Source organism: Hibiscus syriacus, unplaced genomic scaffold, assembly GCF_006381635.1.
Source record: "Hibiscus syriacus cultivar Baekdansim isolate YM2019G1 unplaced genomic scaffold, ASM638163v2 tig00013960_pilon, whole genome shotgun sequence".
Lineage (NCBI taxonomy): Eukaryota > Viridiplantae > Streptophyta > Magnoliopsida > Malvales > Malvaceae > Hibiscus > Hibiscus syriacus.
Window position 1 is genome coordinate 575145 of NW_024062312.1, and position 274556 is coordinate 849700.

At 33.8% G+C, this 274556-nt stretch overlaps 19 protein-coding genes, 3 long non-coding RNA genes and 10 pseudogenes across 25 annotated transcripts; 18 read left to right on the plus strand and 14 right to left on the minus strand.

Annotated features, from left to right (window-relative positions):
* Positions 1-645: 645 nt before the first annotated feature.
* LOC120206660 lies at positions 646-3624 on the minus strand (annotated as a pseudogene).
* An 8065-nt stretch (positions 3625-11689) lies between these two features.
* On the plus strand, positions 11690-14322 carry LOC120206661 (NAC domain-containing protein 62-like). Of its 2 annotated transcripts, XM_039206245.1 has the most exons (6): positions 11690-12221; positions 12506-12811; positions 12892-13227; positions 13328-13678; positions 13762-13999; positions 14285-14322. In XM_039206245.1, exons 1-6 carry the CDS (start codon positions 11775-11777, stop codon positions 14305-14307), a joined length of 1701 nt encoding a protein of 566 aa, XP_039062176.1. In that variant the 5' UTR covers positions 11690-11774; the 3' UTR covers positions 14308-14322. The 2 variants fall into 2 exon arrangements, with proteins under 2 accessions (XP_039062176.1, XP_039062175.1); XM_039206244.1 differs by lacking the exon at positions 14285-14322 and having other exon boundaries at positions 13762-14151.
* On the minus strand, positions 14313-15701 carry LOC120206663 (nascent polypeptide-associated complex subunit alpha-like protein 2). The gene is made up of 4 exons (XM_039206247.1): positions 15560-15701; positions 15400-15475; positions 14811-14929; positions 14313-14725 (listed from the first exon to the last, which is right to left on the minus strand). Exons 1-4 carry the CDS (start codon positions 15644-15646, stop codon positions 14369-14371), a joined length of 639 nt encoding a protein of 212 aa, XP_039062178.1. The 5' UTR covers positions 15647-15701; the 3' UTR covers positions 14313-14368.
* A 3671-nt stretch (positions 15702-19372) lies between these two features.
* Positions 19373-23366, plus strand: LOC120206662 (ATPase family AAA domain-containing protein 1-A-like). Its single transcript, XM_039206246.1, has 5 exons — positions 19373-19693; positions 21121-21421; positions 21984-22142; positions 22298-22593; positions 23022-23366. Exons 1-5 carry the CDS (start codon positions 19493-19495, stop codon positions 23247-23249), a joined length of 1185 nt encoding a protein of 394 aa, XP_039062177.1. The 5' UTR covers positions 19373-19492; the 3' UTR covers positions 23250-23366.
* A 298-nt stretch (positions 23367-23664) lies between these two features.
* On the plus strand, positions 23665-28541 carry LOC120206574 (vacuolar protein sorting-associated protein 26B-like). Its single transcript, XM_039206188.1, has 11 exons — positions 23665-23694; positions 24631-24705; positions 24835-24909; positions 24980-25052; positions 25310-25354; positions 25754-25865; positions 26540-26606; positions 26857-26901; positions 27008-27063; positions 27406-27581; positions 28336-28541. The coding sequence occupies exons 1-11, from the start codon at positions 23665-23667 to the stop codon at positions 28515-28517; spliced, it is 936 nt and encodes a 311-aa protein (XP_039062119.1). The 3' UTR covers positions 28518-28541.
* A 6548-nt stretch (positions 28542-35089) lies between these two features.
* LOC120206528 (thylakoid lumenal 17.4 kDa protein, chloroplastic-like) lies at positions 35090-37114 on the plus strand. 2 transcript variants are annotated; one of them, XM_039206158.1, is made up of 4 exons: positions 35090-35268; positions 35476-35603; positions 36353-36599; positions 36791-37114. In XM_039206158.1, exons 1-4 carry the CDS (start codon positions 35163-35165, stop codon positions 37012-37014), a joined length of 705 nt encoding a protein of 234 aa, XP_039062089.1. In that variant the 5' UTR covers positions 35090-35162; the 3' UTR covers positions 37015-37114. The 2 variants fall into 2 exon arrangements, with proteins under 2 accessions (XP_039062089.1, XP_039062091.1); XM_039206160.1 differs by having other exon boundaries at positions 35479-35603; positions 36791-37113.
* Positions 37115-62159: 25045 nt separating this feature from the next.
* Positions 62160-63914, plus strand: LOC120206529 (annotated as a pseudogene).
* A 3390-nt stretch (positions 63915-67304) lies between these two features.
* Positions 67305-70104, plus strand: LOC120206668 (acyl-CoA-binding domain-containing protein 1-like). The gene is made up of 6 exons (XM_039206250.1): positions 67305-67949; positions 68340-68445; positions 68560-68663; positions 69470-69561; positions 69666-69768; positions 70057-70104. Exons 1-5 carry the CDS (start codon positions 67453-67455, stop codon positions 69758-69760), a joined length of 894 nt encoding a protein of 297 aa, XP_039062181.1. The 5' UTR covers positions 67305-67452; the 3' UTR covers positions 69761-69768; positions 70057-70104.
* A 7105-nt stretch (positions 70105-77209) lies between these two features.
* LOC120206664 lies at positions 77210-81376 on the plus strand (annotated as a pseudogene).
* On the plus strand, positions 78859-89628 carry LOC120206667 (E3 ubiquitin-protein ligase SINAT5-like). Of its 2 annotated transcripts, XM_039206249.1 has the most exons (4): positions 78859-78869; positions 87352-87694; positions 88425-88811; positions 88969-89628. In XM_039206249.1, the coding sequence occupies exons 2-4, from the start codon at positions 87446-87448 to the stop codon at positions 89326-89328; spliced, it is 996 nt and encodes a 331-aa protein (XP_039062180.1). In that variant the 5' UTR covers positions 78859-78869; positions 87352-87445; the 3' UTR covers positions 89329-89628. The 2 variants fall into 2 exon arrangements, with proteins under 2 accessions (XP_039062180.1, XP_039062179.1); XM_039206248.1 differs by lacking the exon at positions 78859-78869 and having other exon boundaries at positions 87164-87694.
* Positions 82207-86014, minus strand: LOC120206575 (annotated as a pseudogene).
* A 4032-nt stretch (positions 89629-93660) lies between the features above and the next one.
* LOC120206669 (protein BOBBER 1-like) lies at positions 93661-97751 on the plus strand. Its single transcript, XM_039206252.1, has 7 exons — positions 93661-94096; positions 95385-95557; positions 95631-95679; positions 96371-96537; positions 96645-96728; positions 96840-96881; positions 97728-97751. Exons 1-6 carry the CDS (start codon positions 93733-93735, stop codon positions 96876-96878), a joined length of 876 nt encoding a protein of 291 aa, XP_039062183.1. The 5' UTR covers positions 93661-93732; the 3' UTR covers positions 96879-96881; positions 97728-97751.
* Positions 97752-100527: 2776 nt separating this feature from the next.
* Positions 100528-103699, plus strand: LOC120206665 (annotated as a pseudogene).
* Positions 103700-111213: 7514 nt separating this feature from the next.
* Positions 111214-115031, plus strand: LOC120206670 (annotated as a pseudogene).
* Positions 115032-116486: 1455 nt separating this feature from the next.
* LOC120206671 (ATP-dependent zinc metalloprotease FTSH 11, chloroplastic/mitochondrial-like) lies at positions 116487-122844 on the minus strand. The gene is made up of 17 exons (XM_039206253.1): positions 122154-122844; positions 121905-122058; positions 121604-121696; positions 121353-121438; positions 121136-121259; positions 120561-120680; positions 120138-120188; positions 119893-119954; positions 119695-119752; positions 119463-119588; positions 119306-119386; positions 118855-118984; positions 118615-118763; positions 117549-117830; positions 117346-117435; positions 117214-117267; positions 116487-117065 (listed from the first exon to the last, which is right to left on the minus strand). The coding sequence occupies exons 1-17, from the start codon at positions 122744-122746 to the stop codon at positions 116916-116918; spliced, it is 2403 nt and encodes an 800-aa protein (XP_039062184.1). The 5' UTR covers positions 122747-122844; the 3' UTR covers positions 116487-116915.
* A 2627-nt stretch (positions 122845-125471) lies between these two features.
* LOC120206531 lies at positions 125472-126191 on the minus strand. The gene is made up of 3 exons (XR_005524123.1): positions 126005-126191; positions 125842-125915; positions 125472-125496 (listed from the first exon to the last, which is right to left on the minus strand). It is a non-coding gene; the product is annotated as an uncharacterized LOC120206531 (long non-coding RNA).
* Positions 126192-129754: 3563 nt separating this feature from the next.
* On the minus strand, positions 129755-131388 carry LOC120206530. The gene is made up of 3 exons (XM_039206161.1): positions 130962-131388; positions 130249-130500; positions 129755-130057 (listed from the first exon to the last, which is right to left on the minus strand). Exons 1-3 carry the CDS (start codon positions 131316-131318, stop codon positions 129755-129757), a joined length of 912 nt encoding a protein of 303 aa, XP_039062092.1. The 5' UTR covers positions 131319-131388.
* An 889-nt stretch (positions 131389-132277) lies between these two features.
* LOC120206675 lies at positions 132278-156672 on the plus strand. The gene is made up of 3 exons (XR_005524136.1): positions 132278-132288; positions 137574-137585; positions 156546-156672. It is a non-coding gene; the product is annotated as an uncharacterized LOC120206675 (long non-coding RNA).
* Positions 139329-143683, minus strand: LOC120206674 (ubiquitin-conjugating enzyme E2-17 kDa-like). The gene is made up of 5 exons (XM_039206256.1): positions 143574-143683; positions 143389-143466; positions 140372-140499; positions 140052-140156; positions 139329-139476 (listed from the first exon to the last, which is right to left on the minus strand). Exons 2-5 carry the CDS (start codon positions 143456-143458, stop codon positions 139333-139335), a joined length of 447 nt encoding a protein of 148 aa, XP_039062187.1. The 5' UTR covers positions 143459-143466; positions 143574-143683; the 3' UTR covers positions 139329-139332.
* Positions 146093-147023, plus strand: LOC120206673 (probable prolyl 4-hydroxylase 12). Its single transcript, XM_039206255.1, has 3 exons — positions 146093-146198; positions 146295-146467; positions 146556-147023. The coding sequence occupies exons 1-3, from the start codon at positions 146156-146158 to the stop codon at positions 146910-146912; spliced, it is 573 nt and encodes a 190-aa protein (XP_039062186.1). The 5' UTR covers positions 146093-146155; the 3' UTR covers positions 146913-147023.
* LOC120206672 (cytokinin hydroxylase-like) lies at positions 155879-157892 on the minus strand. The gene is made up of 4 exons (XM_039206254.1): positions 157581-157892; positions 157263-157492; positions 156555-157166; positions 155879-156329 (listed from the first exon to the last, which is right to left on the minus strand). The coding sequence occupies exons 1-4, from the start codon at positions 157867-157869 to the stop codon at positions 155901-155903; spliced, it is 1560 nt and encodes a 519-aa protein (XP_039062185.1). The 5' UTR covers positions 157870-157892; the 3' UTR covers positions 155879-155900.
* Positions 157893-176972: 19080 nt separating this feature from the next.
* Positions 176973-177507, plus strand: LOC120206550 (actin-depolymerizing factor 7-like). The gene is made up of 2 exons (XM_039206173.1): positions 176973-177238; positions 177357-177507. Exons 1-2 carry the CDS (start codon positions 176997-176999, stop codon positions 177505-177507), a joined length of 393 nt encoding a protein of 130 aa, XP_039062104.1. The 5' UTR covers positions 176973-176996.
* Positions 177508-179983: 2476 nt separating this feature from the next.
* LOC120206532 lies at positions 179984-182970 on the minus strand (annotated as a pseudogene).
* Positions 182971-191439: 8469 nt separating this feature from the next.
* Positions 191440-193251, plus strand: LOC120206556. Its single transcript, XR_005524126.1, has 3 exons — positions 191440-191496; positions 191735-192319; positions 192871-193251. It is a non-coding gene; the product is annotated as an uncharacterized LOC120206556 (long non-coding RNA).
* Positions 193252-193375: 124 nt separating this feature from the next.
* Positions 193376-197377, minus strand: LOC120206677 (annotated as a pseudogene).
* Positions 197378-219833: 22456 nt separating this feature from the next.
* Positions 219834-227855, minus strand: LOC120206576 (annotated as a pseudogene).
* An 8267-nt stretch (positions 227856-236122) lies between these two features.
* LOC120206578 (RHOMBOID-like protein 3) lies at positions 236123-238101 on the plus strand. The gene is made up of 5 exons (XM_039206189.1): positions 236123-236382; positions 236662-236825; positions 236984-237168; positions 237257-237516; positions 237883-238101. Exons 1-5 carry the CDS (start codon positions 236123-236125, stop codon positions 237995-237997), a joined length of 984 nt encoding a protein of 327 aa, XP_039062120.1. The 3' UTR covers positions 237998-238101.
* Positions 238102-239673: 1572 nt separating this feature from the next.
* LOC120206680 (RHOMBOID-like protein 3) lies at positions 239674-241802 on the plus strand. Its single transcript, XM_039206259.1, has 5 exons — positions 239674-240086; positions 240283-240446; positions 240632-240795; positions 240883-241139; positions 241538-241802. The coding sequence occupies exons 1-5, from the start codon at positions 239827-239829 to the stop codon at positions 241650-241652; spliced, it is 960 nt and encodes a 319-aa protein (XP_039062190.1). The 5' UTR covers positions 239674-239826; the 3' UTR covers positions 241653-241802.
* A 963-nt stretch (positions 241803-242765) lies between these two features.
* Positions 242766-244827, plus strand: LOC120206679 (RHOMBOID-like protein 3). Its single transcript, XM_039206258.1, has 5 exons — positions 242766-243311; positions 243594-243757; positions 243878-244041; positions 244207-244457; positions 244536-244827. Exons 1-5 carry the CDS (start codon positions 242983-242985, stop codon positions 244648-244650), a joined length of 1023 nt encoding a protein of 340 aa, XP_039062189.1. The 5' UTR covers positions 242766-242982; the 3' UTR covers positions 244651-244827.
* Positions 244828-245263: 436 nt separating this feature from the next.
* On the minus strand, positions 245264-248094 carry LOC120206678 (protein IQ-DOMAIN 14-like). Its single transcript, XM_039206257.1, has 3 exons — positions 247739-248094; positions 246573-246776; positions 245264-246245 (listed from the first exon to the last, which is right to left on the minus strand). Exons 1-3 carry the CDS (start codon positions 248036-248038, stop codon positions 245493-245495), a joined length of 1257 nt encoding a protein of 418 aa, XP_039062188.1. The 5' UTR covers positions 248039-248094; the 3' UTR covers positions 245264-245492.
* A 7420-nt stretch (positions 248095-255514) lies between these two features.
* On the minus strand, positions 255515-262340 carry LOC120206681 (annotated as a pseudogene).
* Positions 262341-268474: 6134 nt separating this feature from the next.
* On the minus strand, positions 268475-270077 carry LOC120206549 (methionine gamma-lyase-like). Its single transcript, XM_039206172.1, has 2 exons — positions 269665-270077; positions 268475-269473 (listed from the first exon to the last, which is right to left on the minus strand). The coding sequence occupies exons 1-2, from the start codon at positions 270059-270061 to the stop codon at positions 268494-268496; spliced, it is 1377 nt and encodes a 458-aa protein (XP_039062103.1). The 5' UTR covers positions 270062-270077; the 3' UTR covers positions 268475-268493.
* Between the last annotated feature and the right edge of the window lie 4479 nt (positions 270078-274556).

Here is a 274556-nt window from a genome sequence, read left to right on the forward strand (position 1 = left end):
ATAAAGTGATGCTTTGTTGAGTTTCTAATTATTAAAAGTTATAAAATGGTATTTTGATTATAGGACAATATTATGTTAAGTTTCCTGACTATTAAAAGTTATAAAATAGTCACTCGACAATTCATATATTTCAAACTTGTCATTTTCCATTAAAAAGTTGACGGTCATCTAAACTGGATATTAATCTATTGACTAATATATAATAAAATTATATTTTAATGATGTCTACTAGCATCGCCGTTGGTTTCAAACACTGGCTTGCTAACATAATGTTTCAAGCAGTGACTCGATGACATAATATTTCAAGCAGTGACTCGATGACATAATGTAAATAAATAATCAATCCACAAAATACAATTCAAATGGTTATAGGATCAAATTTATCATATCACAATGAATAGTCAACTCAAGTAACTATTTTGTAACTTTGATTCGTGCTAAATAAATGAATTAATTAAATATTAGATTAAAGTAACTTTGAATAGGACTATAGACTAATAGTTAAACCAGAATAAAATCATACATCTCATAAGATCCTAAATATTTATTTTTGTGTTATAATTATTGATACTCAATCTATTGATTATTAATTTAAATTAATATTATAAATATTTCTTATAAAACGATTTTTCCCAATTTAACATATTCCATTCGTAACATTAAAAAAATACAATATTATATTACAATTAGATTGCAAATAACATCTGCTCTTCAGAGGCAAATGATTATCAGACAGAACAAGGGGATATACAGTGGGAAATACAATTAACCTACCTGCATGCCTGTTTTAAACCACATCAAGAACCAAATATCCAAGTCATCTCCATGTTCCCATGACAAGAACCATCAACATAGCAATAATGAAAACGGTAATAACAAGAACGACAGGGAGCTCGAGTGATGACGATGATGCGTGGCAGCAGCATTTGATTGCACTGATGGACCCGTTTCGCTGCTACCTTGTTCACCATCTTGCTTCACCCTCTGTCTCAGTTTTGTACAAGAGACGCCATCGAGATCGAATGGTTGGTTCTCTGCCTCAGAGCTAGAAGTCTGTCCTTCTGTGACCTGCATTGCAAGCATTTCATGATTTCCTTCAATAAACCATCATTACACTCGACTTTAGCCAAAACGAAAAGGAAGGCATGATAAATTCACTTTAAATCTCAAAAGTAGCTTTTCATGGTTACACTACCTCACTCAGAGCAGACTGAACTTCTTCTTCACCAGGGCTGGCACTACTACTTTTGCTATCATCAACACAGCCTGCAGAAACTTTCATTGACCCACAAGAGAGTTCCTTTTGCAGGCGTATTCTTCTTGGAGCGGTGCCCTGATTTACAGGGCTATCTAAATTTGTTCGTTGCTGAGGTCCACGTGACCTAATCCTGATTCCAGTTCCAAGGTTTTCAAAATTTGACTGTTGCTGAGGCTGGGAGGCTCCAGTCTTCAATCCAGTTGCTCCACCAAGATCACCAGTATCATCGTTATAACTCTTCAGACTCGGCAATCGTTTCAAATAATTAATATTACCCACAGCATAATCAGTGGAATAAGTTGCTTGGCCAACTGAATAATTTCCAAGATCACCAATATTTCCCCTTCTACTTTGGTCATGAAGTTCTGTTTGAGCACAGTTAGGTTGGAAGGAAGTTTGCATTTGCCCACCAAACCACTTGGGAGTTCCAATCTTTGATTGATACTGGAAAGAAGTAGAAAATATCAAACAGATGTAAGATTCCACCTGTAAATCAAATCCAATTGCCCTAGAAGCAAAAAAAATAAGCACAAACAAATAGAAAAAACCAAAACGACAGCTCCAGAAAACAAAAGAAAAAAAAACACAGATCACAGTCACCTATGTTGTAACATAAAAACATAGTATCGAGTTATTCCTTTACCTGTTGTTGCAGTATTTTAGCGTCTGCTTCACTGTATATGCCATTTTCTTTGAGATAGGTGGTTTCGGGTGAGATGAATGAATTATCAGATAATGGCATCCCAGTTCCAGGAAACGAGCTCTCCTGACCATTTGATTCAGTACAGAGGTCATCATGGTTATTGAGGACTGCATCCAACCACGAGAAAGATAAATCTTGTTCACTGGACCCATCCTGGAACTGATATCCGTTTTTATCATGGCCGAAATCATTTCCATATGGAGAATTCATGCAGAGTGGCAGATCATCAAAAAAATACGAGTTCATTGGCGAGAAGACTTTGTTTTCGATTTCACCAAAAGTAGGCTCAAAACAAATTCGAATTGTCTCCCTGAAGTGGAATTCTCTGTGTTAAAAAAAAAAACAAGACAATTGTCTCTTATCAAAAATCAAAAATTCACACTATGGTCCAAAATACAATGACGAATGCAACAATGCCAAAATATAGGATTAATCATACACTTCACACCTCTACCATAGTTTCTTCAACAGCATTATCTTCTGCATCAGAAGTCATATGGCTATTGCAGCTGCTGTCACCTGTTACTTGACTATTAAGCATTAAGTTATTCAGCTTTTGAGCTTGTGTCTCCGATGACACTGTATCTTGGAGAAGATCTGACGAAGTATCATCAGGAGAAGACTTTGTCATGGAAGGCGAATGCCCAGATTGTTCTACTTCATCATCCTTCCCAATATCATTCCTCTCTTCAGGTTTATGAAACAACTTACATAGGACAAAATCACTCTGCAAGGAAGAAAATCCCTAAGTTACTTAGGGCAAAGCCATAGAAAAACTTATTGAGGCAGTGATATTAATTTGCAGCAACTTAAACTAAAAAACACTAAATAGAAAACCTGGCCAGGGCCGGTTCCATCAAGGTCCTTGGTCATGGGGCGATACTCGTGCATGATCCAATTAGTGCGTTCACCCTTGGGAGCACGGCCCTTGTAAAAAACCAAGGTCTTCTTCATGCCGATGAGCAATTTTTTCGACTTGATGGTTCGATCCTTGCCGGTCGCTTTCCAGTAACCTTTATCAGTTGCTCTGTTGGAGCGTCGGCCACTTGGGTACTTCCTGTCAAGGGGACAGAAGAAGAACCACTCCGGATCATCCGATTTTATCACAGACAGTCCTGAATTCAACACAAACCATCCCAGATATAAAAATCTAAAAACAATTGATAAATTTGGAATATTAAACATTCTCAGCACACCGAAGAGGAATTTCCCCCACAAAAGGAATAAAATTAGGTTTACCGGAAAATTCCAGCATCAAAAGAAAAAAAAAAGCAGGAATCAAAATTTATGAACTAAACTATTGGGAATAAAAGAATTGAAGCTGACGCTTAGGGTAAGACTAAGGCTAAGGTATCAAAGATTCAGTCCAATCGTACTCTTCCAAAACTAAATTAAACGCAAAACAAAGAACGATTTTGAAATTAAAACAAAAACAAAATACCAGGTAAATCCCAGGGCTCCCATTTGCATACGTCGATTTCAGGAATGACCTCGACCTCGGAATGACGGCCGTTGATCTTCAATCTAAGGTAATGATTGATGAGCTCTTCGTCCGTCGGCCTGAATCTAAACCCTAAAGGAAAAGTCTCCGTAGTCAAAACTCCCATTTTTTTCACACTTTGCAAAACCCTAATTTCGGTTTCTATGCTGCTGCTTCCCTGCTAAATTTGTTGATGGATTCTGTCTCTTTCCTTGTCATGTGACTCTCACGTGACTTTATGCCTCCATGTCGCTTTCCCATTGGCCCGCAGCAAATTCAGGACTGCGCGTTAACGGTTTTTTTCTTTACTGCCGGGAAATATGTAAATCATAAAAAGAAGGGTAAATTCCATCAAGCATTCTCGAACTATTATAAACATTATAGATTGATCTCAAAACTTATCAATATTCTGATTAAACCCTTACAGTATTCTAATTATTATTATTTTTTTTTGAAAAATGGGCCTAGTTAAAAATCTCTTCTAATCCTATAAAAGAAAAAGAGTACCCACGTAAACTGTATTATTTGAGAATCATTCAATACGACAATCTTAACAATCTGGGAATAAATCAAATTAAAGTACATAATTAAATTAGACCGAAGTGTCCAACTTACTAATTTATGAGCCACCTTATTACAATTACGATTAACATAATTGATACTAAACCCAGTAACAGTAGAAAGTAGCTCATTCGCCTCTGTCAAATGAACTCATAAAGTGGAGATGTCAGTCGCCGCAAGTTGAAATCTGTTAACCACAAGCTGGGCATCATATTCAAACCACACGTGCGTCTATCCTTACTCCCTAGCCAAGTGTAAGCCTCCATACAACCTGGTGTTGACGAAGCAAGACCGCTTAAAACCTGACCATCTGAATCCCGGGCTATGACTCCAACTGCTGCCATACGCGTCATCGGATCGAAAGCACCATCAACATTAATCTTGACAACACCTTGTGGTAGGAGACTCCAATGAACCAGCGTTGGCGATGAAGCCCTTCTATGTCCACCACCTTGGCCATGTAAATATAATCCCAGGAAGCAATCGTGTCGTTGGGCCTGTAGAAACTCATCCCGGTAAGTCTTCGCATTGGTAACTATGACCCAAGGAGGTTGGAGACGCCCTTCATGGGCCAAAGTGTTGTGTCTATTCCAGATACTCGAAAGAAGCATAATAAAACCTAGAAAGCTTTCATAAGCAAGTTAACACATTCTCAAGCCAATTCAGGGGAGATGTTAACTGGCTAGTTAAGAAAGAACCTGTTAATCCAACAGTAGTGAAAGCTTCCTGGTCACACGAGCAGTCATGCATAATGTAGACCATTATTTCTTCTTCCCTATTACACATGGGACATATGTCGGTACCTATACCCACAGCTCGGAGTTGAGAATCTATATGGAGCCCTCCATGCGCCATCCTCTAGGCGAAGATCCTGACTTTAGGAAGCGTCTTCAGTTTAGCTATGGTCTTCCATAGCTTTGAAGATCTGTTCGTGTTGTGTGTTAGCCTTTGAAGCCACCGACATCCCGATCGAACGTCTGAGATGAGTTAAAAATATATATACCATTAAAATTTAAGAAGATTATTTCTATTTTTGATATATTATATTAAAATTGTTTATATAATGAGTATACAATTTGGTAATTTTGCCACAAATTTTATTTATTCATTTATGTGCTTGAAAATTACGAATTAAAAAAAATCATTTGATGTTTAATAAAATATTGACTATAATAAGATATAATTTACAATTTAGGGTGAACTATATGTTTAATACTTAAACTATTACTTTTGTGTCATTTTAATAACTAAATTTTATTTTTTTTCAAAACTATGTCTAACATTTAGTTTAGATTTCAATTTAGTATCTCACTGTTAAAAAATTAACATAATTGCTAACACTACAATTTTATATATTTTTCAATGATGATGTGGTATTACTTTATTATGACGCGTCGTTATCACTTTTAAGTTTTTAGTGACATGATACCATAAACTAAACATTAGATACGATTTTTAAAAAAATAGAGTTTAGATACTAAAATGAAACAATAGTAATATTTTATGTACTACATGTACAGTTTACCCTAAATTTATATTCAAATATTGAAGATATTATTATTCATAGGAATAATCATAAACTATAAATATGTACCCTAAACGATTATGTAAGGTATTAAAAGAATGACATATTTGTTTCAAAAACTAGTAATTAAAAAAATGTATATATTTTGTAAAAATTTTAATTAGGTAATTTTTAATTTATTAAAAAAAATTAATCAATTAATAATTACACTAATAAAAAAATATTTTAATTAGGAGAAAGGAGATGAATTTATTTATTTTCATATTAATGGTAATTGGAGGTTTGATCGAGCTGATTGAAAATTTTTAAGTTATTTGAGTTTCTGAGTATTATTTTATAACTTAAATTTTATTTAATTATTTTTTTGAAAGATTATAAAATTTAATTTGAGTTTTTTGAGTTTATATTTAAATTTATTTGTAAATATTTATAACATTGTAGTAATATTTTATTCTAATTTAAATAGATTTCTATAATCATATACAATACATACATATTTCCTCAAATTTTTTCATATGTGATATACATATATATATCATACATAGTTGATGAACTCGACTCAAACTTGTAAAGTAATCTACTAAAGTTCAGTTTGATAAAACTTTCTAAAAGCACTTTTTAGCTAAAAAACTCATTTTAAATGCAAAATCAAAGCCAAGCGGGTGAAAATGAAAAAAAAATTATGGTGAAAACGATAATTTCAAATCAATCGCAAAAGTAAGGATTTCTAGCTTTTTTTTTTTAACTTTGAGTTTGAAATCAAATTATAATTTTACTCTTACTAATGCATGAGTTCCACTCAATTATGTATTTACATTTTATTTTAATAGTTTAATACTCACTCAATTATGTATTTACATTTTATTTTAATAATTTAATAATAACACCCTTAAAAATAATTTAATACTTTCAATATTTTATTGTAATTATTTAAAAATAAATAAAATTTATTATTTATATATTAAAATGTTAATAGTGAGTTACATGAAATATATTTTTATTATAAATTATATTTTTTATTTGTATTTTTTATATTTTATTATAGTTTAAATTGATATGATCATATATAAGTGTAAATATAATTAAAATTTTATACTTTTAATTTACAGTCAATAATAGATATTTTTATCTTTTCAAACTCATTTTTTAACAACAATCTTAAACAATTAAATTTTAAGCTTCACTTTTGTGTATAACTTTTAAAAGTTTATTTCTACAATACTTTTAAAAAGCTAATTTTCAAAAGTTATATCAAAGTGACCCTAATTTCTAAAAAATTTGAATTATATTTTATAACTTAAATCAAATTTAAATTTTTTTAAATCGAATCGAATTTATAAAATCATAAATTGAATTAATTTGAATATAATTTTTAAATCAAGTGAAAAAGATATATTTTTCAAATCATGGTCTTTTGTTGATCCTATAATGCTAACGTAGGTTGAGATTGGAGCCGGCCTACCTACTCATAGCCTTTATTCGCTCACGCACATGTCTCCATGCCCAATAAGGGGAGCCCTGTCTCTCTCTCCATTATCATTTGGTGGCCCATTTTGTGCTTTTTTTTTTTAATTGCAAGGAGTCAAAGCCAATTACATTATAGAGCAATAGACCTCATATAGGGAGGCCCTTGGATATCACGAATCATAACAGATTGGAGAACTGGAGGTGCTGTGGAGAAAACCGGCGCATTTATTTAACTGATACTTTTTTATTTGTAATATTTTCTTTAACATTTGTTGATTAATATTTTATGAAGTAGCACCTTTTCGATTGATGTGGTACAAAGGTATATTTTCGGGGATACGCTTTTACGGATTCTGATGACTCAGATGTCACGTGTAGAAGGTGCATCCCTGGGGACGCGCATTCCATTTAGGTTTTGCTGAGTTAGATGTCACGCTGGTATTTCTTTTAATAATAAAGATTTTATTTTTATTATTATTATAAATAATTAATATGTTATGTAAAGTGTTTCGATTATAATTTAAGAATTATCGAATATATTTTTTAAATGTATGAAATTATAATATTACACGTATTGTTGTATATCTATTGTTTTTTTATTATCGATCTATTAATTTTATCAATTAATTATTTAAATGTTATCAATCTAATCATTTGTTATCAATATTTAAAGAAAATATTGATGCATAAGTTAATAAAATTAGTATAATTACACATTTAAAATTCAATAGTTACATATTTTATCAATTTAGTCTACTTTTAATTTGTTTAATTTAACATTTTTTCTCTAATTAGAAGGTATAATTATTATAATATTTTAAAATTAATAATTAATTTTTTATAATAAATATTATAAATGTCTGGAGATATGGTCAGCATCTAATCGCAGCAACATTTCACTTTCTATTATAACTGTAGACAAAAAAATATAATTAGCACAAAATATAATTAATTAATAAATTTAAATAAATAATAATTATATAAATATTATTTTAATAAAAAATAATATTTATATAATTATATTACTATAAAATATAAAACTATTTAAAAAAATACTAACTTAAAAATAAATTTCTTACCACTAATAAGAAATTTAAAACTCAAATAATTGGAGAATTTGAGTTATATAAGAGGGGAGAAGATGATTTTGGTGTGAAGAATGAGGTAGGGTTGAGGGGGTTTATATAGGGGAGGAGGATGGGTAGTTGGGGAAAAATGGATAGAGGTATTTATAACATTTAATGGAAGGCGCGTCTCCGGGGATGTGTCTTCCACACGTGACATCCGAGTCATCAGAATTTCGTGAAAGCGTATTCCCAGAAATGCGTCTTTGTGTCACGTCAGCCAAAGGATGTGTTAAAAAGAGAATATTACATACAAAAAGGTGTCAGTTAAGTAAATGTGCAGGAGAAAACCCGAGTAAGACCGTCTGTGTTGCGAGCAGCTTTAGCCAGGTGGTCAGCAATCATGTTGGACTCCCTTTTGATAAGTTTAAAATCAAGTGACCAAGCCCCAGAGAGAAGCTGGCAAATCATGCGAACGAGAGGCAAGGTGGATGACAAAAGATTAGGGGCCGTAAGCAAGGAGTAAGCTTCAGAGCTGTCGGTTTGACATTGAACCCTTCTATAGCCATAGGACCAAGCCAGAACGAGGCCATAAAAAATATCCCATAGTTCAGAGTGAAGGACGGATGGTGAAACGAGGCCAATCTCCATTGTGGTTACGAATAAACCCCCCCCCCCAACAGAGCTGATCGACAATTGAGGATTAACGGCTCCATCGGTATTGAGAGTTTGGATTTTCCAGATCAAGGTCCATTTTTTATCCTTTGGAGACCAGTGGTGGATTGATAACTGAGTGTAAGCTGATTTGACCGAGAAAATGCCGAGCTTGTCGCTATCCCAAACACAACCATCAACACTCGGAACTAAAGCTGGAGGAGGAATGTCACGGATACGCTGAATAGCCTCATGGATGGATCGAGGGAGGACAGACCTCCGATACTTTATATTTGTGTCTAAGAAGATTAACCCAGTAACTATCAGTGTAAGGCCGTAACAGATTTTGAAGAGGAAAGCCAAGTTACGGTTGGCAAGTTTCCGCAATCCAAGACCACCATGAATCTTTGGCTGAGCAATGAAATCCCAATTCACGAGTGATGATTTCCCCCACCCGCCTCCCTTAGTCATTCATATCCTTATTGCGTACTGCAAAAGCGAAGGCGACCTCTCCAACTCAGTTTGTTTCATTCACAAACGTCAACCTCTGATCTTACTTAAAGAATCTAATGTCTCATCCCACTAAACCAACATATTTTTTTATAATAAATTCGTTCTTTTGATATAAAACAAATTTGCTCCACTTCCACAACATTTTATCCTAATTTTGTCCCTACCGCAATTTAAGGAATAAAAGATGTGTCAACTAAGAACTTTTAACCACCTACTCTAAATATTGTTCACGTATTTGATTTCTTAATAATGGATATAATTGTTCAAAGTTCAAATTTGATCAATTATTTTTACCATGGTGCAATTTGAAGAAAATTAAGATGAAATCTATGTACAACCGAATGGAAAGAACCCTATACGGAGTTTGGCAATGGGCCTAACTCCATGACTCATGTAGCCAGAAGGGGCTGGGGTCTACTTTAATATATGTTATAAAATGAATTTTATATAGAAGAAACATAGTTTATGTTATTTAAGTATTGATATAGTAGAACCTCTCTAACAATCTCTTTAAAATAATAATTTTTCAGTCCCGAATTGGACTTATGGTCTAAATTAATAGTTTCGATAAATTAATAAGATATTTTTCGGTAAAATCCTTATATAAATTTATGGTCTCGTCAATATTATAAATTAATATTCTATAAATTATAAATATAATTAAGATAACTTAGTAAAATATGATTCTATTGTTGATCAAGTAAGATGTTGATAATAGAGTTCAAATTAAAGAAGTTCATATACACAGAAGAAATCGAGATGGAAGCTTTAAAAATGATAAATTATATATTTAGTACCTAAACTATTAGTTTTGGTCGTTTTAGTATTTAAATTTTTAATTTTTTTTCAAAATACATACCTAACGTTTAGTTTTCATTTCATTTTTGTACATCAACGTTAAAAACTTCATTTTTTCAGTAACTAAGCTGTCGATTTTGATCCGTTTTGGTATCTAAACTTTTAATTTTTTCAAAACTTAACCTTAAACTTTGAACGAGGTACTAAAATAAAATAAAAACTAAAGTTTTTAATATAGTCTATTAAAATAAAATAAAAACTAAACTTTAAGTTTGATTTTTAAAAAACTCAAAATTTAAATATTAAAATAGACCAAAATTAATAGTTACTAAATACTTAATTTACCCAAAAAGAAAGGAACAGATCAAGTAGTACTAGTAATGTTCGTAGAACTTTCATAAGTAGCCACGTAAGCAATATGGACCCCACGCTTCTAATCATGACATCATCATCTCGTGTTAAAACCTTATTGGATAGCTTACTCATTGTGGACACAAAACTAAACTAAACGAGTAAATGTTAGGAATTTTGACACAAAACCAAACCATTGGAATGGAAGGGAATCTTTTACTAAAAAATGGCAACTATAAATTAATATTTTGGATTTACTTTTATATAATTATGATTTATTGATTAATTAATTTGAATCAAATATTATAATAAATTTATCATTCGTAATATAAAATATTATGAATTCATCAAGTGACTTTAATGGTTTAAAAGAATATTTTTATCTGTAGAGGATCTAGGATATGTAGTTGCGTTTGTAGGTATTGTGCGTTATTGACGACTAAAAGTAAAAAAATTCTGAACAAATATTATTAATCATCTTAAACTATTAAAAAATAGGGTAAAATACACAAATGGTTTCCCGACTATAGCGTACTGTTTTATTAAGTCAATTGACTATTAAAAGTTACAAAAATGATCATAAACTCTAGAGTGTTCTTTTGTTGAATCTCTCGAGTATTAAAAGTTATAAAATGGTCACCGACTATTTATTATGTTCTAAACTCGTCCTTTTTCATTAAAAATTTGACGGTATTCTGAACTGAACATTAACATGTTGATTATGATATGATAAAATATGATCTATAATCTTAAACGACTATCATATCGCAATTATTATGTTAACGTCCAGCCTAGACAATCACTAATTTTTTTAATGGAACTATATTGAATAATCAGATGATCGTTTTGTAACTATTAATTATCGATTGACTTAATAAAGTAGTACACTAGAGTCAATACACCATTTATGTATTTTACGCTAAAAATAATATAAATATTAAATTTTTTACTTTTATTTAAGAAATTTAATATCTTATTTACTAAATTAATTAATAATTTGTTATAGAGCTATACTTTTTATGATATTTTTGAAACTTTTTTATGGTTGTTGGAAAAAATAGGATCAAATTATAAATACTTGAATATTACATGGACTTAGGAGAAAATATAATCAAATATGAAACTACAAAATCCACACACGGATGGAACGCGGGGCGGGTGGAAGTATGGCCGTTGAAATTGGAAAAGAAAACGATGATGAAATTCCAAGCTCTTTCCTTGTTGTTTCCTCTCCACAGTATCCTATGGGGCGTTTTCCTTTTTAAAACTCTTACCCTAAATCCTTCCAAATTCTAATTTTCCCCATTTCAATCATCTCTTCTTCCACTTGAACAGAAAATAATTCATTGGGTTTTCCGAAAATCTTCGAAAAAATCCTTCTTTTCCTTTTTGTTTCTAGCATGGGTGTTCTCTTACTGAATTCACTTCCCATCGGATTCCGATTCCGACCGACAGACGAGGAGTTGATCGATTTTTACTTGCGGTCAAAGATAAACGGGGAGAAACACGACGAGATTGAAGTCATTCGTGAAATCGATGTCTGCAAATGCGAGCCATGGGATTTGCCTCACTTATCCGCCATAAGGACTCGAGACCCAGAGTGGTTTTTCTTTTGCCCTATCGACCGGAAGTACCCAACCGGAAATAGGCTCAACAGGGCGACCGAGGCCGGCTACTGGAAGGCAACGGGTAAGGATCGCAAGATCAAGTCTGGGTCCAGCTTGATCGGCATGAAGAAAACTCTGGTGTTCTATAATGGAAGGGCTCCTAGAGGAAAACGGACCAACTGGGTTATGCACGAGTACCGTACTACCCTCGATGAGCTTGACAGCACCAAGCCTGGACAGGTTACTTCTTTCTTCCCACCTCTGTTTTAGCTTTTATTTTGATGGAAAATATGGTCCAATTTATAGTATTGATGGGGAAAATTAGTTGCATAGTACTAAATTGCTGATGTTGTTGCGGTATCGTGGTTGCGGATGTTGCACACGTAGAGGTTTGTGGTGTCACAATTACTTTGTAAAACGTTAAGATACGGCTAATATGTTGTTGTTCTTGATTGAATTGCATTCTTCTTTAGATTATTGTTTGATTTTTTCTTCTTATATTGTTGTCTTCGATTCTCCTGCAGAATGCGTTTGTGATTTGCCGTCTATTCCATAAACAAGACAAGACCATTGAAGATATCAACGGTGATGAAGTTGATCGTGCTGTGTTCTCTCCGACTGAAGACATGCTATCGGTGTTAGAATTGCCTCAAGACTCCCCCGTCGTTGAAGGTGAAGTCGAAAAAGTGTCCGAAACCGGTGAAACTCGTCCTTCCGGTCCGCCCGGTGAAGTAATTTCTAAAGCTGTTGAACCTAAACTCGAGTGCGACTGGGATGGCTATAAAGCTTACGATGAACTGGATCGAGTGGCAGACATAACCCCAGCAGAGGTGAGAAAGGGGAGAAACCCTGAATTTCGATTTATATTTTGCTATAATATCGGCGGCACTGACATTGTTCGATTTTTCAGGTGGATCTACTTGAAGAAGCTTTGAATCATTTTTACGATCCCATGGGGAAGCCACTGTTTTCTCTGTTGCACAATCAGATTGAAGCGGAGCAAGCGCCTTGGATGTTTGATCATGTTGGAAAAGGTTTCAGTGGGGTGGAGTTGCAGCATGGCACAAATGAGAATGATGCATATATTTCCAACTTCTTGGATTCCATCATGAATAATTCGGACGACTGCTACAGTGATGAAACCGTCGGCCTGAAGAATTTGGATTACGAGACCCCTAAGGCCATGACCTTTGATAAGGATGGCGGATCATGCAGTGAATCAGATGGTGAAGCGGCTGACCTGCTGGTGAGTAGAAGCTAACTAGTTACATATTGTTCATCATATCATGTACTCTTTCTTGTAGTTGCATATTGTTCATCATAACAAGAATTTTCCTTTGGAGCAGCTAGGGACAGACAACATCAACAAGGGGGCTCCTAGTGCAATTCCGATTTGCATGCCGGATGTCAACTTTTCCAGCGCAGTGCCATTTTATAATGTGCTAAATAGTAATGGAGAATTCAGCAACCATACAGATACATCTTGTAATGTTGATAGTCCTGTCACCGGAATCAGGATTAGGTCTCGTCCTTCTCGAAGTCAACTGGACAGTGGGAACTCAATGATACAGGGTAATGCGGCAAGAAGAATACGTCTGCAGTGTAACCTTCAGGTCGGCTCACTTTACTGTAACGGTGCAATAAACAACTGGAGTTTTGGAGAGAAAGAAGATGATTCAAAATCGTTTGTTACAAAGGTTAGAAGTTTGTGATTGATGCTTGTATAAAAACCTGTGTCATATCCAGATAGCATTGGACCTTAATGACGTTGTCTTTGCAGGAGGTAGAAGTAGCAGAAAAGGGTATCATTGGCTGTGATGCTGATCGTGGCACCATGGACGAACCTCAGGAAACACCCCCTTCTAATTCGAGTAAAACTACTTCCTTGTTGTCCAAGTCAATTGTTTCGGTTCATGAAGAGACTTCATCTCGGTGGTTGAAGTTTTCAGCTCGCCGTCGCTCACGTAAGCCATTCACCGTTGTTTTCCGGGTGGCCATCCTGTTAATCTTGTTTACAGGTTTGATTAGCACATCAAAGATCTTGTAATTCGTCATGTGCATTGTTCATTCTTTTCATTTAGAGCCTCCCTTTTAGTTAGAAACTGCGGCAGTGATTTTGAGTACTAAAATTTATGTATATATCTGTTTAGTTAATATACAAGAGCATATATATAACTGCTTCTATCTCCGATTTGTGCATATTGACCCATTAAAGCTTATTTTGCATTAAAATCAACTGCTTCTCTCAAGAGAACAAAAAACATTGTTATTTTGCATATAAATGCTGTCAAAATTATCTTCAGGAGTTGATAATTACCAGAACTAGTCGGAATCCATTGAACGAAAGCGATAGCGACAGCTGAAGATAAGAAAAACATGGAGTCCAACTAAGTGGTGAGCTCCATGATAGCACTAACAATGTCCCCATCGTGTGTCTTGAGAGCCTTGACGGCCTTGCTCCTCGACACCCCGGCCTGTGTCACGACCAACTCGATGTCCCTAGGTTCAACCCCAGTCTCATCAATTTCCTCCTCTTCCTCTTCCTCATCGGCGGGTGCACCAGCTGCTGAAGCAGAGGTGTCGGGTTTTGCCATCACAGATGACATGTCGGGCATCTTGAGTTTCTGAGCAGCTTGAGTCTGTAACTGTGAGCTCAGATCCTCGATCTTAGCCTCACCGAAAATGACATAAGTCTCCGAATTCGGACTCTTGAAAACATCGGGTTTCGAGATGAAGAACAGAATCTGAATCCAATAGAAACTAGGTTAATTCCTCACCATTCACCAGGTAGTTCAACAATATTGAAAACAAAACCCAGAGAATTCATACATTTTTTGCTCTCTTAATGGTAACCCTGCTTACACCAGTAACAGGCTTCATCCCCAACTTCAACATCGCTTTCCTACTCTTCTTCTCGCTCCTGCTTTGCTTCGAACTTCCATCGGCACCTGCTCACAATGATTCGAAATCAAATATATACAAAAGAGTACATAGCAGCCGATTGTTGGCCGATACGAACACATGACTATATTAGGATCAAACTTTATAAAATTTTAGAGGGGACACATATTATTAATAGAAAATATAAAGAATATCTGAATTGTATATGAGTTTGAAATTTTCATGGGGTCAGCTGTTCGTCTCCATCCCTGATCGTTGGATTAGAAGGAGAATAAACAAATATGCATTAACCAGAAGATTTTCTTCTAATTCAAAGGATTCTGAGAAACAAATTTAAAGAAAACCCAACAATGGAAATCAAATCTAGAGGACATCAAAATTTGAAACAAGTAGCAGAAAACAGCAGACAAAGATACATTGCAGATTTCCAGTTTCATAAGAAAATGCAATTCCACAGACAATTTCGTACTCAAAAGACCCAAACAGAAATTTTAAAGAAAATGAAAGAGAGAAAAACCTTGGGCACCGTCTTCCTTATCATCGTCGTCGTCGTCGTCTTCCTTAACGTCCTCAACAACACCCTCCTCCTCGCTCTGTAAACAACACAGTATCAACATATTGTTCCCATTTTGTTTTTAAAAAAAAGGAACAAAAAATTGAGAGGAAGGAAGGAAAACCTGGGGCAGTTTCTTGGATTCCTCCTCAGTAGAAGGAAGTTGCTCAGATTCAGACTGGGCGGCTTCAACCACAGGACCTGGCGACATTGATACGAGGCAAAACTATAGAAATGGATAATAATAATCTCGAGAGAAACAAGTACGTCTCACAACGATGGACAGTGTCTTTTGCGGGATTGGTTTATAGTGATAATCATCGGACTGCTCCTTCAGGCCCGTTCCAAGAATCTTCTGCTGCTGATTCTCGACACATCAAAGTCCCAGGCCCGACCCAAAATTAATCTAACAAGTTTTTAAGCAGGCCATATAAACGTCGCTATATTTCATTTGGGTCTCTTCTGACGGTTTTTATGCATCTAGTGACAGATTTTGGTCCGTTAGTGGATCTCATTTCTTTTTGTAAGATAAATTTTTATATACAAAAATTTATGTTTTGATAACCAACATTCAGTTGGCCTTGTGGGATAAGGTATTAAGTTTCTTAAGCAAGGTCGGATGTTTAAATCCTTAAGAGTTTTACATCCTTTTAGAACCGTTAGATTGAGAGAAATCAAAAGCTGAGATTAAATCCTTATTTTTTTTTCGAGTGAAATATCTTCTCATTTCCTGTTGTTAATTTTGATATTTGATTTCTCTAATCTAATGATCCTCAAAGAGTTTTGCATTGTTCTAAGATTGTTGAATGACGGGGAAGTTAAAGGTTAAGATTAACTCCTTACTTTTTTTTAGTAAATATCTTTTCATTTCTTACCGTTAATCTCAACTTTTGATTTCCCCTCATCCGACGATCCTAAAAATATGTAAAACTTTATAATTTTACACTATGTAATTAGATCTCAACCCTATACAGGGGCATGCTTCATTTACATTGTGTAAAACTCATTTAGTTTTAAATCTTTTTAGACCATTGGATGAGAGAAATTATAGGCTGAGATTAACAGTATAAAATGAGAAGATATTCATTGAAAAAAAATAAGAAGTTAATCTAAGCCTTTATTTCCATCAATCCAACGATCAAAAAAAGATGTAAAACTAAAACTAATATTAATTTACGAGTAATAAATTTCAATTAAATCTAAACAATTTGTTTATTTAAATCTAATAGCTATAGATTGGTCTAAAACTTATTAGTTTTATATAGTGTAAGTTGATTATATTTCTCACACACATATATATATATCGAGGTCGATGAAAAAATGAGTGAATATTTAAAAAATAAAAGAAATACACAAATGATTAATAAGTACAATTACAAAAAAAATCAATTTTTTGAAAGATTGATTGTATGTAATTATAAGGATTAATACATAAATAAGTGCTTAAATTATGTCTTGAAAAATGTTTTAGTGTCTAAAGAGTTTTTCGTTAAAAATATGTATCTAACGTTTTCTCGGTTATACTTTTAGGTGGCTACCATTTAACTTTTAATTTTTTAATAATAAAAATATTGTTTTTAATTAAAAAGAAAAAAAAAAGTTTTACTTTATTTATTAAAAAAACCGGCCCATTGTCATCCCTACTTGGAGTTCAATCCATTTCATAAGTAAGAAATAGGAATAATCTTTGCATAAACCAGAAAGATTATCAAAAAGTTTATTCTTAGTGTGCGAAGGGTCGTAAAAATATTTTATCATAAGTAAGATTATCGGAATGTAACATTATTATAGGAATATTGTATTATCATGTTTCGTTTGCTTAGCAAGAATGTGAGAATACAATATTTGATTGGAAAAATATAAGATTACTTGAATGTGTATTTTACCAAATTATCCTTGTGATATATATTTTTTTAACAAGTAAAATTTTAATATTATAAATATTTAAATAAAAAATTATTGAAATATTTTTATTATTATACTATCTAAGTTTAAAAAAATACATTTAACATATAATTAATATAATTAATATATCAAGCTTTATAATTTTAAATAATTTTCAAAAGTATCATATTTATTTATATAAAACATAAAATAATATGAAAAATAATATTAGGATCTCGAATGGACAAATATATTATTTTTTAATGTATAAGATCTATTATTTAATAACTTAAAATTAAATATTTTTTAAAAATAACATTTTTTTGAAAATAATAATATTTTCACCTCATAAAATTATAAAATAATTAATATATTAAATATTAAAAATATAAAATAATTTTAAACACTCAAATTTATCAACATTTTATAATTTTGAATAATGCACTAAGAATAACAATTGATAAGGATTTATATAAAAAAAATATTTATTATTTCAGGAGGGTATTTATGTCCAAAATGATGGGAAGTGTTCATTACTTAAAAATTTAAAGATAATGACATTCCCGTTATTTTAATCTAAAATGTTACTATTAATAATAAATTATCATCTTTTTCATAAATCAATTGAATTCAATTTCGATCCAATGAACATCCATGCTACATTTAATCTATTCAATTAAATTATAAGTCAATGCACTAATATCCTGACTTCAAACTTTTCATCAGGGTGAGGGATCGTTGGTTTAAAATATATAACGTAAAAAATACGAGATAATAAAAATAAGTATATTGATGAACTCATTAAATATATTTATTTATAATATTGATAATTTAAAATATAAAAATACGAATCAAATGATCTCCGTGATAAAAAGTAATTGTTATTATTTGAATATCAAAACACAATAGATATTCTTTTATTTTTAAAATAATTAAGTCAATAGTGGCGTTTGAAGGAAAACGCCGCTAATTTTACAATTCTGTGGCGTTTGTAGATATAAACGGCACTAATGCACTGATTTATTGTGGCGTTTTTTTACAAAACGCCACAAGAGATAAGTAAATATCAACGTTTTCCCAAAAACACTGGTAATATTACCATTTTGTGGCGTTTATATTTAAAAACGCCGCTAATGTACTGTTGTTTTAGTGTACTTTAAAAAATGTCAAGTTCAAGTGAATAGAAGAAATACATCGTAGTTTCAAAAAAATTATGTTAATGCTGACTGAAACTCCAGTTTTGATTTAATTAAAGTACAAGAAAGGTTTTATGATTTATAATGATGCTTCTATTGTCGACTTTAGTTGTGTATTGCTATAAGAGAGTAAAATGGTAACGTATGCTTTGAGGCAGTTGAGGGCGCATGAGCGTAATTATCCGACACATGATTTGGAGTTAGTCACAATTATTTGTTTCTTTGAAAATTTAGCGTCATCATCTATTGTGAGAGACGTATCATTTATACCGATCACAAGAGTATTAACTACCTCCTTACCCATAAGGAGTTATATTTGAGACAAAGGTGTTGGATTGAGTTGCTAGAGGATTACGACCGTTCGATTGAGTATAATCTGAGAAAAGCTAACGTTGTAACATATGCTTTGAGTCGTAAATCTATGTCGGAGTTGCAAGTTTTGTTTGCCAGATTTAGTATTTCAGGTGACAATGTTTTGATTTTCGAGCTTCAGGTTAGATCGATTTTGTTTTACAGTGTATCAAGGAGTTGTAGCCTTCCAATTGATTATTAGGGATAAAGATTCAGCTTGTTCGAGAATGAGGTATTTTATATAAAAAGAGATTTTATAATTTTAATTATAAATTAAAAATAATAATAATTTATTATTTTATTTTCAATATAAAATATGTAAATACAAAAATTAAAAATAATATTTTAAAAGTTTGATAAAAACAATATTTAAAATATTTTAATGTAAATAAATAATAATAAACTTTACGGGTCGATCACAACCCATTCCGCCTGGTCTGGCCCATAGTGTTTCCGTGGTCCTTATTCGAGGAAAGCTGAGTGGCCTCCGAGTGTCGACGACGAAAAAAAGTCTTTCTGTTTCGTCTTCTGTTAAAATTTAGAACCCCATAAATCTTAACGTGAAAGTTTTTCTTTTTCCTAATATGATAAAAGAAAGAAATTGGTAAAATCAATATACGCGAAGAATGGGTTCATCTTCGTCGGAGACGAAGTTCCTGCAAGAATTGATTTTATACGCCGCCAGCGCCGCCCTCAGTTGTTTGGTTCTCTTCGCGGGGCTCCGGCACCTCGACCCTAACCGGGAAACTTCTAAAAAAGCATTGGAGCACAAGAAGGAAATTGCTAAGCGTTTGGGTCGTCCTCTGATCCATACCAATACCTACGAGGTACTCTTTTTGGGGAGGGTTTTATCTTGTATAAATGATAATTTCTATTACTTTCCTTTTATAAGTGGATTTTTTTTGAATAGTTTTGTGGAAAAATTATATTAATACGTGAGAATTAGTCATCCGTTACTGTGATTGTTGATTCTTTAGGGTTTTTTTTCGTTAGGGTTTTGCTTGGTTGGAATAGATTCATAGGCTGGAGTTTGTTGTTCAGAATTGCAATTTTTTAAAATTTAAATGATTGCCCTTTATCTGAATTTTGAACATAGAATTGATTAAAGCTTGCTAAAGGAATACTAGGGTTGCTTGCTTTGATTGTTGCCTGTAGGGCTGTAAACGGGCTGTAAACAGATCACGAGCTACTTCAGATCTACTCGATCAAAGCTCGATAAATATTCTACTCGAGCTCGAATCGAATTCTTATCGAGCCGAAACAAACTACTTGATACTCGACTCGAAAAGCTCGTGAACAGCTCGAAAATATAATATATTAATATTTTATTTTAAAAAATAAATTATTAATAATATTAATATTTATGAGTTATTTTTTTAAATACAGTATAAAGTTTTCATATAGTTAAGGTTCAAGTTTGAGTTTGAGGCTTCAATTGAGTTAAGTTTAAGATTTTTTCATTACGAGCTTCAATTCATGATTTCGAGTTCGAGTCGATCTTGAAAATTTTAGGCTCGCTAGTTTTCGAGTCGAGTCGATCTCAGCAATACTCGAATTCGACTCAGCTCGTTTACAGCTGTACTTGCCTCTTTTTTTTTTTTTTTTTGCTTAGCTAAAATCATACTTGACTAACACTTGGATTAAAATTGGTGTTGGCACAACTATTGAGGTCAAATTACAATTTACTTCAAATGCAATGTGATAACCATACTGTGGTAACCACCCAGCCCACCGGCTTAAAGCAGTGTGAAATATAAAGTAACTCCTATAACTAGCTTGGAATACATAAGTAAACTATATGAACGTGGATTCTTTCTATATCTTCAGAATTACCATCTGGGATCTGGGTTCCCGTTAATAAAGAATTCATCCAGATTGATGCAGATTAGTTATATTACCGGAAACCAGAATGCTAGCTCATGACTTATGACCTTGTGCGTGTGTTCTTTTTTGATTCTTTTTGCAGCCTTTTAGTGTTTTCTGTTTGATTTTTTAAAAAAAATTTCTAGTGGTTTTCTTTCGTGTTTTTGTATTATATTCACTAATATCCTTCTCTTTACTTGAAATTATCATATCTGGGAGTGCATGCATACCACTATACTTTGGTAGTCATGCACGTTCGGTATTCCAAAATATATATTTGGTGGAATGTATGCTTCGAGATTCAGTATTAGAATAGAAGCAAAGGATCATAACTGTTAATTTTATGGTGGCTTGCATGCTTATACCTTCCTTTTTTTCTTCCATTTAATAGGATGTAATAGCATGTGATGTGATAAATTCTGATCACATTGACGTGGAATTTGAGTCTATTGGAGGATTAGAAACCATCAAGCAATCTCTCTATGAACTAGTGATTCTTCCATTACGGAGACCAGAGCTGTTTTCACATGGAAAGCTTCTTGGTCCTCAAAAAGGGGTTTTGTTATATGGCCCCCCTGGTACTGGAAAGACCATGCTCGCTAAAGCCATTGCTAAGGAGTCTGGAGCTGTTTTTATCAATGTGCGAATATCAAATCTGATGAGCAAGTGGTTTGGTGATGCACAGAAACTTGGTAAAGTTTTGATAATGTTTACTCTATCCTTATTGATTCTGATGCTTTTGCATCTATTTCGACTACATTTTAATTCATACGGTTAAAAGTGATCAGAATTGCCACTTTCTTTTACTGGTATTTATTCTATGGAGTTTTAACTCTTGTGGAAATGTGAGAAGACGCTTTATGTAGATAAACGGACCCTTTTAAGAGAAGGGAAAACTGGTTCAACCACCCTACCGTTGTGCCGACTGCTGAGGTGGTTCATAGAATATACTTTTTCCTGAGGCCAGGGCCCAAAAAGAATTTGTCATGTAAATATGTGCCATAACCCTTCCATGTCCAGACTTCTTTTTCTTATAATTAATGGCCTGAATTTTCTTTGTATCATTACCCTGAAAAATTAATGTTACAAGATCGAAAAGGATGAAGATTATCATAGTATGTGTTAGTAGTAAGCTAGCCCCTATCATTAAATACTTTTTTCATCAGGCATTTTTTAATGGATTAAAGCCCCCTCTTAAGTCCTTTCTTTTATGCGTCTTGTATCTTATTTTTTGTTTCCTCTTCTACTATGCAGTTGCTGCAGTGTTCAGCTTGGCATATAAACTTCAGCCCGCTATTATATTTATTGATGAGGTCGATAGTTTTCTGGGACAGCGTCGTAATACAGATCATGAAGCAATGGCAAACATGAAGACTGAGTTCATGGCTTTATGGGATGGGTTTACCACTGATCGTGAGTATTTTTGTACCAAAAGGCTCTTATATACTGTTATCATTCCCATTCAAAGAACCATTTTTCGAGTTTTGTTACGAAGGGCTGTCTAGAATGTTATATGGATTATTTTTTATTTGCGATACAGAATTGAATAATTGTATATTGTTGTGCAGAAAATGCCCGAGTTATGGTTCTTGCTGCAACGAATCGTCCATCTGAACTAGATGAAGCCATACTCAGGCGTCTTCCCCAGGCTTTTGAGATTGGACTACCGGACCGCAGGGAGAGAGCTGAGATACTGAAGGTGATTTTGAAGGGTGAGAATGTTGAAGAAAACATCAACTTTGACTTCATAGCCAGTTTGTGTGAAGGGTACACAGGGTCCGATATTCTTGAACTCTGTAAGAAAGCCGCTTACTTTCCTATTAGGGACTTACTGGATGAGGAGAAGAAAGGAAAACCATCTGGAGTAAGTACACTTTTCTTTTATTTCTTTCTGCGTCCATGTTCCATTTTTCAAAAGGATTGCCCAGTGAGCTACGCTATTCGAGCTCGGGTTTGAATGTCAGATATAGTAATATACCCTATATTGGAAAGTTCAGTCTTTTAAAGTTCTTCCATATTTTGGAGGATCATATCCCCATGCCCCTATCCAAATATGTGTTGGGCACAAGTATTTCAAAATAAAAATAAAGAGTTGGAATGAGGCATAGGATGGGATTCTAGGAGTTGTCTTAAACACACACCTATGACCTATCTATGAGTAAAACTTCAGTTTGCGTGTAGGATCGATGAACTCTGGTATCTTACATGTAGCCTTTGTATTTTTTGCAACACGAATCGTCGATTATTTATCTTACGGAGTTTCTTGGCCAAATTACTCTTTTTGTTTTTTAGGCTCCGAGGCCCTTATCGCAAATTGATTTAGAGAGTGTTCTTGCCACATCAAGGAAGACCGGGGTTGCCGCAAATGAATATAGCAGGTTAAGTTCACAATTACCTGGATGGTCAAGGCAAAACCAGAGTGAGTCAGATGATTATCAGGTTCAAGCTGCCATTAATGAACTCTCCAAGCTAGTAGCTTCCCAAATTGCTAACCTTCAATCAGATTCTCAGGACTCTTGAAATTCCTAAACTTCATACTCGGATTTTGTTATGCATCCCGTTTTCTCTCTAAAAGATGCTTGATCAACATTATTATTGGCTATGGAGTACAAATTTAAGACAGATTTCATATCAAAATTGTGGTAGTTTCCTGTATGTAATGTTGTTTATTTTGGTTAAAATATGTAAAAGGTCCCTATGCTATTTCAAAATTTTAAAAAAAATTAGTTATTATATTTTATTTTTGTGGAATTTATTCCTCGTATTATTTTTATTTGAAAACTTTGGTCCATATTTTAAATAATTCAATTTTGGTCCCTATTTTAAATATTTTTTAATCATTTAATCTTAATTTTTTTATTAATTTAAATTGTAAATATAAAAGATTGAAAAATTATATATTCGATTAAAGATAACTTTTTATTTACTTTTAGAGATGAAAAGTAAATTTGATAAAGCAGTATACGTAAGGGAATAAAATATTATTTTGTCTTTTTGTAACTGTTAGTTAATAATTAATATAAATTAAACAGGACTCAAAGACGATTGGAATTTTTATATAAAAATAATGTAGACTGAATTTTATAAAAATAAGGTATATGAAATAATTTTTAAAAGGGTAAACTACATAAATGATCATTTTCATTTGAGTTTTATAAATTTTTTCTCACTGAATTCAAAAAACATAAAATTTTGATCACTTTCATTTCGTTTTAATTAAGATTTTGTCATTTTTGTCTCGTTTTAATTAAGATGTAGTAACTGAAGGTTAACCGTAGTTAAATCTTTAATGGTTTACTGATGTGACACGATAAATATATAAAATTAAAATTACATCATTTCCACGTAGATAATACATGGATTAAGTTTTGGTTACATTCCTTTCATATTTGTACCCTTTCGGTCATTTATTTTATTGTTTGATTAAGTTTTGGTCACTTACGTTATCATTTTATTAAGTTTTGGTCACTTGGATGTTGAATGTTGTTAGTTTGATGACGTGGTCCGTTAGTAAAATGATTTAATTTTATCTAAAATTAACATTTTATCTAAAATATAATAAATCAAAAATGTAAGTGGTTAAAATGTAATTATTTTCAGTTTTAGTGACCAAAATAATAGAAATCGAAAAGCAAAATGACCTCGGATATAGTTTATCCAAATTATATGTGATTTGTGATGTGTATGCATGAAACTTGAAACGATCGATTTTAACAAAAATCAAATGTCAGCTAATCATGCATTAACTTGATGAATTGGTTTCTTCCCTCGATTTTGGTTTACAACGATTGAATCGTAACAGCATGGTACTATCTCACATTCATTTCATTGGATATTCAAACTGCGGTTTTATTGAGTGCGATTGAGATTTCTTGTTTTTTTGTTTGTTCGTTTGAATTAGAATTTCTTGATTGAAGCTTTCAAGCCGGTGTGTACAATCTCGATCAAATTTTCCGATGGAAGGACTCGCAAGAAGGTAATCTCTCTTGATCATCATCTCGATTCTAGTTTCGTTTGGATCTGCAAATTTAGTTTTGATCATATCGATTGTTTAGTTAATATTTCGCGAGTTATTGCATCGGGATTTGTTTTTTTTTCAATTTAGGTCCCATTAACAAAGGAAAATGGTCAAACGCTTTTGGTACCGCTTTTCCGAGATCAAGATAATATCGCCGGGAAGGTAATTTTCTAGTTTTTAACAGATTTAGGATCATAGCGTTGAAGAGTTTTTTGTTCGTTGCCACCTTCAGATCACCATCGAACCACGGCAAGGGAAGAGAATTGAACATAATGGTGTGAAAGTTGAGCTCCTTGGTCAAATAGGTTTCTTCTTATCTTCTAGCTCCTCCTTCACTCTCAGTCCAAGTTTTTAATTATAATTCTGATATAACTGCTGAATATAACGTTTAAGCGTTTTCCTAATTTCTTCAGAGTTTTTATTTTATTTGATCTTTCTCGATCGTATTTGTGTTCGTCTCTTAGAACCTTTGCATATTCCGATATGAGTATCAGTCACACTTGAGTTCGAGTAACATAAATTAGAAATAATAAAGTCAATCTAATCTGGTTGTTCTTTCCAGAGATGTATTTTGACAGAGGCAACTTTTATGACTTCACCTCTCTTGGTGAGTATTTTCTGACTTCCCTTCTGTTTGCTCTTCCTGAAAATTGTTTATATCTTCATTAAGTAGTTTCATTAAATTGCATGTGAAGTGGGTTGGGATGAATGTAAGATCTTAAGAGTTAAACTAGTGCTTTGCAGTGCATGGTTATCCATATCCTTCATTTTTTTGTTTAATCACTGGTATAGAATCTATTGATTGACTATTCCGGATCAAATTTTATTGAAACTCATTATGAAGGCGACCCTCTCAACCTAATTTGCTCAATTCGCAAACGTTTATCCGTATTCTTCTTTGATACTTTTAGAGGCTCAAATTGTACATGAAAATTTTCCATTTAAACCGAATCGTTATGAACTGGTTAGTATTGTCTAGTATTTTTCACATTCCTAAATTTTGCAGTACGTGAATTGGATTGTCCTGGGGATATAAACGAAAGAACAACCTATCCATTCGAATTTTCTATGGTTGAAATGCGATATGAATCTTATAATGGTGTGAATGTGCGGCTTAGGTATGCTATCCACTACTTAAAACCTTTGAAGATGATATTTCTTCCCTTGTGCACTAGAAGTTTTCTTGGTATATATGAGCCAGTTTGATTGTTATGATGATATATTTTGGTGTACTTACCTTGATAGCGGTTAGAAATTAGTCTGATATGTATAATATGATGTGCTAATTTTGGAGCTCTAGAATGCTTTTTTCCCCATTCTTCAAGTTTTGTTGGCCTGCTGATGGGATGCATAATGTGACCGTCTTGTTACAGTAGTTTGATTATTTGGGTAGTTCTACTATACATGGTTTAACCTAAGGTTAACTTGCGATGGGTTTCTACTTAAAATATTATCCTTTTAATCTAAATTTATATATAATCAGTTTTACTTTTGGTTACAACCGAGAATGTTACATTGCAATGATATTTAACCCAGAATGTTAAATCTACTCTAAAAGTTTGCACAATCGGTAATAATTTTGATTACATAAGTTTTTAGGTTACAACCGAAATAGTTATGCAATTTATATAATTTGTTATCGATAACATAATATTTTCGATTTTAACCTAAAAGTGTTACCTAGATTACTCTAAAAAGTTACACTCTATTACGATTATAATTTATTTACATAATCTTTTAACCTTATATTAATCGGTTGTATTTTAGACTTCTTATTATTTGCTCTTCCCAGGTATGTCTTGAAAGTAACAGTTTGTCGTAATTATGGTGGAAGCATTGTCGAATACACCAACTTTATGGTAAGTGTTTTCATTGGTACTAACTTGTTTTCTTTTTAGTTTTTATATTCTATGAAGCATAAAAAATGTGTCGATGTTCTTAAACCTGATTCATATACAGGAAGGCGGCATCATTGTCTTTGGTTTTTCCTCAGGATTTCTGGAATTTTTGCTGCATTGAACTTTTGAATTACACTATTTGGTGATATTTATAATTGTGAATGATGCGGCCTTGGCAACCTTACTTTTTGCTTGATTTATGGTTTATTAGGTTCACAAATATTCTCCACCTCCAACAATCAACACTAGTATCAAGGTGACTGACAATCGCAATTCATTACACCGCTTCTTGTGATCATTTTTTCCAATAACTCTTTTGATAAATCGTATTTAATTTTGACAAATATGAATCCCTTTTGCAGATGGAAGTTGGAATTGAAGATTGCCTGCACATCGAATTCGAGTACAATAAAAGCAAGTAAGCTGAACATTTATGGATATTGCTAAAACCTGAAATCATAGGTTTAAACTCATGATAAATGCTTGTATAAACAGTGTTGTCTTTAATATACAACTAAGAGATTAAAGGTTAGAATCTAAACTATTTACAAATAATTTTTTTAAAATATATATATTAAAAATTAATTTTGATCTATTAAACTAATTTTTAGTCAATTTTTATACACATTATCGATTTCTGATTTAACTGGTCTACTTGATTGTTTATTTTATCGTATCAAGTCATCTTCCTAATTTTTTTGTTATGTAGGTTCCAACTTAAAATTTGATATAATTAAGAATTGAAATTCGAATTCCATAGGTATCATTTGAAAGATGTTATTATTGGGAAGATATATTTTATTCATGTGAAGATCAAGGTTAAGAGTATGGATATTGAGATCAGGCGTCGAGAGTCAACAGTATCAGGAGCCACTACTCATGTTGAGACCGAAACACTAGCTAAATTTGAGCTGATGGATGGTGCTCCTATTAGAGGTATGTTCATCAGTTGATCAAAATGTTTAGATTAATTGAATAAAATATTAATAGACTGCTCTATCTAATGACTATTTAAGAACAAAATAGGGTAAACAACGTACTCACTCAACTATCACTTTAGTTTTGTTTTTATCACTCAACTATTTGTTTTTTTAAAGCATACTTAACATTACGTTTTAGTTTCCTTTTAGTCACCCGTCATTAAAATATTAGGGTAAACTATACCGGATACCATCAAACTTTATACATTGTATCGTTTATACCATTGAACTTTCAATTTTGCCAATTATAGCATTGAACTTTGATTTTCGTTTCAATTATATCATTAGGCCGTTAAATCGTTAACATTCAGATCAAAACGATGTCGTTTTTGGTGAGGTATCTACGGTGATAGTCATCAGGCACGTCAACAACCGTTAGCCATGTCATCATGCCATTAACGATTTAACGGTTCAATTGTATAATTGAAACGAAAATCAAAGTTTAGTGCTATAATGGATAAAATTGAAAGTTCAGTAGTCTAAACGATATAACGCGTAAAGTTTGGTGGTATATGATGCAGTTTATCGAGAAAATTAATGATGGTGATGATGTTTTACCATAATATAATGTCACACCATCATTAAAAAAATAAAAAAAAATTACCACATCGGCAATTCTATTTATTTTTTAAAGATGGTTGACTAAAATGAGTAAATCAATAAAACCCTTATTATATCTATTTTGAATTACAATACGGTTGGTTTTGAAGGTGAATCGATTCCGGTCCGACTGTTTCTTAGTCCTTATGACTTGACGCCAACACATCACAATATTAACAACAAATTCAATGTGAAGTACTACTTGAATCTTGTTCTTGTTGATGAGGAGGGTCTTCGGTATTTCAAACAGCATCAAATTACAATGTACAGGTTGCCCTTGCAGGATTTTTGATCATGTCTCACATTCACTTCTACAATTTTAACAGCTTCCTCGTCCAAATGGGTCTGTGAAAAAAAATTATTGGTTCTTATACGGTCTTGTCAGATTTATTTCTTCAGATGGTGTGAATGCTACAGTGACGTAGAAGACGCCGGGAACACAATTCATCTTCCCCGTTCTCCATTTTTCAAGCAGTTTATATGCAAACCTTAAGAGACAATATTAATAACTATAAGGAGGCCAATTTAGATCGGGATTTGTTTCCGCTAGTTCGAGCTATCTCCTCGCTTTGCTGTTGTAGCTGGTATACTGAATTCCTTTGGGTTTCACGCGAGGGAAACATGTCTGCCGATGGAATGGCCAAACTTACTATTGTTCAGAATTATGTGTTGCTCGGGATTGTCTCAGGAAAGACGGGTTTCACGTCGTATATTAGTCGTTTTTTACCGTAGAACTACCCGTGTTGCTCTCTTTTCCCACTGCATCTGCTACTATCGTGCCTCTGCTTGAAAATGACATTTTAGGACCCTCTTACTTAAAGGCTTCGGTTAGTTATTAAAGCTTTTATATTTATTACATTAAAAAAATATATAAAAAAAATTCATCAAATTAAGCATTAAAACATATAATATTTTAAAAGATAATCTTATTTACACAAACTCCCAATTTCTTGGGGTTTATAGATTAAGAACACGTACGCTTCTCTCTTTTTTTTCTTCTTTTTTAGAAAAAAGAACACATATACTTTCAATTTAATAAAAATGGTACCCAATGAAAGCTGAGAAAGGCTTATCAAATATGTACTGAAATTAAAAAAAAAACAAAAAGACAGATTATGAAGATTTGACTTGGAAATATTTGATTGCTCGAAGAAGATTTAGCAATGGAAGAAACTAAAGACGAATTGGACAGTGTTCGACTCGTGCTCGTTAAAAAATATTATATCTCGACACTACTCATTGTTTGTTAAGTTCGTTAAAATTTTGCTCGACTCTTACTCGTTAAGAAAATTTGTTGTTCGACTAATCGCTCTTTAAGCTTATTGCTCACCGAATTTTTTATTTTATTTTTTAACTATAAGTAAAAGCTACTAACACTATATAGAACTTAGTATAAGCATAAATTAATAAATTTAACAAAAAAATTATCAAAAGAGTATATAAAACAAATTCAAAATCTAAACACCAAATTAACAATCCATAAATAGATTAAAAAAATAATTAGGGTGATTTTTGGGTGTAGTAAAATAATAATAATTAATTAATAATTTAATATTTTTAATTAATTATTATAAAATTAATAGATTAGTAATTTATAATCTTTTTTTATTATCTATTAGTAAACTAATAAATTTTTAAATGAAATAAATTTTTAAGATAATTACTAAAAGTTATAAAAATTAATGAGTTGCTCGTGAACTTATCGAGTCAAGTTGGACTTTATTCGACTTAGCTTATTAAAGTCTTGAGCCGAGCTCGAGTTTCAGTCGAGTTTTTACTGAGTTTTGACCGAATCGAGTTCGAGTTGTTCAGCTCATTAAACATCCCTATTCAGCACATTAGGAAGGTCAGAAAAATTAAAGAATCGGTCCTTAAACTTTTGCATACACTTGAAAGAGCTACAAAGCTTTACTTACTCTCCAAATCACTAAATTCATTATTCTTGCAAGTTAATTCTGGATGCCATCCTTTTTCTTCCACATTGGAGCCAAAAACAATTGCTCAAGCTCTTAAAGATCCGTTATGGAGGCAAGTTATAGAAGATAAGTTTACTGTCTTGTTGCATAATCACACATAAGATCCAATCTAATCTAATTTTATTCGATTCAATTTTATCTAAGAGATATTTATATTTTTTTATTAATATGGATTAAATATAAGACAATATATATTTATATATCTCTCTATCATTTGACGTTGAATGCTCGTACCTTAATTTTTTTTTATGTAAACTTCAACGAATAACAATAATTTTTTTAACAACGAGATCATTTTATTCGTATAGATATTAGAGCTAAGCAAGGACAGCAAGGATCGAATCAACACGTCCCCTGCTTTCAATTCCTTCAAGAACAATTACCTTGTTGTTTACTCTCTCATGATGGGTAATTTACCCGATCCGATTTACATTCCTGTTCCTTAGATCTCTCTTTTGTTTTACGTAGACATGGAATATGATCGATTCTTTTTAGTTTTGGAATTTGGATACCCATTCCTTAGATTTGCGTTTCTAAAATGTGATTGTGGTGGGTTTTATGTGAGTCGGTAATGCTTTTGTTATTAATGGCTACTTTGAAAGTTACGGACTGTTTTTCTTCGCTTTTGGAAATGGAAAACGAGCTCGTCATGAAAAGGAAAATGGGAGAAAGGGATATATGCATTTATTTTAGCTTGCTGAAGAAAAAGGAAACGGTATAAGAACAAAATTGCTTACAATGAATGATTTTGGGTTTCGATCCTTTTTGTTTATGGGTTGGAGATAGGTCCCTATTGCTTGGTTTTATGAAGAAACAACCTCATTTTGGGGATCAACCTATCAATTGTTCTTGCGGCCTAGCGTTGATATGTAATTGTTGCTGAGTTTAGTAATTCTACTTGGCCTGGTGGCCAATTCATGTATTCGAATCGCATTCGTGCATACTTTTTCGCGTCATAGTCACGTTTAAAGCATTTTATGTTCTCGTAACTTTTGACAAATTAATAATTTGTGTTTTGCAGACGTTCAAATTTTCCTGTATTCATTTCTTGTTTATCTTATTGTGTGGTTAATCCAGCTCTTGATACAAGTCTTTGATGACATTGTTTCTCTATTTGTATAAATTAAGACGTAGTGTTTGCGTCATAAGCATATTACTTCCTTTGGCTGGATCCTTTTTGAAAAAGAAAAATTCCCTACATAGTTACATTACTTTAATTAGTTTTGGAGATGTGATCTTACCTGTAGATATTTGTTATGGTAATTGTAAAAGCTAGCCTCCTTATACCGTGGTTAATGGGCACAAGTCCTTGCTCTTTTGATAAATGGGTGTTCATGTGTCGGTAGCTGGAGACTGGCTGCAGGGTCCATATGTTTACAATCTTTACAGTACATACGGCTTTGGAAAAGGGGACATTGGACAGCTTTTTATTGCTGGTTTTGGATCCTCCATATTGTTTGGGACAGTTGTTGGATCTCTAGCTGGCAAACAGTAGGTTTTTACTTTTGACTTCTTCTGTAATCTTTCCATACTTTTTGGATGAAACATCTAGTTGAAATATTAAAATACCTTCATGTGTTTAATTCAGGGGCCGGAGGAGAGCGTGTGTTACTTACTGCATAACGTACATACTTAGCTGTATCACCAAGCATTCTCCTGAATACAGAGTTTTGATGGTCGGTCGAGTTTTGGGAGGTATTGCCACCTCTCTTCTGTTTTCAGCATTTGAGTCATGGCTTGTTGCTGAGCATAATAAGGTGAGGATTTGCTAATGTGCCCTTTTACTCTTAATGCATATAGGACAAGCTTACAATTTACATTATTGATCCGTTTTGCTTCTGTGCCCTTCACTCATTTTCTTCTCTCTTTTTAGTGTTTTATATTCTGTATGTTACTCCATGTCAGGTTGTTTCACAATTCCCACCCTCCCCTGGTTAAAAAAAATGTTAAAAATATTTGTTTATATCTATCATATTGCACATGATGCGTAGAAAAATGCTAAATTTGTTTCATGATTTTCCATTTTTTTTCTTCTGAAGATGGCTAGGCACGAATCATTTAGTTCTTTCTAGCCACATTCTTCTAAGAACTTTATCTGTTGCAATTGATGTTGATATCTCTTTTAAGTTTAATCTTCTGCTGGCAGTTGCTTTACTACATCTAATCTTTGCAGAGGGGCTTCGAGCAACAATGGTTGTCACTAAACGGGGTAGTAGTGCGAAAACATCGCCATATTATTGAAATGGCATTGACCTTGCTAGCTTGTGCGTCATTGTCCCTCAAATTCTGGTCATACGCTGTTTTAACTGCTCGTTTAATCAACCATTTGCCCACTAAGGTTCTTCAAGGAAGCACATCGTTTGAGAAGTTGTTTGGTCATGTTCCTCAGTACGATCACCTCCTTGTTTTCGGCTGTCGTTGCTTTTCGTTTCGTCACCCGTTTTAATAGCATAAATTGGAATATTGCTCGAAGCCATGTGTGTTCCTTGGATACAGCCGCTATATCATGGATATTATTGTTTAGCTACGGATGGTCGTATATATGTCTCTCGGTAAGTGGTATTCGATGATCACGTCTTTTCCTACTCTGATCATGGGGCAGTCTCTAGTAATGCTTCTTTGAATTCTCAAGGCACTATTCCTTCTCTTTATGTGGTTCCTAGAGCACCTGAGGTTTGTAGGGGTCTTACTCAGGAGGAACATGTTTTGCATGAAACTCGACCAATTCATGCACAAGGGACGGTCTCTCAACCTGCTCAGTCACCCCCACATGCTTCCTCTACTCAACCAATTGCAAATGATAAGGTTGATCTTGGTTCTGTATCCAGTTCTTCTCCTTCTCAACCAGAACCAACCATGGAAGCATTGTCCCATGTTGGGCATCCCATGATCACTTGAAGCAAGAGAGGAATCTTTAAACCAAAACTCTACCTTAGTCAGACAACTGACTGTGATAATGATGATGAACCCGACCCAATAGCTCAAGCATTTGCTCGTCCTCAGTGGAAGGAAATATAATGCCTTGTTGAAAAATGATACATGGACTCTTGTACCTCTCCCTGCTGGTCGCACCACGTTGGATGTAAATGGCTATTTAAAGTTAAACGTCTGTAAATGGCTATTTAAAGTTAAACGTCATGCCGATGGATGCATTGCTAGGTACAAAGCCTGTCTCGTCGCAAAAGGGTTTTTGCAAATACCTAGACAAGACTTCACCGAAACATTCAGTCCGTTCTTTAAGTCCACCACTATAAATGTCATCCTCTCCTTGGTTGCGTCAAACGTTTGGAGTCTGCGACAACTGGATGTCAATAACGCCTTTCTCAATGGCGATCTTGGTGAAGACGTGTTTATGGCCCAACCACCAGGATTTGAGCAAGTCTCAAGCAATGGCACTCCCTTGGTTTGCAAGTTAAAGAAAGCTCTTTATGGCTTACGACAGGCTCCAAGAATGTGGTATTCCAAGTTAAAACAATATTTACTTGGTCTTGGGTTTCATACTACAACTGCAGATGTTTCCTTGTTTGTACAACAGCAAGATGGCACTCGCACTTACGCACTTATTTACGTCGATGACATCATTATTGCGGGCAATTCTACTGAAGCTATTGAACAAGTGGTTCGGCTATTAGGTCAGCAGTTCTCATTGAAGGACTTAGGAGAACTTAGCTACTTTCTCGGCATCGAGGTTCATCGTACCCCGGAGCGGTTGGTTCTAAGAGAACGGAAGTTTATCAACGAGCTATTGACAAAGACTAATATGAGTGGTGCTAAATCAGTCCCAACTCCAATGGTCATTTCCCCTAAGTTGATGCGTGATGCAAGTAAACCCCTCGATGATGTGTTCTTGTATAGAAGCACAGTTGGTGCCTTGTTATATCTATGCCACACCAGACCGAACATCGCGTTCAGCATTAATAGAGTAACAAAGTATATGCAACGTCCTTGCCTCGGTCACTGGCTGGCAGTAAAAAGAATCTTAAGTTATCTCTGTGGTACAATCGACTATGGAATGGTTTTTCGTTTTGCAGCTTCCTCAGACACAGAATATAGCAGCGTTTACAGACGCTGATTGGGTCAGTAATGTGGATGATTGACGCTCTGTAACCGGTTGCTGCTTCTTTCTTGGTTGCAACTTGATATCCTGGAGTGCTAAACGTCAGAAATCAGTTGCTCGATTCATGACGGAAGCGGAGTATCGCAGCATTGCTGACACTGTTACTGAAGTAGTTTGGGTTCAGTCGCTCTTAAAAGAAGGGTGAATCCGTTGACGGTGTTCCAATTCATTGGAAAGACAACACCAGTGCCATCGTCCGACGCCGCATGAGACATCAAGTTGACTAACTTGACATTGTCCGATGCCGCTTGAGACATCAAGTTTGATCGCATTAAGTTACCCTTCTAATGCATCTTGAAAATAATAATAAAAAAGATGATTTTGAATAAGAAATTAAAGTTGATTTTGAAACCTGAAATATCAACTGACTTACGACGAATTTTTGGATAAGACCCCGAGAATTTTTAGGTTGAGATGTCTTCTTACATATGAATCGTATTTCGGTTACCCTTCTAATGCATCTTGAAACAATTTAATCGGACATTGGAAACTCATGACAAACAGAAAATTGAATACATTAATGACCAATTGTTTAATAGTGAACTGAACCGGTGTTAGTAGTGAGTGATTAATTTGTTATGAGTCGATAATATCAATGACCAAATCATTATTTTTAAAATATCAGTAGGAAAAAGGAAAAATTACTCAAATTTGAGTGATCATTTGGTGTAGTTTTCCCTTAAAATAATCTGCTACGGTTAGCATATCCTACGTATCATGCCAGGTAAGTTTTAAGATAGATGTATGAACCTGCTGCAACTAGAACCATCGTCAATGGATAAACTGAAAACGGATATATAAAATCAAAAGAGAAAAGGGAAAAGAAGGTATAAACCCCAAGAAAATGGTGATCCTTTCAACTCCACTCTCTCACAACACTTTACCAACGAAACTCCATGGTTATCCTCTTCAGCAACTCCACCTGCCTCTCAGAATCAGCTGTTCTTCTGGTAATTAACAAATTCTTTTACTTCCCCCCCCCCCTCTTTTTTGAATTTTTAGACTATGGGTTCAAGCTTGAAAGAAAATCCCTTTATGTGGGTAATGTCAATTGTTGGTGATGGTTTCGGTTTAAGTGAAGTTTTGGACTTTGGGGTTTTATCTCTTTAGTTTTGATACTGATATGTAATTTAACCCCATTTTTTCTTCCATGTCAGCAGCTAGCAGACGTGTTCCCAAAAGCGAGGAACGCTCGTCTGGGTTTAAGGAGCTGAGGACTGTAGCTTGTGGCCTTCTTGCTGTATGCGCCATTGCCACTGCCTCGCCTGTGATTGCTGCTAATCAGGTTGAAGATCTTCACCATTTCTCTGCATCTGTTTAGGTTCAAAGCTTCTGGGTTAAGATTTGCAATGGACACACTAAACATTGTGTTTATGCACATAATGGTATTGCTAGTTTTAATGGATTAAATTGCTAGTTTTCATGAATTTGGAACTCGTGTGCAAAATTGTTGGGGAGATTGTGTTTTTGGGTGGCATAGTGTTGCACTGTTCCTTCAAAATTGTTGTGGTTTTTTTTATGGGTTAATCCTTATGATTTGAGCGGAGAGTAGCTGATGGTTAGAGAAAGACGATTATGAGAGTGAGAGATAAACAAATTCCTTCTCTTGTCTTGCATGGTGATTTATATACATGCCCTTGGGCCTTGATGCTTATATCAGGTCTAGGATCAGCACCAAAAATCCGTATATAAATCATCATGCAAGATTGAAGGAGGTTATATCTGTCACCCGCTGAATCATCTACGTTATCTGTCACCCGCTGAATCATCTACGTTAGTTCCTCTCTCCTTCAACTGTCGGTTGTAATTCTCCATTCAAATCGAAAAGGATGAACTGTCACCATCAACAAACAAACAAAACAATTAGGGACACTTGTTAATCATTTGAAAGAAGAAGTTTATGAAATTTTATAATAAAAACTTGGCTTGCTTGGCGAAGGATGGCTGTGGGATGGGGGAACAAATGTTCCATTATCATCTCATGTTTCAAAACTACAATGCCAAAAGGCTGCTAAAAATGTAACATATATGCAGAGGCTTCCTCCGTTGTCGACCGAGCCAAACCGATGCGAGCGTGCGTTTGTCGGTAACACGATAGGCCAGGCAAACGGCGTGTATGATAAGCCGCTCGATCTCCGCTTCTGCGATTACACTAACGAGAAATCAAACCTGAAGGGGAAGTCTCTTTCGGCTGCGCTTATGGCGGATGCTAAGTTCGATGGGGCAGACATGTCTGAAGCTGTGATGTCAAAGGCTTATGCTGTTGGAGCTAGCTTCAAAGGTAAGTAAATCTTCTGTATCTTCTTTGTGTCATAATTGATCATTTGTGTCCATCACATGCTCGGACATGGACATGTGAGTATGATATTCCAAATATATGTAAAAACATGATATATTCGTATTAAACACATACGCTTTGTTTGATATTTACTAGGATGCTTTATGCTTTGCATCTTGAACATAAATGTGCAGGTACGGACTTCTCGAATGCGGTTTTGGATCGAGTTAACTTCAAGAAGGCGAATCTGCAAGGGGCGGTGTTCAAGAACACGGTGTTATCCGGATCGACTTTCGACGATGCTCAGCTCGAAGATGCGGTTTTCGAAGACACCATTATTGGATACATTGATCTTCAGAAGCTTTGTACGAACAAAACCGTCAGTGCTGAAGGAAGAGCTGAGTTGGGCTGTCGATGATTGCTATTTATGGATTATATATCTGATTTTGCTGTGCCTTTTGTCTGCAAAATAAAATCGACCCTGCTTTGCCTTTGGATGGATTTGGATGTAATTACACAAATGTGATATGCTTGATTAATTATTGTAATTTGTAAAATCTAAGGGTGTTGATTTGTCAGTTTTAATTAAATTAACCAATCGAATCGAATTAGTTTAGTTAAACGGTCGGCCACTGAAATTAATTTGGACGGAGAATGATTTTTCTCAATATTCGATTAACGGTTAATTCGATTCGAAATTGATTAATTAACCAAAAATATAAAATATTTAATATTTAATATATTCAAGCTCAAACTCAGAATTAAAGCTTAATTGTTTTAAACCACACTAGACCCATTAAATTTATCAAAAAAATAGATCTATTAAAATCAAATTAGTCGAACAAAAAAACCTTATAAAAATTTCAATTAATTTGATAGGTTATCAAATTAACTGAATTTTGTTCAATTTGGTTAATTATTTTAGAAAATGTTTTCGTTTGATTAATAGTTAAAAAAATCAATTAATTCGATTTTAAGAAATTTGATTCGATCAATGGTCAAATCAATCATTCGAGCACTCCTAAAATGTTTCCTCCTCACTTGGGAACTAACAATTGGCCAAGTGACAATGGTGATAGTGTCAGGGATGGACCTAGACATAGATGAGTGAAGTCGGTCGTCCCTAGATGACAATGGTGGATGTATTATCTTGAAATTTGAATTTCTTTACATTAATTACTTATTTTACTAAAAGTGTTGAATAGTGATTATCCTGCAAGCGCTCCAACAGATGATTTACAAGAGAAAATTCACCCAAAAAAATCAAGAGAAAAAAACTCTATAGGGTTTAATAAAATATTATCAAATCAAAAAATCCCTAAAATCAGTCCACAAGCCGGACTGTTATAGCCAAAAATCGTCTTTATTCGAATTTTGCCAAAAATAGCAAAATCTCGAAAATCACTCTAAATTGAAATTCGAAATAAAATAAGCAATCTCCAAAAAATCCGGCCTAAATCGGATTTAAATTGACTTCCTACTTGACAATCGAAATATTACCATAAATAGTAAAAAATATCTAATTCTAGTGATTCGGAGGGGAAAACGGCAGAATTTGAGGTTGAAAAAAAGGCCACATGGAGCGTAGCTCATGTGGAGAGCGTGCGCGTCGAAAATAGCTTTCTGGATTGAGGTCTTATGCGCGATTCTGACACCTGTAGTCAAAGTTATGGCCAAAAGACTGAAACATACTCAAAACGACCTCAATGAGGAACATGTCATAATCAATTCCCGCCTTTGCGTTGATCTGCCAATTCATGGTATCTCAGCGCCATCAAAGTGCAATCTGACAGCTCAGCATCATCTGTCTCGGATCACATGCATCAAGTGTCCACCTCAAATTTTATTTGTACTTGTTTTATACGAAAAGTTTTTACTATTAATTCATATGTGTCCACCCTGAAAAAGTATACGACAACCCAACCAAGAGGCCAAGAAACTGCTGCTATTGCTATGCATGTTCCCCATTGTCCCCAATTCAACCTCTCTGTATCTGCAAATCGTTTCAGAAATTATGCCATCACCACTTGAAGAGCAATGGTTATCTCAGTTATTCATATAAACAGCTTATTCTTGTGTATCCCCTTGATAAGCATTAAGCTATGAGCTGGCAGCTGAGCTATAAAGGTTACACCTTTAGCCCAGTTATTAAGCCAACCACGATAAAGATGATTTCATCGTTAGCTGTCATGGAAAGGTGGAAACTTTGCCAAGTCGACGTTAATAACGCTTTTCTTAATGGTGAACTTAATAGGAGGTGTTCATGATTCACCCTATCCCTAACCCTATGGTGTTGTCTCCGAAACTTGGTAAGAATGGAGGAAGACTTTTCGATGATGTTTCCTTATATAGGAGTGTTGTTGGAGCACTTCTTTACTTGAATCACGTTCGTCTCGACATTGCTGTTAGTGTTAATTTGTTCAGTACATACATGAGCCTTGTGAACAACATTGAATAGCTGTTAAACGTATCTTACGCTACCTAAATGACACCCTTGACTTTGAGTTGATTTTTCGCAAGAATGCTATGAGATTTAATTTGGAAGCCTTTTTCGATGTTGATTGGGCTAGCAATGCTGATGATCGTCGTTCGATTTCTAGATTTTGTGTGTTTCTTGGAGAGAATCTTGTTTCTTGGGCTTCTAAAGGATATCTCGGTCAACCACTGAGGCTGAATATTGTGGTATAGCCGATGTTGTCTTTGATGTTACATGGATTCGTGCGCTTCTTGTTGACATGGGGTTGTCTTGCACTAATACACCTGTCGTAACCGGTTTTCGTCCGGGCACGAATTTATTTGTTTGGCGGGAAAAGTGATGTGAATAAATGGTTTTGAAAATAATTTGGGAGTCGCCATCGGCCTTTTGAGTCAGGTAGGTCGAATACCTAAAAATTATTTTTTTTAAAAGAGTTTTAATAAAACACCAATTAAAAAAAATAAACTGATCTGCGTTTATAACCAAAAATTCATTCTTTTTAATAATAAAAAGGGATTCGTGGTTACGTTTAGGGAAGGATTAGCACCCCTACAACACCCAAAATTGGTACTTTTTAATTATAAATTGTCTCTATTATTAAAATTTTAAAAATTCAAAAATATATTTAATTTATAATTCTATTATTTCAAAATTATAAAAAAAAATATTATTATTTAAAAATATCGAAAAAGAACTTCTAGGTGCCTTAAGACAGCTCTTTTCTTTGATATTGATAAATATTAATTTAAATAATATTGTTTACTTTTTAATTTTAAAATATCAGAATAGGACATCCAGTTGTATTAAGACTGTCCTTTTCTTCGATATTAAAAATAAATATTTAACAATTACTATTTATTATATATTTATGAATATAAAAATATTTAACAATATAATAAAATAAAAATACAAATACTACTAAGACAATATATTTAAAAACAATAAAATAAATGAAAACATAAAATAACTGACTAAATTATAATAAAAATAAAATTAAAAATCTAATTCACAATTAATCAAAATTATAGGGATTTAATATGTTATTTCCTTATTTTATTTATTTGGTGACTAAAATAAAATTATCTAAAATTTGGATATTAGAATCAAATAAATTAAAAATATAAACTAGGGATTAAAATATTTATTAAAATTAAGGGATTAAATCTGTAATTTATCCTAAATATATTATTTTAATATGAAGGACTAAAATAAAAGAAATTAAAATTCGAAGACTGAATTAAAAATATTATAAATTTAATTTAGTGACTAAAATGTAAAGTTTACAAGTTCGGAGGACTGCGGACGGGTTTTAACTATTATATAATTACGCGCATAGTCCTTCCCGAAACGTCGTCGTTCGGGAAGGACTATATATGGTCCAAATCGGCTGGCCCGAAGGGCCAGCCATTTCATTTCCTTTTTTTTTTCTCTCTCAAGCAGAGAGAGAGCCAGAATTCTCTCTGGCCTCTCTCTAGATTCCCTCACCGGAGGGAATCCGGCAGCCGTTTGCCGCCGTGAATTCTGCCGCCGACCACCGCCTCCGGTGGTCGGAAATTCCCCAAATTCACCTAAAACGTAGATCTGAACACCCTAAGACCGAATCCAACCTTTGTTTCCCCAAAAAGACTCCTAATCGGAGTAAATCTATGAAAATACCTTCGGTATTTTCGGTTCTCCGGCGATGTTTAGTGCTTCGGCGATGGTCAAGGCTTCCTTGGTAAGCTTCTCTCCTCTCTTTTTCCTTCTGTTTTTGTTTTGCTCTGTTGTTGTGGACTGGGATCGTTGGTAGTTTTGTATCTCTCTCTGTTTCTGTTGTTTCTTTTCTTTTCCCTTTTTTTTGTCTCTGTGTCTCTGTCTCTTTTTTTTTTTTCAGGTTGGGGTGGTGGCTTTTATAGCCACCACCGGTGTGGCCGTCGGACCGGTCTGAAGATGGGGTCTCGGTGAGTCACCGGACTACCAGTGGTGACTCACCGAGTAGCCATGGCGTGGACGGCTGGTATTCTATCTTCTGGAGTCTTCGGTTGGGACGTGGCAGCGGCGGAGGCGGCGAGATAGCAACGGCGGCCGCGTGTCCCTAGGGTATCAGACCCTAGGGTTTCCATCTGGGGCAATCTGGTCCGTTGGATCTTGCCAGATCCAACGGCTGTGAGCTGAGGCGGCTGGGTAAATTAGGGTTAGGAAACCCTAACTGGAAACCCAAATATTTAGGGTTTCTGGTTGGATTTGGACCGGTTCTGGTTGGTTTGTAACTGGGTCGGTCCAGTTGTAATTGGTCTGTAATTTATATGTATTTAATATTTAATAATAATAGTAATAATGATAATAATAATAATAATAATAATAATAATAATAATAATAATAATAATAATAATAATAATAATAATATAATAATAATAAATATGGATAAAAAAATTAGTATCTTCAGCTGCCCCTCTTTGCTCATTCTTGTGTTAACAAGAATAGGGCAAAGATGAAAAGATAATAAAATTTTTTATCCATTTGACTTTACTTTGATCATAATGGAGATATTGAATAAATTCTTCTCTCTCTCCAAATAAGTTCTTCTTATTATGAACTTTCTGCTGGGGATAATGATGACCTCCTTTCTGTGATAGAGTCATTCAAAAGGTTGAATAAGCTCTTGATGAGTTCTTCTCATTATGAACTTTCTCTAGAAAGGCTGATGCTAATCTATCTCCTTCTGTGATAGAATTATGCAAAAAGTTGAACAAGTTCTTCTTATTATGAACTTCTTCTTTCTTCTTCAGATGAGTTCTTCTTATTATGAACTTCTCTGGAAAAGATAATCCATCAATTGATGAATTCAAGTAAAAGGTTGAACAAATTCTTCTCATTATGAACTTCTTCTTCCTTCTTCAGATGAGTTCTTCTCATTATGAACTTCCTCTGGAAAGGCTGATCCATCAAATGATGGACTCAGGTAAAAGGTTGAACAAATTCTTCTCATTATGAACTTCTTCTTCCTTCTTCAGATGAGTTCTTCTCATTATGAACTTTCTCTGGAAAGGCTGATCCATCAAATGATGAACTCAGGTAAAAGGTTGAACAAATTCTTCTCATTATGAACTTCTTCTTCCTTCTTCAGATGAGTTCTTCTCATTATGAACTTTCTCTGGAAGAAATGATCTATCAAGTGGATTTGAAATCTTTGCTAAAATCTTTGAAATTTCTGTTAAAAATTCAACAAGAATAAAAATGAATGAAAATGCATCTATTTTTGCAAATGCCTAAATATGATGCATGAATATTAAGTTGTTTGATTTCAGACTGGTGAATTGAGTATTTCTTCAATTATAAAAACCCAATATATCTGTCTTCTTCAAATCAAAGAATCTATCATCTTTGACAAATGTAGATGTAGATATAATGTCACAAAACCTCTTGAGAATAAAACTCAATAGTATAAACTCTTGAAAAGCTTGCATTCAGGCAACATGTTGATTCTGATAACAACTCTTCTGATTATGAAGTGACCTTTCAAGATGATTTCACAGATATCGATAGTTCTTTTAATACCGAGAAATCTTGAATTCTGATTCTGATGAGGAGAATAAACTGTTATACTTGACAAAAATGGGATTCTCAAAGGCTGAAACTTCAATAGCCATGTAGAGATGTGTGGTCCAAATTCATCAATTGCAGAATTGGCAAATTTATATGTGCTGCTTAAATGACTAAGGCTGCTGATGTACTTCTTCTAGTAAAAGATAGGAAGTCATTATGCAATGATCCCAATTACAAGCAAAGGCAAAACTTGGGCTATGATTTTTGAAAGGAAGAAGCAGAAGAAGCTTGAAAATAAGCTTCTTAATGAAAATGATCATGCAGTTCATCTTTCAATTCCAACGATAGGTTTTGGGGTTCCTACTGAATCAGATCAGATAACTCAAAGAACACTTCAGAAGATGCTATGAACACATTCATCTTTTAAACTCAATGATTGTTCTGTCCAACCAGATCAGATAACTCAAAGAACACTTCCAAAAGATGCTATTGACAAATTCATCTTCTAAACTCAATGATTGTTCTGTCCAACCAGATCAGATAACTCAAAGAACACTTTCAAAAGATGCTATTGAGCTCATTCATCTTCTAAATTCAATGATTGGTTCTGTCCAACCAGATCAGATAACTCAAAGAACACTTCCAGAAGATGCTATTGAGCACATTCATCTTCTAAATTCAATGATGGTTCTGTCAACCAGATCAGATAACTCAAAGAACACTTCCAGAAGATGCTATTGAGCACATTATATTTGTTCCAGTTAATGTTTGGACTAGGATATCATAATGCTCATTTGATGTAGAGCCAGAATTTGTAGATTCGAAGCATTTCCATCATACTACACTGAAAAGGACTATATTCATAATTCTGCCAATTAAGAACGGAGTTTTTTTATTCTACTTCTCCCTGTGCTGATGCTTTTCCATTGACAAAGAAATGGTGGCTTTCATGGGATCCAAGAATAAAGTTGAACTGTTTAAAACATGTACAGGAAGCGCCAAATTGACAAAAGGATCTGTAAGGCTCTTGAAGCTTATGACCATGAGCCACCTTCGAGTGTCCAGAAGTATGTTCTTGATGAGTGCTAAAAATGGAATCTAGTATGGATTAGAAGGAATAAAGTTGTTCCACTTGAACCTGATGAAGTGGAAATGTTTCTAATTTTCCCTAAAAACCATACATGAGGAGCTGCTAGAGACATGTTTCCCAGTGATATAAATGTCTTGTTTCTTTTTGCTGGAATCAGTGCTGCAAAGATCGCCTTCTACTGTCTTAGTATATCTTTGAAAACAGATGTGCAAGAACTGAATGGTGATCAGTTGGAGCAATTGATGAGTAGATTTGGCGGATTCGACCTTGTTGTCGGTAGCACCACTTGTAACAATCTTGATGTTCATGGCTTTAAGCTAGTGATGATTTGCCTACTTTGTATTCCATGTATTTAAAAGTATTAACATAAAGTGATATTCAGAAATCTTAAATTATTTCAAAATTATGTTAATTCAATTAGAAAAGAATAAATTGAATTTCCAAAAATAAATTAAATCTCAAATAAATTGAACTTGAAATAGATAGAACTGTATTCAAAGTTATGGCAAGCATAAGATGATAAAAATTCAAATGTCTCAACCAATTATAAGCATAAGTATTTCTAAATAAATCAAGTTGACACAATTAGAGTAATGATGTAAGCTTTTGTCTGGAAGATCTCAAACGTTGTCAAAATGCTTGTAGATGTGAAGTTTCTTCCAAACTGTCAAAATCTTAAGAGAATTCAATTGCCGGATGCCTAATATCAACCTGCATTTGAGCCGCCTTTTCAGGTTTTCAACTCAAATCCTTCCTTGGTTACAAGACCCTTTGCGGGTTTTCACCTTGACCCACCTTTTTTTTTTCTTTTTTTTTTAAGCATAATATTTCTTGACAGAATCCGAGTTTATTGGATTTCTCAGAATTTTTCCATCCATTTCTGCCAAGATCAATGCTCCTCCGGAAAAAGCCTTTTTTACAACGTATGGCCCTTCCCAATTAGGCATCCATTTCCCACGGAAATCTTTATGTATAGGCAAGATATTTTTTAGTATAGCACCCTCTTGGAATTCTCTTGGATGTACTTTCTTATCATGAGACTTCATCATCCGTTTCTGATACATCTGTCCATGGCAAATAGCTTTCAATCTTTTCTCCTCAATAAGGTTCAATTGATCAAATCTAGATTGGATCCATTCAGATTCATCCAATTTTATTTCTCTCAATATTCGAAGCGATGGAATCTCAACTTCAATTGGTAAGACTGCTTCCATCCCGTAGACTAAAGAAAAAGGCGTTGCCCCAGTAGATGTTCGAACAGTAGTTCGGTATGCATATAGAGCAAAAGGTAACTTTTCGTGCCAATCTTTGTAAGTTTCAGTGGTCTTTGTAATGATTCTTTTGATGTTCTTGTTTGCTGCTTCAACTGCCCCATTCATCTTTGGACGATATGCCACTGAATTTGCATGTTTGATCTTAAACTGTGCACAAAGTTCGGTCATCATTTTGTTGTTCAGGTTCAGAGCATGTCTGTAATGATCCTCTCTGGTAGGCCTATCGGCAAACTATCTCTTTCTTTATGAATTTGCAGACTGTGGACCTCTTAATATTAGTGTATGAAGCAGCTTCAACCCATTTGGTAAAATAATCAATTGCCACAAGGATGAAGCAATATCCATTTGATGCTTTCGGTGTGATTGCTCCAATGACATCTATTCCCCACATAGAAAATGGCCAGGGTGCTGTCATTACATGTAAAGGAGATGGGGGTACATGAATCTTGTCTGCATATATCTGGCATTTATGACATTTCCTTGCATAATCAATGCAATCTGTGTACATAGTAGCCCAATAGTATCCATATCTCATTATTTTTCTGGCCATGGAAAGACCATTTGCATGTGTTCCACATATTCCACTGTGTACTTCTTTAATGACATTTCGAGCTTCGCTGGTATTTAAACATCTCAATAGCATTTGATCACTGCTTCTTCTATACATAATCTCTCCATCAAGAAAATATCCAGCAGCCATTCTTCTCAAAGTTCTTTTATCAATTTCCGATGCATTTGGTGGATAACTTTGATTTTTAATATATTGCAGAATATCATGATACCATGGTTTACCATCTACCTCTTCTTCCACACTATAACAATGTGCAGGAATTTCATATACTTGCATTTTGATTGGCATCATATCAACTTTCTTAGCTGAAACATAGCAGCTAATGTAGCCAAAGCATCTGCCATTTGATTTTCTTCCCGAGGGAGATAATTGAAGGTAATTTTCTCAAATTCTTTCACTAATTCGAGTGTAAAATTTCGGTATTCCAACAATTTGGGATCTTTTGTTTCCCATTCTCCTCGTAATTGATACACCACCAAAGATGAATCTCCATATATCTTGAGAAATTTGATTTTTCTTTCTATAGCTGCTTTCAACCCCATGATACAAGCTTCATATTCCGCCATGTTATTGGTGCAAAAGAACTCCAGTCTACTTGTAAAGGGATAATAAACATTTTCTGGAGAAATTAACACTGCCCCAATTCCTCGTCCCAAAGCATTAGATGCTCCGTCAAAATAAAGCTTCCAAGTTGCAAATCATCATTTGTTCTGACTTCTTCATTCATGGATATGCACAACAGATCTTCATCGGGAAAATTAAAGTTCAAAGGCTGATAATCATTTGATACACGACTGGCCAGAAAATCAGCTATGACACTTCCTTTTATCGCTCTTTGGTTGACATATACAGTATCAAACTCAGATAATAACATCTGCCATCTAGCCATTCTGCCTGTCAAAACTGGTGATTCCATTAAGAATTTCAAATGATCAAGTTTTGATATCAACCAAGTAGTATGGTATAACATATATTGTCTGAGTCTTCGAGTAGTCCATACCAAAGCACAACATAATTTTTGTATTGGTGGATATCGAACTTCACAATCAGTAAATTTCTTGCTCAGATAATAAATAGCTTTTTCTTTCCTTCCTGATTCATCATGCTGTCCTAGTACACATCCCATTGAATTTTCGAAGACCGTCAAGTAGAGAATTAATGGTCTATCAGGCATTGGTGATACTAAAATTGGGGCATTGGATAAATATTTCTTAATAATATCCAAAGTTTCTTGACATTCTTCATTCTAGACTTCAGGATTGTTCTTTCGAAGTAATTTGAACACTGGATCACATTTGTCAGTTAATTGAGAAATGAACCGAGATATATAATTTAATCTTCCCAAAAATCCTCGAACTTCTTTTTTTGTATTGGGTGGTGGAAGATCTTGAATTGCTTTTACTTTATCTAGATCAATCTCGATTCCTTTTTTGCTGACCACAAATCCCAAAAGTTTTCCAGAAGTTACTCCAAAAGTGCATTTAGCGGGGTTGAGCTTTAATTGATATCTCCTTAATCTCTGGAAAAGCTTTCTCAGATTTTGAATATGTTCTTCTTCCGTTCTGGATTTAGCAATCATGTCATCTACATATACTTCAATCTCTTTGTGCATCATGTCATGAAACAAAGTTACCATGGCTCTTTGATATGTTGCCCCTGCATTTTCAATCCAAATGGCATCACTTTATAACAGAATGTGCCCCACATGGTTGTAAATGTTGTTTTTTCCATGTCTTCAGGATTCATTTTTATCTGATTATATCCTGAAAATCCATCCATAAATGAAAACCATGCATGCCCTGCAGTATTGTCCACCAATGTGTCTATGTGGGGTAATGGAAAGCTATCTTTCGGACTAGCTTTGTTGAGATCTCTGTAATCCCACACATTCGAACTTTCCCATTTTTCTTTGGTACAGGAACAATGTTGGCTACCCATTCTGGGTATTTAGATGCCTGTAGGAAGCTGCATTGATCTGTTTACTTCTTCTTTGATTTGCAACAACATTTCTGGCCTCATTCTTCTGAGCTTTGTTAGACGGTTTATATTCTGGATTAATTGGAAGCTTGTGTATCACTATATCTGTGCTCAAACCAGGCATATCTTGATAAGACCAGGCAAATATATCTTTGAACTCTTGAAGGAGATTTATCAATTCTTGTTTTATCTGGACTGTCAGAATGGTACCAATTTTCACCTCTTTTATTTCTTCATCTGTTCCCAAATTCACAGTCTCAACCTCTTCCTTGTGGGGTAGAATTTGTTTGTCCTCTTTTTCTACCAATCTTAATAGTTCAGTAGGAATATCACATTCCAGTTCATCCTCACAATCATTGATTTCTTCCAGACATATAGGCTGCTCTAAATTTATCACTGGATTAAATCTAGGAATACATGCTATTAACACTGTGACACCTGCAAATTTAAATCGGACATATTTCCGAAAGAATATAGTAAATTTATGAAATAAATAAATGTAAAATGTAAGAAAATGTAAAGAATGATTGCCATCTGAAATTTTAAAGAAATTTCTTATATTTAACATAATTTCTTTTACAAGATAACAAAAAGTTTTCATATTTTTGAGCTAAACATAAAGATTAGTTCTGAATATTACTCTGTATTAATATTAAAAACTATAGGAAGATCTTCAGCGGTCCAATTGGTGAGTATTTCTCCAGGAAAACATGGGCGAATCCTATCCAAGTATTTGCCAGTTTTGTTGTCATTCATGATCATGTTGATAAATAATCCATTCATAGCTTCTTCAACTATGTCTTGATATTTCGTCAACTTTTCTTCTTTAAAGGCTTCAACAAGCTGTTCTACATTAATTGTTCCCCTGATCTGAATGTGGTCTTCAACTGTGGGAAAGACATGTGTTTCCAAGGATTTCTCCCCTTTCAATTTTGCCTTTCTGTCTTCACATTTCTTTTCATCTCTTTGTTCTTTTGCTGAAGATTGGGCTTAAACCCCAGCCCAAACGGTCTTTTTTCATCTTTATACTGATAGGAACTGAAATCCCTTGAAGATTCTTTCCTAGACCTCTCCCAGCTTTAGCTCCGATGCCTAAAGTTTGTTGTACCATCATCTTGGTGCAATCAGACAATCTGGGATATGGAATTTTGCTTCCTTCTGCAATAAAGGTTGCATTTATAAATTCAAGAGCTCGAAAAGAGCATTCAAGAGCCTCATCATTGGTGTCGATATATGGAACATCGCTTGTTACAGACGCAATGATTTCTTCTTCAGCACTGATGCATATTAGTTGTCCATCAACAACAAATTTCAATTTCTGATGTAATGAAGAAGGAACGGCTCCTGCTGAATGAATCCATGGCCTCCCTAATAACAATTATATGTGGGGTGGATGTCCATCACCACAAATCAATATTGTACACGACTGGGCCAATAACGGTTCCATTTTCCCAAGCACTTCTTTTTGAGTACCATCAAATGCTCGTACCACATTCTGATAACTCTTCATGTGTGATTGATCCAGAGGCATTCTTTGAAGTGTAACTAGAGGCATCAAGTTGAGAGCGGATCCATTGTCAATCAATACTCCTGGCAACACATGACCATGACAATGTGTCGTGATGTTCAAAGCTTTTACTGACCCATTCCGCCTTCCGGTATTCATCATCTGTGAACGTTATGTAATTGTCAGCGGCTATATGTCCCACAATTCTGTCAAGTTTATTGAGGGATATATCTTCGGGATAAATGTTTGATTGAGGATTTTCATCAAAGCATTTCTATGTGCTTCTGAATTCATCAAGAGATCAAGAATAGAAATTCTCGCTTGTTGTTTGTGTAGTTGTTCAACTACACTATACTCACTATGTTTTAAGAATTTCAAAATTCTTGAGCTTGTTTTTCTGTCACAGGCTCATTGAATGCTGGAAGGGATTCATCTCAAATACCTTCTGAGGTATTGCCATGGCTTTTCCTTTTGCTTTCACTTGTTCTGAGCATTGGATGTTTCGGGAAGTAACATCTCCCACTTCTTGTAAAGAAACCGACCTCGCTCACTGCTTCAGAGTCGATGTTGTACTCAGCTTTGTATTTTCTCTTCTGTTTTTTCTAGAGAAACAGATCCTCCTACCATTGAAACATTGGTAGTATAATTCCAAGGTACCCTGCGGGTATCTTTGTATGGAAATGGTAGAGAGTAGTGATAACTACTTTCGGCTTTATTGATGCAGGAATTGCCGTAGATGATTTTCACATTAATGATCACAGGATCATTTCTTTGACTTGGTTTGAATCCTCTGATGAGCAAGCATCATCTTCTTTTTTTCTGGTTCTTCTTCAAAGAATTCTATTTCTCTGTTGTTCATCAATTTTTGCACCAAATCCCTAAACTCAGGACATAGTTGAATTTTATGCCCTTTCTCCTGATGATATTCACAATAATTTACCTTCATTCTGCTTTGGCTTGAATTGTTGTGGAATTATACCGCTAAAGAGAGTTGTTGGAATACCCAAACAACGGAGATTTAATTTCAGAAATGTCAGTCTTTGCTTTCTTTCTGTTCTCTTCCTGAATTGCATTTACGTTTTTATCTCCATGATTTGGCAATGGATGATTTGATGCAGATGGTGTATTGAATTCCAACTTCCAGTGTTGATCAAATTTTGAACCACCCTTTTGAATGCTAAACAATTTTCAATGGAATGACCCGTAATTCCTTCATGGTAAACACAGTGTGCCTTTGTATCATACCAAGGAGGGAATGGTGGTTGCATGGGAACCAAGGGATAAGGCCGTATAACATCTGCTTTTAACAGCGAATCATAGATCTTTGCATACGGTACTGGTAAAGGTGTAAAAGACAACCTTTCATTTTCCTTTCGAGATCCTCTGGACTCTGCTCGATTAGTGTTTGTTTCCTCTTTCTTAAACCCTTGGCTGGGTTATTGTAACACTTTTCGATGAATCTTGCTGTAAGAATTTGCATTGTTGACTTCATTCTCCTTTTTCCGGTATGTAGGTCTTTTGGAACTAGACCCATCATTTGATTCAATTTTGCCACTTTTCAAGACATTTTCAATGAGTTCTCCAGAAATGACCAAATCTGCAAAATTTCTGGTTGCATTCCCCATTAGATGGTTTAAATAAGGAGCCTTCAATGTATGGACAAACATTACTGTGGCCTCTTTTTTGACAAAGGTGGTTGAACTTGGGCCGCATGTCACGCCATTTGGGCATACTGTCTGAATGTTTCATTATTCTTTTTCTCCAAATTTTGGAGAGTCCATCTATCAGGACCATGTCTGTACATGGCGGTACTGCTCTAAAAATGCTTTAGCCAAATCTTTCCAGGATCTAATGTTGGCTTGGTCAATTGAGTATACCATTTTAAAGCCGGTCCTGTCAACTATCCTGAAAGCAGTGAATTAACAATTTCTCGTCTTTCACATACCTGCCATTCTTCGACAAAACATAGTAATGTGGGATGAAGGGCATGTAGTACCATCATATTTATCAAATTCGGGAGCCTTGAACTTGATGGGAAGGATTAAGTCTGGAACCAAACAACTCACTAGCATCAAACCCATAGAACGATTCAGTTATTTCCACGGATTTCATTCGTTCTTCTAAGCTCTTGATCTGTCTGGTCAGTTCTTTTACTTTTTGTTTCATTCAGCTCACATCTGGATCAAATGCTCAGTATTAGATCCCCTATTTTCACATCGGATATAAGCGGATTTTGCTTGAAGATGCAGGATCCACTTGTTGATCTTCATGTGGTTTGGCTTCTTGTAATGCAGATGTACGAGCATGATTTGTATAGGTGTAGTACCAGAGTGATAATTGGTTCTGGTGAAAACCTAGAGGATATATGGGTTCTTGGTCGAAAGATACAGATTTTCATGCATTTTCCACTGATAGCCTGCCTTTTAAACATGTCCTCTATCTTCTTCATCATACTGTCTTGTGAATTTGCAATACTGGCTTCAATTTTTTCCAGCTTCATTCTCATTTTCTTGTCTTTATGATGTGTTCTCAATACGCTGTATTTTATCTTATTCTTTTAGCTTGTCTAGTACCGTAGTGATGTTGTCTTCTCTTTGGCCAGAAAACTGCGATTGAAAAATCTTTTAATATTATTATTTTTTCAAATTTTAATTAATGAATTTTACTTAATAAAATAATTCATAGTGAAAATTATGAAATGAATGATGAATGTATGCAAAATGCATGTATGTAAAAAACATTGATCCCAAAAAGTTAACTGTCATAGAACACTTTCATCGGCATACAAAGTTTCTTTATAATATTTCATAACTACAGATAAGGGCATAGCTTTCCTATTAAGCTCTATAATTTCTTTCATTAACCATGAAACCTTCTTTCCGCACTTAGAAACTGGATCAACATGATGCTCAATTATTTGGCTTCAACAGCTAGTTCCCCAACATATCTGGCAACTTCGCTCATTTGTACCATGGCCTCGAATACATATTACTTCTTTCTTCACTTCTTCAACATAGAACTCAGTTGACTTTGCCATTGTTCATTTGTTCCTTCAAGAGTTGTTCTAACTCAGTGATTCTGACTTGACAATTGTGCAGAATTTTTCAAGATCTCTAATGCGTCTTCGCAGTGAAGCATTTTCCTCATACTTTCTTTGAGATCATTAGGTCCTAGACGAACCTTTTCTTGAAAATGATTCTTCAGTTGCAAAATATAAGCATTAAACTCTGAGTTTTTTTTCTAGACTGATCCAGATCTTCTTCAAGTTTGTTTCGTGCTCTTGTGTTCTTTGATTAAGCTTCTGGATTTGAACATCTTTGTTTCTGCATCTTTGCATCCAATTGCTAGCCACTTCTTGCTCTACCTCAAGTCTAGTGTTGAAATTTTTTCTTTCTAATTCCCATTTTTCTTTTCATATTGGATTCTTCCATTTTGGCCTTTGACTTCAAGTTCAGCAATCAACTGGTTCATTTCAGATTCAAATCCCTTGAACATGATTTTTCTCACCTTCAAACTTATTAAAGATGTCATTCTTCATCTCTTCTAATCTTTGGCTCGATCCCTTTCTCTATGCATTTCATCATGATCTCGCGTGTTCAGCCTTGTGTTTATAATTTGCTCTCTTCTGTCGACTCAAATCTTCCATTTTTTGCTTTCCTTTCTCAAGGTTTTTGAGTAGACGGCTATTCTTTCCTTTCAGATCTTCAACTCATCTTTTCTCAATGTTCAATTCTCTGGTCATCTGTACCGTCGATTGGGGGTCCTGATGCTTTTCGGGATTTATATAACTCTGGTAATTTTTCTGTAAGGCTCTGTACTCATCCTCACCTTTTTCTTTATCTTTTCAACATTGCACATTGTGATGAATGAAAGTCAATGTCAACCCCCCAACATAGCTTTATCTTGTCTCATTTGCTCTAACTCTTTCGACCACCATTCTTTATGCTTCAAACTCAGCTCTCAAGATTTCAATCTCTGATGGAACCACCTTAATGCGATCTTCCATAGAATATCCTCATTTTGATCTGGTAGAGGAATATTTTCGTTTTTTCTGACAGATCTCCATCTTCATAATCAGGAGTTAGCATTTCTTTGCTGCTTTAGCTCGGATACAAAAGTTGTTTTCCAAGCTGTAACGGCTTCCATGATATTTCTTTTATAATTTTTGCTGTAGAATGCGAACTCAGATGACTGTAATCCAGCAGTGACAGGTACAATTGACGACCTTCATACTGTCTATAACCAGAAGTGGTGCATATCCAATTCCTCCCCATAATCCAAGCAGCATTATCCAGTTGTAATCCACATTTGTAAAGAATTCCCTTTGTATTTGCCACGGGGCGCCAAACAATGTCATTGCTTTGCAGATTTCGAAAGGCATTAATCACATATCTTTCTTAATTTCTTTCGGCCATTCCTGCTCCAGAAATTCTTTTAATGGTGAATAATCCGTATTAAAAGTCGGTATGAAAACTTTCTGTCCTCCAGAAATGACTACGGATCCAAACATATAACAACTGGTACACCCTGAGAATCGTCCACTCCTAGCCTTCTACAAGCATTTAACGATCTGAAGGTTCTGCTAGGATGGCAGAAACAGGATTAATCTTTCGGTAGCTTTCAACAAGTCTACCACTGCAGCTTCAACATATCCCAATACTTTTGGGAAGATGACCATACCATATATACCCAGAGCAAATAATCGAATCGTACTTTAATATTGGATGGTTCTGAATAAGTTCTCTGATGTTGGTCAAGCAATGCCTTCGCTTTCGCCTTTTTGTTTTGTACGGGATGCTACCCATTCTTCTCGTACCCGGCAATCTTTGCTAATTTAACTCGAAAGGGTTGAGTTTTAATTGACTTTGAATATATTCGATTCTCCAAAGCACCTTCAAGATGTACAAGTTGTATATTCTTCAATAGTAGGGACCAAGTCCTCCTTATTGAAAGTGAAGCAATTGTACCCTGGATTCCAGAATTGAACTAGGGCTCTGAGTAATTCATCATCAACTTCAACATAGAGCAAATATGGGATGTCTCCGTAAGTCTGATAAAACTGCAATTTTTTGTTGAATCCCAACTTTCCCAAATGCTTCGCAAATCTTGCATATCATTCTTTTTAGTGAAAAGCATAACTGGCCAAGTCAGATACATAATCATCCTGCAGACTGTCTCTTCTGTCTTTGTAATCTTCAGCCCACGTCTTACTTCTGAGTTTAGAATTACTTGACTTGAACACTTTTATCCATAGATGAAGGCTTTCCAATGAGACAATTAACACAAGGATCAATGTCTTTTATCCTGTATGATGCAATGCAAACAAAAAATAAAGAACACACAAAAAGAAAATAAATTAGTTTACATAATAAAGAAATTTAATAATAACATTTACATAAATATTCTTTATTTAAACATGCTTTTCTGAATTTAAATAATTTAAATAAACATGTAATTTAATAAATAAATTAACAGAAAAGACAGAATTATTTCTCCTGTGTGTACACCTATTTTGGACAAAATTTCGGCATGACTTCGGATTGGAAGAGTTTCTAAGGTTTTTATATGCAGGGTTTCAGATCTAGGAGTAAAGGTACCCGAATTGTCCTTGTTAGTGCCCCCTTGGGTTGCTAACCCTCAATCCTAGTCCATTACAGACTAAAGTGGATCGAGTTCAATTCGAGGGGATACATTTCTCTATGCCTGACACGGAGAATAAATTCTCACGAAGACATAGAGCATATGAACCCCGAAAGTTACTTGCTAGGTCTGACACGGAGAATAAATTCTCACGAAGACTCGCTTTCACTCCCACTTAAAGGGACAACTCAATTATAGAGCTTTATGTAATGCAATGCAAGTGTTGTGTGAGGAGAAATGTTCAAACCTTTGACAGAAAATAAATAATGAAATAAAATACTTGCAAATAAAATAAAACATATAAATATTATGAAAATAATAAATATAAAAATTTTAAAAAGAAAAATTAAAAATTAAATATGAATTTTTTAATTTATAATAGAGACAATTTATAATTGATTTTTAAAAGTTTGAGGGTCCCCAGCGGAGTCGCCAAGCTGTCGTAACCGGTTTTCGTCCGGGCACGAATATTTTTTGGCGGGAAAGTGATGTGAATAAATGGTTTTGAAAATAATTTGAGTCGCCATCGGCCTTTTGAGTCAGGTAGGTCGAATACCTAAAAATTATTTTTTTTAAAAGAGTTTTAATAAAACACCAATTAAAAAAAATGAACTGATCTGCGTTATAACCAAAAATTTTCTTTTTAATAATAAAAAGGGATTCGTGGTCGGTACGTTTAGGAAGGATTAGCACCCCTACAACGCCCAAAATTGGTACTTTTTAATTATAAATTGTCTCTATTATTAAAATTTAAAAATTCAAAAATATATTTAATTATAATCTATTATTTCAAAATTATAAAAAAAAATATTTATTTATTTAAAAATATCCGAAAAGAACTTCTAGGTGCCTTAAGACAGCTCTTTTCTTTGATATTGATAAATATTAATTAAATAATATTGTTTATTTTTAATTTTAAAATATCAAAAGGACATCCAGTTGTATTAAGACTGTCTTTTCTTCGATATTAAAAATAAATATTTACATTACTATTTATATATATTATGAAATAAAAATATTTAACAATATAATAAAATAAAAATACAAATACTACTAAAAAATATTTAAAAACAATAAAATAAATGAAAACATATAAAATAACTGACTAAATTATAATAAAAATAAAATTAAAAATCTAATTCACAATTAATCAAATTATAGGGATTAATAGTTATTTCTTATTTTTAATTTATTTGGTGACTAAAATAAATTATCTAAAATTTGGATATTAAATCAAATAAATTAAATATAAACTAGGGATTAAAAATTATTTATTAAATTAAGGGATTAAATCTGTATTTATCCTAAATATATTATTTTAATATGAAGGACTAAAATAAAGAAATTAAAATTCGAAGACTGAATTAAAATATTATAAATTTTTAGTGACTAAAATGTAAAGTTTACAAGTTCGGAGGACTGCGGATGGGTTTAAATATTTATAATTACCGCATAGTCCTTCCCGAAACGACGTCGTTCGGGAAGGACTATATATGGTCCAAACCGGCTGGCCCGAAGGGCAGCCATTTCATTCCTTTTTTCTCTCTCTAGAGAGAGAGCCAGAATCTCTGGCTCTCTCTAGATTCCCTCACGGAGGGCATCCGGCAGCCGTCTGCCGCCGTGAATTCTGCCGGACCACCGCCTCCGGTGTCGAAATTCCCCAAATTCACCTAAAACGTAGATCTGAACACCCTAAGACCGAATCCAACCTTGTTTCCCCAAAAAGACTCCTAATCGGAGTAATCTATGAAATACCTTCGGTATTTTCGGTTCTCGGCGATGTTAGTGCTTCCGGCGATGGTCAAGGCTTCCTTGGTAAGCTTCTCTCCCTCTCTTTTTCCTTCTGTTTTTGTTTTTGCTCTGTTGTTGTGGACTGGATCGTTGGTAGTTTTGTATCTCTCTCTGTTTCTGTTGTTTTTCTTTTTCTTTTCCTTTTTTTTTGTCTCTGTGTCTCTCTGTCTCTCTTTTTTTTTCAGGTTGGGGTGGTGGCTTTTATAGCCACCACCGGTGTGGCCGTCGGACCGGTCCGAAGATGGGGTCTCGGTGAGTCACCAGACTACCAGTGACTCACCAGTAGCCATGGCGTGGACGGCTGGTATTCTATCTTCTGGAGTCTTCGTTGGGACGTGGCAGCGGCGGAGGCGGCGAGATAGCAACGGCGCGTGTCCCTAGGGTTTCCATCTGGGCAATCTGGTCCGTTGGATCTGCCAGATCCAACGGCTGTGAGCTGAGGCGGCTGGGTAAATTAGGGTTAGGAAACCCTAACTGGAAACCCAATATTTGGGTTTCTGGTTGGATTTGGACCAGTTTCTGGTTGGTTTGTAACTGGGCCGGTCCAGTTGTAATTGGTCTGTAATTTATATATGTATTTAATATATTTAATAATAATAGTAATAATGATAATAATAATAATAATAATAATAATAATAATAATAATAATAGTAATAATAATAATAATAATAATAATATTAATAATAATAATATGGATAAAAAAATTAGTATCTTCAACACCTATAGTGTGGAGCAATAACACTAGTGCCATAGCAATGAATCCTAATACAATTTTTCACTCTCGATCAAAGCACGTTAAATTAGATCTTCATTTGTTCGGAAAAATTTGACGGTGGCAATGTCTCTATTAATTATGTTCATACTCAACTCCAGAAGTTGTGGATTTACCAAACCTCTCTCTCGTGCCTATTTTTCGTTGTTTCGGTCACAACCTGAAATGTCACTACTGATGGTGTTGAAATTCGTTGAAGACTTGGCGAAGTACGAAAGTGTTGAAGATCAATGTGTCATTTACCTTCTCTGTTACCCCAAAGATTGATTCTCAGGTGAATTGTAAGGTAAGAAGAACCGCTATCCAGTACAATGCTTGAGCTATTAGGTTCCTCCGCATGATGGTTGTGATGAGTGGCTCGGTTTGACCGACGGATGGTTTCTGCATCACTCCTTTGTAGGTCGCTGGGTGGCAAGAGCCAATGCACTCAATGAGTCCATCATTAAGTTCACCCACAAATAACTTGAAGTATAGCACAACTCCTCTTCATCTTCTCCATATCCATCTTCATTTCCATGACAGCCTTTCCTGTAGGACTACCAGAGACGTCAAATTCTGCTCCTGTTGAAGCTCTTCCAGTAGTGTTCAAAGCAACTCCTTGATGGATCAAATCAACTACACATGAAGAATTGAATCATATGTATGGAACCGATGCCTCACGTCGACACAGAACGTCCTCGGTGCTACAGGATGCCAACCGAATCGAGTGTCGGTTCGATATCGGAAGCCACACCATTGACCCCACCATGCTCTGCAACCTCTGGAGCTTCTTCTTCTCTGTCACTGGCTCAACGAGAGTTGTTTGATCAATTTGGAAACAACCGTTTTGAGGCATGACAGTAAGTGAAACACGAGAAAGTAATCGACGAACGACGTTGGTTTTGTGTTCGAGTGTTGGGGACTTGACGACAAGAGATGAAAACTTCCTGGAACGATAAATGGAGAGGAAAAGGAGTGCCATTTCTTCCTGGTTTGGTGAGGTGGTGGTGCAGGCAGGGGACTTGGACTACATAATCAAAGCAAAGCAGGTTTGATTTAAGAATGGTTGTCATTGAGAACAAAGGAACAGCAACAGGATGCAGGTAGAAGATGACGATGATAGACAAGGAAACAAAGGAAAAGTTTAGCGTATTCTGGTTTACAAAGATTATGCTGGAAATGGGAACTTGAAGGTGACAATGGCTGATGTATATGGAGTTGTAGGGTGAGTACGTGCTCATCCTAGAATCTGAATTTCTTTATATTAATTGTTCATTTTAATGAAGATATTCACCTAAAATTTTATTTATCTACCGTATATAATTTTTTTATTAGTAATACATACCACCTTGAAAATATTTTTGGTGGTGATATGCTGCTGGTAACGACGAATGCATGTGGTTTTTTATAGTGAAGTGATACCGGGGCGTGTGAACGATGCGTAATTGATATATATATATATATATATTGTTATTTTGCTGTGTTGTTATCGTCGGAGGAATACACTGGTTCTTGAAAGTTGCCTCATTCTTTGTTTAATCCCGCAACGACAGGGACGAAGCATATTCCTATTTTCTTATTAATTAAAAATAGGTTTAATACAAAAATAAGTGTTTAAGTTATACTCAAAATTGAATTTTGGTGCTTAAAGATTTTTTCGTTAAAAATAGGTGTTTTGTGTTTTCTCCGTTACACTTTTAGGTATCCGTAGTTAAAAAAATTGTTACTTGACACGTGTTTTATATTTTTATTTGGGTAAATTACATTGTTCCTTAATGAACTTTTCTCTCTTATTTTACTTATCGTACTTTCAATTTTTCTATTTTGCTCACTAAACTTTACAAATTGAATCATTTTGCTCACTTTGCCGTTAACTCTCTAACGGTGTGATGATGTGTCATTTTTTTTATTATTTAATATAAAATAATTGAAAATATAAAGGGTAAATTACATAGTTCCTCATTGAAATTTACTCTCTCTCCTATTTTGCTCACCCAACTATAACATAAAAAACAAAAGGTGACCGGATGCGACCGTGGACTACTGTAGATGGTGATCGTTCGGTCCTAAATTTCATGGGTCGTTTCGCCTCGACACCCTGAGTCCAAATCCAACCTCTATTTTGTCAGAACTTGCTCTAAAGTCCACAAATCGGACTGAAAGTGAGAAAGTCAAAAAGTTTTAGTCAATATCACAATTTGGACATTTCCGATTAATCACCACCAAATTCAGACTCAAAGGGTCGAGACGAATCGACTCATGAATTTGGGACCGAATGACCACCATCAATTACGGTCGACGGTGGTCGGAATGAAAATGACATGGTGGCTGGCAGCGAAATGGGGCAAAGAAGACTCGAAACGACGTCGTTTTCGTGTATATTTGAGTTTTCAAAACGCCGTCATTTTGATGCTTGTGACATGTCATCACATTGTTAGAGAGTTAACGACAGAGTGAGCAAAATGATTCAATATGTAAAGTTCAGTGAGTAAAATAGAAAAATTGAAAGTACGATGAGCAAAATATGAGAGAGTAAAATTTAGTGAGGAACGATGTAATTTACCCTTTTTATTTTATAAAAGTAAAATATTTTAAAAGTATTTTTTAAGAAAAAGCTAAACGTCACTTAACGATTTTTTTAACGATAGGCACCTAAAAGTATAACGGAGAAAACATTAGACACTTATTTTAACGAAAAATTCTTTAGACACAATAACGGAGAAAAATTCTCTAGGGTAAACTACACATTAGTATCTAAACTATCATTTTTGTTTCGATTTTATACCAAAACTTTTATTTGTTTCAAAACTGTAACTAACGTTTACTTTTTTTTCGTTTTGGTATCTGGCCATCAAAAACTTAACTGAACTGTTTTAGGTGGCTCTTTTTTATGAAGAAATTGCATCATTTATCACTCAACTATCTTCTCACTTTTATTTTGATCACTGAAGTTTAATTTTTTTAATTTAATTACTTAATTTTCAAACTACTCCTAATTTAATCACTCTAACTTTCACATTTATTTTTTTATTTTAACTATATATTAATAAGATAATAATAGAAAATTTCATTTCATAAAATTATTAATAAAATAAATTAGAGTGAATAAAATATGAGTAACTTGAAAGTTGGGCAGTTAAATTAAAAAAATATAACTTTAATGCCCAAAATATGAGTGATAAGATAGTCGAGTGATTAATAATGCATTATAATCTTAAAATGTAGTTAAGTTTTAACGGCGGATACTAAAATGTTATGTATTATTTAAAAAATAAAATTTAATACTAAAATAATAAAATTGATAAAAATTGATAATTTACGTATTAAATGTATAGTTTTCCTAAAATCAAAACAAACTTCACATCTTTTCTAAATCGAAGCAGATATTTAAATATAACTTTTATAATGTTATGATGGTTGAAAAAATAGATGTCTAAATGAAGAAAGATATAGTTTAAACATTTTTTTAATAATTAAATCATTTTAATTTATTTTAAAATTTATTCTATATTTTTTTATTAATTACTTATTACTTTTTCAGTATAATTTTAGGATTGGATATTCACTTCGAGATTTTATGGTTCTTACTCGACTAGATCAAATATAATATTATAATTAATTTATACGGGTAAATTACACGATTACTTACTAACTTTTTTTTTTCCTATTTTACTCACCGTACTTTCAATTTTTTCATTTGTTCACTGACTTTAGACATTGAACTTTTTAGGTTACTCGACCGTTAAATTTCTAACGGTGTTTAGGATGTTGTTATATTAATTAAAAAAATTAAAAGTATAGTGAGTAAAATAGAAGAAAATAAATTCAGTGAATAAACGTGTTAATTTATCTTTTTAATTATAAGTACTATATGGCATGTTTTATTATTAAAGAGAAAATAATCTCAGTGACAAAAATGTCTTATAATATACGATTTTAACTAACTTTTTTTGGATTTGCCAAAATGACCAACAAATTCGTAACGCGAACTCCAATTTCGCAACGCGAATTTGTAAATCGCAACACAGAAGTCAAATTCGCAACACAAAAGTCAAATTCGCAACGCCATAATCAAATTTGCAACGCGAAACACAATATTAATTTCGCAATACAAATGTAAACAGTATTATCGCAAATCATAACCTAAAACCCTAAATCACAACTCAGTCTCATCTCCATCTCTCACTCTCTACGGCGACATCCGTCCCCATCTTCGACGAAATCCGTCCCCATTTCCGACGAAATCCGTCTATCTCCATCTCTCAGAGCAACCCTCACAACTATTCACGGTCATGACATGTTATATATATATATATATATATATATATATATATATTAATAATTAAATTTATTATAATTATATAAAATTAATAAAATCATTAGCTTTATAATTAATTATTCTTAATCAATAAAGATTAAATCGATGGTGTGGTGTTTTAATATTATTTTGAAGATCGTTTCTTTATACCTTGCTTGAACATTGTGGTATGAATAAATTCTATTCTAAAGAAAAGTGAGGAAGATGAATTAGAATCAAAGGATATATGATAATAGATCCCAAAGCAAGAAAAATAATTAAAGTTTCAATCACAAAACCTCAAAGAAAAGCATCTAAACTTCATCTTCTTCACCCCTAAATGCCCATTATCACCAAAGCTATACCAATGGCCAAAGCCTTCGTCACATTGTCTTCGTCAATGTTATTCACTGTGATTTCTTTCCTTGCGCCACCACTATTTCCAGGTATCACAAACTATGGGTTTAATCCATTTCCAAATCTTTTGAGAGGGTCTTATTTTTTTTTTTAATGTAGGAGTTGAAGGGAGCATTGGGGTCAACTATGGCACCGTCGCCAATAACCTTCCACCGCCGTCGCAAGTGGCGCATTTCCTTTTGGAATCCACCGTTATCAACCGCGTCAAGCTCTACGACGCCAACCCCGACATCTTAAAAGCCTTTGCTCACACCGGCATCGCCGTGACGGTCACGGTTCCGAATGATCTGATCCCTCGGCTCACGAAGCTGAGTTTCGCTCGACGATGTGGAAGATAATGTGCGAGCTTACACGCCGGCGACTAGTATAGTTCGTATTTTAGTCGGCAATGAAGTGATAACGACGGCGGACAAATCGTTGATCGGAAATCTAGTTCCGGCCATGCAAACCCTCCACACTGCCCTCGTGGCGGCTTCTTTAGACCGGAGAATCCAAGTCTCGACGCCGCATTCTTTAGGCGTCCTCTCGAACTCGAGCCCACCGTCGACCGGAAAGTTCCGACTGGGCTACGACGTTCATGTTATGAAGCCGTTGCTTAGCTTCCTCAGAGCTACGAATTCGCCGTTTATGATTAACCCGACCCATTTTTTGGCTGTTCATCTGATACCCTTGATTACGCGTTGTTTAGGCCAACGGCGGAGTATTGGACGAAATACAGGGTTTGCTTTATACGAGCATGTTGGATGCTCAATTAGACGCGGTGTTTTCCGCCATGAAAGTCCTGGGTTTCGATGATCTCGAGATTGTTATAGCCGAAACGGGTTGGCCGTCGATGGGCGATTCGACCCAAGTCGGCGTTGATGCAGATGTTGCGGCTGAATACAACGGCAATCTCATGCGACACGTATTCTCCGGTGCCGGCACACCGTTGATGCCCGACCGGACTTTCGAGACCTACATTTTTGCTCTTTTCAACGAAGATCTTAAGCCGGGTCCCACATCGGAGAGGAACTTCGGGCTCTCCGGCCAGACATGACACCCGTTTTATGATATTGGTATCCTAAGGCCAACGGTATGTTCTTAACTAGGGTGGCATCCGACCCGAACTCAAGGGATTCTATCCGATCCGATTTTATCGGATCGTTATTTTTTAAATTCGAGTTCAGTTCTGGTTAGATTGAGTTTTTTTAGAGATTTTGTTAGGATCATATCGGGTAGATCGAAAATTTGACCCATATCCATTCTTAGTTAAGATTAATTTTTTATTTTTAGTGAATATTTTTTATTTTATTTAATTTATTTTATTGTATGACTCAAAAAATATAAAACTAAAAGAATTTCATACGTAAAATAGTTTTAGGTTCGTGATTGAAAGAGCCATTGATTTGATTCTTAAGGTTGCTTTGACAGGCTAGATCATCCATTCCGAACACCCGCCCCAACACCGCGGATGACTCCACCGACAAATCCAAAACCGAGATCGTCAAAGGGAAACGATGGTGTCTTCCTAAAACCGGCGCCGACGAAAGCACTTTGCAAAGGAACATCGATTATGTTTGCGGCTTGGGTTTGGATTGTGAGCCGATTCAACAAGGTGGCGCCTGCTTCCTCCCCGACACAATTCGAGCCCACGCCGCATTCGCCATGAATGCTTACTATCAATCCACCGGAACGAACGAGTCCGACTGTGATTTCGACCAAACCGGAGCCATCACCGACGTCGATCCAAGTAATTAATCCGCAATCATTATCAATTAAAATAACTATATAACACGACACAATCGAATACCGCGTTCGTCTTCGTGTCATCTTTGTTTGATCCCTTTTACATTGTTGTTGCAGGCTATGGAAAGTGCCAATACTGATGGATATTGTGATGCAGATCCACCAAACCAAGACATGAAACCACGAATCATTCAGTTTGAGATTTAGTTTTCACTTTTGTTTTCTATAGCTCGGACAAGGAAAACAGGGAGGAGTGATCGGATATGCTACATAGGCATAAGTGCATCATGGTCATGTCATAAGATTATCTCTTAAAGTTATGTGTTTGGTCAGAAATAATAGAGTGAAATGAGTATACTTTTGTGTCCTTCAGACTCTTTAAATTAGTCATTTTACTAGAGATTGTGAAATTAAATTAATTTTATATTTTCATTTTGTTTTACATTATTTATATGTCATAATCATTTTAAAACGAAAAATCAAATTTTAAAAGTATTTATGACTTTATTTTGGAAATTTGGGTTTTTTGATGAAATTTAAAATTAATTCGAAATTTGGAATATCCATCCATATTTGGATTAGATAGGTCGAATACCTAAAAACGTCATTTAAAATAATTTTAAGAAAAATTATTTTTAAAGACAAAAATTGGTATGTATTTATCAAATATTCGCTTTTAAGGGCTCGGGAGTAGATTACTCGTAGGGAGAGGTAAACACCACCACAACGCTCAAATTGGTACCTAATCGCTCATACATTATCGTAACAATGGAAACCATAATTTCAAATAAAAATTAAAGCACTATCAATTTATTGAAATTGATTAATTAACTTCAAGTTCGTTTTTCGTTTGAATGTCGTAAAATAACACTTCTCCTATAGAGTAGTGTTTTTCACACCCATTCTCCGATGAACGTTCTTGAAAATACATCAGTAAAATATTTTTAAAATAAACAAATGAATGAACAAAATAAAACAAAATAGAATACATATATAAGTAATATAATTAACGACATACATTTATTATACAATATATGAACGTATAAAACATTATAAGGACCAAAATAAACAAATAAAAAATGGTTACTAAAATATACAAAAACAAACTAACCTTACCAAAGAGCTAAAGCAAAAAGAACAGAAATAACAAGGATCATTTATGCCATAAAACCAAAGAACCAACCAAATAATTAAATCTAATACAGTGACTAAGACGAAATAATAATAATATTTGGAGACTAAATTATAAACTACATATTTAATATCTAAAAGCATACACAGGGATTACAATATGAAACAACATAAACAGAGGCTCAAAATAAGAAATTATAAACTACGTCGTTTTGAGTTTGATATATAACCTGAAACTAAGGCTTATTTTCTAAGCATTTCTCATTTTTCACTTTGCTTCAAAGAAAATAGAGAGAGAGAGAGAGAGAGAGTTTAAGAACTCTCTCAAGTCTCCTTCGTTGGAGGAAACAACCATCGCTCGTTGACGGCATTTCACGGTCGTTCACAGTGGTCGGAGGACTCTCCCAAAAGCTTCCTCTCTTCTTCCTTAACCCAAATATGAACCCCTTTTGTCCTAAAACTCACCCTAGAGTTCTAGATCTAACCATATACCTTTCAAAAAATTTGAAATCCGGCGACCCCTTTTGCTTTCGACGAGCGTCGAACACAGTAAACTTTTTCTCCTTTCTTGTTTTTTTTCGAAGCTGGTTGCTTCATTTTCATTTTAGTTCGAATCCCCTCTTTTTTTGTTTTTTTTGCTCTCCCCAAATATGTCCTCTTCTCTTTCTTCTTTTTTTGATCCCCTCCCTCGGATATGCTCTCCTCTCTCTCTTGTTCTCCTTTTGTCTCCCTGAATTTATTCCCTTTTTATCTTGCACATGGATTTGTCCTTGTATTCTTGGTAGAACAGTGGCCTTCAGCATAGGGCATGAGTACCCTATCTTAAGCACTTGTTGATCCTAGATTTGCTTCGGGATTTTCTTTTATTTTTTATTTGTTTGTTGACTGATTTTGCTCACTGTTGATTGATTTGGTTGTATATACTGAGGAAGACGGTGGTGTCAAAATGATGGGACGAACGACAGAGGTGACGACGACGGGAGTTGGTTCTGCTTGGGCGACAACGATAGCGTAGGCCCCTTCTCTTCTACTGGCGGCAAGTGGCCCTAAGTTATGGTTAGCCAAAATGTTAACATTATGGGCTATCAGGGTTTTCAAATATTGGGCCTGCTGGTTTGGGTTAAAGGGTAAATGGGTTGGTTGGGATCTGATGCAATTTGGGTTCCGGGTGATGTAATTAGGATGGGCATGGGATCCGAATCTGACGGGGTTCGGTCTAATCTGATCATGTTTGATTTTTTTTAAATTAAATTGGTCGGGTTGGATTCGGGTCTATGATGAAAAAAATTTTATTCGAAAAAAAATAATTTTACCTTATATATTTAAGAATAATTACAATAATACATCTCTATATATTATTTTTTTAATTAAATCATTGTTTATATTGTATAAGAATAATATTTTTATTATTTAGGATCGGATCGAATCAGGTTCAGATTTTATTTTAAAAAGTCGGGTTAAATTCGGGTCGGGTGAAGGACGTAAAATTTTCAGATCGGGTCGAATTGGCCGAAACTCGACTCATGTCCATTCTTAGGCTTGGGTCTACAATTAGGTTTCGAGTTTGTATTTTTAGGCCCCTGGTTTGTTTGTAAGCTAGACTTCCATTCGAGCTTGTTAAAAGAAAAGAAAAAATAAATAATAATAAAAATAATAAATAGTAAAAATAAATATGAAAAATCAGATAAAAATATGTGTCTACCTCATATTTATTTAATTTAATGCTGATATTTTATATTATACTCGTATGGACAACGTGCACCAAATTTTGAATAAATTAAAGTTATTTAATTATCTGTTCAATTGAATATTTAAAGTGTTAAATATATATTAAATAAAACATAAATACATTTAAAGTTGATTTTACTAAAATTTTAATTATGTGAAAAAATATTTTTGAAAATAATAATTTTCTCTTCCAATTTATGTAACAGATGAAATAGAATGGTAACTTAAGTATTTAGTTATTTAACTATCATTTTGTTTTGATTATCTAATTATTTTAAAAAATTATAATCAACAGTATATTTTAATTTTATTTTAATTATTCCTTATTAAAAATATAATGATGTTAATAGTGATGTTAATGTGTTACTATAATATAATGTCTCATCATTATTAAAAAATACCATGATAATTTTAATAATAATCACTAAAATAAAATTAAAATGTGATGATTTATAATGATTTTAAAAAATAATTGATCGAAAATATAACGAAAGTGAAAGTTTAGTTTACCCTAAATTAATTGACCCCTCGAAGTTCTGTGTATCACGTGACCATCACGTGACATAGAAAAAGGAAACATAAACTGTTATGATAAAGATAAATCTGAGGTCCACAACTGCCAAAGAGCCACTTGTCCACAACAATAATAATCATAGTCCGCGAAACACAGGATCCCGCTCAGGGTGCGCACTACGCCCTCAGTTGGTTCCTCCTCCTCGTTCTATTATACTAGTCTAGTACCTCCGGCGCCAACATTTCCTAAAAAAAATAAAGAAAAAGAAGTGTATAAAATCAAGAAGAAAGGGGATTTTTTTTAAAAAAAATTCTTTAATTTTCGAAAAGATTTATAGAGGTTTGGTTTTACCACGATGCGAAGCTGAATCAATCATTTCTAGTGTTTATTTTTAGGATTGGATTTTGTTTCGGGGGGGGGGGGGGTTTGGTTGATTGATTCCATGGCTGACTGGCAACAGCTTTTGCAATCGATTTTCATAGGTCTAATCTTCTCTTACCTCCTCGCTAAACTAATCTCCTTACTCGTTTCTTTCAAAGAAGATAACCTTTCGATTACCCGAAACCGGAGCAGCAATGTCCAAGTCTACGAGAAGATCGACGACTATGGACCCGGGTCCGACCCGCTTCACGGAAATCCATACGAGGGGCTGCACAAGTCGGATTCGGTGGTGGCCGAATTGGGGAGTCTTAGGAACGACAGCGACGGCGGTGGCATCGACGAGGATGATGACGATTGGGAAGGGGTAGAGTGTACGGAGCTGGATGATGCGTTTAGTGCCGCGACGGCGTTCGTAGCTACTGCGGCGGCGGATCGGTTGTCGCAGAAGGTTCCGAATGAGGTGCAGTTGCAGCTTTACGGTTTGTACAATATTGCTACCGAAGGACCTTGCAGTGCTCCTCAGCCTTCCGCTTTGAAAATGACCGCTCGTGCTAAGTGGTAAAGCGGTGTTTCTTGGCATTTTCTGATCTCTTTTTTTCATATTGATTTTCTTCGTGATTTTTTTGTTTGTTTGTGGGTTTTTCTTATTTTCGTAAATGTGGATGCCTATATGAGCTTGGTGAGTACAATTTAGTTTAATTCGCAAGCTAAACTCTGTTTTCATGATTCAAAACTGGACTTGTTTTGAGCTGAAATCTTGGTAAAACTGATGATCATTTAATTAATTTCTTATTCAATTATCAAATGTTTGATTGTCTCCTCATGGCAAAGCCCTTCCGTTTAGTATAAGAATTGTTTCTACTACATAACACAAGACCTGAATGATTGGAAATTGCTTGAGAAATTTATAGTGCTCGTTGTTGAATGTGGTTATTTGTTTATTCTTAGGCAAGCATGGTACAAATTGGGTGCTATGCCTCCGGAGGATGCAATGCAGAAATACATTGACATCGTGACTGAGCTTTATCCAACTTGGGCTGATGGTTCAGCTATGGTGCGACTTTAATCTTATTGTGGTTCTATCTACTATTTTCCTTTTCGATACGTACTTTTTTCATTTTTCGCTGTCTTACTGATTTTCTGGTTTCTCAACCTTTATTGTTTGAAGAAGAACAAAGGTGGGGCTGATAGTACTGCAAGTAAAGATGCCAAAGGACCAATGGGACCAGTTTTCAGCTCTTTCTTATATGAAGAGGAATCTGGAAATGAGTTGTAAGGTTCTTGAAACTTCATCATATTGATCTTTCTAATTATTATTCCTTAAGTGTACTTATGCCTTGTAGAGGTTTAGAAGGTAAGAAATAAGTCCCTCCAAATACATATAAAAACTTGGAAAATATTATTCGAGTCTGTGTAACAGAGTACACTGGGGCGGGGCGTCCCATATTTGCTCGAGCAAAATCTAGGTCTTTGAAATTGCTATTTTATATGATGGCCTAATTGGTTTTAAACATGCAAGTTTAGTGTCTAAATTTGAATAGAAAAAAACTTCATTTCTTGGGATATAAGTCAACATTGTGTGATTCTGCCTGTGATAATAAATATTTTCTTTTCTTGCCCATACCTTTTTTGGTTCTTCTTACCACCTGCCTATCCAGTCCAATACAATTATGGAATCATCAAACAGTTAAATCCTCCCAAATAAAAGGCCGTTTGACTTGGATTATGAACATGAAATTTTGCTGTTCCACGATTTGTGATTTATATTTTCAAGTCTCGTTTTTGGCTATTTATTCTAAATTCTCTTCACAAGCATTGACATGGCCTTTTCGTATACAATGCCTTAGGTATTGTATAAGTTTCTATGTGCTGATTGTTGAGATGCTTGACCCCCCCCCTTTTTTTTACTATGGAATGGTTCCTGTTGGCACAGGGTGGTGTAAGTGATTCATTAACAAGTTAAAGACTTTCTTCCTGGCATGTAAACCAAATATTATTTATTGCATAGTCTATTGTTTTCTAGTATAATGGTATTTAAGAGATTTGATGGGAATGCTAAAAGTCTTATTGTTTTTCAGGAAAATGGATGCTATTCATACATTTGCCAGGGAAGGAGAACTGGATAATTTGCTCAAGTGCATTGAAAGTGGTGTTTCCGTGCATTTACAAGGTTTGTTTCTATTTAGTTTTTTTCGTCCCTTTAAGAACTAGACTTTCATAGGGGTTTGAATGACTTGCTTTACCAAGTAAATACTTTGCAAATGATGCTTGCAGACAGTGAAGGCAGGACCCCCTTGCATTGGGCTGTAGATCGTGGCCATCTTAAAATTACGGAAGCACAGCACTTGTTAGCAGGAATGCCGATGTGAATGCTAAGGTAACTATTGTATTGCTGTCACTGTTTTACCAGTTTTTACTTCCTAATATGTGCTGAAACTATTCATGTCTGATGGATCTGTAATGCACAAAAGGAAAAGGAAAGAACAATCATCTTTGTTTGAACTTTTTCAAGTGTACCGGAGTAATGAGAAAAAGTTATTTTCAGGTGGTTCATGCATCAGCTTGAACCTTTTGAATGATTCACTATTTTCTTCGTATATTCTTCACTTTCTTCTTCTGGTGTTGTAATCAGTGCCATTAAGTTCTGTGCTTTTTCTATTGGAAGGACAATGAAGGCCAAACCCCATTGCACTATGCTGCTATGTGAGAGGAAGATATTGCCAAATTTCTTGTAAAACAAAATGCAGACAAAGATATGAAGGATAACGATGGCAACTCTCCAGTTGAACTATGTGAATCGGATTGGCCTTGGTTGCAATGTGCAGGAAAAGCCGGCTGATCAGTGTTTTAAACCGAGTTTGCCTGTTCTCAAATACTTGAAAAGTTTCTCATCGATGTATGTGGCTATGACTTCCTTTTGCTCTTTGAACATAGTTAAATGATGTTCATTGTCCTCACCTCTTTAATTACTGTTATGTCTACCTCCATAAGTAGATCAAAGAGAGTTGGAAGCTAAGGAAAGTCTAGCCGGTGAAATGGAATTCAAATACTTTCTTTTGTTGTTGCATTATGAGTTGAATGCATGCATTGGATAAAGCCTTGAGGCCGTGCCGGACATATCCGAACAACGTGGATGTTACCCTTCAAAGTGCCGAATAGCGATAACATTTATCGGTATGCCGTGCATTGTGTGCCGGATGTAGGTACCGAACCCAACTGCCTCTTTGATCTTATGGTAGATGAGATAGGAGGCCCTGAATTTTGGGGGTTGAAATAGTTATCTTTTTGGAAAATGATAAAAATAAATTAAATAAAAGTTTGGGGCTGAATTAATATTTTTTAAATTTGGGAATTAGATTAGACATCGACCATATTTAACGTGTCGTATTATCTAACTACTCAGTGGGCAAATTGTAACAAATTGATAACAAAAGTGAATGAGACAAATTTTTAAAATTTTAATGATCAGAATTGAATAAAATTAAAATAAGTGTGACTAATATGATTATTTACCCTTAAACTTTTCATGTAGTAGTGTTATAACCTATGAAACAATTCACGTGTATTTTATTATGGTTATGGTATACTTTTTTGTTGTAATAATTTAATATCGCCTTGTATTAATCTATAAAAATTAATTTCTTAAAAAATATTTTTATAATTAAAAATTTTCTTTTCTTAAAAATTATTTTTAAAAAAATACCTGGTTGCACTTCAACTTTTGGATTATCATTTCTGATAAAATGTTAAGTTTAGGTAAACTACACATTCAGTACGTAAATTATTAGTTTTGGCTCGTTTTAGTACTTAAGCTTTCAATTTTTTTAAAATACTTTTTATTTCATTTTAGTATCCTACAGTTAAAAAAGTTAATGTATTTAGTACTTAAACTATCAATTTTACTCCATTTTAGTACTTAAAATTTCAATTTTTTCAAAAATTTAACGTAAATTTTGAACGGGATATTAAAATGAAATAAAAACTAAATTTTAGGTATGATTTTGAAAAAATTGAAAGCTTAAGTATAAAAACGGACTAAAACTGATAGTTAAGGTACTAAAACCATAATTTATCTAAAAAGTTTATATATATACCCAAAAGCAAATGTTAATTTATAAATACATCAATTTATTCACATAAAACTGATGTAAATGGATTCTGCTTCACCATGAAGTTTCAACCGTAATAAGAATCCGTGAATCCAACTTCACATCAACATAATTTCTTAGAAGGCAATCTCAGCCGTTGAAATGGCTTACCTTTTGCCAATAAAAGTCGGTCAACTATATAACTGGGCCCAGTTAAACATCCCGTAGAATTGGTACAAGCCAATAGAAAACAAAGAATATATTATCTCAAAAATAAGTAATCTGATATTCGCACGAACTAATTTATTTCAATGATTAAGAAATTGTTTTGTTCCTTTAGGTCACGGGTTAGAGTACGCCATCGAATATAGCAGGGTGACTGAGTGTTTATTGTCAAATAGTTAAAATATTTAGAACAAATATTACTTTATAATCACCTTATCTTAATAAAAATAAAAGTAATCTGAAACTTTTTTGTATTATAAGGGAAAATTACAAATTCATCACTAAACTTTACTTTCTCTCTTGTTTGCTCACCGAACTTAAAAGTTTTCAATTTCCTTATTGAACTTGATACATTGAATTTTTTTGTCACTGAATTTACTCTCTCTCTCCTATTTTGGTCATTCTTCCTTTAAATACTTAACGAAGTTAAAAACGAAACTGTTTCAGAAAAAGAAAATTTTCTCCAAAACGACGTCATTTTGCATCTATATAACATCACATTTAACATTATTAATTATTTAACGACGAGTGACCAAAAGCATAATGTATTAAGTTCAATGAAAATTGAAAAAAAAATAAAGATAACATATACTTTTATATCCTTGTACTCTTCTGGTTTTGAGTGGAAGTGGCACATATTAGGATTTAATTGCAGTAACAGTATAATTTTATTATATCGTATTTATTGTGATTGTAAACATAATATGTAACATCCCAACTATGATTAGTGACTAAATTGTAAAATTTCAGAATTTGGTGATTAAAGTAGAAAAGTTGAATAGTTCAATGACTTATCTGCAAAATTCCTGAATGGTTGTTATTATTAAATGAATAAGGGCAAAATGATCATTTGACTTGGAAATGATAAGATAAGATATATATGGGGATAGGTTGAGATTTCTCCAAATCTCTTCATTCATTCTTCTTCTTTTCTTCTTCATAAGTGAGAGAGAGCCAAGCAAAGGTAAGTTTTCTGATTTGTTGATTATTTGTTGATTTAAGTATGGGTTTTGTTCCTTAAGTGATACTTAAGCTTAAGGAAAACTTAAGTTGTCTTAAAATCAAAGATGAATAAATTATGAGAGATTAAAACAAGAAGTTTCTAAATGAAATTCTAAAAAGAGTTGATAAAGAACTTTGAGATTTGACTTGTCATATAGGAGAATAAGAGTTATAAATGTTAGAAATAAGTTTGGATTACATAGAAAATTTAGTAAGATTCTTAGTTTTAAGAATTGAATGATATATGGGATAATAAAGTGTTGGAATGATAAAAGTAGTTAAAATGGTTGTAGTTAAGTTTAGTGGAATGAAAGAGTTTTATATGAGGAAATTCAGTAAAGAGTTGATAAATTTTCGGGTGAAAAAACATGTTTGGGTAGAGTGTATCGGTACCCTAAGTATGTGTACCGATACCTCTTGAATGAAAAATCACAGAATACAATCAGGGTACCGATACCTTAAGGAGTGTAACGGTACCCCCTAAAGGAAAAGTGAATATGGTCTATTAAATTCGTTTAAGTAATAGCATCGAGATATAAGTTAGGCTTCTGATAATGTCTCGTAAATTATATTTATGTAGATATGAGCCTAAACAAGTTCCAGAACAATTGACCAGTAAGATCGATCGAAGGAAGACAAATAGATCTAGGTGAGTGTATATGCATAACATGATACTGTAGTATATATGGTTGACATGACTATTATGTATGCATGAACACATGGATAGATTCATAGAGGTTATATGTTATTGGTGTGATATGGATATAAATAGTTATGATAACAATGTATAAATTATATTATTAAGTCTAAGTGGATTATGACCTAACTTGTTAGATGTTATGTGATTATGAGATTTTACCAACATTATATGATATACTGGATAAGAAACTAGGAGTTTATGGTATATGAATGAACATAAAGGTTATGTGAAATGAACTAGATGACTATATGAACATATGAAATATGACTAAGAACCATGTGATATGAAATGATAATGAAATATGAGATTCCATAAGAATATTACATGATATGTGATAAAAACCATGAGCTTATAAGAATATGTGATATACATGTCATATGAACAAAGAGAAGTGTTATAATTAAGTGACATATTATGAAACGATGAAAAGTGAAATGTACATGTGAATATGTGAAATGATATGAAAGAGAATGCCCATGTTATATGATATGAGCTATATGTATAGTTGGCATGCCAAGAGTCGAGGGTTACCTATGTCTTTCGGGACATATGGACAGAATACCTATGTCTTTCGGGACATATGGACAGTATACCTAGTTTTCGGGACATATGGACAGAATTACTATGTCTTTCGGGACATATGGACAATTACCTATGTCTTAGGAACATATGGATAGGTTCTTCGGACATTGATTGACTGTGGTGACATCATAATAGTGCACAACCTCAATGTACTCACGTACCTTAAAGCTCTCAATAATGCACATGGACTTACAAAGGTATCAAAAGTGTTTACATGATTACATGTTATCATGCTATTATCATTTACACTGAATTATCTGTGACATGATAGAATAACTAGTTATATGTTCATATGTATGCATTATTATATTATATTTATGCCTCACTAAGTCAATGACATAGCGTGTGATTGTTTCACACGTAGGTTCCGAGAAGAGGAAGATTGATAAAAGTTATGCAAGGCATGTCGTTTCTCCTTTCCAAAGATCAGATCAGAAAAAATGAATAGTTTGTATTTGTAATACTGATTTGGTTGGCATGTAATAAATGTTTAAATCGATATATTCTAATCGGTTTTGTAAAATCATATGATTGATTATGCAAGGTATCGATACCCCTGTAGCATTCTGGAAAATTTTTAGCATCGGTACTGTCATTACTGTCCACGTACTATTTGCCAGTATCAATACTATTCATACAGTATAGTATTATTTATAAAAACGTTTCTTTCCTTAAATTTTATAATTTTCTATTTTATAAATTTTTAATATAACTTCTTAAATTCGCTATAATAACATAAAACCTCACCTCTGTTGATGCATTAAATGATTAATTCCATGTATTTTGGTAAGAATCTTATAAAAAAATTTAGAGAGTGCAATTAGCTTATCATGTTGATTTACGCACGTTGATTTCATTTACAATTGATATATTCTATTTATATTATTCAAAATTAAGGTGATAGATTTAATTTATTTTAGGTATAACCACCGATATCTGATTTATCAACTAATCAGTTCGAGTACTACAGAGGTAAGGGCAACCCTCCCAATCCAATTTACTCTATTCATAATCCTCAGGATTCTAAACACTGACATTGCTTAAAGAATCTAGTGTCCCATCCCACAATATATCTAATTTGAATATACATTAGAACTATTTAAAAAGTGGATCTAAAATCAAATGGTTTTAATGATAAAAGAAAATATTATTTTTTAAAGGTCTTGAATTCGAACAGTTGTGTTTACAATAAGTATGTGTTGTCCATAGATTAAAAAAATTATAAATATATTATCTTATAATCATCTCAATTTGTTAGAAAAATATACTCAAAATACTTTTTATGTTATTTAAAATTGATTATTTATATTTTAACTTTTTATGAGTTATAAGATAGTATAATTTTTTACCTTTTTAATTTTATTAAAGATGTCATAAATATAATAAAAATATTACATAATGTATAAAAGCACGAACCCACTTACTTCATTAGTTAAACGAATGATTGTTATTTTAAATGTCCTACGTTTGAGTACCGACGACTACATCAGAGTGATTAAACGTTTATTGTCAAATGGTTGAGAGTATTTAGAACATATACTACTGTAACCACCTCAGATTATTAAAAAAATAAACTATGAATAAATTATGAATTTTATCACTCAATTTTGATCACATTTACGTATTGCAAGTTTTAAAAGTTGGGAGACCTAAATGCAAGCATCAGAAAAGTTCAGTGACTATTACTATATTTTACCCTATTTTATATTATTCACATGCACTATTTTTTTCTTTTAACTGGATGAAAATTATTTATGGGTAAACTACATCATTTGTCTTATAACAAATTGGTATAATTGTATTTGGTCCTTAATATTTATATAATTAATCAATTTAGTATTATTTTAACTTAATTTAATAAATTTAACAGCCAATCATTTTCTTATGGACTTTTAGTTGAATTTAGATTTAAAGAGATTCTATGAAATCTAAACTAATAAGAAACAATGAGGCAGGCTCAACGTTGTCTTGAATTTAGATGGAAGTATTGTCTCTGTTAACAAGATTGATATAATTACATATTTGATCCTCAATACTTATATAATCTATCAATTTAATCTTAATTTTAATTTAATTCAATAAATTTAATTTGTCAATCATTTGGTGACATATGTTGATTAAAGGATTTTTATAATTTAAATATATTTATTTTTAATTATTTATCATCTAATCAGATGGTGCCAATTATGTGGCCACATTTGTGGCTTGCTTACACGATAATATATATATATATATATAACAATAGAGTGAATCATACCTAGTCCATTAACTAATTTAGAAACACGATAATTTTTTTAATTTAATTAATAATTTTATTTTTTTATTAAAAACAAAATAAATTTAATTTTTTTCAATTATTTTCTAATGTGTAGTTTAAATTGTACAATTTAAAGTTGATTTTAATGATATTTAATTTCAGTCATGTTAATATAACTTAAAGTCGATTTGAACTACATAATTTAATAAAAAAAATAATTAAATTATAAAATGATTCATACATTATATTTTCTAATAAATAATAAAATTATTAATTAATTTAAAAATCCTCAATTTAAATCATATAAAAATATAAAAATATTACATTGTATAATCTTTTATAAACTAGTGTTTAATTATGTTAAATCTTTTCATTTATGATTTGCTTCAATGGTTTGATTCTCCTAATTTTATTATATTGCCCCAGGTTCGAATCCCTCTGTTTTTGTTTTTGTTTCCTATTATGGCAATTACTAAAGCATAAAATATATACTCTATTGAGCAATTTATTAATTCGCAGTGGTTTGGTGTGCGATATCTACTCTTAGGTCTTGGGTTCGACCCCCTCCATTTGCCTTTAAGTCTTTCTTTCTTCAATTTTCTTCCAACCAAAAAATGACACGTGTTATAATTTAATTGAATAAAAAACTATTAAAATAAATAAATTAAATTATATAAAATCTTTTAATCTAATGATGACACACGTCACTACATGATTGGTTGAATAAATTTATTGAATTAAATTAAAATTAAGACTAAATTGATGAAATGTATAAATACTAAGGACCAAATAAAAATTATACCAATTCTGTTAACAGACAAATGATGTAGTTTACCCATAAATAATTTTCATCCAATTAAAAGAAGAAAAAAACAGTACATGTGAATAATATAAAATATAAGCAGCAGAACAACTGTTAAAAAATTAATTTTTTTGTATAAATTATTGGAGTCCAGCTTCAAATCCGCGTATCTTCGCTATTCCAGCTTTTATTGTTCTTTCTTTCCCCCCTTTTTTTCCCATTTATTTTCTCTCCGATTATTAGGGTTTTATTCAGCTCCTGACGCCTCTTTTTCGATCGGCTAAAGGTAAATTCTGCATCGAATTTGTTGCATTTTTTTTAAAGTCATACTTTTTCCGATTTAATTGCCGTCAGTTTCATTTATGGTCTGTAGTTAGGGTTTTGAATAGTGATTTTGTTGTATATTCGCTGCTGAACGCATTGATCCGCGCTTTTTTTCTCTTTCTCTTTCTCTCTCTTTCGTACGGTTCATATTCCATAGCTTCTGTTTATTTGGAGTACTACTTCGAGTATTAGATTTTTATTGGAAATATTTGAGTGATCGAATTTCTTCTTGTTTTATTGTATTTAATTTTAATCGAATTTGATGTGGTAGATTCTTTTTTTTTTTTACTTTCTCAAATGTTAAATTAAGTTTTGATGTCTGATTTCTACATTGATCTTAAATATTTAAGCGTTCATCTCACCTGCTGAATAAGTCAGTGGAGGTGAAAATTGGGTTTTGATGGATCATTGATTCACTAGCCGCATGTTGGTGTTATTCCTGTTACTATCGATTCTTTTCTTTCAGTTAATTTTAAGGGAACTGTTCTATGTTATTTTTCCTTCTATTTGGATGTGTCCGTTGTTATGCTGTCCTTTTTACCCTTAATTTAGATCTAGATTTGAGGTGCTGGAATGTTGATGCTGTTTAGCACTGGATTTCTGTGTATCTAATTGATTAAACCTTTTATGCTTTTGGAAATATTACAGCAAATGGAGGTTACCCAAGTGCTTTTGAATGCACAATCAATAGATGGGGCTGTTCGAAAGAATGCAGAAGAGAGCTTGAAACAGTTTCAGGAGCAGAACCTTCCTGGTTTCTTGCTTGTACTCTCTGGGGAATTGGTAAATGAGGAGAAGCCTGTGGAAACACGCAAGCTAGCGGGTTTGATACTTAAGAATGCGTTGGATGCTAAGGATCAGCAGAGGAAGGTTGAGCTAGTTCAAAGATGGCTGTTGTTGGATGGCAATGCCAAGAGCCAGATTAAGTCTGGCTTACTTAAGACACTTTCTTCTCCAGTATCTGATGCTAGGTCAACTGCATCTCAAGTTATTGCCAAGGTTGCTGGCATTGAGTTGCCACATAAACAGTGGCCCGAGTTGATAGGTTCGCTCTTATCAAATGTTCATCAGCTACCAGCTCAAGCTAAGCAAGCCACTTTGGAAACTCTTGGGTATTTGTGCGAAGAGGTCTCCCCTGATGTCATTGACCAAGATCAAGTAAATAAAATACTTACAGCTGTAGTTCAAGGCATGAGTGCTTCTGAAGGGAACATTGATGTGAGGCTTGCTGCCACAAGAGCACTTTACAACGCTCTGGGATTTGCTCAGGCAAATTTCAGCAACGATATGGAGCGTGATTATCTCATGAGAGTTGTTTGTGAGGCAACCCAGTCCCCTGATGTGAGAATAAGGCAAGCGGCTTTCGAGTGTTTGGTTTCAATTTCATCAACTTATTATGATAAACTAGTCCCTTATATCCAAGATATTTTTAGCATCACAGCAAAGGCTGTGAGAGAAGATGAGGAGCCAGTGGCTCTTCAAGCGGTTGAGTTTTGGAGTTCAATATGTGATGAAGAGATAGATATTTTGGAAGAATATGGAGGTGATTTTACTGGAGACTCTAATATTCCTTGCTTTTATTTTATCAAGCAAGCAATTCCTGCCCTTGTTCCTATGTTGTTGGAGACACTATTGAAGCAGGAAGAGGGTCAGGATCAGGATGAAGGGGCGTGGAACATTGCGATGGCTGGCGGAACCTGTCTTGGGTTGGTTGCAAAGACTGTAGGAGATGATATTGTCCCTCTTGTTGTGCCATTCATTGAGGAGAACATAACAAAACCTGATTGGAGGCAGAGGGAGGCGGCAACTTACGCCTTTGGTTCAATCCTGGAGGGCCCTTCCCTGAAAAATTGATTCCACTTGTGAATGTTGCCTTGACATTCATGCTTACTGCCTTGATGAAGGACCCGAATAGCCACGTCAAAGACACTACGGCCTGGGCCCTTGGACGAATTTTCGAGTTCCTTCATGGCTCAGCTGTAGATACACCCATCATCACTCAGGCAAATTGCCAACAAATCATAACAGTTCTGCTACATAGTATGAAGGACACCCCAAATGTTGCTGAGAAGGCCTGTGGTGCTCTCTATTTTCTTGCTCAGGGTTACGAGAAGTGGGTCCATCATCTCCTTTAACTCCCTTTTTCCAGGAAATTGTGCAGTCTCTTCTCACTGTCACTCATCGTGAAGATGCTAGGGAATACCGGTTGAGGACAGCTGCATATGAGACATTAAATGAAGTGGTGAGGTGTTCAACAGAAGAGACAGCTCCATTGGTGTTGCAATTGGTGCCTATCATTATAATGGAGCTTCATAGCACCCTTGAGGGCCAGAAACTGTCATCCGATGAAAAGGAGAAGCAGAGTGAACTGCAAGGCCTTCTTTGTGGATGTTTACAGGTCATTATCAGAAGCTTGGTTCATCGGAATCAACCAAGCCTGTGTTCATGCAGTTTGCAGATCAGATAATGGGGCTTTTCCTAAAGGTTTTTGCTTGTTGGAGTGCAACTGTGCACGAGGAAGCCATGCTTGCAATCGGGGCCATTGCTTATGCAATAGGACCTGATTTTGCGAAATACATGCCAGAATTTATAGGTACTTAGAAATGGGCCTTCAGAATTTCGAAGAGTACCATGTCTGTGCTGTCACAGTTGGTGTTGTGGGTGATATTTGCAGGGCATTAGAGGAAAAAATTGTTCCTTACTGTGATGGGATTATGACACAACTGCTCAAGAATTTATCGAGCAACCAGTTGCATAGGTCTGTGAAGCCTCCTATATTTTCATGCTTTGGCGACATTGCATTGGCAGTAGGAGAGTATTTTGAGAAGTACTTAATGTGGGCCATGTCTGCGCTTCAAAGCGCTGCAGAGTTGTCTACCCATACAGCAGGTGATGAAATTGATAGAGTACATAAATACCCTGAGAAATGGAATACTGGAGGCATATTCTGGGATTTTCCAAGGGTTTAAGAATTCTCCGAAAACCCAGCTTTTGATTCCCTATGCACCTCATATCCTCCAGTTCATAGATGGCATATACATGGAGAAAGACATGTGAGTTCTAAAAGATACTTTTTGCTCAATTGAATGGCTTCTCTTTTGACGTTTGGTTATTAACATTTTTCTTATGTTCCGTATTTTCCCTTAGGGATGATGTGGTCATGAAGACTGCCATTGGTGTCCTTGGAGATCTTGCTGATACCTTAGGCAGTCATGCCGGTTCTCTGATACAGCAATCCGTCTCGAGCAAAGACTTTTTAAATGAATGCTTGTCTTCGGAAGACCCTATTATCAAAGAATCAGCTGAATGGGCGAAGTTGGCCATTACTCGTACCATTTCTGTTTGAGGGTGTTGCCATTCAGCTTCAGCTTGTTTATTTTCTTTTGGGGAGTCCATGCATCTGGGTGTGTTGAGTTGAGGGTCTGGGATTGCATGTGTCAAGTCATAGCGCATTGTCCGACAACTGAAGTTGTCCGTCTTCAAGTTGTCACTAACTCTTGCATCATCATCAATGGGTCAGATTCCATCATTAACCATGGAAGAAGTGGATAGATATGGTTTCGGAGAAGTTTGTCACGGGAGGATACTGAGTAGCTCAGCGCCTTGCAGTTAGGAAACGACCAATCTGTCAATAGAAGCATTTTTTGCCTAGGAGCGGTTTTTGGCTGTTAAATTGCAGGTTACTGGAAACAGATGATTCATGATCAGTTTCAAAGTGCTGCTGAAGTCCAAGACATCTCATATGCTTCACATCACCATAGCCGTTTGATCTCCGAGTTTTGGTTCCGAAGTCTGCTTCTTTTGTATAATTTGGTTTTGATGGGGTCTAGAGTTAACCATATACACTGCATGCTATTGGGAGCATTGCATCCAGCATTTTGTTTTCTTTTTTTTTCTTTCCAAAAGAAGATTCAATTGTTCAAATATCATGCATTCATATTTTTTTCTGTTTTGAAATTGCTTTGTTTTTACTATTGTTCAATAGTACTGTTTCTCCTTGAACAATTACATCGAATTAAAATTCTCAGGTCACTTATGAGTATATATATATATGTAATCCAATTATAATATGATAAAATTAATTTGTAATTTTGTTCAAGTATAATGATCCTGCAGTAGTGTCGCTTATGGTATATGGCAGGAAGCAGGTTTGGCGTGCCCCCGACAGTTTCTGCACCATCCTGTTATCACTGAGCTGGAACGAGTGATCGAGTGCTTGTGTGTTGCTTATGGTCTTTTAGAAACAAAAAAATGTTGGAATTCGGTGTGTCACAGGTCGCTGAAAGGCCTTTCATGAGTGGAAGTAGGGTTCTCGAGTAAACTGTGCTTCATGCTCACCCTTTGAATGTAGGGTTGAACTGTTGGGTTAGACCGAGAGAGGGCGAGCTTAAATGTAACTGCCTGCTTCAGCGATGAGGCTTGTACAGGATTTACAGCTGTTGTTCCAGACCTTAACCGGTTATAAAAGAATGGTGACAATTATCCGACTTTAGCCGAAGCCTTTTCCATTTGAGACGCACTTCCATGGCTGCGGAAGTTAGGATTCGATTCGAATGCTTGAGCGTTGTCGTGTTAATATGATCGAATCGGGTTCGTACAGCTGTTGAACGCTCATCGTTCAAGAATAGGTTGTGAACTGCTCGTCTGAATATGAAATGCTTATAAAATGAAAATATAGTAAAATTTATATCATGCGTATGGCTGCTGTTGTTAAATGTTAGGCCTTATCCTACTTAACATGGCACAGCAACAAACTGTGCTACTCCGACAGTGGAAAGTATTCGCGGTGGTACCTTGGTGACACAGCTTGCAGAGTCGTAACCCGGGGTGGTGCTTCAGCATGGCGGCACAGCCCCTCTCGAGCAGAGTGAATTTTCTAATGTACAAGAATTGGCTTGTACATCATCTATGAAGACAGCAGGTGCTCTATTCGACCAAGTGAAGCTCTTGATGCAAAACCGGGACGAAATGATCAAGTCGGGCCGCCTGTCAATCGACCACTCTGCTACAACCGTAAGAGATGAAGGCATCCTTTCCCTTCGGAGTGATTGCATTTTGTTTTGTCCCAGGTAGCTGCCATTACTGTCCTACGCAATAGGGTTGGCAATATATTAACCTAACCAAATAACTAAAACAGATGATGGTTATGATGGACCTAAATTTAATAACAACTTGTAACCTTTTTTTAACAAAATATTTTATAAGGTACAACTGAATAATCTCTCCTTTGTTTTCTTCAGGAAACGGGACAGAGTATTTAGCTGCTAAGTTGGGAATCTACCTGCCCGTGATGAAGGTAAATTGGGAATTGCTGATAAGACAGTGAATGCAGCGACGAAGTCTATTAGATAACACGTAATTAATACATAACTTCATAAACCACCAAAATTAAACCGAATTCAAGTCAACATTTAACCAAAATTAAACCGAATTCAAGTCTATTAGATAACACGTAATTAGTTCTCAATGATTTAACATGACAAGAAGATGATGCCACTTGTTAGAACCAAACCATAAATAAATATGAAAATTAAAACAAGATCTAATCATGTCAAACCATCAAGAATAGAATAAATATTAGATTTGCGGAACCGTACTTGAATTAATCAATAAGTTGAAATCCTTGAGTATATCTTTGGTACCTAAACTATAAATTTTAGTATCAAACTTTCAATTTTTTAAAGTTATACCCAGAGTTTAGTTTTTAGTTTTTATTTTATTTTAGTACCACTGTTAAAAACTTAACGTTAAGTTTTGATTTTTTTTGAAAGTTTAGGTACTAAAACGGACCAAAACCAATAGTTTGGGTACTAAATGCGATGAGTTCTTAACTATAGGGTACTAAAATGAAATAAAAACTAAACATTAAATATGATTTTAAAAAAATTAAAAGTTTAAGTACTAAAACATATCAAAACTGATAGTTTAAGAACTAAATTCGTAGTTTACCCAAAAATATCATGTTAATATTAAAAACATTTTTATGGTGACATTTATAGTCTTTTCTGAGGACTTTGAATTTGAAGGAAGAATTAAGGTCAAAAAATTGTTTTTGATGTTCAAGTTTTCATATATATTATTAGTAGAAAAACTCTTCGAACACAACCAAAATTTTTCGGTTACAATCGATTTTATTATATTTTATATTAACCGATTATATTTTAAACTCGTTGTGAATGAATTACGAAGCAAATCGAGTTGGCCGAAAATCCGAGAAAAAGCTCCATATTAATATGGAACAACTTGTTTGTACTTGATCCGAATAGATCACAACTTTATTTAGGGTTAGCATAACCTCCTCACTCTCACCGCCAAACCCTTCCTCTTGAATCCTCAAAACCCTCTTGAGCTGCTCTAGTAACTTGGCCTCGCCCTTTCCTAGTCGGGTCTGAATCGAAACCAAACAACCCAAAGCCTCCCCTGCGATAACATAGATCGACGTTACATGTTTATATGAGAAGAATCATGTTTTTTCATTATCAGTAGGATCATATCCTCGTACCCAAGTCCGAATATGTGCCGAACAAGGACTATCCCATGTGAACAGTGCTCCCACCCTGAGAGACATTTATGGATATCGACAGATCGGTTTATCACTAAGGCTTGAGAAAAACAATGCATTACAATTTACTGAATACGTTCAGATATTAAGTCATAATCATGCATCGAACACACCTTCCCACAGCATGTAGTAGTTCAGCCAAATCTATCCGCATATTCTCCATCATGCTATCATCTAACGGCATATAACTCGAATCTTTTATTATCTGGAGAGCCTTTTTGTATAAATCAATGGCTGCATCTGCATTTTCTGTAAATAAACGTGGTACGATGAACTATACTTGCAATTTAGGCTTTCGAATTACTGGAGAACGTCTAATGATTGAAAAATCAACGCAAAGGCCCCGAATTCTGGTTGCGCTACCTTTTGCACATTTTACATGGGCTAAGGAACACATAGCAAGTCCGACTCTTCCATCATTCTTCCCATATTACTTAGTCCTCACTAACCTAATAAAAGCGTCTTCTGCACCGGTAACTTTGCTCTCCTTCATTAAAAGACTTCCGAGACCAAACAAAGGTACAATAAGATCCTCACTTGCAACGCCTCTACTTAGTTCCAAGATGTGAATCACACGATGATAAATATCGACTGCTTGTGTAGCTTTTGCAGTAGAACTAAGAACTTTTGCCATTCCCGACAATGGTGTGACAAGGAAAACACTATTATTACCTAGGAGAATACATGCATTTTGAGATAATCAGCACTGATTTAAGCTCACGCAATGTCAACGGAAAAAATAGGCAACAATGATTAAGGCCCGTACCATGTTTGTTCTCTAGAATATCCGTAACTCATTTATTAATAAGCAAGGATTTCTCGAACTCGCCCAGATTTGAATGCATGCTTCCCATATGCACAAGTATAGAGTCGAGAAGGGGTTCATCATCGTTTTGATCATCTGTAATCTCACTAATCTGCCATCATGAAATTATGTACAACATTAAAAGAGGAAACAAGAAGAATAGTTGTTACTGTATTCAGCGCTTTAGTGTTTATCTATCACTTGGGATGTTGGAACTTAACCTTTAAAACCTATTACCCACTAGAACAGACATTCAACATGTAACCCAAGGCGATGACATCAAGAATAGCAGCTTCTTCCATGCCTTTTGAACCAGCATTCATCCGTTCCTTTACACCTTCATAATTTGCTTGAAGAAGGTCTACAGCATCTTTCTCATTCCCGGTCGTAATCAAAGTTCTGACTTCATTGAACAGCTCTTGAAGCTGTCTCTCAAAGTCGCTGACACTGTCAGAGGCACTTGCTTCATCAAACACTGTTTTAGACCTGATAATAACAGATGGTAGGAATATGATTTTTGTAAATAGAAACTTCAAAACATTGCCAATGTTTTCCGGCTTCTTAATTTTTGTAGACTCGACAATTAGAGACTGGCTACTGACTGATACAACTAAACAGCAAATGATGAACTCAGAACAATGTCAAGATCATTTCATAGGTCAGACTTAATGGTAAAGACCTATGTTATTTGTACTTGAGTACCGGGCAGGTTTTTCTACAATTTTTTCAAGGATCATATCTCCATAGTTATGTCCAAATATGCATTGGAATCATGTTCTTTAAGAAAAATGAAGAATCATAGCAACACAAACAATGTTTGAATCATAAGAATTTCAGATGAATGCAAAACCCTATTTCACTCGGACTCGAATACCGGAAACTGGTTTTCCTGGTCATATCTCCATAGATTTGTCAAAACATGCATAGGAAAGGGATACCATGTAACATAAAGCACAAGAATTTCAGACGTCCCAAGAGGTAAATCATGGGTACTTAAGAGAAACCCCCACCTGTGGAAGCCAGAAGCAGCAGCATCTTGATGAGGAGAGACATGGGTTTCTAATGAATCAACTGCAGACAAAGGTTTTAACAACAATCTCAAACAATTAAATTTTAAACTGTACTTTTGTACATCATTTTAAAAAATCCATTTCTACAATACTTTTAAAAATTACTTTTCAAAAGTTATAATAAACGTACACTTAAAATTATCACTTTAAAATCTTTTATTCAATGAAAACAACCACAATTAACTCCTATAGCAACCTTACCCCATTTTAGTAGAGCAGAAATGAAGTATTTGAATAAATTAGAATATTTAAAGTTTGAGGACCAATTTAGAATAAAGATTATAATTTAAAGATGTGTGGTACAATTAACTCAATTTTTTAGTTAAAAACCTAACTAAATTGATGTTAGATGTTATAGATATTTTTATATACTTTTAAGTAAAATTTAATAAATTTATTTTTATATAAAATATTTTCGTTTTAAGTGTGATAAAATAAATATAAAAATCTCATAATAGAAAGATTTAATACATGAAATTTTATTTTTAAACTAAAATATTTTTACTATGTTAAAGACATTTTTTTTAAAAAAATATTAAAATCAGTTTTTAACTTTACAAACGAGATTAAAAAAGTAATAAATATCTTTGAGTATACCAACGAGATTGGTTCAAGTGGTAAGCAGTTTGATATTGCTTAAGCAATGTCCTAGATTCAAGTCCTTGAGCATGCAGAAAATTCATGTTGGGAGACTCACCCACCAAAATCAGGCGTGCGACCTGGATCAGTCCAGATTAGTTAGGGTGAAGCCTTGGAACCAAAGGACAACTAAAAAAAATATTTTTGATTATAATTTTAAAAACAAAATATAGAACATTTTTTATAGTTTGTATAAAAACCATTAGGGTAAAGTACATAAATAGTCTTCGACTATAGAGTATTGTTTTATTAAGTTTCTTATAATTAAAAGTTACAAAATGGTTATTTGATTATATAGTATTGTTTTGTTGAGTCTCTCGACTATTAAAAGTTCTACAATGAGATTAGATTTTATAATATCACAGTCAACATGTTAAAGTTTAACTCAGAATATCGTCAAATTTTTAACGAAAAAGAACGAGTTCGAAACATAATGAATAGTCGGATGACCATTTTGTAACTTTTAATAGTCGAGGGACTCAACAGAGCAACACTGTATAGTTAAAGGACTATTTTGTAACTTTTAATAGTCGAGGGACTCAACAGAGCAACACTGTATAGTTAAAGCACTATTTTGTAATTTTTAATAATTAAAGTACTTAATGAAGCAGTACACTATAGTCGAGGGACCATTTGTGCACTTTACCCAAACATTATTTAGCATTTGAATAATAAAACAGTAAAAAGAAAGGAAAAACCAACCAAGAAAATAATTGCTTGAGAAGAGAGGAAAGAGGGCGGTTTGGTTAAGGGGAAGTCCATTCTTTCTCTCCCTATTTCATTTTTCTGATTATATTCTCTTCTTCTTCCTCTAATTCATATTTGAAGAAACAAAAACAGAGATGGCTAATTGTTTAGGAAAATGAATAGGATTTCGAGAGGAGAAGAAGAGAATCAGGCAAAGTTGGGGCTTTATATTGTAAATTTCCTTTGAATTTCTGGGTTTTGATTCAAATTAATAACAGAGTCTGAGATTTTCTGGGGGAGCCGGTGTGTGAATGGAGTTTGATAATATCGAGTGTGTGTCGTCCTCAGAGGGATTGAACGAGGATGAGATCCATCACCATAATCCTCACCATCCAAACCCTCATCATGGTCACCATCAACTCTCATCATCAAAGCCTCACAATGGAGCCAACAACGCCAACAATGTCGTCGGCGCTACGGGGATCACTCCCGCTACCAGCGTCCATGAGTTGTTAGAATGTCCTGTTTGTACCAATTCTATGTACCCACCAATCCATCAGGTCTTCGGTGTTCTTTTTTTTCAATTTAATTGTGTTTTCTTTGTATTAAAATCTCGGGTTTTCTTTTGTTAGTTTTGCTATTTTTTGGTTGATTTTGTTCGTTGATGGGTTCGAATAGATTTGCCTTGCATTCTGTTCGGATTTTCATTATGTTATGATTCGAGATTGTTTCTTCGTTGGATTTGGGTTCAGAAATTTTAAACCGCATTGTTTGTTTAATGTTTACTTTTCAAATTTGGCTTGAATTTCTGGATTTTTTTAACATATATCTTTGGATGGCTGCTTCAGAAATTAGGGTTATTCAATAATGTTTTATGACTGTTTGTTATCAAATAAGATTGAAATGAACTTTGTATTGATGCTTATAACTGAATGATTGTTACTTAGAACTGGATGTAGGGAACATCGGATTGATCTTGTGGTCATGTTGAAGAGTCTTTTCCTAATTAGAAATGATTTGGATTGCTGGAGGATGTTTTTTGTAAATATTTGGTGTGATGTTCTGCTTGTTAATTGTTGTTCTCTATCAAAGATAAGAGATGATATAGATCCGGAATTTGGGATAACCTGAGATTTTCTGTTTTTGCTCGGCTTTAAGCCGGAGAATGTTGTGATGGAATGAGACTCCAAGATCATTACATTTTTGTTTGATTATATAGTGAGTATAGATGAAGGGTATTTGTAAATAATGGACGATAAATTGCTCGTTTAACATGTCTCTTTTTTGCAGTGCCAAAACGGGCATACACTTTGTTCTACCTGTAAAGTAAGAGTACACAACCAGTGTCCCACTTGTAGATTGGAACTGGGTGATATTCGATGTTTAGCACTGGAGAAAGTGGCCGAGTCCCTTGAATTGCCTTGCAAATACTGCACTCGTGGATGCCCTGAAATATTTCCGTATTACAGCAAGCTCAAACACGAGGTGATTTGCAATTTCAGACCATACAATTGCCCTTATGCCGGATCTGAGTGCTCGGTTGTTGGGGATATTCCCTTCCTGGTTGCTCATCTGAGAGATGATCACAAGGTTGACATGCACACGGGAAGCACGTTTAACCATCGTTATGTGAAGTCCAACCCTCGAGAAGTTGAAAATGCTACTTGGATGTTAACAGTAAGTTTTTAGTATCTTCCATATAGGCCTTTGTTCAGCTGTGCCATCTTTTGATTAGTTATTTCTAGGATGCTACATGTTGCGAGTAGCCGAATAAACTCTGTAACAATCTTCTTAATACAATTCTTGATCTGCTGGCTTATCTGCTCTTTGTTAGGTCTTCCATTCTTTTGGTCAATATTTCTGCCTTCACTTTGAAGCCTTCCAGCTCGGTATGGCCCCGGTCTACATGGCATTTCTCCGTTTCATGGGTGATGAAGTAGAAGCTAGGAACTATAGTTACAGCCTTGAGGTTGGAGCAAACGGACGGAAACTTACATGGGAAGGTACCCCACGTAGCATCCGTGATAGTCACCGGAAAGTCAGGGACAGCCATGATGGTTTGATTATCCAACGGAACATGGCACTTTTCTTCTCTGGTGGAGATAGGAAGGAGCTGAAGCTGAGGGTTACCGGAAGGGTATGGAAGGAACAGCAAAATCCCGAGGCCGGCCCGTGCATACAGAACTTTACTTGAATCAATTTTTAACAACTTCTCGGTTTGTTGAACGATTTCCGGTCGTGTGTTCCACCTCTGCCAACCTCCTTCTGGGATGGTGAATGGATAGTAAGTTTTCAGCGTCTATTGAAATGTGTAATAGACATGATGTTTTCCCCTAACCTTCCGTTTGCAAGCTTTGAGTATGATAATTAATTGTGTCTGGTACCTTATCTTTCGTCAGTGAGTGCTTTTTTTTTTTCTTTTTTTATCTAAAGACATGTTATAGTATAGACAATATATTTATTTATATACTCAAGGATGGTATCTTTTATCTGATGCGTTGACTACTATTTATAGTATTATTTATGACTACAAAGTAGTATTTGTTCTAAACACTTTCAATCATTTGACAATTGACGTTCAACCAATTTACTGCAGTCGTTGGTGTTTAAACTTGTGACCTCTAGGAACAATAACAATTTGTTTATTCTAGGAATAACAACGATTTCTTAACCACTGAAGTAAGTTGGTTCGTGCATTTTAGAAGACAAAATGATCTCGATTTTGTGAGTTCTTCTCATGGGCTTCTCTATTATTTTGCCTGCCAATCCATCTTTATCAACAAAATCTATCTTTATCAATGTAGTTGGTTCAAGTAGAAAGCAGTTTGATATTGCTTAGGCAAGTCTCAAGCTCGAGTTCTTATGCAAGTAAAAAATCTCCGTTGGGAGATTCGCTCACCAAAACTAGATGTTTGACCTGAATTAGTTAGAATCTGTCAAGGCAAAGTCTTAAAATCAAGAAGGGTAATAAAAAAAATCTAATCTTTATAGTCACGAATCATGTTTTCTAAAATAGGAATACGTTATAAATATATGAAGCTATCTATAAATTGACAGTAAAATCTATGGTACTCTAACTCTTTCATTTCGTTTGGATCATTTGATTATTTTTTTAAAAATCATATTTAATGTAACGCTTTAGTTTTATTTTGGTCATTCAACGTTAAAAAATCCAACATAATTACTGATGTGCCATTTTTATTTTTATTTTCTAATGACAAAGTGACATTCTCTTACGGTGACACGTCAATATCACTGTTAGTTTTTTAACGACAGGTGACTAAAATGATACTAAAATAAAACGTTATGCATGATTTTGAAATAAAAAAGCTGGGTGACCACAATGAAAAAATAATAATAATTGGAATACAAAATGTGTAATTTACCCTAAAATCTATAGAAAAAATATTTAAAACCCTCACCTTCAACACAAAGCATTCATCTATAGAGTAAAAAATCCATAACTTTGAAACAAAGCATTCACCAGAGAAGCCTAAGTGTACTTAAGGGGTGATAGTGGTATAATATGATTTTTATGGACTTGGACTAAATTTAGTTTAAATAATGGTTAAGTATATAGATAAATATTCACAAATTGGTGGTGGAAGAAAAATATTTCATAAATATGATTATATGACAGTATGTAGAGTTAAATCATCATCGTTCAAATTTTGGTGCGTGTGAATAGAACAAATTAGGTTGAGAGGGTCGTCTTCACCTCTACAGTACCTGATCTGAATTAATAGATAGTCAATAAATCGGAAAACAGTAATTAATTCAAAAGAAATCCACCGCCCCCTCATCATCGTTCAATCTTCTGACGCCCGTGGTGTGCAATGTCACCATCTTCAGCACCGTGGTCACCTTCTGATCAAAATCTTGTCGAGAACTCGTTGTGGATCTCCATCGTTTTCCATAGAAAAGCCTTAAAAGCCTCGTCGGAAACTCAAAAATGTCGTACACTTTTTCGTTGTTTTCGACTAATCCCGGCGTCCGTTCACTACACTGTCACCGTCGTTAAACTCCTCGAGCAGTTCCGAGCAAAACCCAGGCGATCGTGTCCTTTTGTCATCGCTCCATTGATGTGCATCGTTCGTCCGTCGTGGGTAAGCTTTTTTCGGCCACACGTATTCTCTTTTTTCTACGTTCTGACTTGTTTTTGGATGGATATTGATGTGTGAGTGTGTTGGATGTAACCGTGCCGCCTCTACCGTTTGTTTTACCGACGCACATACCTCCCCACACCGCCCATGTGCGTGGGGCTCCTCACTCGATCGTGATCCTTCTAGAATCAGTCCAGTTATACTAGACTGAGTCAAACCGATCTAAATTGGTCTATGTTTAAATTGGGCCAAGTGAGTCAACTTGAACTAAATCAAATCGTATTAAGTCAACTCAAATCGGTTTGACTTGTTGACTTTGATCAGACAATTAATTTTGACATGATCTAATTTGACCAAAAATTGACTTTTTTTAATAAAAAAAATCATATTTTAGGTTTTTTGATGTAATAGATCTGATTTTATTATTTGTTTCACCAATTATAACTAAAAAGCCTTTGAATCTAGCCTTAAACCCTAAACATGCATATGTATTTAACTATTTTATTTAATTGCATTTAAATTAAGGGTAAATACTTATTTATAATGTTGTTTATTAAAGGTACTTATGATTCTCTAGGTTGTTCGTCAGTTCGACCCAACTCCTCCCGATCCATTCAACCACACTGTGATGGCGTGATTACCTTTTATAATTGAAGGATTTAATGAATTTTTTTTACTAATTTAACATTTAACATTACTACTTTAATAGTGATTAAAAATATGATATCAAGTTTATAATAAAATGTAAAATTTATTGATTATCATGTGACTTTTAAAAATTTGATGTTTAAAAAGATTATTTTTTATATAATTCAGGGTAAATTATGCATTTATTACTTAAACTATCAGATTTAGTCAGTTTTAGTATTTAAACTTTTAATTTTTTAAAACCATATATATCGTTTAGTTTTCATTTCATTTTAGTATCTAGTTCAAAATACCTAACGTATTTAGTACCTAAACTATCAATTTTGGTCCGTTTTAGTATCAAAACTTTCAATCTTTTTAAAACTTAACATTAAATTTTGAACGGGTACTAAAATGAAACAAAAACTAAACTTTAAATGAGGTTTTGAAAAAATTAAAAATTTAAATACTAAAAAAATAAAAAGTGATGATTTAGATAAGGGTTAGCTACACATATCACTTATCTTTGTGTTTTGTTCACTTTTGGTTACTGATTTCAAAAAACATAATATATTGTCACTTTCGTTTTTATTTAATTAATATATTGTCACTTTCATTTATATTTAATTAAAATGTGGTCACTCTGAGTTAATTACCGTTAACAATAATTAAATATTTTGATATAATCACACATTTGGTTCCTGTTACTTACATACTCTCTCAATTTAATCATACTTTTAAATCTATTATGTTTGTTTGTTAACTATAAGATTTATTCGACTGATGTATATGATAAAGTAAGTCTAATTATATTATTTATCGACTATCATTTTATCATATTCTCTTATATCTTTGGTCACTATATACACTTATAAATTTGTTTTATTATCGTTTATCAATTTAATTTTGTCAAAATATTTATAAAATCCACAAAACTTTAACACTTATCTCTTTCTTTCTTAGAGGGGTAGAAACTTCGTCGGATTTACTGGTTTTGGACGTGGTCAACCAAAAATTTAAATAGTGAGAAACATGCTTTCAATAAGAAAATAATATATTATGAAACTAACTTCATTGGACCATTATCGACCGAGATTTAAGCATTAGAAGATTAAAATTGTAACTTGATTTTCACTGATTTTGAATGAATTTTGAGAATAACAAAATTATTGAGAAGAAAATGGGGATAAAAGGTAAACATCGTTGTTCCGTCTATGTCACGTACGTTAGAAGATGATAATTGAAAGGATTTAAGATCTTTTTACAAAAGAAAAAAAATCACATCATAAACCACGATAAAATATTAACGATTTGATGACTAAAAAATGAATTAGAAAACTTTAGTACTATAATTTTATATTTTTATAGCTCAATGATCAAAACAAAAATATGGCCAAAGTTTAATATTTAAGAATGTATTTTACATTTTAAAAAACAAAAATCGCAAAATTAAGCATAATAAAAGGACTAAAATGAGATTTCGACCTTTAAGATTTATATCAAGTTAGGACTAAATTGAGATAATATGTAAATAACATGGACTAAATGTGTGATTATATCAAAATATTTAAATGCTGTTAACGGTAGTTAACTCGGAGTGACCACATCTTAATTAAATAAAAATAAAAGTGATCATATCTTATGTTTTTTGAAATCATTGGCCAAAAGTGGATAAAATAAAAAGATGTGTAGTTAACCCTTGGGATAGTTAGTGGGCTTTTCGCACGGTTTCTATAATTTTCCCGTTTTACCTTCGAACCAAATACAGTCTGTATCCTCTTCTACATAATCCCTAAGGAGACTCTTCGTCAGCTTATAAAAAAAAATCCCTAAGGTTAAGCCGCATCTCAACTCACCCGAGTCGATTCATGGCAATAATCTCCGAGTTCCAAGAAGAAGTGGCGAAACCCTCGACTTCTTCATCGCCGACGACGCCGAAGGCGGTGCCGTTTAACGCTAGCTTGGATCCGTCGGATCCTGTTGGGTTTTTGGACAAGGTTTTTGATTTTCTGGCTAAAGAAAGTGATTTTCTTCGGAAAGAGAATGTTGATAAGGAGATTGCGGCTATTGTGAGAGCTGCGAAGGAGAGGAGCAAGAAGGTTGCAGATGTGGCTCCGAAGGTGGAGATAAAGGAGGAGGAAGTGAAGAAAGAGAAGGAGATCAAGGAAGAAGTGAAGAGGGAGTCAATGGAGGTGGATAAAAAGGAAGAAGAGAGTAGCTCTGGTTTGAAAGGTTCGAATTTCTTAATTTCTTTTCATTTTCTTATTATATTTCAAATGCTGCATGCGAGGATGGCCGAAAAAAAGGAAATTCGGGCCTTTGTTTAAAAGTATGATAATCTGATGTCTGCATTGCTAAATGTTTGGTTCCTTGTGCTTTGAACTTTAGATGACGAAAAGGGTTTAAAGGATTCAGTCAGTAAGTGCTTACTAGGTCATTTAGGGTTTTAACTTGTGTTTATAGCACTTGTTTGGGATGGAACTAAAAACAACACCTTGCTGTTTCTTTTTACTGTACTGAAACTTGGGCAGAAGCTTTTGTATATCGGAGATGGAAAGGAACCCTGTGTTAAGCAAGCTCGAACAAGTTTCAAGAGTTGAGTCACATAATCGAGCTTGAGCTATTGCTGTTTATGGATTTTACTCAAACTCGATTACACCCCTTCAATGTAATGCTAGTCCTTTAACCTCTTGTCTCGCTATTTGTGTCATGGTGTTCTACACAGGTGAAGGCCTTTTAGTGAAAATTAAGTTAATAGGTGTCCCTGGTGTGGGGACTTTTTGAATGATTATTTTGTTCTCTAGAGAATACATGGATACGTGTCGGGTAGGACTTTTGTCCAGTATTTATTTTGGTTGAAGCAGGGAGGTTTGACTGCATAAGCTTAATGATAGTCTTGGTGTAAGTTGGGTTTGATTCCTTTGGCCTGGAGCTTGAATTCACCTGATTCTTGACATTTGCATAGAAACGTGGTAGTGAAAGATTGTAGGTAGCAACATCTATATAAATTGAGGGGTTCAGAAATAGACGCTCAATCAGTTACTGAACTAATGTTGAACTTCCCACAAATTCTTCTAGTATGGGATGTTGTTGATGTGCTAGATTTCTCGCTTATATGTTGAATTGCAAGGTGTTCTCTGTTTCTCTCTGCCTCTCCCTTTTTTTGTTCGTTTGTTAGTTAATTTAGGCGTGCATTCTCACAATTGGGGCTGATGATATGTGTAAACGGTATGTTTTTATTACACATGGTTATGCTTGTTTATTCCATAGTTGGCTACAAAGTACACCCTCTTGGAGTGCCTGTAATAAAGGGACTTCTTAATTTTTTTTGTTGTATCGGTGTCTTCTTTTTAGTGGTTAGGGGATGAGAAAGGCTTTTGGTTAAGTTGGGGTTAACATATGATCAAGTATTGCATGGAAGATTCTGAATTTGGTATTCTTAGGCGCATGTGAAATTGAAATTTAAAGACTATTTAGGTTGCTCACTGTATTATCTACACTTCTCTAAATGTTTGGGCAGTTCCAAACAAAGGCAATGGCCTTGATCTGGAGAAATATTCTTGGACACAGACCCTGCAAGAGGTCACTGTTAATGTTCCAGTTCCCAGTGGAACTAAATCAAGGTTTGTTGTATGCGAGATCAAGAAGAATCGTCTCAAAGTTGGACTCAAAGGCCAGCCTCCCATTATTGATGTAAGTCCATGTTCTTTTTTGAGAAAGTCTTAATTGGTTTACATCAGAGTCGCATACTTCTTTTAATTTTCAGGGGGAGCTTTTCCAAGCCGTCAAACCTGATGATTGTTACTGGAGCATAGGTATGTTATCTCAAAGAAAATATGAGTCTTGTATTGCAAAGTGCAAGCTGAACTTTGCTTTCTACTTTTCTTTCCCCCTTTGGCTAGAGTTGACCAGTTTGAAGTTATTAGTTCTGTAAGTATATCAACAATATATGTTTTTCCAGACTTGATTGCGAGTGTTGGATACGATTATGTATCTGACACGAGTATATTCAATTTTTTCCATTTATTCTGGGAGTTTTTGGATGGTCTTTTATCCATACCTATGTCTGAAATATGTCCTACTCAGTTATTAGACATAGTTACTTGAAAATAAATGTAGAGTAGGAGCAACATATAATTAAATTCCAACCTAGTAAATCTTGATTTGTACTTGAAATCAATTAATTTGATGATTACCTGAATTTCATATGTAAATGCTTTTGAAAATCTCTTTTATATTGTCTTGAAATATGTCCTACATTGCTCTTGTAAATGTGCACATTTCTTCTTCTACTTCTTCTTAATCCTTATGTAATATCTTTGCACTGTTGATCAAATAGTTGTACTGATTTTATCAATATTAGTAGAATTTTTATATAATCTCATTTTGATTTTGATATTCCATTCAAGACTACATTTTTTGTGGAAATGAACTGGCAATACCTTGTTCAATTTTGCAATGTTCTTTTTTATCGGTGGTTTAAAATTTGTTGTGCATTTCTTGTAGAGGATGGTTGTGCACTGTCCATCCTTTTGACCAAGCACAACCAAATGGAGTGGTGGAAATCATTGGTAAAAGGAGATCCTGAAATAGACACTCAGAAAGTCGAACCAGAGAACAGCAAGCTGTCTGACTTGGATCCCGAAACACGACAAACTGTAGAGAAGATGATGGTAATTTGTTCTTCTTTTCGTACGATATTTTGCTTTTGGCTGTTTACATTTTAGATCTATCATAAATCGTAGTTTGTACTCTTCACAAATTGTGTTCTTTGTTGCAGTTCGACCAAAGACAGAAGTCCATGGGCCTTCCAACCAGTGATGAACTTCAAAAGCAGGAAATTCTAAAGAAATTCATGTCCGAGGTAGTTATTCTCTTCTGAAACATGTTTATCCAACCCGCTTTACTAATCCGTATATGGATGGAGCTTTAGCTGATAAAATTTGCTCAATGTTTTTTGTTGGCATTTTTGCAGCATCCTGGGATGGATTTTTCAAAGGCAAAGCTCATGTAAACTGTGGGTATTTACAAACTTTTGCGACATCAGTTTTTGCATTTAGAGTTAAGCAGTTGTCTGAATGTGGATGTTTGATATGGCTTAAAAATTCGAAAACTTAAAGCTTTAAGCTTGATTTAAAATCAAAATTTGAAACTCGGCTCGAGTTTAGAGAACTGCAAACTCAAAATAGTTTCAAATTTAACTTGATAAAGAAGCTTGAATTTGAACTCGAGTACGAACCTCAAGTACATGAAGATATTATCTTATATTTAAAAAACAACATATAAATGTTAATATTATTAATAATATTATTACAAATGTAAAAGTTTTACATATTATTTCTTGATTTGCTCACAAGTATTTCAATTCAGTTATTAAGTAGTTTGCTTGAACTTGTTAAAACTTCGGATCGAGCTCGAATCAAATTTATTCAATTCGAGAATTAACTAAATCGATCTTGAATAGCTTGTGATATGTCTTGTTTCATTTATATCCATGTTCTAAATGTACCTCTGAACGGGGAGCAGCCATAAATTGTAAATTTATAGTTTAATCTTTTTAGACGTATAGCTCTTAAAAGAATCAGTGTTTAAAGAAAGAACCTATGCGCTTCCATCTCCATTAGTTAGCAGTCTTTGAAGAGGGCACTGATGGAGCCTTGTTTTGCTTTATACTTGATGAAATCTTCACTTCACTTGACCATCATATAAATTTACATAGGTTGAAGCTTGTATTCATCCATATGAAACACCCAGGTAACAGTTAATGCCACTAAAGCACTTCCAACTAGAAATTGTGATAATATCATGCATTGCATAAACTATGCATGCATAAATTGAGACAATAACTGCGAGCATTTTACAGCTTCGGAGGAATTACAAGCTTCTCGGTGGTGGAGATGACGGTGTTGATATTATTGTGGACGTGGCGGTGGATTTGATGTAACCGGTCTTTGGAGGATCATATATCCGATTTTTCAGATCGGATATGAATCATAATCTTAGTGATCTGAAATTTTCAGATATCTAAATATCCGGATCGGATAATATCAATATCTGAAAATGTACACCCCTAGATATATGAGCCACAGCACACTTGAGTTGGATAATTTTCACTCGAAACCTATCAAATTATCATCTTCATCTATACATTTATTCTTTACATGGAATGGTGGTACATTTATCGGCCCGTGTGCTTTGGCTCATATATCTAATTATCATCATCTATAATATCAAATTATCATCTTCATCTATACATTTATTCTTTACATGGAATGTACACCCCTGGATTTTTGGGTTCCCGGAACATCCGGGTCGGTGATTTCTCGGCCCTTGTCCTGTCCCGGATGTTACGGGTACTGTTTTTTTTTATTTTCAAATTATTAATTTAAAAAAATATACAAATATAAATATTCGAAACTTCAATTCATATATTCTAATATCCAAACATAAAATTTAAAATTTTGAAATACAAAATCTAATAATCTATAATATAAATATTCTAATATTATATATATATATATAAATAAAAATTAACCGGGTACTCGGGTAATTGGGTACTCGGAAAAACAATTTTGTGACCCGAAGAACACTGAGAGGAGAAAATGGCACTTAAGAGCGTTTTGTCCACTGAAAAAAAATCATTATTTGGGAAAATAATTCTAATAACTCTATACTATATTTTTCTTCTTCACCTTTAAGATCGATTCTCTTGAGAAACAACGACCACAACTCTTTATCTAAATCATAAGGGATAAATTCTCAACGACGGACTAAATCAATTTATCCCGTCAACAACAATAATTAATATTATTATATTATCTCTATGTTATTATGTTTAAATCAAATAAATTGCTAACGAATTATTTTCTAAATAAACCAATGTTTTGATATGGTCTTTAGAAATGATTGAAGTTTATTAGAGATGATTAAATTATATTTAATTTCTCATTTTAGTTATTATTTTTTTAAAAATTATAAAATAATTATTATATTAATTAAATAATTAGAAAGTATCATTAAAGTTTAAATTGTTACAAAATAATTATTAAGTCTATGAAACTTTTACCCTTATTAAACATCATAATGACTTTTTTATTAGCTTGGTAAATTCTATGGTAATTTTACAAGTTATATGATCATTTCGTCGAACTATTATAAAATAATCATAACTTGATGTTAAATTAATATTAAAATAAAATAATTTGTTGGGTAACGGTTAATACGAGATTGAATTTTGTTCGACACCTTAAAATATTTTATTCATGTATGAATCATATTTAAAAGGTTGATCGATTTAATCGATGGATTTGATTTGATCCGATCCGATCTAATTTTAATAACAGTGGTTTGATATTAAGATTTTTTTGTTGCTTTAACGTTGGAAGGCATGGTGAGAGCTCATTATAAAATATGTAAATATAATCAATTTAAACAGTGCAACATTTTAATGTAGAGTATTTTGGTCATTGGTCGGCGGCGGACCAAGTTAAAAAAAGGAAATCGACCGGTTCTTCATTTAATGTCGAAGGTAAATTATGTGTTTAATACTCAAATTATCAGTTTTAATTTGTTTTAATATTTAATATTTTAAATTTTTAAAATCATAATTAGGTTTAATTTTTGTTTCATTTTAGTACTTAATTCAAAATTTAACGTTAAATTTAAAAAAAATAAAAAATTAAATACTAAAATAGATTAAAACTAATAATTTAAGTACGATATACATGTTTACCCTTAATTTTAAACCATGACTCCACGTGTCTAGAAGACCTGATTTCTTGCACTTGGAGTGCCCAAACCCAAACCATCCTTATGGTCAATCTACTTTATTCCGTCGACCAATCAGATTAATGGCCAAAATATCTCAATCTAATTTTATATAAAATATAAAATTATTATTATTTATTAAGTTAAAATGATTATTAAATAGTATTTATTTTAAATACTTTCAAATATTTGTAATAAATATTCAATCAATCTATTACAGTCGATGATACTCGAATCTATAATCTCTAAAAATAATAATAATTATATCAACTACTAAAATAAATAAGTTTGTATAAAATATTAAATTATTAATCAAAATCAAAACAAATCAATCACATAAAATTAATTAATTATTATATTAATGCCATATCTTTTTAACGTTTATCAACAAACTAATGAATCGATTTTGATGTGACGTGGCCGAACGAATGAAAGAAATTCGAGTCTTACACGCGAACCAGCATAATCAACACGTGTCCCACCAAACCATTCTTTGTCACGTGTATTATTACCGGCGCTTCGAAAGCAAACAGCGCGCGGCGCCACGTGATACGATTTCAAAGGATCGCTGCCCTAATCTCTAGACGCTATGTCCAAGCTCCACGTGTTTTCGATCATATGAAGTGCCGTCCACGTCTCCTATTTCACGATCACCGTCAACACGTGATCTCTTTCCAACAAAAAAAATCAACGGCAACTGTTCAATGCCCTTTTCGCCTCTTCTCTGCCTATATAAATTGGTTCTTGATTTGTCTTTTCATTTCATTCCATGCAAACGAAACTGTATATTCAGTCCCCGTCGATCAAATCTTAGCAGTTGATGACGTTAGATAACGGCCAACTTACGGTCACGAGCACCGGTATTTCTCGTCGGAGAAAATTAAAGTACACGTGTCAGAGGATGATGAACTTAACAATCATGGAAAACGGCAGCGCCGTCGATGGCGGTAACAGCAACAGTCTTCTTCACGAATCGAAGTCAGGCGACGGCTCAACGGAAATTTCGCTTCCATTCTCCGCTTCTTCAGAGGAGAACGACGTCGTCTCATCCGGTTTAGTCGAGAAAGCTCGCAACGGCAACGAACATGTTCGGATTTCGACACGCAAAACGGCGACGCACGGATCGCTGTCGGTTATCGGAAGGAGAAGGGAGATGGAAGACGCGGTGAAAGTGGAGGTGGGGTTCATGGCGAAAGGACGGGTGAAATTCGATTTCTATGGAGTCTACGACGGACACGGCGGCTCAAGGGTGGCGGAGGAGTGTAAGGGAAGGCTGCATAAAGTGTTGCTGGAGGAAATAGTGGAGGATACTGACAAGGAAGAGTGTGGGATTAATTGGGGGAGAACAATGGAGAAATGCTTTGGAAAGATGGATGAAGAGGTGAATAGAAAGACGTCGAGGGAGGAGATGGTGGGATCGACAGCGGTTGTGGCGGTTGTCGGTAACGGAAAGTTAGTGGTGGCGAATTGTGGGGATTCTAGAGCCGTCCTATCGAGGGGTGGTGTTGCTATGGCCTTATCTTTTGATCATAAGGTAACATTTATTCATTATTATAACTCTATTATTGGTAAATGATTCTTCTTGTTTAATCTTAAAATTTATGTTATATAGATTTTTTATTTTAATAAAATTAATATTTATGTCTAATATTTAAATATAAAACTATATTTTTCAAAAATTATTTAATTACAAGGAATATATTAATAAAACTTTCCAAAGTTCAATTATTTTAGGGATGAAAATATGATCGTTTCGAGTTTCGAGTTGAGTTGATAATTTTTATTTTATGATCCAAATTATATTTAGAATTTATTTTGAGTTAAATCAGATTTATAAAATTTGATTCAAATCAAATTAAGTTGAATTGTTTGAATTTATTTTTAAATGTAATATTAATTACAATTTAATGAGTTTCTCTAATTATATATATATGAGATCTATAATGTTTTTTAATGAATCAATTAACCTCTAAATTATAAAATAGATTTATAATTTTATTTTTGAATAAGAGATTTGTGAGGAAAAACTATTGATGAGAGTAAAATGAAGTTTAAGAAATTGGTAGGTAGAAAAAATTTATAAAATTATGAATCAAATGATCAAATTTAATAAAATAAGATTAAATTATAAAAAGAATAAATTTATTTTTAATAATAAGAATTGAAATTACATAAATATTATATAGACTTGGGGTTTATTTGTTATATAGAATAAGAGTTAGTTTGATTCATCTAAAACAGATTTTAAAAAATGAATTCTATAAAATAAATTATATTTCTTAAAATATAATTTTTTAAAATCATTTTAGGGTATTTAGATAATGTTGTTTAACTTTTTGGTTAGTTTTTTTAAAATTTGTGTATTATAAACACCGAATATAATAAATAATATTATTTATTAACAAATAATAATAAATAATAATATTTATTAATAAAATAATAATGTTATTTTTAAAATACTAGAATAATTTATTTAATATTATTTTTACTAATATTATTATTAAAATATTTAATTTATAATTTTATAAATAAGAATATTAGGAATATTATAATTTATTAAAACAAAATTATATGTTAATAATTAAAATATAAATATTGTTAAAATATTAAAAATTATAAAATTAGAATTAAAATATTATATTTTAAGGAGTATATATTAAATATACAATAATTCATTAATGTAAAATTTATGAAATTAATAAATAATATAAATTTAATTAATAATTTATTACATATTATTGAAATAAAAGTATAATATTATATATTATAATAATATAATTATAACAGTAAAAATAATATTATATTATTAAAATTATCAACAAGTATAAACTAATAATTAATATATTTATTAGAATGATACTAAAATAATATATTAATATTAAACCTATAAAATAATAATGTTTTGAGTGATTATATTTTTAAGTGAAAAGTTGTAAAATGATTTACGAAAAATCAGATAATAAGTTAATTTTTAGAAAATGAAAAGAAAATTTAGTTGATCGGAAAAATGAATTTTATTGGTCATATGTTTTTCGCCAATTAAACATTGAAAAATGAGAAAAATATTTTTCGAAAAATTAATTACAGGGAAACAAACAAACGTTTAGGGAAGAATAAGCTTTAAATTAAAAAAAATAATTAAAACGAAATAGTAATTGATGAAATAAATGTCAAATAAAATTGAAGATTTAAAGGAATAATAAATTGACTTAAAAAATTAAAATTACGAATGTATTTTATAATGATTTAGGAGAGAGTAACTTAAAGTTGATAAAAAATATAAAAAATAAAAAAGAGAAATTGAAGAACTAATAAAATCTAAGATTAAATTGTAAAATTGTTAATTTTGATTTTTTTTATTTTTTGAATAGGTAAATCTAAATTTGACTCAAATAAAAAATTAGAAAATAAAATTTGTGTTACCCTAAATTGTTTTAACTTGCCTAATTTAAAATAAGATAAAAAAAATTAATTTTTTAACTAAATAAATATTTTATTCATCTTACTTGTTCCATCAGCCTGATAGACCGGATGAGTTGGAGAGGGTTGAAGCCGCTGGAGGGAGGGTCGTAAACTGGAATGGACATCGGGTGCTTGGAGTACTTGCCACTTCAAGATCCATAGGTAATTATTTTATTTATATCTTTTATCATTTACGGAATTGTTTATCTTTATTTTTTCATAGTTCTTTAGGTCATGAGTTCTACGTATTATGTGCCTTTAATTTTTGTAAAGGAGGATTAATATTTTCGAATGGCATTACAGGCGATGAGTGCTTGAAACCATTTGTTTCGTGCAAACCGGATGTGACGGTAACGGAGGTAACCGACGGCGATGAATTCTTTGTATTGGCTAGCGACGGATTGTGGGACGTGGTGTCGAATGAACTCGCTTGTCGAGTAGTGAGCCGATGCTTGAACAGTCGAGTGAGGCATTCGATTATCGGTGAAAACCGGGGGCCCGAAGCAGCGGCTACAATGTTGGTTGAGCTCGCCATTGCTCGGGGGCAGCGGAGACAATATCAGTGTGATTGTGGTCGACTTAAGAAACTAAGCCCAACACCCCGTTTTTCTCCGTTCCCTTTTACTCTTTTAACGCCAAATAGTTTGTAAATATCATTTTCAATTAATTTTGCTTTTTTTAATGGTGCAAATGAAAATAAATAAATCATTAATGTAAATATCATTGAACATAGATGTTCAAATTTCAAAAGAGAACATTTTCAAGAAATTAAAGTAGATTAATCATATTAAAATAATTAAAATGTAAATTATACAAATTATAATTAATGAGTAAATATTTATTTATTTTATTAAAGTTTTAAAACTAACAAATTGATCAATGTGTAAGGTGAAAGCTTGGGTGAGTTTGAAGTGATTCACTAGGAAGGTAACACACTTCCAACCTCTCTATACCGCTTGTAGATCAATGTGTGTAGTGTGGTTGCATGTATGTGTTTATGAAGCATGTGAGTGCATTTTGGGTTATTGGCATGAAAATGACTATTTGATGTTATACATGCATAAAGAAATAACTTTTCATGATCCTTTAGCTCTACATAAGCCTTAAACACTTTTTGGGGGTTTAACTCTATATACGAAATAAATAGAGTTTTTTGGGTTTAGAGTATCGATATTATATGAACAATATTGATATTGTTCGTTCAAAAAGGTTAAAATCATAAGTTTTTTGGGGGTGTCGATATATGTTCTTGTGGTATCAATACTGTTCATGGATATATATATACTCGAGGTTTAGTATCGATACTAGAATATCAACTCAGATTCTAGAAGGCTATTTTGGTATCGGTACCCTGGTAAATATTGGTACTAAAAAGGCATTATCGATCTCTAAGTAGGAATATCGATACTTGTATATTTTTACAAACATCGAATGTAATTTTGGTACCGATATTTGGGACATTATTGATACCACGAGAGAGGAGTATCGATACCCTAAGTAGGAGTATCGACACTGAAGGCTATTTCAAATTTCAGTGGGTTGTTTTGGAATTGATACTCAGGGAAGTATCAATACTCTAAGGGAAGAAGTATTGAAAATATAAGGTTGAGTATCTGTACCATCGTGAAATTAAAGGATATAAGCTTTGCTTGCTCTAGGGAGCTAGACAGGGATTACAATCGAGGGAAACCTTTAATATAAGCTTGCAAGTGAGAACGTTAATAATTGTATGATAACATAAGATTATTATGAGGTAAGATTCCATAAGATTTATGCCTTGTTTGATGCTTGGGAAACAATGAGGACACCTTAGTTACTTGTGTACAACGATGGTCTAGATGAGTAAGGGGTTATCCGGATAACCCTAGTCTAGTGCTCAGACTCTTAAATCGCTAGCTGAACATTGTGCTGATGCTAGGTGACCCAGACACATTTCAAATACTCATGAGGAGTAAACTAGCCTAGCAAGGTACTGGTGCTTTGTGACCCGAACCTAGCCTAGGGTACTGGTGAGATACTGATGCTATGTAACCCGGGTCTTACCCAAAGTACCTTAGTAAGAAAATAGGGGTGTGAGTTCTGTGATGCTAAGGTGATCCCAAACTACACCATGATGCTTGATTCCGTTTGTGTTGAATGTTTTCTTATGTTCATAACTATGCATGTATAATACTCATTTGTTGGATGCATGTAGTATATGTATGTTATGTTATGTTATGTGTGTGGTCATGAGCTTGTGAGCTCAATGTTCGGAATGTGTTTACGTGAACAAGTTCCTAAGTCCCAGTTCAAGGAGCTCATTGTAGGGTTTCAGGATTTTCAGACTTGATCAACTATCATAGCACGTTTCGAGTGTTATAGTGGGCATGTACTGTCATAAACCCTTGTGTAATATCGAATCGTAAACTTTATTTGAAACTTATGTATTTTTGGCGACTACTATTGAGAGTTCCCAATTATTTTGTAGACTTATTATATATGTTAATTTATTATGTTTAAAATTTATGGATGTGTTAAATGTTTAAAAAAATGGTTAGCTAATTCGATGGTTTCATGTAATATTCTAACCCTCCGTATTTCTGGTCAAATCGAATTAGGGTGTTACAAAAGATGTTTCAGTGATTTGCAGAAATATCCTTCGAATTCATTGTAAAAGGAAGAGATAAATTAAACATTCAAACCCAATAGATCTTTGGGTGTTGCAATCAAAATGAGTCATATATGATTAAATTATGCCATGTCAATTCATTTAACACGTTACATCCCATTATTCCAGTAATAATGGTTATCTACAAGTGATCGATTTGTTATAAATCGAGAATTTTAGTGACCAATTTTTTAGTTTTAAAACTTCAGAAAAATTAAAACTTACTCAATATTAAGTGACCATTTGTGTAGTTTACCTATAATTAAGTAACAAAAATACTATCCTACATGGAAAAGTTAAAAAAATCAACTATACAATTCAAAGAATAAAAAATATGAACAAATATCAGTGTTTGCGGTAAATGATAAACATCATCAATACTAACATAAAAATAAATAAAATGATGACGACATGTTGACAATTAACTTTATCATAACTCAAGTGTGATCTGTATAAAAAATGATTACGAGCACTTAATAAAATGAAAAATTAATCCAAATGTCTAAATTAAAGATAGAATAATAATATAATCAAATAAACACCAACAAGTGAGACATCATCAAATTCAACCTTAAAAAAATACTACAATAACATAAAACAAATATTATAAGAATAAAAGAATATGCACTATTTTTATTAGAAAATTTAAATATTTATTAGACAAAATAATTATATATATGAAAGAGAAGAAAAAACGAAAAAAAATTGAAGATGAAAAACGAACCCAACAAGAATTATGATAAAGTATGTGTAACAATCGCTTTTTCAGAAATCAACGATACCATCCTTCTAAACAACCATAAAAATGTAAGAAAATAAGAAAATACACTAAATATTTTTTATTAAATTATAAAATTTATTTTAACCAATTTTTATACTAATAATATTTTAACAATTTAAATTGAATAATATTAAATTTTATTTCATAAATAATAGGTGTTAGAAGATCAACTACAATTAAGTTTTTAATTTATTAGGTTTGTTAAAAATTTATTATAAGTTTGGACAATACAAATTCAACAATGGTAAATAGGTTAGCATAATGTCATTCAAAATACAAGTTTTATATTTTATCTTTATATTTATTATAATTGAAGCTATATTTCTAAAATAAATATACAATCATTCATCATCTTAATTGTACACATTGAACGTTCATCATTCGACATATCTCTAATTACTTACAACTTCATTCTTACATGGTATCAGAGTCAATAATTTTGACATTGTTGTATCCGTCACGAATGTCATCTAAGCCATTTCGTTTCTTCATATGCAATTATCATTGTTTTCTTCTCGGTCGCTTGCAAGCATTTATGCTACATAGTTGATATTAACACCACCAATTATTTTCATTATTGTGCCCTTGATAGTCTTTCTCAATTATTTTATTGTTTTATTTTCTTAATTTCAGTTAGTTTAGTTTATTTTTTTAATAGAATTCATTAATGATTCAATTATGTACTTTCATCTTTTGTGACATACATATTCTAGACTAGGTTATGAATGCATAATAACTTCAGTCTTTGTTGTTTGATATTATAAGACCATTGTAAATGAGTTTGCATGTATTGCAATTAGTTTTTGTGCATAATGTATTCAATTAGTTTTTATTCAAAATACCACTTAAATATTTTTCGTTTCTCTATATATTTAATTTAATTGAAACTTTAATCGTAAAATAAATTTGCAGTCGTTCATCACCTTAATTATACACACCAGTCATTTATTATAATACCCCAAAAATAGGGTTTGTAACACCCTAACCCGTACCCGACCCGGATATGAGTATGAGGTGTCACATTGACTTCTCAAAACATTTACTTTTACAAAATACCCAAGATTTAGTTTGATATTTCTAATAAAACCATTTACTTTCTATGATATAAAACATATGGTTTTACAAAGCTGATCAGAGAGTATCTAATACAAATCTTTTAAATACATGCCAACTAGATTCTATATAACAAAAATACATGTTATTCATTTATGTTCTGATCTGACCTTCAGTAAGGAGAAACTAATCTGTCTTGCTCCTCTTAGCTTCTCTTCCTGCTTTCCTGAACCTACGTGTGAAACACTCACACGCTAAGTCATAGACTTAGTGAGACATATAAATACATATGTAAATTATCAAATGCATGTACATATCATGTAATACAACGTCATACTTGTATACATACTTTTTCATGTAACAATTACATACACACATGCATGTCATCATTTATATTTTCTCATACTCTTATATGATTATCCTTTCTATCTCTTGTTCATATGATCTCTTATTTTCATATTCTACATCTTATAACATGTTTTTACATCATCATATGAGTCATTGATATTCATTTATATATATATATATATATATATATATTAACATATATTCATGTACATCACATAACAAATGCCATAACCCATAACATACATTCTTTCCTGTAACACATACACACATTCACATATATCCTCATATAAAACATATAACACATTTCTCATTACAACTCACATTTTATTTTTATCCTTTTTGGTTAACCCATGCACACTACTGAGAACTTGAGGTATATGAGTACATAGAGGTTGTGCACTATGCTGTCACCACATCTCGTATAATTCCCACTAGGGGAGCGTAGAATTTGTCCCGAAGGACCACGTAGATATCTCGAAGGACCACGTATAACACATATGTCCCGAAGGACCGCGTAGACCCTCGACTCTTGGCATGCCAACTATACCTCTCTTACTTTTTTTTCACCTCTTGTCTTTTTCTCCTATTCTTCTTTTATCTTCTTCACTCATCTTTATCTTCAAAATTTCTAAAATGAGAGCTTTATAGTTTAGCAAGGCTTATAAACAATTCTAAAGGTAAGAAAAACAATCTCCTCCCTTAGAGCTTCAAATTAAGCTCACCATTTTAAGTTTTAGCTATGGTGAAAAAGTATGGGTTTTGGAGGGGTTTTGATTATAGGGATTAGAATTGACTTTGAGCAATCCCTAAGTATTTAAAAACATGTTTTAAACCAATTAAGGGTTTAAAACGAGATTGTAATCCCTTTGTTTTGCTTGGTTAGTGAGAGAAGAGGGAGAGTGCTCAAAGGCCAAGAACAAAGACAAGTTGGTGCTTGGGTGATTCCAGGAGTCTTTTTCATCATTTAGAGATAAGGTAAAACATGAATAACTCATCTCTACTCCATCTAGAGCTAAGTTTAGAAAACTATTCTTTGTTGATGAGTTTATGTGCTTAAAAATGAGCTTTGATGGTAACATGCATGTTTGTTGTTCATGTTGTGTTTAAATTGCTTATTTTGGTGTTAGATAACCCCATAAAACTGAACAAACCTTTGGGAGCCTTATGAGGGGCTTGGGAGGGTCATTTTTGTGCCAAAATAAGACACCCAAGATCGTTGGTACCGGTATTATAAGAATAATACAAATATTGTTCTTCGTATGAAATGGAAATAAGGCAAATTTTGAGGGTAAATATGATACTCTTTCAAAGAGTATCGATACTCGAGGTTTGGTATCGATACACCGAGGATGGTATCGACACTGGTGACGTCTTGAGAATTCTAGAATGTTATTTTGGTACCGATACTCATGGGAGTATCAATACTATTGGGGGAGTATCGATACTCTATATCAGGATATCGATACCGAGATTAAAATTAAAACATTGAAGCTAAAATTGGTACCGATACTAAGGTCAATATTGATACCCCAAGGCCAGTACTGATATTATCGATATTGACAGACACAATATCAGTACTGACATCCTGTATAGGGCAGAAAGCTTAGAGAATTTGTAAGATTTTGGAGGGGATTATAAGGGCTTCGAAGATTCTTAAATAAGAGTAAAAGTTATAATAACACTCAAATCCTTTATGAACAACACTAAATTATGTGGAATAAAACTAGCCTTTGTGTAGCACTTGGGAAACAATGAGGACACCTTGGTTTCTTGAGTGTATGTATATACTATTCGAATGTGTGAGCAAAGATATCCAGATTCTCTTCCCCGGTGCTAGTGCACTTTTGTATCAGTGTGAATGCACTTTTGATTCAGTGCTAAGGCACTTTAGTATTAGTGTTAAGGCACTTTCGTTATATAATGATAATTATATTATGATCCTTATGTTGTTGTGACACATATTCCTATGTTATGATCTATGCTTATTGCATTATGTTGCATTCGTGACTTAACATGCTAAGTATTCACAGTTAATGGATGCATGTAGTATAATGGAGCCGTTTGTGTGGCACTAAGCTCTTAGCTCAGCGTTCGAAGTTGTTTCCGTTCGCAGGTTACTAGGTGCCGGACTCAGGAGTGTATCAATAGACTTTAGATTCCATATATCAGCAACAACATAGTATGTCTTGACTATTGTAGTGGGCATGTCGAGTCATAACTCTTGGATTATTGTATATGATAAATTATTTTGGGAGCTCCCTGGTTGGTAAACCTAACTATTAATATCTTATTTTGACTTGAATGTGATGAACTTTATTTTGGGAAATGAAACGTTATTAAAAAAAATGGGTTAGCGACTCTGATGGTCCCGTGTAATGCCCAAATTCCTTCGGATTTATTTTAATCATATTTGGGTGTTACATTTATCATCTTGTATATCTCTGGCAACTCATGACCTCATTCCCACAATAATAAAAAAAAGTTTTTCATATAAAAGATATATTTTATATCTAATAAAAAAATTATATTTATTCTTTAATATTTTTTTTTGGATGAAAGGTATGATTCTTCTTTAATAGTTTTTTAATAATCACATTTAATATAATATATGACGTGCATATAAATTTTACGAATTTTGTTTTTGTTCTTTTAATAATAATTTTTAGTTATTTTTTTAAAAATGTATGTGTAAATAAAAATATAAAAATATTGCTAATATTTATTATCATTTAATTTTTTTTATTAATTAGATCATATTTCATATTAATTCATAACACCAATTCAATAATAGATTTAAAATGCACGAACCAACTTACCTTAATAATTAAAGGAATTATTATTGTTCATAGAGGTCACGGGATCGAACACCAACAGTTACGGTAGGGTAATTGAGTGTTCATTGTTAAATGGTTAAGAGTATTTAGAACAGATACTACTTTGTATTCTCCTTAGCCTAATAAAAAATAATAGATTTAAAATAATAAAAAAGTATAAAAGTTAATTTATTAGACATACACAAAATTTTAAATTAAATCAATATTCCGATAATATTAATTAAAAGTTTCTTATTTTGCTATATATACAAAAACTTGTATAAAAAATCAATAGAACACAAAATTAATTTAATTTTACACTAATAAATGCAAATATTTACCATAATTGTTTCACCTAATTTTAGAATCTTGCAAATACAAACCAATTACAAGGGTTAAAAAGTAACCATGGTTAAGTTTGCATTCGAAGAATTATTTATTTTCATTTTTCAGGGGTGTCAACTGGAAATATTTCCATCGGGTTCTCAAGGGCCTTTTGACAAATTGGGTCATTTTGATGTTCGTCTCAGATTCAAAAAATTCTTCGACAGAATTTCTTTAGAGAGGTGTGTATTCTTTTTTATACTTCCAATTTTACTAATTTTAAGCGGATTGTGATCTTTGTTGGCTGTTCCTCCTGGAATCTAGGGTTTTCGAATTTTGACCGGGCGATAGAATTTGAATATTTTTAATTGATTGTTGTAAAGCTTGTTAGAATATCGTCGAGCTTTAGATCCATGGGTACAGGAGATCTGGAAAGTTCGATTTACTCTTCAGCGTCCTAGTAGTTTCCCTTACAGCTGGGTTCTTAGTTTTGGTTATTCAATGCGACTTAAACTTGTTCTTTTGAAGTTAATTTGGAGTTATTTTAATTGGTCCTTTTATCCCGGGGGAAAATGTTTTGGGGTTTTAGGCTGTTGCATAAAGTAGAACTGTTGGTATGCTTTAGATTGAGAAACTGAGTTTGTTGTCTTAGAGGACATGGCGTGCTAAGTAAGTTAGCTTCATGATACGTGAGATGTGGTGTAAAATTCATGCGCATCTTATTGTCGATGGTAACAAGTTGGTAAACTTGTGATCTCGTAAAAAATGGAGGTGTTGCATTTCGGACATTTACTAGTCACATTGCTGCTATGTATGAAACTTTTGTTTTTGGTGAAGGTTAGTCTTAGTTAGAATTATGAAGGGAAATTGTTGATTTTCTTTGCACTGGTTCATTACAAAAATTGTTTTCTCCCTAAACCACAAAGAAACTTTTGATCCGGCCTGCAAAGCGGAAAGCTCTCTTTTATTACAACCTTTGTCTGTGGATTGAAAAAGCTAACCATGTTTAATTGATTCTATGATCAGTGTTACCTAATTTGTGGTTTGCTTTGATTCGCAGAACGGGTATTGGATCACAATTCGTTAGTTTTTCCTTTTGCGGTTTGTTGTGGGTAGGTTTGTTTGCAATAGATTTTGGGATCATGATTCGTGATGATATTTTGTTTGGCTCGTTGATTAAATATGTGCTTGGGGTGGTGTTGAAATTTTGCAAGAATCTGCACACATGCTTCTGCTTAAATAATGCTGAAACTTATTTCTTCTTAAGATTTGATTCTAGTGTCAATCTGTGTTTAAGAATATTGGTTTCTCTAGAAAACCATCAAAACTCAAGAGTCAATAAATATTTGTTATGTTTGTTTTGAGAAGGCATAAGGTTATACGCTAATAGAATAATACCCAACTGGTAATGCAATTATTTCTAACTATTGTAAATTTTTATTTAGAGAACTTTTCTTTCTTTGGTCCAGGCATCAAATACTTGGAACTGTGACCTCTGTCTTAAGGCATGAAAGAGCTTTAAGCTGCAAATTGTGGGTTTTGTTTGAAGTTTTGCTATATTCATAATACCTAGGTGCTATATTGAAGTCGGTCTGAAATCATGGAGTGCAACAAAGATGAAGCATATAGAGCAAAAGAAATTGCTGAAAGGAAAGTAAAGGAGAAGGATTACGCAGGAGCTAAAAAATTTGCTTTGAAGGCTCAAAACTTGTTTCCTGGGCTTGATGGTATTCCCCAGATGTTGACAGCCCTTGATGTGTATATTTCTGCCGAGAATAAAGTAAGCGGGCAAGCTGATTGGTATGGTGTGCTTGGTGTGAGCCCATCAGCTGATGACGATATGGTGAGAAAACAATACAGGAAGTTGGCTCTGATGCTTCACCCTGACAAAAACAAGTGTGTAGGTGCAGATGGTGCTTTTAAGCTTGTTTCGGAGGCCTGGAGCTTGTTATCAGATCAGGCTAAGAGATTAGCTTATAACCAAAGGATAAATTCCAGGGGAACTCAAAAGAAGTTTCATACACAGAGTGGGGTTTCATCAATGCCACCCAGAACAAATGGCTCTCATAGTTCTAGTTCTAATGTAGCATCAAATGCTAGGACTCAGAACAATAATAGCCGGGTAGGTCAAACCTCATTTCCTCCTAATAAAAAGCCTGCTACCTTTTGGACTGTTTGTAATAGATGCAAGACACAGTATGAATACCTCAGGGTGTACTTGAATCACACACTTCTTTGCCCTAATTGTCATGTGGCCTTCATGGCTTTAGAAAAGGCCCCTCCTCCAAATGTTTACCAGTCGTCAAATTGGTCCAGCCAACAGAAGCAGGCTTCTGGGCATCATAATGTAAATGATAATCGATTTAACTATGGAACAAATTATTCTAGATCTCAACATGATGGATTGGCTCAAGAGAAAGTGAAAAGGGAACGTGAAGAAGCTCTTAAAGCGGAGAGACTCCTGAAAAAAGAGAAAAGATGACAATCATGTTAATGGTTATGCAGGTAACATGGAGACTCAAATACCTATGGGAAATGGACCTGGCTTGTGGAACACATCTGAATCTCGGACCCTTTTTGGAATGGGAAGCACCTACGGGTATCCTGGTAACTATAACAAGCACATGAGTGACAGAGAATTGTCAATGCTTGAAATTCGTAACATGCTAATTGATAAGGCTCTGGGTGTGATTCGTGAAAAGCTTAAGGACTGGAGCTCTGTAACTGAAGCCAAAAATGGTGACAAAGTTAAAGGGAAGGTCAGAGAGAAAGAAAATAAGAAACAGAGGAGCATGGCAAACGGAGATGGATGTGATGCCAATAAAGATTACCAAGTCAAGCAGTCACTGCCTAGCTCTTCTCCTAATGAATCTGATAGAGGGACTGCACCAATATCTATAAATGTTCCGGATCCTGATTTTCATAATTTTGACTTGGATCGAAGTGAAAGTTCTTTTGAAGATGATCAAGTCTGGGCTGCTTATGATGCTGATGATGGCATGCCCCGTTTCTATGCTCGAGTTCACAAGGTGATCTCCTTGAAGCCTTTTAAGATGAAAATTAGTTGGCTTAATTCAAGAAGCAACAGCGAATTTGGTGAGCTGGACTGGATAGGCTCTGGTTTCTCCAAAACATGTGGGGAGTTCAGAATTGGCAGACATGAAATTAGTGAAACTTTAAATTCTTTCTCCCACAAGGTTCAGTATACAAAAGGTGCACGTGGAGTAATTAGAATATTTCCAAGGAAAGGGGATGTTTGGGCTCTTTACAGGAACTGGTCTACTGATTGGAATGAACATACACCCGATGATGTGAGACACAAATATGACATGGTGGAAGTTCTTGATGATTATAATGAGGAACATGGAGTTTCTGCGATCCTTCTAACTAAAGTTTCCGGTTTTAGAACAGTTTTCCAGAAGCATAATGATCCGAAGGAAGTGAGGAGGATTCCGAAAGAAGAGATGTTTCGCTTTTCCCATCAGGTGCCTAATTACTTGCTTACTGGCCAAGAAGCTCAGAATGCACCAACGGGATGTCGTGATTTAGACCCTGCAGCCACCCCATTGGATCTACCTCAGGTGATTGACGAAACGGATAAAGCACCTGTGGAAGATGGTTTGTCGTAAACAGAAGAAGAGTTGCAAAGCCCAAGAAAGAGAGAGTTTGTAGTGTGTAGCAAACAAGCTAAGGATGATTATTAACCGATGGTACCTGCCAAGAGAACCATAGGATGGCAAAAAGGCCAAAAATGCCAAAATATAGAACTTGGAGACTGCTAACTACACCAGGTTAGTGAGTTCTTCATATTTTAAAGGTTGATCCAAACTTAGGAATTGCAATTTTTTGTCGTGCCACAGTTGGATCCGTTTGCAGTCCATTTTTTGTCCTATTTTGATGACACTAGTAAAGCTTCATTTAAAAGCTCATGGTCGGACTATTTAAAATTTAATAGAAATTGCTCTTATTGAACTGTATTCGTGATAATTGCCCTGGTGTTAAGGTCTGTTACTGTTGTGTTAGGGTGCTTGGGTTCCAATGGGTCAGTTTTGTTGGCATAAAGCTAATTCATTTATGGTAATGAAATGTAAGCCTCTGAACTTGATTCTCTTACAGATTCTGTTAGGATCTCGCAAAGATCGAGTTTCGATGAATTTCCGGAACCTATTTTGTTTGGGTTTGATTATGTCAATTTGAAATAGGTTTATTTGTTTAACTGCATTGCTGATATTAACCCCAGAAAAGAAACGGTTGGCAGAGCCACCCATAGTGCAGTAAGCTTTACATGACATAGAGACGATGATGTACCAAAATTCTTAATTTTTGTTCAAAATTCTGAAAAGCCAATTCAGCCCTCTTGACGATTTTTGATTAATCGATTGAGCTAACAAAATTACGACGACGACTTGCTGAACTTTGTCCTGGATAACTTTCAGAAACTGAATTAATGTTTTTTTTTTCAATAATCATTCAAGAATTTCATTATTGATATTCGAACTGACGAGAGATTTTCAGACGTGAAGAACCTAAATAGACAAAGAAGCATGTAACTCATTCAAGTTGATTTTCTATTAAAGGTTGAATTAATATTATATTTAATTTTTATTTTAAGTGCCTAAAGTTTTTTTTTAACTAAGGTAGTTGTCTATTTTCGATGTTATCATTTTTAGAAGTTTGGTCGTCATGACCGTTAAAAACCTGTCAATCACTCAAAATGTAGTACATGTAAGCTTTTATGATTTTTTTTTGAATTAATCACTTGTATCTTATATATTGATCGATTAATTCAGATTATCTCGACTCAATTTATTCCATTTGCAAACATTATGATTCGAATTCCTAATCTTGCTTAAAGGATCTAGTGCCACAATAAAAATGTAAAATGTTTGTTTAAAAAACTTCAAAATTCTCTAAAATCTAAAAAAAAAACTCAAAATCTTTAGTTTTAAACCTCTTATTACCGTCATTAATCTTTGTTGACAGCTATCGTCGATTGTTTATCTATTTTATTGTCGGATTCATATTATCAGTTATTCCTAGGGATGACAACAGGTCAAGTTAGGATATGATTTTTGATCAACTCTATCCGACTCAAAAATATTTATCCTCCACACGAACTTGAGCCCACCAAAAATTTTTATATCATCCACCCGACCCGACTCGAAAAATATATATTCTCCATCTGACTTCGACCCGGCCTAAATTGTTAGAGTTTAAATCCGACCCGATATCAAATAAGAATTTATAAAAATATCCTTAGATAGGGTGGGTACGGTAGGTGGTCGGAGATATGTCGTGAGAGTGCAGTGTCGGAACTGCTTACCGTGGGGCTGCACCTATGGTCAACGCATGTCATTCCCGGAACAGTACATTCGATGCAGAGGGCATAACAAAAGCAACAGACAAAATGAAAGTAGAAGACAAGTGAAAAACGAAAGATAAAATTCATTATTTTAAAAATAACAACATTTCATAAACGTCAGTTTATGACTACACAGTCCAATTGAATCTTAGGTATACTCTGGCCCTCGCTCTGGATTGAGGAGCCACCCTGACCTAAACTTTAATGTACCCAAAAGAAAAGGTTTATGCCTACAGAGTCCAAAATTTGGCCCCGAAATTCGGGGTGCGAAAGATCAAACAATACATAATTTCACAAATGGTACATTTCAGGGTGCCTCCTGTGTCTTTAACCACAGTTACCATAGCACATCTCATGATTATGGTGTGGGGGAAAGAAATGCAAGAAATTATGTAAAATAATAAATTACCTCTGCCTGCTTAAAATACACTGTCCAGAGCTTCCCCCACAGTCGAGTTTGATCGAGGTGTATGGATACCGAGTTATATCTAGTTTTAAGCCAGTACTAGCTCCCCCTCTTCCTGTTGTTCTTGTCGTTCCGGAAATGGTCCCCGGTGTGGGAGGAGAATGCGCTTTATTTCTTCTGCGTCAAGTGTTTCGTATTCCAAAAGTGCATCTGCTAATTCGTGCAATGCCTTCTCTTGCTGAAAAAGTTTAATGACCATTTTATAACTTCCAAAACTTTAATGACTAAAAGATCATTTCAGCAACCAGTTGTGCATTTTACACCAGAAATTAAACATACACATGATGCCCATATTACTGAAAAAGGGGGTTCATGAACATACATACCTTCTTTAACAGGGCTTTCACACGATCATATGCTTCTCTTAGAAGCTTTACAACCTGCAATAACAAAATTAAAGCAAATCAAGACTGTAAACACATCTTTGCTAATCCGAACTCTACCTTGCGGAAACATACTTCAGCATCGATGCGAGATTGCATTTCTGAACTTGGTCGCTCTTTAATATTAACAGGTCCAATTGCATCACTCATCCCACAACTCGATACCTGGCATTGTAAGTGAGAACCAAAAGATATTGCCCTAGCTTTATGGTTTACAAAGAACTCGAAAAACAAATATAGAAATGGAGAAGGATTAAGAAAAACACTTTGAAACTAACCATATATTGAGCAAGCTCCGTTGCTGAAAGCAGATCACTACTTGCACCGGTTGTGATATGGTCCTGACCGAAGATGAGCTCTTCCGCAACTCTTCCTCCCATACAAACATCAAGACGAGCTAATAATTGTTTCTTACTGATTGACGTCTCATCAGTTGATGGCAGCTGGGTAAGCATTCCCACAGCTGATCCGCGGGGCATGATTGTAGCTTTGTGGATCGGAAGTGCACCTTCAGTATTGAAAGCAACAATTGCATGGCCACTCTCATGATAAGCAGTGAGCTGAAGTTATGGTTAACAATGTCAGCAAACAAGGATGATCCAGTTTGGTAAGCGAAAAATTTATCTTGAAAACCAAAGGAAATAACTTGTACAGTGACAGTGCATGATAGGAACAAAATATAGAGCCCTAGTTACAGCAAAAAATAAACTTTGGTAAGACAAATTGCCGACATTGTTCAATTGTTGTTATCATTACAGGTACTTTTACTAGGGGAGAGCAATTCTTGGTTCTAACTGGAAAAACCGACAAAACCAAACCAAATCGACCAAATTATCCAACACATACATTATTTTTTTTTCATATATTTATATATATTATATAATTGATAATTTAATTATTTTAAATATATTTATATTAAAAAGCTAAGTGGGTTAACTGACCAACTTTAAGTCAGTTTGGTTCAGTTGGTTTAAGCTGTCTAATTCGGTCGGGTCGTTTAGTATAGATTATGGTCGGTTCAATAAAAAAAGACCAAAAAACTGAATGCTCTCCCTTACCTTTTACATCTTTGTTTGCACTTATTACAGAGTTGATGATTCACTTCATAAAACCAACCACAACCTCAATTCTACACCAAAGCCAGGGGGCCAGGCAGGGGCCTTGGCCCCTCTAAAATGGTATGATTTCTCTTTAGTCCCTTTGAAAATTGTAAAATTATAATTTACTACAATGGTAAACTTGCACATTGCCCCCCAAAAAAAACTAATAATTCAATTTTGGACCCTCTAAACACAATTCCTACCTTCTCCCCTGCACAAAGCAATATTAAGAAAATGTCAATACCTTCTTTGACTCTTCCGATAGAAACATTGTTTTACGTTCAGTACCCATGAGTATCCTATCTTTAGCATGCTCCAACTGTGCAGCAGTCAGTTTATTTGCACCTTCAACTGCACCTTTTATCGCAGCAATATTCACTAAGTTTGCTAGATCTGATTGACAAGGGAATAGGAAAAGGTTGAAAAGAAATTGTCAAAATTTATTCACAGGAAACATTTCTGTTTATGCAGAAAAGGTTAGCACCTGCTCCATTGAGTCCAGGAGTACCACGAGCAATTGATTTGACATCTATGTCATCAGACAAAGGTTTATCCTGTAGGTAGAGCTCCAAAATCTCTTGACGACCTCTTACATCTGGATTAGGGACTACAATCTAAAAGACGGGCTGTATGAGTCTTCTATCTAAAGCTAACAGAACATGCAAAAAGCAAATATCTTGAAGACTAATAATAGTCCACGGTCAAAATTACATAGCAATTCCGTGCAAATTTTGCTTACTTAAGTGATTTAAGCAACCACAATGAAGCACAACTGATGATAATGAGCCAAAACCTTCAGCAGGCCGGGAAAAGGACGTGTGTGTGTGTTCTGGTACTGTGATTAAACCGTAAGGAACCAACTCTTTCTGTCAACTTTGACCATATATTTCCAAACACCCAAGACTAAACAAAACAATAATAATTGGAGCACTTACATGCCTATCAAATCTACCAGGTCTAGTCAAAGCTGGATCAAGAATGTCGGGTAGATTTGTTGCACCCATCAAAATTATTCCCTGCAAGAAAGATAGAGGTTAAGCAAATTCAAAAGTAAAAAGGAATTATTGATACAACAAACTTGTTTCGATATACCTCATTCTGTTCAAAACCATCCATTTCGACAAGCAGCTGATGCAGTGTTTTTTTGGTATGGCCTTCCCATTGTTTTCGTGTAGATCCAACAGCATCTATTTCATCAATGAAAATGATGCAAGGGGCCTATAAAATATGAAACATTTGTTGAATGGCATGATTAGAAGGTATGACAGACAATGGATCAAGCAATCAAAATAATATCCACAACCCAGTAACAATGAACATCAACCTTTTTCTTAGCTGCTTGAAAAAGAGATCTCACACGCCGAGCACCAACACCAACAAACCTACCATAGAGACAGAGAATGTCAAACAAGAAATCTACAACGCCACATAATCCTCAGAACCAACCATATAGTATCAAATAAGCACACGGAAATCTATAGAAGAGGGTGGCCAAGCAAAGATGAAATGAGAGGGCGCTTACATTTCCTCAAATTCAGATCCAGCTCTATAGAAGAAAGGTACACCAGCTTCCCCAGCAATAGCCTTCAAGGTTACACAAACCAAATTTCAGTGTAATGTGTACATAAGCATATGCAACATGCTTAAAGGATATTTTGGAACCACTAGCAGCAAAATGAGCTTTTTACTGCAGTTAAATTGAGATGTACTGAGCAAAAAGTTCCTGACATACGTGACCATAAGTGAGGATATAAAATGAAACCTTACCTTGGCCAGCAAAGTTTTCCCAGTTCCAGGTGCTCCAGTCAAAAGGATTCCCTGCAATTTAGTTGTGAAACAGATAATACAGACTTAAGATTAAAGCAAAAAAGCCTTTGGCTCAAGGGAAACAAATTTCAGCCCTAATGGTTCACATAAATGCACAATCATTCGTTGTGGACCAAGCTGCAGAACCTAGAATCTCTACCCAATCCCTTCGCCACCTATCACCCGAGCTAAGACTAAGCTAACAGTAATTCAGTCAATTTCTAGATATATTTGGTTCTCCTGGCATATATATCACTTATATTTTTTTTCTATTTTATTCCTATTTTATATGATTCCCTTGATAAAATCTGAAATACAGATATCTACAAGCAAGTGCAACAAATGGATGCAGATAGAATGAGACAGCATATTATCTTTACAAACCTTTGGCAACTTCCCCCCAAGGCGGGTAAACTTTGATGGGTTTTTAAGGTACTCCACTACTTCCTCAAGCTCTTGTTTCGCATCATCACAGCCTTTGACATCCTTAAATGTTTTGACATTCTGTAAAAATATAATTGCTGAGGAAAAGAAGACGAGTTTGAGGATTATCTACTGAATTTCAAATAAATGGCGCTGGGCCTGTCCATAGCAAAAGTAAAGCTGGATTTCATTTGCATGGTCAGCAGAACAGGCTTTCGAACATCATTTTTTATCTAGTAAGCATACCAAACTATAACAATTTTCCTTTAGACATGAATGCTCTTCGATTATTCAGGCATTGCTCAAAGTTTGCATTTCTTACTCAAATGGTTCAATATAATCTACTTAATCCACTTCATCCGTCCATATTGAAAACAGAAATGCAGCTTTCAAAAAAAAAAAATAATCAAGCAATGCAGCTTTCAAAAAGAAAACATTTTTTTCCCAAAAAAAAAAAAAGAAATACATCTTTCAAATGCAACTAATTGTCATAGTCTACTCGACTTAGACAGCAAGCGGAAGAATTGAATACTTGCCTTCTCAGGCATCACTTCTTTGTTCGAATCTTTGGGAGCATAAGTGGAACTTGATCCAACACCTGAAGTTCCTATTCCACCCAAGCCTCCTACATACTTCTGAAGTGCAGCAGCACCCATGAACCTGAAAGCAGCTTGTTCATGTTAACAAAATTGACAAAACGAAGTTAAAAGAATAGAAAGAGAGGAAGTACAACTACAATCACGGAATCCATACCAAACCAATCCAACAGCAATAGTGAACAAGAAAGTCGAAATAAGCTCTTGGGCAAATCGTGATTTGTTTGAAGCTTTAGGATCAACCTAAAAAATAAAAAAGCATCACAATCAAGATACTTGACAAAGGGTTCTAAGGGGGAGAGAAGAATAATCCAAGCTCTGGACATGCTATTATAGTCCTCGCATAGACTAAGCCAAAATGTAAACCATACTGTCTCCAACACAGAACAGTAAACTCTGAAGACTTACCATCACTACATGCAACGGTTGCTTCTGAGAAATTCCGGGGATTAAAAAGGGCTCATCCACATTCCCGGATGCACGCTGCTTTAATTCTTGCAACTGCATTTCAAATATTAATATCTCAGATATTCTAAGTCTTTTTTGGTGAGATTGAAGCATAGATTAATATATCTACTTCCCACCAATTCATACGTCCAAGCAGAAGTCAAATGCCAAAGAAATAAGGTTGAAAACTTTAAAGTAATTGACAAGCGAAATCAAATGCAATGACAAAAAAACCCAAAGCCACGGAGTAGGGCCTTGTTACCAAAGTTGGAAGACTAGAAGGCTTCCCAGCTTGTTCATCCGGAAGATATTCAGCAATAGCATTAGTGACTACCAGCGCTCGAAGATATTCAGCAACGCCTCTGCTGTCTACCGCATGATCCCTTTGCTCAAATCGCTTAATCACAGACTCAGGACTGCTTCAAATAAATCAATAAAAATCAGAGGGGTAGTAAAAGAAAAAAGAAAACGTGTAAAAATTAATCAAACAGTAGGAGAATGAAAGAAGAACCTGCGCTTATTAAGCTCAGCAAGCAAAGCGCTTTGTTTAGAGGCATCTTTGGGATTGGCATCAGCCTCGGCAATCAAACGGTCAAGCCGCTTCTCCTGAAGCCAAAACGACCACCAACTGAACCAACCCAAAGCCAAGAATTTGTCCCATCCGGATTTTATCATAGCCCAAACCCCCATCAAAAACACCACGGCGGGAGTATTGCTCTTGGACCCTTCATTTCCCACCAATTCATCACGCTGCCCATTGTCCTCCACCGCAGTCTCAGACCTCCCATCGATGCTCTTCACTTCAATTCCCTCGCTCACATTCTCAAATCCGTCGGGAACAACAGAACGGTCATCGGAACCCGGAACCAAAAGTCGGGAATCTTCAAAATCGGAATCGGGGGCAACATTGTCGGGGTGGAACGAGGAAGAAGGGGTTGAGAAAGGGAATGGGTGTAATCGGGAAAAGAGGGAAACCGATGGAGGGGAAAAGGGTTTGGGATTGAGAGAAAGGGGACACCATAAACGGTGAAAGCGTGGGTTAAGAAGGGGAAACGAAGGAGAAGGGTGATTGCAGAGAAGAGAAGGTTGAAGAGAGAGGATCATCGCTTAATTCTTTGTTCAAAGCAAAGGGGAATGAATTTAAGAGCCTCCCAACAGCACCAGATTAGAGAGAAGAAAGAGGACACAAAGAACATGCAACCCGAACTCAAACCTTATCCTCCATTCAACATGGCGCCGGCTTCTTCTGTGATTGATTTTTTACTATAATTTTTGTTTAAGATTTTAATAATCCTACAGAAAACTCAAATATGTAATCGGTAAAAAAAATTTGAAACATTTATTACTTGTTTTTATTCCAGAATTCAATTTCAAGTAATGATTGAAGAGTTAATATTTCAGACATCAATCCATTTTTTTAAAAAGAAAAAGTCAAATTATTTAGTTTATTATTGGTTGATATTAATAGAACTATATTTGTTTGTATTGAGTGAAGCTTAATTTTTTATTTAATTTTCAGCCATTTTATTCTAAATTAAGCAAAAAAATTAAAATTAAAATAAATATAATTTAAAAATTAAATCCATTGGAAAAGTGATAATATATTATATACATTAATTATAATATAAATTATAAATATTTTTTATCAAATTAATATATTTTAATTAATAGTACAAATAAAATTATATTATAATTAATATATTTCTAAAATAAATATAATTAATTTTAATGACAACATAACCATAACAATCCTGTAATCCAAAGTTAATTCGCAATTTAACATAAAATATTATTTTTATTATTAATAATTATTTAATTTAATGAGTGGTTAAACAATAGACTTTCTTTTAGATATTAAGTTTTTGATTTATTTTTAGATAACTAATAAGGTGATAACATATGTTCGATAAAATGATAAATAATGTATCGATCATATTAATGATAGAAATAAACTTTTTTTAAAGTTTAGCATCTTCGATGTAAATTTTAAAAGTTTGATAAATAATAATGTAATTGTCCTAAAATTTAGGGTAAATTTTTTCGTTCAATACATAAACTATCAATTTTGATATAGTATAATACCAAAACTTTTATTTTTTTAAAAATCATACCTAAAGTTTAATTTTTGCTTCATTTTAGTATCATGTTAAAAAGTTAAAATGAAATTTAAAAAAAAACTAAAAGTTTAAATACTAAAACAGACCAAAATTGATAAATTTAGGCAATGGACGCGTTAAATTTTTAACAGTGGGGTATTAAAATAAAACAAAAATTAAACATTAGGTATGATTTCGAAGAAAAAAATTGAAAGTTTAAGTATTATAACGGATCAAAACTAAAAGTTTAGTACTAAATGCGTAGTTTACCCAAATTTTTTAATAATGCCGATTCAATCATAGTTCAACATAAAATATGGGCAAAACTTTCGAGATAATGTTCCGAAAGAAATTAATTCACGAGCTAATGCACTCCCAAGATTAATTGCTCAAATAGGGTGAAATCCACAGTGTTGGCCGTAGGTCGTCATGTAATCCACAGTGTTGGCCGTAGGTCGTCATGCACTCCAGGCGACCTTGTAGGTCGCCATGCACTCCGGGCGACCTACCCTTGCTCAAACAGAGAGAATGAACGTGTTGCATGGCACATGCACGTCCTAACACATAGGTCGCCATGCCCTCCGGGCGACCTACCCTCACTCGGTTGCCCTCGGTTGCCCTCGCATAGCTCGTTCGGATGGCCTCAGTCGGATGGCCTCGGATGCCCAGCGTGTTGGGACGTGCATGGCACATGCAATCTCTTGTAGCTCGCCGGGAAGACATAGCGACCTAGTAGGTCGCCCGGAAGGCATAGCGACCTACGGCCAACACTGTGGATTTCACCTTATTTGAGCAATTAATCTTGGGAGTGCTTTATCTCATGAATTAATTTTTTCCAGAACATTATCTCGAAAGTTTTGCCTAAAATCTAATATCAAATCTTCAATCAATTTAAACAATTTTTTCCTTCAAATGAACTGTGAAGATTCATATTTTTTAACATAAAAATCGAGCAATCAATAGTAAAATAATGATTTGAAAAGCCAAACCTGACTGATTCAACAAAACTTTAATATCCTCAAGAACTGTAATATATATATATATATATATATATATATATATATATATCTTCCATGCACAATCTGTTTAGTTAAACATTCAAAATCTGCCTCTCCCTCCTCTCCAAGAAATGGGGTGGGAAGCAACAAGTGCGGCTAACTCGGTTTTCATATATTATCTGGTAGATAAGTTGATATTACATCTGACTGAGTCAATAAGGAGGCACTGACCCGGGTGGCGGTATGCCACCGTAGCCGCCCGGCATTTGCATCGTTTCCGGGGGTCATTTGAGGCATCGAGGCCGGTGGCATGTAAGGATGATTAGTCATCTGTACTGGTGTAGATTGAGGCACTCCTGGAACACCGGAGGCCCATCCAGCTGAAGGTTGAGGAGGCATCATAGGTTGGCCTATCGAGTCCCATTGTATTGATGAGCAGCTGGACCCATTGTTTGAACCGGCTGTTGCTTAATCCCGAAGGTTGTGGGTTAGCCATGACAGGGTTAGGGACTGTATAATCTCTGCTCCTATCGTTGTTGGCCTGTAATGAATAAATCACCCTGTAAGAAACAGAAATGCTCTTCTTCAGCAGAGCTTAAACTCTTCAAATTCTGACAAATAGCAGGATATAGGTTATCCGAATACGACATCAAAGAAATGAACATATCCATCTCAGACACTCACACCTGAACCGAGCAACACTAATGAACATACAGATTATCCGAATACTCCACGAGCAATATTTTCAGAAAGCAGATACCTGAAAACCCAGGACAAAGTCAGTCGGTAGATATTTGGCAGCAAAACCAGTAGTCACAATTCACAAAAGAATAACAGAAGCTGTAAGATTAAAAGCATTGCTTGTGGAGTAAACTAATGTTACTGGATCACATTTCAGTTCCAACTTAGGGAGTTCTCTAATACTTTATCAAGGACTAAAACAATGCAAACAAGTAGGCTGTTGCAAGACTAAACAGAAATAGTAGTCAGAAGTGCAAAGGGTCCAGTAGACGTAAGTGCTCAATGCAAGGGCACCACGTCTACAGCTATATGGTCTACAATAGTTGGACTAAATACCATGGCTAAAAATTAATAGAACTGTCACCTAGGGATGCTTCGTCCATCCAAGGCATCTTTTGCAGATGTCGCCGTTTCTGTGTCTGAAAATTGCACCAATGCCTGCAAACATGACAGGGTACCAAATGAGCTTATTTTAAAAGGCCAAGGCACACTAACCAGAACTAAAAGAAGAGATTTAATTCATTGACCTGGAATCCAGCTGTCTTCTCAAAGGTGGTTATTTTATGCACAAAACCAAAAGCTGAAAATACCTGAATTATTGACAACATTAAGAAGATGAACTAAAAAAAATTCAGGTAAAAGAACTTCAAAATGTAATTACAGACTGTAATACCATCTCAAACATATTTTCTAGAAAATAGCAAATGAGATAAGTGCAACATGTCCAGTTCTTCAGCAAAGAGACAGAAGCTAGAATACTACAAGGAGGTTAACAGTATTAGCCCAAGTAAAATCTATGAATACACAAGGCCCAAGGGCACTAGAATGCCACAAGAGATGGAATGAATAATGGATGGATGAACCGGCCAAGTAATGCTAAGAAACCTCATATCTTAACATCAAAACAAACCTACTCTCCAGGCTGCTCAAACTTTGCTTTCTATGAAGTTTACATGTAATATACAACCGGTGTTAAGAAGGGCGCAAGGCGCACTAAGGCGATAGGGGTTTTATAGCCAAGGCACAAGGCACCCGCCTTAATGAAGTGGGGCACACGTTTTGAAAATAAAAGATATACAAGTTTTTTCCAGTTGTATAATCAAACAAAAAGAACAGTTCATGCACACTAAAGAGTATTCATTATCAGCAATTTATGTATTAAACATCACTTTTGTTCCATCCACCATTGAACCTTGAGAACCCAAGCAGACCCCCCTTTCTTTCCTTGGTCCATTATTCCATATAAGAAACTGAAACAATAAATAAAAGTCAATAATGAGTTGGCATCAACTTCTTACTTGTCTCCTTCTTGTCCCTCCACCTCGCAGCTCTCAACAAACGTGTCTTCTCCTTGTTAACGCCACCTACACCCTAAACCCCACTTCTCCAAATCCACCCTATTCCTCCATTTTTGTATTTCTAAATTGTGTTTCCAAACTTTTCTTCTTTTTTCATGGATTCAAATTTTTTGCCATGTGCTAAACGTGCTGCTCAAGAACCCATCACTATGCAACAAAACTCACTGTAACCTATATTTTCCTCCCCCAATTCTCAATTCTTGCATGCATGCCTCTCTCATTTTGTCTACCCAGTCAGCTGTATTTTTTAACACCAAAATTGGGCTCTATTCATCCCCCTTTATTTCTCTTTCTTTCAAACTTCAAGACAAACAGTAATTATACAAGGTAAAGCACCCCATCTTTATCTGTATTTCACTGTATACAACTCTCTCAATTGCATGCCTCAATTGCACCTTTTTAAACACTGTATACAACTCTCTCAAATTCAAAGTAAAAAAAATCTCATTCATTATTATTCAATCATCATTCCAGGAGTAGTTGTGTGGTCAATTTGGAAACTAAGAAATTCGATAGTCTTTGAAAATGGAGCTGTGGATATGTCCCTCCTATTTTTTTCTTGCAAGGTTCAATTTAGCTTCATGGTACTCAGCCAAGTATTTCAAGTCTTTGACACCTCTCAATGTTTTGATTGGTGATCCGTCCCTGGCAGATTCCAGTTCAGTTTCCAGCAAGGGTCGTCCGTCTCTTCAGTCTCTTTGTCATGGTCTCCACCTCCTGATGGTTTCCTGAAGTTAAACATGGATGGTGCTGTGAATGGGGATTGGAGCAAGGGAGGAATTGAGGCCTTTTAAGGGATTCTAGCGGCCGAATCTTAGCTTCTTCTCGGAATCCATTGGTCCCGGTCCCCTGGCTATGGCTGAATTAAAGGCTGTTAGAGCTGGCCTCAATCTTTTTTCTCTGGGAGATTGGAGCGATAAGGGAAGGTTGATTCTTGAAGGTGATTGTAGGAACGTTATGACATGTATTAAGGAATGTAACACTCATTTCCCGTATATGAAAGCGTATATACTTTCATACACGAGATTAGATGTCACATAACTTTTAAAGCATTTTTTTCTTTTGAAAACCAGTAAAATTTTTATTTTTATTCATAAAATATTTTAATTTAATAATAATAAAATGTTCATTAAACATTAGTATAAGTTAAATATTGTTCATAGCGTTATCATAATTCCATTACATGCCAATTAATAATATCAAAAATAGATATAACTATCGTATGTTACTGATGAGGCGACTCTTGATCTGCGATATCGATGCACTCCTTACTCTGGTTGCTAACACCTACGCGTGAAATAAGCACGCTTTAAATATTTACTCAGTGAGGCAAGAACACAATGATGTGAAATCAATACATCAAATATCATATCTATCAAATACGAATTTATTGTTTTCCAATATTATGATTTCTTTTAGATGCACACGTAGTGTCGATACGGTCGTTCATAAACGCATTATGAATTTCGTGGTTTTGTACACTTAGTATTGATACAGTCATTCATAAACATATTATGAATTATGTGGTTTTGCACACTTACATATTATGAATTCTTTTTGGTCACGGCCATCGACATCACTGTCATTATATGATGACTCCATTGTAGCCGTCCTTGCCTATATCATCGTGGTTGCCATCAGATTCGTTGGGTAGCTTCAATTTTGCGATTTTAGTATTATTTTTGTCAAGTTTAAATCGTCGATTAAGGATTCTTCGGGTGGTGTATCATCGATGTTAGTTGATCGGTGGAGGTCCGTCGACGAAAACGACAGTGAACAATGACAAACAGGGATGGTCGACATGGGTATAAGGATTAGAATAAAGGTTTTCAAAGCTTGGGATGTTTTTAAGATTTTCAAAAGTTTTGAATCTTTTAAAATATAATTATATTTTTAAGTTTTTTGTTTTAAATATGGCATGTTTCACTTAACATAAATTTTTTTAATGATTGTTACATCTCAAGCACCTAAAATGGTAATGTTTGTAACGTTAGATATCTGACTAGTTCAAAAAATTGGATATCTATTTGAGAAAAATAACATAGTTTAAACACTTAATTTATAATTAAACCTTTTTTAACTAGAGAGTAGGAAGAGCCGTCCTCAATCTAATATAAGATTTAAAGGAAAATTTGATATTTTTGTGTTAAAAATTAGTTTAGTCACATTACTAGTAGTATAAGTTTTAAAGTTTTTTTTTTGAATAATTATATATTTTTATATTATTATTATTGTTATTATTAAGCTATCAAATAAAAAAATTATAATTTAAATAATATATTAATTTATTTTTAAATTATTATTAAAAAATTATGAAAATAATATAATTAATATTTTATTTTAATAATTTATCTTTAAATTTTTAACTAATTTATAATTATAAGTTAAATTTTTTTTAAAATTTTATAAATTAAATTATTAATTATTTTTTTAAAATTTTAAATTTTTATAAATTAAATTAATAGTGTTAAAAAATAATCGTCCGCATTACAAAATTTCCTAAATATAATCAGCCTTTTTGGGGTAAAAATATATAGAATGCTGTCTTCAGCTTTGAAGACATTGAATTTTTTAATAATTTAAAATAATTATAAAATAATAATTATTCATTAACAATGTATATATTATATATATACATTCTACCGTCACAATTAATCACGATTATTCAAATTGACGTTCTTAACATAAAATAATACTTCTCTTAATCACTCACGTTATTAAAATAATTTTTTTTTATCATTCTCTTAATCACTGAAATTCTCGAAATATTAACTGAATGAGAGACAGCAAAGAGAGACCAGATTTTGCAAACATGAGATTAAGAATATTTATTTAACAAATACTTAAAGAGCTTAACACTATATCTGAATGAATTAAAGTGGACCAAAAACAAATTATAGTACCCATTTAAATTCAAATTCAAGTCCGAGCGAGCAGCACATCCTTGTAAGGTGTGGGACTCTTCTTCCCTGCTACCGCCGCCGCCGCCGCGGTGGCTTTAATCTCGTCGACTTCCATTTTCCTCCGCTGCTCGTCGATGATGAGAGGGACCTGTCCGTCTCCGTCCCCGTCTTCGATCAATCTATCTTGTGCTCCGCCGCGCAGTTTCTCGAGCCTAATGCCGTTCATCTGCTGCATCTTGAAAACCTTCACCACGTTCGTTAATCCCCCTATCATAAACATCAGGCTACCACATATCCCTAACCATACCCATTTTTTGCCCTGCATATATAAACCATCATCAATTGTGTAATTTTTTAAAGTCCATGTAACATTTTAAGTTAAAACTAGTCGTAACGTAACATTTTTAATGTAAACGAAATTACATATGATAACATTTTAGGTCAAAACCCGACGCAAACAGAACAACCCGAATTTACTACTGTGGTTTTCATATGCGTATTTGGGCTTACCAGTAATTGTAACCCATGATGAACAACTCCAGCTTGTTCATGGCCATTGAGAATAGCTCCCACCATGAACAACACACTCCCAATCAAAAAGGGGATATGGACACACTGTTGCAAGATTTGAACATGTGCATCGGCCCGCTCGTAGATCTGACACGAGTTATGAACCGACCCGACAACCCATAAAACCGGACCGGCGATAAGCATTCCCAGAGCATGCTTCTCCACCTTAAAAAACCCATACCCTTTCTCCGCCTACAACAAAAACAAACGCAATCAAAACAACGGTCCCCTTTTCTAATAAGGATAAAACCGTTATTGTATGATCGTGATATCTAATGACGGCAATAACATTCAGTATTAGAGAATTAAATTACAATTCCGGTTGCATTTTTATTTGTGTTTAATAGATTACGGACATAACATGCGTTATTACTGTGATTGTGGTGTCGCGGTTATACAATAACAATATTATGATACTACTACCGTTATATAACATGCGCTATTACTATAACGAACCACTATCTAAATCTATGTTTATATATCTACAATCGTGATAAAACAACGCAATAAAAAACACAATCGAACCCACATATTAAATCTTAAGTGGTTAACGGATTTATTGTTATGTTTTGAGGTGTCAGCTTCGTGAACTATGTACATAAGATTATAATCGTCAATCGCTAAATGATCCAGGGCCTTTGAACAAATTATACCTGAAAAAAGAGGAAGAGGATTCCCAAAAAGAAAAGAAGTGAACCCAAGATTTGAACCAGCGGGACGGAGAACTCGACGAGAGCCAGCTGCGGATCAAAGCCCATTAACGCGAACCGGTAATCGATGCCGGCGAGATGTGCCAAGAGATCGTGAATGTTGACCAAGATTATAAGACCCAACGCTATGAGCATCAGAACCAGACCCGATCTGGGCTCCCACGAAAACTCGGCTGCGAAACCGCAAATCAAAACGATTGTTGAGAACAAATACAGGCCCGCATTCATGTACTCCGCCCTGCTCCGACTCAGCCGCGGACCGTACATTCGACTCTCTCTTGCCGAGGCAAGTTTCACCATGATTTGTAAATCAAAATCCTTCAATTTTTTGCTTTTAGTGTAATCTGTTCCCGGTTATTCTTGTTGGTGATGGATTAAAATGAGGTTTGGGGAAGTGGTCGAAGGGTAAGAGAGAGAAGGGGACGTGGCCGGGCGTGTACGTGTCCTCATGCATGAAACCTTGTCTTAAAGTACACGTGGCAGTGTTTGAGTGAAAATGGTTACTTTTATATTAAATAAATTGAAAATAGTACGAATTAACTAACTATAGTGGTTACAAATAATCGTTTGTTGTTTTTAGAGGTATCGGGCTCGAATACCAGTGATTGTAACATGGTGATTGAACGTTCATTATCAAGTAATTGAAAGTGTTTAGAATAAATACTACTTTGTAATAACATTAGTTTAATCAAAAATAAATAAATTGAAAATATATCTCTAATGGATTTGTACTCTCACCCAAGACTAAATATTAAAATGAATCAAAATTGATAAATTTAGATATTAAACACGTAGTTTATCCAACAACTTATGTGATACTATATAAGAGTGTTCGTTTTTTAATCTTATATTATTTTATTCGAAATTCATATCACTAAAATCGTAATTCATATCTTATATGAAAAAATATATATTCAAATATCCAAATCTAATATATATTTTAATTAAAAGAAATTTTAAATTTAAATTTAAATTCAATATTTAATATTTAATAACTTTATATAATATATATTATACTTATAGGTCTCAGAGTTGAGTTCTTATATATGCAGAAAATCCCAACCGAAAGACTCATATGCCAAAGTAAAGTGTATAACCTAAATCGATCCAGATTAATAAGGGTAAAATCTTGAAATTGGGGAAATACCAATTTAAAAGTGGAAATATTTTAAAAGTTAAAAGTGAAAATTATATTTTTTCGACTTAACTCAAATTATATTTGAGTTATAATTATACATATAATAATTAGTGGATTAATTTTCAAATTTAAGTCGATCCCCTTGACTTTGTATGATATATGTATATCACATATGAAAAAAATTAAAGAAATATATATTATTATATAGTATAAAAAATTAATAAATTATAATCAAATACTTTTTAATACTATAAATATTTACATTTAAATTTAACAGAAGCTCAAAAATTCGACTTGACTCGACTCAAAAAATTTCTTATAAAATAAGCTCGTCAACTTGAATAACGCTCATCCTAATTAAAAATAGGCTGATAGGCCGGGATTGTTGGACTTGAGTAAAATCTTTTAAAGGCCCATTTATTTTAGATTTTCGAATAGTTGGAAATTGAAATTTCATGATATTTTAATATGTTTGAAAGGCTGTAACCTAGTTTTATTAATCACATTACCGTCATAATTAAATTGATATTTTTTATTCTAACGGAATAATTATTCTATTATAAATTAAATTAGTATAATTTAATTAAAGTTAAAAAATTTCCGACGAAATCATTATTCCGTCATAAATTAAATTGATATTTTTTTATTGAAATGAATAGACTTTCTGACAGAAAAAGTAATTCGGTCGAAAATTAAAATATTGTCATAATTTTGTACGGAATCATTTATTTTCGTCGGTAAATTATGATAGATTTTAAATCCGTCAAAAATTTTCCATCGGTAATTTAAATTTTTTTTGTAGTGTCTGGGGGGTTTTCGCTATTGTTTGCACCTTGGCTCCATCTTCGCCGCAAACCGACTATGGTAATTGCTAACCATTCTTCATTATTTTCGAAACGTGTGTATGATCGGTGGCGGATGTACGTAGAACCCAGGGAATTCAAATTTGTTTATGATAGTTGTTCATTTTATTGAACGTGTCCGTCATGAAATTTAATTTTTGCTCACTCCATATGAAAACTTTTTGTTATTAATATATGTGTGTCCACCCTTAAAATTATTTCCGGATCTGTCATTGCGTATGATTATTTTCTAATTTTGGAGATAATATTATTGAGAGAGTCACGGACGACGGTGGATTCATAGTATATAAATCCTTTATTCACTGAGACCACTCGCGTTCGTTAGTAAGTGCTTTTATGGTTTAATTTTGATTTTTTGCTAACGCGGCGGTGACAACTGGAATACGACGCATCAGCCGCCTTTTTCGGAAAACATTTTTAATTCGACGGCGAAAGGTGTGCATGCGTGCATGCATGCGCCATGCGCCCATGCAGTGTAGAGCTAGACAGACGCTGGTTGTTTTGTCGGGAGAGAAATGTTTGGAGCATTCATTTAAAATCGTCTTCTTTGTCAATCGGATTTATATTATGATGCGTTGGATACAGTTATACTTTATAGGGTAAATTACATTTTTAGTACCTAAACAATTAGGTTTGGTATATTTTAATACCTAAACTTTCAATGTTTTCAAAACCATGCCTAAAGTCTAGTTGTTGTTTTATTTTAATACCGCCGTTCAAAATTTAATGTTACGTTTTGAAGAAAAAAATTAAAAGTTTAGGTACTAAAATAGACAAAAACGCATAGTTTAGGTACAAACACGTTAAGTTCTTAACGACAATGTACTAAAATGAAACAAAAATTAAACGTTAAGCATGGTTTTAAAAAAATTGAAAGTTTAAGTACTAAAACGGATCAAAACTGATAGTTTAAATACTAAATACGTAGTTTGCATACTTTATTTTTATATTTAAATAAATTATTATTTAATACACCTAAAATAATTATACAAACAATATTAACATTGCGTTTGATTGAATATTTTTCGTATAAGATGAATAAATTGATTATTGACTTCAAAATAATAAAAAAAACATAGCTCTGGATATATTTTCAAAAACTGATTTTGTTATTTCCATAATCATTTTCTTATCCAATGAATAAGACATCAAGCAGCGTTTGTAGTCAAATGGTTAGGATAATTGCCTTTTAAGCAATAGACCCGAATGGAAATTAATAAGTTTTTGGAGTAAATTAAATATAAAATTATTGTTCAAAGACTTATTTGATATTTTAGCGATAATTTAGGGGTCAAACTAAATATTAATTTTTTTGATAATTATCACATCATTAATTTAAAGGGAATGACAGTGGAATGACTATTTTGTTATAAATTGATAATGTCAGTGACTTATCTATTACTTTTAAAACTTTAGTATAATAAATAAAAATTTACTCAAATATTAGTGATCATTTGTAAAGTTTACCCTTAATTATATATAGGGATGGGCATGGGTCGGGTTTTTGGTCCACCCGACCCGACCCGAGAACAAGGGAGCATCCACCCGAGACCCGAACCGACTCGACCAAAATAAGATTTCACCCGACCCCGACCCGATATATAACTTAGAAACTGACCCGACCCGAAATAATAAAAAAAATATTTTTATTCAATAAAAACAGTGATTTAATTGAAAAAAATTATATATAGAGGGTATTAATGTAATTATTTCTAAATATATAAAGTAAAATTATATATTTTTCAGGTCGGGTATTTTTCACCCTAAACCCGAACCCGACCCAACCCGAATATCACACTTAAAAAAATCCACCCAAATCCGAACCAATTTTTTTTAAAAAAATCTAACCTGATCGAATCGGGTCGGGTCAGAACCCATCGGATTCGGGTTCCATGCCCATCCCTAGTTATATATGCTAATACCAATTTGCAAACTAATTGATGGGGCTATGTGTATGAATATCCAGACACCATGCTTTATTTCTTTTCCTATCTTTTTAATTCGAACAAAGGGAATAAAACAAGAAAGTTGAATGTTTGGTTATTCAGCTCTAATATTGGATTGTAATAATAAAATTAGTCCAATATTTCTATAAATTTATTTTTAGATTATTTTAGTCTCTAACGTTTTAGTCAAAATAAATTTTTAGATGAAAATTATTAGTTAACGAATGATCAACACAGATCGCTGATGTGATATTTTTACATATGTTTAATTAGTGATGTGTCACATGCCACATCATCACTTTGAGTGGCATAATACATGTCAAGCCATCAATTAAACAAGTGTAAAAACATCATGTCATTAATACGTGTTGATCAGTAATCAACTAATGATTTACATTCAACATGACTATTTTGACCAAAATTTAAAACATTAATGATTAAAATGCTCTAAAAAATATAGGATAAAAATGACTATTTGACCAAATAGTAAAGATTAATTTTATTATTATGCTCATATTTGCCTCACAATTATAATATATATATACCAACGACAGATGGTTTAGTGAATAAAGTATTAAATCCCTTAAGTAATGTTAGAGGTTCGAATCTTGGCGATTACGAATAGAGTAAACTGGGTTGGGAGGGTTGCTCTTCCTCTGCAGTACCTAATTCGGATTAATCGATCAACAGATCAGATACTGGTGGTTATACTATATATATATATATATATATATATTATGTTATGGATACAATATACCATCTTAATAATTAAATACAATCAACATTAATATACTATAGGATTATAGCACTGATAATCGAACTATATTTAAATTAAATTGTATTGTATTAAAATTTAAATATAAAAATCAAAATTATAAAAACAATCATGAATTCTTATATGAAGCATGCAATGAATGTCGGAAAGTGGAGATTTTGACTAAGCTTTTTAAGTTGGAAGAAACCCGCAAAGAGGGGAAGTTCCTCAGCACATTAGACACCCTTAATATACAATTAAAAAATATATTATCGGTTTTATTATTATTTAAATAAAAAAATTAATAAAAAATTACTTAAAATATTATAATTTTTTAACTAAAATATCAATGTTTTTTACATTTCCAGTAAAGTGCCCAACAACAACAAAACCGGTAGAAAAAATAACAAAACCGATAAAACGCCCAATAATAATAAAACCGACAGAAATAATAATGTTTTCGTTAATTTTTTATCGGTTTTATTATTTAAATAATAACAAAACCAATAACGCATTTTTTAACTGTATATTAAGACTGCTGCACGTGATCATTTCTCGTAATGAAGTTAAATGAGTTTGAACACATAACCATGGGCTTTTGATCTTAACCCCATTGCAGCTAAATACACTTTCTTTAAATGAGTTTTAAATTTTTATATATTTTATGCAGTTTTATTAAAAATATGTTTTGTCTCTTAAAATTTTAAAAGTTTGTATTTCCTTCAAAATTTTATGTCTACTAACGAGATTGATTCAAGTGGTAAGCAGTTTAATATCGCTTAAACAAATGTCTCAGGTTCGAGTCATTGTGTATGCAGAAAATCCCGGTTAGGAAACTCACTCACCAGAGCTAGGTGTGCGACTCGGGTCGATCCAAATTAGTCAGAACGAAGCCTTGGAACTGGAGGGCAACAATTTTTTTTTTATAATCTCGTCCCTTAATATAAAATCTTGTATCCGTCCATGTACGGAGTATTTGCATTATTAATATTAAAAAAACTCACTCACCAGATTGGTGTTGCTTGTTACGTGCCATTGGTAATTCATAATCTCTCGTTGCATCATGTAAAGGTAGAAACCTTAATTTGTTCTCAATGTCCCCAACTATTCATTCATTACTTATAGGTCCTTCCCCATATGCTGGTCCCTCTCACATGCATGTTATATTTTTTGGGTAAACTATGAATTTAGTCACCCACTTATTCTAGTTGTTTTATTTTGATCATCTAACTATTTTGTTTGAAAAATCATACATAACCTTACGTTTTGGACACCAGTATTAAAAATAAATACAACTAGTAACGTGGTATTTTTTTTTCAACGAAGACGTGACATTATTTTATGGTACATGTCAACATCATCTTTAATTTTTTAACGACAGGTGACCAAAATGCAACTAAAACATAATATTAAAAGTATTATTTAAAAAAAATAGTTGAGTCACCAAATTCACTAAAACTTAAGTGATCCTACATTCATACAAAAAATATTGTGTCCTCAAAGTTAGACTTTATCTCGATCAGTCAATATGATATCGTCAATCATATTCTGGACTAGATGAATTTGAGGTGTTACAAAACATTTATGACTATTAAATTAATATTTATGATAATTAAATATTTTTAACCACTATCGACTGTTTACCCTTTTGCTATCAATTTGAGTCAATAAATAAAAGTGTTTTTTTTTCACTTCTGAGATATATAAGAAATAACAATTAAATAATAATAATAAAAATTCCTCTTTTACCTCTCCTTATGTCTGGTATAAAATTCCTCTATTATTTTGTGATGATATGGGTTAGGATCTAATTACATAATAAAGTTTTACACGTTTTTAGGATCGTTGGATGAGAAAAAAATAAAAGTTTGAGATTAACAATAGAAAATGAGAATATATTCATTGGAAAAAAGAAACAATGAGTTAATCTCAACCTTTTATTTTTTTTCTCATTCAACGATCCTAAAAGGGTGTAATTACACTAGGACTAAGGGGATCCTAACCTTATATATTACAATGTAAAGACTATTTTAGTTTTTACACCTTTTTAGTACCATTGGATTGAAGGAAATCAAAGGCTACGATTAACTCTTTGTTTTTTTTCCTAGTGAACATCTTCTTATTTTCTACTGTTAATCTCAGCCTTTAATTTATCTCATCCAATGGTCTTAAAAAGGTGTAAAACTGAAAGAGTTTTACACAATGTAATTGGATCTAGCCTATATATTTAGGGTTATGATATACTTAAACTATGTAAAACTAATAAGTTTTACACCAATTAATAGTCATTAGATTTAAATAAATAAATAATTATGTTTAATTAAAATTTATAACTTTTTAGGGATTGGGGAGTGGAAAAATAACCAAAGCGATATCAACATAAAATAAGACATGAACAAGAGACAAGATTTAACGTAATTCAGCCTTGCCTACCTCCACAAGTGAGATGAACAATAATTTACTATAAACGTAGAGAACATGAAGAGTACAAATACATGATATCACGTGTATCCCAATACATGATATTATGTGTATCCCATAAGCTGATATAGATACCAAATCAAATATATCCCAAAACACTCTTTCACCAACCCTACAAAATTATCTCTACAACATAAAATCCAAAAGTTACAGATCCCAAAAAATATTACATCTTTGTAAAATAATTCCCTCGCACATTACCCTAAATTCTAAGACATGATCTCTATTTATAAAGTTAAATATTTGGTCACCACTAAATATTTACTTTATTAAATAAACCCAATTACTAAGTAATTTTTAACCACTATAATTATAATAAATTCAATTAATCACCAATTATAATTTAGGTCAAAATATAACAAATCTCCCCCTTGACCTAAATTTCAACAAAAATTGGTCTTTAAATCTTCAACAATTTCAATCTTTATGTAAGTTGCATATCAGTTGAAGCACTGTTGTCAAGTCTTCAACAACCTTAATTCTTATGCAATATTCATTGAAACATCACTAGATCAATCGAGAATTGCTCTCATACAATTAAAAAATTCATTGCAGTAAAATCATCTTTAATGTCTCCAAAATCACTAAAAAAATCCATATCAATAAATTCCTTAAAAAACTCCAAGGCCCAAACCATTGCTCATGATTACTTGTTAGAAATTTGAGAGTGAAAAAAATAACTATAGCGATATCAACATAAAATAAAATGTGTATATATACACACTTTACTATGTCCCAGTTTTTACAATGTAGAGCATTGGTTTCTTTAAAGCCAGATGAGAAGATGAACGCCTGAGTCATTACGCATGGCCACTCCGATTCTTCAATGATTCTTTGTGAACTTCTAACCATGCTTTCTTTGGAAAGAGCAGCCAGAGTTTTTAATGAAATAAAAATGAATTTAGGGAGCGAATTGAACATTTTTAAGATTTCGGGACACTTAAAATGTTTTTTGTTTTTCGAAGTTACATTTGTCCATACAACAGAAGTACGCAACACTTGATGTTTCTTTGTTTTAAACAAGGGAATATTGTGGCATTTTAGGCATTGAAGACGGAGACCAAATCGTTCACACATGACACCGAAAAAGAAACACAGCCTCCCCAATCCCCTCGTACACCAAACCGCTCCTTTAGCCCATGGCATACTTTTGGGTCCAGCTCCTTGCAGTCGTCTCGTACTTGTGCCTGTCTGTCTTGTACATGTGCGCAATCTCCGGCACCAACGGATCATCAGGATTTGGGTCCGTCAACAACGAACATATTGATAGCAATACCTAAATGAACCAAAATTCAGCCATGTAGCAAATGAAATCCGTGTGACCCAAAAGGCTTAACTATAGAGTGTGTTTTCATTTAAGGTACTGGAGATTTAGGTGGATTCTCATTCTACCGGTTCGATCGGAATTCAAGTTTCAGGTTCTTGACTTCTCAATTTGATTGTGTACTAAGCTATTAACTGGACTGGATATGAGGTCTAGACGGCTAGAATCCTACACAAGCATGTTTGAATATTTTTTTTTTCAATATCATATATTCAGAAGATCCTTGGAGCATCATACTCGATACTCATGCTTCAAGAAATGGGGATAGGAGAAACAGAAGTAATAGATTTATATTAATCTAGTTAACTGGATGTTCGGATTTTTTTTTCAAGATCATATATTCGGAAGATCCTTAGAGCATCATATCTCAATGGCTCATGCTTCAAGAAATATGAAGGGTCGGAGCAACATAAGGTTCGGTTCGAGTGGCTATTTCATATTAGATTCATTTGTGCCACAACATTGAATATCCAAATGAAGAGATGAGTTGCAAACAGGAATATCACAGATAATTAGAGGACAATCACCTTGGAAATAGTTAGTGCAGGACTCCACTGCTCTTTCAAGATGTCCAGGCAAATGCTTCCGTTGCTGTTAATATTGGGGTGGAATACCTTTGTTCTAAACGCTACCTGCAAAACCCGTTTATCATATGGAAATAAGGTTTTGATTACGCTCATTAAAGCATCTGCCGCTCTACAGGGGCAAAATTATCGATTAATTCCATCCACAATGAAGTGTGAAACCACCCAAAATGAACAGGGAAAATTTGCATGCTCTAGCAAACATCAGAGGTAAACAGCCTGTCTCCATGAGAAAAGCAGTAGAATTACATAAAAAATGTTACCTTGGGTGGCTTAAAGGGATAATCTGGAGGAAAATGGATGGTCACTAGGAAAACACCCCCAGCATAAGGACTATCTGGTGGACCCATGATTGTTGCCTGCCAATGAAACATGTCTTCAGCAACAGGACCTGCAACAATGAATGAAAACAAATAAGGAATATGCAAGTATTGAAATTCAGTGATACTCCTCGAGCACCTCTACACATAACCAATTGCAGAAAAAATGAGTGCAAACAAATACGAAATTGCACAATATCAATACCATCGTGTAGACAATAATATAGTATGCAACAAGTAATCACATACAGAATGGTTCCGTTAGCTTCTTCAAGGGGCAGATATAACAATAAAATGTCTGAAAAAAATTTAGAATCTCTAGAGATGGAAGTCAGCCAGACAACAGACATAGTTTTCCTCTACATTTCACCAACTTTATTACACCTAAAAAAATGCATAATATAATGTAATAGATAACTTGGTTAACATCGACTGTAAACAGAATGTAAAGGCGTCAAATGAAACCACAGCTCAGGAAATTTTGTAATATATAACCAAATATAAAAAAAGACAACCACTTCCAGTTCAACACACAATTCATAAAAGCTTCACCTGACACACTGAAATGCTAAAGTGTTTTATGTATGCTTTTAATATTTTACAAATTATATAGGTATTCTTTTATGCTATAATTATATTGGTCTTTATAAGAACAAAATTCGTGAAAGCAACAGCATCGTGAAACAAAGAAACTGATCGGCCGTCTTTTCCATGTGTTTGGCGGCACAACTTATATTACAATCATTTCCAAATAATTAACGATTAGTGTTAAAATCAGTCATTGGTTATGTTAGACCAACAGTCCCCTTAAAACATGTCAGGATTTGAATAAAATCTGAAAAACTTTTGGCTAATGTTAATCAAGCTATTCTACAAGATCTAAAAATATTACTGGTTTCAGATTGTCAGGCTTGGCAGCCTATAAGGTACTTTGGTGAGCCTTCAACATCTGGCAGACTCCATGCAAAAAACTGTGATCCATGGATGCATTAAATAAATAGAAGAATAAGCAACTGGGCAGGAGGCCCTTTGAAACTAATCCAGTAAGTTATCTTCACTCTTCAATTTGCAAAACTTCTGGTGTTCTTTAATTGTTTTACTATAAAAATAAATCCAGAAATGGATCAAATATGCTCGGGTTTTCCTATGGAAGGTTAGAGAAGATAATGCTACAGGTGCCAAAGTGAGTTAGGAGGTGGTTAGTAAGTAAACCAAAAAATGGTGGAGGATTGGATCTCAAAGATCCAAGTATTTGTCATATTGCATGTATTCTCATGCATATTTGAGATGCAGTTTCAGATTCAAGTTCCGTATGAGTCAATTGGTTTCATGCTTAACCATTAGGAAGAAATTTTATTTTCAAAAGTAAGGTGCCAAGTGTGTATGTAGCTAGAGTCGGAGGGAAATTCAAAAGCCAAGGAGGTGTTCAGTACAGTTAGTTTCACATTACTTGCGTGAGTGTATGATTGTCATCAACAATGTAATACAACTGATAATCTTAATAGAACATGTTTCTTAGATAATCTTACATTAACTTGAAAATGCGAGTTTTTTAACAATTTTACTTCAATTACAACATGTTTCTTAGACAACCTTACATTAACTTGAAAATGTGAGATTTTTGACAATTTTACATCCATTATTCACGACTTTGATTCATTTTACTTGAACTATGATAATAATAACTCTATTGTCCTCTGATATTTTTTATCAAGTAACATTCTAGCTAAATTCTTTATTTGGGTAGCTTCAAAGGAATACTTCACCGTGCCAAAACATGGAACTCATTCGAAAGATAGTTGTAACATTATTTTTGATAAATGCGGTGGAAAAGTGATTTTGGCAAATCTTAAAGATTTGTTTAGCAGTGTTGTCAAAAGTGCCTTTAAATAGATAAAATGCCTATTTTTTAAACATTGTTTTTGAAAATATAAAAGATATAAATTTGGAGCAACAACCAATTGGTCTAGTCGGATGAGACACTAGATCTCTTAAACAAGGTCAGGGGTTCAAATCCTAGCGATTGCGAATAGAGTAAACTCTTGTCTCTGCAATATCCGATCCGGACTAGTCGATCAATAGATCAAATACCGGTGGTTATAGAAAAAAATGATATAAATTAGGGCAAATGGGCAATTTAGTTAAAAAATGCTTTAGGCAAAAAAAAGCTATAAATTTTAACTTTTGGAAAACATTATTCAACCCAAGTTCAAAAACACTTTTTGGCCTGAACAACTATCCGTATAGCATTGCTTTTCAAAAGAACTTTTAGAGTCTAAAAGTGCTTTTGAAAAGAAATGATAAATCAAGTTAAGAGTCGCTTCTTTTTCTCTTATTTTAATTTAAAATAAGTTTCCATATATATGCTCTCAAATTTAAGTGCTCTAACTTGAAATTTTATTTAGATAGCCAACAAAATTTTAATTTGACCTATTTAAGTTCTTTTAAATTAACTAAAAAATAATTTATTCAACTCGATCCAAAGTTCAGATCGGACTCCTTTCAACTAGTTTCGATTTGACTTTATAAAACGTTCACTCTTAATTTGTTTCACTCGATTCAATTCAATTCAATTCTATCGAACCCTCACCCTTAATATCAATCGGTCATGGTGAACACAATAAAATATATGTCACAAGCATCCTACGAATACATACATATCTCAAAATATATTTAAAGAAAATTATCAAGGCGTCAAAACTTACACAAGTACAAAAATTTCAAACACGATTTTGAATTTGAAATTACAGGAAACACAACACAGATACATAAATCGTTAGGTTTAGGGTCTTGAAATAAAACATTTAATTATCCAAAAAAACACTGATAATCATATCAAGCAGATCTTCTATACTCCACTCAAACTACCTATAAATCTAAATTCAAAGTGGAAGTTAAAAAAAAAAAATCAATGTTTGATAAGTAATAAATAAAAAGCAAAAGGAGAGAATATGCATTACCAGCACTGCAAGATGTTGGAGGATCCTTCTGTAAATCCTTCAATTCCTTCAAGATCCGCTTCGATGCCATAGCAAAACCTACAATCCATCGGCCGTATAAAATAAAAATGTCAAAACAACGCGAAGAAAACAATAGACAAAACAAATTAAAACAATTAAAAAATGAGATATCAAAGAGATCGAACCAGGAAAAAGACAGATGGATTTGATCCTCCCTTCGGTTGTTTTTTCCTTTCGCCTGAAAGGGGAGGAAAGCTCAGCTCAGATCGAAGGAACGGAAGAAACTGCGATGCGAGTGCAAGGGGAACTTATGATTGGTTTTGGTGACGGTGCTTTATAAACGAGTGGACCGGCATCTGTGATAGGGTAAATGTGATTCTTTCGTAGGTCCCATGCTGTAGCGTTCACCATACGAAAACCACCCGATTTTCGCCGAAAGTGGCCGCCAGGAAAACCAAGGCTGTTGTTTATTTTTCTGATTTTTTTAATTTTAAATTATCTAGTAATTGTAGTATAGTAAAATTTTATTATTAAATTTTAGGATAAATTATACCGAAGATCCCGACACTACTTTATTAAGTTTTTTATTATTAAAAAATTATAAAATGTCATTGGATTATATAATATTATTTTATTAAGTTCATCGACTATTAAAAATTTTGTAGTATAATATTGTTTCTTCACTAAATGATCATATCTTGAGTTTCCGAAATCGGATTGAGGTGATTCAAGAACCGTTGGAAAACGAAGAGATAGCCGGTTGTAAATCTAGAAGAATATTGACCAAATAACATCAGGGTCTCATTCAAAAACAGTCGCAAGTCTGTGATCTATTAGTCTTCTTTTCCAAGGCTTGATCGTGTGAGTCCATTGGAAGCTTTAGTCCATTTCCTTTGATGTGAGCCTTATGATGCATGTATCATCCTCCCTCTCTTCAAAAGGATTCGATCTTGAATCTGAAACATCAATGGGAGAAACATTAGAGCCTTTTAAGAATTCACTCACATTATACTTACCGAGTAGATATGATTTGAATCTTCGAGACTTTGTTCTTTTAATAGGTACAAGTATAATCATTAGTCCAAAGTAGCATGTGTTGTCATTATTATGGACTCTTGTACATGTATCAATTCTCCTTTTCTGTTTCTCCTGCATATACCTAAGCACAGCCTCATAACTTGGATGACTTTTCTTGATAAGCTTCCAACAAAGGATCGACTTCAACGAATAGAGATTATCAACGATAACCACTGTGTTCTCTGTAATTCTGATTTGGAAACAAGGGAGCATCTTTCTTTTAAATGCCCAACTGCTGTCACTATTTGGAAAGCAGTGTTCTCACTCTCTGGTTTACGATTTCCTAACTGTTCTTGGGAAGATTTCATGGCATGGACCAACTCAACTTAGAAAGGCAAATCACTGCTCACTTTGGTCATGAAGATAGCTCTCAATGCCCTCATTTACACAATATGGGAAGAGAGGAACAAAAGGGTGTTCCAAAATCGTCTCAGGTCTGCAGAAGAAATCTTTAAAGCCATTAAAGATACTGTTAGTTTACAACTAAGGGGTAGACACATTAATAGAGTAGATAGTGTTAATATTACTTTATGCAATCACTGGGGTATAGAAGATCGTTGATTCTTTTTGTAAGTATTTTGTATTTTGTTTCGGAACCTGATTGTATTTTGTAGGAGACTCTGTTCTTTGGATAATAAAATCTGATTTATCCAAAAAATTCTCCTTTTCTACTATCGTTCTGCTTCTGTACGTAGCATGCATGTAGCTACCAGAAAAAGGAAAAAGGAAAACATAGGACCTCTACCGATTATTTTAGCTTCGAACTATGACTCCATACTATTTGTTAAGACCCATAGGAGTATCAAGATGTCTGCAATCCTAATTCCTAACAGTCCAATTTCCTGAAGTCAAGTAGATGCTTGCTTTGGATAGTGAAACCCCCTCACAAGATCCAGCAACTTCTACGGCTAAGAAATATCATAAATCTCTTAAAACCTTTGTCTAAAATTTTGTCTGGAGATATGATTCCAATGGTTTTATCCATTCACTAGTAATAACATTATCATCCACACAGATGACTAATGAAATTTTACCTGCTTTATTTGTCGATAGAAGACATAATGGTCTACTCCTTACATTGCAACGTGCAAGGCTGAACGTGTGCACTTGTAGATATTGCTACCTCCATTACAACGCTTCGGCCACCTCAAGCTCTTTGACCACTGGCTGAGGTTCTCCATTACATGTAACACCCATACCTTCACAGTTAGACTGTGTAGCTAGCTATTGCAAACTGTTCTATCACTAATCTATCATTCTTTTTCAACTCGGAAAGTTCTTTCTAGGGAGAGATGTACTTACAGGAAAAGTAGAGATTCTATCAACGTGGTAGTGTCATGCATTTACATTAAAACATTACGTAGTACAATAACTAATATACCCTTTGACCTAAATACTTCATTAAATCCGTTTTCATCTTGATTAGTAAGGTAGATTGATGTAACTTTCTTTGTTGTATTGCTTTCCTCACACACATTGCCCCATTTTCTGTTGTGTTCATATTCCAAACATCCGTGAACTTTAAAATCTTTGTTAAACTAGCTTAAAAACTCTGAAAAAGATCTATTTATTATGAATATCACGAAATGATAAGTTAATAAATGAAGTTCATCTACATTCGGAAGCATGTTTCATGAATGATTCTATAGCATAGAAATATATTTTTGTATTCTAGGATACAGTTTTTGCAATGATTGAAGAAAGACTTTCGGCTTGGACTTTCCTTCCTAAAGGTATCTTCATCCATGTTCTTCATCTTCCTTAAAATGGTTGTTTTCTCATAAGATACATTCTTGTTTTACTGGAACTCGATGTTCATTGTGCCTCAGGGAATGGTAGTCCTCTATATGTTAGCCGCTATGAACTTGAGGAGGCCGAACAAAACCTGGATTATTTCGGCAATAAAACCAGGCGGGATTTGAGCGAGCCTTTGTTGGCAACCGTGATCTTGTATCTTTCAAATGTTACCCACGGTGGTGAGATTCTTTTCCCCCACACAGAGGTGAGTACGAATATATCTCGAAACCTTTGCTAAACATTCGGAGCTAAGAAGCTTACTCCACCAACAAACGGATTCCCTACCGTTGCAGCCAAAGAGCAAGACGTGGTCAGATTGTACAAAGACCAGCAACTTCCAGAAACCTGTCAAGGGAAACGCCGTTTTGTTCTTCACGACTCACCTCAATGGATCTCCGGACGGTAGTAGCTCGCATGCTCGATGCCCTGTTCTCGAAGGAGAAATGTGGTGTGCCACCAAATTCTTCTACCTGAGGGCTGTTCCCAGAGAAACCATCTCATCCCGCTTTGGCAGAAACGATGAATGTTCGGACGAAGACGCCAGCTGTCCTCATTGGGCTTCTATCGGGGAATGTCAAAGGAACCCGGCTTTCATGGTTGGTTCTCCTGATTACTATGGTACGTGCAGGAAGAGTTGCAATGCTTGCTGAACAAGAAATCACTTCCCATATGATTTGATTCCATTGTTCTGACAATAACCAGTATAAAGTAGTTTCTTCTTTGTAATTTCATATACTCTGTTTCCAGATCCTTTTGGCTTGTTTCAATTTTAACATCGAAAAAGGGTGTTCTTCATTTTCACTTGTATAATTGCCATTTTACCGTCTTATTTTATGTAAGGGATGAATTTTATATTTAATAATTTATATTTGGTTTAATATAAAGATTATATTTCTTTCTGCTTAGGTATAATTTTTATTGACGGGTCTAAAAGTCGTGATGACAACTATCATATCTTAGTTATCATGTTGATGTCGAGCTTAAACAACCGTCAATTTTTAATGGAAAATGAAGAGTTTGGAATATAATCAATAGTCGAGTGATTCAACAAAACAACACTCTATAGTCAAATGATCATTTTGTAACTTTTAATAGTCAAAAAATTTAATAAAATATCTTATAATCAGTGGACCATTTGTATACTTTAACCTTTAAAAATGAATTATAACGGTTAAAACTAAGAAAATATCAATATTCTATTATTAAACATACCCTTTTTAATTTAATATTTACTCATAAATTTCTCTCTCACAAAATGTTCAACCAAATGTTCAACCAAACATTTCGCTATTAGGTTTATATGTATGGTTTAAATATCTCAAAGACTCCAACTCCAACTATTATAAATTGTATCAAATATATGTAAAAGCATCAACTCAATAAACAATCACCGGTATTTCAATTTGTTTAAATAAAAAATAACAATATGACCAAGGTCTCTATCGTCTTGTGTACAGTGGTATTATTTGTGGTGGTTTTTCTGGTGTGAAAGTGACGTCAGATAGAATAGTGATTATCATGCAAGCGCTCAAACAGATGATTCACAAGAGAAAATTCGCCAAAAAAAAAGAGAAAAAAGTCTCTAGGGTTTAGAAAAAAGTCTCTAGGGTTTAATAAAATATTATCAAATCAAAAAATGCCAAAATCAGTCACAAGCCGGACTGTTATAGCCAAAAATTGTCTTTATTCGAATTTTGCCAAAAATAGCAAAACCGAAAATCACTCTAAATTGAAATTCGAAATAAAATAAGCAATCTCCAAAAAATCCGACCTAAATCGATTTAAATTGATTTCCTAATTGACAATCGAATATTACCATAAATAATAAAAATATTAAATCTATGATTTGGAGGGGAAAACGGCAAATTTGAGGTTGAAAAAAAGGCCACATGAGCGTATCTCAATGTGGAGAGCGTGCGTCGAAAAGAGCTTTCGGATTGGGTCTTGTGCGCGATTCTGAACATAGCCAAAGTTATGGCCAAAAGACTGAAACATACTCAAAACGACCCCAATGAGAACATGTCACAATCAATTCCCGCCTTTGCGCTGATCTGTCAATTCATGGTATCTCAGCGCCATCAAGGTGCAATCTGACAGCTCATCATCATCTGTCTCGGATCCCCTGCATCAGAAAGTAGCAGCGCAACCGACATGCGATTACGCTCTGGATTTATTGAGCCCGTGCCTGCATGAGCATAAGAAGCCAACCCCATCACCCACCTGTTGTGCCAAGACAAGGGAACATGCGCCATGCTTTTGTGCGTACATGCGAAGTCCGGATTATAAAAGGGTTTTCGACAGGATCGAGATCAGAAGGGTGGGCGGTATGTGCGGAGTCGGACTTCCTCCGTGTTAAGCAGTGGCGGATCAGGAACTTAAACGTGGGTCAGGACATTCCTTCGTTTGAATATCTTGGAACTAATGACTGATCTAAATATGATTCTGTACTTATAGTATGGTGTAATTATCAATATACTGGTGATTCTTTTATTTTTTTTAATAATATTGATTACTTTTATTAATTATTCTTTTTATTTTGATTTTCTTTTTACTTACCAAACATCCAACGATCCCAAGGTTACTTTTTATGTTTTTAATCAAACTTATTTTAATAATGTTTTCTCTTAATCCTTTCTTTGATAATATCGATGTTTCTAAACTTTCGGTGCATGTTCTTTCTATTGGTCTTCTTTGTGGTATGTGGTTTTATATGTTTTAATTCTTGGTTATTTACTTTCTCGATGCCTGGCTACTTCGTTCGTTCGTACATGACATTTTGTTGGTTGTTTGGTATCTGTCCCGAATGGGATTGCAGTTAAGAGGGGATTATTTTTCATTCGTCTGCTGTGGATATTCTTTAGGTAAAGAATATACTTAATTAAATAAAAATTATTATATAATTTTAATTGTGTAACTAATGTTAATAATTATTTTAATTTGTAGCTTTAAATGATACCACGAACTCATCATCAACAAAATTACAACCGACACAAGATTTGAATTGAGATTCCCGGAACAAGTCATTCCACACGTCATATTATGGTCATATTATTTTAGTTTCTTTAAACGTTTAAGTGTTTTATAGGTAGAACTATTATTTTCTTTAGTAAATATGTGTTTAAGTTTCATTATTCCACAATAATTGAACCGTGTTATTTTTTGTTTAGATTAGTATAAATAATTTTATTTTAATATATATTATCATTAAAAATATGATAATTATTTGTTTTACCAATATATTGGTGACGATTGTATAAGGTGACGTTATGCATAATCGTCATTTATAATATTATTACGTAACGATATTTTATGCCACTAAAAAATGACAATATCTCTTTCGTCACATATAGGTGGATTTTAATGAATTATTCGTGACAATATAAATTATCAGTAATGAAATTTTATATAATTTAGTGGCGTGACAAGTTGTCATAGAATAAATTATAAAGTGACGTTATGTATAAGCAACATTAATAATATTATTAGGTAATATTTATAAAATTTGACAATATCTCTTTCGTCATATATAGGTTAATTTTAATGTATTTTTTGTGACGATATAAATTATCAATAACGAAATCTTATATAATTTAGTGACGTAATAATTTTTCATTGAATATAAATTATAAAGTGATGTTATGTATAAGCATCATTAATAATAAGTTGAAAGGGTAAATTTTGCCCTTGTAGTAGACTCAAATTATCACTTTCGCCCCTATCGTATTTTTGCATCAATTTAACCCTCGAAATTGCTCAATTGCATCATCATATACCTTACCCCTAACTTAAAATCGTAAATTATAAACCCTAAACTATAACTCCATAACTTCTAAACAATAAACCATAAACTCTAAATCCTAACTTAGGGTTTATAATTTAGGGTTTAAGTTAGGGTAGGGTATAGAATGATACAATTAAATAACTTTGAGAGCTAAATTGATGAGAAATACGATATGGGCAAAAATGATATATTGGGTCTACTACAGAGGCAAATATGACCCTTAAGCCTTAATAATATTATTAGGTAACATTTATATTACGTCACTAAAAATGTGACAATATATTTTTCGTCACATATAAGTTGATTTTAATGTATTTTTTTGTGACGATATAAATTATCAATAACGAAATTTCATATAATTTAGTGACATAACTAGTTGTCATCAATTATCAATTATAAAGTGACATTATATATAAATGCCATTCATACTATAATTAGGTGACGATAAACTACTTCACTAACAATGTGACAATTTTTTGTTCGTCGCGTATACAACAAAATTATTGTGTTATTAGTGACGATATGATTTATCAATGACAAAACTCTACATCATTCGGTGACAAAATTAATTGTCACTGAATACAAATTAAACGGTGACATTATCCATTAGCGTTGCTATGTTTAACAATTCATGACGCAAACAAAGACATCGTCACTTTTGACATTTAGTGACACACCTAGGGTGACGATCGCTATGGCATCAACTTTTACGTAACAAGATAAAATTAGTGACGTAAATGTAAGTTTTAGTGATAATAATCTAGATGCCACTAATAAGAAAATTTGTTGTAGTGTTTGGTGCTTGAGGGTGTTGAAGTGATCCATTTATGTATGTCATTGCCTCAACTGTTCACACTCTTACTCATCAGGCTATCATCAGGCTATCTTATTGAAGGACAATCTTGTTGACCAAACATAGACATATCATTTAGAAGCATTCCTATGATCTTTTAGCATTGATTCAGGAGTGAGCGATCCTAAGGTCATCTTTATATATAAAGTTGAAGGAAGTAGACCATGAGAGACTTTTGTGGTTCACTTTTTTTTTTATTTGGACGAATAGTCAAAAATCATTCTAATGATTGGTATATCAATAAGGGAATCTCAGAAGCATCTTTCATATACTTGTGAAGGGATCCTCAATTATCTCAACGCTCTAGATAGCAAAGGGAACGTAAAGTCACATATTTTCGTTCGAGATTCATCTAATGACGATCAATAGAGATTGAAGAATAAGAAAGTGAATCATTCAATGTTAGATTCGTGAAGTCTAGGGTGTTTTTTTTACTAAATTTGTACTTAAAAGGACGAAAGAAGTTTGATAGAAAATTTTGAGACTCATCAATCTATATCAATGTCGGTGATGGCCTGAATCTATACAGATTAAGAAAAAATGTGAGGAAAAAAAAGAAAGAAAAATAGTTTTATAAAGATAAAAAGCATTATTTGAGTTTGGAAAAAAAAATCAGAGGTCTCTGTATTTTTGAAAAAAAACCAATGTGACCCTCGTACTTAGAAAATAAACTCAATGTGTTCTTTTGACCAACATTTTTTCGTCCTTAACCGTTACGATGCTGATGTGGCAGTTCACAATATGACCTTACAGATTGACTGAATTGATAACTCAAACATTACAGATAGGATGTCACTTTAGCACCATGAACTAGCACACCAGTATTGTAACGGTCAACGACGAAAAATATTAGTCAGATGACCACATTGTGTTTATTTTCTGAGTTTGGGAGCCACATTGAGAGAAAAATAATACGAGGACCACATTGATTTTTTTTCAAAAGTACATAGATTTTTAATGTATTTTTGCCTTTTATTTTTTATATCGGCTTGTATGCCATAAAGTTGTTGATTATCTAATAAAGAATTGACCAAACGAACAGTAGAACTAAAGTTAGAATGATAAAATTGAATATTTTAAATATTAATAATTGAAATAAAAATGAGAAATAATTTGAATGGTGATATTTATAATTTATTAACTTTTTTTAATTAGTTTGAAATGAATATAAAGTAATATATATTCAAAATCTCTTAACCATTTGACATTTAACATTCTTCTACTTACATAATGCTAGAATCTAAAACGTCAAAGAATAACAATAATTCTTTCTTTTAGTTCGTGTATAATTTACCAAAAGCTATGTTAACCCTTTCTTCATTAATATGGGGTAAATGCAAGACATTGTCTGTTCATAAATAACTCTAAATCATTTGATATTAAACACTCACACTCCTAATATTTTTTGTATTCGAACTCCTAGAACTTTTAAGAATAATAATTCATTTACCATCGACGTCGCTTCGTGCTATGTTAACCATTTAAATATGAGAAATATTTCATGGACTCAGTCACCGCGTCATTTATGTCACAATGAATGACAACCACAAATTTTAAAATAACTTCCAAATAATCACCCAATTTTTATTTACATGTAGGAAGATGTAAATATTCATCTTGAAAAAAATGAGGTGGACAAATGTTATTGGTTAGGACTAGGGTTGGGCATGAGATTCGGATCCGACTGGTTCCGACCCGATCCGATAGGGTCAGTTTTTTCTCTCTCTAAAATTTGGGTTAAGGTCGGGCTGGGTTTTATGAGAGTGATCATCGGATTCAGGTTAAACACTACAAAAATCCGATCCGACCCATATATAATTTTTAGTGTATTTACAAAACTGCCACTGTATATATGTTAGGGTTTCTTCATCTTCTATTTTCCATCTTCTTTGTTCTTCTATTTCTTCTATTTTTTAATCATTTTTTCATTGAAACTGAAATTTTATAACTTAGAAACAAGTCTTGAATTTCAAATCCAACACATATTGAATCAGATTTTATTCGGAGCAAGTGTTATGTATTTCTTCCATTTTTCCTCTATTTTATTTCCAAAGTCAAGTTCGGGTGAAGGAGTGCAATATTCGGGTCACAGTCGGATTGATAAAAAATATATCTCAACTCATGTCCATCTTTAATTAAGACTACAAGTGAGGTGGTGAGCCGAGATCATTTAATAATTTTTCTTTAAATATATATGTTTTCAATTCCATGCCAATACTCCACGGCTGCCACTTGTCCTCCTCCATCAACTCAGCCATCCATTGCCAAATCCTATCCAAAATTCGTGTCTGGGTCTCTCCGCCTTACATTACTCTTTTCGGCTTTAAGGTTTTTCTATTACTCTCCATACTGTAACTTTTCCAGGAAAATTTCTTTCACATCCTTTCTTTTCTAGAGAAAGAAGAACAAAAAAAAGAGGGTGAGAATAAAGAAATGCCACGCCTCATGCACCTCAGTTGTCTCGCCGTTATGATCATCCTCACTGCAAGCGGCATGGTTAGCACGGAGGACTTGGCCTTTGTGGTTTTCTCCATCGTCTACATGTACTTTCTTCTCAGAGTCGCCTTCCCACGGAACGTGCCTCCGAAAGATTCCAAGGTTTTCGATCCACGAAACAAGATTCTTCCCTTGTACGTGACGGCCGGCGCCATCATCGGGATTTATCTCCCGGCGGCCTACATCATTCACGGGGTCCTGGTGGGCGATAGCCGAGGGACGAAGGCGGCGGCGCCGCATGTTTTTCTTTTGACAAGTCAAGTCTTCATGGAAGGGGTGGCGTTTTCAGGCAGGCTTTCGATTCCGGTTAGGGCTTTCGTGCCGGTGTTTTACAATTCCAGGAGGATTTTCACGCTGGTGGAGTGGATGAGGTTTGAGTTCTCAAAGGCGGATGATGATGAGCCTGGTAAGTACAGAGTTTACGTTGGGAGAGTGCTTGCTTTGGCTAATATGGCGTTTTGGTGCTTCAATCTGTTTGGGTTTTTGTTGCCTGTGTATTTACCTAGAGCTTTTAGAATGTATTACTCTGAATCTAAGGTGAAAGATTGAATCCATAAATATCTTTTTATCGTTGAAGTGATAAATAACTCGACATCGCTTGAGCAGATCTTGACTTCGAGTATACTAAAATTTTGTGAAGAGACTCGCTCACCAAAATCAGGTACATGATTTGTGTTAATTTATTTATATGATTCTTGTTAAAGAACAAATCGGAGCGGATTTTCGGGTTGAAACGGACCTGGATTCAGAATTTCTCTAACAACAAGGTTTCTGGCCCTATTTATGGGCATGAAACACAAATACAAATGCTCCTCTAATTCATCAAGTTGTTGGGTAAAGTTAGCATCAATCTTTTTGTGTAAGAAAAAAATGGATATTTTTAGAGACTTTGAGGTATATTTTCATGGATAAATGTAGAGGATCAGATCATAAATTTACGATTTTATATTTTATTCCACGAGACTTTTATAATGGTATAAATAAATGAGAAATTGATGTTTAAAGTAAACTACCTATGAATTGTGTGAAGAAAAAATAGAAAATTTATCCCATATTCGTGGGATACAAAGTCTAACACTCACACGATTCGAGTCGCGTTAAATAATTCAATATTATTTTATTTAGGTAAGTGTTACCTTAATTCATGAGGGGAAAATATTATGCACTAATGGCGGATATATAATTCTCGAGGGTGAATCCCCTATTTAAAGTGTACACCTACAAGATTAGGCACACACTTCAAATATTATTTTCTCTATTTTCAAAAGTTTTCGGTGATAGAAGAAGGCGGAGATATAGTTCGCTAAACACTACAATCATACTACTACTTCGCTCATATCATTATTACATCACGGAAAACAATCAACCAATGTTTCTCCATCACCGTAAGAACGACTGAAATTATCTAAAAGAGAATGTGTAAATAAACCTCAACTTCTCTATCGATTCAATTTTATGCCTACATTCGAGTAAACAATTTCGTTCTTTATTTTAATTTCTATATTTATTTTATCACGTTCGATTAAATAATAATTTTAGGGTAAAGTATAGAAATGATCTACCGACTATATAGTACTATTTTATTAAGTCTCTCGACTATTAAAAGTTAAAAAACAATACTTTGACAATAGAATATTGCTTTATCGAGTCTTCGACTATTAAAAGTTACAAAATGGTTGCTCGATTATTCATTATGTTCCAAACTCGTCTTTTCCATTAAAAAATAAGTGTTTGCCTAAGCTGGGTGTTAACATGATACTGAGATATTATAGTCTTTTGGGATTCCGATAATAGTTAGCAATTTAATGTTCAACTCAGAATACCATCATTTTTTAACAGAAAAGGACGATTTTGGAACATAATGAATAGTCGGGTGACCGTTCTGTAACTTTTAATAGTTTAGGGACTCAACAAAACAACACTCTATAGTCGAAGGACTATTTTGTAACTTGTAATAGTCAAAGGACTTAATAAAGCAATGTCCTACAGTCGAAATACCATTTGTACTTTACCCTAATTTTTATTATTTTATCATTATTATTCTCGTTTATTATTTTGCAAACTCACCTTGCGACTAAATTAATGAAATTTATCTATAATTTAATTCATTTGTTTACCTCGGTTCGAATTAACAAAACGACCCCGTGGTATCGAGCATAGAGAAGGAACCATCAAGGTTTGGTGCATACTAAAATTCTCATGCAAATCACGTTGTCATTTTCAGTCAATAATGCATCATCAACTAAACTCGCCTGTCAATGGGAAGTCTATATTGATACAAAATATTATTACAATATCGTATTCAATATCTCAAAAAATATTTATTATGTTAACGAATTGATTGAAATACACTTATAAAACATCACATGATTTAATATATGTACTTTTAGAGAAAATAGTACAACTAACATAGGGTATTATGCACTATGTAGATGATACGTACACAAATACATAAAGAGAAGATAATACGCTTTGGTGTAAATTGTTGTGCCCTTTTGATAACTAAGCCTAAAGGGGTTGAACAATGAGAGGTAGTCCATGTCTAGGCCTTAGGGAAAGCAAAATAGAAGGAGAATGGCGATAGTTGGGAGATGTCGAAAAGGAAAACCTCCTAATCATAAGTGTTAATACAACTTTGTATTCCATCATCGTCAAATTCCTCCCGACGCACATCCTCCCCCCGAACCCGAACGGCAAGAACCCCATCTTGTGCTTGCACCCTCCGTAGAGGTTATCTTCCTTGAACCTCTCCGGTCGGAACTCGTTAACGTCGGCGCCCCATAGAGTCGGATCATGGTGCATGCCCACCACGTCAATCCAGATGTTGGTTCCATTGGGGATAATGAGATCGTCCACCTTTATATCTTCTCTTGCTTGCCTTTGTGCATTTGGCGCCGGTGAGTATAGCCTTAGAACCTCTTTCATCACCCATTCCATCTGCAAATCGTAGCCACGGAAATCATATCAATATCTTTGCAAACATTTACCCACGTGAAACTCGTTTCATAATTCATGCATAAAGGGAATATATATATTTATCGATCGTGACATTTCTCCACGTGATAAAATCAACATCACAGTCGAAATGAAATGAAATAAATTTCACTCATCTGTCGTAGATGATTCACCCCTTTTGAGAGAACAAAGAACGAGAAAACGTACCTTCTTTAAGGAGGTAAGTCGAGAAAATTCGATGTCATCGTCATCTCCGATCACCTCTCTAACTTCCTCCCTCAGTTGATATTGCCATTGCGGGTGCAAGGCCAAAAGCAGCAAGGTCCAAGTGAGTGCCAACGCGGTGGTTTCATGGCCACCAAAGAAGAAAGTCTTGCACTCATCAACAAGCTCCCTCGTCGTCAAGCTCTTCCCTGCCCGGCCGTCGACATGGCTGCCTTCCATCAATAGACCCAACAAATCCTTCTGAGGGGAACCGTCCCAAGCCTTCTTACGATCATCGATGATGGACAAAAGGAGTCGGTCTATTTCTTTGCCGAGTTTTCTGGCCTCTAGGTTTTTCTTGAGACAAACCCATTTGCTGAAAGGAACACCCACGTAGCGGTTGGAGTTGAAAAGTGTGATCTGTGTGGCTCTCAATTTCTCATACACTTCACTCCCCTTTTGACTGCTCAACCCGAAGCTCGTCCTCGCAATGATCTCCCCCGCCGTGGTTGTGATTTCTCTTTCGACGTCGATTTCTGGTTGACCGGAGCTTATCAGAGTCGCCCACTTGTTCAGCATCATCGTAGTCGGTTCTACCATCAAGCTTGCCATAGCCTACATTATCAAAACTGGAATCAATTTCCTTCTTTTTTAATTAAAGTATATGTATTCGAGCAGTTACATATATAGACCAACGGTTAAGAGTGATACCTTCAAGTTAGCTGGGGAGAATGCAGGAGTGATAACATGGCGATGGCGAACCCAATCGTCTCCTTCAACCATCACTAACCCACTTCCGAACATGGGCTTCCTATCAACTTTGAACACCATGGGTTTTCCCCAGCTCTTCCCCAACACTTCCGAAGACATTTTCTTGAGGAACTCCGGCTCAGAAATATACAAGAATGGCTCGGTCCCCAGCCAGTAGATAAACACTTTTCCTGCAAACCAAACAGAACAACAGTTCGTCATCAACAAATTTCAGGGTTTGAAAAATTTTCAAGTACATGAAACCAGGCAAAGACTTACCATGAGTCTTTTGCCACTTTGCAAAATAAGGAAACGCCGACGAGTGTATATCATGGGAAATACCGGAGAATCCAAGTGAAGAATCATCAACGTTCTTACTGTTTTTCATCTCTGTAATATTTCCCAGAGGGAAACTAGGAGTTGGACCTCCAAACCCATTCTTCTTAATCCTGCGAAAAGCTTGAATGGGCAGAATCCACCAAGAGAATGACAATCTCAAGAACAAATAAAGAAGACAAGCCGCCATTGCTAAGCTCAGAAAAGCTTGAGATAGCTTTAACAACTCCATTTATAGTATTGCAGAATCTCCCTGTATCTCTAGATCTCTAGCGGTATTTGTCTATAAAGCTACTTAAGAAATAACACAATGTCAGATGAATTTGATTTGATGTTCAGTGAAGAGAATGAAATGGGTATTTATAGAAGACGAGGGCGGTAGTTCAACTTCAAGAAGGTCGGAGTTTTGACTATTTGATTAACAGGTTTTTTAGTTTGAATTTTTTTCCAGTCTTTTTAGCCTTTTCAAGCTCTCTTTTCATACATATATGATGAAATAATAAGACAAAGCTTTTTCATTAAAGGGTAAACTACATTTTTAGTATCTAAAATATCAGTTTTGTTTCATTTTGGCCACACAATTATTTTTTCAAAATCATACCTAATTCACTTTGGTCACTTTTCGTTAAAACTTAACGGTGATGTTGATGTGTCATCATAAGATAATGACACATCATTATTGAAAAAAATAGAATTGTCAGTCAATAGTTTTGTTAATTTTTTAACAGTGGGTGACCAACATGAAACTAAAATATAACGTTAGATATGATTTTTAAAAAAAATTGTTGGAGTGACCAAAAGAAAATAAAACAAAACAAAAGTGATAGCTAAGATACTAAATTTATAATTTTAAAAGGTAAATTACATAAATGGTCATAAATATTTTAGGATGCTTGCATTTTGGTTGTTAAAATTTAAAACTTTCAATATAGTCATTGAATTTTTAATTCATTTCCATTATGATCATTGTTATCAACTGCCACTAGGAATTATCAACGTGACACATTAAAGTTATCTTTTTCCCTAGAAAAACTCTAAGTTACTCGAACCTAAAATTGGAAATCATCGTTCTTTTCGTTGACATTTTTACCATGGTACTTTGGTGGTTTCTCCAATCGAAAATACCACCAGACTACTACTCATTTTCTTCTCTTTCTTTTTTTCGATTCGAACTCATTAAAGAATCTTCTAATCTCATCAAATCCCAATTGAAAACAAAAGCTAAAACTTTTTTATATGTATTGTCAACCATCGGGCATGCTTGAAACTAAACTATGTTAACTTTCTCGTCAAACGAAGCCTTCCAATTATTGGGATTGATCGAAAACCATTATGTTCTCTGTAAATTCATTAAGGCTGAGATGGATAATTTAATTTTTTTACTTGTTGTTTACTATATGTTGTTATTGGTGATTACGGCTATAGAATGTGGCTAATACGTGGTTGTGATGTTTAGAACATGTATAAAATGATGATGATGAATGGTTCGACAATCATTGAAAGATGATAAAACTCTCAAATTTGATGAGTGTTTAGTTTAGAGACAACGTCGATTAAAAGAATATTGAATATGGTGATAACACGAGCGAAAGGATATCGATAGCTACGAATTACTCTGAGAAACTCAAGGGTTTAAAGGAAGAAGATGACTCTAAATGCCACATCAACCAAAGACAATGAGTGTAACGAGATCGAATTAAAAGTTCTATGCCCGTATTTCAAGTTTTAAAAGTTTGGTGAGCAAGATTCCAAGGCCCTCAAAACTTGGTGAATTGTTTAAGTAATTTACCCTAAAAAATGTTTGCTTTTGGATTTTTTTTTTGTTTCGCCGACCAGCGTGATTATTTTGTCTTTGTCAAAGCTCGGTTTCTCATGCGGATTAACCATACGCGGTCGGATAGTCTCATCTTCTGCCCAATAGATTCACTCCAAGTAGGATACTTTTGACTCATTCGCACCTGCCTTCCACACTTAACATTGTTCCTTTTTATAATTATCGGTATTAAGTAACTGATCTATTAATCGATTAATTCGAATTAATTATCACACAAGCGATGTTGATTCTCCTGACCCAATTTATTTCATTTGTAAATATCATAATTCAAACCTCTAATATTACTTAAAGAATTTAATGTTTCGTCCCACGAGATCAACCAGGTGTTGATAATGTTATTTAATGTAATTTTTTAAAAAGTAAAATACTTTATTATAAATGTTTGGACAGTGGGAGAGTGGAATTTCCTTTTTTGGGTTTATATTTAATAAGTTTTTGACTCAGCAGATCATTTGAGAAAAGTCAAAGCCAACTGATCATATTCACACAAAAAATATAATGTTATTACACGAACTAAACGATTTCGATAATAAAGTAATTGTTATTATTTTTTGATATTTTGAGTTCGAACATCATAAATGTTAAAAATACGAACGATTAATATTAAATGATTGAGATTTGAGAGTTGTCTTTGAACGTATAATACTTTGTACTTATCTTAAATTAATAAAAAAATAATAACATTAAATATTTTATGAAAAAAAATTATTTGTGTGATTTTAATTGATTAGATAAAAATAATTTATATTTAAATCGTCAACAAATAAATGAGAAATACACGTAGTTAAAAGAATCATGTAAAACCGATAATGAGTGTTGGTACAAGTGGTTGAGATTCAGGACTTTGATATTGTAAGGTTAAGTTCGAATCCTACCACAATAACTCTTGGTGGGCAATCTGTAAATTTCTATGTAAATCTCAATTGAGTCTTAACAATCACTCTTAGGTATGTCTTAGGTAAACTTTTTTGAGAACTTTTTATCCTAACGTTTTATATTAAAACATAAAAAATTATAAATGAAAATCGTTAATCAACAAACGTCCAATACTTGGAGTTAATTTAGCGCGTACATATAAACAAAAAAACTACTTACATGACATATATACGTCATCATGTCAGATCATAAAAAATAAAATCAAAAAAGTTTTATACACAAAAACGTGACATTTTGTCATATCATCACACCCATATTTTTATTTAAATTAATTATATATAATTATTTTTATTAAATTAATTAGAACCAATCAAACGATGACACTTATCATCATAAGATTGATTTAAGAATAAGATGAGAAAAATTAAAATTTTCAATTAACAAGGACTGTACACGTTGAATAGACTTATTAAACTTAAAGATCAATTCAACCAAAATAAGTTAAGGACCAAATTGATCAAAATTATCAAATTCAAAGACTAAACAAAAAATCAATAATCAATTTAACCAAATTCAACTATATGTACCAATACTTACGTTAGATATTTTTTTAGAGTTAAAGCATGACTTTCATTTAAGATGGTTATTCATTTTCATCCTTAAACTATGACTATCATTCTAATTTAGTCCTTAAATTTTTGAAAATTTGAATTTCATCCCTGAACTATGACCTTTATTCTGAATTGTTCCCCAAACTTTGTGAACATCTCACTTTCATCACAAACTATATGTATTTACTAATTACATCCCTTGTTAATAAAATTGTTAGTTCAAGTTATATTACTATATGTTTGAAAAAATATAATTTTTTTGTTAAATTATTGTTGAAATTAATTACTTTTTTTGGGTGAATTTGGGGTTGAAATTGGAATATTCAAAAGTTTGGGGACCAATTTAGAAAGAGATCATAGTTTAGGGATGAAATTAGAATGTTAAAAAATTTAAGGACTAATTTGGAATAGCAGTCATAGTTTGGGGAAGAAATAATATTCAAAAGTTTAAAGACCAATTTAAAATGAGGGTTATAGTTTGAGTACATATGGTGCAATTAATTCATTCTTTTATGGAAAAAAAAGCCATAGAATAATCTATATAAATAAAAAACAATAAATCAAATTTACTTATTAATCCTAATTAGGAATTTTTTATTAATACGAGGTAAGTATAAAACAATATTTGTTCAAAGATAACTCTCAACTATTTGATATTGAACGCTTACACCCTATCTTACCTCCCCCTTACCCCATACATATGGGAAAAAGGGACAACCAAAAAAATATATTCTTATATTTATAGTACAAATAAAACTTACTCTATACTCACATATATTCTTATATTTAAACTATATTTTTAAGGTAAGATGGTTATAAAGTATTATTTGTTTTAAATATTCTCAATCCTTTGACAATGAACGCTCAATCACCTATGCTGCAGTTGCTGGTGTCCGAACTCGTTGTCTCTAGGAATAATAACCATTCTTGTAACTATCGAGGTAATTCGATTAATGCACCCAAACTATGAAAAAAAATACAAATTTTACCTGTTGAAATTTTTTATTTCATCACTAATGTATTAAATATCATAATACATTAAATTAGGAAAAAGTAAAAAAAAAAAATAGGTCTATATAATTTATCCACTTATAATATTTATGTATGTATATATATATAACACATACAAACAGAGAACATTTTCCATGCTTGGGAAGAGGAAGAAAACAAAGTGTTTTGTTAGTCAAAGATGAAAATGTTGAATACGTGTATTATTGCGAAAGGAAAGTAGACTTTTACTTTTTTTTTTTGTTTTTTGTTTTTTGTTTTCCCCTAATTTGGATCTTTTCTGTTTTTCTGTAATTCACAATTATTCAACAATAATTTTTTTCAACGAACCCTCAATCACCCAACCTACTTTAATTATTGGTACTTAAACTCGTGATTTCTACAAACAATAATGATTTCTTTAACCACTGAAATAAGATGATTCGTGCTCAATAATAATATTCTAAAAGCAATTATAAATTATGATATTAATGATATACGACAGTAAGTACATTAAAAAAAAGAGACATGAGGACCTGACCTCATGGGCGGAGCTCCGTTAGAGCCCCAACCTCTGTTAAAATTTATATATTTTTTATATAATTTTGATTTAATAGTATTTTGGTTCATGTAAAAATAAATATTTTAAATTTAAAAAATATAAAAATTTATTAAACATTTAATCAAGTATGGGTCGAACTAAAGAATGATAAGTCTATGTTCTCAAATTTTTGGTCTAATTACAATTTCAATCGTTATAAGTTTAAATATTAAATAAATTAGAAGTAGTTTTTTGAGTTTTGAGTTTTTATTTTTTTTAATTTAGGGTGAATACAATGTAATATATGTATAAATACTTTTAACTATTTGACAATAAACGCTCATAACCCTACATACATACTTGAACTCGGGACTTCAAGGATAACAACAATCTCTTAATCACTAAGGTCACTTGGTTCATGCCGAATTTTAAGTTTAAATATCTAATAAGTCTTTATTTTTTTAAATAATCTAATATTTCGACCCCTACCAATATTTAATTCTGATTTTGACTTTGACACACAAAATTTTCAGGTGTACGGCTAAACAATAATAAAATTAATTCATTTGTAGGAATAAAAAAAGTCAAAGTCGATAGGGCAGTTTTTATTTTATTTTAATTAAATAATGATAATCTATTTTCATTTTTTAAATTATACCCATCACAGGATTTCCATGTTTCGGCTTCAACGATAATTAAAATATATTTGGGGAAAGTATACAAATGGTCCTATAATTACATGATGTTACTTTGTTGAATCTCTAAACTATTAAAAGTTATAAAATGGTCCCTCAACTATAGGGTGCTATTTTGTTGAGTTCCATAGCTATTAAAAGTTACAAAATGGTCACCCGACTATTCATATGTTCCAAACGCATCCTTCTCTATTAAAAAATTAACGGCCTTCTGAGTTGGACGTTATCATGCTGATTGCGATATGATAAAATCATATTTTAATGATCTCTCTGGTACCATCGTTGCTTTCAAGCATTGGCTTCACGATATAATGTTTCAAGTATTGACTTAATAGCATAATATGATAATATAAATGGAAAAACGATCCATAAAGTACAACTCAAATTATTTTGGGATTAGATTTTATCATATCTCAATTAATAAGTAACATCCAATTCAAAAGATCGTCAAATTTTTAGCTGAAAATGATGAGTTTGGAACATATGAATAGTCGAGTGACCATTTTGTAACTTTTAATAGTCAAGGGACTCAACAAAGCAACACCATATAGTCAGGGACCATTTTATAACTTTTCATAATTAACAGACTCAACAAAGCATCACCATATAATAAAGGACTTTTTGTGTACTTTACCCAATATATTTTAACAAACAATCAATTGGTTTAATAAGATAAGACGTTATATCTCTTAAATAAAGTTAAAAGTTGACGTTGTAAATAGAACATATTAGATTATAAGGGTCACTCTCATACGAGTCTTTATAGTATTTGATTTTAATCGACTGATCAATAGATTCAATATCAGTTTTTAAACCAATATATATATATATTGATATGGCAAAATAAACCATTATCACTATTTTTTTATTTTTAAAATCTTTGACACTAAACCTTTAAAATTAACATTTCAATCACTAAAATCATCAATAAATTGCATAATAAACACTCTGACAATCTCTCTCTCTCTCTCTCTATTCTGAAAGAGGGAAGTTTTGTATATTAATGAATGATATCTCTCATTAAATTGATAACATGACACATCAATAATAATGGTTAATATCAAAGTTTTGAATTAATATTTTAGCTATAGTTTAGGGGTCAAATTAGATATTGACCATTATTTTTTATATATATATAGAAATTCGCTAGTTTTATTAAAAATAGAAAATATCCATAATTAAAATAAAGATTTACAAATATAATGTAAACATAAACAAAATTATAATTATAATATTTTCCTATATCCATTGACACCAAAACTAACCATCTAGATCACACAATGACCAAATAAGAAAAAGGTTAAAAAACCTAATCAAAAAGCTCGAACAAAATAAAGATACGAACAAATCATACTGCATCGGAAAACGAACCACAAAAGGGGATAAAGTTACTAAAGGTCACCGAAAAATTGCAAATCAGAGTCAAACGAAATGAAAAAACTATCTACGAACGCAAAATGTGTATCCAAATCAATCTGAAGGTCCAAAGCGGGAAAATCATCATGATAACAAATAAGTGTCATCTTGATCAGTCATGACGAAGTCAAATCCAACCCTGAGAAAAAATATAAACGAAAGTAACAACAACAAAAAAACGGTAAGCTACCAACATGTCACAAAGGCGAAGATAAGCGTGCCATAAAGATAGAAAATATATCACAAAGACATAATTATTCTTATTAAAAAACGAAAAAATAAAGAAAAAAGATAACCGGTGGGCGGCAACCAACATCAAAACCGATGCCGCCACCAGTTAAACAAAATTAAAGAAGAAAAAAGTTGGATTGATCAATAAAATAGACATAAATTGTAAAGAAAAAAAAAGATGAAGAAGAGGAAGAAAGCGGCTAGGGTTTAAAAGTAGAGTAAGTCTTAATATTGACCATTGTTGTTAACGTATAACATCATTAATCTGAAAAATACGTATGATAATTTAAACTTTATTTATTTTTCTTAAATCTAAAAAAATTAAAACTGAAAATAAAAAATTTATGTATTTTTCTTAAATCTCAGAAAATATGTATTTAATTAATATTATATAGATTCAATCATTGTAGATCTTGAGAAAATAATTAAAAATATTTATTTTTCCACTATAAGAAAACGATTTAAAATTTACTTTTAAACAACAGTTTTAGTCAAATAATACATAATTACTTTATGATTTACAAGAATTTTACGATAATATAGCATAAATATGCTTGTATTGACTTAAATGGATGAAGTGTTTTTATTACAAAAGTTGTTTTTTTTTAAAAGGGATTTTAAATCGTTCAATTATCACCCCCTTAAAATTGAAAGTTTAAGTATTAAAACGGACAAAAACGGATAGTTTCGGTGCAAAACACATCAAGCTTTTAACGTTGTGTACTAAAATAAATGAAAGCTAAACGTTAGGTATGATTTTAAAAATTTAAAAGTTTAGATGCTAAAACGGATTAAAATTGATAGTTTAGGTGCTACATGCGTGGTTTACCCTATTTTATTTTATTCGATCTTTCCTGGGGCATCATTCAAAGTGTCGGTGTTTGCTCTGTTTCTCTGGATAAATGCAATAAGAAAGTTTATTGGGACCCAACTAGCCAATTTATGGGCACAAACAATATATATACGTATATTATAAATCTATTAATATAATTACAATTAAAATCAATTAATATGATGTATAAATGAACGAATTGTTATTTTAATATATCTAGATGTAAATTAGAATGCACAGACTGAGCGAGGTAAAGTAATTGTTGTTATTTCTCGAGGTCATGGGTTCGAGCGTCCATTGTTAAATGGCTGAGAGTTATCGTTGAATAGATACTACCGTGTTCTTATCCTATATTAATAAAAAAAAACAAGATGATCAACGTTTGAAACATATTAGACTGGTTCAAAACATGAAGATCGTTTTATTTATCGAGATAAACGTGTTCGGGGAAAATGTTGTAAAACAAGGATATTCTTCGTGCATAACCTACTTTATTTTCATGTTCCTTGAGGTTTGAATACATTACTGATAAATCTCGAAATATGTTTTTGGAAATAGTATTTTCCGTCCACAATTTATTTAGAATTTCATATTTTTCGGAGGACTACATTCCCACGATTAGAATTCTGACGATCTTATGCGATTTATTAGAGTCAAATCTACTTCAACGGCTGTAACTATCTTGTTTAAGTCAACCGGCATATAACTATCATTATCAAAGGTATAACACCAACCACCCTATAATCAGAGTATTTATATCATGATGAAAGGCTTCCCTTATGCTTTCATCACTCACCACATCGAATTATCGGTTGACTATCTTTAACTTACTGAGCGTGACTCTTCGTTCAAATCAGAAGGGATGAACCACCAATAGAAGGCGAGACAAACTTGTTCCCATAGATAATTACTTTATATTGATTATCAGATAGTTTAGTGGCATGATGTATTAAGTCTCTTATGCACGAACTACATGACCTTATTGATTAAGGGACTTCTTGTTATCCCTTGAGATCCTAAGTTTGAGTATTGCAAATGTGAGGATATGAACGTTTATTGTCAAATGGTGAGAATATTTGAACATATATTGCCTTGCATGTAATCAAGATTTATAAAAAAAAAAAAACTCTTGTTTTATGTTAAAAGAATTCAAAATTAAAATCTTATTCGTCGACAATATATAAAAGGGTAAATTACAGGGATCATCACTATACATTGCTTTATTTCCTATTTCACTCACTGTACTTTGAATCTGGTCAATTTCATCATTGAATTTAATATATTTGACAAATTTGGCCACTCAGTCGTTTCCTCCACAAACGACATTATGACGTTTTTATTAATTATTTTTTAGCTAAACAATATTATTTTATTAATTATTTCTTCTTCTTCACCCATATCTCTCTCTCCCTTTCATTTCCAAAAACTCGTCTCCCTTTCGATCCATCCTCTCCGACCAACAGTGGATTGCATCGCTGCCACCAACAGTCCCGGTGTCACCTCCCGAGTAAACCCCAACCACCAGCTACCCAAAATCGATCGTCAAAACATCACAAATTAAGAGAAAGTCGCTTGACGCCTTTCACCGTAGATCTCAGTCACTGTTCGTCGGTGAGTGTCATCGCCTATGGCATCAGAAGCGTCTTCGTGCTCCGGTAAAACCCCTACTAACCCTGCTCTATGAAGTATAGTCGCTCATCGTCGAGGACTGATCGAAGTTTCGTCAAAAACCCATAACAATGTCGCTGCTGATTTTTGTGATTTTCGATTGATTTCGTCGTTGTTACAACTCACCACCTTCACGAATGAGTTCCGACCAAAACCTAGGTCGTAGTGTCCCTTCGCCGCCGCTCTATCATCGTGCGTCTTACCTCCGCATGGGTAAGTTTTCAGTTAGCTATGGAGAGAGGAGGGATGATGAGGGAATATGACGTGGCAAGTTTATAATTAAAAAAAAAACACGTGAACATTCTGTTAGTCGGGGTACCAACTCAGTGACCCAAAAACTAATTTTATTCAGTGAACAAAAATGCTAAATGTATAAAGTTCAGTGATGAAATTGACCGGTTTTAAAGTATAGTGAGTGAAATAGGAAATAAAGCAAAGTACAGTGATGATATTTGTGTTTTCATTTCCTATAATGAACCTATTTGATTTTGTCTAGTGAGTAATAAAAAAATTTAGCACTCGTTTTTGTTTAGTTGATCTGATTGATTTTCAATTTGATGAAATTGATTTTCAATTTGATCAAATTATGTGAAATTATAATTACAATTACTGCATATAAATTAATACATTTGTATGACTTCAACCGAAATCTGAACATTATAAAATATGATTTTTTAATAGTAGGTGTGAAGATAATATTAAGGGTGTTCCTAATTCGGTTAAAACCGAATTAATTGGAAGAATCGAAATTTCGGTCGATTGATTTGGGTTCGGCCTGTTAACGGTCAATGGTTTTTTTTCAAACTTCGGTTTCAATTAATTCGGTTCGAAATTGGTTAATTAATTGAAATTAGTAAATATTTAATATATATGGTGTTTTAAACTTCGGTTTTAACCGAATAAACCAAAAAAATTAATATTTAATATATTATTTATAAATTTTGATTAATTCGGTTAACCGATCAATTAACCAAACTTAGTCCGATTTGATTAATTTTTTTTTTGAAAAAAATTTGATTTGGTTAATAGTCAAAGTGGAAAAATCGGTTAAGGTAATTTGGATAATTCGATTCGACCGGTTAATCGAATTAGCAATTTGAACACCCCTAGATGCAACTTTTTGAGCTTAGAACCTCTAACGAGAACAACAGACCCTCCAACCACCAAGTTCGCTTAATGAGTTCAAGAAAATATAATTTTTTTGACAAGCTATAAAATATGAATTTAAACATTGATAATCGAAATACACCTTAGCGTAGATCAAATTAAATCTAGACATGACACGCTTATGATATAACATAAATAAAATACAAAATCAAAGCCTATAATCCATAGAGGCGTAAATCAAGTAAACATTGAAAACTAAACTTGCGTCGGATCACCAATATACCTATATCTTAGACTTTAATGATGAGTTTTATTTTACCTTCCCGGTTTCAAGACTTTGTCTTGACTAATCTGGACCGACCTACATTGTATATCTGGTTTTGGTAGGTGAGTTTTCCAACAAGGATTTTCTGCGTATACAAGGACTCGAACTCAAGACCTTACTTAAACGATATCAAGTTGTTTATCACTTGAACCAACCCCTGTCGATAACTTTAATGATGAGTTCGGAACTGTGTTTAGGTAATAAAACAAGATGATTAGTAGAAAAAAGATGATAGGGCAAGCGTGTAATCTTGACCTACACCAGCCAATTAATCTCCCAAAGCCAAATCCGGCGGCAATGGCTTTTTGACGCAACATTAGCTTACCATAGGTCCATAGCACAGCAAACGGATTGATGTTAGTGCACTTTACCTACTCCGAGAAAGGCGGAATTCGGCCAATATTTTGATGTGTTGAGTTCGCGTAATAAAATACGGCGGTGTTCGACTCATTCAACTGCTATTAACCGCTATCAAAACTTAATTATTCCCTTCAAGTATTCCGGTGGACGGTAGCTCCCACGGGTATGATGGATACAAAAATATTTTTTTAGGGTAGGCACACATGGGCTAGTAAAACAAAATTTTTGAATGGATGGGCACAAATAAAATTTTAGGGTGGACACAATCAATAAAATAATAAACCAATCAAAGAAAATTCGGATTTCAGGATGGACACGTGTCCGTCCTAAACTATACGTGGCTCCGTGACCGGCTCGAACATCGTGAGGAAAGAGTGAAGTCGGATAAATATTAGGTTGGAGCCTGACATTTATATATGATTCGGCGGGATTAAGACATGCATAAGCTAAAACAACAAGTTTAACGATGTCTAACTCGACAAATAGTGCGGCAGTGAGTGCCTTTGTCATTGGAGAACCAAGTCATCATCTGTTTCGTTTCGTCCACTAGCATTGATTTACTGCACGTTTTTCACATAAAACATTTGCATCCAGGTGGCGTTTAGTGATAGGTGAATTTGGAACTCTCTCTCTCAATATACAATCCCATGTGAAGAAAAATACCTAACTCATTGAGGGACTCACTCGTTTAGTTTGATCACCTCCTTACTCGGTCCTCATCTCGTAATTGAATTCATATTCGCTCCGTCCTCATCTTATAACCAAAGTTCAAGTTTAGTTTATTGGTTTATGTGTAGGGGATGGACCTAAGGAGGGATGACAGGGACAGTCGTCCTCTAAAAATTTCGAATTTGTACATAAATGTAGATATTTCTTTTTATAATTATTATCGATAGTTTGTTTCCGTCAATTTTATAAATTCATCACCTGACATAAAATTATGTGTTCATCCATGTTTACGTGATTTAATAGCATGCATGAACTTACTCTCACAACAACATGAGCTACCTGCGTGTGTTTCTACGAAGCAATTAAGCAAAGCACCATGCACGCCGTTCATCATTCAACAATGAGATTACACAAATTCGTGCATGAGGAACTTATATTTAGGGGTGAGCAAAACTCGATTCGACTCGAAAACTGATATTTTTTTACTCAATTGGACTCGAGAAAACTCAAATTGAATTGACTTTGAGTTGTAATTTCATAAAATCGATTCGACTCGAAAAAATTTCAAGTTCAAATCAAGGTATAAAATACGACTAGAATAAATCGAATAGTAGCTCGAATAACTCGAAATATTTAGCAAATAGTGGATTGATTTTCAAGTTTGAGTTTAGTCCCTCGACTCTGTATGATATATGTATATCACATATGAAGAAATATATATGTATTGTATATGATTATAAAAATCATTTAAATTAGAAACAAATAATATCATAATATTCTAAATATTTACAATTAAATTTAAACAAAAACTCAAAAATTCAACTCAACTCGAATTTTATAAACTCGCCTTTACTCGAAAAGATTTCAAGTCAACTTCGAGTTGTAAAATATGACTTGTCAACTTGAATAACTCAAAATTTTTGACTCAATTCGACTCGATCGACCGTTCACCCCTACTTACATCCCACACCAAAAGGAATACAACTTGGAACAAGAAAGTGTAGATTGCATCGGGCAAACAACGAGAGAAAGTTAAAGGAAGATTTTAAAGCAAATACATTATCCATCAATACTCACCGATCAACATAAGATTTTATGTTAGGTAATGAATTTATAAAATTTTAAGGATTAGAGAAATTTTAAAATTTTAGGAGGGAGAAAATATAATAAAAAATATTTAGAATATATAAAAAAATTTAAAATTTTTAGGTGAGTTCTTTGTTCGAGAGTTAATTATTTTAACCCTTCAATTGCTTTCAACAATGGATCCATAACTCAGTGGTAGAGCAATTTACTACAGATCAATGGGTAACCGGTTCAAACCTTGTCGGGCCTTACTTTTTTTTATTTTACTAGTATTCTCAGAATTAATATGTTAAATTTACTTTTTTCTTCTTCTTCTTGCGTACAGTGATTTTTCATATATATATATATATATATAGGGATGGGATTGGGTCGGATTTTTTTGTCCACCCGACCGGACCTGGGAACAATGACTCCTCCACCCGAGATCTGACTCGACCTGCATGAAACAAGATTTCACTCAAACCCGACCCGATATATAACTTAAAAATCCGACCCGATCCAAAATAATAATAAAAAATATTATTTTTATTCAATAAAAACAATGACTTAATTGAAAAAAATAATATATAGAGGGGTATTATTGTAATTATTTCTAAATATATAAAGTAAAATTATATTTTTTTCAGGTCGGATCGGATATTTTTACCCTAAACCTGAGTCCGACCCGAACATCACATTTAAAAACCTGACCCGAACCTGATTTTTTTTTTAAAAAAACCCGACCCGATCGGGTCGGGTCCCATGCTATATATATATATATATATATAAAGACCCCGTTTGATATCATTCAAACAATATTTTTTACTAAAAATAAATTTATATAAGACTAAGGCTGAATTTGATAAAAAAAATTCAATGATTTTTTTATTAGACAATGGATTTATATATGACTTGGGTAGTATTTAATAATCTGTTAAAAATTAAATTAGTTAAAAATTAAATTAATTAAAAATGATATTAGATAAATATGGTTATTTTTATGTAATATGTAAACATAAAATGATGCTTCATTGATAATGATTTCTGGTGATTTGTAAAAATCAAAGTAAATTAAAATGTTGTTATATAATTGTACAAATTTAAATTTTGTGTATTACATTGCACATTATACTAAAATACATGTTGTTAGACCAACATGAGTAGATTTAAGTGGTAAACAGTTTGATATCACTTAAACAATGTCTCAAGTTCAAGTTCTTGTGTGTACAAAAAAATTCTTGCCAGGAGACTCACCTATCAAAGTTTGATGTGTGACACGGATCGATTCGAATTAATCAAGACAAAACTTTAAACCGGAGGGAGGAAAAAATACATGTTGCTTGTTCATCGCATGGACTAGTTATATCTTTTGCATGAAATGTGTTGTACGACGTGATGAGACACACACTTCAAGGAACATTAAGGATCGCCCCCACTGATTTTACTTATGTTGATTACACTTGGGTGGGCATGAGATCCAAATCTAAAAGGTTTCGACCCGACCTGTTACTTCGGGATTTAAAAAAAATTTTATTTCGAATTCAGGTTAGGTTTTAATAGGATAAATTCGGGTTAGGTTAGTTTCGGGGTTTAGGGTGAAAAATATTTGACTTGACTCGAAAAATAATTAATTATACATTACACATTTAGGTATAATTGTAATGATACTCCTCTTCATATTATTATTTTTCAATTAGATACCTATTTTTTTTAATAAAATTAATAATTTTTATAAATATATTTGTATTGGATCGGGTTGAATCAGTCATATTCGGGTTTTGTCTCAAAAGACGAGCTGAATTTTAGGGATAAAATTACCCTAAACCCGAGTCGAGTAGGATTTTAGGTGGGGAATATATATCAGATTAGGTCAAATTGACCAAAATCCGACCTATGTATATCCCTAATTACACCGTTCCAAAAGGGTAGGAGCTATCAATAACGTCGCATGAATTAGAATGCTTGTTTCAATGTCGAATACACATATTTATTTTAACAATTAAAACAAATCCTTATCCAAACTTAGGGGTGTTCAAATAACCGAATTAATTCGGTTAACCGACTGAACCGAATTAGTTCGGTTAATTTGGTTCGGTTATCGAATTAGTTCGGTCGGTTAACGATTAAGAAAATTTTTAGAATTCGGTTAACGGTTAATTCGGTTCGAATTCGGTTAATTAACCGAATTAACCGAAATTAAATTTTAAATTTTAAATATATTATATATATAACATATGGGCTCAGCCCAAACCATTTAAAACTCAATTAATAATTTAAGATCTAATAACTTTTAAACCTAAATCAATATTAATTAATTAAAAAAATTATATAAAATTTTTATTTTATAATTATATATTATTTAAATTAATTGTAAACAGTTTTTTTAATTAAAAAATATTATATATATTATATATAACATATGGGTTAAGCCCAAACCATTTAAAACTCAATTAATAATTTAAGATCCAATAACTTTTAAACCTAAATCAATATTAATTAAAAAATTTATCTGAAATTTTTATTTTATAATTATATATTATTTAAATTAATTATAAACTTTTTTTAATTAAAAAACATTTAATTTTTATATAAATTAGAAAATTTTAAAAAAAATTCGGTTAATTCGAAAATTAACCGAATTAACCGAAATTTATTCGGTTCGGTTAATATATTTGAAAAAAAGTTCGGTTCGGTTAACGTTTAAAGAAAAAAAAAAGTTTGATTAATTCGGTTATGATTAATTCGATTCGATTCGGTTCGATTTTAACCGAATGAACAGCCCTATCCAAACTAGTTAGAAAAATGAAAAGTAAAAAATAAAGTAGAGTGAAAAATAGTGAAATATCATGATTTTACACTCAGAAAATAATAAAAGCGAAGATATCATCATTTACATATAATAATATAATTTTATATTGTCTTTAAAAGTTAATATCATGCATGAACTGACTAACTTCAGTAATTAAAGGAATCGTTGTTATTTTTAGAGGTCACGGGTTCGAGCACAGCTACTGTAGCAGGGTAATTAAGCGTTCTCAAATAATTTTAAAATATTTAAAATATATATTGTTTTATAATCACCTTAGTTTAATAAAAAAATTTAACGTCGTTAATAAAAGTATCAAAATTATAGATGAAATTAAAGTTTGGTACTTATTTGATTACAACGTTTCATTTAAGCCCACCATTAATGAATTTGTTAATTGATTTACCTTTTCTTCTTCTTCGCTTGAGAGGTGAATTTTATTAACCCTAGCATGGCTTGTGGGTTAAAACAATATCAACGGGTCTATAACTAAGTGGTAGAGCAACTGACTGTAGATCAATAGGTCACCGGTTCGAACCCGGTTGGGCCCTTTCATATGATTTATAATTTAGATTATACCATTTATGTAAATATAAAATGTATTTGGAGTGTTCTCAAAAATAATATATTAAATTTATTTATTTTTAATATATGAATAAAGACCCGTTTGATAAAAAAATTATTAATCTAAGTGATTACAAGCGATAATATTTATTTTAAAAACTCTTAATCATTTGACAATGAACGCTTAAATATCTTGCTTCTGCTGACGCTAACCTTAAGATCTCTAAAGATAACAACTATCCCTTTAATCACTGATTATTTCATTTGGTTCGTGCTCTTTTTTTCCTTTTACTTCCAAATAATATATATTTTTAGTATAAATAAATTTAGAATAATGTAATACCTCAAATCCTAGGTTAATAGTTTCGAGCTAACCCGAGAGAGTTTCTAATAAACCATTAGCCTTGTAAGAAGACTTGTTTGAATTTGTTTGGGCTTGGGTTGAGCCCAGATAGAGATAAAAAGATATTTTTAATTTGGGAACAAAGGATGAAGGACCAAGGAAATAATTTACTCATTAGTTGTTACTAAGGCTGATTTTCATTTAATTTTTGTAATGCACCGGTAGAAAAGACTGAGAGGTGTTTAGCAAACAATTGATAGCTGATAGCTGATAGCTAATAGTTGATTTCAATGATTGGTTTGACCAACTGATTTGATAAATTGTTTATATAGAAGTGTTTGGTAAAATTTAGCTGATAGCTGATATGGATAAAATGACAAATAAGAGATTGATACATTTAATTGTTGAGTACATATATGTTTTTATAATACTTTAGTCTTTATTGGGGTGGAATTATTCGGATAAAATGCTTTTAACAAGAAATCAAAATTACCTTAAGAAAATTAGTGAATATTTTTGAAAATTTTGAATATATTTTTTAAATTTAATATTTACAAACTTAACCTTGTGAGATTGATACATACTATTAACCTTGTATAAAATATCAACACTACATTTTTTTCTACTTTCATGTTTTTCTATATTTTCTTAACTAAAATATATTTGAGAATCTACAACTAAAAAATAGAATAATAAAATAAAATGTCACTAAAAATATATTAAGATGGAGGCTATTTCATTAGATTAGGTTTTATGGCAAGGATGTAATTTTGGAAATAATAAGGTCAAATATGTCATTTAATATCTTATTTCACAATAAACTCTCCCAAACCGTTGAATATTTCAGCGTTTTCATTTTCAGTTTATCGTACGCAATAAATTCTTTCAAAAAAAGTGTTTACAAAACACTAAAAATAGATAGTTTAACTACCAATAAACTATTTATACTCAAATAAACTAAAAGATCTTTTAAAAAAAAAACTATTTACCAAACACCTCCTAAAATTTCATTCCTCACTATCTTCATCATATTTATCTTCTTCTTCACCTTCTTCCTCTCAACTCTTCTCACTAAACTATCAAAGTTAAGACCTTTGTTACTCTATACAGAGTGTATGTAGGCCTAGGCCTACATAGGTCATGGACCCCTCCAAAAATGGTAAATTACTTATTAAGTCACCCATTTATTATTTAATTTATGTTTTAATCACTCAATTATTATTTATTTTAAATCACACATAATATTTATATTTTGGTCTCGTCTTTAAAAAAATTAGCAGTGATGTTGATGTATCATCATAAGATAATTTCATGTCATGACTGAAAAATAATTAAAAAAAATATCATGCTAACATCATTGTTATTTTTTTAACGATAAGTGATATATATATAATTTATTATGTTTATATTGGCCCAACCTATAAATTTTTTCTGGATTTGCCACTCGCTCTATAATCATTGTCTAAAATTCTAAAGGTAAGAATAAAAATCCTCACCTTTTAAGCTCCCTTCCAAGTATCTTTTTCAAGATTTGACCATGAAAGTCATGGTTGGGGGTTTAGAGATGTTTAAGGAAACTTGGTGAAACCAGCTCGATTTTGGACAAATTTGAATAATATTTTAATATTTTCAAGTTGAAATTTCAGTCTACATAATTAGGGGCGTAAATGAATATAGCATTAAGTAAAATGTTCGTTAATCGTTCGTGTAACATTTGTTTATGTTCGTTTGTTAAATAAATAAGTACGAACAAAATTATATTCATTTAATAACTTTTGATTTCCGTTTCGATTATATCACTGAACCGTTAAATCCTTAACGGCACGATGAAGTGGCTTACGGCTGTCGACGTAGATGTCTCATCAAAACAACGCCGTTTTGATCCGGCTATTAACGATTTAACGATTCAGTAATATAAACGATACATCACCTAAAGTTCGACGGTATCCGGTGTAGTTTGCCCAAAAAGTTATTGTTGTGGATATGGTTGGCCTTTGAAGCTTGGAGAGATGTTTACCATTGTTGTTCCCTCAAATTTCTCTTCACCGCCTTATTCCTCTCAATATCTTTCCTAAACTAACCATCTCTTCCCATCCTTCTTCATTTCTTCTCTCTCTTTTCACAAGGGATTTAAATCGCGGTCGCTTTTTCGGTCATGTGTGTTTACCGTGATTGCGGCCATAGCGGGCGATATTGCGGGTGCAGATGGTATATCGGAAGACAAAGCTACCGCTATTTCGTGGGCGCTATCGCGGTCACGGACTGCTATTTAAAACCCTGCTTTTCGCTCTCCCAAAATTTGCTTCCATTACGAGCAAATGGTGAGTTCCCTTTGCCCCACATTTTCTATCGATTTGATTTATATATATATGTATATATATATTAATGTTGAATCTTGAACATGGGATCAGGCGAACGCGGCATCTGGAATGGCAATAGATGATGCATGTAAAATGAAATTCTTGGAGCTAAAAGCCAAGAGGAATTACAGGTTCATCGTTTTCAAGATCCATGACCAGCAGGTGGTCGTCGAAGAGCTCGGCGGCCCCGGCAAAAGCTACAAAGATTTCACCGCGGCTCTGCCCGCCGACGAATGCCGCTACGCGGTCTTCAATTTCGACTTCACCACCAATGAGAACTGCCAGAAAAGCAAAATCTTCTTCATTGCATGGTACTGGTCAGGGATTTGAATTACTCTAGGGACGTGTTTATCGCGATCACGGACGTAATAGATATTATTGAATTCGTTCATGCATCATGGATTCGAATAAAACTCTCAAAATTTACAGGGCGCCGGATGCATTGAGGGTGAGAAGTAAGATGGTGTGTGCAAGCTCGAAAGACAGATTCAAGAGGGAATCGGATGGCATTCAACTTGAGTTGCAGGCAACAGATCCTAGTGAAATGAGTTTCGACATTATAAAAGCCCGGTCATGCTAAAAACGCAGTGTAACGACCGTATCGTAACAATTTTTAAGGTGACAGCGACACCGTAAATAAATCACGCCCTAACATCTGCAACATCCATAACCGCAACATCACAATCGCAGCCCTAACGACTCTCTCCATCATTCACCCTCTCCCTATGCATATTATTACCATTTGTGAACATTTGCTTACATGCATTGATATTAAGAAATTTTCCTCATTTTTTTAAAACTCTTTTTATTACAATGGACGCTAGTAGTTATAATGTAAAATTATCTGCACTTTTATGCAATTTTTTTTTACTTTTTCTTGATCATTTCTGTTTGGTCTTAGTTACACATGTTTTTTACTTTCAACGTAAAATATAATAGACTTCTTACTTTCAATTAAACTAGGTTTTTTTACTTTCCACAATCAATTTGAGTTAAATCGAAATCGGATCAAATTCTAATAATTTTCACACTGACACGAATTCTGAAGATGCAATGAGTTCAATACAAAATCTCAAATTTGATGAAACACCAAAGCTCAACAAAAAAAAAAATCAATTCTTCACATCGACAAACAAGCTCTCTAATTCTTCTACAAAATCCAAGCCTAACCCAAGTTTGAATATACGAGGTAACTTAGTCATCATATTGACACGGTCGTCATAAGTAGGCTCGTCCATTTACAAATGTAACTTGTGACACGTCACAGGGTTGCAAAATCTGGGGGTGGGGGCACGTTTTGAAAAAAAATCACAATTTTACTTCTAAAAGCGTTCAAAGAAGGCTTAATCCCCAAATAAGTGCCTGAATTATCCTTTTTGTGCCAAGTAAGTGCTTATGGTCTTTTGGCCCATCCGAGTGCCAAACGTTACAAACGTTACCCTTTGAGGTGCTCAGGTTGTCAATGTCGTTAGTTTTCCCCGTTAAGTGACAGGTGTCAACACCTGGTAATTTTAAAAATTTTATATAAAATTAAAAAAACAAAATTATATATTTTTTAAAAAGAAAAAAAACATAAATTTTGAAATAACCTCTAAACTTTAAAAACTTTCATTTCAAACCCTAAACCCACATCGATCATCGCCCTATACCGTTAAAGAAGCTCCACCCGGCCTCCACTCCCCCAGACGACCATAACCACTATAAAATCGTGACAGGTTGATGATCAATCGACCACAAATCGATGTTTTAAATTTCACAACCCCTAGGATGAAAATCGTGATCACACGCGATTTCGTAAGTGAATCAGTTAAAACTACGACGACATATAACTAGGATGATGTCAAGGACTATGTCGGCGACGGCAACAGATTAAGGTTAAGATTTAGTATTTTGGGTTGTTTTATAATATAAGAAAAGTTAGGGCTTTTTTTATAAACATAATAATATTTTTATATTTTTTATAAACAAAATAAATTTCAAATTACCAAGTGTTAATACGTGACACTTAAAGAGGAAAACAAACAGCGTTGACGACCTGGGCACCTAAAAGAGTAACATTTAGGCACCCGGATGGATAAAAAAGAACCGTAGGCACTTATTTGGCAAAAAAATGCATAGTTTGGGCACTTATTTGGTCATTAAACCTTCATAGAATGACAATTTTTAAATAAAATATCACGACTATAGAGTTGTTTTATGACATTGTTTTAGTTTCATATATTTTTAAGAGTCTCATTCTAAAAAGTAGTACAAAACTCACATCCTTTGGGACGGACTTGATCATAAGTGCCAAATATATTGACTATTGTATCATCAGAAGTAATATAATGTACAACGAAATCTCAATTATCAACGATAATTCTATCTTTTTCCTTGATTATCTTATTAGATTCTCTTGGATGTTGAATTTGTGGAATAGGTAGCAAAAAATTTAATAAAATATACCAACGGTACTAATGGTGGGCCTGTCCTTACCGAAAAAGCATTAGGGTTAAAATTTTAATATAGAGATAGAACCTTAAATTTTGCTAAAATATAAGAACTAATGGTACATTTTAACCATAATAAAACTTTTAAATAGCCTCTCGACTTAAGTCTAATAGGCCCTTAATATATCTTGGGTCAAATCTAATTTTAGAGGACAAACATTTGAGAACCTAAAATAAAAATATAATTTAAATTTATAAATGTACATGTTTAAAAATCAAACTGAACTTTTAGGTACCTATACATGCAATATTTAGTAGGTTGAGTATTTTTCAACATACCAACTACACCGAGAGCAAGACAGTTGAATATAGGGACAAACTCAGGATTTTATGTTGAACGGACGAACTTGAAATTTTAAAATTCCAGGAGGGATGAACTTCAACTTATAAAATTTTAAAGGGAGAGAAAACATATTTTCAATTGAAAATACATAGAAAAAAATATAAAATATAAGATAATTTTAAATTTTCAAGGGCGACTGCCCCACCCGCCCCTAGGTCCATCCCGGGTTGTACATGAAAAGACATACAATACAACCCATTAAAACCTCACAACCATAGCTTGTTAAACACGAATCAAACCATTAAATTAAACCATCTAAGTTGGTACACTACAACCCACACATTAGTCATGCCACAATCGTACGTAAACGATGTACGTGAGTTTACCATACGTCATATTCTCAGTCGATCAACTTATGGAACATAAGTAATGTAAAAGTCTCCATGAACAAAAACAAAGTAATGCACAAGTCTCTCGTTATATACAGTCACGTACAGGCTGCTATAGCTCTTTAACGCGAACCGATATTCTCCCGATTCAGCTGCCAGGAAGCAAGCCGAAAGATTCATGATCTTTGACATCCCATGCCAAGATCATGTACTGATCATGTTGAATTGGAATCTAGAAAGCTGCTGGGGAATGGTTGATATGACTGGCCCATATCTCTGTTCAACATTTTCAATGTTGTTTGTTAGAAGGAAAAACCAGAAGAGCAATAAAGCTTATCCTTTTTTTTTCCTTAAAAAGTAGGGTATACTCCTAACCTGCACATTATCATAGAGCTCAAACAACGGTACAGCAAGAAGTTTCAAATTCTTTGGTACTGCAAAGTACTCTTTCTCAGACAAGTGAACGAGGAAGAGCTTCTTGCATTCCTGCAATATTAATAATAAAACGAAGTTAAAGAAAGCATAGCATAGCTCATAAGTAGACACATGAAGTTGAAGATTACCTTGGGTTTTGTTATGTGGGGAGGGCAATATGGATACATCATCGTCTCGAAATTGGGCCTCCAGCAGATCGCCACAGCCTCACTGATCTACAACAAGGAACAAAGTTTAGCATTGAAAGAAATTGTTCCCAAACTATATCACTGCAATGTTCAAAGGTAAGTGTGAGGGAAAACCTGCCCTCCTCACCCCGGTGAGATAATTACTACAAATATACCTGCCAGTCTGGCACAAGAGCCGGTGAATTAGCTCCAAGCTTGCTGGTCAACTTCCTCTTCAAACCCTCAATCTCTGAAGTCAAAAAAGGAAGGCCATAGGTGTTATGACCAGCACAGATTTTCCACAATAGCACACAAGAAAAGACGTATGGAGAGAAGATGACGGTATGCTGTACGAGGAAAAAAGTAAAAAGAATAATATGATAGCATTTTCTCCGGGCTTCAGGCGCCCACCAGGAAGTTTGCAAAAAGTATTCCCTATTTGCAGAAGTAGGATATGAGGATGATTATGTTCTTGGACCTGCATGAGAAAATGGAAAATTCAATGAAAGAACAAGAATTAAAATGGTCTCTTATGATCCTAATTGCTGTAAATACGGGATGATAATACTAATAGGTATTATACAGGTAAAGGAGAAAGTAGCAAAAGTACAACATAAACTCATAGGCAACAAAAAAACATTTAAAAAATTTCTGCCTCTAAAAAGGAATTCATCATGTATTAAGAAATTAAGATGCAATTCCTCATTCCCTGATGCATAATCTCCTCTTTACATATGCAAAACATAGTTGTAAATTTCTGCCAGGTCGACTAGTGGTCACACATAAACACTTTCATAAGCTATAGACCTTTGTGATACAGAAACCTCCCATTCTATGAAAAACAAAATTGAGCAAAGGACCAGATATATTAACCACTGATGCTTAAGCATGAATCAAGCTGTGACGCTGTAGCAGAACAAGTAAAAACGAAAAGCTGATATACAAGAACAATTTTTTTCCTTCTTTGTTAAAGGACTAATAAAGAACCATACAAATGAAAGAGTAACAGCCTAAAATTGAAAAGTAAGAATTAGAGGCCTTATAACACATATGAATGACCTTTTCTTCCTAGTGGAACAACTTGTCATTTAACCAAATATTGGACAAGTACACTTTTAGAATTTTACATCTACACATAGTAGTTCCAAAGTCCTAAAGGCCGTAATGTTAAAGTTACTAACTCGTTTGAAACTTAAAACTTTAAAAGGTATTCTATTTTTTTTATCAGAAGATAAAGCACCAAGTCCCCAATAAAATGCATTTATCGTTCCATAATAAAGGCAGATATTGTCATGTCAAAATTGAACAGAACTACGGCATAGTCTTTCCAAAGTTTAAATGCAATGAATATAACTAGTCAAATCTACATAAAACAGGAAACAAAGAAGACATATCAATAATTCAAAATAAAAGCAATGAAACACGACTGCTCGACTACTGTATGGAGAAATCTAGGAGTGAAAAGTATTATCACAAAAGATAAAGAATCATAGACATTACAATGTAAATTCAAACGGAGTATTTTATGGCATGATGAAAATCAGAAGCACGGTGACATACCAGTAAAATCGCTTCAAAGCTTGTCCTCATGCCCTCTTTCGTATAACTGCAACTCCAATCAGAAAGCAGCAATTACAAACTTGAGCTTGTATAAAGTCTCTTGGTTTCAACATGCCAGTCTTCACAGTAAACTTATTACATCCATAATTAATCCTTTAACAGGAACTTTTAGTTTATAATTAAAGCACCAGATTCTTGTTATAGGGTCTTAAATTTCCCAGAAACAGGGGAAAACATCAACTTTATATTGGGCAATAGGGAAAAACGAAAGGAAATTAATTAGGAATTTCGTTTTATTTTATAAATTCCACAGTTCCAGATGAATATCCTTCAGACCAAACCTTATAGATCAAAACATAAACGAATCTTTATCGAAAATTAAAAACAGCAACTTTATATTGGCAATAAGGAAAAACGAGAGGAAAATGGGGAAATTTAATTAGGGTTTTTAAAAAAAATGCAAAAGATGTAACTGAAAAAGGAAGATAAAAGGGGAATTGATCAAGTTACTTGACTTTCATGCGGGCAAGGCGATCGGCGACGGACGTGTCCTTCTCCATCTTGGGCTCTTTGGTGCAAAGGTGTAGCTGGAGAGTGGATACGTGTTGACTACCGGTGACGTTACCATCTCTCTCCTCTTGCCGGAATCTCCAAAATCGTATAAATTTATCGAAACCTTTCTCTTTCCGGCGGCAAAATGGACTCCCACTAAATTGCGAGGAGGCGAGGTGAAATACAGATTGTATTATAATATAGGGTAAACTACTTGGATGACCACCTAACTATGGATATATATTGAAATGACCACTATTTTTAAATTTACATCAATATGACTATTGAACTATTTAAATGAGTTCAATATCGCCATAAACCGTTAAAATCTAACGGAAGGGTGATGTTGCAATTAATAGAAATTTGTATAATTATATATTTGATCCTCAATACATTTATATTATATCAATTTAGTTCTAATTTTAATTTAATTCAAAAAATTAATCCTCTTATCAAGATGTGTCATGTGTCAATAAATTATTGAGACATAATTTAATAGTTATACGTGTCATAATCTAATTGAAGAATTTTTTTTAATTAATTTTAATATTTTAATTAAATGAATTTTCCTACCAATCAGGTGGTGACATATGTAGTGAAATATTAATGCAAAGAGGACTCCATCCTAGGACCTTGGGCACATGGTGGGCATGACTCAACCATTGAGGCAAGCTTAATATTTGTTACCTATTTGTCAAACCTTGTATATATATCTTGTTTTAAATTATAAATAAAAATAAAAATATTTTAATAAATAAATTATATGATAAACTACTTGAATGACCACCTGACTAATATTCTACTAAATAAATTATTAGTTAACGCAAGGTTTAAAAATAAAAATGATAGGAAACCAAATATTGAGATTAACTGGAGTAAATGAGAATATATTCACTGAAAAAAAAAATAATGAGTTAAACTCAGCAATTTATTTTTTCTCATCCAACGATCCTAAAAGGTGCAAAACTTTTAGTTTTACACTAGGTGTAAGTAATCCTAACTCATATATATATATATATATATAACCAAAACGGATTGGAATTCGACAAAGCCCATTGGACAAGACTATGAGCTACCCCATTTACCTCCTGGTTAACATAGAAAACTTTGAGCCCAGTATTAGAAGCAAATAGTCCTTGAGCTTCGTTGAGTAACAATCCAATAGTGGACACATATTCCTTGCAGTTAAGGAGCCTGTTAACGATCGCAATCACATCACCTTCTATCATTCCTTTGTCCCAACCATTTTTTAGGACGAGTTTAATCCCTTGCGTGAAAGCCTTGGCTTCAGCCGACTCAACGGTAAAGGGGTAAGGGATCTGTCAACACATTCCACCAACCATCATTCCGTGAATGTCCCTTGCGATAACTCCAATGGTTGCAACCTTACTAGAGGTACTACATGCTCCATTTACATTGATCTTAATAAAATAGTTTGGAGGTTTAGTCCATACTCGAGATTGGAATGAGGTCATCTTTTGATTTGTCCAGCTCTCAATAACTTCAAAGAAGTTAGAGCAGGGGTCTCAGGTTGCAATGATGACGTCTCTGTCATCCTGTACCTCTCCATCATGAAGGAACTAGTTGCGTCTATTCTAGATATTCCAAAGAAGCATGACCAAATTGGCAGGCCCTATGTAGTCCAGTTGAGAAGCAACCCAATCTAACTAGTCCTTACACTTATTTCCTTGCCACTCAAAGATGTCGTGTTTGAGACCTGATATTTGCAGAGTGTTCATCACCTTAGGACAATCTTTTAGAGCATGAAGCAAGGTTTCGACAGTGTCCCTACAGAAGGGCATTTTCCTTAAGAAATGCGGGCTTGCATGAGTTTATCTCCTGTCGAGATGGCATTGTGCCAGATTCTCCACCCAAAGATCTTTATTTTCTGAAGAATTTGCAGTTTGGTAAGTGTTTTCCAAATTCTTTCATTATCTCTTTGGATCCTTTTTCAGAGTAGTAACCGATTATATCTCAATTTTGTCAAAAAAACATTCGGAGGAGTGGTGGCTCCAGATTAGTTTGTCCTTACGGGTAAACATAAAATCCGAGCATTTAAAAGGTGTGTCACCATTGGCGACATAGGAGTTCGACCAACAGATCGGGAAGAATCCCCCAGGTATCCTCAAAAACCTTGTATGACTGTCGAAACCTATTCTCTAAAAGAAACCTTTCTTAAGAGCCTTCTTGGCTTTGAAGATGCTAGCCCACGCATGGGAAGGCGGTCACCAAGATTGGCCTCAAGTAGACCTTGATTTGGGACGTATTTAGCCTTCAGAACCTTGCATGTTAACGAGTCCGAATCCTGAAGAATCCTATAGACCTGATTCACTAGTAGAGGATATTGAACAGTTTAAGGTCACGGAAGCCTAATCCCTCTTGCCTCTGCAAATTTTTTCCCAAGAAACCATCGTCCAACCTCTCTTATCTTGTTTGTTTGACCACTAAAAAGAGCGAATCTGTGAGGTGATGTCTCTTCAATGATAACCTCTGGACGTAGATAAAAAGACATGGCATAAGTGGGGAGGACTTGCACAACTGACAGGAGGAAAACCTCTCGGCCTCCAAAGGAGAGCAGATTCTTGGTCCAACCCTGTATGTGTTTGGCGATTTTGTTTCTCACGAAATTGAACGTGTTGATTTTTCCTTTACCCGCTGTCAATGGCAAACCAAGATAGTCGCCTAGTTCTTATTTCTTAGAGATTGCGAAGATCCTAAGAATGTTGTCACGGTGCTCGTGTGCATGTTGTTGCTAAAGTAGATAATCGACTTATCATAGTTAATCTTCTGACCGGATGTTGCCTCATAAATGCTAAGAATACTTTTGATCTTTTGGGCTTCCTCCATCGAGTTTTTGAAAAGGATAAGACTGTCGTCAGCATAAAAGAGGTGTGTGATTCATTGACCTCTTATGTTGGCACAAACCCTTTTAACCATCCCTTTGTGATGAGCATCGTTCAATAACACCGATAATCCATGTGTGTAATGTTGGTAACGCAAAAATACATTATCCCACATTGAGTGGGAAATACCATAGACATGGGTATTTATAGTGTTCACTATTCCTTCTTTTGTTAAGTGATAAAGAACAAAGGGTAATCTCGCGTGCTGTCTACGTCTCATGCTTGTAACAATATGTGTCTTTGACATAGTTGTGCGGGTATTATCTTTTTGGAGAAAATTCGTAGAGAATTTTCTAAGCAAATAAAAGAAGTGAAAGAATAATACTTTGATATTTATAGGCTGCTCAATGATCTGTTTGTTTTATATTTTCAGAGAGTAACAACTGATTATTATGCCAGTTACAAATATAATTACATGAGTTACAGAAGTAATTATGAGTTACAAACGGCTGAAAACGAATGCACAAATCTGGACTGTTTTGATGCCAGATTCATCTGTGAATTGCAATAATTTCAGACAGGATTTTAATACATAAATTAATTTGATTTTTGTTGGACCATTTTACCACAGCTTATAAATAGAGAGGGTTAAGGTTCTCAACTCTCACATATCTTCTCAACCTAAAGCATTTTGTGCTTTCTTCCTCTGCTATCAAAAGAGCAGTACCACTAGCAGTCCACTCCGATTTTGGGTGTACGAAATCTCGGAGCGACCGTGTTAATCTTGAAGGACAATCCACCTGAAGCAACAATTACACACATCGGGGAGAATTTGTTTCTAAGGCAGTGGTTTTCACCACGACACGGTTTCGATTGTTCATTTATTTCAATAATATTTTATTGATCATGTCAGTGCTAGCTCCTCGTTTTACAGTCTACATTTCAAACACATAAAAGAGAAACAAGTATGGGGAGAGGGGACCTCCTGTCTGAGTCCCCTCTCTGGGGTGAATGAATTTAAGAGTTGGTTGTTAATCCTGACTTGAACACATATTCAAGCAGCTACGTTTATAAGATGTGTGTGTGTTATTAATAACTAAGAAATATTTTAAATACATATCACCTTATAATCACCTTAAACTAATGAAAAAATTCGATTAATTAAATAATGTCGGGAAAGTCCATCCACGTAATTTATAAGAATAATACACATTAAAAATTAATTATCTTAATAGAAGTCAAAAACTTATTTAGAGAAATTACACTCTTTCCGGACACGTAGGACGATGTAAAATTAAGGTGGCGTTTGGTTCGCTGGAATGTTTATGAGGGAATTAGAATCTGTGAAGGAATTGGAATCTGTCAGGGATTGGAATCTAATTCCATATTTTGTTTGGTTGGCAGAAAATGGAATTGGAATCCAATTTCATATTCTGTTTGGTTCGCAGACATGTCAGATGAATTTCATTTCAGTAATGTAAAATAACATAATTGTCCTTCTTGTTTTTTTTTTTTTGCTTTATTTTAGTTTGTTTTACAACTTACATGTAGTAATATATTATAAAAAATTAAAAAATATTAAATTTTCATTTTATTGATTGATTATTCATTTCAATAAATTATAAAATCATGCTAATAAACATCATAAGTTAAAATCATCGCAATCAAAATATGTTAATAAGTTACTAAAAGACAGAGCAATATTTCGATACATTTCAATCGGAGTATGTTAATTAGTTACCAAAAAATATACCAAAAACTATTTTTATTCAATATATGAATTAGAAACCCAACCCGACACGACACAAAATAATAAAAAAATTATTTTTATTCAATAAAAACATTGACTTAATTGAAAAAAATTATATATAGAGGGGTGTTATTGTAATTATTCCTAAATATATAAGGTAAAATTATATATATATTTTGGGTCGGTCCATTTTTTTCACCCTAAACCCGAACCCGGCCCGACTCGACCCGAATATCACACTTAAAAAATCCGATCCGAACAAAATAAAGTTTCACCCCGACCCGACCCCGATATATGAATTAGAAATCCGACCCGACCCGACCCGAAATAATAAAAAAATATTTTTATTTAATAAAACAGACTTAATTGAAAAAATATATATATAGAGGGGTATTATTGTAATTATTCCTAAATATATAAGGTAAAATTATATATATATTTTCAGGTCGGGTATTTTTCACCCTAAACCCGAACTCAACCCGACCCGAATATATGAATTAGAAACCCGACCCGACCCGAAATAATAAAAAAATATTTTTATTCAATATATGAATAAGTTACCAAAAGATTGATGAGGGTAGTATGGTCAATTTCGATTCCCTCTAACAAGGAATTTGAATTTCATCCATTCTTGGATGGAATTCACTTTCCCTCATTTGATGGAAAGTTGAAGCCATGAGGGATTCCAATTCCTTTGGAAAACTTGAACCAAACATGAGAAAGTGATAGAATTGGATTCCAATTCCCCCCAATTCCAAGAGATTTCATCCAACCAAACGTCACCTAACTGTGCCTTACCAAAGGCATTCTCAGTTGAACTCGTCTTTGCCTTATGTTGCAAAGTGTGTCGGAGATCTCGATTTTAATTGTCCGAAGAGGGAAGACTCAGATTGCAGTTCACGCCTTCGACTGAAAATAATAAAATTTAATGATATAATTGATTTTTTTGCTACTTTAACTACTTTATATTATTTTCATTAATAACATTAAAATTGTTGAGATAGATTTTTTTGAACCTAATTTTCTTTTAATATTTTTGTGTCATCTTCTTCATATTCTTTATTTTTGTTTAGCTGGTGGCAGTACTAATCTTATTGTTGGTTGTCGACTGTCGGTGACTATTAGTTCTTTTTTTTATATTATGTCTTTTATCTTTTTTGCTCAAGTCTTTTTAATTTTGAATAAGATTCTATGTTCTTGTGACATGATTTATCTCTACTCTTGTGGCTCCCGTTTTCTCTGCTCTTGTGTCACGATTCTCGTGATTGTTGGTATGTTTTTCGCATACTTATTCGATTTTTTTGGTTATCGCACAAAAATCATCACGACATTTATATTCTGATTGGTTAGCGGTGGTCACGTATAGCCAGATCCTTTTTTTGGTAAAAGGTTATTTGCCGATGTCATCAGATTGTGTAATGAAACAGTCTACTGGATTATTTGGTTCGCTCTCCACTCCTTTATCCTTTCGTTCAAGCGTTTCTATACTTTTATACGATATGATTTTGATTACTTCCGTTTTTTAATAAAATCCAATAGAGAGGCATCGTTAATCAGAAAGTTCCCCAGCTGTTTACCAAAATGAATTTGTTTTCCTTAACAAATCTGGAGATCTACCATCTCTGCGAATGTGAATGCACTTTCAGTTATAATGCATAAAGTAGCAAATCTCATCACATTTAGTCATGACGAATTTCTAAGATCAATATGAATCAGAAAGTTCCCGAACCGAAAACATAACGCAACCGAAAACACGATCATACCTATTATTTAAATTCCTGAATAATATAGTCCCCGTGAGATATGAATACAATGGTTGAAAAGCTTGTGTTAATCAGGTCCTTGTAGCACAAGAACAGCTTAGGTACAATGGAAGGGGTAAAGGTGAAAGGACAGGTGATTTCAAGTTCACCATTTTCACTTTCGCTGGCAGTTGAGACGAGCATTCACGGCGATTGACATTTCCAATCAAATGTACAATTTATTCAATGCTCTTGGTCCCTTAAAACACCACTAATCGCTCCTCGAAAACGACAGGTGACACAAGAAACCCTATTTGCCTTCCAGCATTTTACCATCGAAAAAATCTTGTTGGATTTCATTAACATGTATGCCGACTTAAAATTTAATGACTGGAATACCGACATTTAAATAGCGGTCCGTTATTAGAATAGTCGTTGCTACGTAACGATAAAGATGTTTAAAGTTATTATTGTATAACTACGATAGTTACTATGACTGTTACAATTGTAATGAATAAGACACGACCGAAAACGCGATCGTAATCGTGCTTTATATATAGAATTGAAAGCTGGAAATCCAACTCAGAAGATTCGTTTCCATTTGGCAGTGGTTTCAGAGCATGAGAAGTCTCGATCCTTTTCTTCTCCCACTTCTGGTCTTGGCAATTATGTTGACAACAACCCATCTTTGTAGTTGTCGGCGACTGATCGGCTGGGCTTCCGACCGGGAAACACACCATTCTTCCGACAAGAGAGAGTACACGCCGGCTCACGATGTCTCACATCAAGTCGTCCCCGGTGGACCGAATCCACTGCACAACTGATCATCCCCATTTTCCTGATTATGTTGTTTCATGTGCAAAAGCTTCTTCTTCTTTTTTAGGAATGTACGTGGTTCTTGAAAAGAAAGAATGGGAACAGCCTCTTTCTTTTCTGGAACCAGGAATGGACCGATGGGGTGCTGCGGGTGTGGTCGCACCTCGTATTTTAGATATTTTCTTTATATTTTATATGAATTATTTAATTTCGTACCCTGATAATTTATAATCCCGCACCCTTAAGATTTTAATGCACCCTAACACAAATTCTTACGTTTGTTCGTGGCCGGAACCAAATATGATCTTCTCAATTATTTTCTCTCGTGTGGTGTTGACAAGCATGTTTAAGTGTTGGTTAAATGCAAATAATCAGGCATAGGGTAGTTAAATGATTGGATTATGAAATGGTAAGATTGCTTTTGTGGTTGGGTGTACATACAATTATTTGTTCCAATGCATTATCAATAACCGACACAAAATTACGAATAATCGGTCGTTTTAGTAGGATGAGCCACTAGATTCTTTAAGTAAGATCATGGTTTCAAACTCTGGATTGGGAAGTCGCCCCCGTAATGGGCTTCTGCAAAACCCGGTCTGCATTAGTGATCAATAGATCGAATACCAATGATTAATTCAAAAAAGAAATAACCTACACTAAATTCTTTAAACAAGAATCGAGATTCAAAAACTGGTAATTATGAACGGAGGAAATTAGATTATAATAATTGTATTGTAATGAATTTTTATAAATTTCGATATGCATTAATTAATAAATAAACTGAATATCAATAATTAATTCAAAAAATAATAGTTTATTTTGCCAGTATTTTAGATAATTATTAATACTTAAATTTAATTATTTTATATCCGAATAAATTTTAAAATTATATATAATTTTTTAAAATGTTGATTTGATATATGAATTTTGATTTTGATTATGGATTTATACCCTAGTAATTATATTAATAAATATAATTTTAATGTGATGTTTTTTCACAAGTTTTATCAAGATTATCAAATATAGAATCATTTTAGTATATGATACCATATAATTATATTAATTTAATATATGAAACAGATGTATTTATTTAATGTTTCATGTAAATAATTTAATAAAAAAATTATGTGTAAAATTATAATAAATCAAAAATTATGAATCACAATACACATTAAATCAAAATTTATGCATACATTTAATATTTATCCTTTTTATACCAAATTTCAAACATATAACGAGTACAGGGACTGCGAGAAGAATTAGACCTATGCTTGAAGTTCATTTGAGGCTGTGTTCATACTGCTTCCGAATTGAACTCAACCGGTAGTTAATTGCAATTTGCAAATGGACAGAATTGAGATTCATTCATTCGATGAATTGGATTTGTTATTTGTACATTGATTCCGATTTCAGGTATAGTATGCTTCCGTTTCATTCCGTTGCTTAATTCATTATAAGCTTTGATGAGTGATTGTTATAATGTTTAAAATGGATCAGGTTTATTCGAAGCTTGCTTATGGCACCAAGGAGTTTTCCGGATGAAGTGATTCTTTTTCTTCTGCGAGGAGATGGATTAAGCGGTTAACTTGTTCAGATTTGAATTCTCTTTTTTGTTTTTCTTGATATCATGTAATATGAAGTTATGCTATATTTGGTGCATTTTCTTGCATTGCTAAACATGCTCAATGTCTTCGGCTCCAGTTGTTCATCTTTAGTTTGCCTGTTTAGGGTTCATCTTAGCAGTTCTGGGTTTCGCTTTATTTTGTTTATTGATCATGCAGATTCTTCATTTTTAAAGAGAGGATGGATTGTCTGATTACTTAGTATCGTATTAATTAATGGGTTTGATTACTTAGTATCGTATTAGTTGAGCCTAATAGCTTATTGCCCCAGGAAAAAGGGGTAGAGAATCTGCACATTTTAGTGGTGTATCTGTTGTGCCAAGTTACAATGCATAATGCAGATGTGACCCTTTAATGAGGAAGGATATGGTAAATTTTGAATATTATATTAGTGTTTACTCTTGTAACTGCTTTGATTAAGCTATGGCTGGAGTTCCAGTTTCTAGACTCAACTGGTCAAGTATCAACTGTTTTTGTACTAAATTCGCATTTTGCGTCATACTCGTTCGTTTTCCTGCTTCCACTTTCATTTTAATACAGTTTTCTCGATATAGTTCCCAGTCGTGCTTTGTATCTAAGAATTCTTTTTTGGGTCTTTCAATGATTGTATCAATGATGCTTTGGATGCAAAGGAATCATATTCTGCTTTGAAGGATGCAGCTTCGCCTAGTAGAAAAACGGCTGGGTGCTCAGGTGGCTGGACATTATCTGCCAATGAAGCTGTTGCTATAGATCACGAAGAAGGTTTCCTTATGTTGCTTTTATGTTTTCTTTTTTTCTTCTTAGAATATTGAGAAATGTTTTACTTTCCCTTAAGTTGGTTAGTATCTTTTAAGTGATTTAAAATCTCAGTCAGTAATATGAGGTTCTCTCTAGCAGGCAGCCTTTTGATGGGTACAGCACTTGTTTTTCCTAGTGAAATTTATCTTCACAAGAATTCTTTTTCTTCTTTTGGGAGGAAAGGTGGGAGGTTGATTGTTGAAATCTTCATGCCAAATAGAGCCTTATAGCTCGGAACTTTCCGTTGTTTTCTTGTGCCATTTTCTCTCGTCTTGAATCATCTGTTTGTATGATTCTCATGGTAAACAATCTCTGTTACTTCTTTCACGTTTTGAGAAAGTAAACAGAAATAAATGACATGTCTACGTTACATAGGTCCAAAGGAACGAAGATATCCATTATCCTTATTTATCTTATATATTTTAGGTCATCGCTAGTTTACAGTTTATTATCTCGTCTCTATCTTTGGTTGATGGTTGTGGACTCCATTCCACTTTCATCAAATTCTTAAACAGATCGGAGTGGTAAGAGTTTTCAGGAGCAACGAAAAGCACACTATGATGAGTATTTCAAGATAAGGAACTGAGACGTAAATGTTCGTTCCTTGAGGAAGAAGATGATGGTGTGGAGGGTGATTCATCTTCATCTAAGATGTCGGCAAAGCACAATTCGCCCTGAATATCTTCTGCAGGGCCAGCTAATGGATGGAAGAAGTCTACCGACCGGTCCGAGGCCTAAACCCGACACTTTTGACACCCATTGTGGTATTATAGAAGCGAAACTAAAAGAAAAGAAAAATCTGGATTTTTTTTCATGTTTGAGTTTACTTGTGCATAATTTCGCCCAACTTGGCATGTTATTGAGAAGTGTAGCGGCCCCCAACTTTTGTTCTTTGGCAAATAAGCAAAATGGCAAGATTTTGATATAATGGAGACATGTCCAATCTCTTTCTATGCATAAGATCATGCAAGAAAATGGGAAAAGGGGTAATTGATTTAAGGTTATTTTTTTCTTCATATAATTAGATTAGAAACTGAATCTTACAACGTAGCCATACATATTCTAACTTGTTTGTAAGAAAAAGAAAAAAAGAACTTTACAATATTATTACTGATGGAAGCAGAAAGAGAGTTAACCTTCATTGATCCCCTCCAGGAGCTTCAGCACATGAAGCATTGTTGGTCTATTGGCAGGATTTTGAGACAGGCAAACTTGAGCAATACTCAGCAACTTCAGCATCATCTTCTTCGAATCTACATTCAACACCATTGCATCTAAAACATCAGCAGCCTGTCCCGTTCTCGTCTTCTTCGACACCCACCCCTCCAAGTTCCCTCCTTCAATCTCCTTAAAATCAGGCCCTGTTGGTTCTTTTCCGGTCACCAGTTCCAGTAGAATTACACCGAAACTATAGACATCTCCCTTTGCACTGCACCTACCGCTCTGTCCGTATTCCGGTGGGATGTAACCCAAAGTACCAGCGATGTCCGTGCTAACATGAGTTTCGCATGCACTGATAAGCCTTGCCAGCCCAAAGTCAGCAACTTTAGGTTCAAAGTCTTCACTCAGTAAGATATTTGCTGGCTTTGATGTCCCTGTGGATGATATGAGGGATGAAACCGTGGTGAAGAAAAGCCAGCCCTCGAGCAGCCCCCACCGCGATTTTGAAGCATTTTGGCCAATCAAGGATTTCGAGAGGCCCGGTGCGGTTTCTCAACCAAAGATCCAAACTCCCATTGATCATGTATTCATACACAAGGAGCTTCTCCTCCCCCAAAGAACAGTATCCAAGCAATGAGACAAGGTTTTGGTGCTTCACCTTACCCAAGGTTTCCATTTCAGCTATGAATTCTCGATTGCCCTGTGTTTTCGCCTGGCTTAGCTTCTTGACCGCAACGGTCTTCCCACTAGGCAACTTGGCTTTGTAAACCATTCCAAACCCTCCATCTCCTATTATATTTGTCTTACAGAAGTGATTGGTGCCCTCAACAATGTCACCTAAGGTGAGTTTCAGGAGTGGCTGCTCGAACATCGCTACATTTATGCTCGGAGGCTCCTTCGATCTGCTGCTACCCAAGAAATAGAGCTCCTGATCAATAAAGGTCTTCAGTTTAGTTTCCTCAGCTTCTTCCGGATCATTTTGCCGACTATGACTCGTAATCCATCTCCGTAGAACAAAGGCCAATGTAAATATGATGAAGACAGTTGCAGCTGCGATCGCAGCGAGGCCCCAAGCATTTAACAAAGAGGACCTCTCGAAACTTGTGATCCGGCACTCTAAACCCATGATTCTGCCGCACAGATCGTTGTTCCCTGCAAGTAAAATCCTTGACAGGTTTTGGCAAATACCATTTCGAGGTACAGGACCTTCCAACCAGTTTTCTGCCAGATTCAAGTAAAATAGATTGAACAGCTCGCATATTTTCTCGGGAATCTGTCCTGATAAACGATTTCCCGATACATCGAAATATTCTAGTTGCATCAAGTTACCAACTTCTGAAGGAATCTCACCAGTGAACATATTCCCATGAAGATCTAAGTATGTCACATATGACAAATTGCCCAAAGACTGTGGCAAGTGTCCACTGATAGCGTTGTTACTCAAATTCATGTCTTCGACCTTCCATGACAGGGAATTCGAGAACAGATCAGTTACCCCACCGGAGAGCCTATTCTGCTGAACATATAACCCCACCAGGTTAATCATCTCCGACAATGAAGAAGGTAGCTCACCAGTAAGATCATTTCGACTTAAATCCAAGTGAGTAAGCTCTTTCAAGTTCCCAAAACTAGCAGGAATAACCCCTGATAACTTATTTCCAGTCAAGTTTAGCTTCACCAAACTACCAACACGACCTAAGCTTACGGGGATGGCACCAGTAAGCTCGTTGTTCCCCAAATACAAACCCTGAAGCTTGAGAGAGTCACCAAATTCAACAGGAATCGAACCTGTTAGATAATTTCCAGATAAATCCAAAGTGGTAAGATTTGTCAATCGAGAAAGTGATCCTGGAATCTCGCCAGTGAGCATATTGTTGTTGAGAAGAAGATCCACCACCACCACACAGTTTCCCAGTTCTTTAGGTATTGGACCAGTCAATCTATTGTTCGACAAATCGAATACTCCATGGTGCTGAACAAAGCTTAAATCAGGCATATTAACCTGACTGAAAAACGATGATGGTTTCGAAGGGATTGAACCTGATAGATTATTGTGAGAAAGAACCAGGCATTGCAGCAGTTGCAAATCTGCAAGTTCCACCGGGATTGATCCACTCAAACTGTTGTTTCCCAGATCCAATGTTGTCAATCCTTTGCAGTCTCCAATTTCAACTGGCACATGTCCTTGTAAGAAATTCGAGTTCAAGTTAAGCACAGAAAGAGCTGTGAGATTAGCAATCTCCTTAGGTATACCGCCCATCATGCGATTATGATCAAGAACAAGGGTCTGCAATGTAACAGCATTACCAATTTCAACTGGCAAAGAACCTTCAAGCATATTATTTCCAGCAGAAAACTCCATCAAAGTTTTCGAACTCCATAAACTCACAGGTATCCCACCAGTGAAATTGTTGGAGTCAAGGTCAATAACCATCAACGGAAGCTCCGAAAGATACTCAGGCACCGAACCATAGATGTGATTGTTAAACAAAACCAACTGAGTGAGATTTCGACATTTCACAAACTCGTTTTCGATTGTACTCGAAAGGTTATTGCCATCAAGATTAATCTCCGAAAGCAATTCCGCATTGCATAACTCACTCGGTATCGCGCCAAACAAGTTGTTATTACTCAAACTAAGGTGCTTCAGCATCGAACAATTCCCAATCTCCGGTGGGATATTACCCGAAAATCGGTTGCTTGAAAGAAGCAAGGACTCAACTTTGTTCCATCTCCCAAGCCAAGGGGGCAATGGCCCAGACAACTGATTCATTTCAGCTGAAAACGTCAACATAGGCAAGTTTGAAAGCTTTTCAGGCAAAGACCCTGAAATAGAATTAAAAGACAGCATCAACATTACCAACTTCTGGCAATCTCCAAGCTCTACTGGTAAAGAACCATTGATCTTAGAGTAAACAAGGATCAATATACTCAAATTCTTTAACTTTCCTATAGACTTTGGGATGGAACATTTCAATGGGTTAAATGAAAGGTCAAGGTTGGAAAGCAGCTTTAGACTGAATAGTTCATCAGGTAAAGGCCCTCTTATGGAACAGGAGGGTGCAAAGAAGTTCTGAAGCAGTGAAAGGTTACCTATTTGAGGTGGCAACTGCCCTGTGAATTGATTACTGCCAATGTAAAGAGCGGTCAGGTTTTTAAGGCCACCAATTTCTGGTGGGATTTCGCCAGAAAATGAATTGTTGGAAATGTCTAGAGAGGTTAAAGATTGAAGCTTTTTGAAAAGAGTTGAAGGGAGAGAACCTGAAAGGAAATTGTTGGCTAGGTCCAAGAACTCTAACCGAGTCAACTGCCCGAGCTGAGCCGGCACTGTTCCGCTGAGTGCATTGGTCGAAAGTTCAATGGTGCGAAGAGCTTTCAGGTTGCTGATCTCCGGAGGGATTTTTCCGGTGAGAAAATTGGACCCGAGTTTGAGAGTCTCCAGCATAGTCAACTCAGCCAACTCAGCCGGTATTCTGCCGAACAGAAAGTTGGAGGACAAGTCCAGAAGGGTGAGAGACGAAAGGGAGGAAAGGGACGGAGAGAGTGGACCTTTCAAAGACCGAGTTGCAAGTGCAAGAACGGTGACTCGACCGAGTTGGCACACGACACCATCCCATTCGCAGTGATGGACTTTCCGGTTCCATGAAGAAAGGAGACGAGGGTTCTGAAGCCCGGCTTTGAAAGAAACAAGAGCTTCCCTTTCTGGGTTTCGCTCCTCTCGAGTTCTAATGGCGCCCGATGACGACAACAACAACAACAAACGGAGAAGAAAACAGAGGAAGTGAAACGAAAGCTTAAACGCCATGGCCAAAGAAGTGAACTTTACAGGGTGAAATGAACAAAGAGTGATGAAGACATGAATGATCAAAGTGGTGAAGAAAAAGAGAGGGATATAAATAAAACAGAGGAAAAGATTGAAGCTTGAAGAAGAGACATGGCAGGGCGGGACTGTGGCCAACGTAGCTCACGTGAGTTGAGCTTTTGTAAATCCTATTCTCAATCTTTTTCTTCTTTTTGGGGTTTCAAGCAAATCCTTGGCTATTTTCTGAAAATGAATCTAAGGGTAAATTACATATTTAATATTTAACTATCATTTTTGTTTTATTTTAGTCATCTTTGGCTTTTAATTGAACTGTTGACTTGATATTTTAAAAAAATTCAATAATGATGTGACATTTTTATAAACACATGTTAGTATCATACTTATTTTTTAATGAGCAGATGATTAAAATCAAATCAAATCTAAAAATTAAGTATAAATTTGAAAAAAATTAGGTGGTCAAAACAAAATAAAAGTGGTAGGTGGGGCACTAAATGTGTAGTTTTTCCATAATATAAATGGAAAAGTACATTTTTTTTTGTTAGGAATGATTAATATTGGAACCAAAATCTTGTTATTATTAAATTTAATAGAATAAAGGGTATCCCTAGTAAATTTAGGAGACGGTGGTGTTAATGTGGTAAATGAATGGCATTTGTTATTGAATTATGTTAGTAGGTGAATATTTCTTAATAATATGAGTTTTATTTGTATTTAATTTAAAATAAGCTTTGAAATTATATTATTTTTTATTTATATATTTATTTTTATTAAAATAAATATTTTAACATTTTATTTTATAATTATTTTAGGTCGATCGTAAAAAATAATAAATGTTTTACACGTAGTTTATGATCATCTTCTTTCCTTTTTTCCTTTCAACTTTTTAACATAAAGAAACCAATCTTAAATAATTTATTGATGGATTATAATTATTTTTTTTGTCATCCCAGTTTTAAAATTTTACCTTGACTAATCTAGAACGACTCGCATGGTACAGTTAGTTTTGGTGGTGAGTCTTTCAGCATGAAATTTTTGCATACACAATGACTCAAACTCTAGACGTTGCTTAAGTGATATCAAGTTGCTTACCACTTGAACCAACCACTATTGGTGGAGGAAAATAGTTTTTAAATAAGTGATGAGAAAATAATTATGGAATGAAACGTTATACACATATTTTAACTAAAAATTTAAGACATAATGTCAACAAAAATATCCTCGACGTCCGACTAAATTGTCATTCTCGCCTATATTCCTTTTTAGAGCATTTTAACCCACAACATTTCATTTTAAGAAAAAAAAATCATATTTTTAGTGGTCATTTATTGACTAATAATTCTCATCTATAGAGGGACCATTTTTCTCAAAATAAAAATATTAAGAACTAAAATGATCAAAACGAACATGAGTCAAAATGACAATTTAATCCAACTTTAAAGATATTCATTATCATTGTACTAAAACTCAAATCCCTAAAGAAAATTATATTTTATTTTATAATAAAGTCTTTTCCCTTTATACCAATTTTATTGGGTTTAGGTCTTAGGGGGTGGGGGCTTCATTAATTAAAAAGAAAATGGTAGTAAGTAGCTTTTATTTGCAACATATTTCCTGCTCCTTAGGGTAATTATTTTATTCTTTTTATGGCATTAAAAGTTTCTTTTCTTTTGTTCTTTTCCTAGGGTTTTTTATAACGTGTAGTTCTGTTGTACGACAGTTTAATATATGACTTAAGGAAATATACTATCCAGAATGTTAATATTTTTTTAACATTTATGATAAATCTCTACTTAAAACATTATTTTTTACCGAAAATAATGTTAATTTCGTTTCTTAACTTTCGGTAGAAAAAATAACATTTCGGTACTAAATACTTAATATTTAAGTAAATAAGTATGGATAATGAGAAAAACATATGATATATATCCTTTGTGCCTATTGTTAGGAAAACGAAGGTTAAATTTGTATTTTCTTAGAAAAAGTTTAAAGTATCCCGATATTCGGCTTTGCTTTTTAATTTATATATATATATATATATATAACTTAATTTATTTATAGGTGTCTACATTTAAACATATTTAAAACATATATATTTAATTTTAAACAGAAACAAATCTAGTGTAGGTCAAGATAAAATTATAAATTTTAGAGGGGTAAAAGTTTAAGAAAATATTTAATATTAAGGAAGGAGTAAAACTGAAAATTTCCCATTAATCTAGAGGTTAATGCCTTAACTCCTGGCTTTGTTATCACCTCTAGCTTTGTTATTATCTGAGTTAATTGCATAATTTGTACTCAAAGTATGACCCTCATTGTAAATTGGTTCATAAACTATTGAAAGTTTCAAGTTCATTCCTAAACTACAACTGCCAATCTAAATTAGTCATCAAACTTTTAAACATTTCAATTCATACCCAAACCGTGACCTCTATTTTGAATTGGTTCCCAAACTTTTTGAATATTCCAATTTCATCCCAAACTATATATATATACTAATCACACCCCTTTTTTTATTGAAATCGTTAGGCCAAGTTATATTATAATATGTTGGGGAAAACCCAAAATTTAGGTTAAATTATGGTTGAAACTAATTACATATTTGGACAAATTTGAGGATGAAATTAAAGTACTCAAAAGTTCAGGGACCAAATTACAAAGAGAGTCATAGTTTAGGGATGAAACTAGAATGTTCAAACGACTAATTTAGAATAAGAGTCATAGTTTGGATATGAAATTGGAATATGTCAAAGTTTAAGGATCAATTTAAAATGAGAATTATAGTTTGAGGATATATGATGCAGTTAACTCTTATTATCTATAAGAAATGTTAATCTAATTAAGACTCAATTAATATTTACTATTTAGTAATGAATTTTTTCTGTATATATTTTTAAAATATTTTTTGAATTTTATATGGAAAAAAGAAGATGGAAAGGGAACTTACTCCTAGGTTAAAATAGGGAAATTGTATTTTTGGCCCCTTTTAAAAAATCAATAATTTAATTTAATCCTTGTTTATTTGGGAAAGTCCCAAAATTTTTGAAAGCCCCTATTAAAAAACTTTGATTTTTTTCCCTTTCTTTTCTGCCAATTTTTCAATCCTAAAATAGTTGGTGAGAACCTTTGGAAAAAGAATCGCTGTAAAAACAGAAATGAGGTAAAAGGTAAAAATAAAATGAAAATGTGACTGAGGAATAAAGGTCTGTAAACGTGAATTATGTGGGGCCTTCACCTGTAAAAAAGAGCTTTTTACCTAACCCCAACGCAGCTGGAGTAAACTGGAGAGGTGAAAACCGAAATGCATGCATTGGGAACAACATAACTCTGACTATATTCATTGGCACAGTAAATATCACATTATAAAGCAAAAGAAAATGGTACAAATTAATTTATTTTATATATTTCGTTTTAATTTTGGCTCAAATATAATTTCGTTAGATGTTAATTATTATTAAAAAGGGTAAATTCGCGTTTAGTACCTAAACTTTTATTTTTTTCAAACTCATATCTAAAGTTTAGTTTTTATATTATTTTAATACCTCGTCGTTAAAAACTTTAATTTTTATTTTATTTTAATATATCACGGTTAAAAACTTTGTTTGGTTGAAGGAAATATAGACTATTTTTATTTTCTTAGAAAAAAACATTAAAGAAAACACGTTTGGTGGTAAAATTAGAAAATAAAAATAAGTAAAAATATAAAACATAAAAAAATTAAGTATTTTCATTAAAATTATTTTGAAAATTTGAAAATAGAAAAATACGAAATCTAGATTTTTTTAACTTAACTTACGCATATTCAAATCATTCTAACAATAATTTTCTGATTTAAAGGTATCTAAAACCCTCAAACTTTTGAAAAAAATAAATATGGTCCCTAAACTTTTTTTACACTCAATAATTATTTAAACTATTGTTTTTAATAATTTAATTTTTTTAGCATTTTTTATATTTAATGTATTAAATATCTTAATAATTATTTATATTTTATACTTTAAATTTAAATAATACCTTAATTAAAAAAAAATAAATCCTCAAACTTTCTAAAATATTAATTAGGCCCTCAAACTTAGTAAAAAATCAATTAAACTCATTTAGCACATCATTATCCATCGTGTACCACCACAACAACATTGTAGATTATCATGTAAACTTTTTGAACTGTTATGTAATCGTCTTACGGTTTGATTCAGTTGGTCATAAAACTAAATAGATTTTTTGTGTTATGAAATTTCTTATCAATTTTATTGTTTTGCATAATTCACATGTTAAATTTATGTACTAATTTTTTTAATAATTATATTTTAATTTAATTATTTAATAATTATTTATTCATCTCTATTTAAAAAAATAGATACCAAATATATTTTCACAATTTTTATTTTTGATTTTAAATTTTCATTTATATTAATCAAACATGTTTTCTAATTTTCAAAAAAACTAAAAATGAAAACTATTTTCTAAAAATAAAAACAAAAACAAAAACAGAAAATATTTTTAGAACCAAACGAACCCTTAGTTTTAGTTACATTTTAATGCCTCACAGTTAAAAACTTTAGTTTTTTTTTCATTTTAGTATCTGCCATTAAAAATTTTAATTTTTATTTCATTTCAACACCCTTTGTTAAATTAGTTTTTATTTCATTTCAGTACCCCGTTTAAAATTTACCGTTAAGTTTTGAAAAAAAATGAAAGTTCAGGTACCAAAAATGTTAGTTTAGGTACTAAAAGCGTTAAATTTTAAACAATATGATACTAAAATGAAATAAAAACTAAACGTTAAGTATGCTTTTAAAAGAAATCAAAATCTTAGATACTAAAATAAACTAAAACTAATAGTTTAGATACTAAATACATAATTTACCCGCTAAAAATGATGGAAAATATGGCTTTGAATTGGACCTGGTATATCTAGGGATGGGCATGGGTCGGGTTTTGGTCCACCCGACCCGACCCGAGAAGAAGGGGACCTCCACCCGTGACCCGACCCGACGAAATTAATTTTTCACCCGACCCGACCTGAAATAAAAAAAAAATTATTCAATAAAAATAGTGACTAAATTGAAAAAAATAATATATGGAAGGTATTATTGTAATTATTGTTAAATATATATGATAAAATTATATATTTTTTCCGGGTCGGATCGGGTCAGATTTTTTTCACCCTAAACTCGAACCCGATCCGACCCGACATATCAGTGAAGCAGGTGCAGGAAGGATTCCATGGGATCTTCAGAACAGAGAGTGGTCCCTCCCTTGTGATTATGGAATTCCTATTCCCTACATCACTTTCTTTTCAGCCAGTCCAAGATACAAGATTCTAGTCTTATTGGTAACTTGAGTTTCAAATTATTAACTATTCTCATTGAAATGTTTATTTCAATCATATTGTAAATTTGATAAAATTTGTGAAATGTTTGTTGTTATGAAAAAATAGAAAAAAATAAGGTTTATTTTAGATTGTTTAACGGTTTAGTGGGATCAGAGACGAACATAGGAATTTATGTCAGAAGGTACGAACTTAAAAGATTATATTCAAAATTTTAAGGGATGCAAATCTGTAAAATTTTAGGGGATACGGAATTAGATAATCAATATAAAATATAAAGAAAAAACTTGAAATATAAGGGAGTTATGATGAGAAAGTCCTTTTGCAATCTCCATGACTTAGGACAAAATAATCCCATTTTTAGGATAACTTTGTTCCACTTTATTTAATTTTGAGATAAAAAAAGTAAAAGTATATGAATCAAAAACATAGTTTTTTAAAAGTAAATTATTTTAGTGAAACGGTGAGTTTGAAGAAAATTGAAAAATAGGTTCTATAATCATTTTGCAGGATTTTTAAAGAATATTGAAATTATAAGGACTCAAAATAAATGTTTTTAGAAAGTTATATATGAAAAATGTTGTTATATTTTGATCAAAATTATAATTGATAATTAAGTTGATTTTTATTGTAATTTTAGTGATTAAAGACTACTTAATAATTATGTTTATTTAATAAAGTAAATATTTATTTTAAAAAAATAAATTGACTCCATAAATAGATATTATGTTTTAGCCTTTAGAATTATGCAAGAGATAATTATTTTGGAGATATGTAATCATTTTTGGGATCTATGCAACTTTTGGAGTTTATATTGGAGAAAGGGATGCTAGAAGCGTATGTTGGGATATAGGGTTGTTAGATACTTGTGATATCATATATTTATACTCTTTGTGTTCTTTAAGTTTATAGTTGATTATTGTTCCTCTCGCCCGTGAAGATAGATAAGGTAAAATCACGTTAAAATGTGTCTCTTATACCTATCTTATTTATGATGATATTGCTTTGGTTGTTTTTCTTCTCTCAAATTCCCAACAAGTGGTGTCAAAGCTATGGTTCGGGTTGTAGAGTTTTTGAAGGAATTTGTTGTTTTGTTAATGATTTTAGAAACATACAAAATGAATTTATTGCAATGAGAGTAATTCTTGATTGATCCAGTGATACTTCTATGGTTATTGTGTAAGAATTGAAGACTTGGTGACAGTGCTTTAATGAATATGTAGCTTACTTAAATCTTGAAGTTGATGAAGACTTGAAGATTATTTTTTATGAAATTTGGGTTAACATGAAGATTTGTTATATTTTAATCGAAATTATAAATGGTAATTAAGTTGGATTCTATTGTAATTTTAGTTGTTAAAGATTAATTAGTAATTAGACAATAATTCTTGGGCAAGTATTTGACTCTATAAGTAAAGATTATACTTTAGCCTTTAGAATTATGCGAGAGAATTATTTTGGAGAGATATAATTATTTTTTAGATCTCTATAATTTTTTGGGGTTTATATTGCAGAGATAGTCTTGTAGGAATATTGGAAGATTATTTTGGGATGTACTAGGTTTTGAGATACATACGGTATCATATATTTGTACTCTTCGTGTTCTCTATGTTTATAGTAGATTATTGTTCATCTCGCCCGTGGAGGTAGATAAGGTAAAACCAAGTTAAATCTTGTCTCTTGTGCATGTCTTATTTTATGTTGATATCTATTTGATTATTTTTTACACTCTCAAATTCCTAACAAGTGTTCGTTATAATATGATCAGAATGATTATCAACAAACAAATAAACAGAATAGTAAAAAAAAATAAAGAACACCAAGATTGACGTGAAACATCCAAAAGGAAAAACCATGAGAAAATGAGAAGAATTTCACTAACATGAATGAAGAAAACACAAGAAGATTTTAGAGAAATAAAAACTTGATATATAACACTTATCCTTGGTATATATTTATAGAGAAACATATTAAAAACCTAAAACATGAAATCTACCATGAAAATGCTCAGCATGCTTTTAACTCAACTAATATGCTATCTTGCATTTCTAATGACCCACTAAAAGGTATGAAGGAGTTGTGAATGTATTATATTGAATTATTGGCTTTTAGAAAAGCCCTTAAATCACTCAAGAGGCAATTTATCCTATCCTCTTGCTCTTGAGCTTTGTCTCACTTCTTTCACTAATCAAAGGTAAGAAAAAGGAATTACTAAATTAACTAGGTGGTTGGATTAAACATAAGGACACTTCCTATAACTTGAATCTATCAAAAACACCCTAGAATCTATAGATTCTTTTAAACTCCAAAAAAACTCATTTTTTTGGAAACTAAGTGTAAAACTTGAGAAATGGGACTTAAATTAAAGCTCTTTGATTGTAGATTATCATGCTTACCTTAACTAAACACAACTAAACTTGAAATCTTTTAAATCTTCACTTAAAGGAGGAAGAAGAAGAGAAGAAAGATAAGATGGAAGGATGAGTGTTTGGTGAGTGATTTTGGGGGGAGTGGTTCACTTAAACTTATAAAAATTATGGGTTTTCGGCCTTTGGTTTAAAGAATGAGTAAATTGCAATTTTGGTCCCTTCTCTTTTTATTTTATAAAATATTCATCACCCTTCACCATTACTCTTGGACCCAACTCATGCCCATCTTCAAATTAATTTGGTCTAACTATTTTTAATAGGTATTTTAGCTCAATTTATGGGTCTCGAGTTAACCCGAACTACTAACCTAGAGTATGGGGCGTTACAACGCTCGTTTTTTCTTTCACAATCTGAGCTAGTCAATTCATGAACCATGCGTATATACCATTGTACGCTTCTTTAAAAACAAGTGTTTCCCTACTGTACATGATTTTATCTCTAAAAGATGAGTAAAAATGAAACAGTGAATATAGAAGGATCAATCATACGCCTTTTTAGTCATGCTTTGCTTTTAAAATCTCTAGATCAGATACAGTTCCTTTGAATCCAGTCAAGTGCTATTCAAGAGATGAACCTCTTATCAACTTGAGTGAATAAAGATATTGCTTTAAGTACAATTTACGGGTCAATGATTTTTGTATGCATAGTTGCTCCTTCAATACATCTTGTAAAATCTAATTTCATTGGTGTAAACGAATATGTGAAAGTGCTTTATGATCCTTACTTTTTCCTCATTCATCCACTGTGTTGTCGACTTCTTATTAAGTCATTCTATTACATCATCAAGATTTAACTGTGCAAGAACATCTAGAATCTTCACTTGTCATAATGAGAACATGGTGTTTCAATCCAACAATAGAATATCATACTTCATTGTTGTCACAATCTTGAACTTGAAGCTCTGATGTCAATTTGTTATAATATCGTAATGATTACGTGGAAAACATAAAAGGGAAAATCATGAGCAAAGGAGAAAAAATTCACTAACATGAAGGAAGAAACTAAAAGAGAATTTGGAGGGAAAAATAAACTTGATATCTAACCCTTGATTAGAGGAAACTAAATAAATTAAAATGCTATTTTAATAAAGTTTTCTATTTTTAATCAAACTAGTTTTATTACTTTCACAATTAAATTGTGTCGCTTTAAATTCAAGTCAAACTTTAACAAATATGCATTTAACTTAGTATAAAATATGATGTATGTTGAAACTCATTGAGTGATCTTATTAGTAAAGGAAAATGTTATTCTCTTTAGATGACTTGAGTTCGAAAAAATGTGTCTATAGGATGTATGTATTGTCAATAGTCAATGAGTTTGGTTTAATTACAATCGATATTTTCGGGTCGATGACAATAGATATTTTTGGGTCAATGACAATGGTCAATGAGTTTGGTTTAATTACAATTTATTTACACCATAAAGATTCGTGGACTAAAAAATGAAAGGAGTTTGAAGTCCATGAAATTTATATTATTGCTAAATAAATAGATGTAACTGAAGCCAACTAAAAAATTTTAAAGGACAAGAGTGAGGTTGGGTTGTTGAATGAGTTGATGGCATTTGATTTATGTATGTATTTCTAGGGATCTACGGTTGTAGAGGACCCTAACCAAGGGTCCAAGGCATAGGTAGTAGAGGTATTATTGAAATTTGACCATATTTGCTTTTGCTCCTTTGGCTTGTTATAAGAGATACGATTTGTTTACGATTTTATTTATACCGTTAATCATTAAATGTACTGCATTATTTCCCATTTAGATAACTTATTTCATTCAAACCTATCAAGTGTTGGAACGGGTATAAGACTCGAATTTTAAGAGTTTTAATCTGATTCGATCTTATTGGGTTGGGAATTTTTTTAAAAAAAGGTTTAAGTTCGATGGTCAAGTTTTTTAGAATATATGTTTCGGTTGGGTTGGGGTTTAGGGTAAAAATATTCGACCAGACCTGATCCAAAAAATAATTTAATTTTACCTTATATATTTAGAAATAATTATAATAGTATCTATTTATATATTTACCCTATTTTCTATTTTCAATTAGATTCGTATTTTTATTGAATAAATGTAATATTTTTTTAAAATATATTTGTTTATAGTCGGGTCGAGTTAGGTCACGTCGAGTGAGTGAAGTAATCCTGAACTCGGGTCGAGTTTTAGGTGGAGGGCGTATGTTTTTTAGGTCGATTCGGGTCAACCAGAAACATGACTCAACCTGACCCCATGTTCATCCTTAATCACGTGGCCTCAATGATAAAAGAGACTATTATTCGTTCTAGAAGTCTTGGGTTCGATCATATACTCTTGCATATACATTTTCAATTAATTAAGAAAATTTTTAACATAAAAACTTATTTCACTTTGTAAAAAAAATTACCTTTTGAATTTTCTTTTTCTTTTTGATAAGTTATAATGGTCACTTGATTATAAGAAATATTATAATTAAGAGTAAAGTAAAAAATGGTCCCTGACTCTGTGGTCTTATTTTATTAAGTCTCTCGACTATTCAAAGTTATAAAATGATACTCCAATTATAAAATATTATTTTGTTAAATCCTTCTATTATTAAAAGTTATAAAATGATCACCCGACTATTCATTATGTTCAAACTTGTCTTTTTCCATTAGAAATTGGTGGTTGTTTAAGTTGAACTTTAACATGATGATTGGGATATGATAGTCGTTTGATATTGTTAGATAAGATTTTATCGTATCACAATCAACATGTTAACGTTAAGCTCAAAATACCATCTACTTTTTTAATGAAAAATGATGGGTTTGGTATATAATGAATAGTCGGGTGATCATTTAAAAAAAAACAACACTCTATAGTCAGAGAACCATTTTATAACTTTTAATAGTCGAGGGACTCAATAAAGCAACAACCTATAGCCAGAGGACCATTTGTGTACTTTAACCTTTAATTAAATCATTCGGATTTAAATGGTTGTAAATTAATTACTCAAGTTATCACGAAAATTTGACACGATTATTAATAAATTTGGCATGACAACAAATTTAATCATCAATGTTAACGCATTGTTTCGATTTGGTTCTTACTATAAAAAGGAATAAAGGTAAATTAAGCCCTCATGTCTACATTTTTTAAAGTTGGTCCTTTTTTTTTTTCATTTTTAAGTTAAATTTAGCCCTTATCCATTGAAAAATAAAATAAAATTACTTTCCTTTAAGAAAAATATTGATAAAACTTTAAGTTTAAACAATTTTAAAGTGATAAACCATATGATAATCTGCAAGTAGATGATGTAACACCATTTATCTTATACATTTGGTTAATAAATAATTTAAAATTAATTTGAAATAAAAATAAGATAGTATTTGTTCAAAGAAAAATAATTTTAATTATAAAATATTTAAAAGTAAAAATAAAAGAAATACATGAAGTATATATACTACTAGAGGGATGTCATATCAATGGCATTAAAATTTTAACGTAATTGTTTGAAAAATTAGTGATTTAACTTTTTTAAGGGCTAATTTTTTTTTTAAGTTTAAGGTAAAATTTAACTAAAAGGATGATGGTCAAAATGAATAAAAAAAACTTATAAAGATTAGGTTTAATACATTTTTAGGGGTCTAAACTATATTTTAAATTAACTTTTGGTGTCTAAAGTATTTTTCGTTAAAATAGGTGTCTAACATTTTTTAGTTACACTTTTAGATTCCTACCATTATATTTTTTTATTTTTTTTAATTTTAACAATAAATATTATTTTTTAAAAAAATAAAAAAATTCAAAAAAAATCAAACCCCCTCGTCGTCCCCTACATCTAAAGACGACAAAGGTCGGTTGGGTTTTGTTCGGAGCAGGGTGAGGAACTCCATGGTGGAGGTCATATAACATAAGGTTAGCTGGTCGAAATCACTTGAAAACAACAAAGGAAAACTTAGAAAATCGGCGATTCTTCGCAATATTTTTCACGACTATTAAAGCAGGCTCACTATTATCGTCCTCCTCCTTTTTCTTGGATTGTTTGTTTTGATTTGGGCATTTATGTTGCTTATGTGGCTCATATATCGTTTAGATTTGTTTCTTCTTCTTCTTCACTATTGGCTTGATTGCTTAATTTGACGCTTGTAATCACATTAAATCTTGCTACTTCTCCTTTTGATTTGTCTTCTATCTTGACGATGACAGTAAAACATTTCTCTTCATCAAGTGAGAACCATCACAAAAGTAGTATTTCAATGACTTGCTCCTCCCTTTTTTCTCCGATGCAGACTTAGCCTTGTCATTATTCCCCGATGGTTTTTTTATTTATGACCATTCGATGACTCATTTCGATCACTCGAAGAACTTTCTTCACCACCTCTCAATTATCTCTTATCATTATCTCCACCGTCATTGACCTTACCTCTAGGCATGAATCTAGATAACTCTATAATGGTTTGTTTGTCTCTCATAAGGCTCTATTAATGACTCAGAAAGTTTCAGGGCATTTCTTTGCTCCTATGCGAGCTTTGCCTCTAAGAAAGTTTTGAGCACGCCATATTTACTCATTGTAGCGTTGCAAATGAGTATGCTCACTCTGGAGCCCATTCATATCTTTCTTTAAAGTCACACACTTAGTTTTGTTGAGTGAGTTTAAGGTAAAATTTAACTAAAAGGATGATGGTCAAAATGAATAAAAAAATTATAAAAATTAGGTTTAATACATTTTTAGGGATCTAAACTATATCTCAAATTAACTTTTGGTGTTTAAAGTATTTTTCGTTAAAAATATGTGTCTAATATTTTTTTAGTTTCACTTTTAGATGTCTACAGTTATATTTTTTTATTTTCTAACAATAAAAATATTATTTTTCAAAAAATGAAAAAAAAAATCAAACACCCTTGTCGTCCAGGGTCACCATCGGCTGGGTTTTGTTCGGAGCAGGGTGAGGAACTCCATGGTAGAGGTCATATAACATAAGGTCAGCTGGTCGAAATCACTTGAAAACAACAAAGGAAAATTTAGAAAATCGGCTATCATTCGCAATATTTTTCACGACTATTAACGCATGCTCACTACTCTCATCCTCCTTTTTCTTGGATTGTTTGTTTTGATTTGGGCATTTCTATTACTTATGTGGCCCTTATATTGGTTACATTTATTTCTTCCTTTTTACTCTTGGCTTGATTGCTTAATTTGACGCTTGTAATCACAATAAATCTTGTCATTTTTCCTTTTGACTTTCTTTTATCTTGACGATGATAATAAAACTGTTCTTCTCATCAAGTGAGAACCATCACAAAAGTAGCATTTCAATTACTTACTCCTCCATTTCTTCTCCTACGCAGATTTAGCCTTGCCATCATTTTCCGATGGTTTTTCTTATTTATGACCATTTGTCGACTCATTTCGATCACTCGAAGAACTTTCTTCACCACCTCTCAATTGTCTCTTATCATTATCTCCACCGTCATTGTCCTTATCTCTAGGCATGAATCTAGACAACTCTATAATGGTTTGCTTGTCTCTCATAAGGCTCTATTAATGACTCAGTTACACCTCCCTCCTCATAAAGTTTCAGGGCATTTCTTTGCTCCTATGCGAGCTTTGCCTCTAAGAAAGTATTGAGCACGCCATATTTACTCATTGTAGCCTTGCAAATGAGTAGGCTCACTCTTGAGCCCATTCATCTCTTTCTTTAAAGTCACACACTTGATTTTGGTGAGTGTGTCTCTAAGTAGGAATTTTCTAGATACATAATGACTCGAACTCGAGACCTTAATTAAGCGATATCAAGCTGCTTACCACTTAAATCAACTCATATTACTAATAATTAAATAAAAAGTAGGGGTGGATTCGAATTCTCTAGCTTTAGGCAATAGAGACAATGATATGCGTTTTAATTTGACCTACAAAACGTGAAATTAAATAAATATTTACAAATAAATGAACTTTTAATTACTTAGAGGTTGTTTGTTTACTTCAGAATGATTAAGCGCTGAATGATTCAAATGCTAAATAATTCAGAGGCTCTGAATGGTTTGATTCTGAATGTGACATGTTATTTGATAACTGTCTCTGAATGATTCAGAATGTATTTATGTGCTGAATCATTCAGTACTGTTTTGTTGAATCAGTCAGCACTGAATCATTCAGAGGTGCGAAACAAACGCGCTGAATGCTGAACGATTCAACATTCAGCGTTGAATGGTTCTATTAAGAGACAAACAAACATCCCCTTAATAGATTCTGACTATAGCCTATCCTCAAGTTTGATTAAACCTATACGTAAGCGGGAGGACTAAAGAGAAATAATCATGATAAATAATGAAAGCTATAAAGTTCTCAAATCACTAGCTCTTTTCCCATGTTACTTTTATTTGTTTATTTATTTCAAAACAAACTGATTTATTATTTATAAAATCAGAAAAAATAGTTTATTTAAAAAAATTATACCATGTTCGATAAAAATAGTATTTATTTCTCATATTTTAATATATTTGAATTAATAATAAATTAAATCAATTTGATAATTTTTTACGACTCACATAACATATATATAGACTGAATGAAGAGAAGAAATAATTTTAGTTTATTTTAAATAGGTATTATTATTTTTTATTTCAATATTTATCCATCTTTTTAACTTCAAGATTAGATCAACATTAATTCTTCTTTATGCTATGATAAATTAATTTAAAAATCATAAAATATAATGATGTTCTTTCTTGTGTTTCTACTTAGGTATCAAGCGTGACAATATGTATTAAATATATTTTAAATAATACATTAATGTTTATATTTTTAAACTCTTATTAACTAAGTATTTTAAATTATTCATTTACTATATTATTTTTTTAATATTTTTATATTTATTTTATAATTTACGTTCAAAGTTTGAGAAAGTCCCTTCTAATAAATGTTATCTATAAGATTCAAGTATGAATTCTCCTTTTAATAGTGTAATGTGTTTATGTTGATAAATCGGGCAAAGTAAACGATAGAACACAAGAATTTTAACGAGGTTCGGCAATGTGTTTACGTCCTCGGTGCCTAGGCGGCGCTAGAAAATTTTTATTCAATTCTCATAGGTTTAGGTTACATCTCTATTTATAATAGAAAACCCTGGTACATAATTACAAAATTAACCCTGTACCGTACCGCGGGGGTTGCACCCCCGCACCCCCAACCCATATAATCGTAACCCCCTCTACGAGACTTTCTTTGTAAAGACAGTTGATGTTCGCTCACTCCGCTCCATCCCCTGTCCTCTTTACCGGTATATTTATGAGCCATACCTTACAAATCTCCACCTTGGCGAATATCCTGCCCCTTAGGAAATATTCAATGTGGGTTGGGTTACCTTAGTTCTTTAACAACTTGAAACATTCAACAAGTCCAAGCAATGCTTGAACTTGTCTGTCGTAACTGGCTTGGTGAACATATCAGCGACATTCTCATCAGTGTGTACCTTCTGAAACAAAATCTCTTCAGATGCAACCAACTCTCTGATCTTGTGAAAACGTATATCAATGTGCTTAGTTCTAGCACGATATACCTGATTCTTAGCTAAGTGAATAGCACTTTGATTGTCGCAAAGCAGCTGAACTCCACCTTGCTGAACACCCAACTCCTTCACTAAACCAGTGAGCCATAAAGCTTCTTTTGCAGCTTCAGCCGCTGCCATGTACTCAGCTTCAGTTGTAAATAGTGCCACTACAGATTGAACAGTAGACTTCCAACAAATAGGTCCTCCACCAAGAGTAAAAACATACCATGTCGTAGATCTTCTATTATCCAAGTCACCTGCATAGTCTGAATCCACATATCCTACAACCAAAGGATTATCTCGTTGACTACCAAAAACAATTCCATGTCCCACAGTACCCTTTAAGTATCGAAAGATCCACTTGACTGCTTCCCAATGTTGCTTACCAGGTTTAGACATGTACTTACAAACTTGACTAACAGCATGAGCTAAATCAGGACGAGTACATACCATTGCATACATCAAGCAGCCAACAACATTAGAATACGAAACCTTTTCCATATCTTCAGTTTCCTTATCTGTCTTAGGTAACTGTTCTGATGAGAGCTTAAAGTGGTTCGCCAATGGAGTGCTAACTGGTTTTGCGCTGCTCATCGCAAACCTTTCTAGCATTTTTTCAACATAACCCCGTTGAGATAGCCACAGTCTCCTTGAGTCTCTGTCCCTGCAAATTTCCATTCCAAGAATTTTATTTGCAGCACCTAAATCTTTCATATCAAATTCCTGACTCAATAAAGTTTTCAAACCGATAACATCATCCATGTTCTTCGCAGCAATCAACATATCATCAACATACAATAATAGAAAAATAAAAGAACCATCATCAAGGCTCTTAACATAGACACAACAATCATACTCACATCGGTTGTAGCCAATCTTGATCATATAGGAGTCAAATCGTTTATACCACTGTCTCGGAGACTGTTTCAACCCGTACAAAGATTTCTTCAATCTGCAAAATAAATGCTCGTTTCCAGGTTGAGTGAAACCTTCAGGTTGCCGCATGTAGATATGCTCCTCTAAATCACCATGTAAAAAAGCAGTTTTAACATCCATCTGCTCTAAATACAAATCCCAACTGGCCACCAATGCAAGTACTGCTCGGATTGAAGTGTGTCTGACCACAGGAGAAAAAATTTCATCATAATCAACTCCTTTCTGCTGTGAAAAACCCTTTGCTACCAAACGAGCCTTGAACTTGAACTTCTCCCCCTCTTTTTCTGTTACTGTTGGTTTCTTCTTATACACCCATTTGCAACCAATCGGCTTTTTACCCTCAGGAAGGCGAACCAACTCCCATGTACGATTGTGATTCAAAGACTCCATCTCCTCAACCATGGCTGTCATCCACTTGTCGTTTTCCTGACTAGTAACAGCATCATGAAAATTAACCGGATCATCACTGCTAACAATAAGTGCAAAAGAGACCAAGTCTTCAAAACCCAATCTACTCGGAGGCTTTATATTTGTCCGTCTCACCCTATCTCTGGCGAGACTATAATCCTGCAAATTATCCGTAGTGGAACCACCAGAAGTCGGTTGAGAAGTTTCTGGTTTCTCAACTGGAAACTGCTTGAAATCCACCACTGTCGTGTCTTTCTTCTGTTGCAACATGGATTGTTCATCAAAAACAACATCTCTACTGATCACAATTTTCTTCGCAACTGGATCCCAGAACTTGAATCCTTTGACACCTTTCTTGTAACCCAGAAAAATGCACTCCTTCGATTTTGCATCAAGTTTGGATCTCTCATCAGCAGGTACATGTACATAAGCAGGACAACCAAAAATCCGTAAGTTATCAAAACTAACATCGTGACCAGTCCATACCTCTTCTGCAACTTTCCTAGCCAATGATGCCCTTGGCGATCTGTTGATAAGATAACACGCCATGTTAACAGCCTCGGCCCAGAAGTGTTTGGGAAGCCCCGCATTCAACCGCAAACATCTGGCTCTTTCATTTAACGACCTGTTCATCTGTTCCGCAACACCATTCTGTTGTGGTGTCTTGCACACTGTAAAATGTCTCTTAATCCCGTGCTCCTTACAGAAGTGTAAGAACTGTGAATCTGTGAACTCCGTACCATTGTCAGACCGCAAACACTTAATTTTTTGTCCTGTTTGGTTTTCTACCTCAGCTTTCCACAGCTTGAACTTCTCAAAAACTTCAGATTTCTGTTTCAAAAAATACACCCAAACTTTCCGTGAAAAATCATTAATAAAAGTAACATAATACCTAGATCCACCCAAAGACGATGTAGTGGAAGGCCCCCATACATCAGAATGCACATAATCAAGAATCCCTTGAGTTGTGTGCCTCGCAGTCTTGAAACGGACTTTAGTCTGTTTACCAAGAACACAATACTTGCAAAAATCGAGCTTACAGCTTTTGACACCATGCAGCAGATTTCTTTTGTGTAATTCTGTCATACCACGTTCACTAAGATGAGCAAGACGCATATGCCACAGTTTTGTAGTATCATCACAGGACTCAACAGAATGAACTCCACCTGCAACGGTACTCCCTAACAATCTATAAATATTTCCTGCAGTCATCTTTCCTTTCATCACAGTCAAAGCACCTTTAACAATTCGAATGGTTTCCCTATCCTCATTAGCCTTAGGGATAAAACCATTCTTGTGCAAAGTGCCCAAAGAAATCAAATTCTTTTTCAAATCTGGGATATATCGAACACCACTCAACGTCCGAACAGAGCCATCATACATCTTAATTCTGACATCACCAATACCAACAATATTGCAACATCAATCATCACCCAAATAAACAGAACCAGAATTAACCGACCTATATGTCGAAAACCATTCCCTATTTGGCGTGATGTGATAAGAACATCCAGAATCAAGAATCCACGCATCCGTCAATTGAGTCGTTGAAATAGAAAGCATATCACCCTCACTGCAATCAGAATTGTCATCCTCGACCACGTTCACAGACTTGGATGAAACATCACGCTTCTCATCAGTTTGTTTTTTCAACTTCGGACAGTCTCGCTTCATATGTCCCGCCTCCTTGCACTTGTAACAGTGAATTGTCTTCTTATCCCTAGATTTGGATCTGGAATTCCGCTTGCCAGACCCTGCCTTCTCTGGCTTCCGTCCACGGTCTTGATTACCCTTGACATATAAGCTATCGGCTTGAGAGTTTTCCCCTGCATTCTGCTTCCGCTGGTTGTGAGCCAACAAGGCTGCAGTAATCTCCTCAACGTTGATAGTCTCTTTCCCATATGTAAGAGTAGTCACCATGTGTTCGTAAGAGGGAGGCAACGGACACAACAAAATCATCGCTCTGTCTTCATCCTCAATTTTTACATCAAGCCGAGCCAAATCAGAAACGATTTGATTGAAGACATTCACGTGTTGCGCCAAATCATGATCGTCCTGCATCTTCAGCCCATACAGCCGCTGCTTTAGATACAGTTTTGTCGTTAAGGATTTGACATAAACTGACTTTCCAACTTCCTCCAAATTTCGTCTGAAGACGATAGATGCATGACGTGATACATAACCTCGTCCGCCAAGCATAATCGTATGGTTCCTGCCGCTCGTTGTTGCAATTCTTCCCAATCTTCCTCCTCCATCGACGCCGGCTTTGTAGGTCACAAAGCCTTCAGGATCCCCTGCTGCGCCAACAGATCCTTCACCCTCGTTTGCCATAATCCGAAGTTACCCAGACCATCGAATTTCGCGACTTCGAATTTTTCTCCTGACATCCGATACCAATTGTTGATAAATCGGGCAAAGTAAACGAAAGAACACAAGTATTTTAACGAGGTTCGGCAATGTGCTTACGTCCTCGGTGCCTAGGCGGTGCTAGAAAATTTTATTCAATTCTCATAGGTTTAGGTTACATCTCTATTTATAATAGAAAACCCTGGTACATAATTACAAAATTAACCCTGTACCGTACCGCACCCCCACCGGTATATTTATGAGCCATACCTTACAGTTTATAATTACATCTAAATTTTTTTGGTTATTATACTAAAATTTAAAAAATTGTGAGTGGAATTTTTTTTAAAATAGAAATAGAAGTTTAGATAAATTATAAATGAGATTTTTTTTAACATGGCACTTTACAAAATCATATTAAAGTTTTAATTGAATATATTATTTATATTAATATTTCATTGTTTTATTGATTTGAATCTTATATGAAAAATTTGGAGATAAAATTAATTTAACATGAAAATACCATGTAAAATATGAAATAAATTGACACGTGATAAAAAATATTAACGACGAACGCGTTCCTGAAGGTTAGAATTCCGTCATGTCGAACTTGAAACATGTCCGATGCTCCATGATCAGGATCGGAACACAAACGTTAAACATGTCCGCCGAGAACAGAATGTAGTTGCAGACGGTGTGGTTGCATTGGGTCGAGGTGCACCCATTGGTGTCATGGTGTTCATGGAAACCCCAATGGAGTTGGCTTCTCTTCTGCACAAGGATCGTATTGACTCCGGTTAAAGACCGTAACGACCGTTAAATTTGATTGTTATCTGATGCGTGCTAGGAATTTAAAATTAAAAAAAAATTAAAAATACATTTTTAGGTACCTAAACTATACCTTAGATTGAATTTTGGTGCCTAAAGATTTTTTCGATAAAATATGCGCTTAACGTTTTCTCCGTTACACATTTAAGTGCCTATCATTATATATATATATATATATATATATATATTAATTTTTTAATAATAAAAATATTATTTTAAAAAATTCAAAAAAATCAAACCCTCCCCCATGTCGTCCATCTCCTTTTCATCCTACCACCTCCGACGACAAGGAAGGGTCACCATCGACTGGATTTTGTTCGAATCAGAGCGAGGAACTCAAAGACCAGCTATAGCCGTCATAATCGTCAGAAAATAGAGAAGGAAAACTTAGAAAATCGACGACCCTTCACGGTGTTTTTCATGAGGATCGGCGCTGTAATACTCCAAATTTTGGTTAGTGACTAAAACATAAAGTTTGAAAGTTTAATGGATAAAGTATAAAATTGGAAAAGTTTAGTGACCAACGTGGTAATTTTCCCAAAAAGAATTTTTATTCCATAAATAAATAGTTCACCCCCAAGAATAATGTTTTGGTGGAATCATATTATTGATATGGAATTTTTGTATAAAGCTAGAAAGTGCTAAAGTTTGATAAAGATTCGATAAATCGGATCGAATAGAAATTTTGAAGGATAATAAATTAATCTTAAAAAAATTATTTTCACATTTTAAAACGATGAAAAATAATATTGATCATTGGATTTTAGAATTTATTTCCATGTTCAATTTGGACTTTTGGATGAAAATGACAAGATTTAAATTTTTCAAAAGTTGCATGGATAAAGTTGTCAAGGGAATAATATTTTATTCATATTTGACTTTGGAAGATGATAACCAACATGTGGCTTGGTATGGATGTAATTATCAAGTTTCATTAATGGCAAAATTGTCATTTTCTATTAAATGAATTTTAAATTCATTTAAGCTTTAATAAATGACAAATTAACATGAAATTAACTAGAAATTTCATGTTATCTCTCCATGTTCTCTTCTTCAAGCCATGAGCCTCCCAAAGGTAAGAGAAAAAATTATTTTTCCATTTTTGAGCAGTTTCCTTTGGATTTTGGTTCGAAATGTGAAATAGAAAATTGTTCTATTAAAAAACGCTATCATTTGGTACATGCTAATATTGTTTGATTGTTAAGTTCCCAAATTTTAGTGTTTATATTCATGTTAGGGTTTCATGAATTGATGATGGATTTAGGAGTAATTGATGTTGTAGAATCATTTCCAAGCTTGTGTGATGATCAAAACCACCTAGACATGCTATTAATGATTTTTGGCCTAAACCCTGATTTTGGAAAATTTGTGATTTGATGAAATTGAGTTAGGGGTTTGATTGTAGAGGTTTTGAAATGGTGATTAGAGGTTGATTTCATGCTTGAATCAATTGAAACCTACCCCTAAGACATTCGACCTAAGCTTTGTAAGGTGAGAAAAATTATGTAAGGGTTGGAAATGATGTAAAAAAAATATTCTACAAGCCTTAGAAATTTTTTGGGACCAATATGTAATTTTGTGAAAGTTGGGGGACCCATTTGGAAATTTTGAAAAGTTATGGGGTTGATGTGTAATATTTAAATAGTTGTTTTAATATGCTGGAAATTAATGTTAGATTATTGAATTTAATGTTAGAATGCGAAATTGGATTATTTTGGGAAGTTGGCAAAGTTTGAGTACTAAATGAAAAATATTGAGAACTTTAGTGACTTAAGTGGTAACGGTGGAATTATTGAGGTATTGGGCTGGAAATTTAATTAAATTGTTTGAGACTTGAATTGAAGTAAAAGGGCAGAAGAATATTTAAAATAAAATGGAAAAGTTGAGATGAATTATAAAAGAATCCATAATTAGTAGTTAAAAATGTAAAGTTGAAAATGTTATATGAAGTTTTGATGAAACTAGGAATGGGACTTCAATGGTCAATTTGAAGTGTTAAGGTCAACATAGGTTTTGTGACGTGGAACTAGTATCGAATGAGCATCAAAAGATTTCTAGGAATTTATTTTCTAGTATGTGCTCATGTTAGTAAGATTCTAACATGCGACTAAGATTATTTATGTTGTGTAAATAATGCTCATTTAGATTGTATGCTTGAATTCAAGATCAAACAACATTAAAGCTAAGGAAAAGCTTAAGGATGAAACGTGAATTACTAAGGAAGGTTTACAAGCTAAGGACAACAGGTGAGTGTATTTTAATATTTGTATTTATGTTGTCGTACAAACGTTGGCTTGCGATGAGCCAGTGATGGAGTTACCATAGTAAGAACTGACTCCTAAATGTTATGAAATTTTGTGATTCATTGCATATATGTTCATTTGGTATGCCAATAGAATTAGTGAATAAGCTAAAAAATATAAGTTAGCGAAATATGCCAGATTTGTGTTATGAACAGTAAGTTTAGAAAATCACCATAAATTATATAGAAATTATTAGGGGATTATTTTTATGTTGTTGGATTCGTATATCAGTCTAGCTTTGTTGAGAATAAACGGCTACTGATTTAAAGAAGTATAGAAAAAATATGAATTTTTAATTGATGATAGGTCAAAAAAAGGGCAACAGATTCTGCTCAAAACAACTTCTGTAAGTCAACTTTGAAAATTCACTATAAATTTTACAAGATAAAGTAGAAGGAATGACTTATATGGCTAGATTTGTATTCGAATATAGTTTCTATTAATATAAACAGAGTAATTTTTAAGTGTGTTGATTAATACGTAATAAAATTTCTTTGAAGGTATCACAAAATGCCAGAAAATGAGATAAAATGGGAATGTAGTAAACTATGTATTTTATGATACTCTTATGATATACGTTAACTTAAAATGTTTGAAATGAGTCAACGATATTACATTGGCATGATAAATTATTATATTTATTATACAAGGAAATACAATATTTATATCTTTAAAAGAGAAAGTAATAATAGGTAAGTGCAGTTATTTATTTAATTATTCTTACCAGAGACGACTTACGACAAGTTAATCTCGTATTAATTTAAAATATGTTTTCATTTTCATTATTGATTATTTTTATGAAGTTTCTATAAAGTTTTATGAATGATTTAAGCTATGAATTGCCACCATGTTATGTTATGAAAAGTTAGATATGTTGAGATATTGATACCTTTGATACTTCAATAATAAATAATAATTAATGAAAAAGCTCATTGTATGTTGCATTGATAGTCGTGAGTACACTTGGCATGCCAGGAAGTTGAGTAAAGTTCAAATTAAGTCAATTTATGGTACATTCGTGTACAGTACATATGGCACCGTTGGTTCATTTGACTTGTTTTACACTTGGAGTGCATCTTATGATGATGATTGACACCGTGTAGTGCCTAGTGCGCACATTATGTATGACTCACGTACCTTGCATTCTCATAAATATGCATTGAACTATGAATTTGAAATTAAATTATGAATCTAGAATAAGTTATGAGTCTGGAAATAAGTTCTGAATCTGAGAATGAATTCTGAAATGTGAAAGTTCTAATTGTGAAAAAATGAAATGTGAAAGTGAAAGATGAAAATGAAATATAGAAGTTTTGATATGTATATATATATATATATATATATATGAAAAGGAATACAATATGATTATTATGTATGATATTGTTTATCATGTTCTTGACAAAGTCATAAGATGATGATTTTCATGTTTCGGATGAGGAAAAATGGTTAGAATAAATATGTTTGGATATTTAATGATTTTATTTGAATCCAAGCTTAAAGTTTTAGATTGTTATGATATTTTTAAGTTGTATTATGTTTTATATCACATTAGTTTATTTATAATGTCTCACTACGTGTATGCTTAGCGTGATATGATTTTCACACGTAAGTAAAAAAGATCAAGTGAAGTAAGAAGTTGAGTTTGACACCAATCAACAAAGCAAAGACTAATTGTATATATCAGTAATGACATCCTACTATTTTAAATTTACTGGATAGTATGTATACGATTAAGATATGTCATTATAGATATAAATATGAATTTAAGTCATGAGTTTTAGATAAAACTTATATTTTATTAGAGTATAGAAATATTTTAAATGAGACAATTTATTTTGTGATATGAAAAAATATAAAACTGTTTATTTGATGACTGAAACTGTTATTGATTTAGATGTTTAAATATTATATGATGATTTTACAATATTATATTATTTTATTAAAATGATTAAATTTGGATAAATTTTAAAAGTTCAATTTTGTATTGAGTTTTCAACCTTATAATGTATGTAAAGTTATGTGATATCTTTGACTAGTATTCGGGTACATATATAGGTTAAGGGTGTAATAGGTACAGTTTCACGATGGGTGGGTGATTGGGTTTTGGTCGTGGGGCCTAGACAGTCTTGATGATGTCAACGATGACTGTCATGAACCAACGGTGATCAATCGACAGTTGAATTTTGGGTTTTTTAAAATTATAATATTAAATCTTTTTCAAATATAATTTTTAAAATTTTATATGTGTGTCACGTCTTAGATAACGACCTTTACGGTCCAGGCACATAAAAGTGTAACATTAAAAACGTTAGGCACCAAAAGTCAATTTGAGGTACAATTTAAGCACCAAAAAGTGTATGAAGCCTTGAAAAATAAAAAAAATATAATGATGAGACCTAAAAGTGTAATAGAGAAAACGTTAGAAACTTATTTTTAACAAAAAATTCTTTAGGTACTAAAATTCAATTTGAGATATAGTTTAAACACCTAAAAGTGTATTAAGCCTATTTTTCAATTATCAAGAGACAGTTTCATATATTAAGGGTAAAGCATAGAAATAGTCTCTAAACTTTTAGGATGGTTGCATTTTGGTCACTCAACTTTTAAAACTTGCATTACTATAGCCAAACTTTTTGTTCATTTTCATTTTTATCTTCATCAATACCTTCCATTAGTTTTTGCTGATGTGAAATTTAACTACCGTTAACCCTCCATTCTTCTTCTTCTTTACAAGCTAAAAGATCTTCATTCATAATTTCTTGCTTCCCCACACTATTCACTAAGTATTTCATGCACAAGAACTCCTCGACGAATACCTTCTCCACTCGCCGATTAACATCGTGCAAGCATGCGTCATGGCCCACCCTTTCCTGTTTCTCGCCGATTAATATCGTCGCCATCCTCCGCGACGCCTCCGGATACCATACACGGGACGCATAGATCATTATCAGATCCCATTTGGTATCGTAATACTCATCGGGAAATCCCGTCAAGGCAAGCCTGCACTTGTCATTTTCGCGCAAGTAAGCTTTCGAAGGGTAACAACAGGGCTCAAACCGAATAATAGGCTAGCAGATCGTTCGCTTCTTTGAAATTTGTATGGTACTTCACGACATTCACATGGAGGCTCGACTAGTCTTTGAGCACAGTCTGGTCCTCTTTCAGGAATATAGTGTTGCCATTGGGATTGAGTGCAATCCATATGAGTGAGTCGTAGCCAAGTCCAAAGATAAGGAAACTGCAAGGAGATCATTTCTTGAGCACGTCGAAGGTTACGGAGATCTCTTGGAAGTTATGCTTGGGGACGATCCGTGACGTGGCGTAGTGGATGATGGCTCGGAGTTGGATCGGCGTGGCGGAGTACTTGTCAACGGCCATGGATCTGGTAAAGGATGAAGTAATCGACGGTTTTTACGGAGCTAGAGATAACTATGAAACCGACGATGAAGACAACGATGGCAAGAGGGACCATCCACCTTTTATCGGTAAAGAAATGTTGATTCTTGACGGTCTCTCAAAATTAAGAAGAAGAAGGGAGGGTTAACGAAAGTTAAGTGGAGGTAACAATAAGGACAAAAGTTTTAGAAGTTTGGTGACGGTAATGCAAGTTTCAAAAATTGGATGACCAAAATATAAGCTTCCTAAAAGTTTAGGGACTAATTATATGCTTTACCCTTATATTAATTGTAAGACTTGATTGCATCAGACCCAATTCAATATAATAAAAATAACGTAAAGTATATAAATGATGAGTCAGTAGATTAATGTTCAGCTCAGATGTCCATCAAATGTTAACAGAAAATGATAAATTTGAGATATATCAATGATCAGATGACCATTTTATAACTTATAAAAATCAAAATTTTCAATGAAATAGCTTTGGGGGACTATTTTGTGTATTTTATTTAATATAATATTAGTGTACAAAGTATAGGATGCATAGCAATGAAATCGAGAATATATTGCGTCAGCTTATCAGCTAAACCTTTTCTTAAGAAAGCAAACAAAGCATTGATAACTAAAGAGAAATGGGGAATTTGCTTCATTGCGTGCACGCATTCAGATTTTATCTTCTTTGTTTTAAAAAACACTTCCATAAATGGAAGTGTGTGACATGGACTCCACCTTTTTCCCCTCTTTTGGATTGTCATAAAATGGCAGCTGCTTCGGTTGTTTTTCACCCCTTCATTACACAAACTCTACATTAAACTGTTGGCTACATTCTGCTGTTTTGTCCCATCAATCCAACACCTCGTTGTTAATGATTATGGTCATTAAATTATTTAACTTTGTTTCCAAGTATTATACTTTGCTCATGTTATCTAAATGTACTACATTATTAACCTCTTGATATTGCACGCAGTGTAACTATTCGAATTCGAGATCTCTAATAAAAATAATGCTTCTCTTTTACCACTGAACTCGATTAATGGCTTTCTCTGACTGATTTCGTATAAGGTTGTGTATTTATAACTTTGTAGCATCATGACTATCATAAAGATGATGTCTTGGGGTAGGATATAGCTTGAAAGCATGTTTTATGTGTGTTGCATGATTTTGTCTTGAAATGCTTGTTTGAGTGTATAACATAGGATATTTAAGTGCTAAATGATCTTATATGACCCGTATGAACTTTAGAAATATCGATTGACCTAAATGATAATATGTATATGGGATTTAGGAGTGATTTTCGAGCTTTAGAAGTCATTTTCTAAGATTTGATATTAGTATTGTTCTAAATATTGATACATGTTGAATGAGTGTGGAAATCTAAGCAAGTTTGACCTAGAGTATCGATATTATTCATAGAATATCAATACCGAGGGCTCGATATCAATACCAAGGAGATTTTTTTCAAATATCAAGGCTAGAATTGATATCATTACCTATATTAATTTAATTCACTTTGAATCTTATTTTAGTATCAATACTAACGGATAGTATCGATACTCAAGGATCAAGTATCGAACCTAATGAAGAAGTATCGATACCAACAAGCATATTAAGGATATTAGACTTGATTTGGGACATGAATGTAGATGTCCGATAGAGTTTGATACGAGGAATTAGCCCATGTGATGTTGAAAATACTTTTAAGAGTGTACGACTTAATGATGTCCTCACTAGACTAAGTGACAACCTTAGGTGGGCCTAGTTAATAGACTCATGTATTTGGGCTTGGGGGTTAAACGATTAACCTTAATGGCGTAAGGGTTATTATTGGTGGCCTAAAGGACGTGAATGTGCTGGACATTGGCCTTGGTGGTGTAAGCATAGAATGCTTGTGTGACAATAGTGTCGAATACTATTATACATAGAGATGAGTAAAACTCGATTCGAAAAATTAATTTTTTTAAATCGACTCAATTTTTTTTTACTTAAATTGACTTTGAGTTGTAATTTCATAAATTCGACTCTACTCGACTCGAAAAAGAATTTCAATCGAGTTGTAAAATACAACTCGAATAACTCAAAATTTTTAGTAATAAATGGATTGATTTTCAAGTTTGAGTCGGGTCCCTTGGCTCTGTATGGTATATGCATATTACATATGAAAAAAATATGTATATATATATATTGTATATAGTTATAAAAAATCATTTAAACTATAATAAAATAAAAGCGTATTATAAATATTTACAATTAAATTTAAATAGAAACTCAAAAATTCAACTCGACTCGAATTGGATTTTCTAAACTTGACTCGAGTAAAAAATTCAACTCAACTTCGAGTTAAAAAATAGGACTATCAACTCAAATAACTCAAATTTTTTTGACTCGCCTCGACTCGACTAAACTCGATCGAACGCTCACCCCTCATCATACATACTCAATATATTAAATTGTAGTCGTTGTGGCACTCGAATACTATACAATGATACGGTCTTAGTGGTGACCAGTAAGAAAATACGAACACCAATATATTATTCTTATACAATCTTAATGGTGATGTTGATGATACTTACACGTACACTATTATGGCCTTAGTGACGCGATCTCGATAAATATACTTATACTTGATGCTTGATGAGGTTGAGAGATTTTATGATGATGATGATGCAATTATATGTACATTACTACCTCGATGGCTTAGCAATGATAGTTCATGGCTTGTCCCTTAGTTTATATTGATGACAAGCATATGGCATGCCTTGAAATATGAACATACATCAATCTGCTATCATTTTATATTATCGCATGTTTATATTTATTACACTCATAATATGATCATAGTAATAACGATATACTATTGAGCTTGTGAAGCTAATCGTCCGGATGTTTTCGTTCGTAGGTTAGTGGATTTGATTGGTTAACGAAGCACCGTCGTCGTAGTGTTCTATCATTTGCTTCCAAGGTACAATTGTAGTGAGCATATATATCCCTCGGAGCTTTACTTGTATTCAATATGTGAATCCTTGTCTATTTTGAAGTTTATTTTGGGGCTGTTGCAACTTGGACAGCAGTGGTTAAGCCTGAGCTGCTTGGAGAGTTTCTTGAGATGGATTTTCACAGCTGGTTGCTCGTTAACCTCAGTTTGACGACAGGGGGAGTATTTTGCAGCGAGAGCGATGACTATGTGATGAAGCCTTAACTATTGTGGCGCTATATGACGGGCGAGGGGCTGCTCCATCGACGAGAGGCGGAGAATCTGTTGTGTTGCGATCGATTGCTGTAAGTGGAATATGGATGGGAGCCGAAATCTGTCACCATTAGGAAGTCGATGTGCATTTTTCTTCTCTGTAGGATTATGTAGAAATACATTCTTTTCTTTAGGAGAGTATTAAAGAATTTAAGGTAAATTACGTGTTTAGTACCTAAATTATTAATTTTAGTCTATTTTAGTATCTAAATTTTTAATTTTTTTAAAATCATATCTAAATTTTAGTTTTTGTTTCATTTTAGTACTCTCCTTTAAAAACTTAAGTTTTTGTTTCATTCTAGAATTCCGTTCAAAATTTAACGTTAAGTTTTGAAAAAATTGAAAGTTTAGATACTAAATGCTTAAGTTTTTAACAGCGTGGTACTGAAATAAAATAAAAAATAAACGTTAGGTGTGGTTTTGAAAAATCGATAGTTTAAATACTAAAACATACAAAAACTGATAGTTTAAATACTAAATGCAAAATTTACCCATAAATTGAAAGTGGATTTGGGGCTGTAGAAGTACTTCCAAATCTATTTGTTTAAGCCCTTTTCTACTTTAACAGATGAGGACATTATTATATCACAGTTAAGAAAAGGGGTCGCACTTCAAAAAAACCTTACTCAAACCAGTAGGGTTGGTTCAAGTGGTAAGTAGTTTGATATCACTTAAGCAAAATCTTGAATTTGAGTCTTTATATATTAGAAAATCTTTGTATTGAACAATCAAGATAGCTAAGCTAACAACGAAAGCAAGAACTGAATGCTTTTTTATGTATTTCAATTCATCCTTTACAGCCTATATATAGTTCCAAGTAAACAGAGTAAACAATCAGTTATTCGTTTGTTACAGCTACTAACAGACACTCAACAGCCTAACTGACTAATGCTAACAGACTAACACCTTAACTGCTTTAACTGCACAAACACAACCAGCAGCCTCTATCAACTGTATCTCATCCTCATGGGTGAAGACTTCATGCACCACGAGCACGCATATTCCAACATTCTCCCTACTTTCTCTATTCTCCTGCTTCTTCAACACAACTTCACACACAACTTTTCTCGAAAATCTTCAAAGGCATTTCGAGCTAGTGGCTTGGTCAGACCATCAACAACCTGATGAGCAGCGGGCACGTAGTTAACTTGCATTTGCTTCGCTGCAACCTTCTCTCGCACAAAATGGATGTCAAGGTCAACATGTTTGGTGTGTGTATGATAGACAGGGTTTGTGCTCATGGCCACAGCGCTCGTGTTGTCACATCATATGATCGATTGTTCCTTTTGGCACACACCAAGCTCTGTAAGCAACGCACTAATCCAAACCACATCTGCTGCAGTGTCAGCCACGCTTTTGTATTCTGCCTCCATTATGGATCGTGAGACAGACTTTTGTTTCTTGGAGCTCCAAACGACCAAGTTGTTGCCAATAAAAACATTATGCCCGGACACCGACCTCCTATCATCAAGACTGCCTCCCCAGTTTGCATCGGCAAATGCAGCAACTTTCACCCCAGCGCCAGCAGCAGTGAACACCAGACCAAAATTCATCGTGCCTGCCAAGTAACACAGAATCTGTTTTACTACAACCATGTGTGACTGTCTCGGAGCATGCATATATTGGGCCACTTTATTTACACAAAATGCGATGTCCGGTCTCGTGTGGCAAATATAAAGCAAGCCTCCAATGATACTGCGATAGTTGTATGCATCAGAAATGAGTTTTCCTTCATCACTACGCAACTTAGTGGCTGTAACCATGGGAGTTGGTGTAGGTGTGGCTTTTAACATATCTGCTTTTTCCAGCAACTCAGTAACAAGCTTCTTCTATGACAAGGCTAATTCTCATCTGTTCTTCTTACTTCGATGCCAAGAAAGTATGAAAGCTGTCCAAGGTCCTTAAGTGAAAATCTGTCACTTAACATTCGTATAACTTCATCTATTTCATCGCTCGAGCGGCCTGTGATGATTATGTCATCAACATATACCAGCAGATATACATAGTTCACATCATTCTTCTTGACAAACAGTGAGACATCAGCTCGTGACTCTTGAAACCCAATACTCAACAAATTTTCTCGAAGTTTGGTGTGCCAGCTTCTCGGTGCTTGTCTTAGGCTATAAAGGGCTTTCTTCAGTCGACAGACCAGCTTGCTGCCACCAGGACCAGTCTGTTCAAAGCCTGGTGGTTGTTGCATGAAGACTACTTCTTAAAGCTCACCGTTCAAGAAGGCATTATTGACATCCACTTGTCGAAGTGCCCAACCGTTAGTCACTACTAGAGACAGAATGACATTCAGGGTGGTAAACTTAACCACAGGGCTGAAGGTATCTCTGAAATCGTACCCAGGAATTTGTGAGAAACCCCTAGCAACCAGAAGTGCTTTGTAACGATGAACTGAACCATCGGGGTTCTTCTTGAGCCTGAACAACCACTTACATCCAACTATTTTTCTTCATTCTGGTAACTTGACTAAATCCCAAGTTTCATTACGTTGTAATGCATTATATTCTTCATATACAGCTGTCTTCCATTTTAAGACTTGAAGCGCTTCATGCACTGTGCATGGAACATAATCCAGAACAGACCCTATATATAGTTTGGGTTTGTACACACCACACTTACTCCGAGTTAGTATGGAATGAGTGTTGCCACGAGGTTCTATATGCTGCACATTATGCTCACTAACTTTATCATCAGCATGTTGATTTACAGCGGATTCATTAGTAGGTTGGCTGATAGTATCATCGTGTGCTTCCAGACTGCCAGAGTGTTGTTCTGAATCGACTCCATGATCATCGTTCCAACTATTTGCATAAGTATCCCTAAGCAGCTCGTTTTCGGGCATGGGTTCCACATTTCCTTCCAAATCATGAGTTACAGCTGCTGCTTGCCTGCCATCTGACGCATTTCTGCTAGCACTCATAGGTTGCCTACTGAATTCACATTGCTGAGTATTGAATTTGGTGACATCAGTGACTACCTCAAGTGACTGAGAACATTTCAAATTCGAGCCTGCCATAGAGCTCATGTTGAAATCACCTGCAAAAGGAAACACATCCTCATTAAATACCATGTGCCTAGAGACATATGCACGTCCATCTCTAACTAAGCACTGAAATCTTTTGTGATGCATGCTGTAACCAAGGAATGTGCACACTTGAGACCGAAACTCTAACTTATGATGCAAGAATGGCCTTAGATGAGGGAGTACCAGCCCTTCATTGCAGTCATATCTGCCATGCGTGACTCCTTGTCACTTGACAGCTCTGATACCATATTGAACAATCAAGATAGCTAAGCTAACAACGAATGCAAGAACTGAATGCTTTCTTATGTATTTCAATTCATCCTTTACAACTTATATATAGTTCCAAGTAAACAGAGTAAACAATCAGTTATTCGTTTGTTAGAGCTACTAACAGATACTCAACAGCCTAACTGACTAATACTAACAGAATAACACCTTAACTGCTTTAACTGCACAAACACAACCAGCAACCTCTATCAATTGTGTCTCATCCTCATGGGTGAAGACTTCATGCACCACGAGCACGTATATTCCAACACTCTGTTGGGAGACTCACCCACTAAAACCAAATGTGCGATGTGAGTCAGTCCGGATTAGTCAAGGTAAATCCTTGGAACCGGGAGGACAACCAAAAAGAAAAAAAAGAAAGCCTTACTCAAGGTCCATTGTTGGTTCTACATTAGAGTTTAATGAGAAGAAAAGAATCGAGAAGCTGAATCAAATCTCTTTTGTACATTTCTAATGTAGGATAATGTCTCTCACCTCTTTCTCGGCGTGGTCTTCTCTCTCACTTAATTTCAATCTCGTGACGCCCTTGTCACATACCACCATCACAATTATCCATATTGTCTGCCCCACCTAGTAGGATATTCAACATGAAATTAGATCGTCAAAGTGTCATTTTGATATTATTATCTTATTCTCAAATGATATGTCTAATATGATTTGTAACATCATCGCTTTTAAACTCCAAGATCGCACATTTTTCTTTTTATGCAAGATTAATGTCAGTCACCTCTCTCTAAGTATAACATTTTAACGACTCAATAGCCAGTTATAATAAATCAGTTATACAAAAGATCATAATATAATTTTTAAAATTTCAGTGACTATAATTAAACAGAGACTATTTTTTTCCAAAGAGAACATTTAAAAGCAATTTTTAAGAAATATGATTTTATGACTATTTGATTATACATAGACCAATTTCTTAACTAGGTTTTCGGAAACAATTCTAGAACATTCCTTCGATAAAAAAATAAGGGTAAACTATACTAGTAGTCTCCTTTGATTTTGGTCTGATTGACTTTGGTCACCGATTTTTTAATTAAGTCTGCTTGGTCCTTTACGTTATCGATCTATTCGTTTTAAGTCTGAGTTGACAATTTAAAAATAAAATAAAAATAAAAAATTCACGTGTAACTCACGGGTCTCTCCTCCTTCTTCTTCACCGCCACCACCACCATAATCCAAAAAGAGTTTACTTTTCATTCACCATTCTTCTTCTTTTCACCAAAAACAATTTAGTTTTGCACACAAGTCTTTCTAGCTTCTCACATCTCTGTCTAACAATTACATTGCCAAAAGCTTCATTATTCTTTATTTCCTTCCTATAATACCCCGATTTCCGGGTCAGTAGTCGGGTCAACTTGAGATTCATAAGCCAAGCCCATTAGATCTTCTAAATCAGTTTAGATCAGTTATTTTAGTGTTGGCTTAAGGTGGCCCCAAAAGTTAAAGCTAAGTGATAATTTTTTAAGTTGATTGGTAAAAGAGAGGGACTAAAAGGGTATTTTACCTATAATTGATTTTAAGGGATAAAACCCCCTTATTTTTTTGAGTATTATACGTGAATCAAACTACCCAAAATATCTCTTCCATTTCTCTCTTCTTCTTCATTCTCAATAGCAAGTGAAAGGTGAAATCTTTAAGATCCTCAAGTCTAGTTTGAAGTAACCAAGGTAAGAAATCTAATCTCCATTCCTTAAGCTTCATTTAGTGCCCTTAATTTCAAGATTTAGTTAAGATTTTCAAAATGGGGTTTTAGGAGGGTTAAGAAATTCAAAGGATTCAAGTTTATTATAGTAAATTTGAGTTGTTTGGAGTGTCCTTAACCACGTTTTAAGCACTAGACAAGTTAGTAATCTCCTTATCTTGCTTTGGTTTAGTTAAAGAGGTGGGTGAAAGTTCAAAGGCTAGATGGAAAGAGAAAGTGAATCCTAGTTTATTCAAGAGGCGATTCTAGCAGACTAAAAGTCAGGTAACACACTCACAACTTCCTTATACCAGTTGTAGATTATTAGAAATGAGTTTTAGCTAGAAAGTTAATATTTAAGCATGTTGAGTAGAATTCCATGGTAGATTTTGTTTGATGTTTTAGCATGTTTCTAAGCCTTATTTATGACCCCTATAATCGTATAATACTTAATAATTAATTAGGAAACCTCTAGGTAGGGATTTTAGGGAGTTAAGGGGCAAATTTTGAGCCCAAATAGGGCATTTTTAAGTGTTGGTATCTATACTGCATGAAGCAGTATCGATACAGTTCATGTTTAAAGCATAAAGTTTTAGAACTATGAGGGCAATATTGATACCTTTAAAGGAGTATCGATACTGAGGGTTCGATATCGAGACCGAGAGGCTTATCTAGATCGAAATTCCAGAATGTCATTTTGGTATCAGTAATCTAGGTAGTATTGATCCCAAGGTCCCAGTATTGATACTCCCATATGAGTATTGATACTTCCCCTTTAATTTCAAAGCAAATCAGTTGGGGTATCGATACCTTAGAAAGGGCATCGATACTGAACTAAGGGTATCGATACCAAAGTGATGTTTTAGGTAGTAAATTCAAGAGAGCCTTAAGAATATAGGAGGTTTCTCAAAAGCTTATAATTACTTCTAAATAAGACTACAAGTGAGAACATTATTAATGATTAATTCAAACGTAGAAACGAGAATAAAGTATGATCAAATAAGACTAGCCTTGTTTAAATGCTCGGGAAACGACCATGACACCCGAGTTCCTTTAGAAAAGGTAGCAGTGTCAAAAGTATATTACTTTTGAAATGTAAATATTTTATTTTTGGATCCCAGTGTAAAGTTTAAATTATATATATATATATATATATATATATATATATATATATATATTATGGATGTTTATATATGAAAATGGATTTTAAAATAATCATTTTAAAGTACAAGAAATGAGTAAAAAATTGGTTAGCCACTCCGATAGTCCCATATAACACTCTGATTAGTCGACTACATGTTGTATTGGTCTAGGGTGTTACACCTCCTATGGGGTATTCAAGAGAAGGAAACCATATTCTCAGGGAAAAAGCAACGAGCATGAAATGACCCGACGAGGAAGACAGTTTTTGGTGGGAGTAGATTTTCTTCCTATGGAAGGTGATTCCAGTTTCTTTTGAATCTGATCTTGGGTGTTATATCTTTATAAAAATCTGGCAAAGGCCTTGCCCTGAAGCAGAAACTTTGTCGTAGTTTCTTGAGTTCGGTCCCTCCTTTTTCCTGCAACAATATCTATTTACCTCAGATATGTTTGATTTGCTGATTTCATCATTTGATCCTATTCTAAATAAAAAAGTAACATTGAGTGTTGTTTATTGCTGTACTTTTTGTTCCTGAATAACATTAAACTTTTCTTCAAGCCTATGAAAAGGGATGGAGAATATGGTAAATCTTAATGAATAATCCATTGAAGAACATCATATTCATCATACATAACATAGTAAATGTAAAGCAGATGGTTTATACCGGGACTTGCCTGTTTTCTTCTACCATCTCTTTCTTCATTTCTCAAACCGAAAGATGCAAACATATTAGGTGCCTGTGATTTGTTTCTGCGGCCACTCAAAATCCTTCTGCCAAAAACAAAAAGAAAAAGAAATTATGACTTCAAAGTCCCTTTCACTATGAACAATTTGCAGTAATCAAAGAGGGAAAAAAGTATATTTCTCTGTAGGAAGAAAACTCCATTTTCCGCGGGCTGTTTTACTGACACTGGCTGAGGAATCAACTGCCAACTGGTGTTCTAACACTGTAATGCATGCATATGAGATAGGGGTTTTAAAGATGAACGCTTCAAACATTTCCTAGTTTCAATAACAAGAATCTTTTCTTAGTTTTATATCGAATTATACCTTCGGTTTTCGGACCAAGGGGTGGCTGAGGATTGTTTCAATTTTCCACTTACAGAAGCCTGCAGTACATAAATGAAACCAAGTTCATCAACAGGATACTGAAGAAGAACACAATAGTAAATTGTGATTATCGTGAAAGAAGAAGAATGGTGAATGAAAAAGTTAACTCTTTTTGGATTATGGTGGTGAAGAAGGAGGAGGAGAAGAAACAGTACAGTGAAGAAGAAGAAGAGTAGACGTGGATCTTTTTTAAATTTTTTTGACTTTCACGTAACACTTTTGATACAATCTCGATTATATGTTTCGAGTCATATATGTGAATGCCCGATCGTAATTCTAGTAAGAAATCCCGTAATGATATCTTGAACTCTGAAATTGCATAAATATATAAACATAAAAAGGAAATGATATGAAATAATAATTGAAATGATGGAATGAAAAGAATGAGGAAGTTGTTTGAAGGTGATGGAAGAGTGATGGTTGTTGTGGTTTAATGATAATGAAAATAGATGGTGAAATATGAATGGCGTTGTCGTGGCAAATGATGTTGTCGTGGTAAGTGTTGTAAGGTTAAAGTGGATAGTGACCCGTTAGCTATTTGGAGCTAAGAACCAACAATATAAAAAGTTGAAATCGAAATGGTAGGGTATGGAACGTGACCCACTAGCTATAGATGAGCTAGGAACCAACGCTATAACAAAAGGAAATGGATGAAGACTACAAGACTATCTTGAAGCCGATAAAGTTCTACAAGAGAACAAGAATGAAAGCAACCTCTCAAAGATGTTTTATATATTCAAATGTGTGTCTACAAATGATCCCAAAGGTGCATATTTATAGTATTTCTAAGAAGCATATGAAAAGACTCAAAAGATGAAAACATTCTCATCAATTTAGCAATAAAATGCACTTGAATGCTTTGTCTTCTTATCTTCAAAGTTGGATGAATATTCTAGATCATTTTGGGGATGAATCTAGACAATTTGAAGCTGAATTTGACCTTAATTTCGTCCAAGGGGTGGAAGACTCTTGCAATTCCATGCTGAAAATTATCTTGATAAGTGAATTAAATCACCCTTCATTGCATGCTCCCTTGAAGAATATGAACAGCCCTTGAATTTAGATGATAACAATCAGCTTTGAATGCCTTTACTGGGTGAATTAAGAGTCCTTCAATGGCTTGTCACTTGGCTGAAGTTGAAAAGACTCTCCCTTGGCTCAAACTCATCCAAATCATTCATGTATAAAATTCTCGGTAACAAAATTCCAGCCTGCACTGTCTTCAATAAATCGATCATATCTCAAGCTCCCGATATCGGATTAAGGTGATTCAAAAGGCGTTGGAAAGCTAAGAGATAGATGAATAATTTCCAATTGATTTCTAGAACCAAACACATCTGTATCGCATCCAGAATTGGAAGACATTCTGACTGACATTATTGCATATTATGAAACCATTCAACTTCTCTCATTCACCTAGACTCAAAGGTGAACTTTATTCAATATTTAATTGAAAACATGCATGAAACAATTAAGAGTTAATTTAATAAACGAACTAGTTGAATGAACTACTTCCCTAAATGAACTAAATGATTTAAATGCAATGCATGCTTGAATGAACATCTCGCTTATTAAATGCAATAAATGTTATGCAAACTTTAAATTCTCATGCAAATTCATGCATAAGCAAAGTAAAGTGTTCCTCCCTTATTATTCCTTCTTTATCACGTTCCAAATGTGATGTAAACATACTCTCCATGGCTGTTTGAAATTCCTTAGCCTTTGTTCGTGTGATGGGGCCACTTGGGTACTTCTCCGGGTCTTTGCTATTGACGATCATATAAACTTTCGTTAAAGGTTAATAGAAGTTAATATCAGAAGGACTTGAACAAGACGAATCGATAACGTTAAGGATCAAACACACTTAATTAAAAAATCGGTGACCAAAGCCAATCAGTCCGAAAAACAAAAGATATTAATAACATAGTTTACCAAAAAACAATTATAAAAAAGTACTTCATAATATATATATATATACTTTAATTTATTCTTAACTTGGTATGAGATAGTTCGTAAAATATTCTATTTCACATTTGAAAATCTAAAAAGTTATCGAATTTATTTTATTATTAAAAATTGTTTAATACCGATTAAAATATTAGTTTAATAGAGAAAAATCACACCCGGTCAGTCAAATTCAATTTTTAAAATTTAAGGTGTTACATATGTTCCCTAAGGTTTTAGAATTTATAAACTTGATAGACAATTTACGAGAGTTGCAATTCAATCCTTAATAATTTGAATTCCCAAACTATTGGGTCCTTAAACTTTACATTCAAACTAAATAGGTTCTTTAGAGTCTAAATTTCACTTAAATAAGTAAAATTATTACTCGAAAAAATTAACCTTAAAATTAGAGTGTGACAGTTTTATAAAATGAAAGGTCAATTCGATAACTGGCAATGCGTCGATTGTGAACGCAATTTCGAGTGAGTTATTTTTTTAGTCAAATTAAAGGGTGTTAACGTGGTCAAACGGTGCCAATTCGATAACTCTTATTGAATGCAATAACGACCGTTAAGAATCGAGTGACCGATTCGTTAGAAAACGATAATATCAATGATTGCTTCATTATTTTTTAAACTGAAGTGGTGAAAAAGAGATAGTTACTCATATTTTAACGACCATTTAGGTGGTTTACCCATCTTTCATTTGCTTTGGCTTGTTAATTAAGGCGCGAATCACCGCTGTTTAAAATAGTGTGACCGTGTTCCTTCAACTGCAAAAAGCGTGGGCAGAGCGCGTAAGTACAGTATTTTCTCTTTGTAAAGTGCTGGTTTTCTGAGGAAGAAAGTCAAGAATGGCAGGGGATGATATAGAGAGCAGGGGAGGAAGAAGCAGCCGGAACAACAAAAACACGAGCGATTCACAATGGACATTGTGGTTGGTGCCTTTGTTCGTGGTGGCTAATATTGCTGTTTTTGTCGTTGTTATGTATGTCAACAACTGTCCGGAGAACAGACACACAAGGATTGCAGGCCAGTGTGTGGCGAGGTTTCTTCGACGCTTCTCTTTTGAGCCTTTGACAGAGAACCATCTCTTTGGTCCCTCTACTGCAACGTATATTTACTTGTACCCTCTACTTTTATGTTATTTTCTGGTTACTCTTTAATCGTTATGAATTTTGGATTTTTGAATTTTGGAGTATGTGTTCAAAGATGAGCTTTCGGATCATTGGGGTTTCGATATGAAGCACGTTACTTGGATTTAGGCGTGGATGTTAGATAGAGTGTGTTAAACTTGCTTGCAGGAGGAAAAGTGAAAAGAAAGAAGCGGAAAAAAGTATATTACGGAATGATTTTCTTTTCTGATAATGAAGATATGTTTTTACCTCGGCAGATTGGATAAGTTGGGTGGTCTTGAGTGGACCAAAGTTGTGATTAACCATCAAGGATGGAGGCTTGTTACTTGCATGTGGCTGCATGCCGGTGTTATTCATCTTCTAGCCAACATACTGAGCCTGCTCGTCATCGGTATACGCCTCGAGCAACAGTTCGGGTTCGGTATGTTTTCCCTTCTGTTTGAACTTCACCTTACCGCTTGTTCATACTCGTTATGCAATAGATTGAATTGAATTTCAGTGTTGATTTAAGCATCTGGTCTTGCATCCCCCCCTAAATGTCTATAGATTAGAGTTTGAGATAATGTGATGATTTGTTATTACGAATTCGCAATGTCGCAGCGCGGGTTGGAGTTATTTATCTCGTGTCGGGATTCTGTGCGAGTGTGCTTTCCGCTCTATTTATACGAAACACTATCTCCGTTGGTGCCTCTGGTGCTGTTTTCGGGCTTCTCGGTGCAATGATTTCTGAAGTTATTACCAACTGGACCATATACAGAAAGAAGGTGAACAATATTGACTCTTCCATCATAATAGGCTGTGCTTTGTACAATATGTTCATGGTCTTATTAATGACCCATTGTCTTTCCACAGCCGCAACTTTTGTTCACTCTTCGAGTCTTCATTGGCATTAACCTTGCAATAATAGGTCTTTCGCCTGCAAAGCATGTCGATACTTTTGGTCATATTGGCGGGTTCCTAACTGGGTTTCTGCTTGGCTTTGTTCTGCTATCTAGTCCTCAGTTTGGGTGGTTCGAGCAGAAGAATCTTCCGGCTGGTACTCCTTTTAAATCCAAGTACAAGTCTTACCAATATGCCTTGGGGATGGTTTCCTTGGTGCTGCTGGTTGTGGGGTAGGTACCATTCATGCTTCAATTGGTTTTAAGATGATCGTAGTTTGGTGACCTTAATGGCTTGAATGGCCATTTTTATCTGCAAAATCATCGGTATCACGAAAACGACTTGCCATATCATAGATTCATTTGTCATGCCGGATTTGTGGTTCCATCTCCATGATGTCTGCAAGTAACATGTAAGTCAGGCTTTCGGTTAGGTCGCTCGTCAGCCGGGACGGTAATTCTCGAGATCAGGAAGAAACCGGAAACATGTCTTGCACTGTTTATATTGAAGTAGTTTCGAATTCCATGCTTCTTCAAGAGGTAGCTCTATCTAATTGTCACACGCCTGACTCCGTTGATTCTTATGCTTGTAAAATGCAGATTCACTGTTGCATTGGTAATGTTGTTCCGGAGAGAAAACGGGAACGATCATTGCCGTTGGTGTCGACTTCTAACCTGTGTCACCACCGCGAGAGGGTACTGCGATCGGAACTAGCACCGCATAAGCTTTCATCCTAACCGTATATATGCATGTATATTTATAGCATACAAATCTGTGATGATATTTAATCTGTCTTGGACAGCCTGATGTGTATTGGTCTCGACCCTAGATTCAAGATTTATAGTCATTACTTTCTTTTTAAAAGATATGTTTTCGACATGTGTAACATCACTATTTTTTAATTTTAGGTGTGACCTTCTCCCTCGCTCAATCTTGTGACGTCCTTGTTACATGCCACCGTCACGATTACCCTTATTACTTTCCCCACCTATTAGGGTATTCAACGTGAAATTAAACAGTTAAAATGTCATTTTGATACCACTTGTCACAAGACTATTATCTTATTCTCAAAAAAACTATTATCTTATTCTCAAATGACATGTCTAATGTATAACATTATCGCTTTTAAACTTCACGATTTCATATTTTCTTTTAATGTAAAATTAATGTCAATCACCTCCTCGGCGAAGGGTCATTGGGCCCCTGGCCCTGCCATAATATATAATTTTATTCTTATACTAGTATAAAATTATTAAAAAATTAGATAAATTATAAGTTTAGTGTCTATACTATTATTTTTATTCGTTATGGTATTTAATTTTTTTTTCAAAATCATATATAACAATTAATTTAAGTTTTAAATTAGTATATGTCATTTAAAAAAAACAACAGAACACTTGATATGACAATTTTTTTAAAACAAAATCTATGATAGCATGACATTATATTATAGTGACATGTCAACATCACTGTTAACTTTTTAACGACGAAGTATCAAAATAAAACCTAAATTAAACGTTAGGTATGATTCATAGAAATAAAATATAGACACCACAATAAAATTAAAGTAATAGTTTAAGTACTAAACGTGTAATTTACCCTAAAAATTACAGAGATTTTCTCTTTCTAAAAAATAATATAATAAGTTATAAAGTCTTGTTCTTTCAACATAAAATATTGTTATAGAACCGTTAATTCTACAACAAAAGTAAGCCCTTTCTACTATGATTGCCAGAGATTTACTGTTATTTTTTTATTATCCCCTGCCATACTATATGGTCCTTAAACTTTACATTTAAATTAAATAGGTCTTCTAGAGTCTAAATTTCACTTAAATAAGTGAAATTATCACTAAAATAATTTAACCTTGAAATCATAAGTTCCTCTCTCTCTTCAAAATCTCCAACTTAATTTCTATTTTCTTCTTTTTAATTAACATTTCTCCTTCAAATGGACACTTCCTCTCATAGTTCTTTTGTTTCTTTTTATTTATAGGTCTGATTTTAAGCATTCTTCATTGGATAAGGGAGATTTATATTTGTTTAGTCAGATTAAAGGGTGTTAACGTGGTTAAACGGTGCCAACTCGAACATTATATATCGAGCTTTTATGAATACGATAACGGCCGTTAACAATCGAGTGACCGATTTGTTAGAAAACGATAACATTAACGATTGCTTCGTTATTTTTGAAACCGCGGTGCTGAAAAAGAGAAAGTTACTCACATTTTAAGGACCATTTAGGTAGTTTACCCATCTTTCATTTGTTTCGGCTTGTAAATTAAGGCGCGACCCCACACTTTTTAAAACCGTGTACCGTGTTCTTCAACTGCCAAAAGCGTGGGCAAAGCGCGTAAATGGAGCCAATACATCATCCTCTGTGCCAAAGACCAAACCCAGCAAAACTCGAAAAACTCAATCATGGGTCTTACCAGATTTCCCTGACAACAGCTGCTGTTGTATGTCGAGTAGCAGAACCGAACCCTACAACACGCGGTCTTTTCTCTTTGTTAAGTGTTGGTTTATTGAGGAATAAAGTGGAAAATGGCAGGGGATGATATAGAGAGCAGGGGAGGAAGGAACAGCTGGAACAACAAAAACGCGAGCGATTCGCAATGGACATTGTGGTTGGTGCCTCTGTTCGTGGTGGCTAATATTGCTGTTTTTGTCATTGTTATGTATGTCAACAACTGTCCGGAGCACAGACATACGAGGATTGCCGGCCAGTGTGTGGCGAGGTTCCTTCGACGCCTCTCTTTTGAGCCTTTGAGAGAGAACCACCTCTTTGGTCCCTCTTCTGCAACGTATATTTACTTGTACCCTTTACTTTCATGTTCTTTTATGAGTTCGAGTTATGAATTTGGGTCATTTTTAGTAGAGCTTTTGCACCATTGGGGTTCCGATACGAAGCACGTTGCTTGGATTTAGGTGTGGATGTTAGATTGTGTTTGGGATTTGATTTTCTTTTCTTATAATGAAGACATGTTTTTACCTCGGCAGATTGGATAAGTTGGGTGGTCTTGAGTGGACCAAAGTTGTGATTAAGCATCAAGGATGGAGGCTTATTACTTGCATGTGGCTGCATGCCGGTGTTCTTCATCTTCTAGCCAACATGCTGAGCCTGCTCGTCATCGGTATACGCCTCGAGCAACAGTTCGGGTTCGGTATGTTTTCCCTCCTGTTTGAACTTCATCTTACAGCTTGTTCATACTCGTTATGCAATACATTGAATTGAATTTCAGTGTCGATTTAAGCATCTGGTCTTGCATCCCCCCTAGCTGTCTATAGATTAGAGTTTGAGATAATGTGATGATCTGATATTTGTTGTTACGAATTCGCAATGTCGCAGTGCGGGTTGCAATTATTTATCTCGTGTCGGGACTCGGTGCGAGTGTGCTTTCCGCTCTATTTATCAGAGACGGTATCTCCGTTGGGGCCTCTGGTGCTGTTTTCGGGCTCCTTGGTGCAATGATTTCTGAAGTTATTACCAACTGGACCATATACAGAAAGAAGGTGAACAATATTGACTCTTCCATTATATAGGCTATGTTTTGAACAACATGTTCATGGTCTTATGAATGACCCCTTGTCTTTCCACAGCTGCTACATTTGTTCACTCTTCTAGTCTTCATTGGCATTAACCTTGCACTAGGCCTTTCGCCCGCAAAACACGTCGATGATTTTGCTCATATCGGCGGGCTCGTAACTGGGTTTTTCCTTGGCTTTGTTCTGCTATCTCGTCCTCAGTCTGGGCAGTTCGAGCAGCAGAATCTTCCGGCTGGTACTCCTTTTAAATCCAAGTACAAGCCTTACCAATATGCCCTGGGGTTGGTTTCCTTGGTGCTGCTGGTTGTGGGGTAGGTACCATTCATGCTTCAATTGGTTTTAAGATGATCGTAGTTTGGTGACCTTAATGGCTTGAATGGCCATTTTTATCTACAAAATCATCGGTATCACGAAAACGACTTGCCATATCATAGATTCATTTGTCATGCCGGATTAGTGGTTCCATCTCCACAATGTCTGCGAGTAACATGTAAGGCAGGCTCTCGATTAGGTCGCTTGTTGGCGGGTTACTTGTTTCCATGGCCCGAGACGATAATCTTTATGAGATTCTCGAGATCAGGAAGAAACCGGAAACATGTCTTGCACTGTTTATATTGAAGTCGTTTCGAATTCCATGCTTCTGCAAGAGGTAGCTCTATCTAATTGTCACACGCCTGACACTGTTGTTTCTTATGCTTGTAAAATGCAGATTCACTGTTGCATTGGTAATGTTGTTCCGGGGAGAAAACGGGAACGATCATTGCCGTTGGTGTCGACTTCTAACCTGTGTCACCACCGCGAGAGGGTACTGCGACCGGAACTAGCACCGCATAAGCTTTCATCCTAACCGTATATATAGCATACAAATCTGTGATGATAATTAATCTGTCTTTGCTTTCTCTCTTTAAGCATCCGGAGACTGTTGTTGTAATTACTTTTACACCTATTTACTGATGATTTTGAATGTATGTATATATACTATGTTTATCAGATTCAACAAAACAATACTCTAGTCGGAGGATCATTTTGAAACTTTCAATAGTCAAGAGACTAATTCGAGTTGTTCGATTTTCTATATATTTTATATTCTTTTCCACATTATAATGTTATTTAATATATCACATACAATCTAAAATTATAAAATATATTCATAATATTATATTTTAAAGAAAGTATTTTGAGAGTAAAATATTGATGAGAGTATAAAGGAGTCGAGGAATTGATGAGAAAAAAGAATTTGCAAACAATTGTAGTCAACAAACCAAATTGAGTAAAATGTAAAGTTAAGAGATTAAATAAAAAAGAGACTATATTTTTAGTGAAAAAAGTAATAATTGAAGTTATATAGGTATTCTATTGCGGCATATTAACATGTGTTTTAAATTTGATAAAAAATACTCTTAAAATAAAGCATGAATTGAAGATATAATAAAATTATAAAAAATTGAGGGTTTGAATTGAAATATAAAAAATTTGTTATCAAAAAGAGTAATTGAAAGTGTATATATACTCTACGATGGTTTGAGAGTATATAGTTCAAATTTAAAAAAAAATAGATTTAATATGAAGGAGAAATTAAATGAAAGAGAAATTAAATGAATAAATCGTAAAATTATCAAAATATTTAGTCAAATTTTTATTTTTTTCGAGTTACTCAAAATTTCAACTTAACTTGAACTTAAAAACCAAATTGATAATTAAAATTGACTCAAATAACTTAAAAAAAATTAAATCTAGTCGAATTTTGCTAAAATGTACCCAAAGAGTAATCTTTTAGCTTTTGCTTGTAACGAAGTCAAGAGGCCCTACTATTCCGAAAAGCAAAAACGTGTGGGCGGCGCGTCTTGTCCGAGTAGTGCGCGTACCTGGAGCCGGCATCTCATGTGCCAAGGACCAAACTCCTACAAACTCCAAAAACCAATCAAATCTCTCCTCGAAATCACCAGACAATATTACTTCTTACATGGCAACCGATCATGGCTCTCCCTGGCTGTTAGAAACCAGAAATACCGGTGTCCCATCTCCCATCCGACCTTCACATTAAACCCACACTACCGCGTCGATAAAAAATCCAATCTTTTCAAGAGGCAGATCCCAAAATCACTAGTCTTTTTTCTCCTCTTTCGCCGTTGGTTTCGAGGTAGAAAGTGAAAAATGCCAGGGGATGATGACATCGAGAGCAGGGAAGGAACGGTGAAGAGGAACAGCTATAACAACGATGACGACAACAACAATAATAGGAGCAGCGTTTATGCATCTTCATCAACTTACGTGATTGTGGATACTGATTCCCAATGGACATCGTGGTTGGTTCCCATGGTCGTGGTGGCTAATGTTTCTGTTTTTGTCGTCGTTATGTATGTCAACAATTGTTCGGATCACAGGCACACGAGGCTTGCCGGCAACTGCGTGGCAACGTTTCTTGGACGCTTCTCTTTTGAGCCTTTGAGGGAGAATCCTCTCTTTGGTCCCTCTTCTTCAACGTATATTTACTCATTCCCCTTTTTTCACTTTCATCTTCTTTTGTTCTTAGCCTGCAACTTTACTGAAACTGCTTTCTTTTTCCAATCCATAAGTTGTGGAATTTTTATGTAGAAAATGATTGTTAGTTTCCTTTTGACATTGTTAATTTGGACTATTGGGGAAAATGATAGTTTATAATAAGGTAAGAATGGATGATTTTGCAATGGCCAAGTGTGATTTTGCTGATATAGACCTCATTGGATTCCCCTTTAAAACGAATATATATTTTTCACTTTGTTTAGATTGAATAAGTTGGGAGCCCTTGAGTGGACCAAAGTTGTGATTAACCATCAAGGATGGAGGCTTATTACCTGCATTTGGCTGCATGCCGGCATCATTCATCTTCTAGTTAACATGCTGAGCCTGGTCTTCATTGGCATACGCCTCGAACAACAGTTCGGATTCGGTATGTTTCTCCTTCTGTTCCTACTCTTTATGCAACATGCTGAACTGATTTCAGTGGTGATTGGAGTCTGAGATAATGGGATGATCTGATATTTTTCGTTACGGATTCGCAATGTGGCAGTGCGGGTAGGAATCATTTACCTCTTGTCAGGATTCGGTGCGAGTGTGCTTTCCTCTCTATTTAACCGAAACAACATCTCTGTCGGTGCTTCCGGCGCTCTTTTCGGGCTTCTTGGTGCAATGCTTTCTGAACTTATCACCAACTGGAGCATATACACAAACAAGGTGAGCAATATCAATCCTTCCATTTACTTGATCATGGAATCTTGTAGCAAATATGTACACATACATACACAAACAAGGTGAAAGATATGTTCATCAGTATCCTACTATTAATGGCCTTATTAGTGACACCTTTGTATTGATTGGTCCCTTCTTGATATTCCACAGGCTGCGGCTTTGTTCTCTCTTTTGATCATCATTGCCATTAACCTTGCAATAGGGATTTTGCCACATGTTGATAATTTTGCTCATATCGGTGGGCTCATCACCGGGTTTCTCCTCGGCTTCGTTCTGCTATGTCGTCCTCAGTTCGGGTCGTTAGAGAGAGAGAATCTTCCAGCTGGTACTCCTTTTAAATCCAATTACAAGCCTTACCAATATGCCCTGTGGCTGGTTTCCGTGGTCCTGCTGGTTGTGGGGTAGGTACTTGGTACCATTGATGCTTCAAGTAATTGGTTCTCTTCACTCTTAGTTCACATGGTTCACTCTTAATGCAGGTTGACAGTAGCATCGGTGATGCTGTTCCGGGGAGAAAACGGAAACGATCACTGCCGTTGGTGTCGCTATCTAACCTGCGTCTCCACCTCTAGATGGGATTGCAATGAAAACTAGCACTGCATAAGCTACCATCCTCTTTGGAGATCTCTTCTTCCTACATTCATTTTGTAAATGCATAGTTGTTAATTGTGAGTGATGTCTCGTCTGATTTTGCTTTCTTTCTTTTAAACATCCGAGGACCGTTGTTGTAATTACTTTTACATCTCTATAATGATTGCATATTATGCCAAAGATGTTTACATGTATATCATGTGTCTAAAGCAATGACATAATACATATTATATGTTCAAAGTGATAATGTATGTATAAATACTGACGTTACATATTTAACGTATCTAAAGTGATGATATAACATATATCATATATCCAAAATGATAAACGTTTGAACATGTTACGTCAATATTAATGTACATATGACAGTGTCATATTATCACTTTGAAATCACTTTAGACACATACATACCGATCATTAGTTAATTAATAATTTTCATTCAACCATTAGTTATTTTGGCGCAAAACAAAACGTGGAAACTATAATGTTAAAAAAATAAAAATCAAACTGAGAATTTCAATATCATGTGAATCACATAGAGTGCATGATTTGATCTTTGTCCGATCTGCAAAACACTGTATGATTCACCTTGTCCGAACGATTGTCAGTTCTGAGAATCCAAGGCGTCATTTTTACTTGTACGGAAACAAAAGAATATTGGCTGTTCACTGTCATTATCACCATGTTAGATGGACCAGACAATTGGGGCCAAAGCAGATTAGACGGATTAAGCACCCGTGAATCCACAGTTTTAACTTTTAACATCATGGATGGCGACTAATTACAATACTAGCACACAAGGCTGCTATCAGGCACGAGGAAAGGGAAGCGACGATCATCGTCGATCATTCCCTTCGGTTGGCACTACGAGGACGATACGAGCGATTCGATGTCGGATGAGCCATGTACCTGAACTCAATATTATGAGGAAAATCTCTTTCTGAGTTAGTACCTGAATGCCACAAGCCCTGAGAAGTTGTTCGGGTTGAACCGTACTTGTCGAACTCAAGCCTCTGCCTTGGGGCACTATGTGACCGATACTTAGCCCAGGATGGTTCGGTGTTGGCCATGTAATTTGGGTGACCGGAATATCCAATTAAAGATTGCCATGAGCATTCACTCCTTGTTGGAGTGAAAGGGCTTGTACGTGCACTGCTTCCAGGCCTAGATGATGCAGAATGCACTTGTGGGCTGTTGTCAGCTGTTCTTAGAACTTCTTCATCCTCACCTCCAGGATTTTTCATGGAGTTTAATGAGAAAACTTCTGCTGAAAAGATATCTGGTATCGGATTCGAAGCTTTTCCAGATGGTTTTCTCGGGAAATCGTACGCCGTTAAGCTCGGATTATAATCTGAAGTTAAATAATGCTGAGATGGCCTAAAATATTTGTGACTCTGTTGGGAGTTCAAGTGAGGTTTCCAAGTATAAACTTTAAGAATTTTGTGTCTCTTCTCATCATCAGCATGCCTACAGCTAAATGGACCATCTCTACGGTTGTACCATAAGCTATCCTCCGTCCGACGGTCCAACCGATTCGAACCCGTCCGTGCTTTCCCTATATCAATGATGTCCCTCAGGTTTGAATTTGAGCCACTTCTCTGCATGAACAAAAGCTATATTCAAGGCTGATTTGAAGTTCCATAATATGGTATTATTGGTATAAGCTAAACAGAAAGCATCAGTTGATTTGAACGAAAATTTTGCACGAATCGCCTTCTTCTTCCTTTAAAATCGAATTTATGCAGAAAAGCATACCAGAGAATGCTAAATGGGAATCTGCAGAGGCAAACTGCCAATTATGCATTTCATGTTAGCTCAAAGCAAGCACATCAAAAGGATATATTCTGCCTAACATGGACCTTCCACATCATTTTCGTAAATGGACCCTAAACATCATCTCGACGAGAGTAGAGTGATATGCTTACGGCGTTTCGTGTAAGTCTGGACATCTTGACGACTGAATCTAAAGACTTCGTCGCATGTACGCGACTAGCACGGGCCCGAGCTTGCAGTCGGACCAATGCCTGCATGCGTCTGAGCATGTCTGCCACCTGCTTTCTCACCAAGTGGCCTCTCACTAGTGCTTGAAGCTTAACCAATGCTTTCAAGGCTCTCAGTGCCCTCCGTGCCTGCACCAGTCGAAGAATCAAGCACCATCAACATCAGATTAACCAAAAACCATCCATGTAATTGATTGCATGATAACCCTTGCAAGAAATTTACAACACCTACAGGTAGCAGTGCTAATTTAAACAGGACTTTGCAGCTTTAATTCAATTGTTATGGTTCAAATCAGAATAAAGCTAGGAACTTAACTTACATGTTACATTTGAAAGAAGATTCACCAAACGGTAAGAAACCAATTTTGACACAAATCATTTTACAGAACATATGTGTAGAACTTGTTGTGATTTCATATCAGATAATCAAAAAGTGGAAGCAATGCAGCTTTATGATTACATTCTTTTCTGCAGATATGGAAAATATTCGCCATAATTGCAGCTTCTTTTAACAGAGTAAGAGACAAAAAAAAGGAACACCAGCAGGAAGAAGAAAAATGAAAGTGAATTTTGCTAAACAGGTCACTACAACTCAGCTGCCTCTTTATAGCCCATCACTTCACGGACTCGTTCTTTACCATAAAACCAAACAAATAAGTGAGAAACTAGAGCCATTTGAGGGATTGATGACTGGCTTCCTCATCTTCCTCCCATAGGCCATAACCCCAAAAATACTAGAAATTAAAGCACGCCCCTCGAAGGCTCGTGAGTAGATAAAAAATAAGACAGTGAAGATGGGGTAGAAGATAACAGGAAATCAGTGGCCTAGTGAAAAGCTTTACCGTGAAAGGACACTATTTTCGAGGGATTTAAATAGCGGTATGTTATAATGGTGTTGTCCAAAACCATTATTGTATGACTGTGATACTTATAACTACTGCGATAACATCTGTTGTGTCCACGATCGCAACAAATCCAAGGTAAATGAAAATACTATACGCAAGACAGTCTGGAATATGTTTTTGCAGATCAAAGAGAGCGAAGTAAAGTTGGTAGTTCATAAGAACGAACAAAGTAAAGAAAATACTAACCAGATAACCTCGAAAAGCGGACTGTATTCCGACGGCGGCCGACACATCCTGTGAGAGGCGTCGGTTGCTGCTGCCATTGCCAACCCCACTTGTTGTCAGTCTAACGACCTCAGCAGCCGCGAGAGCAGCCTTGGCTACGGCAGCAGAGGCGGCCGCCACTGCTATGGCGTCCTTGTTGGCATACAACGTGTCGCCGCATGCATCATCTGTATGGGAAGTTGAAGACGTGGGATTGGAAGAACTAGCAAAGCTCCAACGCCTCCGTTCTTTGGCGCCGAAGAGTCTCCGGAAAAAGACCATGGTTCATTGCCGGAGAAGTACACGTGAAGTTGGAGCCATAATTAACTGAAAAATAATTTGTGGGTGGGGGGGGGGTAAAGAAAAGAGAATGGAAGCCAGTGAGAAAGGAGAGGGAGAGAGTGGCCAATGATTTATAAACCACGCGAGCATTTTATTAGTTATTTTCTTTTTATTAATCCGGAAAATTACAATACGGTATAAAATAATTCTCAATCATTTGATATTGAATCTCACACTTTTAATATTTATACTGTTCGAACCCGAGATCTCAAAGAACAATAATAATTCATTTATCAACGAGATCACTTAGTTCGTGTTTATTAGTTCAAATAAAAGTATTTTAAAAATGATATGTTGCTTACTAACGAGGAGAGATAAAATGACATAGAAACTAAAAAATATTTAAAAAAAAATTGACATTAATATCTTCATTAATTTTTTAACATTCAGTGATTAAAATAAAAAATATAACGTTAGTGATAATTTGATAAAAAAACAGTTTAATAATGACTGAAGTAGAAATGAAATAATAGATTGGTGACTAATGGTGTAGTTTACCCTTAAACCTTTTTAGATAATAAAAATTTACAAGTTTAAGAACTTTTGGAACCCCTAAAGAAATGAAAAGCTATAGTATGCAGAGAGGAACTGAGAATGACGTGTAATTCTCCCATGTAATAAAAATAATAATTATAAAAATTAATGATAATAAAATATATAACATAAATACCATTAGACAGTAAAAATATACAATAATTTTAAGGGTAAACTATACGTTTAGTACTTTAACTATCACTTTTATTCCATTTTTATCATCCAATTATTATTATTTTTTTTAAAAATATGTCTAAAGTTACGTTTTGATTTCATTTTAATATAAAATAAAAAAGAAAATGACTATCTGGATGTCACCGTCGACGACTAAAGATGGTGTCCGCTCGATTTCAAATTTCATCGACCTCTTTGTCTCGGCACCTAAGTCAAGATCCGACATCCATTTTTTCCCCTGAAACATGCTCTGAAACTGATACAAAAAATGAGAAAACCAAAACATCGATTGTCGTCGACCAATGTAGATAGTGGTCGTTCGGTCCCAGATTTCATGAGTCGCTTCACATCAACCCCCTTAGTTTGAATATAAACTTCATTTTATCGAAACATGCTATGAAATCCACGAATAGAAGATCGAAAGTGAAGAAAGTGGAATATTTTAATCAAGATTCACGTATTTTGAGACATTTTTCTCCGAAACAACTACCATATTCGGACTCAGGAGTCAAGCAGAAGCAACCTATAAAATTTGAGACTGAACGATTGTTGGTTCTGTAGACCAACGATGGTTAATGGTGATCGACGTGGGCGATGATTATTTTAAATGTTTTTAAATTTAATAATAAAAAATATTATTTTATCATTTACTTTAAATTATTTTTATATTTTAATAATAAAAAAATTCATGTAGTGGAAAAATAATAATAAAATAATTTAGAGTGATCAAAACAAAAACAAATCGAAAGTTCATATAGTAAATTGAAAAAATTGGAAAAATCAAAAGTACAGTAAGTAAAATAGGGTAAACTACAAGTTTAGTGCATCAACTATCATTTTTGTTCTATTTTGGTCACTCAATTATTTTCCTTTTCAAAAACATACCAAAATATAACGTTAGTTATGATTTTGAATAAAATAATCAAGTGATAAAAACAGAACAAAAGTGATAATTGAGATAGTAAAAATATAATTTACTCTATATTTGGGGGTCAAAGTTTACTCTTATTTTCTTCGGTCAAAGTGTAGTTGGCATAGTGGACTGGTCTTGGACTGAAATAAAAAATAGAGTATTATTCTTTGCAAATTTCCCCCTTTAAATCCATATTTAATTACGAAAAATCATTTATATTTTATATTTATATTTATATTTAATTTATAAAATATATAAAATTTGTCTAGGGTTCTTTCAGGAAAAAAATTATGAAGTAACGGTCATCAAATAGTTGTTTGACTCTTAATAATAATTTGTAGGATAAACTTATTTGGTCAACTATTATTCTCTCGTTTTTATTTTGGTCAATCAATTATTTTTATTCTAAAATTATAGCTAAATTTTATTTCTATTTTAAAATCCAATATTAATTTTGACTGTTGACTAAATGGATACGATGATATGGTTTTGTATAATAATAGTTTTAGTCCCTAAAACTTGTACATTTTATCAATTTCGTCTTAATTCGAAATAATTCAATAAATCTTCAATATTTTAAAATTCTATCAATTTACTTATTGTTTTCGTTTAAAGTAATTTCATTATTTGGTGGTGCCGATGGGGTTCATGATGAATGACGTTTGTGGTGTTGAACGACCGACGAGTAACGGCGACCGACGATAGGTTTATGGAAGAAGGGAGTGAGTGACGAACGACTAGAGTTCTGGGATAGGGTGTAAAGTTCCAAAAGAAGGCAAAATTTTAGTATGATTCCTTTAAAAATTTAGGTTTAGAATTTACTCCCAAACTTATTATTGAATCAGATTTAATCTATGGTTTTAAAAGAACTAAAAATCTTTATTCAAATTGAATCACTTAACTTTTGACATGTGTTGTCGTCTTGTCATAGGGTTAAATTTATTGAATTATTAAATTATTTCAAATTAAAACGGGGACAAAATTGATAGAATTTTAAAATATTAAGGATTTATTGGATTATTTTGAAGTAGGACCAAATTGATACAACGAATAGGTTTTAGGGACTAAAACTATTATCATACTAAGCCATGTCACTATCTTCGTTAAGTCAACAATCAAAATTAACGACGTGGTGCCAAAATAGAAACAAAAGATAACATTATGTTGGTTTTGCAAAAAAAAAAAATATTGTTGGGTGACAAAAAACAGAAAAATAAAAATAGATGGGGTGATAAAATAGGTAATTTACACTAATTAATATTGTCCTGAATCTTAGTTTTACCTCTTGTGAATGTTTCGAATATTTTTTTAATAGTCTGGTGCGATTACAAGGTAATATTTATTTATAATTTTCTTAACTTGTTGACAATGCACACACATCTTGTAGCTACTCAAACTCAAAACCTAAATGAATAATAACATTTCCTTTTATCGTCGAGTGTAACCCTCACGTCCACAATCCCGACGACGTTTTCCCCGGCCTTGTTATCAAGACCATCCCTTTAACTGACGGGAAACTGTAGAGGTAGCCATACAAACTGAATATAGTAAGCTTCATCAAATTACTACAGGCTTGTCTGTATATATATATCAAAACGTCAATATAAATGTGGGTTTAGGGTTTATGAATGTAGTATTTGCTATTCATTGTCAAAAGTCCATTCACCTGGAATTAAATGCAGATTTCAATTATGTGGTTGTTGGGTGATGGATTCTTCTCACTTATCTAAATTGCTTGCAATTAATAGTTATATGGTAACCATAAAGTCTTGCCTAAATGTTAATAGCATTGCCAAAAGTTTTATCCACATCTCTATTCCCTCGTCAGCGGTGGGTTTAGAAATATTTGTGAGCATGAACACGTATATATTAATAATATAAAATTTATTTCTAGACATGATGTCAACTAGTTGATTAGGGGTCATCCGAAAACTACGAGAGATCCATTTGGGGAGCATCACATTTAGCTACGACATCGGGACGAATTGACTTCTCGATTGATCAGAAAAAATCTACCATCCATACCCTACGACAAAGGCTATCAACTGCATGAACCAGAGCGTGCTGACTTGCGTGGGAGGTTGGTGTGAGAAGCTTGTGAACATCAGTGTTGTCGATTAGTTCAATAACACACTCAAAGTCGTTTATTCCGTCGAGAAAAAAACCCTAAAAAAACTGTTACAATATAACAATCCGAGACATGAAAATAAAAGGAAAAAAATAATTTTATTAATAAATAAAAGAATAAAGTTCAGGATAAAAATTCTATTGTCGACTGAATAACAAATTCAAAGTAGTTGAGGCCTGTAGGAACACAGTTTCCTTAAGATAGATTTTCGGTCACTCCTTGGTACTCGAGATTTTTGGTCGTCTGTTTCCCAGGATACAACAACAAGATGAGCACGATACAATAGCACAACTGCAGCGATAACGAACTATATCTTGCCTGAGGCTATCACCGAAAAATAGAGAGAGAAAGAAGAGTGTTTGAGTTGTGTAAAAGATAGTAGGTTTACATGGTTTTATAGTGTTTAAGAAGAATTGGAAACAATATATTATGAAAAAAAATAAAGCTATTAATTAGTATCCGAATAAAATAATAAATAATCAATTGATACCGCTTTCATTAAAATATATTTGTGAACTACAAGTCATACCATATTAATATTGGTCCAAACATTCACGTTGCCCATATCGGGTGGGTGCGTCCAAGCGATGCACAATCTTAACTCAAGTCATTGAATGATTAATAAGTTTGTTGATGTATATAAACAATTCACACGTGTGTTATCCCATTAATATGAGATATGGATTTTCTCATTTTTCTTACACAACACAATTCGCATGTACCCTACTTTGAGTATAAATTTCTCATTCATCACTCAACCTCACGGAGTAGATATGAATTAGTATATTCATTATTTGAATCTCCATCTTTACTCTTAAAAAATATGCCTCAAAATTTTCAATTTATCACAATTTTTCCAACAAAAACATTTCATAGTTCATCTTGAAGTCCCAAGGTTCGACTTAGGTTTTAATTGAAGGCCAAGATAAAGGAACCGTTGTTTTTATCGGAAAACAACTTTAACTGAGACAGAGTTAATCATTCGTGAAATCATGTCGTCTGAGTTAAATAATATCAACTTGGTTAAATAAATACAACTTATAATATCTATACTTTGATTTCACGTCACTTTAATATCTACGACACATAATATAATTGATCACTTAATTTTATATTATGCTTTAAAATAACAATATACATTAAATATACGTGTCCACAGTTATAAATTTTAAACCAACACGATATAATAGAAAGCAAGGAGACATAAATGCAAGTGTAAAGCAGCAAAACTTGGCAGCTTCGTGCATTTAATTACCACGAGTCCACGACAACTCCACAGTGACCCCAATAATGGACATGCATCGAGTTGCAGCTAAGATATGTAGTGTTTTCATGGCTCAATATAACCAATTAGAATGAACCAGAAAATATTGAAAACCAATAAGAACCTTTGATTCAATGTCTAATTTATCTGCAACATCACCATCCTTAACGAATGATTAACAGAAATTCAGAGATGAAAGGACGAATTTGTATGAAAGAATAATCCAATCGAACTTATTTTAGTGATTAAAGGAATCGTTGTTATTCTTAGAGATCATAGGTTCGAACACCAACGCCTACAGTAGGATGATTGAACATATCATTACTTCCCTTCTTTCAACCGTGTACTCACTCTAGCTTCTTTACTATGGAGTGACCAAAAGAGACTTGACTCTAGATAGGTAGGGTCGGGGTCAGGACGTTGGAGGTCCTGTGCAGATTCTTAAAAAGAAACCCTTAAATCTCAATTTTTTTTAAAGATTACTTTATTAACTAGAAAACTTTTACAAGATTCAACCACATGTTCTGTGGATTTGGAGCAAAAAAATTGACCAATGATCCATAATACTTTGTTTGTTTTTTTATTGTAAGAATAGTAATAAATCTAATTTTTTTGAGCACTTGCTATTCCGAAGCTCTGTTCCGTCGTGCATGTTGATCATGCCTAGCCCCTAGGTTTGGGAAGAGAAAAAGAGAAAGGAGATGATATTTGTTTTGGTTTCTTTTATAGAGATATAAGAATGGTTGCTTTGACAAACATCAATTGTTAATGAAAACAAGATGATCTCGTCGACAATTGGTTGTTCACCAATTTTATTTTAGGTAAAGAATCAAATTCGGTAAATAGACAACCGTTTATCGAAGTTTTTATATTGAAGAGAATGAGTCATGAGGATAAAGATAATCGTAGAGATTATGAAGATTGTAACCTCTTTTAGACTTTGTTAAAAGTATTTATAGTGGTATTTAATGTATATGTTAGTCGTAAAATCATTATGGCTATAATTTATAGACTGATGGACCAGATAAGTTTAATCGCCAAACTTGAGTTTATCAAATGTTTTGTTTACGTAGTGTAATTAATTAGATATTTAAGTATTAATTTTTTTAAATAAGGTAAGAATTTAAATTTTAATAATTACAAATAGAGTAAATTGAGTCATAAATTTGCACATGAGGACTGATTTAAGTCACGGCCATCAAAGCACAGTGAAGAAGGAATTATTTACTTATCTGGTACTTTGCCAGTCCCATTCAATGCTCCGACAATCGACATGAAGGCCTTCCATGTTCATTGAAGTCTCCAACAATTGGACTATAAAATTTACAGCTTTCAAGGTCTATAAATAACTTCGTTTGGAATAAAGTATTATTTTGAAAATTATAACTCTAATTTAATTTGGGTAAATTATTTATTTAATCATTTATCTATTATTTAATTTTTTATTTAATAATACTTATTTTTAAAATTATATATAATATTACATTTTAGTCCTATTTTAATCATTCATTATTAAAAAATTAATGATAATATTAACATGACATTTTATAATCATTTTTCAATACTAATATAATATTAAACCTCATCAACGACAATTTTATTTTTTTAATAATAGATAATTAAAAAAAACTAAAATATAACATTAAGTTTGATTTTAAAAGAATAATAACGGTAAAAAATTAAATAATAGGTGGGTGATAAAATATACATGGTTTACCCATTTAATTTATATTATAATTATTATTTGATATATTATTGGTTAAATATAATTTTAAAATGATAAAATATTTTATAGTATTATTTATTTTAATTATTTTTAAAACAAGTTTGGTCAAATAATAATTAGGAGTGTTCAAACAGTTAATTCGACAATCGATCGAATCGAATTTTCATTAACTGAATTAACTGAAGTTTTTTTAACCGTTAATTGTATCAACCTTTTTTTAAAATATTAACTGAACCGAATAAAGTTCGGTTATTTCGGTCGGTTAACCAAATTAACCGATTTTTTTTTATTTTTAATTAGATTAATTTGAATATAATAGAAGTACTTTTTATTTTAGTTAAAATTTAATTAGGTATTAATAATTTAATGAGTCTAGTGTGGTTAAAAATAATTGAGTCTTAAATTTTTAATGAGTTTTAGGTTAAAATATGTATTTAATATATATAATATATTTGATAATTTCTATTAATTCAATTAATTAACCGAATTTGAATTAGATTAACCGTTAACCGAATATTAAAAAATATTGATCATTCCCCAACTGAACTAATTCGCTTCGATCGATTAAATTCGATCAAAACCGAATAATAGACACCTAATAATAATTCTTAAGAAGAATTGCATCATTTAAATCTAATTCAACATAAAAAAAACTAATAATACATGTAAATCATGAACTAAAGATGTTCGTAATTACAAACTATTTGATTTGGACCCATTTCCCTTTGCTCGGAATGCCTTCGTGTACCAAAACCAACTGGTAATATCCAGGCGGCGCCACCGCCGCCGTTGCCGGTGCATAACCTTGGACTAAATAGTTCCCGGAAGAACTCTTCTTCACTCCCTCGTCGAATGCCAAAATCAGCAACCTTTGATTCATGGCGATTGAATGTGTAGTGAAGGATGGAGCCACCATTGTTACGAAGAAATCTGTCTGGTTAACACCCCCATTTAACGTGAATTCCAGCGATATTTTCTGCTTATAACCGAGCTTCAACCCCGGGTTTACTCCGGCGATCGATGGCCGGGGCTTCGTGGTGGTCAGATACGGTGGATAAAATGCTTCGAGGCTGAGCTCGGTCGGATAAAGCGCAGAGAAGTTGTAGTTGACGTTAGGGTTGCTGCCGCCGACTAAGACTCGACCGTCGGATAACAAATGAGCAGTCGAATGATAAAGTCGAGGGATCGAAGACGGGTTTAAGACCTCGAACTGGTTTTCGTCGGGGCGGTACAACACGGGACTCAGAACCGGCTGCCGTGCAACGCCCCAACCGGCTGTACCTTTGGCTGCGCCGTTTATGATGAGCACGTCTCCTGTTGGTAACATGATCATGTCCCCCATCACTCTATTCATCGGCATTTCCTCCATTTCCCATTCCGGAGATGCAGCCGTAATTATCAAACGACCACATGAATTCGACGCCGGAACAAAGTCTCCGACGTTAGCCTTTTCGTTCGAGTCCGGCGTCGTTCCACCGCATATTAAGACCTCAGCCTCCGGTGTACTTGTTGTAGGAAATAAAACGCTCACACAAACAACTTTTATTGAAACTCAAACAAATATTACAAGAGTACTCTCACTCGAAAACAAGAACTACAACTCACTCTTATAAGACTTTGCTTCTTCACTCACTTAGAAGCTCTTAATTTTTCTTGATACTTAAAACTAAAATGGGAAGGGGTATTTATACTACTCAAGAACAATCCTACACCACACAAATAAACTAATTTAAACCATTACAAATTCAACAAATATCTAACTCTCACCTAACTAAATTGATGTAAGCAATGACATCATTAATTAAATGATGTAAGCAATGACATCTTTAATTAAATGATGTAAGTAATGACATCAATTTAGTTTGGGTTTGGGTTTAGGCTCCCATAATGGATCAAGTTTATGATCCAACACCCTCCCTTAAACTTGATCTCGTGACCCCTAGTAGGTTCCTTGATCTTAAGAAGTCTTCGCTGGTCAGTGGCTTGGTAAAAATATCAGCAACTTGATCTTGTGACTTCACATATTCAACTTCCACATCTTTTCTTGCAACACACTCCCTTATATAGTGGTAGCGAATATCAATGTGCTTGCTTCGATCATGGAATACTGGATTCTTCGCTAAGGCAATGGCTGACTTGTTGTCGACACAAACCTTGGTAGGCTCTTCTTGTATCAAACCAATCTCCTTCAATAGATTTCTAAGCCAAATTGCATGACAAACACATGAGGTAGCAGCAACATATTCCGCTTCACAAGTGGATAATGTGACAATCGGTTGTTTCTTTGACATCCATGTGAATGCAATATCTCCCATGAAAAATACGAATCCAGTAGTGCTCCTTCGATTATCTATGTCTCCACCCCAATCACTGTCGCTATATCCAACAAGCTTGTAATCATTAGAAACTGAATAGAACAAGCCAAAGTCAATTGTACCTTTCAGATAGCGAAGAATTCTCTTTGCGGCTTTAAAATGGGTGGTTGTTGGGGATTCCATGTAGCGACTAACCAATCCAACTGCGTGAAGAATATCGGGTCTCGTGCAAGTTAGATAGCGTAGACTTCCTACCAAACTTTTGAAGAATGTTGGATCTACACTTTCGCCTTCTTCATGTTTGGTCATCTTGATCCCGTATTCTGCCGGTGTGCTTATTGGCTTACAGTTCTCCATCTTGAACTTCTTCAGTATCTCCTTTGCATAGCTTTCCTGTGAAATGAAAATTCCATCATTTTGTTGCTTAACTTCAATGCCAAGGTAGTACGCCATGAGCCCCATGTCTGTCATCTCGAATTCTTTCATCATCACATCCTTGAATTCATTAAACATGCTTGGGTTGCTTCCAGTGAAGATCAAATCGTCCACGTAGAGGCACACGATCAAAATATCTTCATCTTTGATCTTGATATATAGAGCATGCTCGTAGGGACATTTGTTGAAGCCATTCTCTTGGAAGTACTTGTCGATTCGGCTATTCCATGCCCTTGGTGCTTGTTTTAGCCCGTAAAGAGCCTTCTTCAACTTCAACACCTTGTCTTCATGCCCTTTGACTTCATAGCCTGATGGTTGCTGAATGTAAAGTTCCTCTTCAAGAACTCCATTTAGGAAGGCGGACTTTACATCCATCTGTTGTATCTTCCACTTGTTTTGAGCTGCCAAAGAAATGATTAGTCTGATAGTCTCCAATCGAGCAACAGGAGCAAATACCTCATCATAGTCAATTCCAGCCTTTTGACTATAGCCTTTAGCAACTAGCCTCGCCTTGTGCCTTTCAATCTCTCCTTTGGCGTTTTGCTTTGTTTTGTACACCCATTTGACACCTATCGCCTTATGTCCCTTGGGAAGTGAGGTAAGTTCCCATGTGTCATTCTTCTCGATGGCCTTGATTTCTTCGTCCATCGCATCTCTCCATTTCTTTTCTTGTACCGCTTCTTGAAAGCTCACTGGTTCACAATCGGCAAACAGACAAAATAATGTAAGATTATCTTGTCGTTCAGTTACCTCATAGAGATCTCTAAGGCTTCTTGTGCGTTGCACAACTCTTTCACTTTGACTCCCACTTGACGATGATGAAGGTGATGAGTCTCCTTGAGTGGTTGATGTTGGTGAAGTGGGTGGAGTTGCAAGCTCTTGTTGAGATTCATCTAGTTGCTCCCTCATTGTCTGCTCATCTTCTTCAAACTGAGGAAAGAAATTGAAGTCATCTGTATGGGAGTTAAAATCCCATTCTCCTTCTTCGTTGAAGACCACATCTCGACTAATCACAAACTTCTTATTGTCTGGATTGTACAACTTGTAGCCCTTCGAATTAGCATCATAGCCGATGAAGATAAAACTCTCGCTTTTATCATCAAGCTTCGTTCTTCTCTCGTCTGGTACGTGAACATGGGCTATACTTCCAAAGGTTCTCAAGTGGGAAATGCCAGGCTTTCTTCCACTCCATGCCTCTTGCGGTGTCTTTCCCCATACACTTCTTGTTGGAGATCGATTTGACAAGTAGACTGCACACGATACTGCTTCCGCCCAAAATTCTTTGGGTAGTTTCTTGCTTTTGAGCATGCTTCGTGCCATGTCGAGGATTGTTCTATTCTTTCTTTCTGCCACACCATTTTGCTGGGGGGATCTAGGAACTGTCATTGGTCGACGAATTCCATTTGCTTCACAGAACTCTTGAAACTCCCTGGAAGTAAATTCTCCACCTCGATCGGATCTCATGGCTTTGATCTTTCTACCGCTTTCTCTCTCCACTGCTGCTTTGAACTTCTTGAATACTTCAAAAACTTCTGACTTCTGTTTCAAGAAATATACCCAGGTTTTTCTTGAAAAATCATCAATGAAGAGAAGAAAATAGTTATTGTTACCGAGAGAACTTGGCTTGATCGGTCCACACACATCGGTATGGATGAGCTCAAGTGGCTTCTTAGCTCTTGTCTCTGACTCCTTTGGAAAGCTTTTCCTGAATTGTTTCCCGACTAGACACCCTTCACAGAGTTGGTCAGGATGGTTGATGTGAGGTAGTCCTTTCACCATCTCCTTCTTAGATAATAGCTCTAGACCTCCAAAATTGAGATGCCCAAATCGAAGATGCCAAAGCCATGATGCATCTTTGTAGCAAGCTTTCAGGCACTTTGCAACATCATTTTGTATGTTGATCAAGAACATTCTATTCTTTGACATCGGCACTTTAGCAATGAAGTTATTCTTATCATCTTTTATAGAAAGATTATAATTATTCATATGAATATCATAACCTTTCTCTACCAGTTGCCCTAAACTTAAAATGTTACTTTTCATATTGGGCACATAGTAGACATTTGAAATAAATTGATGTCTCCCATCTTTCAAACGGATAAGAATGTTACCTCTCCCTTTCACTGCTATTGTGGAATCATCTCCAAACGAAACATTTCCACTTACTGACTCGTCTAGCTCCACAAACATGTCTTTCCTTCCACACATGTGATTGCTTGCACCACTGTCAGATACCAGGAATTTGCTTGGCCACCATCAGTTTCCTTTCGTGCTAGAAGAAGAGTTTCTTTGCCATCTGTCTTTTCCTCCACGTAATTGGCCTTCTCCTCAATTTTGTTGTTGGGAGCTCTACATTCTGAAGCATAATGCCCAAATTTTTGACAATTATAACATCGAATTTGAGATTTGTCATACTTTGAGTTTGGATTAATTCTTCCACGGCCTCGTGTTGAGCTTTCTCCTTTCTCATAGTTGTTGTTGGAATTGTTATTGTTGTAATTCCAGCCTCGTCCACGACCTCGACTTCCACCTCGTCCATGGCCTCTACCTCTGCCTTGGCCACGTTGGTTTCTATCATTGCGTTGGCTCTCATGCATATCCTTGAGTTGCAGCTTGAGGAGTTGCTCAGTAAATCATGCTTCTTTTTATGCTTCTCTTCGTATGCTTGCAATGATCCTTGGAGCTGTTCGATCTTCATTTCTTCCAAGTCTTTAGTTTCTTCAATCGTCACGACGATGTGCTCAAATTTGGGATCCAACGAACGGAGTATCTTCTCTATTATCCTCACATCGTCTAACTTTTCACCATTTCTTTTTAATTGATTAGAAACAGCTACTACTCTTGAGAAATAATCTGAAATAGACTCAGATGCTTTCATGTTTAAGGATTCGAATTCACCTCTTAATGTTTGGAGACGAACCTTCTTCACTTGCTCGGATCCTTTGTAAGAGGTTTGCAGCTTCTCCCACGCTTCCTTGCTAGAGCTTGCACTTGAAATCTTTTCAAAACCATCATCATCTAATGCTTGATAGATGAGGTAGAGAGCCTTCTTGTCTCTCTTTCTTGAATCCTTCAAAGTTGTCTTTTGATCTGGTGTAAGAGTAGCAAAAACATCATCATCCGCAGGCTCATTATAGCCTTTCTCTATGATATCCCACACATCTTGTGATCCAAGAAGTGCCTTCATTTTGATACTCCAATTGTCGTAGTTGTTGTTGTTGAGTGTCGGAACTTGGAATGGTGCCATACCATTTGCCATATCTCTCAATATAATGAGATTTTGTAAAATCCGATTGCACGGATGAATCCGGAACGATGAAAAAAAAAACTTAGGAGGGACTTTGACACCTCGGTCAAGGGCTCCAACTCGGCTGAATCGGCTCAACTCGATGAGTCAACTCGATTTTCTGGCAGCAGTCTTCCGGCGGTGCGTGGCGGTGCGTCAGAACTCAGATTGAGAAAATTCTGGCGGCGGCGTATTCCTCTCGTCGAGACCTTCGATCTTTCCAACTCTCTCTGATGCCACTTTGTAGGAAATAAAACGCTCACACAAACAACTTTTATTGAAACTCAAACAAATATTACAAGAGTACTCTCACTCGAAAACAAGAACTACAACTCACTCTTATAAGACTTTGCTTCTTCACTCACTTAGAAGCTCTTAATTTTTCTTGATACTTAAAACTAAAATGGGAAGGGGTATTTATACTACTCAAGAACAATCCTACACCACACAAATAAACTAATTTAAACCATTACAAATTCAACAAATATCTAACTCTCACCTAACTAAATTGATGTAAGCAATGACATCATTAATTAAATGATGTAAGCAATGACATCTTTAATTAAATGATGTAAGTAATGACATCAATTTAGTTTGGGTTTGGGTTTAGGCTCCCATAATGGATCAAGTTTATGATCCAACACTTGTGTTGTTAAAATAGTTTCAAAGGTAGAAGAACAGATGAGCCTGTGCTGGGATAATTCCGGGATACCCCCACCGGGAATTTCAGGGTACCTTCTAATCACCTTGTTGTTAACATAATCGAGTAGAATCGCTCGATCATTGGCGAAAACGAAGAGATTCCCGTCGGTCGAGAGATGTAGGAAAGGGTAGAGATTGTTGGGGACCAACGGTGAATATCTTGTTTCTTTCAGGAAAGGAAGTCGGTAAAGTTCCCGATCGGAAACGGAGAGTTTCGGGATAAACTCATAAGTGAACTGATATCTTCCGCCGACGACAATGATCTTCCCGTCGGGCAAAACTTGGTTCGACGCGTACCACCTCGGTGAAAGAAGTCCGTTCTGATCTTCCTCCCAATCACAATCCATGCACGGCTTCAAATACCGAACCGCCTTCTCGCCGAGCCGATAACCACCGCTCTGGACCAACGTACCATCGACCGCCAATGCGCCCGAAGAACACCATGTATCGGATAATATAGTCAGCGGCCTAACGGCTCGAGTTACGGGATCGAACTCGACGGAATGTGCGTAACAATCTGTCGACTTCGAATCCTGGATGCACTTCCCTTGCGGAAGAGTAAGGTTGGAAGGACCGAAATCCGACCGATCGAAAGCGATAATCTTGTCGTTCGGTAACAATTGCATGTGCATGGCTGAAACTCCGATGCTTCTCTTGAGCAGTTTCCATTTCCCTCGGTGAGATTGTGCCAAGCTCAAGTCCCACGAACAACACACACAGAGTATGAATATGAAGATTTTCATGGGCTCCATTGATTTGAATATTACATGAATTGGTCTAGTTATTTGCATGTTATATGGAAAGTGGAAAGAGAAGTCAATTAATGAGAGGGAGAGTTGTATTACGGTCGCAGTGTAACGATTATATCGTAATATTTTTTAAAAGTCATCGTAATATTATAAATTGTATCTACAACATCTGCAATCGTAATATCGTAACTGTAACGACAATTTAATAATATGTTGGTGATATTGCAGATAAATTAGACATCGAATAAAAGGTTCTTATTGCTTTTCAATATTTTCTGGTTCGTTCTAATCAGTTATATTGAGCCATGAAAAACACTACATATCTTAGCTGTAACTCGGTGCATGCCCATAGTTGGGGTCACTGTGGAGTTGAAGTGGTAATTAAATGCATGAAGCTGCCAAGTTTTGCTGCTTTATGCTAGCATTTATGTCTCTCAGCGTCCAATTATACCATACTTCTCTAGGTATCATGCAACCGTTTTTTTTAAGTAGCTTGTTTTATTGAAAATAGAAAATAGAAAATATCTAAAATTACAATGAAGATTTACCAGTATAACCGTAAACGTAAAATATAATTATGACATTTTACTATTATCATTGAGACAAAAACTAGTCACCTAGATCACATAAGGACCAAAGAAGGAAAATGTAAAAAACCTAACCAAAAAGCTCGAACAAAATAAAGATACGAACAAATCTGAGTCGAGCGACGTGAGAAAATTATCCACAAACGCAAAATGCGTATCCAAATTAATCCGAGGGTTCAAAGCAAAGAAGATCAGCATGATAACAAATAAGCGCTATCTTAATCAATCTTGGCGATGTCAAATCCAACCCTGAGAAAAAAGATAAATGAAAACAATAACAAAAAACTCAAAAACTACAAAAAGACAGAGATAAACGTTCCACAAAGGCATAAATAAACATGTCACAAAGGTATATATATTTTTATTAAAAAATTAAAAAATAAACAAAGAAAAAAATAACCTACTGTCGGCAACCAATATCAAAACTGGTGCCGCCATCGACTAAACAAAATTAAAGAAGAAAAAATTGATTCGATATATAGAAAATGACACAAATTGTAAAAATAAAGAAAAAGAAAAGAAGAAGAGTGAAGGGAGAGAGCGACTAGGGTTTTTCCCTTGCAGTATTCTTCTATCATGCAACCATTTTTTAATATTGATATTTTATAATTTTTTAACGTATGTTTCACTTTTTCCGGATCTCCAATCACATATCCATTAATATTCTTTTGTTTATCGAACGTCGAGGTTTTTGATTTTTTTTTAAATCTCTGGCATGGTTTTTTATAATCGGATCGGTTAGCGAATCGGTCATATTATCGGTTTACTGGTTCAATCGATCGAATCGGTTTGATCGGTCAGAATAATCGGACGACGTCATAATTATTTAAAAAATTAAATAAAAATACCAAAAATATTTAATAAAAAATATTTTTTTATATCACAAGTCATATTCAAAGCAAGTCATAACATATATAAATTAAAAACCATAAAATCAAGTGAAACAAAATGATTCAAATTAACTACAACATAATATTTAAGGTAAAGCATATTAAATAATAAATATAATTATATAACTATAATTAAAAAATAAATTTGAGGCTAAAAAAATCATAACAAAATGATATTGTTTGGTTTATTTTTTTTAAAAATAATCCCACATGATTAAGAAACATAGAAGATCATCCCAATTAACTTCTATAAATAATAGAGGTAATTTAGCATTCAAAATCATGGAGCCTTTTGGTAAGCATTGAGTGAACTATTCTTTCACTTCAATCAAGCTCGAATTTTAGGCTTCAATCGAGCTTCTAAATTTTTTTTGAGTTCAAACCTTTTCGAGTTCAAGTTTCAATATTATATTTCGAGTTCGAGTTAAACTTCATAATTTTTAGCTCGTGAGTTTGAATCGAGTTGAGCTTACTTTTAAATTTTTCAAGTTCGAGTCGAGCTCAGCAATACTAGAGTTCGACTTGGCTCGTTTAACAAACGACGTCGTTTGATTTAATTTTTTTTAAAAAAAAAACAAAATTGTCGGTTTTTTCTGGTTTTCAGCCGGTCCGGTTTGAACGGTTCAACGGTTCTGGCCGGTTCACTAGTAGCGGTTCAACTGGTCTAGATTGAACCGGACTAGACAACGGTTCCCGATTGAACCGGCCGGTCCGGTCCGATTTTCAAAACAATGATCTCTGGAGTTCTAAATCCTCTAAATTAAAATTAGCTGACCCTATTCCTATATGTAATGGGATAAGAGGGAGGTAGGGTAGTAGGCTGCCCTCAACTCCAGGCTGTGAGCAACTTCCGACCCCATATCTAAATCCTCTAAAGTTCCTCAAAATTTTTAACATAATCTGTAATTTAACATCTAACGGTCACATTTACTCATCCTATACTATCATCATTTTAAAGTGAAACAAATACTAAGATTTAATATATAAGTCAATATGTATGATAAAAACAGAAATTGACTACTTTCTTTAAGAATTCTCTCTTTTCTTTTATAATCTAATCATAGAATTTCCTCAAAATAAATTTTCGCCAGTAGTTGCAGCTGACTGTCACTCTTTAGGGGTGAGCGTTTGATCGAGTCAAATAAAAAATTTTCGAGTTATTCAAGTTTACGAGTCCTATTTTACAACTCGGAGTTGACTTGAAATTTTTCAAGTCGAGTAGAGTTTATAAAATTTGAGTCGATTCGAATTTTTGAGTTTGTGTTTAAATTTCATTATCAATATTTATAATATTATGATATTATTTGATTTCAATTTAAATTGTTCTTTATGATCATATACAATACATACATATATATATTTCTTTAGATATCAATTTTCCTGTGTGATTTTTGAATACAATACATATATATTTCTTTCTTATGTGATATACATATATCGTACAGAATTGAGGGACTCGACTGAAACTTGAAAATTCATCAACTAAATACTAAAAATTGAGTTATTCGAGTTGTATTTTACAACCCGATTTGAACTTGAATTTTTTTTCGAGTCGAGTAGAGTTTTTGAAATTACAACTCGAAGTCATTTTGAGTCGAGTCGAGTTTTGCTCACCCCTACCACTTGTATTGGTAGCTAGAGAACTAGTGCACCAAAAGATGGTATACTAGGTTAATTTTGTCAAAATGGCACGTGAGGTTCCTGCACTTTCAAAAAAAGAAATTATTGTGGCACTCGTCCTATTTTTTTTTTTATCAATTTAGCCTTCTAACTTGAACAAATAACTTAATGTGACCCTTTGACTAACGTTTTTTGTCATTAACCAACGGTTTCATTAATTCCTCCATTTAACGCTGTTATAAATTGGGTAAATTACACCATTTATCATTCAACTATATTCTCTTTTTTATTTTGGTCACTAAACTTTAAGAGTTTTTCAATTTATCACTAAACTTTTAAACTGCTCATATTTTAATCACCATAACTTATTTAATTATTATTTATGTATGATGTGACATTTATTATTATTATTTTATTAATATATGATTTAAATAATATTAATTAATTTAAAATTTCAACATTGTGATTAAATTAATTACCATAGAAATTTTGAATCAAATTGGGTTTGAATTTTCTATGAAAAGTTCATCTTGTTCTTGATCATTCTTGGGAAAACCCAATTCACAATCAAACTCCGCCGTGTTGACCGCCGCTGATCAACGCCTTTTTCGATTCTTTTATTAACCCCAAACTCAAATATAAACTTGGTTTCCTTAAAAAGGACTCCGATAGATGTAGATCTAATGTTGAAATAGAAAAAAAAAGAACTAACGATTCAATAAAATAAGAATAATAAAAGCCACATCATACATAAATATTAATAAAATAAGTCATGATAACTGAAACATGAATAATTCAAAAGTTGATTGATTAAATAGAAAACTTTTAATGTTTAGAGACTAAAATGAAAAAAAGATAGTTGAGTGATGAATGGTGTAATTTTCCCATTTATAACAACATTAAACAGATGATCAAATGGTAGCATTGAGTTATTTTTTGAGTTGGAGGGCCGCATTGAGAGAAAAATAGGATGAATATCACATTGGCGTGCCACGTCTGCAGGAATTAACGGAATCGTTGGTAAACGACAAAAAACGTTAGTCAAAAGGCCACATTGGATTCTTTTTTCGAGTTGGAGGGTCTCATTGATCTAAAAATATAGAATGAGGGTTACCATTTTTTTTAAAGTTTAGGGATCACGCGTGCCTTTTTTACCTTTCATTTTTAAAAACTAATAAATATATATCGATAAAAGTAATATTTTTATTTTAATAACATATGAATTTAATTTTCCTAGCATATATTATTATAAAACTATTATTTGATATATCATCATTGAAAAAAATATTTTTATAAATTATTATATGACAGTGACAAATTATGCATATTTACATTTAAATTAAAAATGAAAACTTTTAAATATAATTAAAGGAAAATTCTACTACGCTCGACGAGCATCGATAAACACCACTAACGATGAGCACCATTAGTTTAATTTATAAAATCTAAAATTTTAAAGGGCTTAACGTATAATTATAAATTAGTTAAAAATTAAAGGTAAATTATTTAAAATAAAGGGTAAACTATAACAGTGATTACCAAACTATTGCCCTTTTTATTTTGACCACTACTTTTGAAATTTTATCAATCAGATCATTCAACTATTTAAATGCATTCAATTAAGACACTTTCCGTTAATATTTAACAAAGAAGCTGATGTGACAATTAAAATATTTGTTATAATTACACATTTGGTCACTGCTACTTATATATTCTATCAATTTATCTTAATTTTAATAAATTATAATAAACTTAACCCTTCGACTTTAACTTAGGACTCCAACATAATATAAATTCAATAATTAATTAATACTTAAATTAATTATATCTAAAGTTTGTTTTGATTTATATGTGCATTAAACAAAAAAAGATTTCAATGTGCAATTTATTCATTTCACTTGTTCTTTTTAATAAAATAATATCAAATTATACGCAAGATTAGTCACTGTCGGTGATACTTTTCTTTTCATTTTAATATTTAAAATTATTTTTTATTCTGTAACCAAAATATATTTTTGGTTAGGATTTTACTTTTATTTATTTCTTTTACATTTTAAAAATATTTAAATTGTTTTCTTCGTTTTATTCTATCAAAGTCATCAACAATTCCAATGTCGATTCCTTTTACCCACCAAAAGATGGCTTTTGCAATTATTGTTCAAAAAACCTATTTTCAAATCAATTTCTCAAGATCCAATGTCGATTCCTTTTACCCCACAAATGATGACTTTTACAATTTTTGTTGCTATTACTAATTTTGAGGGTTAAATTTATTTTAATTTATTAAAAATTAGGACTAAATTGATAGGATATATAATTAACATTGATCAAATATGTAATTATACCAAATATTTTAATTACCATGTCAACTTCTCCGTTAAATATTAATGGCAAGTGGCTTAATTGAATACATTTAAATAGTTGAATGACCTGATTGAAAAAAATTCAAAAGTAGTGGTCAAAAAGAAAAGGAGAAACAATTAGATGGTCACTTGTATAGTTTACCCTTTATTTTAAATAATTTACCTTTAAATTTTTAACTAATTAATAATTATATATCGAGTTTTTTTATAATTTTAAACTTTTATAAATTAAATTAATGATACTCATCGTTAATTGTGCTTATCGTCGCTCGTCGAGCGTGAAAGAATTATCCTATATAAAATAATAATCATATTTTTTTACTAGGTTTCACTCGATAGAACGTTGTTCTCTACTTGTACTCCATATTAATTCCGTATTTTGTTTATGTAATTTAATTTGATAATTTTCTTTTTATATTTATCAGATTGGGAAATTTTGATTTTGATCCAAAATGTAAGTATAAAATCTGTTAAATTATATTATTAACTTTTGTTATATGTTAATTGTAGATTTAATTAATTTCTCGCAAATTTATATTTTAATTTAATTATTATACTATTTAAATAAAAATTAAAATTTTAAAAAATATATAAAAACTAAAGTTAATCAAATTAACGTTCATAAAATAAACCCCAACTATCTCACACAAGATTAAGTATAAAGTACTAATCATATAATATAAGTATTGACGACGAAACAACTTCAAATTTATTTTGACATGGTGGATGCAGCTTCCCTCATCCTAGTGATGGCCTTTTCGAATTGGCTCCACTTCTGCTCCAACGTGCCTGTATATCCGATCGACATCCTCACCAGCCCCGGTGAGATACCGGCGAGGGCCTTCTCGTCGGCATTCAATTCGCTGCTGGTGCTGCTACCGGAGCAAGACATGAGTGTCTCATAGTAGCCCAAGCTAACAGCTATGAGCCCGAACTGAGAGCTGTTCTGCAAGTGATGCATGAGCCTGTTAGCTTTTTCTTCGGATTCCATGTCCACACAGAGAAGACCACCGAACCCATAGTCCTTATTGGCCATGGTCTTCAATAGGTTGTGTTGAGGGTGGTCCTCGAGGCCAGGGTAGATGACCTTGATGCCCAGTTTCTTCATTCTTGTAGCGTATTCCATGGCTCTACGGCTGTGCTCTTTCATTCGTAGGCTTAAGTGAGGAATCCTCTCGGAGAGTTCGAATGCAACCTTGGCGTTCATGGTCGGGCCTAAAAGCATCAAAGCACCTTGATGAAGATCCATCATGGAGTTCACTAGACTCGCAGGACCACATACGGCGCCCGCGATTACATCAGCGCCTCCGCTGATGAACTTGGAGATACTATGGACGACCACGTCGGCACCGAGCTTAGCAGGGGAAAGAACCATGGGAGAGAATGTGTTGTCCACGACCACCGTTATTCCTTTGTCGTGTGCTAGCTTGCTTAGCTCCGGGATGTAGGCTACGGTGAGGGTTGGATTCGAGATCGACTCGAAGAACAACACTTGTGTCCGCCCTTGAACGATGGCGTTTTTCACTGCTTCGTGATCGGTTATGTCGACGAACGTGGTCGTGATGTTACATGTTCGGGGCAAGAAATGGGTTAAAAGTGCATGAGTTCCGCCATAGAGAGTCGCCGACGCCACCACGTGTCCACCGCTGCTGCAGAGTTGCAACAGCACGGATGATATAGCGGACATACCTGTGATCACGGAATCAAATCAAAATCACAAGTTACTAGTTTTATCATAGATTTAAATTACAATCACAATCACGATTTTAGTTGTATTACGTTTATTACGATTATAGTAATAACACGTGCTATTACGGTCAAATCATACGATAATGGTCGATAATAATTTAAATAAATACATAAACATATAGTTTAGTTACCGCTAGCAGTGCAGTAGGCAGCTTCGGTTCCTTCCAGGGCAGCCAATTGACGGCCGAGATTCAAGACGGTGGGGTTGAAGTGACGACTATAAATGTAGAAATCACGATCGGGGCCGAGCTCACCGGTGAACATGCGGCGTATAGTCTCAGGTTCCACGACGGTGAAGGTGGCAGACGCTTCAATGGACATGTTAACGCCACCATGCTCGCCGAATTCATGGCGCACGCTGGCTAATGCGGCGGCGGGGTCATTTTCCCATACTTTTGGTGCCACCGCCATTGTTGGAAGCGTAGGTTTCTTGGCCACGAAAACATCATCCCCTTCAAAGCCATCTGCAGCTGCCACCGTCGTCTTCTTCCCGGAGAAAACAAATTCACAGCTCTGGGTTCCCGCCATAACTAAGAGTGCTTAAGAAAGATCAACCAAGGACGCGAATAATAATAGCAAAATTTGAAGGTTTAATTAGGGTTGTTGAAGAAAGAAGAGATTGGTGAAGAGATATAAGGATTAGAAGCTATATATAGCCGCTAAAGCAGAAGTTTTAATTAACTTTTAAGGTGGTGTTAATATTTTAAAAGTAATATTAATTTATTTTTAATAATTGTATGTATAAGATGGACTTAGATTCATAGTAAAATTAGTCAATTTCGAGCATATTTTTTTAAATTAATCATTGATATTCTATTTATTTATCAATTAATTCAGATCGAGTTGTTTGTAGAGTTGGGGGCAACCCTCCCAACTTAATTTGCTCCATACGCAAACGTCCGGATTCGAACCCCTACCTTACTTAAAGAATCTATTATCTTATCCCAATCGAGCATATTTAATAACATTTTATATTTACTTTTGGAACGTGAATCATGAGCGCATCTTCTATGCTAATTAATATAATAATCGTAACCAACTTCAAATATTCGACAACATCATTAGATGCAATTCTCTTTCACACCTTGGAAAACGCGTATCCAATGAATATACTAAAATAAAAAGGCTTAGTAAAAAAAATAAGTGTTCAAACTGTGTTTTTTTTTTTAATAAGTGCCTAAAATATTTTTTGACTTAACCTGGTATATAACGTTACAAACATTAACATGACAATCAATGGTGTTAATTTTCCTAAACTCATGACGACCATTGACATTTTTCATCGATAAAGCTCCACCGACCTCACCTTCCCCAGTTATAACCCCCTAGATTCGGCCTAGACGGTAGACCCAAATCTTGACGGTCACTTATCGTATTCAGAGATCATTTTCAGATTCAAAATGCATTTAAAATCCATTTCAAAAAATAAAATACAAATAACAATAAAATACTAAAATAACCATAAAAAAGTCCATGCAGTATATATACAAATATATCAGCTTCGGAAACAAAATATCGATAATAAGGAAGTGTGAAGAGATTATTAAAAACATGTGTCACCAAAGTATAACAAAAAGGGCATACAAAAATATACAGTGATACAAAAGTGAGGATATATCGGTTCTCCTTATGCCAAGTCTGCTAGCCTACTATCGGATAGTATTTGAAAATTTAAAAATTAAAGAATGAGCTAAAAAGCCTATTGTGCTTCGCGGTGTATAAAAACAAATGTGTAGGTTCCCTTGAACCATACACCCACATGTACGGCCGGTAAAGACCTTATGCTAATAGCATATGGGCCTGCGGTAAGGTTTTAACCAATGCACAAAGCAGAGGTGTCTGCGGTAAGATCTTACAAGTCAGAGACTAGGCCTGTGATACTTCCTCCAATTATACCCCTATGATAGAAAACATGCATGAATTTGAGTGAAAACAATAATTCAATTTAATAAAACATTAAAACATACCATTTTTTCAGAATCAGATACAGAAATACGATAACCAGAGATCATGTAACACCCCAACCCGTATCCGACCCGGATACGAATCATATGTGTCGTATTGACTTTTCAAATCTTTGACTCTTGAAAAGTGGTTAAAAATTTAAACTTTTATTTGTATTAAAGTGGTGAAATCCTTAACTCAAAGTTAATAATGAAAATTTAAACTCAAATTAGAAATAAAGACTTAATAATTTACATATATGCAATACAATATGTTTACAAAATGGATTAGAGCATTACAATTTAAAACTTTGTGATACATGCCAACAAATATACAAAATGATAAGAACCTACTATTCAATTTGTTCTGATTTGATCTTCTTCAGTGTATGTTGCCCTTTCCTAGCTTTGCTCTTCTGATCTCTTTGAAACTACTTGTGAAACAATCACATTCTAAGTCGTCGACTTAGTGAGGCAATAATGAGTATAACAAAACAATTAAACATAATTGCTTATTAAATCCATATAAAACGTTTCATGCTAAAATCTAGATACAATTCATAAACTTAACGTGTATTGTTACTCAATATTCAATTTATATTACTTTGTTATTTTAGCCCAATGCATATTACTGAGAACTCTAAGTATCTGAGTACATTGAGGTTGTGCACTAATGCAGTCATCAATGCTCATATAATTTGCACCGAAGTGCCACGTAGAATTTGTCTTGAATGACCGAGTAGAATTTGTCCCGAAGGACCACATAGATTTGTCCCGAAGGACCACATAGATTTGTCCCGAAGGACCGCGTTGAACCCTCGACTCTTAACATGCCAACTATATCTCTAATTCTCATACATATACCTTGGGATTTAACCATATATTTATTTCTCATTTCATTATTCAAAATGTGTCTTATTCACATAGAGTACATTCTCATAAGCCACTTTCACGTAGAACATTTCGCTTAGCACCTTTTTAACAAAGAATATTTTCATATAAAAACATAATTCACTTAGAAATCCATTTTATTATTTCACCATTAATTCCTTAATCATTTAGTTTCTCTTCAACTTGCTATTTTTCAACAGCTCTTTTTCAAATCTAAAACAGCTATAAATTTTTAAGCCTAAGGAACTCGTCACCACGAGGCGATGAGATTCGTTTTTTTTAAAAAAAAATAAAAATTCATATAATAATCTTGAAAAAATAATAATTTTTAATGGGACTCGTCACCTCAAGGTGAAGAGTTCCAGGAGAAATATTAAAATATTAGATCCGAAAAAAATATATTCCATAAAATTCATCACATCGAAGTGACGAGTTCAACCTGTACTGTAGAAAATACCGTATATCCCAAAATAATTTTTGATGTTTCCTATTGGGCCCAAAAAACCATAATTTAGGTACCTATTTTGATATTAAGCCAAAATAAAAAGGGCAAAGACATCTAAGTCAATATGGATATATCTAGGAAAATGAAACTGAACAACTTTATGATAGCATGCCACTGTCAATTCCTAAATAAAATAATAACAATAATAGCTTACCACTATTGGCGTTGATCATTAGGCAGAAATAAACAGCAATTCCTTTTTCTTATTAATTTTCTTAAACTAATTTTAACAGAACGTGCTTGATTTATTAAATAATGTGGTATTTTTAGTTTAATATTACTTTGGAATAAATAATTCTTTTCATCGAACTCAATTTGAATTCTTTTATTACAATTTATTTTATTATTAAATGTAATCACGTATTTATATTACCTAATTAAGTCTACTTGGTTTCAAAATATTTTAATAAATATATATTTTTATTATAAAATATTACCACATATTTATGAAATTTTATTAAATTTATGTGATTAAAAAGTATTGCCATAAAAAATTATATGTTCAAATCTCAACTAAAATATTTTTAAATTCCAAATTTTAATTTAAGACTATTTTTTATTTATAAACTAAAATGTCAATACATAATTAAAATATATATTTGTATGTGAATATATGTATAGAGACTGAAATACTTTTATTACTTACAATTATCATTTTTTTTATTTTTTATGTATAAAAAATATTAACACGTTAGTTATAATGTTATAAATAAAGTAGTGAGTAAAAAGATAATAACGTAGCAACAACCAGTTGATCTAGTGGGATGAGGCACTAGATCCTTTAAACAAGGTCAGGGGTTTGAATCATGGCGTTTGCGAATAGAGCAAACTGGGTTGGGAGGTCGCCCTCGCCTCTGCAGTACTCGATCTGGATTAGTTGATCAATAGATCAGATACCATTAATTAATTAAAAAAAGATAATAATGTGTACACAAATAAAGTAGTTACTTATTAAAAATAAACATAAATATACTCATATTTTTATATATATATTTAAGAATTATTTAAATAATGAAACTAAATAAAAAAAATTGTTGTCCCAAAATTCAAGTCCAAGAAAGTAAGCTAAACAAAAATATTCATTCAAAAATCATATTACATTAATATAAATAATATGTAAAATTAAAAATATTTATAACTAAAAACAGAAAGAGCATAAATGTTTATAATAGAATTGAAGGTAAAATCCAGGCATAATATCAGAAAATATCAACATTTTATTAAATAGTTATTTTTATTTTTAATTTTTCCCTCGATATTTTTATTTTAAGATACAAAAACTCATAACACTCAACTAAATATTCATTTTGTTATTCATTTTCTCTCATTGAATCTCTAACATTTTATTTTGAGATAAAAAAATTTTTATTTTAAAACTTTGATCATTTATTAACTAACGAATAAATTTACGACATTTATAAAGAATTACTAATATAATTTTTTAATTTATTATAACCTTAAAAAGTTGTAACGTGTCTATATTTTTTTTATATCCTCGCAGACTGCTCTTGGCTTTATCTAACTCGGATGGATAAGTTCGTTTGGTTTAACTATTTAAGAGACATGAACGTTCGTCTTAGTCTTTAAATAATAATAATAATAATAATAAAAATAAAAATAATAAAAATAATAATAATAATTATAATAATTTATGACAAATATTTACACGTTTATGGAGGTGTTT

Excerpts from the sequence above, each read along its gene's own strand:
- LOC120206661 (XM_039206244.1), top strand. The coding sequence starts at position 11,775 with ATGGGTGTTCTCTTACTGAATTCACTTCCCATCGGATTCCGATTCCGA. Across the intron at positions 12,222-12,505 it reads ACAGCACCAAGCCTGGACAG|AATGCGTTTGTGATTTGCCG; the intron begins GTTACTTCTTTC and ends ATTCTCCTGCAG. Across the intron at positions 13,679-13,761 it reads CAAAATCGTTTGTTACAAAG|GAGGTAGAAGTAGCAGAAAA; the intron begins GTTAGAAGTTTG and ends TTGTCTTTGCAG.
- LOC120206663 (XM_039206247.1), bottom strand. The coding sequence starts at position 15,646 with ATGTCGCCAGGTCCTGTGGTTGAAGCCGCCCAGTCTGAATCTGAGCAA. Across the intron at positions 15,476-15,559 it reads AATCCAAGAAACTGCCCCAG|AGCGAGGAGGAGGGTGTTGT; the intron begins GTTTTCCTTCCT and ends TGTTGTTTACAG. Across the intron at positions 14,726-14,810 it reads CCATTAAGAGAGCAAAAAAT|ATTCTGTTCTTCATCTCGAA; the intron begins GTATGAATTCTC and ends TATTGGATTCAG.
- LOC120206662 (XM_039206246.1), top strand. The coding sequence starts at position 19,493 with ATGGGTTCATCTTCGTCGGAGACGAAGTTCCTGCAAGAATTGATTTTA. Across the intron at positions 22,143-22,297 it reads GGATGGGTTTACCACTGATC|AAAATGCCCGAGTTATGGTT; the intron begins GTGAGTATTTTT and ends ATTGTTGTGCAG. Across the intron at positions 22,594-23,021 it reads AGAAAGGAAAACCATCTGGA|GCTCCGAGGCCCTTATCGCA; the intron begins GTAAGTACACTT and ends TTTGTTTTTTAG.
- LOC120206574 (XM_039206188.1), top strand. The coding sequence starts at position 23,665 with ATGAAAAGTAAATTTGATAAAGCAGTATAC. Across the intron at positions 24,706-24,834 it reads ATGGAAGGACTCGCAAGAAG|GTCCCATTAACAAAGGAAAA; the intron begins GTAATCTCTCTT and ends TTTTCAATTTAG. Across the intron at positions 27,582-28,335 it reads GGATGGTGCTCCTATTAGAG|GTGAATCGATTCCGGTCCGA; the intron begins GTATGTTCATCA and ends TTGGTTTTGAAG.
- LOC120206528 (XM_039206158.1), top strand. The coding sequence starts at position 35,163 with ATGGTGATCCTTTCAACTCCACTCTCTCACAACACTTTACCAACGAAA. Across the intron at positions 35,269-35,475 it reads CAGAATCAGCTGTTCTTCTG|CAGCTAGCAGACGTGTTCCC; the intron begins GTAATTAACAAA and ends CTTCCATGTCAG. Across the intron at positions 35,604-36,352 it reads CTGTGATTGCTGCTAATCAG|AGGCTTCCTCCGTTGTCGAC; the intron begins GTTGAAGATCTT and ends ACATATATGCAG.
- LOC120206668 (XM_039206250.1), top strand. The coding sequence starts at position 67,453 with ATGGCTGACTGGCAACAGCTTTTGCAATCGATTTTCATAGGTCTAATC. Across the intron at positions 68,446-68,559 it reads GGGCTGATGGTTCAGCTATG|AAGAACAAAGGTGGGGCTGA; the intron begins GTGCGACTTTAA and ends TATTGTTTGAAG. Across the intron at positions 69,562-69,665 it reads TGTTTCCGTGCATTTACAAG|ACAGTGAAGGCAGGACCCCC; the intron begins GTTTGTTTCTAT and ends TGATGCTTGCAG.
- LOC120206667 (XM_039206249.1), top strand. The coding sequence starts at position 87,446 with ATGGAGTTTGATAATATCGAGTGTGTGTCGTCCTCAGAGGGATTGAAC. Across the intron at positions 87,695-88,424 it reads TGTACCCACCAATCCATCAG|TGCCAAAACGGGCATACACT; the intron begins GTCTTCGGTGTT and ends TCTTTTTTGCAG. Across the intron at positions 88,812-88,968 it reads ATGCTACTTGGATGTTAACA|GTCTTCCATTCTTTTGGTCA; the intron begins GTAAGTTTTTAG and ends GCTCTTTGTTAG.
- LOC120206669 (XM_039206252.1), top strand. The coding sequence starts at position 93,733 with ATGGCAATAATCTCCGAGTTCCAAGAAGAAGTGGCGAAACCCTCGACT. Across the intron at positions 95,558-95,630 it reads GCCAGCCTCCCATTATTGAT|GGGGAGCTTTTCCAAGCCGT; the intron begins GTAAGTCCATGT and ends TTTAATTTTCAG. Across the intron at positions 96,538-96,644 it reads AAACTGTAGAGAAGATGATG|TTCGACCAAAGACAGAAGTC; the intron begins GTAATTTGTTCT and ends TCTTTGTTGCAG.
- LOC120206671 (XM_039206253.1), bottom strand. The coding sequence starts at position 122,746 with ATGATCCTCTCTCTTCAACCTTCTCTTCTCTGCAATCACCCTTCTCCT. Across the intron at positions 121,697-121,904 it reads CTTCTAGTCTTCCAACTTTG|TTGCAAGAATTAAAGCAGCG; the intron begins GTAACAAGGCCC and ends TTTGAAATGCAG. Across the intron at positions 117,066-117,213 it reads TGAAAGCCCTGTTAAAGAAG|CAAGAGAAGGCATTGCACGA; the intron begins GTATGTATGTTC and ends AAACTTTTTCAG.
- LOC120206530 (XM_039206161.1), bottom strand. The coding sequence starts at position 131,318 with ATGGTGAAACTTGCCTCGGCAAGAGAGAGTCGAATGTACGGTCCGCGG. Across the intron at positions 130,501-130,961 it reads TCCTCTTCCTCTTTTTTCAG|GCGGAGAAAGGGTATGGGTT; the intron begins GTATAATTTGTT and ends TTTTTGTTGTAG. Across the intron at positions 130,058-130,248 it reads ATCATGGGTTACAATTACTG|GGCAAAAAATGGGTATGGTT; the intron begins GTAAGCCCAAAT and ends TTATATATGCAG.
- LOC120206674 (XM_039206256.1), bottom strand. The coding sequence starts at position 143,458 with ATGGCATCGAAGCGGATCTTGAAGGAATTGAAGGATTTACAGAAGGAT. Across the intron at positions 140,157-140,371 it reads ATCCCTTTAAGCCACCCAAG|GTAGCGTTTAGAACAAAGGT; the intron begins GTAACATTTTTT and ends CGGGTTTTGCAG. Across the intron at positions 139,477-140,051 it reads CTGCACTAACTATTTCCAAG|GTATTGCTATCAATATGTTC; the intron begins GTGATTGTCCTC and ends TGGTTCATTTAG.
- LOC120206673 (XM_039206255.1), top strand. The coding sequence starts at position 146,156 with ATGATTGAAGAAAGACTTTCGGCTTGGACTTTCCTTCCTAAAG. Across the intron at positions 146,199-146,294 it reads TTGGACTTTCCTTCCTAAAG|GGAATGGTAGTCCTCTATAT; the intron begins GTATCTTCATCC and ends ATTGTGCCTCAG. Across the intron at positions 146,468-146,555 it reads TTCTTTTCCCCCACACAGAG|CCAAAGAGCAAGACGTGGTC; the intron begins GTGAGTACGAAT and ends CTACCGTTGCAG.
- LOC120206672 (XM_039206254.1), bottom strand. The coding sequence starts at position 157,869 with ATGGAGTTGTTAAAGCTATCTCAAGCTTTTCTGAGCTTAGCAATGGCG. Across the intron at positions 157,167-157,262 it reads TCTCCCCAGCTAACTTGAAG|GCTATGGCAAGCTTGATGGT; the intron begins GTATCACTCTTA and ends TTGATAATGTAG. Across the intron at positions 156,330-156,554 it reads GACTTACCTCCTTAAAGAAG|ATGGAATGGGTGATGAAAGA; the intron begins GTACGTTTTCTC and ends TACGATTTGCAG.
- LOC120206550 (XM_039206173.1), top strand. The coding sequence starts at position 176,997 with ATGGCAATAGATGATGCATGTAAAATGAAATTCTTGGAGCTAAAAGCC. Across the intron at positions 177,239-177,356 it reads AAAATCTTCTTCATTGCATG|GGCGCCGGATGCATTGAGGG; the intron begins GTACTGGTCAGG and ends CAAAATTTACAG.
- LOC120206578 (XM_039206189.1), top strand. The coding sequence starts at position 236,123 with ATGGCAGGGGATGATATAGAGAGCAGGGGAGGAAGAAGCAGCCGGAAC. Across the intron at positions 236,826-236,983 it reads CGAGCAACAGTTCGGGTTCG|TACGAATTCGCAATGTCGCA; the intron begins GTATGTTTTCCC and ends ATGATTTGTTAT. Across the intron at positions 237,517-237,882 it reads TTGGTGCTGCTGGTTGTGGG|ATTCACTGTTGCATTGGTAA; the intron begins GTAGGTACCATT and ends TGTAAAATGCAG.
- LOC120206680 (XM_039206259.1), top strand. The coding sequence starts at position 239,827 with ATGGCAGGGGATGATATAGAGAGCAGGGGAGGAAGGAACAGCTGGAAC. Across the intron at positions 240,447-240,631 it reads CGAGCAACAGTTCGGGTTCG|TGCGGGTTGCAATTATTTAT; the intron begins GTATGTTTTCCC and ends GCAATGTCGCAG. Across the intron at positions 240,796-240,882 it reads GGACCATATACAGAAAGAAG|CTGCTACATTTGTTCACTCT; the intron begins GTGAACAATATT and ends GTCTTTCCACAG.
- LOC120206679 (XM_039206258.1), top strand. The coding sequence starts at position 242,983 with ATGCCAGGGGATGATGACATCGAGAGCAGGGAAGGAACGGTGAAGAGG. Across the intron at positions 243,312-243,593 it reads TTTGGTCCCTCTTCTTCAAC|ATTGAATAAGTTGGGAGCCC; the intron begins GTATATTTACTC and ends CACTTTGTTTAG. Across the intron at positions 243,758-243,877 it reads CGAACAACAGTTCGGATTCG|TGCGGGTAGGAATCATTTAC; the intron begins GTATGTTTCTCC and ends GCAATGTGGCAG.
- LOC120206678 (XM_039206257.1), bottom strand. The coding sequence starts at position 248,038 with ATGGTCTTTTTCCGGAGACTCTTCGGCGCCAAAGAACGGAGGCGTTGG. Across the intron at positions 246,777-247,738 it reads CCGCTTTTCGAGGTTATCTG|GCACGGAGGGCACTGAGAGC; the intron begins GTTAGTATTTTC and ends CGACTGGTGCAG. Across the intron at positions 246,246-246,572 it reads CCAGACTTACACGAAACGCC|AGAAGTGGCTCAAATTCAAA; the intron begins GTAAGCATATCA and ends TTGTTCATGCAG.
- LOC120206549 (XM_039206172.1), bottom strand. The coding sequence starts at position 270,061 with ATGGCGGGAACCCAGAGCTGTGAATTTGTTTTCTCCGGGAAGAAGACG. Across the intron at positions 269,474-269,664 it reads TGCCTACTGCACTGCTAGCG|GTATGTCCGCTATATCATCC; the intron begins GTAACTAAACTA and ends CCGTGATCACAG.